The 288,358-nt window shown below is 37.2% G+C and overlaps 1 protein-coding gene and 1 pseudogene across 9 annotated transcripts; both read right to left on the bottom strand.

Moving 5' to 3' along the window:
* Positions 1-27,462: 27,462 nt before the first annotated feature.
* LOC309808937 (calponin-3-like) lies at positions 27,463-28,601 on the bottom strand (annotated as a pseudogene). Its single transcript has one exon. The product of its transcript is annotated as a calponin-3-like (transcript).
* A 63,589-nt stretch (positions 28,602-92,190) lies between these two features.
* TRPC6 (transient receptor potential cation channel subfamily C member 6) lies at positions 92,191-221,895 on the bottom strand. 8 transcript variants are annotated; one of them, XM_082628696.1, is made up of 14 exons: positions 221,256-221,339; positions 168,764-168,865; positions 154,290-155,064; positions 123,442-123,627; positions 121,393-121,557; positions 115,412-115,628; positions 109,244-109,477; positions 106,590-106,854; positions 105,158-105,353; positions 104,154-104,357; positions 102,185-102,259; positions 94,810-94,893; positions 93,261-93,336; positions 92,191-92,557 (listed from the first exon to the last, which is right to left on the bottom strand). In XM_082628696.1, exons 2-14 carry the CDS (start codon positions 168,841-168,843, stop codon positions 92,406-92,408), a joined length of 2,709 nt encoding a protein of 902 aa, XP_082484822.1. In that variant the 5' UTR covers positions 168,844-168,865; positions 221,256-221,339; the 3' UTR covers positions 92,191-92,405. The 8 variants fall into 8 exon arrangements, with proteins under 8 accessions (XP_082484822.1, XP_082484820.1, XP_082484825.1 ...); XM_082628694.1 differs by lacking the exon at positions 168,764-168,865 and having other exon boundaries at positions 221,256-221,895; XM_082628699.1 differs by lacking the exons at positions 168,764-168,865; positions 221,256-221,339 and adding an exon at positions 221,072-221,140.
* Positions 221,896-288,358: the final 66,463 nt, after the last annotated feature.

Consider the following 288,358-nt stretch of genomic DNA (forward strand, 5'->3'; position numbering starts at 1 on the left):
TATTGTGATGTAATGTACAAAACACAGTGGGCTTTGGACTTGGACTTGGACTTTGGACTTGGGCGGGGCCTGAATGCCAACTAAGCTTTGCCATCAACTGACTGTGTGACTTGAGAGAAGTCACAACTTCTCTGGCCATAGTTTCCTTGTATCTAAAATGCAGGGTTGAACAAAACCATTTATAAGGACAGTTCTAGCAATAATAGTCTGCATTTTTACTCTTTTTTATGCTGGATACCTGATCATCAATTCTTCATTAAAATACCATGCTTTTTCAAATTTAATGGCCTTCATGATGTGCTACAGCATAACTTATGCTAAATATACTTTATGATAGTGACTTCTTAATGACATGTTTGGAAATACTTTAATCTCATCAGTAATGTTCCTCCCCTTACACTACAGGGAAGCAGGGAAGGAGTAACGAAGATGAGAATGTTGATCCCAAAGGGCAATTGTTAAGAAGCTATATAAACTGCATTTCAGAATAGTACATCTGTGGGAATGAAGGACAGAGAATTACCTATGATATTTTTCCATTGGTTAAAGGTGTGTTCTACAGAGCATTGACACCCTTTTTTTCTCTGTTATGCATGTGTGAAAATCATGTGTGGTCCCACTGCATCCTACCCCAGGGAGGAAGTGAGAGGTACATTACACCTGCACCAGCGTGAGATGAGGTGTTTGGAGGTTGTCTTAAGAGCTGGTCACTGTGACAGCAGCTGGACCAAGGAGACAACTAGAGGATTGAAGTGATACTTAAGAGGTTGTTGATTCATCTTTTTTTCTGGGAGCTCCACTTAAGAGGTTGTTGATTCATCTTTTTTTCTGGGAGCTAGATGGGGAGATGTTCATTTTAATCTTCAGAGGGAAGCTCTTCCCAGCAGTACGAAATGGAATGAAGCTCCCCAATCCATCCATTAGACTCATATATGAAATTCCACTATGGAATCAGAGAGATCTGGGTTTGATCTAAGGTTCATTAGTACTAGTTTTTTTGACCATGGACAAGTCACTTAGATCTATAAAAATATTATGGGAAGGTGGAGGAGAAACCTTTGGATTTGCATACCTAGCTCCTTCCCCTAACAAACTAATATGTAGTGGCTATAAGTTCCTCATTCTGTAAAAAAAAAAAAGGATGGATGTGTGCCAATATTCAGGATACATAAGAAATAAATTTAAAATCATGTAGACTGCTGAGTTAATTTACACAGTGTAAAAGTTTTCCTGGTTTGTCTAATAGATGAACAAAGTGGATGGGCCTAAAATTTGTTCTGATTGATGTGTCCCTTGTGAGCAGTAAGGGGTCCAACTGCAAGGTCATGGTAAATTATCCTAAGGAAGAAAAAAACCTGGCTCCAGAGAATGGTCAGCATGATGTTGCTGTGAGTAGAGACTTCTTGCTGTCCTTGCACTCAAGTTCCCTAACTTTTTCTTATCTTCTGCTTGTTTGTCCATTGCCCAGAGGAGCTAGCCAGGCTGGTGCCATTCATTCTTGGGCAGGAACAGGCTTTACTACCAACCTGATGCTTACCTCCTCCCGCCAGTGTCGTGTGTTTACACTGTGATGAATTGAATGCTGTACTTGTTAACTGATCCAGAGCCAGGAATACTTTTAGCTTCTCTTACCTGCATTTCTTGGTGAATAGGAAGAAGGAAGTGAGATGAAAGCAAACACACCCTTTCCTTAAATGTTTCACTTGTCCTGACACTTGTAACTGGTATATACATTTCAAGGTAGGAAGCATCAACTAATAAAATAATGTTTGTGAATCAGAAATCACAGATTAATCCTAGCCTGTTGTCATTGGTGAGGATACAGATTTTTCTAATAACTGATAGGGTGGTCCAACAGATGTCTGTTTGTATAAGGAGCTTGATGGAAGAGAACTGCTGCTTTACTAAAACTCTGTTGGAGGTCAATGAAAATAAGTCTGTGTGTTCTCCAGTGTTTTATAAACTGGCGTAGAAACTGTCATATAGCATCACAACCAGAGGATTCCAGTTATAAGAAGCAGTGTGCAGCAGGAAGAAGCAGGAGCATGGAAGTGTCAGAGGTGCCCAGCACCTATACTATTAACACCCTCAGGCTGTTCAGATGAGATTAAGTTCAACTGCATATAGTGGAACACCTAAAATAATAATTGCTTAAGTAAGATAAAAGTTATTTTTCTCTCATGTAGAGGAAGTCCCAAAGTAGGCAGCCCAGGGCTGTTAGGGTATCTCGGTGGTCATCAGGGGCACATGTTCCTTCTATTGATCTGCTTTACTAGTCCTTTTGTTTTCACAATCACCTCATGGTCCAAGATGGCTACTGGAGGTCCAGTCATCATATCTTCATTCTAGACAAGAAGCTGGAAGAGAAAATAAAGAAGAAACAAATCCCAGATGTTTATCTTCCTTTTCAGAATCCTTCTGAAAGTCCTACTCACAAAATTCTGCTGATAACAAAAGTGCTATCACAGAGCTCTATAAAACTGATTGAAAAATGTCACATTTTATTGGGTTAGCCAAAAAGTTTGTTCAGGTTTTTCTGTAACATCTCACGGAAAAACCCGAATGAACTTTTTGGGGTCATTGCTGCTCTAAACACAACCAGGGACCTCTTAGTAAAGAAAAGACAGAGACTAGATATTTGGAACAAGTTAGTGGTCTCAGTCACCCTAAGATCCCCTCCAAAAACACTTAGTATTTATAATTATGGATTATGTATTTTTCTGCCCTTTAGCCTCTATTGAAATTATTAATTCTTTGTGGGAAGGATTCCTCCTTAATCATAACCACAAACTGCCAGGACACGTCCATTGCTCTATATTCCAGATCATCATTCTCCTAGGATCCAAAAAGAGAGGGATTGAGAAGGTTGTGTTGATTGGTGCTGTTAATACATTTTATGGGTCATCATATGTGGGGGTTGTGTGTGTCCTTGGGGGACAACTAATTTTCAGGTAGAGTAGAACTTTCTGTGTATTATACCATGGCATACAAGTGTGCCATTAATTTATTTGAAGTTTGGGTGCTAGGAAAACACAGTAGATGCTAGGTTAATTCAAGGAATCAGTCAAGTTACTTCATATATATAAGAAGTTAATGAAAAGATCTCCATAAGCTGAACTAGGCTGAGGAATTCAAATCCAGCAACAACTTTCCTTTGCTCTCTTATGGGCAGCACAGGCTCTTTATTTTGAAGGCTCACCTTCTCTATACACATTAATTCTATATATTTCTCTCTCTCTACCACTCCAGTTTCCTCATAAATTATGCTACCTCATTACTTTAGTAGTACATGATCATCATGGTCTCACCCTTTTCTTTCTATGTCATGACTTATCATCTTTAGCTCTTTCTTTTGACATTTTTGATGTTCATGGGCATCTTGGCTCATTGTTTTGCACCAGACCACATCACTTTCTTAAGTCAGGTATCCAGACGTGGTTCAATCAACTATGGAAGGGGAAATCTGGCACAAATGCTACAAAAGTTAGCCTCCTGGGCCTATCCCTTTAGTTATCCATGGACTGATGAGTTCTCATAGATACGATTGGTCAAGCTTGGACACTAGATTAGACCAAGAAAAAATGTATTAGACAACACAAGACAGTTAAATGGAAATAATTTTGCTAATGCAGACGTTGACATGTTGACAAGTATTGCCAAGGAAAACTAAATTTGTCCAAAATCAGTACAGAATTTATGGGGGGTGGGGGGGAAAGCTTTTCCAATATCAAGAATTCCATTTAGAAATAACATGAATTGACTAAATTAGGAGAGGTCCTTCAAGATGGTGGAGGAGTAAGACATGGAGATCACCTTTCTCCCCACTAATACATCAAAAATACAACTACATGTGGAAAATCCTACAGAGCACCTACTGAATGCTGGCAGAAGACCTCCGACTTCCAAAAAGGCAAGGAAATCCCCAGGTACCTGGCTAGGGCAAAAGAAAAAAGAAAAAAAAAAAAGGAGATAAAGGAATCAGAATGGGACACGCACCTCTGGGAGGGAGCTGTGAAGGAGGAAAAGTTTCCACACACTAGGAAGCCTTCTCACTGGTGGGGATGTGGGGGGAGCTTCAGAGCCTCAGAGCAGAGCACAGCAACAGGGGTGTAGAGGGCAAAGCAGAGATTCCTGCACAGAAGGTCAGTGCCAATCAGCACTCACCAGCCTGAGATACTTGTCTGCTCACCTGCTGGTGTGGGTGAGAGCTAGGAGCTGAGGCTCAGGCTTTGGAGATCAGACCCCAGGGAGAGGAAGGGTTGGCTGCATGAAGACAGCCTGGCGTGGGCTAGTGTGCAACAGCTAGCCAGGAGGGAGTCTGGGAAAATGTCTGGACCTGCCAGAGAGGCAAGAGACCATTGTTTTGGAGTATGCAAGGAGAAGGGCTTCCTGCTCTGTGTGCACACAGATGGCAGAGCACTGCCTAAGCAGGCTCCAGAGATGGGTGCAAGCCACGGCTATCATCTCAGACACTGGAGGCAGGAACGGACTGCTACCACTGCCACCGTTGACACCAAGGGTCCTGTGTGCAAGTACAGGTCACTACCCATACCCTCCCGGGAGCCTGTACAGCATGCCACTGCTAGGGTCCCATGATCCAGGGCCAAATTCCCTGGGAGAACACATGGTGTGCCTCAGGCTGTTGCAACTTCACACTGACCTCTGTCACTGCAGGCACTCCCCACATCCCAAGTGTGACTACCGTACCCCTCCCTCTCCCCAGCCTGAGTGAGCAAGAGAGTCCTAATCAGTCGCTGCTTTAACCCCTTCTTGTCTGGGCAGGGAACAGATGCCTGAGGGAAGCCTACAAGCAGAGGCAGGATCAAAACCAAAACTGAACTCCAGGAGCTGTGTGAACAAAGAAGAGAAAAGGAAATCTCTCCGTGCAGCCTCAGGAGCAGTGGACTAAGTCCCCACAATCAGCTTGGTAAACCCTGCATCAGTGGAATACCTGAATAGACAAGGAGTGTATCCAAAATTGAGGCTGTGGACTTTGGGGACAACTGTGGACTTGGGGTTTGCTTTCTGTGTTTGATTTGGTTTTGGTTTTATGTTTATCATAGTATAGTTTTTAGTGCTTGTTTTCATTTGTGGGTTTGTTTATTGGTTTGGTTGTCTCTTCCTTTCATCTTTTTTCTGAGTGTGTGTGAGTATGTTCCTTTCAGTGATTTTGTCTGTTTAGCTCTGCTTTTACCATTTGTCTTGGGGTTCTCTCTGTTCATTTTTTTTTTCTTTTCTTCTGTGCCATGTGGCTGACAGGGTCTTGGTGCTCCAGCCATTTGTTGGGCCTGAGCTTCTGTGGTGGCACAGCCAAGTACAGAATGTTGGACAGGCAGAGACATCCTGGCCCCATGTAATATTAATCAGTGAGAGCTCTCCCAGGGATCTCTGTCTCAACAATAAGACCCAGCTCCACCCAACAGCCAGTAAGTTACAGTGCTGGACTCCACATGCCAAACAACTGGCAAGACAAGGACACAACCCCACCCATTAGCAGAGAGGCTGCCTAAAGTCATACTAAGTTCACAGACACCAAAACACCCCAAAACACCCCATCAGATGTGGCTTTGTCAACAGAGAGACAAGATGCAACCCCACCCCCCAGAACACAGGTACTAACTAGACTCCCCCACCAGGAAGCCTACCCAAGCAACTGAACCAATATCACCCACTGGGGGCAGACACCAGAAGTAAGAGGAACTATGAATCTGCAGCCTTTGAAAAGGAGACCCCAAACACAGTAAGTTAAGCAAAATTAGAAGACAGAGAAAAACACAGCAGATGAAGGAGCAAGGTAAAAACCCACCAGACCAAACAAATGAAGAGGAAATAGGCAGTCTACATGAAAAAGAATTCAGAGTAATGATAGTAAAAATGATACAAAATCTCGGAAATAGAATGGAGAAATTACAAGAAACCTGTAACAAGGACCTAGAAGAACTAAAGAGCAAACAATGATGAACAACACAATAAATGAATTTAAAAACACTATAGAAGGAATCAATAACAAAAAAAAATGAAGCAGAAGAATGGATAAGTGACCTGGAAGATAAAATAGTGGAAATAACTGCTACAGAGCAGAATAAAGTAAAAAGAATGGGGACAGTCACAGAGACCTTTGGGACAACATTAAATGCACTAACATTCTAACTATAGGGCTCCCAGAAGAAGAGAAAAAGAAAGGGTCTGAGAAATATTTGAAAAGATTATAGTTGAAAACTTCCCTAACATGGGAAAGGAAATAGTCAGTCAAATCCAGGAAGTGCAGACAGTCTCATACAGGATAAATCCAAGGAGAAACATGCCAATGAATATATCAATCAAACTATCAAAAATTAAATACAAAGAAAAAATATTAAAAGCAGCAAGGGAAAAACAACATATACTATACAAGGGAATCCCCATAAGGGAAAGAACAGCTGTTCTTTCAGAAGAAACTCTGCAAGCCTGAAGGGAGTAGCAGGACATATGTAAAGTGATGAAAGGGAAAAACCTACGACCAAGATAACTTTACCCAGAAAGGATCTCATTCAGATTTGATGGAGAAATCAAAAGCTTTACAGACAATCAAAAGCTAAGAGAATTCAGCACCACCAAACCAGCTTTACAACAAATGCTAAAGGAACTTCTCTAAGCAGGAGCACAAGAGAAGGAAAAGACCTACAAAAACAAATCCAAAATAATTAAGAAAATGGTAATAAGAACATACATATCAATAATTACCTTAAATGTAAATGGATTAAATGCTACAACCTAAAGACACAAACTGGCTGAATGGATACAAAAACAAGGCCGTATATGCTGTCTACAAGATACCCACTTCAGACATAGAGGCACATACAGACTGAAAGTGAGAGGATGGAAAAAGATACTCCACACAAATGGAAATCAAAAGAAAGCTGCAGTAGAAATTCTCATATCAGGCAAAATAGACTTAAAAATACAGACTATTACAAGAGACAAAGAAGGCCACTACATAATGATCAAGGGATCAAGCCAAGAAGAAGATATAACAATTGTAAATATTTGTGCACCCAACATAGGACCACTTCAATACGTAAGGCAAATGCTAACAGCCATAAAAGGGGAAATTGACAGTAACACAGTAATCATAGGGGACTTTAACACCCCACTTACACCAATGGAGAGATCATCCAAAATGAAAATAAATAAGGAAACAAAAGCTTTAAATGACATATTAGACCAGATGGACCTAATTGATATTTATAAGACATTCCATCCAAAAACAATAGAATATGTGTTCTTCTCAGGTTCACATGGAACATTCTCCAAGATAGTTCATATCTTGGGTCACAAATCAAGCTTTGGTAAATTTAAGAAAATTGAAATCATATCAAGTGTCTTTTCTGACCACAATGCTATGAGACTAGATATCGATTACAGGAGAAAAGCTGTAAAAAATAGAAACACATAGAGGCTAAACAGTATGCTACTAAACAACCAAGAGGTCACTGAAGAAATCAAAGAGGAAATCAAAAAATACCTAGAAATAAATGACACTGAAAACATGATTACCCAAAACCTATGGGATGCAGCAAAGCAGTTCTAAGAGGGAAGTTTATAGCAATACAATCCTACCTCAAGAAATGAGAAAAATATCAAATAAACAATCTAACTTTACACCTAAAGCAATTAGAGAAAGAAGAACAAAAAAACCCCAAAGTTAGCAGAAGGAAAGAAATCATAAAGATCAGATCAGAAATAAATGAAAAAGAAATGAAGGAAACAATACCAAGATCAATAAAACTAAAAGCTGGTTCTTTGAGAAAATAAACAAAATTGATAAACTATTAGCCAGACTCATCAGCAAAAAAAGGGAGAAGACTCAAATCAACAGAATTAGAAATGAAAAAGGGGGAGTAACAACTGACACTGCAGAAATACAAAGGATTATGAGTGACTACCACAAGCAACTATATGCCAATAAAATGGACAAACTGGAAGAAATGCAAATTCTTAGAAAAGTACAACCTTCCAAGACTGAAACAGGAAGAAATAGAAAATATGAACAGATGAATCACAAGCACTGAAATTGAAACTGGGATTAAAAACCTTCCAATAAACAAAAACCCAGGAACAGATGGTTTCACAGGTGAATTCTATTGAACACTGAGAGAAGAGCTAACACCTATCCTTCTCAAACTCTTCCAAAATATAACAGAGTGAGAAACATTCCCAAAGTCATTTTATGAGGCCATCATCACCCTTATATCAAAACCAGACAAACATGTTACAAAAAAAAGGAAACTGAGGTCAGTATCACTGATGAACATAGATGCAAAAATCCGCAATGAAATACTAGCAAACAGAATCCTACAGTACATTAAAAGGATCATACACCATGATCAAGTGGGGTTTATCCCAGAGGTGAAAGGATTCTTCAATATATACAAATCAATTTACGAGATACACCACATTAACAAATTGAAGGATAAAATCCATATGATAATCTCAATAGATGCACATAAAGCTTTTGACAATATTCAACACACATTTATGATAAAAATGCTCCAGAAAATGAGCACAGAGGGAATCTACCTCAACATAATAAAGGCCATGTATGACAAACCTACAGCCAACATCTTTCTCAATGGTGAAAAAGTGAAACCATTTCCTCTAAGATCAGAAAAAAGACAAGGGTGCTCACTCACTACTATTATTCAACATAGTTGTGGAATTTTTAGTCATGGTAATCGGAGAAGAAAAAGAAATAAAAGGAATCCAAATCAGAAAAGAAGAAGTAAAACTATCACTGTTTGCAGATGACATGATACTATACATAGAGAATCCTAAAGATGCCACCAGAAAACTACTAGAGATAATCAATGACTTTAGTAAAGTAGCAGGATACAAAATTAATGCACAGAAATCTCTTGCATTCCTATGCACTAACAACAAAAATCAGAAAGAGAAATTAAAGAAACACTCCCATTTACCATTGCATAAAACAGAATAAAATACCTAGGAATGAACTTACCTAAGGAGACAAAAGACTTGTATGCAGAAAACTATAAGACACTGATGAAAGAAATTGAAGAGATACAAACAGATGGAGAGATATTCCATGTTCTTGGATTGGAAGAATTACCATTGTGAAAATGGCTATGCTACCCAAAGCAATTTACAGATTCAATGCAATCCCTATCAAACTACCAATGGCATTTTTCACAGAACTAGAACAAGAAATTTTTTTAATTTATATGGAAACACAAAAGACCCTGAATAGCCAAAGCAATCTTGAGGAAGAAAAACGGAGCTGGAGGAATCATGCTCCCTGACTTCAGACTATACTACAAAGCTACAGTAATCAAGACACTATGAATGGCACAAAAACAGAAATATAGATCAATGGAACAAGATAGAAAGCCCAGAGATAAACCCACGCATGTATGGTCACCTTATCTTTGACAAGGGAGGCCAAAATATACATTGGAGAAAAGACAGCCTCTTCAATAAGTGCTGCTGGGAAAACTGGACAGCTACATGTAAAAGAATGAAATTAGAACACTTCCTAACACCATACACAAAAATAAACTCAAAATGGATTAAAGACCTAAATGTCAGGCCAGACACTATAAAACTCTTCGAGGAAAATATAGGCAGAACACTCTATGACATAAATCACAGCAAGGTTCTTTTTGATCCACCTCCTAGAGTAATGGAAATAAAAACAAAAATGAACAAATGGGACGGAATGAAACTTAAAAGCTTTTGCACAGCAAAGGAAACCATAAACCAGATGAAAAGAAAACCCCCAGAATTTTAGAAAATATTTGCAAATGAAGCAACTGACAAAGGATTAATCACCAAAATATACAAGCAGCTCATGCAGCTCAATATCAAAAAAAACAAAAACCCTATCCAAAATGGGTGGAAGACATAAATAGACATTTCTCCAATGAAGATATAGAGATTGCCAACAAACACATGAAAGGATGCTCAACATCACTACTCATTAGAGAAATGCCAATCAAAACCACAATGAGGTATCACCTCACACCAGTCAGAATGACCATCATCAAAAAATCTAGAAACAATAAATTCTGGAGAGGGTGTGGAGAAAAGGGAACCCTCTTGCACTGTTGGTAGGAATATAAATTGATACAGTCACAATGCAGGACATTATGGAAGGGCCTTAAAAAACTAAAAATAGAACTACCATGTGACCCAGCAATCCCACTACTGGGCATATACCCTGAGAAAACCATAATTCTAAAAGTGAAATGTAGCACAATATTCACTGCAGCACTATTTACAATAGCCAGCACATGGAAGCAACCTAAATGTCTGTCGACAGATGAATCGATAAAGAAGATGTGGCACATATATACAATGGAATATTACTCAGCCATAAAAAGAAATGAAATTGAGTTATTTGTAATGAGGTGGATGGACCTAGAGTCTGTCATACAGAGTGAAGTAAGTCAGAAATGGAAAAGCAAATACCATATGCTAACACATATATACGGAATCTAAAAAGAAAAAGTAGTTCTGATGAACCTAGTGGCAGGACAGGAATAAAGACACAGATGTGGAGAATGGACTTGAGGACACGGGGAGAGGGAGGGGAAGCTGGGATGAAGTGAGAGAGTAGCATTGACATATATACACTACCAAATGTAAAATAGATAGTGGGAAGCAGCCGCATAGCACAGGGAGGTCAGCTCGTTGCTTTGTGACCACCTAGAGGGGTGGGATAGGGAGTGTGTGAGGGAGACGCAAGAGGGAGGGGACATGGGGATATATGTATACATATAGCTAATTCACTTTGTTATACAGCAGAAACTAACACAACAATGTAAAATATTTATACTCCAATAAAGATGTAAAAAAAAAAAAAAACAGGACAGCAAATAGCAAGTGTTGGTGAGAATGTGGAGAAAAGGGAATCCTAGTATACTGTTGGTGGGAATATAAATAGTTACAGCCAGTACAGAAAACAGTATAGAGGTTCCTCAGTAAATTAAAAATAGAACTACCATATAACTCAGCAATTCCACTCCTGGGTATATATCTGAAGAAAACAAAAACACAAATTTAAAAAGATATATGCACCCCAGTGTTCACTGTGTTCATTGCAGCATTATTTACAATAGTCAAGTTTTCATCAACAAATGAATGGACACAGAAGATGTGAAATATATATAAGTGTAAGTGTGTGTGTGTGTGTGTGTGTGTGTGTGTGTGTATATATATGTATAATGGAATATTAACCATAAAAAAAGAATGAAATTTTGCCATTTCCAGAAACACTGATGGTCCTGAGGGTATTATGCTTAGTGAAATTAATCAGACAAAGACAAAAAAAAAAAAAAGAAATAACATGTGTTGTGCTCAAAGCCAGTTAAAATATAAACATTCCAGGCATAACTGTCTTCTTCTTTAGCGCCCTGCTTTGGAGTTAACAAATGTTTGCTTTAACAAAATCCCTCTCTCCATTCATTATTAGCAATTACTGTATATTTGCCTTATGCAATACATAAAAAAATTAAAATATTCTATGTATTAAGTAATTGACATGAAGTTTAGCAAGTGGTGGTTGTTACACAACAGTTTTGACCTCCCTTCGAGGCAATTACTAGATCTCATAATTTACGTTTTATTCACGCATCTAATTCTAATAGTTTATGTGACAACAGGGAGCTCTTTTTGTGCCACATCTTTCATATTTGTGAAATAATCATGTGAAGATATCCTCGGAAAGGCTATCTACATTCAACGTTTGACTACTATATTTATCATGTGTTCCTTTTAAACTCTGCTGTTCATTCAGTAAATATTTATAAAGGGTCTTCAATGAGATATCACTGGACTGTGCTTTTGCAATTTATATCATTTTATGTGGTTACTGGGAATTCTAAAATCTGGGCTGCCATGCTATTGCACTCACAGCTTTCTGACTAGATGCCATGAAAAGAAATTCTTCCGGCAAAGTCAAATCCAACTCTCTACATAACTTACTTTCTGATTTAGTGTACAAAACGCACTAAAATGTAAGGTGCCATTTTATAAATAATAATAATTTAGAGGGTACCATTTTGTAAACCTAAATTTTAAACTATCTAAACCCCAATTTCCTTATCTGTAAAATGAGTTGTCCAAAATACCACAGCTAAAATTAGTGGAGTGGGGGTTTGAACCCCAGTTTATCTGACTCCAATGTCTAGGTTGTCAACTACTATCAAAACAGTGTGCTTCAGGTATATGTTATTATGCAGATTTTAGTATCAAAGGAAAGGAGGTGTTAATGTGTATTCAAGATCAGGAATGAATCATTTTGATTGTTTATTGTTCTGGAGCAGAGATAACTTCAGAACAACATTCTAAGGGTAGGAGAAAAACTAGTTTGGGTGTATTTCTTGGACTGAATTCTTATGCCAATATAGTCAAGTTTTTGACACATCCTATTGTAGCAATTATTGTAATCTAATCTTGTCCTCATCTCTTGGAGAAGTAAGAATGAATTTTCAGTGCAACCAAACACTGAGGATGACTAGTGCACCACACGGAAACTCACACACTCCTTGTATCAGATTTAGGATGATGCAACACACTATGAGTGATGTTTAAATTGTGATCATATCCTTAATTCCATTATTATTTAATTAAATGGACTAGTCTACTTATCTTTCAGTTATAGGCCTGAAAGCAAGCAGGTTGGAGGTGAGCAGCCAAAAATAAGATATTCTTAGACTTTATCCATTTAATAATTTTCAGGTAAATGGTTAGGCTTATGAAGCCTCCAGTTTATAGTTTCAACTTTATGAGGAAAAATTAACTGAGCCCTAAATCTTACCTCTACTGTTTTAACCACTTGCAAAGATAACTAATTACATATTATCTATGAAGTTAAAACCATAATCCATCAAGCTGTTTCATTTGTCTTAAAAGATCACTTTCTTTCCTTAGACCCTTTGCCATATCCAAATGTCAAAGAAGTCTTACCCTTCACTCACTGAATAAACATTTTTTTTATTAATGATGAGAGACTAATTTATGCTAAGCATTGTGTTAAATACTGGGAAAATAAAGTCAATTAAAGGAAAAAATATAGCTTTTATCTTCAAGGAGCTTACTGTTTAAGAAGGTCTAGAGTCCCTGGGAATTTATTCATGAATACTTGGATAGATATCTGCACATCACTGGAAATTGTGAGAAAAAAATTATGTGACTCTACATTTTTCTAGAAAATAGTTCCAAAGTATTTATTAGAATCTCAAAGATATAAGTGTAAATGACTCTCCCAAAAGGTTAAAATAAACATCAGCCTAGTGAGAAGGGAAGACGTATAAATAAAAAACAATATTGATAAAAGTATGCATTTGTGCTATGAAAGCAGAGAAAGGTCATATGAATGAAATTGTGGGCAATGAAAGAATATATTATAATTGAGCTGAATTTTTAAGACTGAATAACTACATGAGAGGACAGAATAAAATTCTAGGCAAAATTGTGCTGGTAGGTACAATGGCATTAAACAGCACAATGCTTTTGTTTCTCTGAAAATAATTTGGTGTGTTTGGGTTGGAAGCTGGGGGAACGTCTGAAGAAGCATGAAGGAGGAGGCTTGAGTACTGACCCCAGAGAGATAATCAGGAGCCTTTTGTGCAAAGACACTCAGAGTTAGAAATCCCCCTGTTACTTCACACACTATTCAGGATAACTATTGGGTAAAGATAGTTGGATTTTAAACTTAGAAGTCTTACTCTGTAGCAAGAAGATAGATGAGGACAAGCTGGATACAAAAAGAAGCCTACTTCGAGGCCTGAGTTGAAGCTGTTACTGAGGTTATAACCAGGATGGACACAAGGAACACAGTATGCTGATGAAGTAGAATCCATAGGCCTTGCTAACTTTCTGAAAAGAGGAATGAGTGAGATGAGGTTAGGATATTCCAATGTCTCAGTGGACTGCAGTGCCACTCATGGGGTAGGGATTTCAGAAGGAGAAGCATGTTTGAGAGAAATCAAATATGGTTTTGAACATACTGAGTTTAGACATCAGTGAGATAACCAAGTGGTTGTATACAGTCGATGGTTAGATGTGCAGGTTTAGCATTCAGGCAACAGCTAGAACAGGTGATGTAAGTTGGGAGACATAAGCATATGGTGGAAGTATGAAGAATGCTGTCACCAGAGGAAGTGCAAGGCATGGTAAGAGAGGCGCTTATACGAACTCTGGTAGGAAACATTATATGGAAGAAAAGGAGGAAGAAATTGAGGATAGAGAAAAAGAGAGAGAAGGAAAACCAGAAGAGAATTTAAAGAAAGAAGAACAGAGTGGTTAAAAGTTTCAAATGCTTCAGAACGGTAAAGTAGAATTAAGGCTGATAAATACTCTACTGGACTGACATCCTGATTGGCATGGATGCAGATTCCCCCCTACCTTGTTTTTTAAGTGAGGAGGAAGCACATCTCTAATATCTCCTCCAAGGATCCATTCCAGAATTTTCTCCCTGGGAATGTATCTCTTTCAGCCTCATAACTCCCACATCATGTTATTTAAACCATTACATTCTGCTTTATCTTTTCTAGTATATAATGTGTATTTCATTTCCTTCACTAGAAGGTAATTTCCAAGATGAGAGAAACCATATATTATTCATCATTTTATCAAAGACAGGATCCTATATAGTTCTGGGCATAAAATTGATTCTTAAAAAATATTTTCATAATTGAATTAAATTATAGTTTTTATGAATATATCCCATCTCCTCTATTTTACTAAATGCTGACGGAATAGCATTTGCTTGAGGAATGATATTTTTGGCCCTTTGCTTCCACAAATCAACTTTGCCATTATTGATTTTTTATTGAAATTATATAGCTGGGGTTTTGGGTAGTACTTAACAAGTGATTCCAAATTCTTGTTTTACAACATGGCACAACTATGTCAGGTATCATCATTAATTTTTCAAAAAGATCTTAACAAGAAATTCACTCTAAATTTAGAAAACTTGCACACATTTCCAGATTACTTTTGAAGGAGGAAGGCACAGATGTTTTGAAATCTAAAAAGTTGCACTACGGAACTTCGCAACTCCAAAAAGTTTGGGAACCACAGTTTTAGGTGTTCCTGTCTGCTAAAGGAGAGGACAAATTTGTAATTTACATATGGATCTTGAGATCATAATCTCACTTGTAAGGATTTTGCATTCCTATCAGTCTTCTTTACAAAATAAGCACAGTCTGGGTGATTCCTGCTTACACATAAAAATGAATTTAATGTCTGTCAGCAACTACTTTGATGTTAATGGGGAATATGAAGACGCTGCAAGTTTGTGGTATTGACCACAGAAAAATAAGAAAACAAACACGAGTCACAAAAAGCAGAACTTATGGTTTCTTTTCATTTAGAGAATTTCTACGAGACCAATTTTGAAATTTTGTTTTATTTATATTGAGTACAAGATTCCTATAGAACATTCAATAGAACAAAGATTTTAACAGTGTCTAGTTGTTATTATACTTCAAGCCTTCACGGTGCACCTAGTTACTCAGGAGGCAGCACAGTCTGTATGAAACAGAACGGCCCATGAAGTCTGAGGTTAAATCCTGACTCCAGCTGTCACAGGCCTATGAGCCAAGGCTTGTTCAGCAGAGGAGACCCGGGCTTGTACAGTGGAGAAGAGTCAGAGTATAAAAATTTGCATCTAAGTCAGCTCTGTGTCTGACTCAGGGCAAATTGCTTATCTTCTCTGAGTTTCACTTTTCTGTAAAATGGGAAAGGACTTGTCTGGTGGCGTAGTGGTTAAGAATCCCCGTGCCAATGCAGGGGACACGGGTTTGATACCTGGTCTGGGAAGATCCCTCATGTCTTGGAGCAACTAAGCCAGTGTGCCACAACTACAGAGCCCGTGTGCTACAACTACTGAAACCCACACACGTAGATCTTGTGCTCCGCAAAAGAGAAGCCACTGCAAGGAGAAGCCCGTGCACCGCAACGAAGAGTAGCCTGCACTCAACTCAACTGGAGAAAGCCTGCACACAGCAGTGAAGACCCAATGCAGCCAAAAATAAATAAATAAATAAATAAACGAATAATTAAATAATAAAAAATAAAATAAAATGGGAAAAATTGTGAGACTACTTATCACATAAGATTCTTGTGAAGATAAAATGGAGCAATTATGTAAAGCAAATTACATAGGCCAGACACATAATAATATCTCCACAGATTACATACCTAAGCATCTCAAAAATTCATTGTTTTTTTGTCCCTGTAAGATGAAGATGGCAATAGCTGCCTCATGGGGTAGCTGCAAGGATTAAATGAGGTTCTGTGTGTTAGGTACTTTTCTACTCTCCAGACATACAGTAAGTTTTCTCCTCCCTCCGCATAATAGTCTTTAGTTAATTCCACAAATATCTATTAAGAGGCTAATGTGTGCTTCTTAATATATGGATAATTGTATATATCAGCATCTCGTAAGTGGAATATGAGAGACAGGAACCACTGGTGGAACAATCTCTGGTTCTAGAGACAGAAAGCAAGGATTATCATCTTATCTTCACTATCCTTCATTTTTTTAATGAATTTGATTAAGTCGTTTAGCTTTTTTGGTAGCCAACTTCCTTATCTCCTAAACTGGGGTAGTAACAACTGTCCTATCTGGTGTCAGGGGTATTGATAGGACCAAGATATTGCATGTAAATGTTCTATGTAAAGTGCCAAGTATTACTGATAACAATTTGCTACTACTTCCCAGGATGAAGGGACAGGAGAGAAGAAATTCCTTGGTGCACTAAGAATTCACTTCTAAGAAGGATCAGATGAGAAATGTCCTGGCAGGAGATTCTTATTCAGATTTCTCCCTCTTAGCTTTTATAGTTGTTATTGCAAAGTCTTAAAGGTCAAAATCATCTAAACTCCCAAGGGGATAATTCCATAGAATTTAAAGGTTGAACTTAATGTAACATGGGCAAAGAAGTTTGTTTGTTGCAAGGAATAGTTTCTACAATAATTTTTATACTCCTGGTGCTGCCAAATAAGTTATCATTCCACTCAGGACTAAAACTTATATGCCCAGCCCAAATCTAGGTATCTTAGTAGCTGATTTAATGCCACCAGACCTACAAGGATTTGCTTCTGTTATTACCCAACACAGAACACACCTATAGTCAATGTGTGCTTGCCTGGCTTACAGAGAATTCTCCAGACTAGCAATATGCTTCTTTCTGCTCCCTTATTTGCAATCTGCTTTCTTCAGTCTTTTTCAAACAGTATCTGAAGGCTTAGGCAGCCTTAGAATGGTTCCAATTTAAAACAGATATTATTGGCTGCTGTAGCCACATTCTGTCCTGTTCTGTTTATAATCCAGAAACTTTAAACCTTAAGTCCAAGAAACTGTGTAAGGCGGTCAACAGTAGAGGCGCAAAGTGTCAAGAAGCCCTGGCTCTTAAACAACTGAGAAGTGAAGAATTTTCTTCCCAGCATTTTTAACACTTTCTGCCATGGAGAGAAACAGTGTAGTTTTCTGATACCAAATCTTTTTCATGTTGTTTGTTCTAGACAGAATTGTCAAAGTTATGTCTTTTTATAAAAAACACCCATGTACAAATTTGAGAGTTAAAACATAATAATCTCAGAAGCATTTTCCAAAAAATCTAGAAATTTCAGACAAATATTTATAATTAGTGAAATAACCTTTCTCTGAATTAGAGATATTTTCCTGAGGAATAACAGTGATCGTACCAATTGGCAGAACATCAAAGCCCATACATTTCTGAAAGTTAAGTGTCATAATGCTGCAACAGAGCGTATGTGTTGATAAAGCAGGCAGGCCCTTTGTGGTATGATTTGGACAGAAACCTCATCTACCTCAATGCCTAGATTGCCTGAAGTCACTACTTTGGGAAGCTGGTGGGGAAATGTGAGCCACTACTAGACAAATGAGCATGTAGATCAAGACTCTGATAGATGAGATCATGAAAGGATAAATTTTAATGGGGAAGAAAAAATTGATTTAAAGCACTATGAAATTCACTAGATATTCTCATATTTTACATGACAGTATGAGGACTGTGAGATGGGAAGAGGAAAAAGGCAAACCATACTTCCTTCTTTTATGAATTCAACAAATATTTGAGTAAAAACGTGTTAGGCTAGAGGAATACATAGTTTTCACCCTCAGAGAGCTTACAGTAGAGGGAAACATAAACATAAACAGGTAAATTGAATAACTTGTAAGACATGCTACAATAGGAGTAGTATAGGAATGTATAAGAGCACAGGAGGAGGGACACTGAAACACAACAGTTTCCTGGATGAGATGAATTCTGAACAATGGCATTTTTGTTATTCAGGCAAAGAGAAGAATATTAGAAGCAGAGGAAACAGCATGCTCCCCCTATCACTTCAAGGCTGCATTTCAGAAGGGCTGCAATGAGTTCGATACCATTGCAACAGAGTATTGGGAAGAGACGTGACCAGGAATAAGGCTGTTAATCATTCAAGCTAGAACACTGTGCCCAGCCTTTAAATAACCTCCCCAGACACTATCCCCATGTTATTGGAAGATTTTCCTGGATTTTGTTTTCCATCTTACTTTTCAAAAGATGAAAGGAGCTCTCTGTTGAGGATATTCTATTTTCCAGTTTCTGACCAAATCCTTTAAGCGAAGTGAAAAACAAACTACCCTCTTGAGTGCAAGTGGGTTGTTAGGGATGGAGACAACCTGGGAAATATTTGTTTCACAGACAGCATCCCATAATATAACCTTTTAAGAATGGCTTCAAAATCAGTATTTTTCACTGTGGAAAATGGGGAGCAATTTTGATGCTGCTTCCAATCAAGAAAATTAGAGCAAGGAAAGCTTTTAGGGTTTCTGGTTCCATCTCGCTCCACTGATGCATTGTTTATCATAACTTCACAAATGGCCTCATGTGTCTCTATGTTGAAATCATGGAACTTGGTGCCAACATTGTTCTGTATCTGTGAGCAAATGATTTGACCCCCTTTTTGATCCATTTATGAAATAAAGAATAAGTGAGTGTTTTATAAACAGCTCTCTAGAGTGAAATGACATAAAGCACTCAAAAGACTTTTAACTCAGAGAATGGAACTCAAAATAGTACTTATTATATTATTTTTAAATACATTAAAAAAACTGATTGGTTGAAAAGAGTGTCATTTTTTATATTTCTTAGGGTTATTAACATGTAGGTATATAACACAATATTTATTATGTTAGTCTATTCACATCTATCTCTTGCCACTATCAGAAATATCATGTTGGTGAAGGGCACTAATAAAAATATTGCATACCAGAGCAATTAATATCAACAGAATCCCCTTCTCTAGAATCAAGCAGACTGATAAGCGGGTTGGAATAATACAAAAGGACAATGGGCATTTGTCTTATAACCTTACCTACTTGATCTGTACTTACCTCCTCCATTTGTGGGAAAAGGTAGAAATAGGGCCCACTGCCCCTGGATATGGGGCCTCCATGTTACCCAGTGTTCATTAAGGAACTCTCATTTTCAGCATCCACTGTAGATGTAATAAATAACATTCTGAACCAGGCCCAGTGCAAAGTGTATGATTGTTTTCTTAAGGAGGGAGTTCAGGTTAACAGAGCTTATTTCACATGTGTGTAGAAGTAGAAGCGAGGATGAGGAGAAGCGAGTATTTTCAGCAGAGTAGTAGACATTAGCAAAAAGTTGCTGGAAGTTTGAGGAGTCTAAAGATATTATAGAACTAATAGTTTCCTCATCTGTTATACTATTATTATTAAGCACTTCCTGTTTATAAACATATAAACCATCATTATACATTGAAATAATGAAACCATTGTTTTGTTAAGAAGAGTTTCTTAATGACTTGCTGAGCATAGCACAGGGAAGACTAGTAGTAGAATCCTGATGGTGACAAATACTGATGGATGACATCCATTACCTAAATACAGTATACAATCTGAAAGTCAGTCATTACGTTACACGTTTGGTCATTTTGAGGTGGAATGATTCCTTCATTTAAGAAAGATCCTGGGAAGAATCTAGAATTAGAAGAACTAATCACTGCCTTTGACCAATTTTAATTTTGGTAGGGAAAACAGTCCTCTCTCACATTTTCTCCACTATGAATTAAATTGAATAAATTGTCAGTGTGACTGGAAAAACCTGAAACTTATCATTCTTGTCTTATTGCACTGAGTTGGGTTCTACTCATCTTTATAACTATAAGCCTTGTGACTTCAGGCAAGACACTTAACTTCTTACTTTCCTAGGTCTGTGATGTGGGACACAGGGAGGGCTTGTACACAGATAATAGAAGGACTTGGAGAGCCTTTACAAGTTTTTAAGCCTAGGAATGACAAGCTTTTGCTTACTTTTAGAAGACTCACTGTCTGTTATGTTGGAGGCTATTACAAAAATTCAAGTAAAAGATGACGAGAGCTCAAACTAAGGTGGTAGCAGGAAACATGATGAGAAGTGGTCAGATTCTGGATATATATTGAAGGTGGAGTCCACTAGGTTTCCTTGTCAGATCATCTGTGGGACATAGCTAAAAAAGGAGCCAAAGATACTTCCAAAGTTTATCACCTCAGCAACTAAAATTATTGGTAATAGCAGCTCAGATGCAAAGGTTGCAGGTGAAACAGAATTGGTGTGTGCATGTGTGTGGTGGGTGAGGGGGCAGGGTTGATTTGCAGCTCAGCTTTGACATATTAAATTTGACATATCAACTCATTTTTTTCCTTATTTTGGAAGGTAGTCTTAGCCAAATAACCTCAAGGCTGTTAAACAGGCAAAGAAGTAATGAAGAGAGTATTGACACTAGACTCCTACGTATCTGGACTCCAGGGCCAGATCCTCCACTTTTTGGTTGTTGGAACTTGGGGAAGACAACTTAATCTAGTGAGTTTCAACTTCAGGATCTATAAAATGAATACAATGATATCTACTAAGATATATAATTTCTTGAGGATAAAATGAAATGCCATAAGTGAAACAATTGGCACATAGTGTATAATTAATAAATATTGTCTATTATTATATTATTATTATTAATACTAAGTATTGTTCCAAGCATAGCTAGTGAGTCATGACTTTCAAGATGCTGCTCTGAACTCTGCTCTCAATCTCTCCCCTGGATTTTAGATCCCAGATTAGTGTTCCCTGTGCCTGCTACCTTCCTGCCTTAATTAGTACACTATGCTGTTCCTCCTCTTTCCACCCATAGAGTTACCTCTATCCTGATCCAATACCCCCTTTTTCCTCAATGGAGACCAGGTCTTAAAGCCAGATATTTTACTTTTTTACTTGCAGCTATTTAATCCAATACATTAATATTGACTCATACCTGATAGAGGGAAGGCTAGAAGAATAGGGTGAAGCCATATTCCTAATATTATTCTTTAAGAAAATATGATAGTAAAAGCGGGGCCTTTATACCTAGAGAATAAGCTGTGAAGCTAGACCCAGCCCCTCTGGCCTGAAGGAGTAGAGAAAAACCACCAGGCACAGCAAGAGTCAATTTTCGGAGGTCCACGTGAGTGGATTTCTCTCATCTTTTTAAACTAAGTGCTCACCTATTTGAGGATCATAGCCTTATGCAAAAGTCTCAGTTCCAATTTCTTCTTTCTTGTAAGACCGAATCAAGTCTGTAGCCAAAATCTGTATGATAAGCTCCCATCTCCTTAATGCTGGGGCTTCCATCAACACCAGACTTCTAGGATTTTTTTTTTTTTGGTACCTATGGATTTTTCCATTCTATTTGGAGAATTCAGCTAAGAAAGTACAGTATACACATGCACACAAACACATTCTTATACATCTATATATAAACTTTATATATGTCATACTTACAGAAAATTCAGCCTCTGTAGATGCTTGGTGGGAAGATTTCTGCATTATTAATCTGCCTTTTGCCTGGAACATCAAAATGAAAGAATTCCTCCTCAAACAAACATTAACATGAATTTGCCTCTCACTTGTTTTTTCCTCCTTCATTGTGTAAAGCTTTCTATTGTGACAAAACAAGGAAACTGTGTATTCAAATTTCATAGTATGCTGCATGTTGAGACCATAAAGAGACATCCATGAGACATGTACAAGAAGTTTTTGCCAACCAAAACAGAAAAAAAGAAAATGGTTTGAGTGGGAAATAATCAATCCAATTCTATGAGAAAAAATAACAAAAATAGTAACATTTTTCATTTGAGGTTCAGGTTTTCTTTATCTAAATTTTTACAGTGAAAGGTAAAAAAAGGATTAAATATATTTAAATTGCAGAAAGATGATAAATTTAGTTTTTGCATTAGTATACTTTTTACTTTTTTTTGGATTTAAAATATTACTGGAATGTCTTAGAATGTTGAGTGATGAAAAACAAACAAAAAACACTGGGTAAGTGATAAAATCCAAGAAATCAGAAAATACCTCAAGACAAATAAAAATAAAAACACAATTTTCCAGAAACTGTGGGAAGAAGGAATAGCAGTTCTAAGAGGGAAATTCAAAGCAATAGAGGCCTTTTGTGGGAAACAAGAAAAATCTCAACTAAACAACCTAAACTACCACCTAAATGAATTATTAAAAGAAGAATAAACAAAACCCAAAGTCAGCAAAAGGAATGAAATAATAAATATCAGAGAGGAAATGGATGAAATAGAGATAAAAAATAAAAAAGATCAATGAAAACAAGATCTGGTGTTTTGAAATGATAAACAAAACTGATAAACCTTTAGCCAGGCTCACCCAGAAGAAAAGAGAGAGGACTCAAATAAAATAAGAAATAAAAGAGGAGAAATAACAACTGATGCCACAGAGATACAAAAAAATCATAGGAGTATACTATGAACAGTTATATGCTAACAAATTGGACAACGTAGAAGAAATGGACAAGTTTCTAGAAACATGCTGCCTGCCAAAATGGAGTCAAGAAGAAACTAACAGTCTAAACACACCAATCACTAAAAGTGAAATTGAATCTGTAATGAGAAAGCTCCTTGCAAACAAAAGTCCAGGACCACATTGCTTCAGAGGGGAATCCTACCAAACATAAAGAAGAATTATACATATGCTTCTCAAACTATTCCAAAAAACTGAAGAGGAAGGAAAACTCTCAAATTCATTCTGCAAAGCCACCATTACCCTGATACCAAAATCAGACAAAGACACTACAAAAAAAGAAATTACTGGCCAATAACTTCAATTAATATGGATGAAAAAATCCTTAAAAAATATTAGCAAACTAAATCCAACAATATGTAAAAAGGATCATACACTGTGATCAATTTGGATTTATTCCAGGGTCACAAGAATGGTTTAACACATGCAAATCAATCAATGTGATACATCACATTAATTAATGGAAAGAAAAAAATCACATGGTCATCTCAATAGATGCAGAAAAAGCATTTGAAAATTTTAACATTAATTCATGATAAAGCTGTCATCAAATTGGGTATAAAGGGAACATAGCTCAGCATCATGAAGGCTATTTATGACAAACACACAGCCAACATAAAACTCAATGGTGAAATGCTGAAAGCCTTCCCACTAAATTCAGGAACAAGACAAGAATGCCTACTCTCACTGATTCTATTTAACACAGTATTGGAAGTACTAACCACAGCAATCAAACAAGAAAAAGAAAGAAAGTGTATCCAAATTGGAAGGGAAAAAGTAAAACTGTCAGTTTTTGCTGATAACATGATACTCTATAGAGACAGCCCTAAACTCTCCACCAAAAAACTGTTAGAACTAATAAATGAATTCAAGGTTGCAGGATACAAGATTAATATACAGAAATCTGTTGCATTTCTAAACACTAATAAAAGAATATCAGAAAGAGAAAGTAAAAAAGAAATTCTATTTAAAGTTGCATCAAAAATACCTAGAAATAAACATAACCAAGGAGGTGGAAGAACTATACTCTGAAAATTATAAAACTTTGATGAAGGAAATTGCAGATGATTCAAAGAAATGGAAAGATATTCCATCCTCCTGGATTGGAAGACTCAATATTTTTAAAATGGTCATATTACTCAAATCAATCTACAGATTTAATGCAATCCTTATCAAAATACCCATGACATTTTTTCACAGAAATGGAACAAATAATCCTAATATTTATAAGGAACCACAAAAGACCCTGAATTGCCAAATCAATACTGAAAAAAAAAGAACAAAGGTGGAGGAATAATCCTTCCAGATTTCAGGCTATACTACAAAGCTACGATAATTAAAACGTGTGGTACTGGCATAAAAGCAGACACATATATCAATGAAACAGAAAAGAAAGCCCAGAAACAAACCCACACACCTACAGTCAATTAATCTACAATAAAGGAGGCAAGAATAGACAATGGAAAAAAGACAATCTCTTCAATAAGTGGTACTAGGAAAAATGGTCAGCCACATATAAAAACAATGAGATTAGAACATTCCCTCACACCATATAAAAAAATAAACTCAAAATGGTTTAAGACCTAAATGTAAGACCTGAAACCCTAAAACACCTAGTAGAGAACCTAGGTGGAACACTCTTTGACATAAATTGTAGCTATATATTCTTGGATCTGTCTCCTAAGGAAAAAGAAATAAAAGCAAAAATTAAAAAAAATATATAGTACCTAATTAAGCTTAAAAGCTTTTGCATGGGAAAGGGAATCATCAAAAAGACAACCTACAAAATGGGAGAAAATATTTGCAAATGATGTAACCAACAAGGGGTTAATATCTAAAATATACAAACAGCTCATACAATTCAATAACAACAACAACAACAAAAACAGCCTAATGGAAAAGCGGGCAGAAAACCTAAACAGACATTTCTCCAAAGAAGACATACAGATGGATAACAGGCACATGAAAAGATGTTTAATGTTACTAATTATTAGAGAAACACAAATCAAAGCCACAATGAGGTATTACCTCACCCTTTCAGAATGGCTATCATCAAAAAGTCTACAAGTAACAAATACTGGGGAGTATGTAGAGAAAAGGGCACTGTTGTACACTGTTGTTGGAAATGTAAACTGATGAATCCTGTATGGAAAAGAGTATTGAAGTTCCTTAAAAAACGAAAAAAGAACTACTGTGTGATCCATCAATTACACTTCTCTGTATATATGTGGAAAAAATGAAAATAGTAATTCAGGAAGACATGTGAACCCCAATGTTCATAGCAACACTGTTTACAATATTCAAGACATGTAAGCAACCCAAGGGCCCATCAACGGATGATTGGCTTAAGAAGATGTGGTATGTAATATTACTCAACCATAAAAAAAATAGAAATTCTGCTATTTACAGTGACGTGGATGGACCTAGAGAATATTATGTTTCATTAAATGAGTCAGGCAGAGAGAGACAAATACTCTATCATATCACTTATATGTAGAATCTAAAAAAGAATGCAAATGAGTGCATATGCAAAAAAAAAAAAAAAAAAAAAAAACAGACTCACAGATACAGAAAACAAACTTGTGGTTACCAAAGGGGAGAAGGAAGAGAAGGGAGGGACAGATTAGGGGTATAGGATTAACAGATACATGCTCATATTTATAAAATAAATAAGGAAAAAGGATATACTGTATAGCACAGGGAATTATAGACATTTTCTTGTAATAACCTATAATGGAGTATAATCTGAGAAAATACTGAATTGATATGCTGTACACCTAAAACTTACAAAATGTTGTAAATCAACTATACTTCAATAAAAAAAAATAATAAGGGGAAAAAATAAAAAGAGAATATCAATCTGTACATAATCATGCTTACATATTTTAGACAATTTTCCCTTAAAGGAAAGCTAGTTGATGCTGTCCATTTTTCTTTGCACCACTTATTGAAGAGACTGTCGTTTCTCCATTGTATATTCTTGCCTCATTTGTCATAAATTAATTGATCATATAAGTGTGGGTTTATTTCTGGGCTCTCTCTTCTGTTCCATTGATTCATGTGTCTCTTTTTGGGCCTGTACCACACTGTTTTGTTACTGTAGCTTTGTAGTATAGTTTAAAAGTGGGGCGTTTTGTACCTTTGTTCTTCTTTTTCAAGATTGCTTTGGATACTCAAGCTCTTTTATATTTCCACAAATTGTTGTATTATTTGTTCTAGTTCTGTGAAAAATGCTCTTGGTGTTTTGATAGAGATTGCATTGAATCTGTAGATTGCCCTGAGAAGTATGGCCATTTTAACAATATTAATTTTTCCAATTCATGAGCATGGTATATCTTTCCATTTGTTTATGTTATCTTCAATATATTTCATCAGTGTCTTATAGTTTTCAGAGTAAAGTTCATTCATCTCCTGGTTAGATTTATTCCTATGTATTTTATTCTTTCTGATGCAATTGTAAATGGGATTGTTGTCTTAGTTTCTTTTTCTAGTACATTGTTATTAGTGTATAGAAACGTAACAGATTTCTGCATACTAATTTTGTTTCCTGAAACTTTACTGAATTCATTATTTCTATTAGTTTTTTGATGTAGTCTATAGGGTTTTCTATATATAGTATTGGGCTGACCAGAAAGTTCACTCAGGTTTTTCTTGTAACTGTTTACGCACAAACCTGAATGAGGTTTTTGGCCAATCCAAAATTATGCCATATGAAACAGTGACAGTTTTATTTCTTCCTTATTATTTAGATTCAGTTAATTTGTTGTTGTTGTTGTTGTTGTATGATTCCTATGGCAAGGACTTCCAATACTATATTTTTTTTCAAAAAAATATTTATTTATAAAAAATACAATGGGATAAGTTTATGCTGAGAAATGCAGCAATAAATACAGTGGAAGAAAACAGAGCAACTCTACATCAATACATTGGCACAAACAGGAAGAGCAAACACACCCCCCAGACATCGATGTCTGCAGGCCAGCTTTTTACACACTCCTTTCAAAACACCAATCGGAAAAGATCTTGTCGGCTTAGGTAAGAATGAGTACACATATAATCACAAAGGCACACTGATCAGGACTTTATTTAAAAATTAGCAAACAATACTGTAGAAACATTGATATATAAATTTCTAAAATGCTGCATCTTAAATTTAGTAGGCAAAGACCACGTTTAGCTATAAGCATGAGTTTAGTCTTCCATGTAGAAACCAGATACTAAACTGTAAAAAAAAAAAAAAAGAAGGTTCCTATTGTTTGAAAATACCAATTGAAGTAGAGGATTGTAAAAATGCATAGATCTTTAATAAAAGAATTGACTGTACAAGAGCACTCCCCTTTCATATTCCTTTTTACTTCATACGAGAATTATTGGTTATGCTGTAGCATTTAACTGTTACAGCACTAAAAGGCAATTATTTAGGGAAGGGGCAGAAAAAGGAGAAAGGAATGTATGTAAGGCAGTATTTCCTTTAGGTACAATAAGCATAATAGTGTTTTAGGAAGACAAGGTAAAAATTACTCAAGGCTAGCTTGGTTTTCACTGAATAAAAACAATGGGCTAAATACTGAGCTCCTCTGTGAATCTAACAATCAATGCCTTGGTCTCTATATTAGTAACCTCTGGGGTACTTGGTCATCTTGGTACTTGCCATGATATTCATCTGGGTATTCTGCCTGATAATCACTGTCACTGATTTCCGACCCATTTGTTCCAGTTCCTTGGCTTCCATTGTGAATGACAGGTTCTGTGGGAGCAGCACGGTACTTGGGGTCATATACTTGCCGCCCAAGCCCATACACACTCATTCTTTTCTGGGAAGCGAATTTGTTGGTTACCCATCTGTAGAGAAATTTTCAAGTTGTCCACGGGTTGTAATGTTAGTTTCTGATCATAGATGTCTCTTTGGGTACCCAGTGCTAACATCCCTGCCTGGCTGGCTCCTTTGTTGGTGCCCATCTGCAGACTAATCATGGTCTGATCAAAAGGTTTGTCAGTTTGCATTTTGGAATCATAAAGATGCCTCCTAGTCCCATAGGCTGTCATACCTGCTTGGCTGATGCATTTGTTGGTTCCCATCTGCAAACCAATTACACTTTGGCCAGCTTTTAATTTTCCTTCATCAAAACGTCTTGTTTGTTTTTCTGCATACTTAACTCTAATGTCAATTGTTGTATGGAATCCTTTTGTTTTAGCCAGACCTGCTAGGGCCACCAGCGTAGACTGAACCTGGGTCATGTTTCCATTCTCAAAAAGATCATTTGCTTCAAATATGTCATGTGGCTTCATACCATAAGCCTGAATAGCTTTGATAAAGTTGCCAATATTCTCCAACTGAGGCCAGTTTAATGAGAACTCATTGACCTTCTTCACTGAGCCTGGCTGTAGCTTGTTTATGAGTTCGCAGAGGATTATGCCATCTTTTAAGCCCAGCTGAAAGTTGGTGCCAATGCTCATGCCAGTCACCTCTTCTATCCAATTGCAAAGATCTTCTTCTGCTTGATGATCATGCTTGGAATCAATCTTGTTCTTGACTTCGGCCGAGAGCCTATAGGAAGGGTCCTTGTTGAAGTGGGTCATGATGATTTGGTCGGCGGGAAGAGGCTGAGCTCTGGTCCGGGGGTTTCTCGTGCTCGGCTTCCCTGCTCCTGGCCCCGAGGAGTGGCCGCACCACAAGATGATCCGAGCTCGCTCCCCTGGGCGGCACATGAATCGCCCGGACGCGGCAACGGGGTGCGGGCAGTGTCTCGGCTACTCAGTCGGACGAGGTCCCGCAGAGCCTCCTGGTTGGCTCCGGAGTCCCACATGAACTCTCCAATACTATCTTGAATAAACATGGCAAGAGTGGGTGTTCTTGTCTTGTTCTTGAACTTAGAGAAAATGGTTTCAGCTTTTCACCATTGAGTATAATGTTGGCAATAGGTTTTCATATATGGCCTTTTTAATATTATGTTCCCTCTATACCCACATTGTTGAGAAGTTTTATCATAAATGGATGTTAAATATTGTCAAAAGCTTTTTCTGCATTTTTGGGGATAAACATGATCACTTGATATTTTTTTTCAATGTGTTAATGTGATGTATCATTAGTTGATTTGTAGATACTGAACCATTCTTGCATCCCTATGATAAATCCACTTCATCAAAGTGTATGATTTTTTAATGTATTGTTCAATTTGGCTAGCTTTTTTTTCTCTTAGGCTTGTGTGAGTTCCACTGCTCTGCTTCCGGTTCACTCATCCATTCCTCTTTCTTATCTAATCTACACTTTATTCCTTCTAGTATATTTTTAATTTCAGTTACTGTATTGTTTCAGTGCTGTTTGGTTCATCTTTATAGTTTCTAACCATTTGTTAAACTTCCCACAGTATTCAGCCGTTCTTCTCCCCAGTTCTTTGAGCATCTTTGTAATCTTATCTTGAACTCTTTATTGGGTAGATTGCTTATCTCCACTTCACTTAGTTCTTCTTCTGGTGTTTTATCTTATTGCTTCATCTGGATCACATTCCTTTGTTTTATTTTGCCTAATTCAGTGGTTTTATTTCTATGAAATTAGTAGATTGGTTACATTGCCTGATGTTGCAAAAGTGGTCTTATGTAGGAGATGTCTTATGGAGCCCAGCAGCACACTCTCCTCTGCTAACCAGAGCTATACGCTCTAGGAGTATCCTCTATGTGGACTGCATGGGCCTTTCTGTTACAGTAGAGCTGACTGCTGTGGGCTTGCTAATAGGCATGGCTGACTCCTGGCCTGGTTGGTTGCCAGGCTCTGCCTAGTGTGGAGGTTCCAACCAATGGTGGGTGGGGCTGAGTCCTGTTGTCTGGCTGCATGACCCATGTAGTCCCAGTCCTGGTGCCAGCCCACTGATATACAAGACTAGGTTACAGGATAGCTGGCTGCAGGGCCAGGGGTCCCAGAGCTGGTGTTGTCTACTGGTGGGTAGGCCAGTGCCTGGGCTTGTGCTGGCCCACTGGGTGGTGGAACTGGTGCTTGACATGGCCGGCTGAAGGCCCCAGGGTGTGCTGTAGCTAGGGTCTCCTGCTAGTGGGTAGGGAATGTACCAGGGAGCCCACCCACTGTTGGCTGAGACCAGATCCTAGGACTATTGCCTGCTCACTGGTGGGTGAAGCTGGGTCCTGGGTTCTTTCACTCTGGGGCCCAAGATTGTGAGCCAGCTGGTGTGTGAGGTTGGATCCTGGGCTAGTCTTGGCCCACTGGTGGGTGGGGTCAAATCCCAGGGTGGCTGGCTCTGGGGCTCTGGTGGTCCCAGTACCACCACCAGTCCCAGGACTGGTGTACACATGTTGGTGGGCAGATCTATGGCCCAGTGTTTCTGGCTTTGGGGCTTTGGGGCTCTGGGGCTCCTGGAGCTGGTATTGGCCTGCTGGTTGGTGGGGTCAGGTCCATGGCCCTCTGTTGTATGGTGTTGTGTCTCAGGAGACTGGGGTGCTCAGTGGAGGTCTATGGAAGCCTGTCTTCTGGTTGGGAGAGTTGTGTATCCATGTAGTTAGCTGCTTGGCTTCGGGGTTCCAAGGACTGTTTCTTACTGGCTGGTGCCTACTGACTGGAAGGGCTGGACTGCAGTACTAATAAGCTAGAGGGAGGACTACAAAATGGTGTTTACCAACATGGTAGAATGCATTGCCTAAAATTGCTGCTGCCTGCATCTATGTTCTGAGCATGAGTCCTAGTTGCCTTGTGCCTCTCCAGAATACCCTCCAAGATCAGGAAGTGAGTCTGAGCCAGGCAGTTTTCAAATTATTTCTTCTGCCCTCAGTCTTGGAGCATGTGAGATTTTGTGTGTGACTTTTTTAAGAGCAGAGTCCTGGTTTTCTACAGTGCTGGGGCTCTCCTGAAATTAAGTCCCACTGGCCTTCAAAACCAAATGTTCTGGGTGTCCTTCTTGGTACAGGAACCCCAGGCTGGGTAGTCCAAAGTGATATTTGACTCCTCACTACTTGGGGAGATCCTCTGCAATTGTGATTATTCACCCATTTGTAGGTTGCCTACTCAGGGGTATGGGTCTTGACTATACCAAGTCTCTACCCATCCTATCTGACCCATTGTGGTTCCCTCTCTATATCTTTAGTTGTAGATGTTTTCTGCTAGTCTTCAGGTCATTCTCATCAATAGTCACTCTATAAATATTTGCAATTTGGTTGTCCCCATGGGAGGAGGCGAGCTCAGGGCCTTCCTACTCTGTCATCTTGACCAACCGATTTCAACTAAAAAAAAAAAAATGTGTCTCAGCCTCTCCTACCACTTCAGTGGGGGTTATTTTCTTGTTTACTGATGTGTAGGAGTTGATCAGCTAGTATTAGTATTTTTTCAGAGGTAATTGTTTCATATGTAGCTATAGATTCTGTATGTCCCTGGGATGAGTTAAGTTCAGGGTCCTCCTGCATCACCATCTTGAACTGCAACTAGCTTTGTTTTTAATCCCTGAATATTTGAGAGCTGAGTGTAAAAAGTGGAATTTCTATGTCTTTAACATTACCTTCTATATCCTGAAAAATTATCTTATTTTTCTATAAATGAGTTTTTAAAAATTATCTTTCTCCTGAACTCTTTTGCATATTCAATTTTACTCTAATATTTTTTTAGTTTCACAAGGGAGAAGCATCCATGAATGGTTACTTATTCTTTAGGATTCATTGAGCAATTTTGCTGTCAGAAATTAACATGGTAAAATAATGCATTTCTATTTGTTTCTTCATTGTGTATGATTAGACAGGCATGAAATGTTTCATGAAAAAAACAGTATTTATGTAAAATTATTATTTATTGGAAATTCCCTTGAATAATTACTGTCTTCCTCCTCTGATAAGGTTTCTCTTTCAAGATTATTTTGTTAAAAGGTAGAGACTGCTCTCTGTTGAGCCTTGTGTTACCCGAGGTAAAGCAATCTAATCTATATGTTGGAAGACTGCTAACTTTTCTTTTTTTTTGAGTGGACTTTTAAGGACACTGGATTTTGATTTGATTATTCATTTTAGCTCCTTAAAGTTGTAATAAATTCTACAAGTCATTCATAAATCAACAAGCAGAGCACATTGAAACCAGAGTTTATAGGTTGTGAAGTATTGCATTTCATAAATCCCTGCTTTTTATGTGCATTAAAGTAATTGTTGGGAAAGGAAACACACCTATTTCATCATGAAAAATAAAGTGAATTATGAGAAAAAAAATCACAGATGCAACTCAGTAACATGTTGATGAAGTTGCTCATTTGAAATATATCTTCATCCTATATTTGACTATTTTTTTGGAATAGTCAGATCATATTCACTTGTCGAGATTTCTTAGGTGTTTTTATGACAACTCAAATTAACATGTTTGAAATGGAATCTAGAAAAAATATGGACTCTTAAATGCAAGACCCAATTGAAATCTCAGTTATATATATATATGTATATATTTTTAATATATATATAAATATGTGTGTGTGCATATATATATATATACACACACACATATGCTAGCTTTGAGTTGGTTAATAGATTTGAAGCCTCAGCTTAACTGAGAATATTAACAGGTGTAGCTCAAAGGGCGGTCATGAGAATTAATAAGACCCAATATGTAGAATGGCACAGTACTGGTAATGTTTGCATTCAACATGTATTTCCTATATTTGGCCAAGTTGTTCATCAATTCCCATTGGAAAAGAATTTTAATTAATCCCAGAGTGGGGAATACACCTTAAAATCTCCCTTCTCCTCACTCTTCTATATCACTTGATTTGCAGAGATTTTTTTATTGCCTCATACTATTTCTATTTTTTTTTCATTAGAGTATAGTTGCTTTACAATGTTGTGTTAGTTTCTACTGTACAACAAAGTGAATCAGTTATACATATACATATATCCACTCTTTTTTTAGATTTCCTTCCATTTAGATCACCACAGAGCATTGAGCAGAGTTCCCTGTGCTATATAGAATGTTCTCATTAGTTATCCGTTTTATATATAGTAGTGTATATCTGTCAATCTCAATCTCTCAGTTCATCCCCTCCCCCCTTCCTGCCTCATATTATTTCTCGATTTAGTCTTCTTTTCTCCATCTCCAATGTCACTAAAGAGATTACTTCCAATTGAACATTTCACTAATCTTTAACTGGTTTCCCACATCTACTTTTATTACTTCCTTCTACCTATCCATTTTGGGGGATTTATTTTGCTCTTATTTTTCTAATTTCCAAAGATGAATGCTTAACTCAATAAATATTAACCATTTTGCTTTTCTAATATAAGCTTTAAGTCTGTAAAAATCATCTGTATTTCTTTAATCATATGACACGTTTTAATATAGTGTCTATTGAGTTCTAAATACTTTCTAGTTTTCATTGTGATTTCCTCTAGACATATGATTTATTTGGATGTATATTTCTTAAGTTCCAAACATACAGAGTTTACTTAGCCACCTTTTTATCCATATTTCCAGCTTAATGTTATTGATATCAGAGAAAAATCTTTGTCCCTTTTAGAAATATGTCTTGTTTTATTGTCCAGTCTGCAGTCTGTTTTTGTAAATGTTCTATGTAGGCTAGACAAAACAAATGTATATCCTGCTGTTTTGTAGCTTAGTGTTTTATGTTGTATTTATGTTGTGTTCATTAAATTAGCTTATTATTATATTCAAATATTTTATACTTTACTGATTATCTGCTTAATCTACAAATTTTTAGGCACATATAAATTGTATCCTCAACACATATAGAACAAAAACTCACAGAACAAGGGAAATAAATATGTGTGTAAAAATCTTACACTGTTCTAAGTGACCAAAATTTTTAAATAGTTAATTCTTGGTGAGTTTAACTTATAATTTGTGTCAAGTTTTCATCTACATTTCTATGAATACCTTGCCTCAAAGTCCATTTAACCTGATATTTACATAGTTTTTGAACAGTTTTCTTTTGGCTATTATTTGGCTAAAATATAATTTTGATTCTTTTACTTTTAACCTTTCTGCATCCTTATCCTTTGTTCTTATCTTTTAAATAGTTTTTTCATAGAGTTTATACCTAGGATTGATTTTTATATTATTTAATCTGTATTTTTGTTTTGTTTTTAAACTGGGGAATTTAAATTATTTATATTTGTTGTGATAGTGATTATTTTGGTTTGTAGGAACCAAATCATTTTATGCTTTCTACTTGTTCTGTCCTTTCTATGTTTTATTTCCTTTCCTCACTAGTTTTCCTTTGGACTGATTCTTTTTTCCTATTTTCCTCTACTAGTTTGGAAGTGTTACACCATTTTTATTCTGTAAGAGGCTAGGCTAGAAATTATTATATGAATGTTAACTTTTCAAAAACTAAAATTAATGTCCTACTTGCTTTTCAAACAGTATAAGAATTCAGAAAACTTCAATTTCATTTAAACCTACTCCCAAATTATATACTATTGTTTAATGTTTTATTTTAATTTTTTTAAAGCCAAATCAGATATTATTATTGACTCGATAGACATTGATTTACCTTTATCTGTACAATTAATAATTTATTTGTTCACTATTCCTTCTTGTATCCCAGACATTCTATTTGATATCACTTTTTGCATAAATTACATCGTTTAGAACTTACTTTAATGAGTCTGCTTTAACAAGCTCTATGCTGTTATATTTGTCTGAAAATGTCTTTATTTTGCCCTTACTTTTGAAAGATATTTTCACTGTGTACAACCTTTTAAAATAATTTTTATTAAAATATGACATACATGCAGATGATTAATAATTCATGTGTATTCAGTTTGGTGAATTACCACAAACTGAACACTCCAGGGTAACCACTACTCAGATTAAGACAGAGAACGTTTGGAGCTCCCTAATGACCTTCCTCTCCCCCTCCTTCCCAGAGGTAACTTCTATCTCGATACGTAACACCATGGATTAGTGTCACCTGCTTTCAAACTTTATATAAATAATTTTACATACTATGTATTCTTTGGTTTCTACCTTATTTTGTATAATATTATGTTGGTGAGATTCATCCATGTATGTAGCAATAGTTTGGTCATTTTCATTGTTTACAGTGTTCCACTGTATGGATATACTAGAAATTACTTATCCTTTCTATGGTGGATGGATATATGGATTGTTCTAGATTGAGGCTATTCCAAATAATACTAAGTGACATGTCTACATATATCCTTCTATGTACATATACTGATCTGTTAGCTATATACCTAGGAGTGGAATTATTTGGGAATAAAGTATGTGCATGTTCTGAAATTTAATAGATTCTGCAGAACAGTTTTCCAAAGTGTTTGCACCAGTCTGTACTCTTACCAACAACACATGACAGTTTCACATCCTTGCCAACATTTGGAATTGTCAGTCTCTTTAATTTTTGATATTCTGATGGGTATGTAGTAGTATCAAATTGTGGTTTTAATTTGCATTTCTCTGATGGCTAATCTGTGTTTTTTTTTAAGAAAAATCATTTACTTTGCTTCTGTCAACCAGTTAAGGTTGGAACAGATTGTTTCAGTTTAATTAAAAATTAAAATTGTTTCCAAGCTGGGCTTCAGGGTTTGTATTTATTTCTAATTTTCCCTTATTCTTAGAGTGTAGTCCTTTGGGAGTTCAAACGGACAATTTGAGGTGTTTATCAGCCCCCCCCCCCTTCTGGCCCTGAGCTCTATTTTTCCCCAGCCCTATAAGACCACTCACAGCTCTGCTCAGTTTCTCAGTCTTTAATCATCTAAAGTCAGCAAATACCTCAGAGAGAAAAGTGACAGTGGATGTCAAGATCACTTCCCTGTGCTTGGTCCCTCAATCCCTTGGTGCCTGGGTAGGTCTTTGATACCTTCAAACAGATTTTGGTTTTACTTTGTATTTGTTTAGCCTTTCTAGTTGTTTCTGGAAGAAGTATTGACTTACAACAAGCTGATATGCAGTTACCAGAAGCATCTAGTTAAATATCTTAATTGTTATTTTTTTCAACATATTGAAGATTTTATTTCATTATGATTTCCTTTCCATTGTGTTGCTATTGATAAGTCAATTCTCAGTCTATTATCCTTTTTAAAAGTGTATTTTTGTATGATTTTAATATGTATCTTTATGTTTGGTGTTCAGATGAGGGCCTAAATATAGACTTGTTTTTATCCTACTAGAAAATTATTAAACTTTTAGTATTTGTGAATTGGTGTCTTCTATTAGAGTTGGAAAATTCTCAACAATTATTGCTTCAAATATAACCTCTGTCCTATTAATTTTCTGGGAGTCTGGATTGATATATATTAGGCTTTCTTATTCTATCCCTCATGTATGTTATCTCTCTTGGTTTCCATATATTTGCCTCTTTTGTTACAATGAAGATTTCTTTTTCTGATATATTTTCCAGTTCACAAATTCTTTATTTTTGTCTAAGCTGTTGTAACAACCATCCATTGATTATTTTAAATATTAGTTATTGCTTTCTTTATTGAATTGTTACTTGATACTTTAATTTTTTTTTTTTTTTTTTTTTTTTTTTTTGCTGTACGCGGGCCTCTCACTGCTGTGGCCTCTCCCGTTGCGGAGCACAGGCTCCGGACACACAGGCTCCGCGGCCATGGCTCGCGGGCCCAGCCGCTCCGCGGCATGTGGGATCTTCCGGGATCGGGGCACGAACCCGTGTCCCCTGCATCGGCAGGCGGACTCTCAACCACTGCGCCACCAGGGAAGCCCGATACTTTAATTTTTTCTGTCATTTTAGTTTCCTGTTCCCTGCATTGATATTTAAGTTTTTTTTTAATTACCTTAAATATAGTAAACAACTATTCTATATTATCTGCCAGTCTGTTACAACTCTTTGTTATTTTGGCTTGTCTTCATTCATGATGGCTTGTTTTATTTAGTGTCTAGTAATTTATTTTTATCATACTTTTACTGTGAGCTGCGCATTTTCATTGTATGTTTTTTTTGTGGGAATTTTTTGATGTGTACGATAAAGGCAATTTACTTCAATGCAGATTTGCTTTACTTCTCTAGCAGCTAGAGGCACTACCTGTGTGGGATCATTTTAACTAAAATCACAACTTAAGGTATTTTGCTTTACCCAGGCATGGGAATTTGATGTGCAAATCCATGAGAAAGTCAGCTTATGTTACATTTCACAGGGGTGTTTTCCCCCTTCACTCAGTGCCATGGTTGAAAGAGGCAGTTTTCCTTAACAAGAGAGGCACTAGGAGGAGATGAGTTTAAGTACCAGCTTCATGAGGGTAGAGTCTCTTGTTATCTTCTTTACTATGGTTGGTTTTGCCCTGTCTTTTTTTTTTTTTTTTTTTTTTTTTGCGGTACGCGGGCCTCTCACTTTTGCGGCCTTTCCCGTTGCGGAGCACAGGCGCCGGACGCGCAGGCCCAGCGGCCATGGCTCACGGGCCCAGCTGCTCCGCAGCATGTGGGATCCTCCCGGACCGGGGCACGAACCCACGTCCTCCGCATCGGAAGGCGGACTCTCAACCACTGCGCCACCAGGGAAGCCCTGCCCTGTCTTATTTTGCCTGTACCCATAAAGAATGAAGAACGAAGCTCAAGTTCTTCAGGTTTAGCTGAACCCAGGCCAAAAGTTTGTTTCTATGTCCCTTTATCTATCTGGGTTCTTGACTTCATGTGGATTTGACTTCAATGATGCATATATTCTTTCTAGCTCATTTGATGACTTTATGTTTTATCTAGAATGTTTTAAAAATTGAAGTATAGTTGCTGTACAATTTTATATGTTACAGGTGTATAATATAGTGATTCACAATTTTTAAAGGTTATACTCCGTTTATAGTTATTATAAAATGTTGACTATATTCCCTGTGTTGTACAATAAATCATTGTAGCTTATTTTGTACCTAATAGTCTGTACCTCTTAATCCCCTACCCTATATTTCCCCTCTCCCCTTCCGTCTCCCCACTGGTAACCACTGGAAAGTTTTCTTGGTTACCAACTTTATCATAACTGGAAATGGAAAGTCCCTCCAAACTAGTTTCCACTGGCAGCCATATGATCTGTTTTGTTTTGTTTTCTAATTTGTCATGCTACATCAAAGATGAAAACCCTTTAACAGATTTATCTTTCCTTTAGGATGAAGTTAAAATGTTTTCTTGGCTTACAAAGGCCTGCATGATCTACTTTCCTAATGCTCCAGTATCATCTCATGCCATGTTATTCCTTGACATTCTGTTATTTAGTCAAACTGTTCTTTTTACAGTTCCTTGCATATTTTGCTCAGATAGCTGGTGATTTTGATTGTGATTTTTATCTCTGAATTTAAGACTTTCTGTTTTCCTTTTGCTAGGTGCTGGTTATGTGATCATGGTAAAGTAAGAGATAGGCCACTAAGTGTGGTGTCCCTCAGCTTGACTCCCAAGAGTGTGTGGTTCCTAATCCTCCAAGAGCTCTGTGCTGCCCTTCCCCCCGCCCCATGTCCCTGAAGAGCTGTAACCTGTGAGCTAATGTTGCTGCTGCCCATTGCTCAGCTCCAATGAGGAAGGGCAAGGAGCCAACTGGTCTACCAGCTTTGAACATAGTGACCAAGGTAATAATCCTGTTTTCCTAGGGTTTCCTTCTGCTCACTGTCTCTTGGTGCTAATGTGAAGAAGAAAGTGGATCCTGGGACAACCTCAATCTCACTCATTTCCCCCATAGAGTTTAGACTATAATTGCCTATTTTCTGAGTGAATAAGATTGCTTTTATTTATTTATTTATTTATTTATATGGAAATGTCTCAAATATCATCTGTGATGATTAATTCTGTGTGTCAACCTGGTTACACCCAGATATTTGGTTGAATATTATTCTAGAAGTTTTTGTGAAGGTATTTTTCAGATGAGATTAGGAGTAAAGAATATTACCCTCCATGGTATGAGTGGGTCTCATCTAATCAGCTGAAGGTCTTGATGGAAAAAGACTGTATTCCCCGAAGAAAAGGGAGCTCCCCCAGAAGACTGCCTTTGAATTAAACTGTAGCGTCTACTTCCTGGGTCTCTAGTCTACTGGCCTAATCTGCAAATTTTGGACTTGCCAGCCTCCACAATCACATGAGGTAATTCTTTATCATAAGTCTCTCTCTCTCTCTCTCTCTCTCTATATATATATATATATATATATGTGTGTGTGTGTGTGTGTGTGTGTGTGTGTGTGTGTATGTATCCACGCATGTGTATGTGTTTCTGCACATACATGCATCCTATTGGTTATGTTTCTCTGGAGAACATTAATTAATAGAGCACCCCACCTTTCTTCTTCTTTTATATATTTGTATAATCCTTTCTTCTTTTATATATTTGCTATAGTTCTGTTCTCCTTTCTTTCTTAGTAATAAATGAAATTGAATATATTTAAATGGTATAACGTGATGATTTGGTATATGTATACATTGTGAAATGATTACCACAATCATCTTAATTAACACATCCATCACCTCACATAGTTACCTCTTTCTGTATGTGTGGTGAGATCTACTCTCTAGCAAATTTCAAGTATTATTAAGTATAGTCAGCATGCTCTACATTAGATCCTCAGAAACTAATCCTTTTACAACTGGAAGTTTGTACCCTGGTAATCATTGTTGTACTTTCTGGTTCTATGAATTGACTTTTTTAGATTCCACATATGACCAAGATCGTACAGAATCTTTTTGTGTCTGGTTTACTTCACTTAGCATAATGTCCTCAAAGTTCATCCATGTTGTCACAAATGGCAGGATTTCCTTTTTTTTTAATGGCTGAATAATATTTTATTGTATATGTATGTATGTATGTGTATATATATATATATATATATATATATATATATATATATATATTCACATTTTCTGTATCCTGATCTGTTGACAGGCACTTACATTGTTTCCACATCTTGGTTATTGTGAATAACAACGAATGTGGGAGTGTGTATATTTCTTGGAGATACTTATTTCATTTCCTTCAGGTATATACCCAGAAATAGGATTGCTGGATCATATGGTTGTTTTATTTTTAATTTTTTGATGAAACTCCATACTCTTTTCCATAGTGGATGTCCCACTGACAGTGTACAAGGGATCCCTTTTTTCCACTCTTTGCCAACACTTTTTAATCTCCTGTATTTTTGATAATAGTGATCCTAACAGATGTCAAGGGGTATTTCACGGTAGCTTTAATTTGCATTTCCCTGATCATTAGTGCTGTTGAGCGTCTTTTCATGTAATTTTGGCCATTTGTATTTTTTCTTTGGAAAAATATCTATTCACATAATTTGCCCATTTTAAATTGGATTTTCTTTCTCTTTTTTTTTTTTGCTATTTAGTTGTATGAGTTTCTTATATATTTTAGATATTAACCTCTTGCTAGATGTATGGTTTGCAAATATTTTCTCCCATCCTGTAGGTTGCATTTTCATTTTGTTAATTGTTTATTTTTCTATGAGAGCTTTTTACTTTGATGTAATCCTACTTGTTTATTTTTGTTTTTGTTGTCTTTGCTTTTATCCCTTGCTTTTGCTGTCATAGCCAAAAAAATGTTACCAAGACCAATAAAAATGCCTCGGTCCTCCTTTGTAAATAATTAAATCTATGTTTCACAGGAATGCATTCCATGTCATTAATCCTTCTGTCATTTTTGATGATATTTATTCCCTCTGGATTCACAGCTTTGCAGGTCCTCTCAATTTGGGATTGCATACTGATTTTTCTCCATTTGGTAGTATCTTCTTGTGAAAGCTAGACTGGAAGAGTATGAAAAATCTGCTTAACTTTCCATATACACTTTGAATATAATGTATCTGTGGCAATATTCACTTGTCTTTTCAGACTAGCCACAAATCAGATTGCCACTTTCAATGATATATTACAAAAACCATTGCACAGTACTCAGACAACCCTCTTTTATTCCTGCACTGATTAAATACAAAATGACTGTCAGATTTTCTAGCCTGCTCCAAACTTGAAATGTGATAGACAAGAACACAGTGGACTTTTATCAAATTGCTATACTGGCGACAGCATGATTTTTCTTCCAAGGGAAAGAGTGATTTTTTTTCCATTTGCTTTAGCAGAGCTATCAAGGGGTAAGTTAGCACAAGATTCTCTTGCTAAGATTGAAAGATAAATGGTAAGAAAAACATTTGGACTATGTACAGGTAGATTATAAAATAAAAAATATGCCTCTGCTCTGTTTTTTTAAAAAGAGGAATGCTTAGAAGAAAGGATGTTTTTTGCAAATAAAATATTAAAAGGAAATGTTTTATTGAAATTGAGGAAAAAGTAAAAGAAATTAATTCAACAAACATTTATTAAGTGGTTTCCAAGTGCTAGGCATCATGCTAAGTACCTAAAGATAGTAAAATCTGGTATCTGTCCCTAAAAAAGCTTATGGCCCATTAGAGGAGACATGACACTCAGTTTCACTTCACTTGGTATGTGAATTTGATATTGCACTCGGACATGTAAATAAAAAATGAGGAAACATAGCAGAAAGAGTGATTATCTTTATTTAATGAGGTAGGGCCCAGAAAGATGTTCTTGATGATGTTATATCTGAGCTACAATGAAAAGGCTGAACTGGGGTTGATCAAATTCCTATGGTGAGGGATATGCAGTAGTTGAATAAGCATTTCAGGCAAAAAGATATGTGCAGAGGCTCAGAATTATGAAAGAGTCTGGTACACTTATTTGTTCAGAAACAGGTTGGTACTTTTAGAGTATAGAGCCCCAAGGGGACCAGGTTAGAGAGGCAAAATACTCACTGGTGACACAGGAAGGAGAGGTCAGGTCATGATGAGTCTTCTTTCAAGATAGAAGCTTAGATTTTATTTTTAAGACTATGATTCATATCTTGGATGCACATTAATAATCTGAGGGAGCTTTTAAAGAGTCTATAACCCATTTCCAAAGATTTTTATTTAATTTTATGAGATAGGGCATGGGCACGAGTATTCTTTAAAAGTATTTATTTGTTTTTCTTATTTTGTTTTGCTTTTGTTTTAGTGAGCAATCAGGGTTGAGAAGCAGTACTTTAGAAGTTGGTTAGTCAATAAAGAGTAGGAAAATACACACACACACACACACACACACACACATTATCTTCAACAGTTCATTCTGGCCATAAAGTTGAAGAGAAAATTTGGATTTGGGGGTCTTGTCTTAAAATAAAAGGAACAACTCTATCACTAGCTGCTAATCCCTGCCCATTCACTTCATGCCTCATTCAATGTACTAGCATTTTCACTATGGACAGACACTTACCCTCTCTGAGCCTCAGTTTCTACATCTGTAGAACTAGAAATCAAGTAACATCCATCTAACAGCATTGTTATACAATTATATACGTGAGAGCTATGGTTAGGTGTGAATCTCCCTGGGTAGAAGCAGTCTACAAATTGAAATGACAATGTTCTTCACTGTCCAACATCTATACACCCAGACAATCATGAGAGTTCCATCTTCATTCTACAAGTTTTACTGCTCCTAAGAGAGATCAATGTAGAGAGATGGTTCCTCTTCTTCCACTAGACCCTGTTATTTCTGGGGGCAACTCCTGGAACTGCTACAGCCACTTTGCTATTGAGAAGAAAATGCTTATTCTGTATACTTGAAGACAGTGTTGAGGATGAAATGACTAACCCTGGAGCCTACGTTACTTCTCGGTTTATTGTTATGTGAGATAACACATTTCCTTATTGTTTTGCCAATTTGGATTGGGTTTCTTGCAACAAAAAGATGTACAAACTACGGATCAAAAAATCAGAGCACTCATGGAGCAGATACTTAACTTGTTGAAAGCAGACTTAATTTTATCTTGAGCTTGAACAGTTTGGACTAAATGAAAACAGGCCAAAGGGGTATGCTTTAAATGTGATTTAAACTTACTAAGAATGGAAAATTGATTCCAGTTAGATGGGAGAAGTTCCAGGACTATACTGGGGCATTAAAGACACATGGGGGAAACTGTGAAATCCATTTAATCCTAGGTCCCTGGAGGCAATATGGCTTTACTTTCCTGCGTATCCTTGGAATACCAGCCTCCAAGGAAATCATATGATACAATGCAAAACACAAGCTCTAGGGGATCACTGATACAGTTTAACTTTATTACTTTCTAACTGTGGGACCTCTGAGAGGTTATTTAACCTCTCTGGGCCTCATTTACCTTAAATGTAGCATAAAGACAAGATTACCTACCTCAAAGAGTCTGCTGTGAATATTAAATGAAGTATTATAAAGCACTTAGTACATTACATGGTAAATAATAATGATGATGGTAATGATAATGATAACAAAACAATAGCAGCAGCATTGGTGGGCATATCCATTTGTTGAGTATTTAAATAGAGAGACAGGAACCATGTATGGCAGTGGTGACTAACACTAGACTTGTTCCAGACTAAAGTTAGTAGCTGGAGTTATGTCTAAACACACTCAATCCCCAGAAAATATGGTAGGGAACATGAGCTGTCTTTTTCTTTCTTTAAAAATTGTAAATAGCTTAAGTATAGAAGCATCTCTTTATTCAGTGTAGAGTTTTTACAGGGAGCTTCAGCAATCCACTAGTTACATAAAAACCAGAAATTTCAGTAAGTAACATGATAACCTCACATAGGAAAAATTTGGTACAAAATTAAAATGCATGGATGATTACTTTTTGACTTGGCTTTTGGCCTCTTTCCTTAGACTAACAGCCTGAATTTCAGGAATTAAGGAGTTATCTTGTAGTAATTAATGTCCCACATGTTTCAAAGATGTTCAGACTCTGAGAATTCAGATAGAAAAATGAGATTTTTCTGAGAAAACAGAAAATAATTTTCTTTAGAGTAAAATGACAAAACTGTACAATTTGGAAGGATGTTGGGGCAGATGAAAGAAATATAAAATATGAATACTCTTTGGAGTAAGAAAAGATGTTTAGAAACAAGTACTATTACTTAGGAATTAGGTTAGATGATAAATCTTTCAGGAAGAGATGCAACTGAGCTTTAAATCAAAACCAAGCAAAGTTTCAAGAACAGAAAAGGCTGGAATGAGGGGTTTTGATGGACTGTTAAAAGGAAAAGATGAAAGTAGCAGATTTAAGGAATGAGTTTCTTCCTTTCAGGATTGTTTCCAGCCTTCTTTTTCATTGTCATCAGAAATCTAATCTGATCAAAATCCTTACTCAATTTAACTCCTGGGTCATGCTACTCTGCCAACTGTATAAAAATCTTCAAATTATGTTAAATTGTCCTCGGAGCCCTGCCTCTGCCTAGTTGTGTGCATGGCAGTGCATAAACTCTATCCCGCTTTTGCTGAATGTACTTTAACGCTGCTCTGTAGGATAAAGAATCTCATTGTGTAAAACAAAAGAAATGAATCTGGTATTTTGTCTTCACATAGAAAGCAAATTTAAAAATAGAAGATTAAGAAAATATATATTTGGCAAAATGCATTATGATTATATTACAGGTGGTTTTTGGGGGGGCTGTTTTGTTTCTTTGGCCATGACACGTGGCATGTGGGATCTTAGTTCCCAACCAGGGATTGAACCTGCACCCCCTGCACTGGAAGCATGGAGTCTTAATCACTGGACCACCAGGGGAGTTCCTATTACAGGTGTTTTTTTACTGCTATAATTTTAAAAATCTTGTCCTTGTTGGAATAAAGTTCAGGCATTATTAAGTAGAACAATTATACCTTTTAGATCAATAACATTTTCAACTGCTTATAGGAAAGATGCTGTGATTAAGATGAGTATCTACTGAAAGACTGTATCAAAAGAAGCCTGTGTGACTTAGCTAGTGTGTTAAAAATTGTATGTATTTCATGCATTCATAAGTAATGCAAATCAAACATTCTTGTAATCCCCAAAATTATATATTTAGTTCAACTCCATCATTTTACTAATGAGGAAAAAGACCCAGAGAATAAAGAAGCTGCTCAAACAGGACCATATAGATCTTGAGTGAATCAATGACCCACATCTTTTTTTTTTTTTTTGAACTCACAGTCACTTTTTAATTTTATTTTTCTTAACATTTTTATTGGAGTATAATTGCTTTACGGTGCTGTGTTAGTTTCTGCTTTATAACAAAGTGAATCAGTTATACATATACATATATCCCCATATCTCTTCTCTCTTGCATCTCCCTCCCTCCCACACTCCCTATCCCACCCTTCTAGCTGGTCACAAAGCACCGAGCTGATCTCCCTGTGCTATGTGACTGCTTCCCACTAGCTATCTATTTTACATTTGGTAGTGTATATATGTCCATATATACACTACCACTCTCTCACTTTGTCCCAGCTTACCCTTCCTCCTCCCCGTGTCCTCAATTCCATTCTCTAGTAGGTCTGCATCTTTATTCCCGTCTTGCCCCTAGGTTCTTTATGACCATTTTTTTTTTCTTTTTTAGATTCCATATATATGTGTTAGCATATGATATTTGTTTTTTTCTCTTTCTGACTTAACTTCACTCTGTATGACAGACTCTAGGTCTATCCACCTCACTACAAGTAACTCAATATCATTTCTTTTCATTGGCCCACATCATCTAATGCTTAAAAACCATTCCAAAATAAATTCTACACTAATTATACAAATATGCTTGATATTTGCTAGAATCAAGCTGGGCATTTAGATTAAGATTTAATTTTATTTCATTAAATTCATCTTTACCTAATAGAATGTTTTATGTAAATTTGGAACTGGTGATTATGAGGTGAGACAGTAGAATCAAAACTTAGATGAGTGTCTGAAATCTCATCAGTAGTTCTTAATCTTTGATTGAACTCAGCTAAGTTTAATATACACAAAGTCAAAGTTACCTTTTCTAAGATTTTACCATCAGAGAATTATTATTTTGTGAGGTATTGGACTGTTTTCCAAAAATGGAAATATCTTTGGGAGGTATGAAGTGGAATCTCAGTGAGTTATTTACAACTTAGTGTGATTATTTTCAATGATTCATCTCTCCACTCCCATCCCAACATCAAGCATAAGCTAAAATTATCTTTTTCTTTTTGGAAAGAGTTTGGATAGTAATGTGGCCAGTAGGAATGGATGATTGTAGATTATTGAAAATTGTCAAGTGATGGCATATTTGGGTAATTGCGAAGAGCAGTCAATTATAGAGTAGATGGGGGAAATTGGGACACATGGACATGAGGAGAGAACTTCAGGAAGAGGAGAGGAAAAGCTTGGGCTCCTTGACAGCTCTCTAGAAATGGTCCTTAATCTCCTCAGTCTCATAAATTAGACTCCAATATTCCTTCTAAGCCAAACTAGTGAATAGTTGTCCAACACTAAAACATTCCAGTATTAACACTAATGTTCCTAGGCTTAACACTAATGTTCCTAGACACTAATGTTCCTAGTATGAGCTGTGGCAAAGCCCTGGTGGGTTGAACAGAAAAGCATCTTCAAGAGGTCAGGCAAAGGGCTTCCCTGGTGGCGCAGTGGTTGAGAGTCCGCCTGCCGATGCAGGGGACACGGGTTCGTGCCCTGGTCCAGGGAGATCCCACATACCACGGAACGTCTGGGCTCGTGAGCCATGGCCGCTGAGCCTGCGCGTCCGGAGCCTGGGCTCCGCAATGGGAGAGGCCACAACAGTGAGAAGCCCGCGTACCGGAAAAAAAAAAAAAAAAAAAAGAGGTCAGGCAAGGTCTTTGAGATGAAGGGGCTCCTTCAGGGAATTGAGTAAGGAGTCAAGGCAACTTATTTCATTCTACCTGCCCTCTGGTAGGTTCAGGAGAAACTGGTGTGGCCAATGGCACTGTAATCCTTTCCCCTCTGAAACTGAACCTCAAGACAAGAATCAGGTGTCCTGATGTTCACGTGAGGATATCTTCATCTAGTCTGTTCCATGAACAAGGGGAAGAGGGCTATGAGGTACACTGCTCTCCCTGCTGGTTTCCATTTCCAAACCACTTTTCAGCCTCCTCCCCCAAATGTCCTTCTCTAGGGCTGCCCACAATCCCTTCAGTTTCCTCTAAACGCATCAAGCTTTTTTCTTCCTCAAGGCCTTAAACCCACTGGCTCCCCAGGTAAATTACTCTTTCCCCAGCCCTTTGCATGACTTGCTTTTTTAAAGCTGAAATATCATTTTTCCTGACTGCCCTATTATAGAAAATGTTTTCTCCTTATTTTCTTTCTCTGCCCCTTTTTAATTATTTAAATGCTTTAAAGGAAGTAATCTGGGCTCTAATCATTTATTCTCTGGCCTCTTCTCACTAGAATGTGAGCTGCCTGTAAGGCAGGCTGTGCCTTGTTTTCTATTTCTGTCTTACCTACCACAGGACTGAATTTCTTAAAGCACAGATACTGTGCTGGTTTTAGTGAGAGTTAAGTGGTGTAGTTCTCAAGTCTGGAAAGGGTCAGGCTGTCATGCTGTGGAAGATGGAGAGCGGGGTTTGTAGACTTGCCGTGACAGAGGGGCAGGTGGGAAGCCCCTTCCGGGGCTGAGGTGGAGGGAGCAGCAAGAAGAGCTGCAGCAGGAGGAAGCAGCATTTTCCTCAGGAAAGAGTTTGATTTCTTCTCCAACACTGGCACAAGCTTTGTGGTGAGGCTCCAGAATTTTGCACTCTGTGAAGGGAGAAACTTTAATCTGGAAAACCTGAAGGAAACATGATTTAATCAGATGTTACCTACTGATTATTATGTCCATAAAAAATTAAAAAGCAGCCTTGTATAACCTGTGTGAAACCTGAAATTTAAGAATTGCTATCTCAAGACTGGAATCTCCTTGAAGGAAGGAATTCTGCCTTATTCATCTCTACAGTGTAAAGCCCTAGACAAAAAAAAAAAAAAAAAGTGATCCATCATTTTAAAAATACTAACTGCTAACTGTCCCTAAATACTACTGCTAATACTAAATTAAATACTAACTGCTCCCTCCAGCATGAGAAGTCTGCCAATAGCTAGAGTAATAACCCAAGGGAGAACATGTTGGTTAAATTTAGTTAAAACTGGCATGACTATTTCTAAGGTGATAGCCACTTCTAGCTTCCTACTTTCCTTTTCTTTCTATCTCCCAGACATTGGAATTGAATAATCCTGGGGAACAAAGGTGGCGACAAGGCAGAAAACAGTTTACCAAGTGTTTCCTGTATAACAAACCCAGATCTACATGCATTTCTTCCAGTATCTTGTAAGAATTACACGAAACAGTCTACAAAGTTGTTATTATTTTTACTGTTAGATCTAGGACTAAATTGAGTTGCAGAGTGCTTATGTAACTCACTTACAATCACAAAGCTAGGAAGTGGCAAGGCTGAAATTTGAAATGACTTAAGAGTTTGACTTAGAAACAAGTTCTACTTCCATTACCTGACACTTAAGTAAAATACTCGGAGAAACTGAAGAAATCACTCATGCTAGTAGTACCCCTGGCCTCCCTTCATAATGGCTTCCCTTTTAAAAAGGAAGGATAGGTTTAAAAGAGTGATACTTAGACTGAAGAAGGACTCTCCAATAACAGAATCTCGGGCAGAGTTAAAAAAAACACAGCTTGTTGTACAGGTAGCTCACATCCTAGTGAGAGGAGGCCAGAGAATAAACAACAACAACCAAAAAAAATACATTAGAACCTGGAATTAATTCCTTTAAGGGATTTAAATATTAAATAATTAAATGGGGGCAGAGAAAGAAAATAAAGAGAAAATTGTTTCTAAATAGGTCCAACAGGGAAAAAGATATCTGTACTGTACAAATTTGGGGGAGGAGAATGCTTCTGAGCTTATAAAGTGGCATTCACATGGTTTTCCCATGGGCCAGCCCTCAAGCTTCATCATTTCTTTTCAACCACTCTTATTTTACATTGTATTTCCCTTGGTTATCCAATATTTCCAGTATCTAGTAGTTTTTGCAGCATTCAGGAAATGTTAGTATCTAGTTTCTTGAAATGTTATTAAATAGTGTTAGTTTTTCTTCTACAAGTACAAACCTTGACTGAAGCTCCAAGTTTGTTTTGACCATATGACTGCCCATGATAAGCATGCCAGATGTTGTCCCAGTCTTTGTTTTCTCTTTAAGGATCAGAGTGACAAACTGACAATTAATCCAGGTTGGCAAAGCCCGGGTCAAAGTGTTTTGTTTGAAACTCAACTTGGTCATAAAATAATCTGTAAGTCAAACTGAGTTTCCAAAAAAACATCGAGGCACAAAGATAAAGATATACTCCTTTAAATTCAGTTATGAAAAGCATCTCTTGGAAGTCACTCCACAGTATTACCATAAGTTCCACAATGCACCACATCCTGTTATAACAGTGACAGATCCTAAAATCTAAATATTTTCACTTCTGTGTCCATTATCTCTGTCATTTCCACAAAGGTCCTCTGAGATAAGTGTTGCTGTACCCTTTTTTATTTTTTAATTTTTTTAAACTTATACTGGCATTTATTTTTTTATTTTTTAACATCTTTATGGGAGTATAATTGCTTTGCAATGGTGTGTTAGTTTCTGCTTTATAACAAAGTGAATCAGTTATACATATACATATGTTCCCATATCTCTTCCCTCTTGCGTCTCCCTCCCTCCCACCCTCTCTATCCCACCCCTCTAGGTGGTCACAAAGCACCAAGCTGATCTCCCTGTGCTATGTGGCTGCTTCCCACTAGTTATCTATTTTATGTTTGGTAGTGTATATATGTCCATGCCACTCTCTCACGTTGTCACAGCTTACCCTTCCCTCTCCCCATATCCTCAAGTCCATTCTCTAGGAAGTCTGTGTCTTTATCCCCATGTTACTCCTAGGTTTTTCATGACATTTTTTTTCTTAGATTCCACATATATGTGTTAGCATACGGTATTTGTCTTTCTCTTTCTGACTTACTTCACTCTGTATGACAGACTCTAGGTCCATCCACCTCATTACAAATAACTCAATTTCGTTTCTTTTTATGGCTGAGTAATATTCCATTGTATATATGGGCCACATCTTCTTTATCCATTCATCTGATGATGGACACTTAGGTTGTTTCCATCTCCTGGCTATTGTAAATAGAGCTGCAATGGACATTTTGGTACATGGCTCTTTTTGAATTATGGTTTTCTCAGGGTATATGCCCAGTAGTGGGATTGCTGGGTTGTATGATAGTTCTATTTTTAGTTTTTTAAGGAACCTCCATACTGTTCTCCATAGTGGCTGCATCAATTTACATTACCACCAACAGTGCAAGATTGTTCCCTGTTCTCCACACACAATCCAGAAATTTATTGTTTCTAGATTTTTTGATGATGGCCATTCTGACCAGTGTGAGATGATAACTCATTGTAGTTTTGATTTGCATTTCTCTAATTATTAATGACGTTGAGCATTCTTTCATGTGTTTGTTGGCAATCTGTATATCTTCTTTGGAGAAATGTCTATTTAGGTCTTCTGCCTATTTTTGGATTGGGTTGTTTGTTTTTTTGTTATTGAGCTGCATGAGCTGCTTGTAAATTTTGGAGATTAATCCTTTGTCAGTTGCTTCATTAGCAAATATTTTCTCCCATTCTAAGGGTTGTCTTTTGGTCTTGTTTATGGTTTCCTTTGCTGTGCAAAAGCTTTGAAGTTTCATTAGGTCCCATTTGTTTATTTCTGTTTTTATTTCCATTTCTCTAGGAGGTGGGTCAAAAAGGATCTTGCTGTGAGTTATGTAACAGAGTGTTCTGCCTATGTTTTCCTCTAAGAGTTTGAACTGAGGCAAACAAGAGGAAGTCACAGCTAAGTTCCAAAACTAGGACTAATATGAATCTATATTCTCTGGAACATGAGAGCCTGTTGGTGGAGAACAGAGACGCTGGAATCACAGAGTTGTGTTTGAATCATGCCTCCATTAAGTATTAGTCAGACAGTAGGTAAGTTCCTTAACTATTTTATGCTTTGGTTAAAATAAGGATAATAGTTATACCTATTTTAAAGGATTATATGATGATTAAAAAACATGATCTATGGAGTTGTCTCCTGATTCATCATTCTTTCCAGTTCCTTTCAGCTGCAACTAAACAGTCCTGCCACAGTAAGTAACTTCAGTCCAGCTGCTGACAAGGGACTATCTTGCCATTTCCCAGAATGCTTGGTGCAGACATCTTTATTGTTACCACAGACAGTATTGACAAGGAACAGCACTGTTTTTTTCCAAAACTATATCCCAAAATAAGAATGGTATTTGGTTCTGCCTTTAAGCTTAGATGAATGTGAACACAACTTTGAGTCCTGATGCCTATAAAACCAAGGTATTAGATTCTTACTACCTGCAAAGAAAGGTATATGCCTTAAGCATGTAAAACCCCCTGTATGGTTCCTTTACGATTCTTCCAGAGGAGTAAATCCTCAATCACAGGCAACTGTGGTCCCTGTACATACAGAAAAAGAAAATTAGGTTTCTTTATAAGAGTTGCCATGAGACATGATAAGTCATGGTCATGGGAATGCTAGACTACAGGGACTAAATCTGAAGCAGTGTCGGGAGCAGTGGTGGAACTGGGAGAGCAAGGGCTTGTGGAAGGACCTCAAGGCAGCCCTGAATAATGAAGAGGGAGACATTTTTAAGGCACCTGCACCAAGGCCAGGGGTGGAGAGCTGGGGGACTGGGGGGCTGGGTTGGTGGTAGATTCAAGACCTGATCATTCAGATGATACCTTTGCAAGATCGGGTAGCCATCTTTTAGGCTATGTACTGCCCCTGTCTCAAACAGGATTCTCATACAGAGAAGTCCCAGGGTAGTAAGACTTCCAGGACTCTGTGTGGGCTGCTTCCAAAGCCACGAGGAATGCAGCAGGCTTGCCAAGAGATGAGCTGCCCCTGCCTGAAAGCAGAGGAAAACAGTTGTTTTTATTTTTTCCATCTCCCATAGCAAAATGAAAGTATACCCAAGGCCATGGAGACCTGTTCTTCAGGACGACATGACCTTACATGTTCAAGTCTGGGCCAGGAAATAAGGCAGAATCTGCCACTTAAGCTATATATCCCGTTTGGGAAAATATTTTCTATTCAAGTTTCTAGAAAATGTCATGCTGCACACTTGTGTATTTTTTTAAGCTTCTCCTTGTTTAAGATTTGATTAATGCAAACATTTGGATATGAGATAAATAGATTTTAAAAGATAAAATTTAAAAAACAGTGTTCCTTTGTTTAACAATTTAGTAACTTGTTCAATGATTTGTCAATAAACACACGTAGAGTTAGGTTTAATTCCTCACCTTAATTCCATTTTTATGTCAGAGTCAAAACTAAAGATAGTTAAAGCATTCTAGAAAATTTAGAAAATAAGTATTTAGATTCATGTAATGACTTTTGTCAAATGTTGACTTTGGTGATAGTGAGGCTCCATCTATGTCAAGATGAATTTTAATAGGACATGACTAAATTAAAATTTGACTAAAGTGAATAATTCTATTAAAAATGTTTAAACTATCATTTTATGTTTTTTATAAATGGTAACATAAGATAAAGAGGTGAGAGGATTCCAAATACTAAAAATAGGCCATTTCAGCCTTTCATTTTGCATGTCAACAATGTTCTATAAATAATGTTGATATAAATAATATAATCCTTCCTTTGGAAATTGTTCTAAATATAAAGACTATCATGTTGGTCTTAATTTATTTTTAAGTGGAAACTTTAAAAATAAAACATCATTCACGTGCCAATGGAGCCAGGTTATTGTTGACATTATGAACTATCCTGAAATAATTAAATTGCTAGCGGGCATCTCTCCCCCACTGTATGCAGGAGTTTTACCTAAGCGCACTGGTAGACAAGCATGATTTCTGCATGGGTTGCTAATGCAGCAACTGGAGTGGACATGTGAGAAAAGATAGAGAGGATGGAAACTAGAAACACTGGAATGTGAAAAACACCACTAAAGCAGCCGAACATGCTGACAGCAAACCCAAAATGACTTTGTTGCCAGTTTTTGCTAAGTTACACCTCTTTCTAAAGACATCCTGCATCAATCAGCATTCAGATTCAAAAAGTGCTTCCCATGGCCAATATGAGCCAATAACAGTATGTCAGGCATTCTTACACATTTTATCACATGTAATTCCCACCATAAATCTTTAGAGTAGGCTTTATTCCCATTGTAACTCAACTGAGGATTGGGTTTGCTCTCTCACTTTGGAGTCATGTAATTTTGTACATGCCAACTGACCTTAGACAAGGATTTGTTTTGTTTTGTTGTTTTCCTCACTGTTTTGTACCATAAAGTCCCAGGCAGATACAAGCAGTGGTTCACAACCTAGGGTGATTTTACCTCACAAGGAACATTCGACAATGTCTGCAGACTTTTTTGTTTTGTTTTGGTCACACCGCACGGCATGTGAGATCTTAGTTTCCCCACCAAGGATGGAACCCACGTCCCCTGCAGTGGAAGCATGGAGTCTTAACCAGTGGAACACCAGGGAAATCCCTGAAGACATTTTTCACGATTACAACGAGGAGAGAGCTATTGGCATCTAGTGGGTAAGGCCAAGCGTGCTGCTGGACAACCCGTAGTGCACAGGGAAGCCCCCTGCAAAAAAGAACTACCTGGCCCCAAATGTCTACAGTGCTGAGACTGAGAAACCCTGGACAAAAAGAAGAAATTGGGAGACTAAGTCATGAAATAGTAAGTGTTGAATTGGCAGTAGCTCATGGTAAAAAGAACAGGAGCATTTTAAAACTGCATCTCTCTCTCAACTCATCCATTCTTTGACAATCCAAAGATAGTTTTTGGAGAGAGCAGTGACGTAGAGTTCCATTTATTCAATATTTATTAAACATTGATTGTGTGCTAAATACTATCCATGAGGACATAAAAATAAATAAGCCATTATTGCTGTCCTTAGGAAGTTCAAACTCAAGTGAAAGTAGGCTGACTAAAAATCCAATTATTTTTATGTAATGTAAGTGCTGTAATAGAGGAAGGGAAGTCAAGGAGCCCTGTCTGGGGCAAGCAGAAAAGGATTTTATTTATGAAAATTAAAAAAAACCATTTTGAATATTTGGGAATTTTGACTACAAGTTGAGACTTATTGTATGCTGGCAGAATAACAGTCTATTACATTTTCAATATGCTTTGTTATTATGTACTTTCTAATATGCTTTTAAAACCCCAGATTTCATTTCAAATTCATTCATATGGGCTTATGTTTTATCAAGTATAGACAAACCAAAAGTTGTTCTCTACTATCTTTGTGAATAGGGCCATAAGTTAATAGTCTTTTTTCTGTCGAAAATGGCCAGTCCAATGCCAACCCACACTCCTCAAATTCCTAGAATTTTGATAATGCATTCACTACGGTCCTTTTTAATGAAAATCAAGACTCATGGTCTGTTTATTAAATATTTTTATTTCCTTAGCAATTTTTACATCTATATAATTTTTATAACACTTATTGTCTTAGTTGCAACACCCAGAAAATAGATCAGCATCTCTTGAGTGTTATTTGAGAATAAATATGTGTTGAGTGAACCAATGAACAATTCACAGAATATCTATTATGTGATAGACGTTATGCTAGGTATTGGGGCTATGAAAACAATGAAGGGAAAGAGACAAGTGAAAGAATGAATATGATCAATTTGCTGTGTGCAATCCCCATCCCTTCCCTTCATCCACTTAATCACCAATCATGTTGATTCTGCTCAATACCTTTTGAATCTGTGCACATCTCTTTAACTTCACTGCCACTACCCCAGTCAAAGCCACCAACATCCTTCTTTGGTGTTTTGCAATAGCTTCTTTTTTTTATTATTAAATTTTATTGGAGTATAGTTGCTCTACAATGTAGTGTTAGTTTCTGCTGTACAGCAAAGTGAATCAGCTATACATATACACATATCCCCTCTTTTTTGGATTTCCTTCCCATTTAGGTCACCACAGAGTAGAGTAGAGTTCTGCCAACATTCTCTCTGGCTTCAGAATAAGGAATGGCCCAGATGGAGGGAGGGAATAATCTCTTAAAATACAATTCTGATCACTTCACCTCTCTGCTTAAAACACTTCAGTGACTATGTAGGCCTTTTGTGAGAAATTAACTCTTAGAAAACCTAAACAGATCAATGCTTTGCAAGAAATCAGTGTTATCAAAATAACCTGAGATAGATAATTCATATTTCCTTATGAATTTATACATCTCATTTATCTCTTCAAATCTGTTGCCATATTTTTCAAAGTACTCAATAATTTCTGATAGAATACATTTTTTCTTTTAGTGTTCAACCTTTTTTTCTTTGAATCTTCTTTCTTTTGTTCCTAATTAGGTTAGCTATGATCATATATTTTAATGTGTGTACCTTTAAACACATCAAATATGTTTTAGTGATCCTATTGTTTTCCTCTTTTCTTTTTTAATTGAAGTATAGTTGATTTAAAATATTAGATTAGTTTTAGGTGTACAACATATTGATTCAGTATACTTATAAATTATACTTTATTTAAAGTTATTATAGAATATTGGCTATATTTCCTGTGCTGTACAATATATCATTGTAACTTATTTATTTTATAGGTAGTAGCTTGTACCTCCTATTCCTCTACCCCGATCTTCCCCTCACCCCCACCTCCCTCTCACCACTGGTAACCACTAGTTTGTCCTCTATATCTGTGAATCTGTTTCTGTTTTGTTATATTCATTCATTGCTTATTTTTTAGATTCAACATATAAGTGATAACATACAGAATTTGTCTTTCTCTGTCTGATTTACTTTGCTTAGCATAATACCCTCCAGGCCAATCCACAATGTTGCAAATGGCAACATATCATTTTTTATGGCTGAGTAATATTTCATGGTGTGTGTGTGTGTGCGTGTGTGTATCACATCTTCTTTATCCATTCATCTGTTGATGGACACTTAGGCTGCTTCCATATCATGCCAATTGTAAATAATTCTGCTATTACATTGGGTTGCATGTATCTTTTTGAATTGTTGTTTTCATTTTCCTCAAATATATACCCATGAGTGGAATTGCTGGATCATATGGTAGTTTTGTTTTTAGTTTTTTGAGGAACCTTGACACTGTTTTACATAATGACTGCACCAATTTACATTCCAACAGGAATTAAAAGGTTCCCTTTTCTCCACCTCCTCAACAACAATTTTTTTTTTTGATAATAGTCATTATGTGACTATATCATTCTGTGGTGGTGTGAAGTGATATCTCATTGTGGTTTTGATTTGCATGTCTCTAATGATTAAGGAGGTTGAACATCTTTTCATGTGCCTATTGACTGTCTGTGTGTCTTCTTTGGAAAAATGTCTATTCAAGTCTTTGGCTTATTTTTTAATCAGGTTGTTTGGTTTTTTGATATTGAGTTTTATGAGCTGTTTACATATTTTGAATATTAACCCCTTATCAGTCACATCTTTTGAGAATATTTTCTCCTCTCCAGTATGTTGTCTTTCCATTTTGCCAATGGTTTCCTTTGCTGTACAAAAGCTTTTAAGTTTAGTTAGGTCTTACTTGTTTATTTTTGCTTTTGTTTCCTTTGCCTTAGGAGACAGGTCTAAAAAAATATTGCTATGATTTATGTCAGTGTTCTGCCTATGTTTTCTTCTAAGAATTTTATGGTTTCCAGTCTTACATGTAGGACTTTTATCCATTTTGAGTATATTTTTTGTATATGGTGTGAGAAAATATTCTAATTTCATTCTTTTTTTTTTTTTTTTTTTTTTTGCTGTACGCGGGCCTCTCACTGTTGTGGTCTCTCCCGTTGCGGAGCACAGGCTCCGGACGCACAGGCTCAGTGGCCATGGCTCACGGGCCCAGCCGCTCCGCGGCATATGGGATCCTCCCAGACCGGGGCACGAACCCGTATCCCCTGCATCGGCAGGCGGACTCTCAACCACTGCACCACCAGGGAGGCCCTAATTTCATTCTTTTATGTGTAGCTGTCCAGTTTTCCCAGCACCTCTTATTGAATTGACTGTCTTCTTCCATTGTATATTCTTTCTTTCTTTGTCATAGATTAATTGACCATAAATATGTGGGTTTATTTTTGGGCTCTCTATTCTGTTCCACTGATCTATATATCTGTTTTTGTGTCAAACATACTGTTTTGATTATCGAAGCTTTGCAGTATAGTCTGAATTCAGGGAGAATGATACCTCCAGTTTCATTCTTTTTTCTCAAGCTTTCTTTGGCTATTTGGGGTCTTTTGTGGTTCCATATCAATTTTAGGAGTACTTGTTCTATTTTTGTGAAAAGTGTCATAGATACTTTGATAAGGATTGCATTAAATCTATAGATTACTTTGAGTAGTATGTACATTTTAAAAATATTAATCCTTCCAATCCATGAATGTGAGATATTTTTCCATTTCTTTGTATCACCTTCAATTTCCTTTATCAGTGTCATATAATGTTGAAAGTATAGGTCTTTCACCTCTGTGGTTAAGTTCATTCCTAGGTATTTTATTCTTTTTGATGTGGTTTTCAATGGGATTGTTTTTACCGCTTTCCCTTTTGGATTGCTCATTATTAATGTATAGAAAAACAACAATTTCTGTATATTAATTGTTGATTACTAATAAATGAGTTCAGCAACTTTACTGAATGCATTTATTAGTTCTAGTGGTTTTCTGGTGGCATCTTTAGGATTTTCTATGTAGACTATCATGTCATCTGCAAACAGTGTCAGTTTTACTTCTTCTTTGCCAGTTTGGATTCCTTTTATTTCTCTCTCTTCTCTGATTTCTATGGCTAGGACTTCCAAAACTATGTTGAAAAATAATGGGAGAATGGGCAGCCTTGTCTTGTTCCTGATATTCGAGGAAATGTTTTCAGTTTTTCACCACGGAGAATAATGTTTGCTGTGGGTTTGTAATGTATGGCCTTTATTGTGTTGAGGCGGATTCCCTCTATGCCTACTTCCTGGAGAGTTTTTATTATAAATTGTTGTTGAATTTTATTAAAAGCTTTATCTATTGAGATGATCATATGATTTTTATTGATTTGTTAATATTGTGTATCACATTGTTTGATTTGTGTATATTGAAGAAACTTTGCATCCCTGGGATAAATCCCACTTGATCATGGTGTATTACCATTTTAATATGTTTTTTGGATTCAGTTTTCTAGTATTTTTTTGAGTATTTTTGCATCTATGTTCATCAGTGATATTGGTCTGTAATTTTCTTTTATAGTGATATCTTTGTCTAGTTTTGGTATCAGGGTGATGGTGGCATTGTAGAATGCGTTTGGGAGTGCTCCTGCCTCTGTAGTTTTTTGGAAGAGTTTGAGAAGGATAGGTGTTAGCTCTTCTCTAAATGTTTTATTTTTTTATTTTTTTTTTGCGGTACGCGGGCCTCTCACTGTTGTGGCCTCTCCCGCTGCGGAGCACAGGCTCTGGACGTGCAGGGTCAGCGGCCATGGCTCACGGGCCTAGCCGCTCCGCGGCATGTGGGATCTTCCCAGACCGGGGCACGAACCCATGTCCCCTACATCGGCAGGCGGATTCTCAACCACTGCGCCACCAGGGAAGCCCTCTTCTCTAAATGTTTGATAGAATTCACCTGTGAAGTCATCTGGTCCAGGACTTCTGTTTGTTGGAAAATTTTAACCACAGTTTCAATTTCATTACTTGTGATTGGTCTGCTCATATTTTCTATTTCTTCCTGGTTTAGTCTTGGAAGGTTGTACTTTTCTAAGAATTTGTCCATTTCTTCCAGGTTGTCCATTTTCTTGGCATACCATTGCTTGTAGTAATCTCTATGATCCTTTGTATTTCTGTGGTGTCAATTGTAGCTTCTCCTTTTTCATTTCTAATTTTGTTGATTTGAGCCCCCTTCCTTTTTATCTTGATGAGTCTGGCTAAAGGTTTATCAATTTTGTTTATCTTCTGAAAGAACCAGCTTTTAGTTTTATTGATCTTTGCTATTGTTTTCTTTGTTTCTATTTCATTTATTTCTACTCTGATCTTTATAATTTCTTTCCTTCTACTAACTTTGGGATTGTTTGTTCTTCTTTCTCTAGTTCCTTTAGGTGTAAGGTTAGATTGTTTATTTGAGATTTTTCTTGTTTCTTGAGGTAGGACTCTATTGCTTAGACTCCCTCTTAGAACTCCTTTACTGCATCCCATAGGTTTGGGGTTGTCACATTTTCATTGTCATTTGTTTCTAGGTATTATTTTTTTATTTCCTTTTCGACTTCTTCAGTTATGTCTTGGTTATTTAGTAGCATATTGTTTAGCTTCCATGTGTTTGTGTTTTTTACATTTTTTTCCCTGTAATTGATTTCTAATCTCATAGTGTTGTGGTTGGAAAAGATGTTTGATGCGATTTCAGATTTCTTACATTTTCCAAGGCTTGATTTGTGACCCAAGATATGAGCTATCCTGGAGAATGTTCCATGGGTACTTGAGAAGAATGTGTAGTCTGCAACTTTCAGATGAAATGTCCTATAAATATCAATGAAGTCTATCTGGTCTATTCTGTCATTTAAAGCTTTTGTTTCCTTATGTATTTTCTGTCTGGATGATCTGTCCATTGGTGTAAGTGGAGTGTTGAAGTCCCTCACTATTATTGTGTTACTGTCAATTTCCCCTTTTATGGCTGGTAGCATTTGTTTTATGTATGGATTTGCTCCTATGGTGGGTGCATAAATATTTACAATTGTTATATCTTCTTCTTGGATTGATCACTTGATCATTATGTACTGTCTTTCCTTGTCTCTTGTGACAGTTTTTATTTCAAAGTCTATTTTATCTGATATGAATATTGCTACTCCAGCTTTTTTTTTTATTTCCATCAGCATGGAATATCTTTTCCATCCTCTCACTTTCAGTGTGTATGTGTTCCTTGGTCTGAAGTGGATGTCTTGTAGATAACATATATATGGGTTTTGTTTTTGTATCCATTCAACCAGTCTGTGTCTATTGGTTGGAGTGTTTAATCCATTTTCATTTAAGGTAATTATCTCTATGTATGTTCCTATTACCATTTTCTTAATTGTTTTGGGTTTGTTTTTGGAGGTCTTTTTCTTCTCTTGTGTTTCTTGCCTAGAGAAGTTCTTTTAGAATTTGTTGTAAAGCAGGTCTGGTGGTGTTGAATTCTCTTAGTTTTTGCTTGTCTGTAAAGCTTTTGATTTCTCTGTCAAATCTGAATGAGAGCCTTGCTGGGGAGAGTAATCTTGGTTGTGGGTTTTTTCCCTTCATCACTTTAAATATATCCTGCCACTCCCTTCTGGCATGCAGAGTTTTATCTGAAAAAGCAGCTAATAATCTTATGTGAATTCCCTTGTATGTTATTTGTTGCTTTTCCCTTGCTGCTTTTAATATTTTTATTTGTATTTAATTTTTGTTAATTTGATTAATATTATCTCAGCGTGTTTCTCTTGGGTTTATCCTGTATAGGACTCTCTGTGCTTCCTGGGCTTGATTGGCTATTTCTTTTCTGATGTTAGGGAAATTTTTGACTATAATGTATTCAAATAATTTTCCAGACCATTTTTCTTTCTCTTCTTCCTCTGGGACCCCTATAATTCGAATGTTGGTGCATTTAATGTTGTTCCAGAGGTCTCTTCTACTGTTCTCATTTCTTTTCATTCTTTTTTCTTTATTTTGCTCCTCGGCAGTTATTTCTACTATCTTCTCTTCCAGCTCACTTATTCTTTCTTCTGCTTCAGTTATTCTGCTTTTGATTCTTTCTAGTGTATTTTTCATTTTAGTTATTGTGTCCTCTATCACTGTTTGTTTGTTCTTGAGTTATTCTAAGTCCTGGTTAAACATTTCTTGTATTTTCTCGATCTTGGGCCTCCATTCTGTTTCTGAGATTTTTTATCATCTTTACTATCATTATTCTGAATTATTTTTCAGGTAGGTTGCCTATTTCCTCTTCATTTATTTGGTCTTATAGTTTTTTTTACCTTGTTCCTTCGTCTGTAACATCTTTTTTTGTTGTCTCATTTTTTTTGACGGGTGGGGCTGTGTTCATGTCTTACTGATTGTTTGGTCTGAAGGGTTAAGCACTGGAGTTTTCAGGCAGTGAGGTGGAGCCAGGTCTTGTTTCTAAGTTGAGGACCTCTGGGAGACCTCACTCTGATGAATATTCCCTGGGGTCTGAGGTTCTCTGTTAGTCCAGTGGTTTGGACTTGGAGCTCCCACCACAGGATTTCAGGCCCTATCCCCAGCCTTGGAAACAAGATGCCACAGACCACCCGGCATGGAAAAAAATAAAAGAGCAGAAGAATAACAAAGAATAAACAATAAAGTAAAATTAGGAAAATAAAAAATATATTGGAGAAAATAAAAATATAAATGAAACAGCAACAACAAGGCAAGACAGAACCTAAACAGTAAAAAAAAATAAAAAGTAAAAAAGGCTGGAAAAGGCCTTGGGGGGCAGGCCTGTGGGGGAAGGGCTTAGCCAGGGACAGGTACTAGGCTCAAGACCTGCACAGCTAGAAAAGGCCTTGGGAGGATGTGGTGGAGTGCAGGACTTATGCTCAGTGCCAATGGAGGGGACCTGGAGAGCAGAGGTTCATGCCTGGGACCCCAGCAGACTCACAGGAGCCTGCGTGGGCCGGGGAAATGCTATCCGCATTCTCCTCTAATACCCCAATCCCCTGAAGGTCTCTCCCTATCCCTGCTAATCTCCACTCTGTGCATGGGCCCCTCCAAGTGTGGGAACCCTTTGCCCCAACCACCTCCCCTCAGGGGCACTGGTCCTATCCCGCCTGCACTTTTCCTTCCCATCTTTCTCACTCCCATGCTCCCAGGACTAGTGTGGCTGGAGGGCACCCCAGAGGGCTGACATTTAGGCCTGGGACACCAGCAGGCTTGCTGGGGCCCATGCAGACAAGGGAGACACTAGCCTCATTCTCCTCCAATCCTCCAAATGTCTCTCCCCATCTCTGGTAATCCCCATTCTGTGGGTGGACCCCTCTGATCATGGGAACCCCTCACCTCCCCCAGGTGTCCCTCAGGGTGCTGGTCCTGTTCTGCCTCTACTTTTCCTCCCCCACTCCTTCCCATCCACATCCTACCTGGTCACACAGTGATTCTTCTCATCCTGTTAGGTGTCTGAGGTCCCCCACCAGTGCCTGGTAGGTGCCCTAGTTTTTAGGAGATGTGAAATCCATGTCCTCCTACTCTGCCTTGACTCCTCTGGATTCTTTTTGTTTGGGACTTTTGGATATCTGTCTCCTCCTTCATGTTTAGGAAGTTTTCAGCCAGAATTTCATCATATACATTTTTGACCCTTTTCTTTCTCTCTTCTATTTCTGGGACCCCCTATAATGTGAATGTTAGTATGCTTGATTTTGTCTCTGAGGTCATATAAACTATTATCATTTTTAAAAATTTGTTTTCCTTTTTGCCCTTCTTATTGAGTGATTTTCAATATTCTATCTTCCAGATCACTTATGTTTTCTCATGTATCATCTAATATGCTGTTCATTCCTTCTAGTGGTTTTTCATTTCAGTTATTGTATTCTTCAGCTCTGACTTTTTTATTTTTTTTTAATATTTTCTGGTTCCTTGTTAAAATCTCACTGTGTTTATCTATTCTTTTCCTTAGTTCCATTAGCATTCTTATTACTAATGCCTTGAACTCTTTATCTGGTAGATTATTTATTTGTTTTATTAGTTGTTTTTTCCTCTGTTTTCTCATCTTTCTTAACTTTCTCTCTGTCTATGAAATTAGGTGAAACAGTTACCCTGGTCTAGATGGGTATCCTTGTGTGAAAGTGTCCTTATGCAGTCTATATGTGCCTAGTGTCTTTGGTGGGAGAGCTGGATCTGAAGTGAGCATGGGTCACATATTCCCCCAGGGTGTGTTGGCAGCTATCACCTTGATGTGAGCTGGGGCTATTCCTATGCTCAGTGGCTGTCACCACCTTAGGGTCACAAGGTGCTGGAGCAGAAGCCCTGGAGGTCATGTCTGAGCTAGTTCTAGTCCATCTAAGTGTGCTCTCTTCCCCATCCCATCAGTGGTAACTTCGCCCGAGAGGGGAGCAGCACTGAAGCAAGAGAGGCCAGAGTGGTTGTTCGGCATGGGCCAGGGTGTGTGCTAAGGCAGAACTGTCACACCAGTTAGTGCTCCAGGCTGCTCCCAATCTGTCATCTCCATGAATACATGTAATGGCTGCCCTCACCCAGTTTGGAGGCTGTGCCAAGTCCAAATCAGCTCCATACCCCTCAATGGCACACTCTCCTTGGCAATGGCAGCATTTGCATGAGTGTGAAGCTGTGCAGGAGTTAGACGTGCCAGAGTGGGTGGTTGACTTGGCCTGGGTGCCCTGGGGCAGTCACAGGAAACCAGCCAGAGCTCCAGGCATTTCAATCTGCTTCCGCCACCTTGTTTTGGGAGTAAGCAAGTGTGTATACATGGAGTCACACACTTTTCTTACAACTCCACTGTCAGTCCTACTGGCTTTCAAACCAGTTAAGGATACTCATTCTCCTGACATCAATCCCCAGGGTTGGGGCATCCAATATGTAGTTCAAATCACTCACGCCCCAGGGAGGATCTGCAATCCCATGTAATCCCCCTCATTCTCTGTGTGCCCTCCCAGGGGCACAGGTCCCAACCTGACCATTTCTCTTTCCTTCCTACCTGATTCCATGTAGCTCTTTTTTACAGCTTTGATTGTATGAGTCTTTCTGCCAGCGTCCAGTCTGTTTTCAGTGACAATTATTTCACACATAGATGCATTTTTTATCTGTTCATGAGGGAAAGTGAGCTCAACATTCCCCTACTCCTTGAAGATCTTGATCTCTGAGGTTATTTTTCTCTTTTCTAACTCATTAGTTTCTAAGAGTCTATCATTATTTCTTTTCTTCTAATTGTATAGATTCATTTCTTTGCTCTTTTCTGGCTTCATTAGCTAAATGCTTATATCATTAAAAATTATGTAAACATACAATGTTTAAAGCTATGAATTTTCTTCTGGTCATAGATTTAATTTTATTTACTAGATATTTTTAAATTGCAAAATTAAACTTTATTAAAATTAAAAACTTCAGTTCTATGAAAGCACTAAGAGAGTAAAAAGATAAACCACAGACTGAGAAATTATTTTCAAAATACATATCTGGTAAAGGACTGGTATCAAAAATACACAAAGAACTCTTAAAACTCAATGATAGGAAAATAAACAATCCAATTTTTTTAAATGGGCAAAATATATGAATAGACACCACCTTAAAGAAAATAGACAATGTCAAAGAAGCATATGAAAAGATTCTCAATACCATATGTCACCAGGGAATTGCAAGCTAGCTATATGTATACCATTTTGTTATTCCCCTCTGTGAAATAAAAACCTCTGTCAATTAATGTATAAATACCTATATAATAATAAATTCAAAGTATATTACAAATAAACATAAACAAATAAATATATAAAAACAAATAATGCATTTATTAGAACCACAATTTTGCACTAATTGAAACAACTCATAAATACAATATTTAGAAATTGGTTGTTAATTTATAACAATTGTGTGCATGCCTTAAAAAAAGGAAAAAGACAATAGAAATAAAATGGTAAAGATACTCTCAGAACAAAATTTCTTCATATATGATGTTGTCCTCTGTGCCATCAAGAGGATTGGTGAGAAGTCATTTATTAAAAGAGTTATTTACTAGATTTTTATCTATAGTATATTCATTATTAGTGTCTCTTAAATATTCTGAAATTTTAGGGTTTTTTAAAAATTTTCTTTGAAACTCTTACTTAGGAGAGATTTTAAAAACTGAATTGATGGAAATTTTTTGTTTGTTTTTATATTTTTCTTTGGAATTATTTTCTAATTTTATTGAATTTGGGTCAGATAATTTCTAGTTTGGTGAATGTATTGAGGTTTTTTGTGCCTTAAGTTTGGTCAGTTTTTATGGAATGTTCCATGGGCCCTTCCCCATTAGTCTGATGAGAAGATGGTCTATTCTGTTAAGACACTTTAAGTCATGGTGATGAAGAGAAGCTATAATAGTTGTAAAGTTATGAGAGGATTGTAAAAAATGATTACTATCAAAGGAATTTCAACATTTACAATTTCTGAGTGGAACAATATCAGACAAGACCAAGTTTTAATCTATAACCATGGGACTGGTTAGTAATAGACAAGATTATGAGAAGATACTATAGTCAGATATGTGAGCCTCAAGGAGTAATTGAATTATATCATGAAACCATCATTGAGGAGTTAGGAGAATGCTGATTACACCTCTATATAAAATATAAGACAATATGCAGCCCTCATGGAAGAGGCCTTCAGAGGAATTGTACCTTCTGGGAACAGCTATGATTTAGTTAGGTCAAGGGGGTTTAGGAAAAGTTCTTTTAAAATAGGGAGTATATAGGTAAGATTGAACTTATATCCAAATTTGGACCCAGTCTAAATTCTGTTGTCTGGCTTAATTATTGTTACTTTTTACTCTCCAAAGTGTCTTAGTTTGGAAGATAAATTATACAGTCACCCCAGAAAAAAAGAACATTGTTTTTGAAATCCATACAAAATCATAAAGGATTCAATGTACATACTGGGAAAGGACAAACATGGAAATAATGATCAAGGGACAGGAGGTACAGAATGGTTAAGGAATAAAAACTTTATCTCCAATTTTAAAGAGAAAATAAGAGCCAACAGACAGTAACTCAAATACTCTCCCACCAAACTCACATAGTTATGGAATCCACACTGGCATCCTTCCTCTTTCTTGACCATTAAATAAAGTGGTATTGCCTTCCTGTCCAAGGATAAGCTCTTCCTCTGTACTCCTGCATGTCCTCTTATTTCCACAGATAACTTGCTTTCTTGCTTTAATGATCTCTCTCATCTCTTCAACTTGAGGCTTAGCAGCATTTAAATATGTTTAAATGTCTCCTATCTTAATAATAATAACCTCTTTCCAATATGATAAACTTCTAGCTACTAAAGTGTAGTTTTCTACACCTGTTTTCACTTCTTCTTAAGCTTCCTTGCACTCATCAACCCTCTGTAATCTGGGCTCAGCTTCTTCAGCTCCACTGAAACTACAATTATCAAGGTCACCAATGATTTTCTTCTTGCTAAACCCAAAGTCACTTTTACATTCAAATGCCACATGACCACATATGGAAAGTGATAACCACTCCTTCCCCCTTCTTGAAACCATCTCTTCTCTTAGGAACAGCATGTCCTGACTCTCTTACACTCCTTATTAGAGTTTTCTTTTAACCTTCTTTTTTACTGTCCACCCTTTCAGTATTGGCACCATTAGGATTCTGTTCAGGTACCTCTTACTTTCTTACTCTTTCTGGTTATTCTTATTCATGTCAATTGTTTAAACTGTTATATATAAGCTGATGACTCTAAAGTCTCTATCTCCTACCCAAATCCTACTCTTTCCTCTTGAAGTCCAAATCATTATTTACAGCTGCTTACTGAACATTATCTTTCATTTGACTTTCCTATAAATACCTCAAATCAGCATGTCTGCAAATAAAATCATTATCTTGTCCTCAAACATGCTATTTCCCATGTTCCTCATCTAGGTAAATGGCAGTGCCATCTACTCGGTTGCTCAAGCTGGAAACATAGAAATTATTCTGACTGTTCCAACTCTCCCCACCCCCAATATGCAATTAACTACAAAGGACTTTTAATTCAATTCACTTTGCAAAATTCACCTCTTGTCTCTATTTCCACCAACACTATTCCACCTTCTAGTTGCTCTGCCTTCTTCTAGCTTGATTTCCAAGTGTTCTCCCCCTGCCATTTGCCCACACACAGACATACTCACCTACAACCCATTCTTCACATTGTGCCAAGTGATCCATCTAAATGTGAATATGATCAATTGACCCTCTTCCTTTAAAAAATTTTATGTCTCCTCATGGCCCTGAGGAGAGCTTCAAATTTTTATAATTAGCTTGTTGGACTGTCTCAATTTGGAGGCATATAACCTTGAAATGATTTTAATTTTCTCCATTCACTGCTGGTGGTCAATATCAACACTTCCTGCTCAGAAGCAGGGTCTTTCATGACATATTGGGCAGATTCTTCAACCCCAGGTAATTTTTGTCTACTAAAAGTCTATTAAGGGCTTCCCTGGTGGCGCAGTGGTTGGGGGTCCGCCTGCAGATGCAGGGGACATGGGTCCATGCCCCAGTCCGGGAGGATCCTACATGCTGTGGAGCAGCTGGGCCCATGAGCCATGGCTGCTGAGCCTGCAAGTCTGGAGCCTGTGCTCCGTGGCGGGAGAGGCCACAGCAGTGAGAGGCCCGCGTACTGCAAAAAAAAAAAAAAAAAAAAGTCTATCAAGTTTAGCAAACTAAGTGTCCATCGACAGAGGAATGGATAAAGAAGATGTGGCACATATATAATGGAATATTACTCAGCCATAAAAAGAAAGGAAATTGAGTTATTTGTAGTGAGGTGGATGGACCTAGAGACTGTCATACAGAGTGAAGTAAGTCAGAAAGAGAAAAACAAATACCATATGCTAACACATATATATGGAATCATCTAAAAAAAAATAGTTCTGAAGAACCTAGGAGTAGGACAGGAATAAAGACACAGATGTAGAGAATGGACTTGAGGACACGGGGAGGGGGAAGGGTAAGCTGGGACGAAGTGAGAGAGTGGCATGGACATATATACACTACCAAATGTAAAATAGATAGCTAGTGAGAAGCAGCTGCATAGCACAGGGAGATCAGTTTGTTCCTTTGTGACCACCTAGAGGGGTGGGATAGGGAGGGTGGGAGGGAGATGCAAGAGGGAGGAGATATGGGGATATATGTATACATATAGATGATTCACTTTGTTATACAGCAGAAACTAGCACAACAATGTAAAGCAAATGTACTCCAATAAAGATGTTAAAAAAAAAAAAAAAGAAAAAGGACACAGTATGGAGTGGTAAACCCATAGGAGGCTTAAAAGATATTGATGATTCTTGACCTCTTGAGTTAGGTCGTGTGTTTGTCTTAGGGTTGTTGTTTTTTTTTTAACATATATACTAAACTAAAAAGTCTAACAAGTTTAGAACTCAAATCTCCTAGTGGAGATTAATCTCATCTCCTCTGTTCCTCTTGTTAGTCAGTTGCGTGGAGTTGGAGGAGGGAGGCTCTTGCACTCGCAGCTTGGGTGAGACCAGAAGAAGCATGACCTGCCTCTGGGATACTTCCTTTTCCTCTCTCTTTTTTTTTTTTTTTTTTTTTTTTTTTTTTGCGGTACGCGGGCCTCTCACTGTTGTGGCCTCTCCTGTTGTGGAGCACAGGCTCTGGATGCGCAGGCTCAGTGGCCATGACTCACGGGCCCAGCCGCTCCGTGGCATGTGGGATCTTCCCGGACCGGGGCACGAACCCGTGTCCCCTGCATTGGCAGGAGGATTCTCAACCACTGTGCTACCAGGGAAGCCCTTCCTCTCTTTTTAAAGCTCTAACTCCCAATCTATGCAAGACAGAGTAAGGGCAGACAACATTTGTCCTTCCCTAAATCATGTTGGGGGTTGTTGCTGTCCTCTCTCTGTTGGTTGTTGCAGCCTCTCTGGCTAACACTGACTTAGCCCTTCTTCATTTTCTGGTTTCTACTTTTCTATTAAATTTTAACAGAAAAGAGGCGTTATTTCATCCTTCAGTTTAGGTAGGAGTCAGTCACAGGGATAATATGTGTCTACAGAATAGGTCTCTTTAATGTGTGGACAGACTCCTCCAGAAAGCCACTTCAGTGACAGGTAGGTCTTGAGAACAGCCACACTGTATCAGGGAGGTTGTGGTGCCATGAAAATATGATGCTCAAATCTCTTGCTGCAGGGAGCATAATTGACTGGTGGCCTCAGATGCTGCTCTTCTGGGTGGCATGCTAGGACCATGCTTCCCATGTGTTCTTCCCAGCTAATAGGTGAGTGTAGTCAAAGAATTAATGAAGGACTCTTCCTGCAAAACACAGACTCTTTTAGCGGGTGGCTTTGCTTGGGAACTTCCACCTGGCTGAAATTTTCATAGAACTGGACTGTGGTCTGAGACTCTTTTACTCAGTTCCTTTCACTTTCTCAAGACCTCCTTGTCTTCACAGGTTTAAGACTTGTACCATGGCCTAAAGGGTCTCCCTGCCTTCTCTTGTGTTGTCCCCTTAATTCTTAATTGACATCTCCTTCACTAAATCAAATCTCATCTTGATATCTGCTTCTCACAGGAGCTGAACTAACACAAGTGAAGCCTGGAGTGATCCAAGAAAAAGGCAGTAAGATGGAAATTTGGGACTGGCTTGCTCATTGCCCAGGGAGGATGCCATCCCGAGTGGTGTATATAGTACATGGGTAGTCTCTGGCACAAGGTGTCATCTCAGATGCTAAAGATTTCACAAGTCGTGACCTGGAGAAACTCCCCCATGGAGGGGGGCATCACTGCAGGTACACAATTCAAGTTTTTGAAAAATTTGGGAGGTGCAATGTCTGGGGGACAGAGAAGTTGGCCAGTGACTGCTAAACTATAGTGATGTCCTATGCAAGGATAATGAACAACTGAGGGCCTTTAACAAACATTTAAAGGCTATGTGTGAGAGCCAGAGGGCTTCTTTAAAACCTTATCTCCTGCAGTGGGAAAGCTGACACAACTGAGTAGCTGACCAGCGATCTGAATTTTGAAGTTGGACCTCCTAAGATGTAAAAAATGGTGAGAAAGCTTGGAAAAGGTTGAGAAAACTTGGGACCCTGAAAAATGGTATGAGGGCATCAAGAAGTACGACAATGAGTATGAGAATGTTGGCTCTGTACACACACCATGGCCCCCTTGACAATCCTCAGAGCTTGTAGCAGGTAGCTACCCTTCCCTAGTAAGAGCTAACACTTTCCACTATACTGGAAGATGCAGCAGAGACTTCTTCCCAACAATGCAAGAGGCAACCCCCCCCCCATAAGAGCTACTCCTACTTTATCTTCTGTAATCCAGACTGATAACCAGTTGAAGATATGCTGGGTCTGATAAGAGAAGGAAGAGACTATATACTATGAGGAGCCACAAAAACTGGCTAGCCTATACCACTATTGTATTCTGAGGGTATTTGATCAAGGGTGATGGAATGAAAGAGTGGATAAGCAAGAATTCATTGACTTGGGGGAAATTTCTCAAGACACTGGACTTAACACCCACCCTGGCAAGGACCCTAGAGGATGAGGCAAATTCACTACTAGGGTGACTATTGGAAACCTGGAGAAATTGATGGCCCAGTTTGAGTAAAATGAAAATGCTTGAGTCGTGGAAGACAGCAGAGGAAGGAATAAATGGGCTGAGGGATGTGGACATGCCAGCACAGATATATTATGTGAGGGCAGAAGAGCCAGCAGAATTCTGTTCTGCAGGAAGGCCCAGAGGACACAGCATTCACCAAGGCCATCAGGAATGTACTGATGACAAGGACAGCAGTTTAGTGGGAGCTCTCCTCTGCAGGCCAGTGCTTACAGTGGGAGAGGAAGTCACAGAGCTGACAGAGCTGGCCTTGTTAGTGTCCATGGGGATGACAGAACTTTGAGATATTAGCTGTTAGGTGGCATCCCTTAGCACTTAACTGCCAGAAGCTAGGAGACCATAATTACTATAATAACTGGCAGGTGGAGAGGGCAGTCAGGAGGGCTTGATCTTCAGGGAGTTTTGTAGATGGTTAATTGAGCATATCGTTCCCAGGAGCAAAATGGACAGCAGCCAAAAAGGGAGCCGTAAAAACCTACAGCCAGAAAAAGGAAGAACGGAGGAGCACGAGGCTGAAGACAGCTATCCCAATACAAAGTCAAAATTCCGTGCTCAGTTCCCAGACCTAAGCCAAATTTCAGACGCTGATTGATATAGTTCATCCTGGGAGGGATGGCGCCTCCATTAAATACCTAAAAGATGCAGAGCTCATGGTCCCTGTCATATCTCCATTTAAGTCATAGGCTGGCCTCTACAGAAACAAGATGGATCCTGGAGACAGATTGCAGTGTGCCCAAGCTCAGCTGCCTGGTAAACCTGATCAGTGACTATGAGCTCGTCAGACAGGACAAGGAGAAGGTGGCTAGTGCAGTGAAGACACATGCACTCCAGGTCCAGTGATTCTCTTCCCACGCGACTGGACTGTCCTTCTTGCCCCCTTTCCCTCACCGGTGCCCGTCTCTGCCCACCTTCTCACTTTCTCTCCCCTTTATCCTTACAGTAAGTCTCCTATGAATCCAATCCTGTCCTGAGTCTGCTTTTAGGAGGGTCCAAACTAACACAGGAGCCTTTGGTGTTAGTCTATGAGGAAAACAGCCAGAAAGAGTAAAACTCCATCAGGGCTTGTTTTTCTTGAGGAATATTTTTCCCTTGGATATTTTCCCCAAATCTCTGGTAAACAATCTCAAGTAATGTGTTGTTTGTCCCCAGGCTATCCCTATACTCTCAGACTAGGAATTCTATTTCCTAAGGCTACTCCCATCCACAGCAGAGCTATAAATTTTAACTACAGCAGGGCCTGAAGAATGTGAGCCCAACTCAGGCCTCCCAGGCCAGAGACCTTCAGTTTATGCTCAGGGCCCCCATTCCAAATCAGCTGTAACTGGTGATCATTAAAGCGAAAGGAAAACTGCTGATCTTAGTCTGTGTGGTCTCCCCCTCCCTCCCTTTACTTTTATTCTTCATAGTATTGTAGGTGGCCGATGCGGGAGCCACAAGGCCTGTTCCACATGTGGCCCACCCGAGGCGAATCATTGTGTGGTTCTGATAAGGTTTCAGGATCCACCCTGCCCAGGGCTTTTGTGATCTGACAGATAGAGCCCCCTTGGTGTCTGATGGAACTATCTAAACATTGGAGCCCCCGCTGTGCAAATAACCTTTCCTTTGACCTGAAATTAACGATCACTTCCACCAAGTACACCCTCACTTGTAAGCAAGGAATCACCTGGCCAGTATTGACTGCCTACATCACAGTATTGCCTGAGGCTCTGAGAACATGGATTTATACAAATATTCGTATCCTTCCTCACCTGCAGGTAACTCTGTACCATGTTAACTTGCTGTGTGAGGTGCTTGCCACTTTTGTGTGTCTTTTTTGTTCATTGCAGCACTATTTACAGTAGCCAGAACATGGAAGCAACCTAAGTGTCCATCGACAGATGGATAAAGAGATGTGGCACATATATACAATGGAATATTACTCAGCCATAAAAAAGAAACGAAATTGAGTTATTTGTAGTGAGGTAGATGGACCTAGAGTCTGTCATACAGAGTGAAGTAAGGCAGAAAGAGAAAAACAAATAAATACTGTGTGTTAACACATATATATGGAATCTAAAAAAAAAGGTTCTGAAGAACCTAGGGTCAGGACAGGAATAAAAACGCAGATGTAGAGAATGGACTTGAGGACATGGGGAGGGGGAAGGGTAAGCTGAGACGAAGTGAGAGAGTGGCATGGACATATATACACTACCAAATGTAAAATAGATAGTAAGAAGCAGCTGCATAACACCGGCAGATCAGCTCATTGCTTTGTGACCACCTACAGGGGTGGGATAGGGAAGGTGGGAAGGAGATGCAAGAGGGAGGGGGTATGGGGAGGTATGTATACGTATAGCTGATTCACTTTGTTATACAGTAGCAACTAACATGACAATGTAAAGTAATTATACTCCAATAAAGATGTTAAAAAATAAAAATTAAATAAAAATTAAAAAATAATAGAAATGTGTATTGCCGAACACTCATTTCTTGAGATGCTAATAATTGTTCTGCAAAAAGCATTCCATGGTGTTAAATTAATTAAACCTGAAGGCCATTAGACTGAGGTGGCTCTAACATCATGGTGACCTATGCAAGCAAACCAAATCTAAGCCTGTAACGGCCTCAAGATTAAGGAACTGATACCTAAGGACAGCCGATCACAAACAGCCAACTGGGATTTAAGCCATAGATAATCAGTAATTTTTTTTTTCTTCTTCACTTTATAAGTCTTTCTTCTAGCTCCTATTGGAGTACTCCTAACCACTTCAGCTTGGTACTGCCTGTTATAAATTGATTTTCCTCAAATAAACTCTTAAGGTGTTCAATATGCCTCAGTTTATCTTTTAACAGTGGTTAAAGAAATTTTGAAAATGCTGGACTAAAAAATATGTAAAGGAATACAAAAAAATGAAAGTTTTGACTTCAGAATTTCTGATGTCTTTAAAATGACCAAAAATATTGTGACTCTTCAGGAGGGAATAAAATAGTTATTATTTGCCAAAATTATTTATCACAAAACCCCCAGAGTCCATTCTGACGTTTGCAGTGTAACTTTCCACAGGTAATGCCTCAGGGCCTGACATGTGCAAAATTCAAGGTGGAGTGATGAAAAGGATGTAGGCTGCTGTCCTCTGTCTAATGAGTAAAGCCTTGAGGTCCCAGTCTCAAGTGGAATAGGCCTGATCCCTGCTGCTCCTCTCCATGGAGCTTCCTGCAGCCTGAGCCATTAAGACTGGAAACAATTTGATTTTTCTTTATACATCTTTATTGGAGTAAAACTGCTTCACAGTGCTGTGTTAGTTTCTGTTGTACAACAAAGTGAATCAGCCATATGCATACACATGTCCCCATAACCCCTCCCTCTTGAGCCTCCTTCCCACCCTCCCTATCCCACCCCTCTAGGTCGTCTCAAAGCACAGAGCTGGTCTCCCTGTGCTATGCAACTACTTCCCACTAGCTATCTATTTTACCCTTTTTATGGCTGAGTAATATTCCATTGTATATATGTGCCACATCTTCTTTTCCATTCATCTGTCAATGGACATTTAGGTTGCTAAGACTGGAAAATAATTGATCTGAATGTCTTGGATGCATCTCTGGCAACATGAGGGTTTAAATCTAGGCCCTGCCTTCAACTTTAAGTGTTGCCAGATCCAGACTATGAGGTGTACAGTTAATTGTTTTAGTTCCTTTTTCCCAGGTTCAACTGAGTCTCATCAGAAGACAAACTCATGGTGGCTGAGAAAAACAGGTCACAGTTTGAATTCATTTGGCAATGAAGGGGAGTGGATTTTGTCCCTGGATATCTCCTTTGGCAACACTAAAACATCCAAGCTTTTGCTAAATAAAAGGTTCCTGTTTACCTGACACACCATAACAGTCATGAGTCCACACTGCCCTTTGGTTTGAAGACCTCCTAAGTTGTGGTTTGTCTTTCAGCCTGTTGCACATCCCCATCCAATGCTTAGCAAACCCCTCCAGGATGCATATATGTTCAGAGGCTTCCTGATACGTGCTGCAGCCTAAACATAACCTGAATTGCTTCAGAGTGAACCCTTTTGCCAACTCCTCTCTGGAGGAGAGGAGTGTGTCATTGCCACATAGATGAGCATGACAGTCTCAAGTAGAGAAAACTTCCTAAATCAAATGGAAAAGACTTAAGTGCTTGGCTGATACAGCAAATCCTAGGATTAGAGAGGAATACCCTTGTGGGGACATTTGTTGGTTTTCTGACAATCTTGAGGCTCCATCTGGCTTCAGGGGACTGTCCTCAAATGTAAAGGGACTTGCTGCTGCACAGTGGAATATTCTAGTTATTACATGTAATTTCTTTAAATATATCCATGAATTTTCTTCATTTAACATGGAGAACTTACTTCAATTTATATATTTATTTATGGATTTATCACTCTCTTCCATTAAGGATCTGAGGGCATGGATTTATTCCAAGAATATGAGATTTTTTTCCAGATACATAGACTTGTTTTCCATCCTTACATTGCTTATTCTGCATCAGTGACTCAAAGTGAATACATTGACACTCCTATAACAAGAGGACATCAGGACTTTCCTCTTTGCCATTGTTTTTTTTCCTGGAGAAGTGCCAGGGGTCGATAATATTAACTCATATATCAAGACCTCAAGATGGAGGCCATCCCAGTGACCCAGTCCACAAATCTAAACCTGCATCAGCCTGCACTTATGGGAAACACTTGTCAAGGAAACCTAACAAACACCAATCGCAATCTTCCAACTCAGCTTTAGCTACTTTACCTTTCCCTAGAAAATAGGACCCACTTGCCTTGACCTTGACCTTCCAGCCAGTTATGCCCTGTTTCTATGTTGCTGCTTCTAACTCTTGTTAAAACTCACTTTTGCCCCAAATCCCTTGGGCAGAATTGCTCCACTGCTTGTGAGCAATGTACTTCTCCAACCCATGGATTGTTTCCCTTGAATAAAGGACATCAAATTTTGACTAAACTGTTTTAGTTTTGTCAAAATTTGACAGTTTATATGAGGACTTTGTTGAGGTACCACAGGTAGGCAGGGAGAGAGCCTGTGAGAGGAGGGTTAGGGGGAAATTAGGACAGACTTAATGGGCATGTAAAGAACAACTAGACGATGTCAGGAAACCCTGTGTGCCTGACCCTCTAAACTACCGGATTTAATTACATGCATTCATCCTGTGGCTTAACTTCATGGATCATGACAATGCCCTTTTCTTAAGGGAAATGTTGGCACGTCTGGCTTGTAAAAGACAAGAACACTCTAGCTGAGTGCATTTGCCAGAATTTTTCTCTTATTGTCTAAAGGAGATAAAATGAAGATCACAATTTTGTAGGAGAAAAAAAATCAAGAAATGAAATAAAGTTGAGTGCACAGACCCTAACGGCACCATCCTGGGATCATGAGTGGAGCAGCTGCCAATGGAACAGCCCAAGTAAGGAGGCTCACCCCTTGGCACAGAAGGGAGAGTGGCAGTTGGGGCATGCTGGAGGGAACCTACAGCTATCTAGATGAGTCCTTTCACCTCTCAGCTCTTTTCTAATCAATTTACAGGAGGGGAACGTTAGGATTATGTGCTGGAAAGCCATTCTCATTCCTTAGTATGATGTTCTCATATCCACGAACTGAGAAGTTTTCTACAATTCTCCTTATCTATAACAATAGAATAAATCGCTCCCTTCTCTGTACCGCATCTTGTAGCTTTTACGCATTGATCTATTGTCACGATTACCACTCTATATGATCACTTGCCTGCCTTCTGTATAAAACTAGTCCTGGAGGCGCAGGGAGCAGGCCACACTCACCTCACTGCCTCAGTGCCCAGCGTGGTGTGAGGTGTAAGAGCTCCGTTGATGTTTGTTAGACTTAATTGAATTGAAGGTGGGAGTGGAGAGGGGAGAGAGAGGTGTAAAACTGACTTTCTTTTCATGCTCAGAAGGAAATTAGGGACAGAGCTCTTAGAATCATTAAGCTTCATTTTCCCACCTGCAGCCAGGAATCTGCTAACTCTGTTTGCACAGACATGCAAGCATTAACCACATGCTCTATCTCCTGTGTGGCTCAGATCGAAAACCAAGGCTCTATCTCCATAGTTTACAGCCTGAACAAGCCAATCTTAGTTTGTACCACCCACCAGCTGCTTCTTGTCCTTGTCAGACAGAAAAATAGATACATGACCTATAGCTGTCACAAATTACAGTGCTCATGCTCCCCAGAATAGTACAAGCTGTTCTTTCTTTTCTCAACAGTCAATCAACCTAGATGTGGAAAACCCATTAGGGCATCTTTACTGTGCTTCTCCCATCTCTCTCATCCTCTCATAGCATCCCTGCAAGACAGCCTCTGGGCTGAGCTATTTCTTTTTCTAAGTTAATTAAGGTAGGGGACAGCCACTGCTATTGTTGGGGGTGATTACACACAGAAGCAGATTTTACCATTACTCTCTCCCACTTAAACTATTCCATCTTCAGTTTTCCAGGGCTCAGTTTCATCTATTACTCCTAATTAGAGCCAGCTCCTACTTTTTCAACTCATCAGGTATTTATAAAGCATCTACCAGGAGTGTAAGTTGTGTCTGTAACCACGGATAGGAAAAGGACAAATCTAAACGTCATCTCTGCTTGATCTTCAACATGCTCACTACTGATAGGTATAAGGCAGACAGCTCAAGACCATGGCAGGAGGGGTAGCTGGGGAAGGTTTCCATCACCTTGTTACTGTTGGTGGTATTTAAGCAGAGATTTGAGTCAGTCAATCATTTGTTCGACCAGCAGTTATTAAGTGCTCACTGTTGACAGAAGTCCCTGTATTGTCCACTGTTTTACTCCCATGTCCAGTAACATGGCTGGATGAGAATTTAGAATTGGTGGTGGTTGAGGAATAAGGTTAGAGATCATTCTCTGTCAAAGTTTAAACTCTCTGGCTCTCCTGAGAGAACTAGGCAAAGCTGATTATTTACAAACTAATCCTTTCTGCCTAAAAGAGGAAATTAAATTTATTTCAAGAAAGACAATATGAGCTATTGTTTTCCTCCTGGGTCTCATTTAGTCATTTAAAAATATTTTTTAGTGAGTTAAAAAATCTGTTGAAGTCAGTTTCAAAGACATCAAATTATCTGTATCCATAAAGTGCAACTCCCTACTTGCTTAAAGGAAAATTTTCTTATTGATCTCTCAAATTTTGAGGAAAGCAGATGCAGGGGCGTATATCCTCAGATATCTATATCTATCTATCTATCTATATATCTATATATATATATATCTCCTCAGAAGTTTGGGGACCTCTCACCTGGACCTGTTCCTGAAGGCAGGCTGGGCAAGCATCCTAGGAGTGCTTTACCACACGTGCACAGAAGGGCAATGGCACCCTCTAGTGGCTGACATTTTTCAAGATGCTTTCTGCTGCTCTCCTTGCCTGGTAAGTTGAAAGACAATTTGTTCTTCTTTGCCTAATTTCACTGCTGATGGACAGGAGCAACTTGACCAGCGTCTGAAGATTGCTTCAGCACTCTTCCTTTTGGAGATAGTCTCTTCTTTTATTATTATGGAAAATGCATGCAGAAAGTACCAGCCTTGGCATCAAAAGGTCTGGGATTAGAATCATGGTCTCAAGCCAGAAAAATGTTAGCTCCTTTTTTCTCTAAACCTCAATATGAGCGCTGATGTGAAGATTAAAATAAGAAAATGTGTAAGATATCACATGAAGCACACCCAGAGAAAAACAGTACACATTAAGCAGGTATTCTCCAAGGGCTCACCTATTTGTTCTGACTCTGGGTATGAGAAATTTGACTTTAGTAGTCAGATGGGATCCAAATATATAAAAATGACCAGAGGGGCACAGGGATTCTTAATAAATCTGTTAGTCATCTTTATTTAGTATGGAGTTAAATGTTCTGCTAAGAGAATTAAACACAGCTTGGTCTGTATACTCATCGGAACCTTCTGTGTATCTCTTTCATCAGTTGCAGAACTCAGGCTCCAAGTTCTTCCTACTGTGGAGCTAGGGTTTGTTTTAACCCATATGATAAGGGAATGGAAGAGAATTCTAATTGGGTAAGCAGCTAAACCACTCTTTGTATGTTAGCTTCATAGTTTTGGACCTTTGGAACCAACCAAAGTAAGTATTTTGTTTTTGTGATCTCAGGACACGGCAGTGCAGAGCGGAAGCTGTCGCTGTGACGGGGGGCTCTGCAGACTTCTGCTGTCACAGTCCCCCTCAGGAGCAGTGTTCTCCATGGGCTGTGATAGCAAGTGGGGTGGGGACTGAAGTGGGAGCTGAGATACATCCTTCCATTTGTGCAACACTGCTACACCCACCGTGCAACACCATTAAACACTTGCAAACCACCCTCTGTCCAGAGAAGCCACCACAGCTCTACGAATCACAGGCATTTAACTCCTAACACCTTCACTGCTTCCACAGCACTGTAGTTTTCCGACCTGTATTGAAGTCCTGATTCTACCACATTAATATGAGGTACATACAGTTAATGCTGCCTGGTTTGGGGCAAATTATGTGATCTAACAGAGCTTGAATGTTCTCATCTCTGATAAAACAATAATATCTCCTTCATAGGGTTGTCTGAAGATTACATGAAACAGCAGGGAGAGATCTAGCACAGAATCTGGCATTGATGTGTGTTTCATAGATGACAACTGCTGCTGACTAATCTTACTACATCTTCTACAAATAATAAGGATTCATAAATGATAAAATCTCAAACTATAAAATAAAAATGCTATCATTTAAAAATCTTTATAATTTTAGATTTTCTTCAGGTTATATTTGAACACATTTACTTGCAAAACTCAAATATCACAGCAGAGTCCCACACATTACTGGGGAAGATAATATGATGGAGAAAATTGTATGGGGCCCTTATACAAGTCGAGGCCATAATTGCCTTCCCTCTTCAGACAGTCTTCAGGGCCCCTTCTCAAAGGCCATGGTTATAAGCAGGGTTATTAGAGGTCACCAGGGACCTTGGAAAAGCTACGGAGCCAGCACAGTGCTCTGGGCTGCCAGGCAGGCTGCTTCAGAAGCTGGAAGACATACTGGTCCTCAAGCCAGGCCAGCTAACTGAAGAACCACAGCATCACTCCTCCTCAGCCAGAGAGTGATGCTGGAGGGTGACCTGGATATATGGCTCATACTGGCCACTGAGTAACCAAGCGCATCTTGTTCTGAAATACTGGCTCAAGTCAGTCAATTTCATGAAGAAAAAAGTTGATGAGATCTTTCTCTCTCTCTCTCTCCCTCCCTCCCTCCCTCCCTCCCTTCCTTCCTTCCTTCCTTACTTCCTTCCCTTATCTGTTCTCGTCTTGACCTATAATTCTTGAGGCGAGCACTATGTTACTTTTATTATAATTTCTTGATAGAAATGGGCAGAGAGGGGGATACAGAATCTTCCCACTAATCACCAGGCAGCTTGGCACCTGTCACTAGCTTCTGACAGATATTTAGAAAGCCCTAAGACTGATGCCAGTTTCATGACATGATAAGGGCAAAATAGCCCATTTCAAGGAAATTATGGGGAAAGGATGGGGGAAAGGAGAAAAAGAAAGATTCAGCTAGAAGCCTGAATGTATAAGCTGCAATCAGAGAGAGTATATACAGGGATGTGACTGACCCAGTTCATTTCCTGAAGGTAAGTCAAGAGTAAAGGTGTGCAGAGAACATCACCAGGTGGGCTCTGACCCAGCCAGTTCTGATGCTCCCAGCATCTCCTCACCAACCTGCCATTCGTGGGATGATGGCAATGTGAGATGAAGAAAGACAGGGCTCAGCTTCTAGAAATGAGGGTAAGAATCCGGCCCCAGAGAGATAACTGGGGAAGAATGTTGCTTTCACTGATTGAAGATCTTGCTACAGTTTCCGATGCCACTCAGAATAAAAGCCTCTGCCATCTGTGGCTTCAAGGCCAACAACCTGGCCAGCACTTGTTTCCTATCTGCCCTCATCTTCTCTTGCTTTCCCCTCCTTCCCTCCCACTCCCCTCCTCACTGTTCCCCAAACACACCAAACACGCTCCGGTCTCAGCCTCTTTGCTCTCAGGTTCACCCACGAGAACGTTCTCCTCACACATCTGCTAAATCCCGTCCCTTGCCTACTTCTGGTCTTTTCTCATGAGACCTTTTCCAGCCACTCTACTTATTTATTTATTTTTAACATCTTTATTGGAGTATAATTGCTTTACAGTGGTGTGTTAGATTCTGTTGTATAACAAAGTGAATCAGCTATACATATACATATGTTTCCATATCTCCTCCCTCTTGCGTCTCCCTCCCACTCTCCCTATCCCACCCCTCTAGGTGGTCACAAAGCACCGAGCTGATCTCCCTGTGCTATGCAGCTGCTTCCCACTAGCTATCTACTTTACATTTGGTAGTGTGTATATGCCCATGCCACTCTTTCACTTCGTCCCAGCTTACCCTTCAATTGCAACTCACTCACTTCTTTATTTTTCTTCATAGCACATATCACCCTTTTACACAATGTGTGCTTCACTTATTTATTCTGCTTCTAGTCTACTATCCCTTCCTGAATGCAGGTTCCATGAGGGGGCAGAGGTTTCCCGTGCCCTGCACCATCCAGAGCGGTGCCTCGTACACGTGAGCGCTCAGTGCATATTTGTTCCACAGGAAATTAGTGTTGGACTTGCCGTTCTCAGCACCGTGTCTTGGGTGGGGAACAGAAACTCAAGGGATTCAAGAGTCCTGAGCACAAGGGGCTCACACAGGAGTGTCAAGGTGGGGCTTCTGATTCAGTGGGGTTTCCGTGTGCCAATGTGTTTAAGACTCAGCAGTAGAGCCCTTCGGTCTGTGGGGTGGGGGGGTAAGTTTGAGGAATAGTCATAAGATTGGGAGTGCCAATAATTAAGCCCATGCCATTGGGACCCCAGGGGTATCAAAAAACAAACCCCAGGATGAAACTGTTGTCTCTATCAGGAAGAGCAGCTATATGTTGAAGGCAAATTATATGTGAAGTTTAGAGGGGAAACTTCAGATCCAGATGAACCAAGGCCTACAGACGAGAAGTGGGTGTGTGGGCCTTGATGTGCCTCTGGACCACTTCCCTCCCCCAACTACCTGGCAAAGGTCAGCACACATCTTAGCCTGGTCTTTATTGGCCCAGGTGCATATCCTGAGGCTTGTCCTGGGATTATTTTACGGGTATCTCAAAAGTGAGTCAGGCCACCTAAATGTCCTTCAACAGATAAATGGATAAAGAAGATGTGGTATGTTTATACAGTGGAGTATTACTCAGCCATAAAAAAGAATGAAATAATGCCATTTGCAGCAACATGGATGAACCTAGAGATTATCATACTAAGTGAAGTCAGACAAAGAAAGACAAATATCATATGACATCACTTACATGTGGAATCTAAAATAACAGTACAAATGAACTTATTTACAGAACAGAAATAGACCCACAGACATAGAAAACACACTTATGGTTACCAAAAGGGAAAGGGGAAAGAGGATAAGTTAAAGAGTTTGGGATTAACATATACACACTACTATATATAAAATAGATAACCAACAAGTACCTACTGTATAGCACAGGGAAATATACTCAATATTTTTAATAAACTATAAGGGAAAATAATCTGAACAAATATATATATATATGTATGTATAACTGAATCACTTTGCTGTACACCTGAAACTAACAACATTGTAAATCAACTCTACTTGAATTTTTCAAAAAGTGATTTGGGTGTCTGGGGAAGACTAGGGGTAAAAGATGTCTGAGGATTGTATCACCCAATGTCTGACAGAGATGCTCAATTGTAAGATCCACAAAGATGAAGTGCTTCTTGCACATATTCTTATTTAATCCTCACGTTGACCTAATGAGGAAGGCATTGTTAAACAGCTGAGGAAAATGAGCCTCAGAAAAGTTCAACGTTAGTCCAAGCTCACACGGGGGGTGGTAAGTGGCAGCATGGGGTCTCCCTCCAGATCTGTCTCTGAAGCTCTGTGTGTTTCTCTGAACCACACTGCCACACATTGGCACCAGCAGGCTGGGGCCATCCTGCCCGGTTCCTCACACATCCTGTCGCCAGCCTGCCTGAACTGTGCCAGTGTGACCTCCCAGGTCTGGATAGAATACCTTGTGGTTTGGCTAGCAACCAGGCAAAATGGGAACAAAAAAAGCCCAAGTTGGATGCAATGTACAACATGGTAATTATAGTTAATAATACTACATTGTATAGTCGAAAGTTGCTAAGAGAGTGGATCTTGAAAGTTCTTGTCACAAGAAAAAAATTGTAACTGTGGTGATGGATGTTAACTAGATTTATCGTGGTGATCACTTTATTATATTATTATTATTATATTGTATACCTGAAACTAACATAATGTTATATGTCAATTATATCTCAATTTTTTTAAAAAAAGAGAATGAGAGGCTTCCCTGGTAGTGCAGTGGTTGAGAGTCTGCCTGCCAATGCAGGGGACACGGGTTCAAGCCCTGGTCTGGGAGGATCCCACGTGCCGTGGAGCAACTGGGCCAGTGAGCTACAACTACTGAGCCTGAGCGTCTGGAGCCTGTGCTCTGCAACAGGAGAGGCCACGGCAGTGAGAGGCCCACGCACTGTGATGAAGAGTGGCCCCTGCTTGCCGCAGCTGGAGAAAGCCCTCGCACAGAAACGAAGACCCAACACAGCCAAAAATAAATTAATTAATTTTTAAAAAAAGAGAGAGAATGAAAGAAATTCTGAGAGGTAAAACCAAAGTCACAGGATTCCATGGACCCACAGATTACCACCTTCCAGGTGGTAATTACCTGGATGGCGGTAATTACCACCAACCAGTCAAAGACCGGGTTGATATTTGCTCTCTTCCCATTAGTTGTCAATGAGGTTTTGGTAGAAGAGTCTCAATTATTCCAAGCAAATGGAAACCCTTAAGGGATAGAATGCCATCACTGACTTTCTGTTCAGGATAGCTGTCTTGCTCTGTGGAGCAATTTTTAAAAACTTTAGAGACATCATTTTTTTTTTTTTCACCTCACGTTAATCTCAGGATGTCAAGTGTACAGCAAGGATTACTCCCCTTATCTGATGATAAAGGAAACCAAGGTGGCAGAGATAAAGGCTGCTTCCCGCTGCCCCTTTCTCCCTGGCAATTCTGATTGCACAGTGTCACCCAGGCAGACTTCTTCTCAACTCTAATCTCTCTTCTGGTGTGGATGAAAGGTGATACCCAGAAGGTTGGGACCAGAATACAGTCCTCAAAAAGTGGGGAAACAAAGAACCCAAGTCAAGGCAGATTTGTGTGTTCTCTCTCTCAGTCTATGGGTAGATCCCTATGGTGGCCAGACAGAGAGAGCCTCTCAGCATTAGAGATCTGTGTACCTCACTAGACCGCACTGCTGACTGAGCCAGCAGGAGGTTACTGGGGGTCTCATGTCAAAGTGTTTGGCCAGCAAGTCTTGAACAGGTCTCCCTCAGGAATTTTCTCTGCCTAAAGCCTGTTCTATTTTTCTTCTCCCGAGGTATAGCAAGCCCTGTTGGGGTATCAAGTGGCACCAAACACATTCATCCAACAAATGTATTAATTCAGAAAATATTTTTTGAGCACCCAGTATGTGCTGGGAACACTGAAATTGCCTGTGACATAAATCCTTGGGTTATGGTTCTCGAAGGGTTATGCAAAGTCTGTTTTGGTGGCAGTAGCATCATGAATACGGTGAAGTAGGCCATGCAAGGGAAAAATTAGTCATTGGTGCTCCTTGATGCATTTTGTAAAGGCTGCCCTTGGCTCCTTCATTCTCCACAGCCTTCTATTACATTTCTGTTGTGCCTTAAGCCAGGGACACTGCTATGATATTCTTGGTTGTACAGTGTCTAATTGAATGGCCCCATATTCTGGATTTTTTCTTGGACCCACCTACATGTAAAGTTACCAATTCTGGGCTTCCCTGGTGGCGCAGTGGTAGAGAGTCCGCCTGCCGATGCAGGGGACACGGGTTTGTGCCCCGGTCCGGGAAGATCCCACATGCCGCAGAGCGGCTGGGCCACTGAGCCATGGCCACTGAGCCTGCGCATCCGGAGCCTGTGTTCCGCAACGGGAGAGGCCACAGCAGTGAGAGGCCCACGTACCGCAAAAAATAAATAAATAAATAAAAATAGAGTTACCAATTCTGGGTCTCATTCTCTAGAGGTCTAGATAAATTCATTCAGTTTGATGATCATAATTGGTTAATGCATCACCCTTATTAAAATTACATTTCAGAGGAACATATTATACCTCTACTTAAAGGAATTCCAACTGGTGGGCAATTTGAAGGACCTAGCTGCCTCATGAGGTATGTTGGTCCAGGATGTATGTGTAACTCTCAACACTTATTTAGTTTAATGAAGTAAGCAGTCACCTGTGGAAACAGCCCTGTTTCTGAAGGGTACACACTTGGGGTTAAACCACCAAGTACAAGTAACCCAGAATCTCCTTAATTTCAAGAAGATCTTAACCATCTCCTCTGCAGACTCAAAAACAGATACTATTTCTCAAATTTCCAAAGATCCATAGAAAACCAAGTAGCATTTTAGAATTCTGACACAATCTATGGCTACAAAGAATGTCGTCCTTGGCACTGTACATTGGGAGTGGAGTGGATGCTGTCAGTGCTTCTCCAGATGCCAGCAGACCTCTTTACAGTGCATCTCCTCCTGACATCTGTGTGCTTTTGCTTCTAAATGCCTGTACGTGACGTGTTCTCTGGGGGGGCTTCCCTTGGGCCACTGAAGGTTTATATTATATATTTAATGCCTGGGAGTTTGCATCCCCCTGGGGCAGCCCTTAAGCAAAGGACTGATGGGCCAGGGTATGAAAGTCTAGAGGGAGAACTTCAGAATTCCTCTGGAGGACCAGGCTGAAGTTACCCTTAGTGGGGTTTTGTCTGCATCAGACAGTTGTGTAGATTTCTTCTTCCCTGTCCTGCTTTCCCCAACTCTTCATCAGTTTGTCCTAGGCCTGGAAGCATTGCTTCGTTCCAAGTCTGCTTCTGGGGAACATTCTTTAAGACAGGCTACATAAAGACAAGCAGCGTGCCAAGCCACGGTACTTCCAATACCGTTGTTTCCAGAGGGTAAAAGGAGCAATGTTTCAGCCTAATGCAGGCTTGTCTGAAATGTGTGCTACTTCCAACCAGAAGCCTCTCTGACCTGAAATAAAGCACTCCTCCTCCTCCCACACCTTGATGCTCCTCCTGGGGGCTTTCATGACATCGAACAGGCGACATGACTGACTCCTGTGTCTGACTAAGAACTCCTTGAGGGCAGAAACTGTGTCCTGACTGTTGTTTGAATTTTAAGTGAAATGACTGAATATACCCCTATTGCTGACACCCACAACATCCCAGGTGTTGCACCGGGCATGGAGATGCATAAAAAATCACTGGAATGAAAGTATCAATAGCATTAGATACTTCTCTTGTAAAGCACATGTCAAAGCACACTGAATATTGTATTATTTTAATTTTATGATAATGCATTTGATATTAGTATATTTGCAATTTTCATGATATATTGTAAAATACTAGCAGGCTGCAGGCCTGGCCCCTGCTTGGAGGAGGAGGAGGAATGGGATGAACCTTGGTTACAGTCAGCTGCAGATAGGCTACAATTAATGTCCAGATTCTCTAACAATAAGTATTAGTGAATTGCTGGAAAAATCATTATTCTCCCATAATGCCACAACCTCAGCCCAGATTGCTTAGAGAATAAAGTTTTTTTTTTTTTAATGTGCTGATCCTGTAACATATTAAATGATATTTCCAAGCACAAACAATACTTGAGGACTTCTGATTTGTCCTGAAGGATGGACGTTCAAAACGCTCTAGCCTTTGACCACTCCTCACACCAAGGTTATGTTTATAAAGCCTACCGAGCTCTTAAGCCATCAGCCAGATGTCATCAGTTTAAGAGAGAAAAACTCAAACGTATTCCAGGGTCAGACCTGAGTTAGGGGTTTGTGAGGAAAAGTAACTGGGCTCCAGAATGGACAGCATCAAGGAGAAGCAACAAACTATGACAGCCTGTTCCTCCTCATTAGTGAGGCTTAATGCTGAGTGAACTAATGACACAACCGAGGACTAACAGTATCCTCTTAGTCAATCGTGAAAGACGACTGAATCACGTCTTTGAGAAAACTCAATAGGCTAGACCCATAAATGAATTAATAAGAAAAAATCTGGCATGTGATCAATTCATTACTGCCTACTACTTCTTGAGCCAAAGGATAACTATCTTATTAAACAAAAGTATGAAGTGAATGAGTCATGTTGCTTACCCTCCAAGAAGGAGGTAGAAATCAATCTGGAATGCCAAGATTTCCTTACATGGGTTTGGTATGTCCTCTAAGAAATGAGAAGAAACCACAAACCCTAGCAGGTAAACTGAACCTAACACAAATGAGTCCAGGCTTCATTTCCTACTTTGTGGATGCTGAAGAATTTCTTCCCAAGTGTTGTATAGCTCTCTAGGATGAATAAATTAAAATAGGCCTCATCAAACTACTGATTATAAGTCAGTTCTATATTCTGTTTCTAGTACTGCTATTGGCACTGGTACACAGCACATTGCAATGAATATAATAGGTTTTAAATAAAAGTTTTATGAGTGGAATTTAATATGGTACCTGCCCTAAACCATCTTATGATATTATTTTAAAATGATAATAAAATTATTACAGTGAAAAGTAACCAATATGCCTTGAAATTTTCCTAAATATTGTTCAAATATGATTCCTTTTTTTCAAGGATGGCAAATATGTGGCATGAGGGCCAACTTCCCATGTGCATGGCAAGCTTTGTTAATTGTCTCTATATCTCTCTTTCCTCCTTTTCTCCACAGGGGCCTCACCCAGATTCCTTCTCAGCACAATGCTCCAGACACTGTATATCAACCAATCAGGGAAACATGAGTTGAAACTTAAATGTCATAAGATTTTATGAGGTTTAAGACGGGGAGATTTAAGACAGGGTAGAAAAAGGAATTTGAGAGCCATATCCTTTCTCCACAGTTGCTAACATTAACTGAATGCTTATATGTGCCAAATACGATTTTCTGAGTCTAAGAGGTATTAACCCATTTCATCCTCACAGAAATTTTATGCAGAAGATGATGTTAGCTTTTTTTTTTTTTAATCCTTGGAATTTGGATAATGAGACCCAGAAAGGTTAAGCAATTTAGTGAAAAATGCACAGCTGGTAATTGTCAGAGCTGGGATTCAAGCCCATATTTTCTGGCTCTAGATCCTATACTCTGAGCTACTAGACTGAAAAGAACTCAGTAGAAGAGGTAGATAACATATAGAGACTAGGAAAAAAAGTTGAAATCATTGAAATGAAAAAAGAAAGGAAAGGACAAGTGAGAAAAGAAACAAAAATAAAATCCAGATTTGTAAGCATAATGTTTTATTCTAAGATCATTACTATGCTTTGAAAAATGTCTTTGATCATATATATATATATATATATATATATATATATATATATACACACACACATATATGTGTGTATATATATACGTAACATGCATATATTATATATGTGTTATATGTTTATAGACTAAGTATAATGACAAACTATATATATGTTTAGTATGTATAGATATATTCTTCTACATATTAATAGTAGTGACAATATGACATGTTAACATTTTTTGAAATATAAGGTAACACTGAAATTTGACCTTTTCCAATTATTTTGAGAGTACATTTTCTGAGGAAGAGTGAAAGGTAAATGTCAGATGACTGAATCACAAAATACTGGAAAGGTTAAGGCACAAGCAGAGCATTGCCATAGTACTTTTAGTCTCAGACATGATAATTAGTAAACTTAATTTATTCTGAGTCTGTTCTTGTGGTGCTATGAACGTCTATTTTCATGAACAATGATGAGGACAAAAAGGCAGGGCTGTGAAGTTCAAGACTCACTTCTCGAATGTCATCATCAAGGCTTCCTCTAATGATTTCGGAAAAAAAGTAATGTTCTGTGCATTTACTAGAGGACATGCCTGTCTGCCTACTTTTTACACACTGTTCCTACAGTTTATCAGTGGACAATGACAAAAGCCTTTGGCTTTCAGAGAGGGCATTAGAGAAAGCAGAAAGGTAAAGCATTCTTAGATTCTGTACATACCCATTTTCTTTTGGTTTTTACTTCAGTGTTTTCGATAACATTATACTTAGGGTGTACTATGACTATGATGAATCTGAAAAACTAATTTTTAGTACCGTGACTTATGTAATCTCCTTAGTATGTAGAACTCCCCTTACCATCGAATATGTGGGCTATTTGATCTGTCATTTTCAAAGAGTTTGAAAAACATGGATCAATATCCCTATGATCCACTTACACTGGATAAATTATCTAACAAGTGGCACTAATATAGAAAAAGTCTATCATACAGTTGGTCAGAGTTTCTAGTTATTTACTCAGTTGTACAACATTTCTACAAAAATTGATTCCAAAATGAAAGCTTTTTGTGACTTGTGAATAGGTGTTATCATATTCATCCTGGAGAAGTATTTTTAAAAGTTTCTATAGAAACATTTACAGTTGTTGCTGTAAATAGAGTAAAGAAGAAACTTCAAGCAATCATTCTAGTGATTCAAGAAAAACAATACATTTGCCTTAATTACCTGGGTCTTTCATAGAGTTTGTGGTGTATCTCTAACCTCAGCTAGTCACACGTAAAAGTAAAGACTCAGAATATAAGTCAATGTTGTGTACGGTAACAGATGTTTGGCTGAATTTTCAACTTCTGCCAGTGGTAGGGTGCCGAGCTGTGCTCCTACACAACCTCTGTTTAACTTGCTCAGGTAAGTTTCCAGAGTACAACACAGAGGTCTGTGTCAGGAACTCACATCCTTTTTTGTTCTCCAGTGACTCAACCTGCACCCTCTGCACTGAAGGGCAGAGACTCTAACTACAGTGTAGGACCTCCCACCCAGCACCACTCAACAGAGCTGCAGGGACAGCTGCCATGGCTTTCATAAACCCTGCCTGGCACACAATGACAAGGGACGGTTTCAGAGTGAAGAAGGAGGCTGTATCTGCTTGTTAGAATTGGAATAGATGCAGGCCATATTTAGAATGTGGCACTTAGAGAAAACCCTTGGCCCAAAGCTGGAAATTGGTCCTGACAGTGATTCTATTGGGACACGTGTAGGTCAGGCTGCCTGTTTGGCAAATACTACTGTATAGTCTCTCCATTTTAATTAAAATTTTAGTTTTTGGTTTTCTTTTACTATTCACATAGTGATAAGATTAATACTGGAATAGTGCTGGATGGGTGGCAGAGATTGTCCAAATAAAGTCAATCTGTTCTCACCAAGTCACAGCCATTGAATTCACTATTTCTCCCTTAGTGTCCCACACTCATGCCCAACTCTTGGCCTTGCTCACACTATCCCCAACCCTTAATATGCATCTCTATCTTTTATTCTTTTTTGTATCTGCAATTGTTTTGAAGCCAAATATTCTTTTTACCCCTAGCCTTTCTTTTTTTTTTTTTGCGGTACGTGGGTCTCTCACTACTGTGGCCTCTTCCACTGCGGAGCACAGGCTCCAGATGTGCAGGCCCAGCGGCCATGGCCCACGGGCCCAGCCGCTCTGCAGCACATGGGATCCTCCCGGACTGGGGCATGAACCCATGTCCCCTGCACTGGCAGGTGGACTCTCAACAACTGTGTCACCAGGGAAGCCCACCCCTAGCCTTTCTTGATTAACATGATTGTGTATCTCGGTACTGGGTATAGAATGGAATTTTGGCTTTTCAGATACAGCCCATTTTTCCTCACCTAGAGGTTGAAATATAAGCTTCACAATGAGACAACCACACTCCAAAATAGCTGTTCAAGATCCCAGGTAACTGTGAGGCCTCTGCTGAGAGGCAGGCCTAGGTTTTGTTCCTGGTTCTGACACTTGCTCTATGTGCAAGTTACTTAGCCACTAAAAGCCTCTGTTCTCTCATTTCTAAAATGAGGATAGTAACAATAGTTACGTCATATAGATGTTGTAAGCATTAAGTTAGATTAAATTATATAGAGCGTGGAAAGCATTTATCACAGTGCCTGGTACATGGTAGGTGCTCAATAAACACTTCTTATAGTTGTATTAAGTCTTATTTCTTTACTTTGTTGCAGGTTCCTTGAGGTCAGACACATTTTTTATTCCTTTTAATCCCTGGCAAAGTTTTAAGCAGACTAGATTCTGGTGATTTATTTTATATTCCTAGTAAAATCATATTGAATTTGTGTTATGTCTCAGTCTCAGAGTAATGAGAACAGCAGAGAGTAAAACTAGACAGTGATGTACAAAACCAAGGGCTTCATTTTGTTCTTTGGTGGAAGGTCTGCCATGAGGAGTGGGCAGGGCCTGGCCCTCAGGGAGTAGCTGTAAGGCCAGAGCACCAGATATCATTGTTCTGTCCTCCTTATGGTACCCAAACTTCCAGAAAGCACCAAACCACAGAGGAGAAATATGAGAGACAGCAGTTTGGATAAACACATTTAAATTTCTTAACCACCTAATTTTAAAAGATTAAGCTTACTGCAATATGAATACAGGATTTAAAGCCAGTCATCTTGAGATATTTGAAGGATCATTGTGCTTTGACAATCCTTTGCCAATATGCCTTGAATTAAGTTCTTGCTGGAATTTTTAAAGCCTTTCTTAAAATATGCTTGAGTTGTCTTTTCATCTTCCAATTAAAAGTAAATTAGAAGAGATGTCAATTCAGCTGCACTTCAAGGAAAATGTGTTGACTTCAGGACATTTAATTTTGAACAATAACAGGTGGCACTTGATGGCAGTGGCTTTTACTGAGGAACTCATCATCACGCCTGTTGCATTTCCTAAAACTTACATCTTGTCAAGTCAACCCAACTTAAAAGATGCTGAAAAATCTAAATACTTTTCCAGAATCTTCTGGAGTCAAGCCCATTTGCTGTCATAGAGCATTTCTTGGCTTGGAGGCCAATCTCTTGCATGGCATGAAACACAAGCTTTATGCATTTATATTATTTTAATTTGCAGATAGTGCATTTGGTTTTGAGGTTGATTTTTAAAATTTTTGATTCAAATGTTGTCACAAAACACTTGAAAACAGACCTTTTCTGTATCACTAAATAATTTCTCAATAAGTAATAACCATAAACACAAAATCACTGTATATAAAAATCTCAGCTATATTTTCTGATCTGGTTACATAAAAGTTTTTTGATGTAAACTAAATCAAAGTTGGGGCTAAATAGATTCTCTGTGACCATTTTATCTTTAAAATGAAATTTAAAATTTGCTTGAATTTAAAACAGCACTTCCAGTCAATGCTCAGCATCATCCATATGTTGACAGTCTTTGGGTAGCTGAATAGTGAACCTTCATTTCTTTCTTTTAGTTGTTTTAGATATGGCCTTACATCATCAGTAAGTAATAGCAACCTCTTGGTAAATGCTCATGAATTCAAATTCCTGTTTTATATATTTTGAGAGGAGGGTAGGACATACTAAGTATTTGCAAGTTCCCTCAACACGTTTTTTCCTTTACATTTGAGGCCAAACATAGGAATTCATCTGTAAAGCCCCTTGGAAATGGCACAAAAATTGTGCTATAATTGCAGCAAATAATGATAATTGTTTGTGGTTTTGATACTTCTCCAATAAAGTGTTCTTATTTGGCCAATAATTTTTCCATAAAATAAAAAATTGTACATTGTACAATAAAAAGTATAATATAAAGAGCTTTTGAGTATCTGTATTGACTGCAAAAGAATATAGGACAAGTATTTCACATGCACATGTGCAAACACACAGACACACACACAGACACACAGAACTGAACTATGTTTCCAGAGTTCAGTGAAGGAAACACTTTTTCACTGGTAAGTGTAACATTTTCAAAGAGATAAATCAGAAAGTTTAGGTAAGATTTAACCCCATTTTGCACAGATATTATCAATCATATTCTGTGGGGGCTAAGAAGGGTAGATGATTAAACAGTATTCTCTAAATGGCAAGATTATTTTTCTCTAGATTTCAAGTCTGGAAGTCACCAGCAAGGATCCACAGAGCAGGCAAGAAGGTACCTGAAATCTCCATTGGGGAAACACCACAATATGGTGTGTCTGCCCTGTCAGCTAAAATGATTCCCAGGCAGACACTACATGGCTATCACATCATCACAATAATTGTACCCAAGAAAGCAGTTTACAAAACAAGCACCAAACAACTGGGCATAATTTTCATCATAATCTGCAACCTTTAGCCTGAATAATGAAATTTGATCATCAAAAATATTAAATAGTAGAGTTCCAAATAATAGGATGACCCAATTATCTTTGAACTTTTTCTTCTTTAAAAGCTGGTCATATTGGCACTTAAAAAAATAAATCAGAAAATAACATGGCTTCAAGTGGACAAATAAATATGAATTTTAAAGAAAGACTTTGCATTATCTATTGCTTTCCTCTTGACTTGGTTTCATTGATAATTTCTCCCCAAGTTTTCTAATAAGTTCTGCCAAGTCTTCTGAATTTTGAGTTTTTTCTTCAAGAAGTTCATAGCGGAGACTTGAGATGTCCTGTTTAATTTCCTTCAGTTCCCCTTTGCAAAACAAGAGTGATAAGAAGTCAATTGCAAATACATAATGCAGAGAAACTAGTGATTCTGGGATAGATTGAAATCAGCCTTAATGCCACACACATCTGTATTTTGAATCCTTTCAAAGGAAATCACTTTTTAATGGGGGCAGGTTTCTATTTTCTCAGCTCAGTATTTTGGTTAGTGAAAAGATTATAGAGAAAACTTACAACGTAGTCCTCCTGAAGTCAGTGGAAGGGAAACATTGGTGGCAAATGTTACAGGGTTTGGGGGCAATGGACCCTCACTATCCCCAACCACTTCCTTCTCCCTCCAAGCCCCCCACGGATATAACACAGTTCTCTCTCCTTATCCTCAGGTTTTATGTGTGCGGAGGCAGAGGGTAGACTGTAGTAGTTACTTCATTTTATATAAGGGACTTGGGCACCCATGGATTTTGGTATCCACACAGGTCCTGGAACCAACCTCCCATGAATACCAAGAGATGACTGCAGTTACTTATCTAGCAAGTGGCATCTGCCCCCAACTGTGGAGAAATAGCCTATTTCCCCAGTATGTAGCAGTACTGATGGTTGGCGAGATTCTGTCTTCTCCTGTTGAAGCTCACCCTTCCCATGCCCATCTCTCCAGCTCTCCCTCAGCTCTGCTTCAGGCCCCAGATCCTGGCTCATGTTCAGGGGCTGACTTGTCCCTGTGTTCAACTCACCTTCATTCACTTCATCACTCTCTTTATCTATCTGGGCTTGTAATACATATCTTTTAATGAGCCTCTTCATTATTTTCTAGACAGAGAAAAGAGAAATCCATCTTAGTTTTATGTTCATGATAAATCTCTCATTTGGAATAAGTTTCTGATTTTTTCTCTCTTTAGTAAGCACTTCAGAAATGATAGCTATGAAAGATTAAGATGATTTATCTAGTAGGGGATGCATACTATCTCCAGATTTTAAAAGTAATTTTCACATCACCAGGACTAATGACTCAAAAGTTAATTCTTGAGAAAAGAATAAGTTCAGAGCAAACATCTAATCCTTGATGTTCATTGCTTGTATTTTACTTGAAAGTGTTAGAACAAGACACAACCTTAACAACTGGGCAGGTCAGAGGTGTGCACTTCTGCACATGGAAATGGAAAGTTAAGCAAATGTGCCCTCATTTATGGCTTTTCCACTCCATTACAAAGAAATGGAGCCAGTTTTGATTTTATACTTGCTAATAATTTAGGAATGGCTAGCTTCAATGTAATGATATTTCTCCAGCACATGAGCTTCCACCATGAGGATATTGCTTTTACTATGTACTTTTCATAAAAAGTAAGAGACTCAGCAAGTATGCAGGAAGTCCTGGGTGGATATATAGCTAAACCAAATCTTACTACCTAAACCCTAAACTAAATGATAGTCAAATCCCACTTTCAAGAACTTATCCTAATGATGTAATTAGGTACATGGACAAGTATATTCATAGTAGTCCTACTTATAATGGTGAAAAAAAAGAAACCTTAAATGTCCATCAATAGAGGATTATTTATTTGTACAAAGGAATATAGTACATCCATTAAAATTAATATGAGTATATGTTTTGTGAAGTGAAAAAACTATTATTCATTATATAAGCCTTGTTAACTCATTTATATAATATGACATACACATTTCTATAATAATATTAAAATATATGTAAAATTATATACATACATATAATCATCTGGCAGAATATTCGCAAACAGTAAGTAGTCTTTACTTCTCAATGGTGGGGTTTTTTACTCTCTTCTTTATGTTTTTTGTAAGATAGACTTTTTTTTTTTTTTGCTGTGTTCATGTATTGGAAGACTTTATATAGTTAGGACAACAATTCTACTCAAATCGATCTATAGATTCAACACAGTCACAATTTTGGAATACACAATCTATTCTAAAATTTATACGGAAAGGCAGAGAAACAGAATAACCCAAACAACTTGGAAAAGAACAACAATGGAGAATTCACATTAGTAAGATAGACTTTTTACAATTAACATGTAGGCTCTAAGTTCCATGATGGCAAGACTTCATCCATTTCGTTCACTTCTATATCTCTAGTACTTAGAAAGTGCATGGTATGTGGTAGTTACTCAATAAATATTTTTTTGAATTAGTGTATTATTTTGATATTGAGAAAAATATCATAACAGTTCATTTTCATTTAAATAATCACATAGTTTGAGTTTCTAAATATTACAAATAACTAGTCTTATTTCTTTAAAACTTCATGCTTACCTGATATTGTCTTGGAGGATTATTGAAACTGTTTAACTGGAAATCTTCTGAACTTCTTAAGCTTGATTGTTTACTATGTCCAAACTGTATTTTGAAAAGAATTAGAAATTGATTATCATTTAATTTTTTTAAATGTGACAATATTTATCTCATAGTTATATATGTGAACTAAGTCTCATATATATAAATAATCTTTTCTATATGTATAGTGCCATTTTAACTTAATTTGCTTAATATTCTGTCTTCCAAGACAAATCATAGACACTTTAGGTGTGTTCAGCCTCTCAGTGTCTATTAGAGGTTGTCTGAGGACACTCTTAGACTTTGTGGCTATCAATCATTTTGTCATGAGAGTCATGCTTTAACATTCCCACAGATACATCCTTGGTGGAGGAAGAGGCAAACAAGTTGAGAAAATAATGGTGGTGATCTCAGAAGTCCATTGATGAGGCATCCACAGTCCAGCATGATTGACTACACCATCCACACCTGCAGTAGAGACTGTGATAAGACTCCTGAAGAAACACCAGGGTAAGACTTTGCTGTAGGATAGGATTCAGGTGCCAAGAAAGCACTAATAAACCATTTGAATTTTAGGATATATATAGTATCCTATCTGGGCAACACTTTTCAAATAATACATTTGCTTGAATATGAAAATACCAAGGAAAGTAATCTACAAGAGAGGTGCTAAAGTACCATATTAACATGCTAAGAGGATGATTAAAAACCTCTTTAAGGCATTTTCTAAAGGGAAAAAAATGGTTTTACAAAGAAATAAGTAGGAGAAATTGAGCAAAACACAGCATCTCCAAATATATATTTTTTGGGGGTGCAAAACTCTTCCAGGGGAAAAGAAACTTCAAGACTATCTACTAAGACAGCCATGATTTATATTTCCCAATGACATCTAAGTTGCTACAGGTAAAGCTCAATGAGACTCAATTAAAATCCTTGTCTTAACTTCAAAGCATTGATTCTTTAAATGGTCACATGCTGAATTCAAGCAGCTATGCACACATTCATCCATTAAACAGGTATGTGTGAGTGACCTCTATATGTAAGGTACTATGCTATGTTCTGGGTATTTAATGAATAACATAAATAACTATGATCTAGCTGAGTTATGATAATAGGAAAAGTATGGCAAGGCTGACAAGATTCATATTCATTGTGAAGATATTGTTTAGATAGCATCCTTTTCCATATAGCTATTTGCCTTTTTCTTTCACCCTCTCTAATAATGTCAACAAAATGTCGGTATTTTTTTTAACTTTATAATAACTTTAAAAAAATTAAGATAAAATTTTACAATTGACCAAATTAACCAGAGAAGCAGCTTGGGTTCTGTAGAAGAGCAAACTGAAAACTAAAATCTGGCTCTGCCACAAGTTAGCTGTGGGATACTAGGTGAGAAGCTGAAACCCTACAATCTCTTCTGACGGTGAAAGGAATGCCCTAGTTGACCTCTACAGTCCTTCAAGTCCTACTAATTTATGAATTTGTGAAACAAATGCAAACTTCAACATATTTTAATGTTTATTTTCAAATTACATAATCATTTATTTTTATAATGTTATAAAATATAATGATATTTAATATATTTGATATGATTCCTGGATTTCAAACTATGACTTATGTTTTAAAGACATCATTAAACATGATGACCAGAGTCATCACTTCCAACCCCCAGTTTTTATGACAAAGCATGGAGGGTGAGGACAGGTTCATAATCAGAGCGAAAGGATCCAGGCAAAGGGAATCTTTGTGTGCATCACGTCCATCTCTTCATGAATGCACAGCCTCATGGTGGCAAATCATTAATTTGATGTCTCCTTCTTTTGTTAGAGGTCACTAGCACATCCAAATGGTGTTCATGGAAAAAAGAAAGTGAAAAATTATACTTCTTTGAGATTTTTTAGAGATGAATGTGTGGACCTTAATACTCGTTGTGCCAGTCATTCCAAATTAAGGCAGCTCCACAACCCACCATGCCTATGGCAATAATCCTTTTTTGGAAACTTAATATTATATTAACACTATGCAGGCTTTTTCTCATTTGCTCTTTTCTAATTTAAGGTTTGTTGTTCCCAATTCCTGAAACACTCTTTTCCTGGCTCTTTGCCTGTCTGACTTGTTTTGTCTGATCCGCTGGAGTTTAGCTCAACACATAAGCTCCTCAAATGGCTTTCTCTGCCTACCCCACGAAAATAGATCTTGAGCAAGCTGGGCCTTTTGTACCCTTCATACTGTGCTTCACAATTGCCAATTACTTTATTCACTGGCTTGTTTACATGGTTATTGTCTACATCCTCCTGGGCTCTACACAAGGAAGGACTTTGTTTAGTTTATCTCAATGCCTTAAGAGCCATCACTGTCCAGCAGGTGGTAAGTGCTCAAAAGTTGTTGGTTGGTGAAATGAATGAAGGGAGAAGTGCCTTCAGGTCACTAATAGAGTTCATTTGGTTTCTGGACAACTTGCTATACGAGACGTGTACAATATAGGTTCGTGAACCAATTGGCTGCAGCTCAACCACACGGGAAAGATAAATCTGAAACATGGTTTTAAGGTCTGAGGCAGATGACTTACAAATTAATACCCTGGATGACACAGAAGAGGTAAGAGTACCAGGAAAGCCAGAAAACAGTTTTCTGTTCATTTGAGAATGGGTATAATTGTAGATTTTCCGGATTGTAGATCTTGACGTGTCAATGACTGCAGCTACAGTGTGTCATACAGTTTTATAACACACAGCTCCTCTTTGCATGCACCCAATGGGTAGAGTCTGGGATTTCTCAACTGTAACATTTTTGACACTTTGGGCTGGGTAATTCTTTATTGTGGGGGACTTCCAGTGCATTGTACAATGTTTGCCAGCACCCATGGCCTTGACACCCTAGATGCCAATAACAGTTCCCCTCTCTAGTTGTGACAACCAAAAAAGTCTCCAGGTATTGCAAATGCACCCTGGACTGCTGGTAGTGTGGAATCAAAATTACCTCTCAGTGGGAACCACTAGTATAGTTAAATGGTATATGACTAAACAGTTACAAATTCATTTGGATCACTTTCATGTGAAAAGTTCTGCTCTAAATCTGAAGAATGAATTTGGATGCAAATATAACATTTGTTTAGCAAAAATTTCTAAACAGTTTCTGATATATAGTAGGTATTCAACAAATACACGTTTAAAAATTTAATAATGCAAAGGAGTAATATGTAAGAAGAAACTTACCCAGTGGTGCAAAGAAGCATTATTACCACTTGGTGGCAGAAAATTCTAACTTATATTTGTTTTGATGTACAGCTGCTAAAATAGACTGGGAAGTCAAGGGAATTCAGTTGGTAATATGAATAGCATTTAAACCTTAGTGATTTGGACATTTATAGATGGCACTGACACATAATGTGATGGGAGTGGGAAAGGGGAACTTGTTGAGTAGAAGCAGGAAGGACTGGCTGTAAGCTTTCTTCCTGTCTAATGCAAATACACACGCCGATTCTGAATAAAGCACTGCCTGTCCTTTTTTTCCCCCCATAGCTTCTACCGCATTTCCTGCATTCTTTATGTTGCTTTTTCTTTTTAATCCTAGTAATTAGTTTGATATTAGCATTTCTCATCTTGCTGCAGCTTCATTGTAGGATTAGAGTGAGGAACACTAAATAACTTGTTTGTTATTCATTAAGAATAACAAGTAAGCCTCAGCCTTGGGAATTTTTTATGTTGTTGGACATAGTACTAGGAGTCAGTCTCCCATTCCCCACATTGAGGGATCTGAGGCAGGGATCAAAGTAACGAACTGAAAATGTAGAGGAAATATGATCAGTCAGCAGGGGGTGCACAGATGACATGAAACCATGTGGTACAGTGCTTGTAAAAGCTCTTGCTTGAAATCAAACAGATATAGATTTGAATTCTGTCTCTGTCATGTGTCTGAAGTGGGACTTTGAGCAAGTCATTTCACCTCTGTTAACCTAAGGTTTCTCATGTATAAAATAGGGAAAATAATATTACCTAACTTCTAGAGCTAATATGAGGATTAAATGTGTGTAGAATGAGTAGCTGGACATAGTAGATGTTGTACAAGTGTCAACAGCTATTATTATTGTACAGAAGGATAAGTATCTACTATGTGGCTTTAGACCTATTTCATGGTTAGTTTTAATCTGTTCTATTTCTTTTGGAGACACTTTGCTGAATATTGCTTTTTACTGATGTGTTCATGTCCATGACTAAGTCATTCAGGGAATGAAATACTCAGTGATTCCCATACCCAGATGAGCATTAGAATCTCCTAAGGACTTATTAAAATACACACTTCCAGGCCCTATGGCCAGAGATTTTAACTCTATAGACCTGGAGAAGAGGATGGGTAATTTGTACAAATTCATCTGGTGAAGTGACCCTGGTGACAGTAACAAATTGGAACAGCTACATTATATCACTGGTTCATCAGATGACTAAAAAGAAAGCCCCTGACCTAATTAGAAGCTAAAGGGCATAGTTCCTGGATATGTAACTGATAAAAAAAAAATCTCCATATCTCATTCAATCCAGTACAGAATGGACCCAAAATACTAAAATAACGTCTATGCTCCATACTGGCCTATGGTCCATGGCATGTAAAACCTGCTCTGAAACTGACAACTTGAAGGGGATCTGTTCTAGAGCTGGGACAGATCAAACATTCAAGAAGTTATTTGGCATTTTCAGGTTTACACATGTAATACAGTATGGCAGAGACTGAATATTAATGTATGCTGTCCTTTCAGACTATATGTCTGAAAAGCTAATGCTAACCACCAAAGTCAGTGATATTCGGAGCTGAAGGAGATGATTAAAGATAATAAATAGATATGGTAAAAAGTATTTTTATATGGCTCATCTGACTGTTTTATATAGTGTTATAGTTATTTATACAGCAGATGTGAAGGAAGGTTTGTGCGACCTAACCACTTTAACTTTCAAGGAGTCAAGAAAGAAGACCCCAGCAAAATAGAAACTTAACTGTGCCATTTTAGACATAGACTTTATGAAAAAGAATGAGCAAAAGCCAGGCAAACTGGGTTAGGGAAAACACACAGCAACAACAAGAAAAACTGATTGGAACTGTAAGTGGTTGCTTTAAAAAACATTTTCTCAGGACTATAGTTAATGTATCAAGCAAAAGCAAGCTATGTGAAATATGCCTCAGTTTTGTTCATCACAAGCTTAAATGGTAAGGGAAAACAGACACTTGTGTTGATTTGGCCTTCTAGGAATCAAATGCCAAGACAAAGTGAGAAATATGAGATGTATTCAGAAGTATGCCTGTGAAAGATAATGGGAAGTGGCAGCAGAAGGCAGAAAAAGCTCCCAGACCGTGAGGCGTGGCTCACCTGTGAAAGAGAGAAATGTAATAAGATTGTCTGAGAAAGTCAGCCAGCCCAATGGGGAGCTGCGGTCCAGAGTGCCCCAAGAGAGGTCCTGTGTTGGCATGAACTATACGGGACCTAAAGAGCACGGCCATGGCGGGAAAGCTGAGGGGACCCCAAAGATGCTGCAACCAGAGACTGTCAGCTGACCGAACTCCTTGAAGCAGGCTCTTGAAAGAAAACATGAGCTGTACGTTCCCATGGCTGCCACAATAAACAGTCTCTCAAAAAGGTCTCTAGAAGGTTCAGCTGACATTGGAATCAACATTTTATTGATGTACCACTGTGATCAGATACCAGAGGCTTCGTATTGCTCTTAAAGAATTTGCTTCCACCTGGGATTGAAATATGTGCTATCGGAAAGTGTAGAGTAATCCAAGCCATGTTTAAAAAATATAAAATGTATTTTCCAGATGATTAAAACAAATTTTAAGTTTCCACATTTTTTGAGAAACTCCAAAGAAAATAAAATTATTTGATTTGAAAGACACTATAGTTTCTATCATAAAGAAAAAAGGCATGTTGATCCCCCCTGAATTTTTCTCATATTTGTCCAACGCTTTATTGTTATCATGCATTCATCATACTTTCAGCACAAGTAATTTCTTACTGGAAAACTATAAAATCCAACTTACACTGACCTATTTTTGAAAAACTTTTATTGAGTTATTCATAACCAAATAACAAAAAGCTGCTTCTTTATAACAAGTACTTCACTATTTGTATAATAATGTTTGTGATTTACAAAGCATCAACTGAATCCTCTCAACAATTTTGTGTGTTGGGCTGTACAACTTGATCATTCCTATTTTGTAGATGAGGAAATTAAGGTTCAGAGAAGTCAAATGAATTGCTAAAGGGGCAGAGATAAGATGAGATCCCCACCTTCTGACTACTTGGTTCAATGATCTGGCTATATAAATACTATATCAATACATAAGAGTATTCCTATTTTGTTGGAGGAGGTAACATACTTGGCTTAAACACAAAACAAAATAGCATCCCTCCTTGGCATTTGTGTCCCATGGGGTGGCCCTGTAGCAGAGTTCTGGCTAATGAGGTATAATAACAGAAATTGTTGGGAGGCATCTCTGAGGGTGATGCAGCTTGGGGCCCACTTTTCCTTTGCCTCATTCCTTCTTCATGCCTGAAAAGTGGGTGTGATGTCTGGTGGTGGAGGTGTCATCTTGCATCTGACTACGACCAAATAATCCAGGAGAATCACAGAGACTCACTCCTGACAACAGGCCTGTACTGCCAACTCTGGAGAGTTAAATGAGAGGGGGGGAAAACACCTGTCTTGTTGAAAACACCATGATATGTGCAACTGAATGCTAGTCCCACCTGATACACTGCCCTTCTCCTAATTAATTCACTCATAATTTCCCTCAGCAACACACATTTATTGTACCACTACTATGTGCCTGCTGCCAGAATGAAGCCAAAGTCCTCAGCATCAGGGATTTTGCCACTCCAAATGACGGAGCTGATGCAGCTCCAGGGAACATTGCTCATTATAAACTGGGCTGATGACAGGAGCCATTAAATTCTCAGGGTGCCTTTTTTGATAGCTTCTCGATTACTGACAAATAATGCAGCTCTGTTAGGTGTGCATAATCTCCACCTGAGCTGCCGAGAATTAAGTTAATTATATCTCCATCAGGTCCCTATTATCTCAGTTTTCTCTTCTTTACATCACAATTCCTATATTCCATCACCCATAAGTACCCCAATATACTTGTTTACTATCTGTCTTAAACAGCCATGTAATTCTTTCTGCTGATTAACAGGACACAGGCTTATTTTCACTTCCCAATAACAGATTCTTTGAGCATTGTTAAATTGTTAATTCTTTAATGTGTCTACTGTTTCTTGAAATTGCTTCTGAACATCTGTCCTTTTCTCTGAGTAGAAAGCCTGAACCTACTCGTGGCTTCATATTTTCAAATGTGATCTTACCTGTCTTTTGTCAAGTGATAATTTTGAAAGGTCTTCTTGACTTCCCAGAATTCCAAATTTCTTTTCTTCATTTCTCTTTTAAAGATAGAGAGTAAAATAAGTACAATCGCTAATTTTACATTGGGGATTATAAAACGAATTTCACTCTTTCTTTATTCCATATTCTAAAAGCCATCTGGTCCAATTCTCCAGCAAGTTTCAATGAGAGAAACATATTCTATTGAGGTCTTCCCTTTGGTGAGTACTTGGACATTTCCTTTTCAAGACTGAATTGTCTTGGGTTGCAGCTCTAATCACACCTGTAAACTACACACTTAATAACATTAAGTAAAGTGAGGGAAAATTTTGCCACTCAACACACTGAGTTCTGTAAGTTATACATTTGGGAGAGCACCAAAGATGGTATATTTTTCCAAAATTCCTATACAAAATAATGATAATACATTTAAAGAGGGCTTTAGAATTCTCAAAGCACTTTTACATATTTATCTGATTTGATTTTCATGATGTAGATGCGATTTTTATTCCCATATTACAGTTGAGGAAATTGGAGCTCTGGGAGCTTAACTTGAGAATCTCACGTAGTAAGTAGCAAATCATTCAATAACAGAATCGTGTAGCTGCAAGGAACTTTTACAGTCATTTGGCTCAGTTGCCCACCAGTGTAGGAAAACCTATAAATTCCTAATGTTGGTCAGCCAACATTTATTGATTACTTGCAATGATGGGGAGCTCACTATTTCACAAGACAGCCCACCACTCTGTTGGGCAGATCAAGTTGTTACAAATTTTTTTATTTACATAGAACTAAAAATGAACTATTTGCAACTTTTGCCCATTGCCTCTCTTCCTTTTTTTTTTTTTTTTTTTTTTTTTTTTTTTTGCGGTACACGGGCCTCTCACTGTTGTGGCCTCTCCCGTTGCAGAACACAGGCCCCGGACACGTAGGCTCAGCGGCCATGGCTCACAGGCCTAGCCACTCCGCGGCATGTGGGATCTTCCTAAACCGGGGCACGAACCCCTGTCCCCTGCATTGGCAGGCGGACTCCCAACCACTGCGCCACCAGGGAAGCCCTCTCTTCCTATTTTTGAAGAGAAAATTAAATGTGTTTCCTCATTAAAATTGGGAATTGGAAGCAGCCAGCTCCTTCACGTCCCCATAATATGATACCATATCCACACCTGTTCCCTTCCTGGCCCTCCTCCTCTGGAGGCATCTAGTCTCTCAGTGCTCCTTCTGGATATAGAGTTCTGTCCACTGCAGAGTTCCCTGCTGAGAGTAACCTCCCCACCCCCATGCATTCTACACAGCATTCCACATGCTCCACACATTTCTAAACCCACTGTGATTGCTCTACTCCCGCATCTAAGCACTAGACCTCTTCTCTTTCATGGCTTCTTAAGGTGGTACTGCCTCATGGGATTACTGTTTCCAATTAGTCTCCTTAGATATTTCTTTCTTGAACTACTTAATGCCAAACCTGGTCTCCCATATTACATGTGAGCAATTGATTTCTGAACTTTTCAATGTAGGACTTACTTGTATGTCAGATTCCCCCAAGTCATAATCAGCTAGCTGTATAAATTGAACATGCAAAAAATTGAAGCTGTATAAATTGAGGTATATAAATATACCTAGTTGTATAAATTGAAGGTGAAGTGAGGGACATGTAGCCATAACAGCAAAAATGGGGCCCAGAATAGCTCTGCCTTTCAGTACCCACTCCAGATAATGTAGTACATTACTTTAGTTACATTTCATGACTTTTTCTTATATTTTTAAGAAGAAATGTCCAGTGTGCTCCTAATAAACAGACATAAGCCAAAGGACTGCTCTGAGCTAAGTGACTACATTTGGGAATGGATGGACATGTCATCACAGACTGCTTCTTTATAAAGGGATGTGGCACAGTGGTTATAATGGTCTCAGCATTTAAAAATATAATTTTAAATTATCAAGTCAAATCACCTTGTTCATTTCCACATCCTCCTGGAAACCTTTTTTATGGCCCTGGAACAGCTCAGAAATCCATTTTTTAAGCCTCAGTAGAAGATAAAACAGGGACTTTGGACTTGGCACCAGGTTGAAGGGAACAGGAAGAGTTCTTCCCTCCTCAAAGTAGGAAAACCAAAGTTTGGCCCTTGCAAATTTCCACTCCACATCAGCATCATCCTATACAAATACATATGACAGTTCAACAAGGAAATGCGTAAAAAGAATTACTGGGATGCTTCTAACATTGCGTGACTAGATGGAAGTAATGATGCCTACAACACTCTCAGACCCCAAAGACCACTCCAAGATTTTTTCAGAAATATTAAGGTACTATTCACACACTCCTTCCTAAATCTGCCTAAAATTTTATCAGGCTTATATATCTATAGATCTCAAAACTTGCATGTGTTTATAAATACACTGAAAGATATAGATGCATTTTCCTACATTCTAGAAAACACTATGAAAAATCATTCACTTTTTTATTCTGCAACAGATCACTACTTTGATTAATTTGGTAGACAGACCAAGATTTCTGGAATAAAAATGTATACTATCACTCTGAGTTTGAGAAAGGGTCAATTCTGAACATCACTCAAAACAAGATTTGGAGAATAGTGGTATTTGGAAGCAATAATTTTTAAAATAAAGTATAAATTCATGCTGATATAGTATTTCTAAAGAGTTTGTAAATAATAATAACAAATCACACAACATTTCTCATCCTTATGCCTTACTATCCCACAACGCCCATAAATATTGTGTTTGGAAGCAAATCATTAAAATTTTCTAGATTCCTGTATATAAAGTATACAAAAATATAGATATTCTCTACAGTATATACAGTATATAAAGAAGTATGTAAAAAGGGAAAGAACAGATAGAAAGCAGTCTATACTGTCGCCACCAATGCTGAGTTGATCCCTAGAATAGTTAAAACATGTAGCACATAGTATACAAATGTATAGAGATTATACCTCAATTTCCTGGAATGAACTGTTGATCATTGCAATTAACATATTTAGCAAAACAATGACCATTGTAACATTATAGACTCCATAAAGAACATAACCGATGTTTTCAATGAATTTGTGATTATAGTTGATGACCACTGATTTCACTTCAGAAAGTCCAAATATAGCCCAAAACAGTGTCTTAAAACTCTCTTCCACTCTGGTGAAAAAGGAGAGAAAGGAAATGATAAAGTGTACAACTAAACAAAAATGGTACCATAATAAAAGTGAGTTGATTTAGTGTCTTTGAAAATTATTAGATATTCATGAGAAAACTTTACTTCCCTGAGCCTCATTTTTCTTTTCTGTAAAATGGGTACAATAATTATTTATTTCTAGGATTGTGGCAAGGATGAGGAAATATTGTGTATATGAAGCACATAGCTCATTATCTGGAACATAATAAGCACTCAGTAAATGCTAGCATAATTACATAACCACAGATATTAACATTTAAATAATCCATAGTTTTGGCAATGGAAGTGTTAAATGTATTACTTAATAAAAGATAATGCTATCTGTTAGAGTCCTTTTGGGTTTCCTGCTCATCTATACTTCCACTAATTTCCAATAAAAAGATTACAATAGTATGTGTCTTAAGGTGTCTTAAGGAAAATATGACAATATAAATACAGTCAATGTTATCAAAATCACTGACATGTCTTATGTAGGAATTTCAATGCTTTAGGCATAATTATTGACCCTAAACTAAGCTCCTCTGCTTAGCCCAGGTGGTTTAATTTCTCTCATAAACTGAACTTTACAGGAATATGGGTAATAGGTTATGCTTCAGTCAATACTTATTGTAACACTGAATACCTAACATTTGAATAATGTATTCCAAACACACTTTATAAAAAACATGTGTGTCTATGGTGAACATAAGTTAAAACTCTTATCACTATTGATAAATTGGATCGTCTCAGTGATAAGATCCAACAAACTGAATTAGGAAGCAGCTGTTCTCATAGTCAGCATCCCAGGAGTCTGTAGTAAGCAGAAGGACACAGCAGTGAAGAGCACAGATGCTATAGTGGACAAGGGACTATGTCCTGGCTTTTCTACCTATTAGCAGCTATACAGTGTTCAGCACATCATTTAACTTTTCTTAACTTCAGTTTCCTTTTTTTTTTTCTGAAACAGAGATAATAAAATAATGTGTGTGAGGTAGTTCCTAGCCTTAAAAATGTTAGCTATAATTACTTAATATTACGGACGTTGCCTACATTATTGAGTTCTTCCAACCCATTTTAAAATCCTCTCATTTTGCTAAAGAGTAACTGGAGATGAAGTCTTTACCAAAACATTATTTATGCCATGGATGCATATGAACACTGTTAAGCTAACATTTATTTAATCGATGATCTCCATGATCAAAATATCTGAAAGCACATACGTTGTGAAGGCTTCGTTTTGCTTTGCACCAATGTAGTAGGAATAGAGGTTGAACATTCCAATCATAAAAGCCACAAACACCATGATGAATATGACCATGAACTTGAAGATGTCTTTCACTGTTCTTCCAAGAGATATCTGCAGAGGTCCAAAGCTTTCATTTGCTGGTAAAATGTAGGCTATTCTGGAGAAACTTAAAACTACAGCAATTGCATAAAGACCTTCAGATATAATTTGAGGATCAGAGGGGTCCCACTTTATCCTGGCTAGGAGAAAGGAAAGACAAGAGTTATGGTGAGTTTATTTAAGGTTTTTACTTAGGTAATGTCTTTTCTGGGGTAGAAATAAAATTACATTAGCAATCCAATTCCTGACGGATGTCTTTTATCTTAAAGGGCTTCTTTAAGTGTCAGGTGTATTTGAGCTTCTGAATTTACCGAGAAAATTACTCCCCTGGTTTGCTGGAAGTTTTCTATAGGGTCTAGCATAATGGTTAAGAGTACACACACATATATATATGGAAGATAAAAAAAAAAATGGTCATGAAGAACCTAAGGACAAGACAAGAATAAAGACGCAGGCTTACTAGAGAATGGACTTGAGGACACGGGAAAGGCAAAGGGTAAGCTGGGACAAAGTGAGAGAGTGGTAGTGTATATATGGACATATATACACTACCAAATGTGAAATAGATAGCTAGTGGGAAGCTGCCGCATAGCACAGGGAGATCAGCTCGGTGCTCTGTGACCAGCTAGAAGGGTGGGCTAGGGAGGGTGGGAGGCAGGGAGATGCAAGAGGGAGGGGATATGGGGATATATGTATATGTATAACTGATTCACTTTGTTATGAAGCAGAAACTAACACACCACTGTAAAGCAATTATACTCCAATAAAAATGTTAAAAAATATGAGTACAAACTGTGGACTCAGCATATGTAAAAATTCCAATATCTACCTGTCTATCTATCTATGTATCTATCTAAAGTCAGCTAGAAGAACTGGTACAAATTACTTATCTTATTTTTATTTTCCCATCTTTAAAAATGAGATAGTACTGCTTCTACCTCTGTCATCAGTTGTGAGAATCCAGTAAGTCAACATACATTCAGTGTTTAGAAACTGCTTGGCACTAACTAAATGGTAGCATTTACTATTTAATCTTAAACTATAATAAAAGAAAAAAAGGCCCTAAATAAATGATATCATTATTTAATCTTAAACTGTAATTATACTATAATGTAATTGGGGGCTTTTGGAGTTATTTAAACTTACTAAAGTAATTTATATTGGTCATTCAAGTCTATTTTTATCATAAAAATGTAGTAATTTTTCACTTATGAATTTTTCTGGCATTATTACATCAGGTCATCAAAAACCTAATTAAGAAACCATTATGAAGAAAAGCAGTGTGTAGGAAAGAGGAAAAATATAATTATAAATTTGTATTTGCTTATTTGTTGAGAAGTGGAATCAGGAAAGGATACAAAAAACTAATAAAAGCAATTTCCTCTTTTATAGCACTTTGAATATAAGTACAATTATATAAATAGATAGCTCTGACTTTAAAATTTCATATAATAAAAATTTTTGTTATAAAATTATGGCTACATTCCCTGTGCTGTACAATATATAAAAGTCTTACATTATGCACTAAAAGTTGTTAATTAAATATTAAAATAAATATTAAAAAGAAATAATAAAAAAGAAATCCCTATGTGATATAGCCAGTAAAACCCATAGAGATGTCAATTGACTGTTAACTGACATCTTATCAGAGGATTTGAAATAAGTATTCAAAGAGAATCTGTTTTCCTCACTCTAGGTTTCTACAAGGAGATATTTTCCCTAAGCAAATAACTGAACCTATTTCTATCGCTTAGTCACTTTCCTCCTGGGGAGGTGGAATGACTTATCTGATTACTAAACTGGGGTGGAAACTGAGCATACTTGGTTCAGCTCTGCCCTCTTTTTTCTTGAGAATTTTCCTCTGGTCTTCCATGAGGGAATCTCACATGATCAGACACTTGCTGCCATACCCCTCTTTGGGGAAGACTGCCCTGTTCATTGCTGTCCATACATCTGCCTAAGCCTGGGGTTCAATATTACTGAGCCGGCTGGCTAATAAACTCAGAATTATGTCATCCGCCCTGAACTTTGTCAGTATTAGAGGTAATGATCTGGCCTCCATGTTCGCTTTTGGTTTTATCTCTCATCTAGTTTCGAAGACTGGGTGAGAAAAAGTGGTGTTATTTATTGGGGGCCCTCTAGAGCCTCCAATGATTCCTTTGCTTTCAAATAATTTATATGCCTTAAATGGAAATAGTACTTAAATGTGTACTATTTTTAATGGACAAGAGGGAAAAAAATAAATCAAAGACATAATACAGGCATTCTCAATGAAGTTTGGTGGTTAGCCAATTAATCTCAGAGATAAAGTGAGATGATTCTTGTGATTAAAAGAGGTTTCCAGCCAGAAGAAATATCAAGGGAAGAGGTAGAAAACATGCTTCTTCAGATACAGATACTCTGAAGAAGCTGGAAACTGACCAACAATTCTACGAGAGCTGAGTAGTAATCAAACTGTTACTGATGTGTACTTTTATAAGAAAATTCTGCATTTTATAAACTTATATTGACTGTGTCCTATAAACTCACCCAAATTGTAGTATTTCACATTGTCTCCCAATGTGACTTTTGTCAAATCCTTCAAAGTATCATTTGCATCAATGATGCTCTGGGCTTTGGAAGCATGCCAAAATGCCATGAATCTTGCAATGAATGATGCTGCAAAGATTGCCAACATTCCAAAATCAAGCATATTCCACAACTCAAACAAGTATTCCTTGGGGCCTTGAGTCCAAATTTCTTTACATTCAGTCCATATCATGCCTGTATTAGAAAGATGTTAAAATATCAATCCAACTTCATTCCAGCCTTAGCTCTTCAATAAAACAAAATAAATTTGAAAGATCTCAGACTGATATTCAAAACCCTTCAAAATTTGGCCTCATCACACCCATCCAGCCATAATTATCCTGTCCCCACAAATCCTAGAGTCCAACAATATCAGTGCATTACCTTATAGCAATGTGACAAATTTCATCAAGGGCATTCAATCAACAAACATGATTTGATCCATTAATTCTATACATAAAAATACATTAAGAAGATGTTCATTGTAGTGCTCTTTATAACAATCAAACCATACAAACACACCCACATTCACACACTCAAAATAGAAGTAACCATGGGACTTCTACATATGGGATATTATGCAGCCATTTCATATGATATTTTAATTACCGTGGGATAGTGGCCACAGGAATGTACCTCACAGACCTCCAACTACAGGAATTTAATTGGCCATGGGCCTCAGCTACAGCACTCTGAAAACTACTGCCAGTTTTGCCCTAAGACCGTGCTTCCCATGGGCTGCTCCCCAATAGTGACTGAGGGCACTCCTTCTTCAGAGACATGGGACTCCTTTGATGGATGATTTTGGCTCAAGGATTTCCTGACGGCCTTGTTAAACTTTCTTTAGACTGGATGGAAGTATCCTAGAAGTATCCTAGAAGTATCCTAGATACTTCTACCCTACTTTCCTCCCCTCAAGATCAGACTTGCATCCCAGTCTTACAGCCCTTGCAGCTCTCTTCAGTTCTCTCCCATTTTCTCTCACATGGAATTTCCTTAATAAAATTATTGTACGTTAAATCCTGTCTTGCATATGCTTCTTGGAGGACCTGGACTAATACATATTGGAAAATGTTTATGTCATAAACATTCAAGCATGCTAAGTAAAAAATGTTATATATTGTATGACTTTATGTTTAAGACAAGCATAGTAAAAGACTAGAGGTAATTACAGGAACATAGTAATAGTAGTTGTCTCTTGATGGTGGAATTATTAATAATGTTGCATATTCACTCTAAAACTTAATGTGGTACTAAGGAAGGAGCATAGGTTTTGGAAGTAGACTGCCACAGATTTGAGACTTTGCTCTTCCACTTATTAGCTGTGTAATCCTTGGCAACTTATTTAAACTTTCTAAAACTCAATTTGGAAAATGGGGATGATAGTAGTTTGTACCTACTTCACAGGATAGTTATGAGACTTAAATAACACATGTAAAATGCACAGCACAGTGCCTGGCACTTGAAAAAATAACTAACATTGATTGAGCATTTACTATTAAAAATTTCCTATGTCTGACACACATTTTCTTTTTTCATCTGAAAAATCTTACTTTATTAAAAAGAAGTTACTTTACTCTTATTATCTTTAGATCCCTATGCTCTGATGCCCCACCTCCTCCTAGAGCCACCTGGAGAAATACAAGCCAAACTCCAACAATCCATCAAAGCCTACCTCCATCAAAAAGTCTCCATGGTCCCCTAGTTGAAATTAATCTTCTCCCCTTTCTCCTACCAAGCACCTTCCCCAAGTCCCCACATTTGTCATGAACCTTTATCACAATCACAACTTGACACATGAATGACTGTAGAGTCCTTCAGGGGGTTAAAAAAGCCATGGTCTCCACTCTTCCAACAGCTTACTACGTGCTTTTCTCAAAATGATCATTCACTGTAGCACACAACTTACTTATTTGGAATTATTCCCAATTCAGAGGAGACTAGAATTGAATTCATACATACTTTAGTGGATCAGATTTAAAACAGGAAACACTACATGTGTACACTAATGCACAGATATGTGCACGCACACAACTCTGAGCAGGGGTGAAAAAAATCTGAGAGCAGCCTTTTTTTGTGGTCCCTGGATTCCTGCCAGCTTCCTCAATAGGACAAAAGGGTAGTTTTTAGTGTAACTGAAGAAGAGGGATTAAAGGGCGGTTTAAATTCATATCGTTTAGTTGTTTTCAAAGCTTCTCTCCTTCTTCCTCCCACTTCTCCATCTTCTCTCTCTTTAAGATGTACAGTTTTTGGTAAAAAAATGATATCTCACCAAAGCTTAAAAAATAAAACAGATACAGCGAACTCTTCCGTTTGAAGGAAGAGTTCCTGTCTTATTTCCCCTGTGGACCCCCAGGAGCTGCCAAGCATAGATTGAAATCCCCATCTAGTCCAACTTCTCCAGCAAGCAGGGGACTTCTCCACAGGGTTGAGCCTCTTCTTGAATTCGTCCTGAATGACTACTTCTGAAGCCGGCTCATCCCATTGTTGACTTTTTAGGAAGCATCCCTTCACTGTGGACCTGTTAGTGCTAATTCTGCCCTTGAGAGAAGAGAATGAGTCTGCTCTCTCTGCCTTTACGTTTCTTAAAACAAAACAGGATAAAACAAAGCACAAACGCCTGTGCACTTATTAAATCTATGCCTCTACAGCAGAGGCAGGTTTCCCACAAAGCTAATAAAATTTAACATTCACGATGTCTTATCTGCCCAGGCTCCTCCTAGGGCTCTGTTTCGTCTTCTTTTTCTCTAAATGGGGCCCTCCAAATAACTAAACTTCAGGCTCCACAATCCTGGGGTTCTGCCCTACCTCCACACTCCAGAGTAAGCTTCCCCAGTTCAAACAAGTGCTGTTCCCTGGAAGAGCCACTCCCTTTTCTAGTTGCTTTCAATTTGGGATGCTCCCTAGTTTGCCAATTGCCTGCAGATGGGATGTGGCCAGAGCGTGGAGTAGGGATGTAATTACGGACCTTGCCTGCAGTCCTCTCCTTCTGTTGAAGGGTCAATCCAGTATTGCATTTACTTCCTCAGCAGCTCACACTGGATGTTAAGTTAAAAAGTGCTCCTTAGGTGAAGCGTCATCAAGCGTGTCTCCCCCCTCCCTGTGTTCCTGCTACACTTCTCACTGGTTTCAGCTTGCCCTTCAGCCTTGTCAAGATCTCCTGGAATGTCAATTCCAACATCCAGCCTTTCAACTTTTTGTCTACTAAAAATTATATAAATTTGCTTTCTGTGACCAATTATGTCAGTCTTTTCCCTCAAGCCAACTAGTATCTTGACCTAAGTGGTCCACTTCTTATTAATATTTCCAGAAAGTACAGCAACTGTCTTTCAAGAATAACTTCAAAAAGAAAAATAAATACCAGTGTCAGAAATTGAACCAGGAGTCTAACATATGCTACAAAGTATCAATTGTCCATTCTGAGTTGTTCCTTGTTTTCCCTTTAAATGAATACTGTGAGATCATCTCTGAATCTCAACCACAAAGGTTATCCAGCCAGTTGTTCCAAGGAAGCTGCTTTTATTCATAAAATTAAAAGTTAACATTCTTGGTTTAGGTTTCCAAGTAAAAAAGGAAAAACTTCTAATGTTTATATTAAAAGATTAGTATGAGGAGAGTCAATTATTTTTGATAAAGAATAAAATGAACATTCATTGTATTTAATCCTCTTACATAAAATTTAATGTTTTCAAAGTTTAATCTTGAGCTGAAGTGTCATATCTTGCTTAATATGTTTTCAGTAGGAAATAGCACTTCCATATAAAACACATGAACTCTTAATGAAGAGTTTAATAGTAATCATAGTTATCTGAAATTTATTAAACATTTCCTATGTGCCAAGTGCTGTAATATGTACTTTAAACATACTAACATAAAAAAAAAGAACCTATAACATATAGGCCTTTAGTTTGAGGTAAAGGCAATGTCCAAATGATCATTATTATTTTAAATCAAATATTCAAAGTGAAATGTAATTTATTTCTTATAGCATTATGTTATAAGGTAAATATCAATAAATTCGAAAAGAAAAAGTGGAAAATCAAACTCTTCTTTATCTCAGGTTTATTTAGTGATGCAATTCACATGTTAAGACACTATATTTCTTGGAACATTTCCAGGAAATGAAGTGATTCAGAAGTTTTGAATAACTCTCAGTGCTGTTGAATTACCTCATATGCATTTAAAATGATCATATGGTAATTTGTATAGTGCTTCGTAGTATTTCAATTGATCATCCTATCAGCCCCAGTATGAGGAAGCCAAGAAGACATCCCCTGCCCTAGAAGTGATATAAAACTGACTGCAGATGCTTCTCCAGATCACTGGAAGAGAACCAAACTTATGGGCTACCAATGGTTTTGTATAAAGATTCCTTGGACCTTCTTCTCTTGACACTCTCCACATTACACCCTAGGTGACTTTATGCATAGTCAGGGCCTTATGAAGATTACTGAAACTTTATCCACAGCCTGGCTTCTCCCAGGGGTTGCATTTTAGTGGACATCTTCAACTGGAAATCCCATGGGCACTTCAAAGTCAATTACAACCCAAACTTACCTACCAGCTTTTCATTCTCCCAGTCTCAAGCATGATCTTCCCTCTATATTCTTCCTCCTAGAGACTTGCAGTCACCACCTAGTAATCCAAGGCAGAATCCACAGCTCTCCCTTTCCATGTACAATACATCACCAAGTTCTTTGAAGCGTGTCTTTTAAGAAGCTCTCAACTCCTTTCCCCACGCCCTGACTTCTGGCCCCATGTTCCTCACAGGGATCATTTCAATTGTCTCTCAGCCTCCACACTCACCCCTCCCCAAAGCCACCCTCTATCTCACAACCACTGTGACCTTTCTAAAGTGTGATGGATCACATCACCAACAGCTGAAAATCATCCTCTGGCCATGTCACCACCCTTATCTCCCATCACCCACATCCATAAGTGAACCTGCATTATAGCTGGATCTAACACATGACTTTGCAAATGAGGTGCCAGCTGTCGACCTTTGAAACCCCTGGGAGAAGTCAGGCTGTGGATAAAGTTTCAGCTATCTTCATAAGGCCCTGACTATGCATGAAGTCACACCTTTGCATCTAACATTTTGCATCCATGACTTGTAGTGTCCTTACTCCCCATAAACACTCTGGAGGATTATCATGTCCTTATCTTCAAAGTCTCAGATTGAACCTACTGTTCAGGGAGGCCTCCTTCACCCCATCCACACCCCACCCCATTCAGATTTAGATGTCCAATCCATGTGTGTTCATAACACCCTAATAGCTCCTCAGTTACAGTATGTGTCACGTAGGTTTTCTTTATTGATTTACTTCTTGACCTGTCCCCTCCCCCCAGACTTAACTTCCTTGACTATAAAGACTGCATTTCATTCACTTCAATATCCTCATTATCTAATGAGGGCAATTTGTTAGACAGCTATTAGGTAGGTAATAGCTACTGACTTTATTCATTCATAAATATCCAATTGAGATATCTTTCATTTGCATTATATTTAATGACAAGCTATATGGATGAGTGATTCTAAAGACAAATAGCATAGTAATTAAGACCACATTCCCTCTGTTTCACTTACCATCTGGGAGATCTAAAGCAAATTACTTAATCCTCACATTAATGCTGTAGTGTAGACATTATTATATGACAGATTGGACTACTAGGCACAAACAGAGTGCGTGATATGATGTATGTAAAGTGATTTGAACAGTTCTTGGTACATAAAAAATGTTCAATAGATGTGAGTGGCTATTACCTTCAGTTCCTATTAAATTGCAACATAAAATCATGTGGTTATTTTTAGACTTGAAGTCACAGCTCTCCTAAAACATGAATGGCAGTTTTTCATCACTGGCAGGGTTTGATTCATACTATCCTGTTCATTTTCTTCCTGGGTTTTTCTTGGAAATCTAAAAAGCATGTGGCATGTGAGAAGACTGTGGTACTTATAATGAACCCAAGATAACTGTGCTTTAAAAACAACAGCAACAAAATCATGCTGTGTGGAGCATTGTATCATGCTGTATACATCTGTATAACTGATGTGTGAGGGAATCAGTGTCATTCAGTCCTACTGCTAAGGCTGTAAAAATAAATGATGACAGAGAAATCAGTCTTTACCTATTACCCAGGAAATAATGAGCATCTCCATCCATGAGAAGCAGGAGGTTTTCATCCTGAACAGCTGTTTTGCATTATCTGTGCTGGTTTCATTAGGAAGGAGTTTGGTGCCTTCAAATCTGTCAGCTGCATTCATGACTAGTAGCCCCAGAAAAATGGTGAAGGAGGCTGCATGTGCTACAAACTTCATGAATGGGCCACGCATTATCTTCCCCATCTGCCACAACACACACCAAAAGAAAATCTTAGCTTTGTTCTGTACATTTTGCAAAACACACATGCGTATACACAAGAATAAATATCTGGGCACTCCAATGTTCTCCTAAGATAATTATATAACTTTATATAACTAATAAAAGAAAAATAATTCCTTATGCTGATATAAAATTTTGGTCATGTTGCTCAGCTACATATGCTGATATTCTGGATTGATAGTTAAATAAATTAACTTCTATTAAATGACATTTAAGTTCTTAAGATATTATATATAATACTGACAAAATATTTTATGAATATAATAATGACAAAAGGCAGAGAGCATAGTATCACCATTACTCATAAAAAGAAAACTAATTTAGTGGGTGTGAAGTACTGAGGAAGCAGCAATGAAAATACTAAACTGAATCTGCTTTATAATATATACACCCTTGGTTGATATTTGTTTGCTTGTTGTCCTCATGTGTATTTCACTGACATGGGTGCAAATCAGGCTTCAAGTGATGCTGTAAATGGAGTAAGAGTCAGGAGTACCAAGAAGAGAACTCCCAGCTCAGGACAGGATGGTAGGGCAGTTCCCATCACACACTGGAAAGATGTCCTGGAATGACACTGGATTGAAAAATGTCCAGGTGTCTTTTTTTTTTATATATACGTCTCTAAATCTTTAAATATGGGATAGGAGCAAAAGGTTAAAACATTTGGTCTCATGTTGGGAAGGGAGTTTTGAGGAAGAATAGGTGAATTCACTGGAGCTGGCCCAGGTGACGGAAACCAAGTAGGGGGAGGGTATCAGGTGCAGAGGCTGGAAATGGGGACTCAACGGGAGCAGTTTGTAAGGGTGGCTGTAGCGTCTTCAAACCGTTTTTTATGTTTTCAGAAGCCTATGGAAATCACTTTATATTTGCTGTTCATAGGCTTCGGGAAAAGGTTTAAAAAAAAAGTTTTGTGGGACTTTTTGGCTAGAATTGCATCAGTGTGGTAAGAAATGCAGATTCGCAATTACATACATCTCTGGTCACATAACCAACACATTTTAGGTTCAGGTTCCAGTTTCATTCCTTCATTAGCTGAGTAGCAATGAGTGAATTTCCTAAATTATGTGAAAGTCAGATTTTTCATATGAAATATGGAGATAATAAAAGCTCTTGTGCATCTATAGTACAGGAATCATTTCCATCTGAGATGCACGAATCCTAGCTGGGGTAGAGGGATGGTGTGTGCCCACGATGTGTCTCAAGGGTTCTGTGTATCCCCTATAATGGTAAACAAAACTCAAATACATGTATGCAAGGATTTTTTCTTAGGAGAGGGCCAATAGCTTTTGACAGCTTTTCAGACGAGTTTATTATTACAGAAAAAAATATAAAAATTAATAATAATACCACCAACACTTGGCCAGTACTTGTATGTACTGTTTTAAGTGCTTTACCCTGTTAATTTCATGATATAATTACAACAATACAAAGCGGTATATGCTGCTGAAATGCCCATTTTATGGATGAAGAAATTGAGGAAGTGAGGTCCAGAAACTAGCTTAAAAGTCACACAGCTTATAAGTGGTAGAGCTGGAATCTGAACCCAGGCATACTTGTTTGAGTTAATGTTTCTATTTGGTTTACAAAACAAGTTCATATTTTCTCATTGAAGTATATATATATGTAAATTCTTAGAGAACAAACGGTTCTAAGATTTTAAAAAGCTAAATGCTATAATGGAAGGAATGCAATGTTCTCTGTTCCTACACACTTTATCTGTCTATATGGTTTTCAAAATTATAAACATTAGAGCTAGGATGAATCACATATTTAGTCCCTTCTCTCTTGATATTTAGAACCTTAGGCCAGGCAGAATATCAGGGTGTGCATGTGCGTGCATGCATGCATGTGTTTGTGTGTGTGTGTGTGTTTATCTAGATCAATAGATCAATTGCTCTATCTATCTAGTTTTAAGCCAGTGGATCTATACAGTTAGGTATATTGCAGACCCAATCCAAGGTTACTTTGTAAAAGGTTGCTGTAAAAATTTTGTCCAAAAACCATACTTCCATAAGTAAATGCTCATTAGATTGAATCAAAGAGTACTTTTTGTGTCTTTTTAAGATCTTGTTTAAATAGAACTCTCAAATAAAGTTAAAACAAATGGGAGAGAAAGTAGGCTTGATTTTCTTTTGCCTATTGTTCTTAGCAATGTTTTCTAAAAAAATATGGACTATTAAAAACTGAACATTAATGTGACTTTACTTTCTTTTTCTATGGTGTGCCACATATACAATTTTAATTCTACATTTGCTTTATATACAATTTATTGTAATCATGGTTATTTAATCATGTTTTATATAAGATTTAATCATGTGTACAAGATTTATTTAATCATTTATTGCAAGGTTCAATATCTTCCTGGTGAAAACAGCTATTATTATAAATATTAAACCAATTTTTTAAAGTTCTCAGTTTATTTGACTGTTGTGGAAAACTGGGATTGGGGCTTTGAATATTAGTAGTAAAATCCATGGAAAACTTATTTATTCCCTGCTTTGTCCAGGAGAGAATCAGAGGCGGCCTTCAAAATACAAAATTACGAAAAACTCAAGAGAGCACAAATTAAAATAGGAGAAGGAGAAGAGAAAAGGCTGGAGACATAAAACGGGGTGAGAATAAAGCTACCCACATTAGAGTGTTCCTCAAGCCTGAGAGGTCTGGAACTTGAGTTCAGCTGTCCGGACACATCTAAAGCCAACGTTCAGTTATTCAGAGCACGGTGTCTGATCTGCCCCTCACTCATGACCTGCCTTACCTTCCTTCTTCCCTGGGTTCCTGGCTCTTACACAATATGACTCCTTTATTTTATTCAGAAGGGAGAGAATAGAATCAAACCAGGTACTTTTGTTGCTTACTAAATATATACTACCAAACGTAAAATACATAGCTAGTGGGAAGCAGCTGCATAGCACAGGGAGATCAGCTCAGTGCTTTGTGACCACCTAGAAGGGTGGGATAGGGAGGGTGGGAGGGAGGGAGACGCAAAAGGGAAGAGATATGGGAACATATGTATATGTATAGCTGATTCACTTTGTTATAAAGCAGCAACTAACACACCATTGTAAAGCAATTATACGCCAATAAAGATGTTTAAAAAATAATAATAAATAATTTTTTTAAAAAAGAAAACACATAAACAAAAAACAAACAAAAAGTTGGTTGACAGGAAACTAAAATGGTGTGTTTTGATAGTCATATCTTCTATTTCTTATTACAAATCATTGAGAGTTGTGTTTCTCTTTAAACTAAAGGAGATTCTGGCACCACTCAATGGACTTTAGGAACTGAAGTGAGTTATTCATTTTAGTAAAATTTGTCATCTATATATTCTGTGACATAAACAGATTTCTAAAAAATAACTGTAAAGAAAAATTGAACAAGGTGAAAAATTGATGTACCTGGAAAAATGACTGAAAGTAAGCACTGAAAGAAATACCTGCTTTTAAATATTATATCATACTCTTTTTAAGTATTTACTGATGATCAAATAACTATCAAATACCAATAGTAGCAGAAAAGGTTGAAAATAGCTTAAGCCAAAATGATTTGAAATCACAGCATGACCTATTTTTACTATAATGAGTATAGAACACATTTGGGTTATGGTGGAAAAAGAGAACAAGTAAGGACAAAAATAATTTCTTAAAGAAAAGAGCAGACTTGAGGAAAGAAAACCAAACTTTAAATAGAAACAGGGACTCTGTCAAGGTGCATAAGCCTGCAATTTGATCTCGCTTAATTTTCAGGGATGCTTTGGAATGTTTTAATATTTTAAATAATATTTTAAATAAAAGCATCAATATAGCTTGAGCAATCTCCCCCCCATTAAAAAAATCAATTCTCTAAACTGTAAATAATATTTATATACATATTACTAAAGGGAAAATGTAAATAGATTGTATCATCATGTTTCAAACATTAAATAACAGTAAAATAGATTTTAGATATGAAAAAAATACCTTGACAGTGTCTTTTAATTTGATTATTTGCCTCAGGGTTCATAAACGAGGATGGAAAACAGATACCAGAAAGAAACGTGGCCAGGGAAGAAGAAATAGTGAAGGAAATCAGGTTAATTAGAATTCAATCAAAATTTAAGAAATGTGCAACTCTAAGGACTGCCAAAACTAGTCTGTCAAAACACCAAACACTCTGGAAGGCATTATGCTTTTGAACTCACTGGATATGGGGAGGCACAAATATTCACTTTAGAAGAGATATTATAATTTAACTGATCACAGAGTAATAACAAGGATAATTCAGAACCACCCCCCACTTTTAATTCAGCTTAAATCTCTGAAGACCCAGGAAATGTGAATAGAAGCAGAATAGAGACTACATACATAGATGTAGCCTATGTTCTAGTAAGGAGAATTAATTCTATTTTCAAAGTGAAATCTGTCATTCCTATGAAAAAAGGAAGAAAAGAAAAATCTTAACTTTCTAGAAAAAAATCCATGCTATAAATTTCTAATTCTAGTAAATATCACTATTTTCTTTTTATTTTCCTCCTTTATATTTTATTTATAAATGTATAAGGTCAACTTTTGGCCTTATATATTTAAGGGAAAAACATTTATAATGACAGATTTTACCCTCAGGAGAAAATGCCAAGTTTCCAGCAGTTCCTATCATCATCAATGGAAGTAATTACAAAGTTCCCACTGTGTAAGGCTTTGCACCAGCTTCCTACCATAAGCCACTTACTAACATTCCTATAAGGTTAAAGCACCAAATATATGACTAAGTAATAATAAGAAGAAAATATGTTGGTAATGGTGATATGTCTTTCCACCCACATGTTACAAATATTTGAAAATGAGTCACGTCCAGATTTAACAACAGCAAGTGATTCAACTGGCATATCTACATGGCACATAAATAGATGGTCCAGCAGACATTTCAGACACATAGCTTTAGAATTATTTCAGTCTGACTCTAAGGGTTGAAACTTAGACAGTTCCAGAAATGTGGCTTCAAAAACATGAAGAATAAGATTGTTGGCAATGCAGGCAGACAAATCTCTATGTCTGTTAACAGAATGACAGGTCAACATTTTCCAAACTTCTTCTGTCTCACTAATGAAAGGCTAGGTCCATCTGAACAAATTAATCTCATCAAATTCTGGGCAGAGTTTGCCAAAAGCAAAAACAAAAACAAAAAACAGAAAAACAGGCTATCTTTGTTGTCAGGTTACAATGTACTCTGTCCTTAAAACAAACAGTCTTCATTGAAACAAGCATTATAATAATATTTACACAATTGTCCTTTATTTATATTAAGATTTATCTGGTCATATTCGCTAAAATAAATACAAAACAAAAACTTTCATCTCAAATTTTGCCAGAGCAGAAATGACAAAAGGAAACATGTTCTTTTAGGGTGTTATTTGAGATATCTGCTCAATGCATACCTCATCAAAAATGTAAAAATATATGCATAGACGTAACTAGAGAGAAGACAAATAGGAAATATACTGAGGTTTTCTTTCACATATTAATAGTGGTAATACTACAGGTGAATTTTCTCTTCCCATTGCTTTATTTCTTATAGCAAATATATGTTATTTTTATAATATTAAAAACAATAAGATTATTTAAACCCAACTCTGACTTCCCTGAAATTTTTATTTGGGAAATGGAATTTTCTTTGCTTAACTGGCTCTGATATATAAATCAAATACAATTCTAGGAGATAACAGAGGTGCAGGCTTCACAGACATACCTTGCTGCATGGAGCAAACCAGTAAATGAGAGCCAGGAAAGGCAGTCCGATGGCAACGGCGAGGACCACAAGAAACTTGACTGCTGTGGTCTGCTGCCGCAAACCGGAAAGGTTCTCATACCATATGGACAGAAGCTGCTGTTGACAGTTTGGATGAGCTACAAACTAGCAGGGGAGTGACAAAACATTTAACAGCTTGCTTAAAGATTCAGCATAAACTCTTTTCTTGCATTCTAATATTATGTTCTGTTCTTGCCCATGAAAAATATTGTTAGAATTAAAGAACAAATGTAAAATATCTAGCGGGCAGGTATCAAGCAAGATGGCAGGGGGTTCTAATATGTATTACATAAATTCAAAGATTCCAACTTTTGCTTTATGACTAATGGTTTTCTTTCAAAGCACAAACAAATTTTGGAAATTTAATATTGGAAAAAGATTCATCAATATTTTACAAAAGGACTTTTATGATTATATGTTTTCTCCATCTAGAAGGAGTGATATAAAGATCCTGCTAGATCAGATGTCTAAATACTTTTTTTTAAAGTATACAACCTTTTCTGCACTGATCTAAAATGGTAAACTTATTTTATACTAGGCTCCCATTTGCATATGGGTCTTTTTCTAGACTGCCTATTCTATTCCACTGATATTTCTTTTTATTCCTGCACCATAAACTCTTTCAATTATGAAAACTTTATAATTAAATTTCACTCTTTATTTTTCAGAATTTTTTATTCTTACATATTTATTGCTTACAAATGAACCCTACATATGACAGAGAGCTGCATTATTTAATATATAAAAAACAACAACTCAAAATAACAATTGGTAAAGAATATTAAAAATTAGACAAAGGACAGGTTATATAAAGGAATTAAAAATGTTTCTTAAGGATGGTTAACCTAGAAGATAATTAAATCAAGATACAATGTTTGTCTTCTCAGAATGGTAAGGTTTAATAATACCCATTATGTAGCACAGGGAGATCAGCTCAGTGCTTTGCAATGACCTAGAGGGGTGGAATAGGGAGGATGGGAGGGAGGCTCAAGAGGGAGGGGATATGGGGATATATGTATACATATAGCTGATTCGCTTTGTTGTGCAACAGAAACTAACACAGTATTGTGAAGTAGTTATACTCCAATAAAGATCTATTTTAAAAAAAGAAAAAAACCAATAATACCCATTATGAGTGGAAGAAATAATCCCTCTCACACACTGTTGACATTTGTAAACTGGTGTACCTTTTTTGAAGGGAAATTTAGCAAATGTTTTGAAATAACAAAAAAATAAAGAAATAATAAACACCCGTAAATAGTAAACTGACTAAATGAACATAACAATATAAGTAAACATAACTATATGCAGCTTTTGAAAAGATTAAGTGGATGTCTATTTACTGATATGTGAAGATGTCCAAGGTATAAATTTATGGAGAGAAATATAATATTGATTAACTACTCTCCATTAAGAATTGAGAAGACAGAAAGAGGGCATGTCTATATTGTTTGAAAGCTTACCATAAGCCTGTGTTACTTTTATTAGAAAACCTACCTATAAAAACTGTTTTTTTTTTTTAAGATATCTTACATAACCTAAGAAAGCAGTCAAGGATAGGGGGCACCACATGAAGACAGAGATAAAAATACTCCACAAATAAAGATGAAGGAGATTCAAATGCTCTAAAGAAGGAATAGAAAGCATTGGTCTGGAATTGGAATATATTAACAAATGGGAAAACCGAGCTGGGTCTTGATATTCCTATCCTATAACAAATGCCTTGTAGTTTAAACACACAAAGTCATTTTTATATCATTAGTTAAGTAAAAGAAAGTGTCAATCACCACATAAACAAGTCTAGGTTTTAAAGACTGGCATTAGTGTAGGTTAAATGCCTCACAACCAGGCACTTAGAATTGTTAGAGAACCTACCTAGTGCAATTAATTAGAAAAACCCAGCTCAATCTAATTATGCCAAGCCTTCACCCTGATTTAGCACCAATAAAAACTGAAATAATGTAAAAGGGGCTTCAGGCCTGACCTTACTTTTTTTACGTCATATTTAATGGCAAGTTTTAAACGGCTGAGATTTGGACGACCGTGATCTTCACCACTGGGGTGTATTTCAACATCGCCGTTCAGAATGGCCTCTACTTCTTCGGTATTTCTGCACAGATCGAGGAGTCCAACAACAAAATCTTTGCACTGCATTGACAGTTTTTTGTAGTCATTCTAGGAAAGACAAAGCAAAGTAAAAAACAATAATGTAGAAGTAGCAAATTTTACTATGTTATGCTGCAGAATTTATCAGTTATTTGACGGTCTGTAGAGGAAAAAAACTCTATTTTTAGGTTTACTATTCTTTTAACATTTTCAATTGCTGTTCTGCTGAGCGATCTCTCTCTGAAATATCTTAGCACAATAAAGATTTTCTTTATATCCTGAAAGAGGAAATTTGTCTAAAACATAACGAAAGTTATCAAAAAGTACTGCACTGTGCACCAAACTCATTTGCTGATTCAGGAGAAATATAAAGTAAGCAACGTTTCCCACAGCATGCTCATACTATTTTGCATACATATATCTCTTATGTTCATAACTTCATCAGCTAGGTACATAATATATATTTGCTAGACAAAAGCAAACATATATCACTTATCTACTTATTAAATTGTTACCAAGGAACTTTATGTACCAAACAAAGAGTCAAAAGATGAGATCCAATATAAAGTCTGCAAATTGAGATTCTTCTCTTTGGAGAAAAGGAAATTTAATGAAAATGCTTTCACTGTAATTTACTGCTGATGAACTAATGGTATTTTGGGAGGATTTAGAGAGTACAGATCATATTTAAACACCAAAAATTCATTTTGAACTTACAGACACCATGCATTCATATCTTCATTCTGGTCTTTCTGATATTTCCTTCCTCTTTATTCTCTTACATTGAAATAAGGCCATTTATAACCCAATGTTAATAAAGAAAACCTATTAGCTAGAACTTGTTGCATTCCAAGTGGATCATATCATCATTTAATCTTCACAATTGCCTTGATCACTTAGGTTAAATAATATGTCCAAGATCATGCAGCCACTAAGTTTCAAAATGAGGCTTTAAATGTAACCCTGTTTTGCTCTAAACCCTTTGCCTGTAAGAATTATGCCACTTTGTCTTTTTGTAGAGTGCTTCTCTATTTTGATCTATGAAGAACTGGGAGGCAAGCCAGGGAAATACTAGTCCCATTTTGCACATCAAAAAACTAAGGTCCCTTGAGGTCACTGCCTCCATGGCAGAGTTTACTCTTAAAGCCAGCTTTGCAGGTTCAGAATTAGTTGTCTCCTCCATCTTGAAGCCACCATTGTGTTGGAGGATAAAAAGATTCCTTGCAGGGGGAGTTAAGATAGCAGAGGAGTAGGAGGACGTGGAGTTCATCTCTCCCCACGATGCATCAGGAATACATCTACAGATGCAACAATTCTCACAGAATACCAGCTGAACACTAGAAGAAGACCTTCAACACCAGAAGGGACTATAAAGATCCCTGAATAACTGGGTAGGATGAAAATAAGGAGGGAGAAGGAGGAGGAGAGGAAGCGGGATGGGACCTGAACTTCGGGGCAGGGGAGCTGAAGCAGAGGAGAGATTCCCGAATTCAAGGAAAAACCCCCTCTGACAGGGAAATCGATTGGGACAGAAAGGAAGTATTTGAGGCTGTCAGAAGAGGGTGAAGCGGCCAATCTATGTCAGACGGGACAGAGCGAGAAATACACAGGTGGTCTGTACCACAGCCCTATGTGCCCCAGACTGGGACGTGTGTCCACAGGTGTGCAAGGCGACTGGGAGCTGGACTGTGGAGATTGGAGAACAGACCCGGAGCAAGAACTGCTGTTGGCTGTGGGGAGACACTGATGGGACGGGAGGGAGGAAATCCGCAGCAGGGAATGCCTATGGAGGAAGACTGGACTGCCATGGAAGCAGGGCGCTACTGCTGAGTCACACAGAGGGGGAGGAGCCACTACTATAACCTCTCTCTCCCCACACACCGGCACCAATAAAAGAAGCCTTCTCAGGGCTGGCTCTCTCACACCTTACACTGAGCACCAGAAAAGGCCCTCACTTGGGGCATATCTCTGGTGCCCATGGCCGCCAGCTTCCCTATGCATTTGGTGCCACCAGGGGTCCTGTGATCCAAGCAGTCATACCACCTCTGTGCTCCGTCCTCACAGGGGCAGACCCAAGAGCTCCAAGGCAGCCTCAGGACCAGACTCCTGTGGGTGGACCACAGGGAGAGGTGGGGATAAAACCAAAGCTGAACCTCAGGAACAGGGCGACTAAGGAAGAAGATCAAAAATCTTTCCATCAGCTGTTCAAGCTGAAGATTAAATCCCTGTGATCAGTTAGGTATACCCTGTGTCTATGGAATATCTGAGTAAACAATGAGTGTTCCCACAAATGAAAACAGTCTAGCTCTGGCATCTGTGGACTTTGGGAGCCAGCACACACAGGAATTGGGCCCAATCAGTGTCTGAGTGGTTCCCACACGGCCCACAGCAGGTCCAGAGACCAGCCCAGAGGCAGAGGAGGGCCTCTTGGGGAGGCAGAGGTGGGCTGTGTCTCACAGCATGTGCAAGGACACTTACAGTAGAGACCCCAGGGAAACATAATTATTACTAAGAATTTTATCATGTTTTTATTCATTCTGTTGTTGGTTCTGGCTTTTTTGTTTGTTTCTTTTTCTTTCTTTTTTTGTTTGTCATTGTTATTGTTTTAGTTTTTTTTTATTTAGTCTTCTTTTGGGATCTTCATGTTTTATAACGTTTTTAAATATATATTTCTATTTTTACTTTGCTTTTCTGTTGTTCTGTGTTCTTTTCCCTTATTTTTATTCTTCTTCTTTTTCCTTAATATATTATTTAAAAAATGTTTCCATTTCTACTTTGCTTTTCTGTTGTCCTGTGTTTTATCCCATTTTATTTTATTTTATTATTATTTTTTAATCCTTTTTATTGGTTCTGTTTCCTTACTTTATTCTTCAGTTGTCACAATGCTTTGGTTTTGTGTTTTTGTTAGTTTTGATCTTAATTGTTTGATTTTGCCTTTGAGTTCCTCTATTTGTCTGGTTGTTCTCTGCTTTTTGTTTTATTTGGTTCTATTTTTATTTCTTTTGTATGTGTGTGTGTTTCCTTGCTTCTGTTTTTCTTTGATTTTACTTTTTACCATTTGTCTGGGGTTTCTTTAGCCTTTTTTTTTAAATCCCCTTTATTGTGGGAATGAGTGACTTGTGGGGTCTTGTTTCCTTGACTGGAAGTTGGGTCTGAGGCTTTGGGGTGGGAGCACTGAGTCCAGGAAGCTGGACCACTAGAGAATTCCTGGCCCCAGGGAAGATTAATTGCCAAGAGCTCTCACGGAGGCCTCTATCTGAATCCAAGGCCTGTTCCACCCAAATGCCAGCAGTTCCCAGTGCAGTATGCTTCACACAAAATCACAAACAAGACAGGAACACAAACCCACCCATCAGCACACAGACTACCTAAAGTTATAATAAGCTCACAGACACCCCAAAACACACCACCTGACATAGTCCAGCTCAGCAGAGGGAAAAGACTCAGCTCCACACACCAGGACACAGGTACCAGTCCCTCCCATCAGGAAGCCTACACAAGCCACTGGACCAACCTCTCCACTGCAGGCAGAGAACAGCAGGAAGAGGAACTATGAACCTGCAGCCTAGGGAAAGGAGACCTCAAATACTGTAAATCAGACAAAATGAGAAGACAGAGAAATATCTTGCAGACAAAGGAGCAACATAAAAACCCACAAGATCAAATAAATGAAGAAGAAATAGGCAAACTACCTGAAAAAGAACTTAGAGTAATAATAGTAAAGATGATCTTGGAAATAGAATAGAGAAAATACAAGAAATGTTTAACAAGGACCTAGAAGAACTAAAGAGCAAACAAACAGTAATGAACAGCACAATAGCTAAAATTAAAAATACACTAGAAGGAATCAATAGCATAACTGAGGCAGGAGAATGGATAAATGAGCTGGAAGATAGAATGGTGGAAAAAACTGCCGCAGAGCAGAATAAAGAAAAAGGAATGAAAAGAAAGGAGGACAGTCTCAGAGACCTCTGGGACAACATTAAGTGAACCAACATTCTAATTATAGGCATCCCAGAAAAAGAGAAAAAGAAAGGGTCTGAGAAAATATTTGAAGAGATTATAGTTGAAAACTTACCTAACATGGGAAAGGAGATAGTCAATCAAGTTCAGGAAGTGCAGAGAGTCCCATACAGGATAAACCCAAGGAGAAACATGCCAAGGCTCATATTAATCAAACTAACAAAAATTAAAAACAAAGAAAAAGTATTAGAAGCAGCAAGGGAAAAGCAAGAAATAACATACAAGGGAATCCCCAAAAGGTTAACAACTGATCTTTCAGCAGAAACTCTGCAAGCCAGAAGGGAGTGGCAAGATATATTTAAAGTGATGAAAGGGAAAAAACTACAACAAAGATTACTCTACCCAGCAAGGATCTCATTCAGATTTGATGGAGAAATCAAAAGCTTCACAGACAAGCAAAAGTTAAGAGAATTCAGCACCACCAAACCAGCTTTACAACAAATGCTAAAAGAACTTCTCTAGGAAGGAAACAAAAGACAAGAAAAAGACCTATAAAGACAAACCCAAAACAATTAAGAAAATGTTAATAGAAACATACATATCGGAATCAGTGGCTCCTTTAAACCCATCATTTCTGAGCAAAGAACAGACACCCTCCGGCGACCTACGCGCAGAGGCAGGGCCAAGTCCAAGGCTGAGACCTGGGAGCTGTGAGAGCAGAGAAGAGACAGGGAAATCTCTCTGTGCAGCCTCGGAGGCAGTGGATTAAAGCTCCACGGTCCGCTTGATGTGCCGTACGTCTGTGGAGTGCATGGATGGATGGCGAATCATCCCAAATTGAGGAGGTGGACTTTGAGGACAAGATTTAAGATTTTTTCCTCTTTTTACAACAAATTATCCCAAATTAAGGAGGTGGACTTTGAGAGCAAGATTTCAGACTTTTTCCCCTTTTCCTCTTTTTACAACGAATTATCCCAAATTGAGGAGGTGGACTTTGAGAGCAAGATTTTCGATTTTTCCCACCTGTTCTCTTTTTGTGAATGTGTATGTGTATGCTTCTGTGTGAGATTTTCTCTGTATAGCTTTGCTACCACCATAGGTCCCAGGGTTCTATCTGTCCGGTTTTTTTTTAATTACTTTTTTATTTTTAATAACGCTACTATATTTTATACTTTATTCTATTTTACTTTATCTTCTCTCTTTCTCTTTTTCCTAACTTCCATTCCTCCCTCCCTCCCTCTGCCCTTTTCTTTCTTTCTTTCTTTCCTCCCTCCCTCCCTCCCTCCTGTCTGTCTTTCTTTCTTCCTTTCTTTCTTTCTTTCTTTCTTTCTTTCTTTCTTTCTTTCTTTCTTTCCTCCCTCCCTCCCTCCTTCCTTTCTTTCTTTCTTTCTTTCCATCCTTCCTCCCTCCTTTCTTTCTTTCTTCCTTCCTTCCTTACTTACTTTCTTTCCTTCTTCCTTTCTTTCTTTCTCTCTATCTTTCTTCTACTACTTCTTTCTTTCTACTTTTTCTCCATTTTATTCTGAGCTGGGTAGATGAAAGGCTCTTGGTGCTGCAGCCAGGAGTCAGTGCTGTGCCTCTGAAGTGGGAGAGCCAACTTCAGGAGACAGGTCCACAAGAGACCTCCCAACTCCACATAATATCAAGTGGCGAAAATCTCCCAGAGACTTCCATCTCAACACCAGCACCCAGCTTCAGTCAACGACCAGCAAGCTACAGTGCTGGTCACCCTATGCCAAGCAACTAGCAAGACAGGAACGCAACCCCACCCATTAGCAGAGAGGCTGCCTAAAAATATAATAAGGCCACAGGCACGCCAAAACACACCACCAGACGTGAACCTGCCCACCAGAAAGACAAGATTGAGCCTCAACCACCAGAACACAGGCACTAGTCACCCCACCAGGAAGCCTACACAACCTACTGAAACAACCTAAGCCTCTGAGGACAGACACCAAAAACAACGGAAACTATGAATCTGCAGCCTGCAAAAAGGAGACACCAAACACAGTAACATAAGCAAAATGAGAAGACAGAAAAACACACAGCAGGTGAAGGAGCAAGATAAAAACCTACCAGACCTAACAAATGAAGAGGTAATAGGCAGTCTACCTGAAAAAGAATTCAGAATAATGATAGTAAAGATGATCCAAGATTCTATTTCCAAGATCCAAAAATTTGGAAATAGAATAGACAAAATGCAAGAAACAATTAACAAGGACCTAGAAGAACTAAAGATGAATCAAACATCGATTAAAAACACAATAAATGAAATGAAAAATACTCTAGATGGGATCAATAGCAGAATAACTGAGGCAGAAGAACGGATAAGTGAGGTGGAAGATAAAATAGTGGAAATAACTGATGCAGAGCAAAATAAAGAAAAAAGAATGAAAAGAACAGAGGACAGTCTCAGAGACCTCTGGGACAACATTAAATGCACCAACATTCGAATTATAGGGGTTCCAGAAGAAGAAGAGAAAAAGAAAGGGACTGAGAAAATATTTGAAGAGATTATAGTTGAAAACTTCCCTAATATAGGAAAGGAAATAGTTAATCAAGTCCAGGAGGGACAGGGAGTCCCATACAGAATAAATACAAGGAGAAATACGCCAAGACACATATTAATCAAACTGTCAAAAGTTAAACACAAAGAAATCATATTAAAAGCAGCAAGGGAAAAACAACAAATAACACACAAGGGAATCCCCATCAGGTTAACAGCTGATCTCTCAGCGGAAACTCTACAAGCCAGAAGGGAAGGGCAGGACATAATCAAAGTGATGAAGCAGAAAAACCTGCAACCAAGATTATTCTACCCAGCAAGGATCTCATTCAGATTTGATGGAGAAATTAAAACCTTTATAGACAAGAAAAAGCTGAGAGAGTTCAGCACCACCAAACCAGCTTTACAACAAATGCTAAAGGAATTTCTCTAGGCAAGAAACACAACAGAAGGAAAAGACCTACAATAACGAACCCAAAACAATTAAGGAAATGGGAATAGGAACATACATATCGATAATTACCTTAAATGTAAATGGACTAAATGCTCCCACCAAAAGACACAGATTGGCTGAATGGATACAAAAACAAGACCTATATATATGCTGTCTACAAGAGACCCACTTCAGACCTAGAGACACATACAGACTGAAAGTAAGGAGATGGAAAAAGATATTCCATGCAAATGGAAACCAAAAGAAAGCTGGAGTAGCAATTCTTATATCAGACAAAATAGACTTTAAAATAAAACTATTAGAAGAGACAAAGAAGAACACTACATAATGATAAAGGGATCGATCAAAGAAGAAGATATGACAATTGTAAATATTTATGCACCCAACATAGGAGCACTGCAATACATAAGGCAAATACTAACAGCCATAAAAGGGGAAATCGACAGTAACACAATCATAGTAGGGGACTTTAACACCCCACATTCACCAATGGACAGATCATTCAAAATGAAAATAAATAAGGAAACACAAGCTTTAAATGATACATTAAACAAGATGGACTAAATTGATATTTATAGAACATTCCATCCAAAAACAACAGAATACACATTTTTCTCAAGTGCTCATGGAACATTTTCCAGGGTAGATCATACCTTGGGTCACAAATCAAGCCTTGGTAAATTTAAGAAAATTGAAATTGTATCAAGTATCTTTTCCGACCACAATGCTATGAGACTAGACATCAATTACAGGAAAAGATCTGTAAAAAAATACAAACACATGGAGGCTAAACAATACACTACTCAATAACGAAGTGATCACTGAAGAAATCAAAGAGGAAATTAAAAAATACCTAGAAACAAATGACAATGGAGACACGACACCCCAAAACCTATGGGACGCAGCAAAAGCAGTTCGAAGGGGGAAGTTTATAGCAATACAATCCCACCTTAAGAAACAGGAAACATCTCGAGTAAACAACCTGACCCTGCACCTAAAGCAATAGGAGAAAGAAGAACAAAAAACCCCCAAAGTTAGCAGAAGGAAAGAAATCATAAAGATCAGATCAGAAGTAAATGAAAAAGAAATGAAGGAAACGATAGCAAATATCAATAAAACTAAAAGCTGGTTCTTTGAGAAGATAAACAAAATTGATAAACCATTAGCCAGACTCATCAAGAAAAAAACGGAGAAGACTCAAATCAATAGAATTAGAAATGAAAAACGAGAAGTAACAACAGACACTGCAGAAATACAAAAGATCATGAGAGATTACTACAAGAAACGCAATGCCAATAAAATGGACAACCTGGAAGAAATGGACAAATTCTTAGAAATGCACAACCTGCCAAGACTGACTCAGGAAGAAATAGAAAATATGAATAGACCAATCACAAGCACTGAAATTGAAACTGTGATAAAAAATCTTCCATCAAACAAAAGCCCAGGACCAGATGGCTTCACAGGAAAATTCTATCAAACATTTAGAGAAGAGCTAACACCTATCCTTCTGAAACTCTTCCAAAATATAGCAGAGGGAGGAGCACTCCCAAACTCATTCTACGAGGCCACCATCACCTTGATACCAAAACCAGACAAGGATGTCACAAAGAAAGAAAACTACAGGCCAATATCACTGATGAACATAGATGCAAAAATCCTCAACAAAATACTAGCAAACAGAATCCAACAGCACATTAAAAGGATCATACACCATGATCAAGTGGGGTTTATTCCAGGAATGCAAGGATTCTTCAATATATGCAAATCAATCAATGTGGTACACCATATTAAAAAACTGAAGAAGAAAAACCATATGATCATCTCCATAGATGCAGAGAAAGCTTTTGACAAAATTCAACACCCATTTATGATAAAAACCCTGCAGAAAGTAGGCATAGAGGGAACTTTCCTCAACATAATAAAGCCCATATATGACAAACCTACAGCCAACATCGTCCTCAATGGTGAAAAACTGAAACCATTTCCAGTAAGATCAGGAACAAGACAAGGCTGCCCACTCTCACCACTCTTATTCAACCTAGTTTTGGAAGTTTTAGCCACAGCAATCAGGGAAGAAAATGAAATAAAAGGAATCCAAATTGGAAAAGAAGAAGTAAAGCTGTCACTGTTTGCAGATGACATGATACTATACATAGAGAATCCTAAAGATGCTACCAGAAAACTACTAGAGGTAATCAATGAATTTGGTAAAGTAGCAGGATACAAAATTAATGCACAGAAATCTCTGGCATTCCTGTACACTCATGATGAAAAATCTGAAAATGAAATCAAGAAAACACTCCCATTTACCATTGCAACAAAAAGAATAAAATATCTAGGAATAAACCTACCTAAGGAGACAAAAGACCTGTATGCAGAAAATTATAAGACACTGATGAAAGAAATTAAAGATGATACAAATAGATGGAGAGATATACCATGATCCTGGATTGGAAGAATCAATATTGTGAGAATGACTCTACTACCCAAAGCAATCTACAGATTCAATGCAATCCCTATCAAACTACCACTGGCATTTTTCACAGAACTAGAACAAAAAATTTCAAAATTTGTTTGGAAAAACAAAAGACCCCGAATAGCCAAAGCAATCTTGAGAACAAAAAATGGAGCTGGGGGAATCAGGCTACCTGACTTCACACTATACTACAAAGCTACAGTAATCAAGACAGTGTGGTACTGGCACAAAAACAGAAAGATAGATCAATGGAACAGGATAGAAAGCCCAGAGATAAACCCACACACATATGGTCAACTTATCTTTGATAAAGTAGGCAGGAATGTACAGTGGAAAAAGAACAGCCTCTTCAATAAGTGGTGCTGGGAAAACTGGACAGGGACATGTAAAAGTATGAGATTAGATCATTCCCTAACACCATACACAAAAATAAGCTCAAAATGGATTAAAGACCTAAATGTAAGGCCAGAAACTATCAAACTCTTAGAGGAAAACATAGGCAGAACACTCTATGACATAAATCACAGCAAGATCCTTTTGGACCCACCTCCTAGAGAAATGGAAATAAAAACAAAGATAAACAAATGGGACCTAATGAAACTTCAAAGCTTTTGCACAGCAAAGGAAACCATAAACAAGACCAAAAGACAACCCTCAGAATGGGAGAAAATATTTGCAAATGAAGCAACTGACAAAGGATTAATCTCCAAAATTTATAAACAGCTCATGCAGCTCAGTAGCAAAAAAACAAACAACCCAATCCAAAAATGGGCAGAAGACTTAAATAGGCATTTCTCCAAAGAAGATATACAGACTGCCAACAAACACATGAAAGGATGCTCAACATCATTAATCATTAGAGAAATGCAAATCAAAACTACAATGAGATATCATCTCACACCAGTCAGAATGGCCATCATCAAGAAATCTAGAAACAATAAATGTTGGAGAGGGTGTGGAGAAAAGGGAACACTCTTGCACTGCTGGTGGGAATGTGAATTGGTACAGCCACTATGGAGAACAGTATGGAGGTTCCTTAAAAAACTACAAATAGAACTACCATATGACCCAGCAATCCCACTACTAGGCATATACCCTGAGAAAACCATAATTCAAAAAGAGTCATGTACCAAAATGTTCTTAGCAGCTCTATTCACAATAGCCCGGAGCTGGAAACAACCTAAGTGTCCATCATCGGATGAATGGATAAAGAAGATGTGGCACATATATACAATGGAATATTACTCAGCCATAAAAAGAAACGAAACTGAGCTATTTGTAATGAGGTGGATAGACCTAGAGTCTGTCATACAGAGTGAAGTAAGTCAGAAAGAGAAAGACAAATACCGTATGCTAACACATATATATGGAAGCTAAGAAAAAAATGTCATGAAGAACCTAGGGGTAAAACAGGAATAAAGACACAGACCTACTTGAGAATGGACTTGAGGATATGGGGAGTGGGAAGGGTAAGCTGCGACAAAGCGAAAGAGAGGCATGGACATATATACAGTACCAAACGTAAGGTAGATAGATAGTGGGAAGCAGCCGTACAGCAGAGGGAGATCAGCTCGGTGCTTTGTGACCACCTGGAGGGGTGGGATAGAGAGGGTGGGATGGAGGGAGACGCAAGAGGGAAGGGATGTGGGAACAGATGTATATGTATGACTGAATCACTTTGTTATAAAGCAGAAACTAATTTAAAAAAAAAAGAAAGAAAAGGGCAATACCATCATAAGACAAACAAAATCTAAAAAAAAAAAAGAAAAAAAAAGAAACATACGTATCAAATATTACCTTAAATGTAAATGGATTAAATGCTCCAACCAAAAGACACAGACTGGCTGAATGGATAGAAAAACAAGACTTGTATATATGCAGTCTACAATAGACCCAGTTCAGATCTATGGACACATACAAACTGAAAGTGAGGGGATTTAAAAAGACATTCCATGCAAATGGAAATCAAAAGAAAGTTGCAGTATCAAGATTCATATCAGAAAAACTGACTCTAAAATAAAGACTATTACAAGAGACAATGCAGGACACTACATAATGATCAAGAGATCAATCCAAGAAGAAGATATAACAATTGTAAATACTTATGCATCCAACATAGGAGCACCTGAATACATAAGGGATATGCTAACAACCATAAAAGGGGAAATCAACAGTAACACAATCATAGTAGGGGACTTTAACACCCCACTTACACCAACAGAGAGATCAACCCAAATGAAAATAAATAAGGGAACACAAGATTTTAATGACACATTAAACTCACAGCCAACATCATTCTCAATGGTGAAAAACTGAAATCATTTCTACTAAGATCAGGAACAAGACAAGGGTAGCCACTCTCACCACTATTATTCAACATAGTTTTGGAAGTTTTAGCCACAGCAATCAGAGAAGAAAAAGAAATAAAAGGAATCCAAATCAGAAAAGAAGTAAAACTGTCACTGTTTGCAGATGACATGATACTCTACATAGAGAATCCTAAAGATGCTACCAGAAAACTACTAGAGCTAATCAATGAATTTGGTAAAGTAGCAGGATACAAAATTAATGCACAGAAATCTCTTGCATGCCTATACACTAACAACAAAAAAATCAGAAAGAGAAATTAAGGAAACACTCCCATTAACCATTGCAACAAAAATTTTTTTTAAATACCTAGGAATAAACCTACCTAAGGGGGCAAAAGACCTGTATGCAGAAAACTATAAGACACTGATGACAGAAATCAAAGATGATAAAAACAGATGGAGAGATATACCATGTTCTCGGATTGGAAGAATCAACATTGTGAAAATGACTCTACTACCCAAAGCAATCTACAAATTCAATACAATCCCTATCAAACTACCAATGGCATTTTTCACAGAACTAAAACAAGAAATTTTATAATTTGTATGGAAACAGAAAAGACCCTGAAGAGCCAAAGCAATCTTGAGAAAGAAAAATGGAGCTGGAGGAATCAGGCTCCCTGACTTCAGACTATACTACAAAGCTTCAGTAATCAAGATTGTATGGTACTGGCACAAAAACAGAAATATAGATCAATAGAACAGGATAGAAAGCCCATAGATAAGCCCACACGCCTATGGTCACCTTATTTTTGACAAAGAAGGCAAGAATAAACAATGGAGAAAAGATAGCCCCTTCAATAAGTGGTCCTGGGAAAACTGGACAGCTACATGTAAAAGAAAGAAATTAGAACACTTCCTAACACCATACACAAAAATAAACTCAAAATGGATTAAAGACCTAAAGTAAGGCCAGACACTATAAAACTCTTAGAGAAAAACATAGGCAGAACACTCTATGACATAAATCACAGCAAGATCCTGTTTAATGCACCTCCTAGAGTAATGAAAATAAAACCAAAAATAAGCAATTGGGACCTAATGAAATTTAAAAGCTTTTGCACAGCAAAGGAAACCATAAACAAGATGAAAAGACAGCCCTCAGAATGGGAGAAAATACTTGCAAATGAAGCAATTGACAGAGGATTAATCTTCAAAATATACAAGCAGCACATGCAGTTCAATATCAAAAAAACACACAACCCAATCCAAAAATGGGCAGAAAATCTAAATAGACATTTCTCCAAAGAAGACAAACAGGTGGTCAACAAACACGTGCTCAACATCACTAATCATTAGAGAAATGCAAATCAAAACTACAATGAGGTATCACCTCACACTAGTCAGAATGGCTGTCATCAAAAAATCTAGAAACAATAAATGCTGGAGAGGGTGTGGAGAAAAGGGAACCCTCCTTCACTGTTGGTGGGAATGTAAATTGATACAGTCACTATGCGAACAGTATGGAGTTTCCTTAAGAAACTAAAAATAGAACTACCATATGACCCAGCAATCCCACTACTGGGCATATACCCTGAGAAAACCATAATTCAAAAAGTGTCATGTACCACAATATTCATTGCAGCACTATTTACAATAGCCAGGACATGGAAGCAACCTAAATGTCTGTCAACAGATGAATCGATAAAGAAGATGTGGCACATATATACAATGGAATATTACTCAGCCATAAAAAGAAACGAAATTGAGTTTTTTGTAATGAGGTGGATGGACCTAGAGTCTGTCATACAGAGTGAAGTAAGTCAGAAAAAGAAAAACAAATACCGTATGTTAATGCATATATATGGAATCTAAAAAAATGGTACTGATGAAACTAGTGGCAGGGCAGGAATAAAGACACAGGCGTAGAGAACAGACTTGAGAACACGGTCAGTGAGAAGGGGAAGCTGGGATGAAGTGAGAGAGTAGTATTGACATATATACACTACCAAATATAAAATGGATGGTTAGGGGGAAGCTGTTGCTTAGCACAGGGAGATCAGCTCAGTGTTTTGTGATGACCTAGAGTGATGGGATAGGGAGGGTGGTAGGGAGGCTCCAGCAGGAGAGGATATGGGGATATATGTATACATATAGCTTATTTACTTTGTTGTACAGCAGAAACTAACACAACATTGTAAAGCAATTATACTCCAATAAGGATGTTAAAAAAAAAAAAAAAGATTCCTTGCAGGGATCAAGAGAGAAAGATGTTAGAGAAATATAAGAGGCTCTGGATGTGAATCATTAGGTAATATTTGCGGGGCGGCTAAATGGAAAACAGCTTCAACCTGGGTATTTTCAAAGCACCTTCTTGGGCTCCTCCCCGTAAATCATGCCAAGTTTCACTTTGCTAACTGTAGGTTCAAACAGATTCTATAAAAGCAAATTAATAAAACAAATTCTGTCTTAACTGAGAATGGCTCAAACTACTTCTAAACAGGTATCTTTTCAGATAGTATAAATAAGGTCACAAGGAAACAGCTCTAGCCCTGTCATGAAATAGTCAATTAAGGTCATGGGGAAGAACTTTGAGGTGTGGAAGTATCAATATATATGTTGTCCATGCCCACTATTCCATATTATAGTGGTTAGGAGCTTGGGCTTTTAAGGTTAGATATACCTGTAGTCAAATCCCAGCTCTTCTGTTTTTTAGCCATGTGATCTTAGGTAGCTTCAAATCACTCTATGAGGTAGGTGTTTTTATTATTTTCATTTTACACATGAGAAAACTAAAGCTTAGTGAGAGTAATTGTTAAGGAAATCACACATTGCAAAGCACATAGCAAGCATTTGATAAAACATAATTATTTTATTTATATCATCAAAGGCAAGATCTGAAAACAGGCCTTTCTTGACATTTGTAAGTACCTATGGAGTTATGACAAAATTTAATGAATCTAGCCTTTCCTGTTTGTAGCGCTCAATTCTAGATTTATCTTTAGTCCTTTTGGAGATAAAAATGTAAGACTCAAAACCAGTACTCTCTAGAATTCCAAAAAAGCTCAGGTGAAATTAGATATTTCAAAGGAGGGTATGACCCTTCAAGTGTAGAGTAACATTTTTCGTAGAAACTACATGGACTGAAAAAGTAAAGTACAGGAGCTCTGTGCTGTTTCATATCTTGACTTAAAAAATTGTTTCCAATTCACTGCTAATTCTCAAGACATATTCCAAGCAAAAACAAAACAAAACAAAACAAAACCCAACAATTAAAAAATAAAATAAAGAAGAAGACTGCTTTTAGAAATGCATGCTTTTTTTCACCTTGGGAATCCATTTACAAATATTTTCATATTTTAAGTTTTCTCAGATTGAAATATAAACTCACTTAAAATGAGATGTTGGCAGTTCATTAGCCAGACTCAGCACTGTGATTTTGGTTTTTTGAAAAAGTGAAGCTGGCGGTTGATTTAATTCTGCCTTTGGCTCACATACCCACAGCATACATTAATAAACTAGAAGTGGATGCTTGCCTATTAACCTTTGAGTTATAAAGAGATGTCTGATAGTGGGTTAATAGAACAGAGTTTAGAGATTAATAGACATAAAATACCCTGTTAAAAATATCCTGTCAAAGGGTCATCTTAGTTGGATTTTACATAGTAGAAGATATTTTATGGTGTGTAATTTTAATGTCTGGATCGATACATAGAACAACATTTGCTTTATAGAAATTAAGATGGTGGGGGGAAATGCATGCCTTAATTCTCACTAATCAACCCTATGGGCTTTGGAGAAGGGCAGACCTGGATTTGAAATTAGGTGCAAACACTTACTAGCTGCATGATTTTGGGCAAATTACTTAATCCCTTAAAGCCTCAAAATTCTCATGTGTAAAACAGAGGTAATGTAAGTACCTACTTCTTAGGGTTCCTGTGAAGATTATATGAGATAACAAATGCCACTTCCAGGCCCAGAGTTGGGATGAATCAATGGCAATTATTATTGTTGTTGTTTTCATCATTTCATAAACAATATCCAGTAGTCTCAGTACCTTGGCACAAAATTGTGCTAAAAAATAATAAAGCCATTATGGGATTCCTGGGGATAAAAGATATTTCCACATACTGAGGTATAGGTAAGTCATTCTAGCTTATGCATGAGTTAACTTGAATTTTATGCTAACTAAAATAGCCTGTTTGTGGCCTGTCAAACATACATTGTACACCTGCTTTAACTGTTAAGTAAAGGGCACATTGACCAGAAGTAAAGGATATCCATGTTAAAAGTAACGATTAAATGTCTCTCTTCCTGGGAGGCCAATGCTGGTTCTCCTTCGATGATAAGACTTCCTTTCCAGGTGCCAAGGTCATACTGACTTGCTGTGTACATGCTAATCTGTTTTTTTTTTTCAAACCTTGAAGGAACATATCCCTGATTTGTTTAATGTTCTTTGTTCTGACAAGATATAAAACTGTGCTGAAGACCATGCTTTTTCAGATCAGTTCCTCAGAGTTATCTGAGAGGCTGTCTTCCAGGCTATAGTCCTCAAATAAAACTCTTTTCCATTCCTATTGTAGATTGTTTATGGATTATTTTCATCAACATTGGGTATCACTTGAATGTACTGAAAATAAAACGATTATTCATTCATTCATTCTTTCAACAAATATTCTACAAATGTTGAGCAAGCAATCAGCAACTAGTGCTGTGATAGATACAGCAGTCTTACTAAGACGGGAGTTAGGTAAAATGAAATTATGTTCCTAAAGAGTAAAGAAAGTACATAGTATCATTATCTATCTAGTGATCGAGTTATCAGTCCTGCTTCTTGGGACCATAAGTAACTCTAAGGCTCTTCAGAATAATTGTCACTCAATGGCACATTGATCATTGAGCCCTGTCACCGCTGATGTGAGGATGATTAACAAGCATTTTTACAGCACCTAATATGTGGGGTTGTGAGGAACATAAAAGGTAATCAGACACTACTCTAAAGAAAAGGTAAAAAGAGATGAGATACATTTTCAAACAAGAATTGAAGACAGACATTTTCCTAGGTTTGTCAGATGTTACTGACTTTTATGTTGATTGTTGCCACAGCAGTGGATACTTATTTAACTTAACAGAGTGTTTGATAACCAGGTTTTATCCTTTCCTTGGCATAGAAATTCTCAGGTCCCATTGAAGCTAGGAAGATTGAAGAGCAGCAGTGAAGGTAAACAGGTGCTTCAGGGGCTGAGATCTCTCAGGGTACACACGGTTGCATGTAACTTCCATCCCTAACTGTTGACTTGACTTACTTAGATCTAAAATTTTGCCAGAATGGATTTTTTCTGCCCATCTATTTAAACTGATCGGAAATTCAAAGGTAAGAACAAACAGACTCATACACTTAACTGCATTTGTTCATGTATCTGTCTCTCTTGAATAGACTTAAATATCCTTCAGAACAAAGACTGTATCTTACTCACCTTTGAGTTTCCAGCTCAGTGGGTGGCACACAGCAGGTAACCAAAACTTTTGTTGTGTCATATAAAGAAAGGAGCATGACTGGGTATAAAACATACCTGTGTTTGAATTTTTGCTCTGCTACTTAACAACTATGATCTTGAAAGCCTACTTTATTTTCTGGCCTTTTGATAAATTCTCCTAATTATGGAGAATTTAAATGCTGCTATATCATAAAGTTAGAGTGTAAATCACTTAGAATAATTCATGAAGCTCAACAATGGTCCATTTCCTCCTTCCCCTTTGGTCTGGATCCCTGCCCTGTGCTTCTGTAGGCTATTTAGCATGCAAGTGACACCTTTGTCACCCTGCTAAGGTCTGATAACAGTCACACTGCCTTTCTGCTAACAAAAGCTGCTTTTCAACTCAGTCAGTTTCTTAGAGGGTATTTCTTTTTCAAATAATGCCAGGAATTTTTGAACATTTTGAATGCCAGAACATAGCAACAGTTTAAAAATGGACACAGCAGAATGTCTTCCCTTTCCTCAAAGTCAGTGGCAGAGGCATCTGGAGGGCAATGTGCCTGTTTAGATACACACCCCCTAGGAAGACATGAAGGATCTGGAAAACCTTCAGAAAAGCTGCTTATCTAGAATGACAGGGAAGAGGACAAACTCTGATGTATAGAGGGGGTAATTTTAGGGTAATTAAAGGAAACCTTGTTTATTACCACAAACAACCTAAAATATAAATATATTCAAAAAAGGGTTTAGAGACATAAGTCATAGGTACATATTGATATACTAAAAGGAAGTTCTGAATTTGGGAGAATGAATTTGCTGAAAAAGCATCCTTGATACTGATCTCCTTGTCTTTATGATAATTCTTAGTCTTGAGTCAAGGAGAAAATCCAGGAGTTATGCTCTCCTTCACCAGGATCAAAAACAGTCAAAATTCTGTGTGTGTTTTTTTAATCGATTTGGTGTTTGTTGCCAAAATTAGGCTTAGCCCAAGTTTTAAGTTTAAGGTGGCTGAGGTCTCTTGCTACCAAAGCAAAAATTTATTTATAAAAATTCAGTATAGGGCTTCCCTGGTGGCGCAGTGGTTAAGAATCCGCCTGCCAACGCAGGGGACACGGGTTCAAGCCCTGGCTCGGGAAGATCCCACATGCCGCGGAGCAACTAAGTCCGTGCACCACAACCACTGAGCCTGTGCTCTAGAGCCCGTGAGCCACAACTACTGAACCCACGAGCCATAACTACTGAAGCCCGCACACCTAGAGCCCGTGCTCTACAAGAGAAGCAACCGCAATGAGAAGCCCGCACACCACAACAGAGTAGCCCCTGCTCGCCACAACTAGAGAAAGCCCGTGCACAGCAACGAAGACCAAACACAACCAAAAATAAATAAATAAATTTATTTTTTAAAAAATTCAGTATAAAAATTAAACTTGAATGGGTGAAAACTTTTAAATCTGGTTTCTCCCCCATTCGCTTTGAAGACCTGCAATCCCTCAGGCCTATCGGTTTTCTTCTTATTCCTGTGGTTCCACCTAATTTTTAGATTCCTCTGCTGTGGTTTGGTTGTCACCCCCACATGGAGCCAGCTCCAGACCTGATGATACGGGTAATGAGTGCAATTTGTTCGGTTTAGAAGATTCAAGGTGCAAGACTACAATTGCCTGAGGAATTCAGTAGCAACTACTCTGGCCTCTTTTGTTAAAGGACTATGGGTTAATTATGGAAAAGGAGAATTAAGAGGAGCTTAGAGAAGCTATATATTGAAGTTTACAAAATCTTTGTGAAAGTTCTCATTCTCTAACTCTCATAAAATAGATTAGTTGGGGCTTCCCTGATGGCGCAGTGGTTAAGAGACCGCCTGCCGATGCAGCGAACATGGGTTCGTGCCCCGGTCTGGGAAGATCCCACATGCCGCGGAGCGGCTGGGCCCGTGAGCCATGGCCGCTGAGCCTGCGTGTCTGGAGCCTGTGCTCCGCAACGGGAGAGGCCACAACAGTGAGAGGCCTGCGTACCACAAAAAAAAAAAAAAAAAAGATTATTTGCCTTCGAACAGAGATATGTTTTGTTTTGTTTTTTTGCGGTACCCGGGCCTCTCACTGTTGTGACCTCTCCTGTTGCGGAGCACAGGCTCCGGACGCACAGGCTCAGCGGCCATGGCTCACGGGCCCAGCCGCTCCGTGGCATGTGGGATCTTCTCGGACCGGGGCACGAACCCGTGTCCCCTGCATCTGCGTGCGGACTCTCAACCACTGCGCCACAAGGGAAGCCCCAAACAGAGATATGCGAAGACTTTCCAAGGGGCCAGAGAACACTGATAGTTTTAAGGGAATAAATTTCCAGATCTTCAACTTTCCTAAAACTGATTTCCTTGAAAATAGATCTTTCACCCCTTTACAAAATAATTCCCCACTCTCACTCACCGATGTAGCAAACAACGGAGAATTCCCCTTTAATAATTAACCCAGGTACCATAGACCTGAGGGGCTTTCTGTATTTTCCTGCCCTAATACACATTCCTGTTGAAGATGAAGTTTAATGATAGAAATACAACATGCTGGTTCATGTTGGGATGTTCTAAATTTAGATGTATGGTGCAGTGTAGTGATAGGAACAATGATAATTTTTGCTTAATGTACTTTGCCTCTTCATTCTTCAACAACTGTCAAAGAATGCATCCTTCTTGAATGAGAGGATGGCAAAGAAGGTATCAGTAGGGAATACTGAATACAAAAATCACTTCTTCATGTATTTAAATGTAAGTGATTCTTTTAAATTATTAATACTCATCTTTTGGATGTATTGTTAGCTTAAAGGAAAGACATCTCAGATGGGCAAGGCAGAAAATGTTAGGAGAATGATTCCTTTTAATGTGATTTGGAATGGTTTCCAGGACTCAAAATTTTCATAGGATATTGGCTAAAACACATGGATAAAACTTTTATGTGATTTCTTTCAGATTCAGTGTGGGTAATTCAGTAAGGCAGTTATCAAATCACATCAAGAAATAGTTATTCCGAGTTTCCGGGTAAGATGGCGGAAGAGTAAGACGCGGAGATCACCTTCCTCCCCACGGATACACCAGAAATACAGCTACACGTGGAACAACTCCTACAGAACACCTACTGAACGCTGGCAGAAGACCCCAGACCTCCCAAAAGGCAAGAAACTCCCCACATACCTGGGTAGGGCAAAGCGGAGAGATCCCCACACAGAGGATCGGTGCCGAGCGGCACTCACCAGCCCGAGAGGCTTGTCTGCTCGCCCGCCGGGGTGCGCAGCACTGGAAGCTGAGGCTCGGGCTTCGGTCAGAGCACAGAGAGAGGACTGGGGCTGGCGGCGAAAACTCAGCGTGAAGGGGGCTAATGTGCCACAGCTAGCCGGCAGGGAGTCCGGGAAAACTCTGGAGCTGCCGAAGAGGCAAGAGACTTTTTCTTCCCTCTTGGTTTCCTGGTGCGCGAGGAGAGGGGATTAAGAGCGCTATTTAAAGGGGCTCCACAGACGGGCGCGAGTCGCGACTGAAAGCGTGGAGCCCAGTGACGGGCGTGGGACGCTGGGGCTGCTGCTGCCGCCGCCAAGAAGCCTGTGTGCGAGCGCAGGTCACTGTCCACACCGCCCTTCCGGGAGCCTGTGCAGCCCGCCACTGCCGGGGTCCCGGGATCCGGGGGCGGCTTCCCTGGGAGAACGCACGGCGCGCCTCGGGCTGGTGCAACGTCACGCCGACCTCTGCCGCTGCAGGCTCGCCCCGCACTCCGTCCCCCTCCCTCCCGCCCGGCTTGAGTGAGCAAGAGTCCCCGAAGCGGCTGCTCCTTTAACCCTGTCCTGTCTGAGCGAAGAACAGACGCCCTCCGGCGACCTACACGCAGAGGCGGGGCCAAATCCAAAGCTGAGACCCAGGAGCTGTGAGAACAAAGAAGAGAAAGGGAAACCTCTCCCAGCAGCCTCAGAAGCAGCGGATTAAAGCTCCACAATCAACTTGATGTACCCTGCATCTGTGGAATACATGAATACACAACACATCATCCCAAATTGAGGAGCCAGGAGTCAGTGCTGTGCCTCTGAGGTGGGAGAGCCAACTTCAGGACACTGGTCCACAAGAGACCTCCCAGCTCCACATAATATCAAATGACAAAAATCTTCCAGAGATCTCCATCTCAACACCAGCACCCAGCTTCACTCAACGACCAGCAAGCTACAGTGCTGGACACCCTATGCCAAACAACTAGCAAGGCAGGAACACAACGCCACCCATTAGCAGAGAGGTGGCCTAAAATCATAAAAAGTCCGCAGACACCCCAAAACACACCACCAGACGTGGACCTGCCCACCAGAAAGACAAGATCCAGCCTCATCCACCAGAACACAGGCACTAGTCCCCTCCACCAGGAAGCCTACACAACCCACTAAACCAACCTTAGCCACTGGGGACAGACACCAAAAACAACGGGAACTACGAACCGGCAGCCTGCAAAAAGGAGACCCCAAACACAGTAACATAAGCAAAATGAGAAGACAGAAAAACACACAGCAGGAGAAGGAGCAAGATAAAAACCCACCAGATCTAACAAATGAAGAGGTAATAGGCAGTCTACCTGAAAAAGAATTCAGAATAATGATGGTAAAGATGATCCAAGATTCTATTTCCAAGATCCAAAATCTTGGAAATAGAATAGACAAAATGCAACAAACAGTTAACAAGGACCTAGAAGAACTAAAGATGAATCAAGCATCGATTAAAAACACAATACATGAAATAAAAAATACTCTAGATGGGATCAATAGCAGAATAACTGAGGCAGAAGAACGGATAAGTGAGGTGGAAGATAAAATAGTGGAAATAACTGATGCAGAGCAAAATAAAGAAAAAAGAATGAAAAGAACAGAGGACAGTCTCAGAGACCTCTGGGACAACATTAAACGCACCAACATTCGAATTATAGGGGTTCCAGAAGAAGAAGAGAAAAAGAAAGGGACTGAGAAAATATTTGAAGAGATTATAGTTGAAAACTTCCCTAATATGGGAAAGGAAATAGTTAATCAAGTCCAGGAGGCACAGAGAGTCCCATACAGAATAAATCCAAGGAGAAATACGCCAAGACACATATTAATCAAACTGTCAAAAATTAAACACAAAGAAATCATATTAAAAGCAGCAAGGCAAAAACAACAAATAACACACAAGGGAATCCCCATCAGGATAACAGCTGATCTCTCAGCAGAAACTCTACAAGCCAGAAGGGAGTGGCAGGACATAATTAAAGTGATGAAGGAGAAAAACCTGCAACCAAGATTACTCTACCCAGCAAGGATCTCATTCAGATTTGATGGAGAATTTAAAACGTTTACAGACAAGCAAAAGCTGAGAGAGTTCAGCACCACCAAACCAGCTTTACAACAAATGCTAAAGGAACTTCTCTAGGCAAGAAACACAACAGAAGGAAAAGACCTACAATAACGAACCCAAAACAATTAAGAAAATGGGAATAGGAACATACATATCGATAATTACCTTAAATGTAAATGGACTAAATGCTCCCACCAAAAGATACAGATTGGCTGAATGGATACAAAAACAAGACCCATATATATGCTGTCTACAAGAGACCCACTTCAGACCTAGAGACACATACAGACTGAAAGTAAGGGGATGGAAAAAGATATTCCATGCAAATGAAAATCAAAAGAAAGCTGGAGTAGCAATTCTCATGTCAGACAAAATAGATTTTAAAATAAAGACTACTAGAAGAGACAAAGAAGGACACTACCTAATGATCAAGGGATCAATCCAAGAAGAAGATATAACAATTGTAAATATTTATGCACCAAACATAGGAGCACCTCAATACATAAGGCAAATACTAACAGCCATAAAAGGAGAAATCGACAGTAACACAATCATAGTAGGGGACTTTAACACCCCACTTTCACCAATGGACAGATCATCCAAAATGAAAATAAATAAGGAAACACAAGCTTTAAATGATACATTAAACAAGATGGACTTAATTGATATTTATAGGACATTCCATCCAAAAACAACAGAATACACATTTTTCTCAAGTGCTCATGGAACATTCTCCAGGATAGATCATATCTTGGGTCACAAATCAAGCCTTGGTAAATTTAAGAAAATTGAAATTGTATCAAGTATCTTTTCCGACCACAATGCTATGAGACTAGATATCAATTACAGGAAAAGAGCTGTAAAAAATACAAACACATGGAGACTAAACAATACACTACTTAATAACGAAGTGATCACTGAAGAAATCAAAGAGGAAATTAAAAAATACCTAGAAACAAATGACAATGGAGACACGACGACCCAAAACCTATGGGATGCAGCAAAAGCAGTTCTAAGAGGGAAGTTTATAGCAATACAATCCCACCTTAAGAAACAGGAAACATCTCGAATAAACAACCTAACCTTGCACCTAAAGCAATTAGAGAAAGAAGAACAAAAACATCCCAAAGTTAGCAGAAGGAAAGAAATCATAAAAATCAGATCAGAAATAAATGAAAAAGAAATGAAGGAAACGATAGCAAAGATCAATAAAACTAAAAGCTGGTTCTTTGAGAAGATAAACAAAATTGATAAACCATTAGCCAGACTCATCAAGAAAAAAAGGGAGAAGACTCAAATCAATAGAATTAGAAATGAAAAAGGAGAAGTAACAACTGACACTGCAGAAATACAAAAGATCATGAGAGATTACTATAAGCAACTCTATGCCAATAAAATGGACAACCTGGAAGAAATGGACAAATTCTTAGAAATGCACAACCTGCCGAGACTGAACCATGAAGAAATAGAAAATATGAACAGACCAATCACAAGCACTGAATTTGAAACTGTGATAAAAAATCTTCCAACAAACAAAAGCCCAGGACCAGATGGCTTCACAGGAGAATTCTATCAAGCATTTAGAGAAGAGCTAACACCTATCCTTCTGAAACTCTTCCAAAATATAGCAGAGGGAGGAACACTCCCAAACTCATTCTACGAGGCCACCATCACCTTGATACCAAAACCAGACAAGGATATCACAAAGAAAGAAAACTACAGGCCAATATCACTGATGAACATAGATGCAAAAATCCTCAACAAAATACTAGCAAACAGAATCCAACAGCACATTAAAAGGATCATACATCATGATCAAGTGGGGTTTATTCCAGGAATGCAAGGATTCTTCAATATACGCAAATCAATCAACGTGATACACCATCTTAACAAATTGAAGGAGAAAAACCATATGATCATCTCAATAGATGCAGAGAAAGCTTTCGACAAAATTCAACACCCATTTATGATAAAAACCCTGCAGAAAGTAGGCATAGAGGGAACTTTCCTCAACATAATAAAGGCCATATATGACAAACCCACAGCCAGCATCGTCCTCAATGGTGAAAAACTGAAACCATTTCCACTAAGATCAGGAACTAGACAAGGTTGCCCACTTTCACCACTCTTATTCAACCTAGTTTTGGAAGTTTTAGCCACAGCAATCAGAGAAGAAAAGGAAATAAAAGGAATCCAAATTGGAAAAGAAGAAGTAAAGCTGTCACTGTTTGCAGATGACATGATACTATACATAGAGAATCCTAAAGATGCTACCAGAAAACTACTAGAGCTAATCAATGAATTTGGTAAAGTTGCAGGATACAAAATTAATGCACAGAAATCTCTGGCATTCCTATATACTAATGATGAAAAATCTGAAAGTGAAATCAAGGAAACACTCCCATTTACCATTGCAACCAAAAGGATAAAATATCTAGGAATAAACCTTCCTAAGGAGACAAAAGACCTGTATGCAGAAAATTATAAGACACTGATGAAAGAATTTAAAGATGATACAAATAGATGGAGAGATGTACCATGTTCTTGGATTGGAAGAATCAACATTGTGAAAATGACTCTACTACCCAAAGCAATCTACAGATTCAATGCAATCCCTATCAAACTACCCCTGGCATTTTTCACAGAACTAGAGCAAAAAATTTCACAATTTGTATGGAAACACAAAAGACCCCGAATAGCCAAAGCAATCTTGAGAACGAAAAATGGAGCTGGAGGAATCAGGCTCCCTGACTTCAGACTATACTACAAAGCTACAGTAATCAAGACAGTATGGTACTGGCACAAAAACAGAAAGATAGATCAATGGAACAGGATAGAAAGCCCAGAGTTAAACGCACGGACATATGGTCACCTTATCTTTGATAAAGGAGGCAGGAATGTACAGTGGAGAAAGGACAGTCTCTTCAATAAGTGGTGCTGGGAAAACTGGATAGGGACATGTAAAAGTATGAGATTAGATCACTCCCTAACACCATACACAAAAATAAGCTCAAAATGGATTAAAGACCTAAATGTAAGGCCAGAAACTATCAAACTCTTAGAGGAAAACATAGGCAGAACACTCTATGACATAAATCACAGCAAGATCCTTTTGGACCCACCTCCTAGAGAAATGGAAATAAAGACAAAAATAAACACATGGGACCTAATGAAACTTAAAAGCTTTTGCACAGCAAAGGAAACCATAAACAAGACCAAAAGACAACCCTCAGAATGGGAGAAAATATTTGCAAATGAAGCAACTGACAAAGGATTAATCTCCAAAATTTATAAGCAGCTCATGCAGCTCAATAAGAAAAAAACAAACAACCCAATCCAAAAATGGGCAGAAGACCTAAATAGACATTTCTCCAAAGAAGATATACAGACTGCCAACAAACACATGAAAGGATGCTCAACATCTTTACTCATTAGAGAAATGCAAATCAAAACTACAATGAGATATCATCTCACACCAGTCAGAATGGCCATCATCAAAAAATCTAGAAACAATAAATGCTGGAGAGGGTGTGGAGAAAAGGGAACACTCTTGCACTGCTGGTGGGAATGTGAATTGGTACAGCCGCTATGGAGAACGGTATGGAGGTTCCTTAAAAAACTACAAATAGAACTACCATATGACCCAGCAATCCCACTACTAGGCATATACCCTGAGAAAACCATAATTTAAAAAGAGACATGTACCAAAATGTTCATAGCAGCCCTATTTACAATAGCCCGGAGATGGAAACAACCTAAGTGTCCATCATCAGATGAATGGATAAAGAAGATGTGGCACATATATACAATGGAATATTACTCAGCCATAAAAAGAAATGAAATTGAGCTATTTGTAATGAGGTGGATAGACCTAGAGTCTGTCATACAGAGTGAAGTAAGTCAGAAAGAGAAAGACAAATACTGTATGCTAACACATATATATGGAATTTAAGAAAAAAAATGTCATGAAGAACATAGGGGTAAGACAGGAATAAAGACACAGACCTACTAGAGAATGGACTTGAGGATATGGGGAGGGAGAAGGGTAAGCTGTGACAAAGTGAAAGAGCGGCATGGACATATATACACTACCAAACGTAAGGTAGATAGCTAGTGGGAATCAGCCGCATAGCACAGGGAGATCAGCTCAGTGCTTTGTGACCGCCTGGAGGGGTGGGATAGGGAGGATGGGAGGGAGACGCAAAAGGGAGGGGATATGGAAACATATGTATATGTATAACTGATTAAATTTGTTATAAAGCAAAAAAATAAAAAAAATAAAAAAAAAAGTTTTTTAAGTCCAGCAATAAAAGAAACTATATTTAGCTATACTAAGAAAAAAAAAAAAAAAGAAATAGTTATTCCAACTATAGTCAGCTCTTTTAATTTTATTACATAAAATAATTTATATTTAATTTTATTAATTGATATATCCTATTAACAAAAATTAAAATAATATGATAGCTGACAAATCAAGTTATTTTAGCAGGCTATAACTTTTTCTTTCACTAAATACATAACAAAAGTATGGACACGATTAATCCCATTAAAAATTCATTTCCAATAAGAACTGTGTCATATATTTAAAATTTACTTTTCAAAATGTGTACATATTTGTTATTTTGAAAAATTATGTTCAACTTATGTAGTTTTGATCAAATATACTGCTAATATGTGTTATATATCATATAATATATATGTAATTGGGTGATCTATAAAGGACTTTACACAATGAAAAGCTATTACATCAGGAATCATATTTGTGGAGGAAATTGGACTGGAAATACAAGCTCAAGGAGAAAAGGAAAGATGTAGCTATTCTGAATGTTAAAAAGGAGGTTGTTTACTTATTTTTAAAATAGGTGATGGTATGCGTAAAATCACAGCACTTAAAGGTCCCTAGATACATCTTAAGGAGCACTTTAAGAGTTCTATTTTTAAATGTCAATATTTATACTATGCAGAAATTATATCTTTTAAAAATATTTAAACTTAAAAAATAGAAATATTTAGATGCCAATTTTAAAATGTGCACATGAGCACAGAATTTTTCAAATGTCTTTCAGGTGAAAAAGAAGCAAAATAATTTGAAGACCATGAGCAGAAAGGATTGCCTGTGGCCAATACAATCTCTCAGGCCCTGTGAGGCATCCCAGGCCTCAGGTGGTCCAGACTCTGCAATCTTTGTTCCCTGAGACTCTAAGGGACTTGACTACTAAAAATACAAATAGAAGGATATGTGCTGGCATGTTTGCAGTATCAGTGTTTATTTCTTGGTGGCAAAATAGAAATGATTTTTAAACTTTTCTTCATTTTTATATTATTATTTTCTAACATGACCATATACTCTGAACAAAGCAGAGGTTAGGAGCACCCATCCTCTGCGCAGTTGAAAACCTGCATGTAACTCTCCAGTGGACCCTCGGTATCCAGAGTTCCACCTTCATGGATTCAACCAACCTGGGATTGTGTAGTACTGTAGTCTATATTTAGTGAAAATAATCCACATATAAGTGAACCCGCACTCTTCAAACCCATTTTGTTCAAGGGTCAGCTGTATCCTTTTAAAGGAAGAAAAGAGAAGTTATTTTTGAAGAGTAGAGCAGCAGACTTAGCAAGAAATCTCCAGAGACACCAATCTCTTTAGCCCTGTCAGGTCCCATCCTGTTGTAAACTGAGGCTGGGCTGCTGGGAACAGGTTTAGCATCACAACACCATGGATGGTGGTGGATGGAGGATGTGCTTTCCCTGAGTTGACACACAAAGGCAATGGCAGCTCATCCTCGTATGAGGCTGTTCTTGCCTCTGTGGATCAAACTAGTCTGGAGAATGAAATATTTGCTTTAGAGTGTTCTGTCTGGTGAGAAAGAAAATCTTGTGCTTTTTTATTTTGTATTTGCCAAAGACTTAAAAAAAAAAAACCCAAGAACTGGCCTTTCTCCTTGTGTAATACAAGAACTTTTGGAGTCAAATTTCTAATTAGAAAAACTGCTGATTGTCGAGTTCTAGGATATATTTAAAAATTTTTTTTTTCTGAACTGCTACCCTCTTTTAACAGTAAACTAATATAATATTTGAGAAGGATTTTAAAAAGATATTAGGGATAAAATACTATTAAAGAGATCTGTGTTTTCAGAGAGATTTGGTTTTTCTTTGCCTTCAAACCTTCACAGATGCAGGGCATTCAGCAGAGAGTAAGCCTGAGTAGAGGCTCTAGGTAGCTGCTAAAGAGAGTGGAACTACATAGAGAAAGTATGAATGGAGGGAAAGTGCCTGATCCATATACCTCACACTTCCTGAGCAGAAACAATGTGTGGTGAACAAATAAAGGAATGTCCGGATCCTTAAATCCTCTTAATCCTAAAGGGGCTTTTACATTATGCAATGCATTTAGGGACAGTGAAAAATTCACCTTCTGGTTAGATGTGATTCTTCTCACCTTTGACCCACCTTCCCGCCCCCTCACTCCACAAGGTCATGCCTTATATTATAGTTCCTACACAGAGGTCTTTCCTCTCCTATTAGATTACAAACTAATTGAGGGCAGGATTACTGACTGAATTGTCTTTGTGTTTGTGCTACATCTCCATCCTCCCTTCTCAACTCTCCCCAGTACAATATTTGGTACAAACATGGGCTCAAAAGATGTAAGCAAGTGAATGAATGAATTAAGAATGTAATATTCTTCTGTGGTCTAGAGAAGTGTGTAAACAAAGATACAATTACAGAAACCGAAATGTTGAAACCTAAGCAGTGAAATTTCAAAAAAATTAAATACAAATTTTGAAATAATATTAATCAGAGTTTGAAGAAACTTCTCTAATTGAAGATAGCATAGCTCTCTGACTCACTGAGTCCTGGGAGTAAAGTGAGAAGTAGGAAAGACTGAGACAGGATTGTAAGAGATCATTTGCTTGTCCTGTACCCTCAGCTGCCAGGTAGCTAAAGGAAAAGCAGCATCCTCCATCCTGGGGGCCATTGAAAGGTTCCAGTGATCATTTAGCTCCCCCTCCCTGCCTGGATGGATAGGACCCAAGGATAGATGGACACATGACATACCATGCTGGGTTTAACAGTGTTCCTTCAATGACAGAGGCACTGAGAAACTGCACAGGAGAGACCCCTAAAGTGTGGAATGTAGAGACATGCTTTCTCATAGCACAGAGAACAGAGAAAATAAAACCAATATTTATCTTTGTGTAATACTGTATTTGATGAATCAGACCTGATTCCAAGCAGTGTATAGCTGAGTAATGGAGAAAAGCTCACCCTAAATAACAATAATGTACAGCAGAATGTGATGAACACTGTAAGACAGGTCAGATAACCTATGGAGGGAATTTAAAGGTGTATGTGTGTAGGTGTGTGACCTTAGACTAGGAATCTGTACTTTCACCCTCTCCAGATGTAGCACAAACCCTGGGGAAAATGGCAGCATATGACATGGTATCTCTCCACTTACCTTTTATTCAGAGACTGCTCAAAGTTCCCTCGAAGTGACTACTTCTTCCATATCTACAAGCTTTTGTTTGGATGTTACCTTGGCCTAAAATATCTTCTCCCTCATTCTCTGCCTTCCAAAATGCTACTCATTCTGCCATATACAGCTGAAATACCATTTTACACATAACTTCCCCGACACCTAATCTGAATTAAATACTGCTTTCTCTGAACTGCTACAGCACACAGCTTATAGCCCTATCTAGTAGTTTCATTTCTTTTTATACCATATTTATGCATGCATGCATCTGTCTCTCAAGTCAAACTATGACTTCCTTTATCATATTCATCTTTCTGACCTCAACAGCAGCTATCACCATGCTCTGAATATAGAAACAGTGTTTTACAGGAGACAGAATCTGGGTTTTAGAGATCAGCATCCATGGATTCTGATCCCAGCTCTGTCATTTTACCAGTTGTGGATCTTGGGCCTTACTTAACCTTTCTATTCCTCCATTTCTACACCTGAAAAGGAACTAAGGTCTTCTCAAGGTTGTGATAAGAATTAGACATAATAAATGTAAAATGTCTAGTGTATAGTAGATCATCTCCAAATGGTAGTGATCACAACTTTTACTCTATATAATAATGAGCTTGTTGGCAAAAAAAACATGTAAAATTGCCTACTGTCTAGATACCTAGCAGAGTGTGAGTACATAGTGGAAGCTTGTAAATATACCTTGACTTCGACTTTTAAAGACCTACCTTGAACTCTTTCTCAATGTTGGCCAGCACTGCCAGCTCATTGCTAAGCTCTAAAGCTGTCATGACTGGATCTTCACTAGACAATGACAGGTAAGCTGGGCTTGCCAGACCTTTGTAGGCATTAATTCTAGATCTGGAATGGCTGAAGGAGTCATGCTTCTGTTTCTGGTTGCATTCGCAGCACTTGCAGAAATAGTCATGAGGCCGTTCAATCCGAGCACCCTTCCGCAAGAGGGTGTGCACAATTTCATATTCCTGGCAGTGGGCAGCCAGAACGATTGGAGTCACATCATGGGAGAACCGTGTTCCGTCTTCATCATAGGCATAAAAATCATCTTGCTGGAGTTCAGACTGACTGGGGCTGGTTGCTAACCGCTTGCCTTCAGCAAAAGCTGGATGACTGAGAATGGCTTCCACAATCCGAACATAACCTTTACTAATAGCTAAAAGTAAGGCATCCCCAACACGAGAGAGATTTTCTTTCTTGAGAAGAAGTTCTGTAATTTCCAGATGTTCATTGGCCACTGCCAGCTGCAGGGCATTCTGGCCCATGTAATCCACACAGTTAACATTGAGTGAGAGGCATTCTTCTAACATTTTCCTTACCACTGGGATGTTGCCATATTCAGCTGCATCTAAAAAGCGTTCCTCCTCAATAGATAGGTTTGTTGAGTGATCATTAAACATGTATGCTGGTCCTCGGTTAGCTAACCTTCTCCCCTTCTCACGGAGAACTGTCTGCCGCCGGTGGGTCAGTCTATTGTCGGTACCCCGGCTGTAATAAAATAGAAAGATTGTGAACAGATCATATTAAGAGCATTTTAGTGTGTAAAATGACCTACCATTCATCTAATGCAATCCTCAAGTATATTAGATGTTGTCTCATCATCTCTAGACCAACTATAATACAAATGAAGATGCATTTATTTGTTAATGGATTCCAAAAACTTCTCATTTTAGAAAGCCAAGCACTTTGCAGATTTTAATATTTTAATTTGGGTTGGAGATTCTGGCAATTCCCATAATCTCTCTGTGCCATGCACACAGAGATTAATGTGTATTTTCAATCACAGATAGTATAGATATAAGAAAGACCCAAAATGTCACCGTTATGACATAGAATGTGAAAATATAAAAAATAAGTAGGAAAATAGCAAATCCATTCAAGTCAACATATATTTATTGAGTCCCTCCTATGCCAGTGCCAGGCATTATATAAGATCTGGAAAAAAGCAATAGTGAAAAAAAAAAAAAAAAAGAAACCTTTCTGTCCTTAAAAATCTTGCAGTTCAAAGGGAGAAATGGGCAATTAGCACATTGCCTTGTTATCAGCTGTTTAATTGTCATGATAAACTTATAGCAGGGGCATCTAACCTATCTTCTGGGAGAAAGTGACATGCTGAAAATGGAAGGATAGCAGGAGTCAGGTGACAGTGTGTTTGGGGAGAGTGTGATGAGGTCAGGTATAGGTAGAGAGCTTTCTCCAGCAGAGGGATCAACTGCCACGGCGTAGGTTTCATCAACAGGGACAATTAATGGATTGGACTCTGTTAGGCATTGTTCTAAAAATCACTGGTAACTTGAGAAAGTTGTGATCCAGGTGGTAAGTGGGAAGGAATGAGTCTGTGATGGAGACCGTGGTCAAAGTGGAGGCCAGCCTTCAATGTTGGCTTTCGTTCTGTGATAAGAAAAAGTGATTCCTCCTCTGATCGAAATGCTGCAATGAGGATTTTTTTCCCTAGTGATTCATAACTTTATGTCTTAAGGTGTTTTTGAGTTTGAAGGGCTGAAGCTTTGTCACTATCACTAACTGGAAACCCAAAAAGGACAAGTTCCTGCAGAATACGGAAGAGCCAGGTTAAAGGGGAGCCTGAAAAGAAGAAGAAAGGTGTGATTGATGATTAATGTAATAGACGCTTCTTCTCTTTATAAATGTTCTAAAAGTCATCCCCCTTCAAAGACTGTCACAAACTTCCCCATATAAAGAGAATTTAAATAGATCCAAAGACCCCATAAGCCATCTTCCCCTCCGATGTGGCCAGGCTACGAGAACCTAATTTTCTTTGCATACTAACCCTTATCGATCTTTTTACCAAAGCTCCAGGCAATGTTGACAACGGCAGTGTGATGCTCAAAGAAGTTAGCAAAATGTCAGCAACTCAGAAATAAGTTGTGGCTCTCCAAGGAGCTTCAAGATTATGCTGCTATAGTCACAAATTTTTAAAAAAATTTTTCGTTCAGCAGTGAACCCTTTAGCCAGTCATGGCCTCTTCAAAACTAACCAGGCTGATGTTTTACTGACAACTATGTAATTTTAAAAAAAATGACATTAAGGGCCATAGCCAAACATATGCTATAATACTAGTAATTTTTAAGATAGGTCTTTAGGTAATGTATCCATAGCTTTTATTAAGTAATAAGAGAATGATTTATATATCTATTTTGCTTTCTATAGCTATTGTTTTGTTTCCAATTCTATTTTAAGTTGTACCCAAATTATGCATGTGCATGTTTACAGACTCTAAAAGCTTGTTACAAAAAACAGCAGTCCCTTATTCTTCACCTTCTCCATATCCTGATCCCCAGAGGAAATACATTTCAACTATTTTAGCTGGTTATTTTATAATTTAAATCCTTATATCCATATAACTTCATAATATTGCTGTTTCTTGCTTTTCCAGATTTGGTATTATCTACAGAATTCCCATTATGAAAGTTGAGTATTTAGCTCACTTTCACAATCTCCCACCTTACCTTCACATCCTTCTCTCTCTCTCTCTCTCTCTCTCTCTCTCTCTCTCTCTCATACACACACACACACACACACACATGCTTCATGGTCCCTTATCATTCCAGTATAGTTATATTATAACTTTTGTTAGGTAGCTATTTACATTATGACAATGCAGGTGCTAGCTATAGCTATGACAAGTAGTATATACTATACTGTGGTGTCTTCTGGTACAGCTTCCCTGTGTCCTGCAACCCAGTCTTTAAAAATCATCTTTCTGTATTCATATGCTTAATGTTCTATGTATTTATGAAATTCAACAAAACTCTTCTCCTTTAGTATAAATCTTCTTTTAATACATTCAACATACTATGTGTTTTTTTTTTTTTCAATTTTAGCTTCTTGAAGAATCTCCCTGTCATCTTCTGATCTGTTCATCTGGACCAGTTGCTATTTAGACTTGGTGAATATATGTTGTCTTTGAATCTTCCTTTTAGCATCATTCCAAGGATCTGTTTGCTTTGCTCTTGTGTTGGGTTCCTTATTGTCTGTATCCCAGATCTTCCTCTTTTTTAGTTTACTCCCTGGAGGATGGAGTACATCCTCCAGGAGCTGACTGAGAAAGGAGGCCTAGGAAATAAATTTCTTGAAATGTTGCATGTCTAAAAATGAATTTGTCTTATCTCCAAACGTAATTGGTAGCTTGACTGGGTAGAGAATTTTAGGGTGACAATAATTTTGAAAGTCTTATTCTGTTAGATTCTAGTTTTTGTTAGTTGTTATCAAGGAGTATGATTCTAGAAATTCTCTTTCTCTCTGGTGCCCTACAATTACATGATCTTTTTTATTGAAGGAAATCTCTTTTCCTCTATAGTTCTAGGCACTCAGTAAACCTTTTAATGTGGAAAAACATGTCCTTCTTTTCTGAAGAATATTTTTGATTTATTTCTCTGATAGTTTTGATTCTTGTTTACAGTGTTCTTTGTTTCTGGAACTCCTTTGTTTTGGATGTTGGACATTCTGGAATATCATTTTACTTTCTTATCTTTTCTCTTCTATTTTCCAATGGTTTATCTTTTTGAATTGTACTCTGAAATATTTCTTCAACTTTATCCTCTAATATATCTTTTGAAAAATTTTTTCTGCTATTATATTTTTAATTTTTAAGAACATCTTTTATTCTTCAAATGTTTCTGTTTATAAGATATTTTCTGCTTTCAAAGACACAGTATCTTATCTAATTCTGGGGACATCAGTGTTAAAAACTCTAACACAGATCAGAACACTTCAGATAAGTTATTCCTAAGTTGCTTTTCTTATGTTTGTTTTTATATTTTTTATGTTTGTTTAATACTTTATATTAAAGTTTTTCCTCAAATAACTAGTGATCCTTCCAAGAGGAAGTTCAAAGATTAGGGGGAGGGGAGGTATCTGCTGAACATGGTTAATGCTTTGAAAATGAAAACCTGTAAAATTAAAGGAGAAAAGAGCTAGGATCAGGGGATTTATAAAAGTGAGATGAAAGTACTGGTAGCGCAAGAAAGGTTTTTGTGTAACTAAAAAAAAAGGACACAAAATTGACACAAAATAATGCCAAGTACCAAAAGATGAAGGATCAAGCCTCTTTTTTGTTCTTTTTTTTCATAAGATTGAGAGAAATAATTATACCAGCCTAATTTACAGGATTACTTCTAGGATCAATTGAAATTATGAATGTGGAAAGCACTTAAATTTGGATTTCATCATTTTTACAGCCATAAGAATATGCATTTATATGAAGAAGAGGACACTGACTTTATAAATTTTCAGCTGTTATTCAATTAGAAAAACCACAAAAAGCCAAGGACTGTGATGGTAATTGATATAAGTGGTTTTTGTCTTTTTATAGAAAGAAAAATTATGATTAGTAACTTTACTCATATCTCAATTTTTAACCTAGTTTCCAAAGTTTTATTTGTTCATATAACACCTCTAAATTTACATTGAGGTAGAATAAGCATGAGCTGTGACATCTTTAATTCTAAACTTTTAAAATAATGATTTATGATTTTAATCTTATTAATTTGAATAATGGCAAGTTCCATACTGGCAAGGCACTAATCCTAAGGATATATCCTATTTCCTTCTAAACTATTATGGCTTTCATACCTATAACTTCCATCCTTTTGAAGAACAGGGAGGATATTTCCAGGGAAAATGTTCTCTTCAGTTTCAAATCTTTTCCTGTCTCTATCACAAATTTTAATCATTTGCAGTTGCATAAATTTCAGATATGTTTTTATTAAAAGGCCTGGATTATCATCATCTCTTTAGCACTCTGTCAATGAAAAAGCCAGATAAATAATGTTTACAGAGGTGTTTAAGATTGTTTTAGGAAGAAAACTTAAATGTACAATGAAGGCAGTACTCTTTGCATGGGTAGTGAGATAAAGGAAAAGTGTTTGTACGTTGACAAATGCATCATTTACTGTCTCCTTATCATTCCCAACTTCAGTCTAAAGAAGCAACAAAAGGCTTCATGTATAGTATTTTATCATAAGCAGTGCTGCTTAATCCTTGTTCAAATGCAAAAGCAAAATGTGTAAAACAGCTTTTTAAATGACAAATATTTGAAGACTTTCAAGAAAGATACTAGATATTGCCAGATTATAGAATGGATTTTATAAGGCTATATTATAGAATTGTACATTAATTGCAAATGTAACCTAGAAAAATTGTCTACTAGAAAGAGGAACAATAGCCCAAAGCATTATGTCAACAAAAGACACGTTTTCGTTCCAGCTAAAGGGCACACTTTTGCAAAGTGTGCTCTTCTGTTTAAGAAAAATATTTATTAAGATTGTTTTCTTCATCCTTCTAGCTATATTTAGCATGGCTGAATATTCAGTAACCTACATATTCATGACTGTATTTTTGTAATTTGCTTTATCACAGTACATAAATACCAGTTCTAGGAAGAGTGTATCTAGCCACTGCCCCCATGTTACTCAAATATTGATTAGGTCATGAAAACAGCAGTTTTTACATACCTCATTTTCCTTATTCTTTTTGCTGGCAGAATAGTTCCTGTTGCCCCAGATAGTGAGAGATGGAATAATCCATCTCTACTGAAAGTGCCAGCAATGTGAATTAGCTTTTGAGTCAAATGGACTGTGTGCTTGAGGCCAGAGCACGTGCAGTAATTTCCTCTACATCCTGTTCAAATATGATGCACTTTTATCAAATAGAACTGCTCCTATACAAACTAAGCTCTATATTAAGTATCTAGCTTCACTTTTATTTTTTGCTTCAAAAATCCTTGAAATATTTAAATAAAGCACAATTCTACTAAAGCAAAAATGTTGAAACATAAATGGCATGTAACTATTCCAAGCAGCATGGAAGAGCCACAGGAGTAGACTTTTAGATGTATCCTAGGAAGGTGAAAATTAAGGAAATTCTAGAATGTATATTTTATTACATGCACAATTATCCATGGGAAAAATTACATGCACAATTATCCATGGGAAAAGTTAGACGTAGATATTTAGAGATTAACAACAAACACAAGTAGCAATTTTGCATACTACTTTAGGAGGATAAATGATCAAAGTAATTTTATTCTAATTTTATAACAATGAGACTGTTTTTACTCTACTTAATCTCTAGCCACACATTCCTGGTCCTTCCTCTGGGGTTGAGGGAGCAAGGACTACTCCCATGAGAGCAAGGACTACTTTGCCTTATTCACCACTGGATTCCCAGCACTTAGTAGAAAGGCACACTGCAAGTGCTCTGTACATAACTTCAAATGCATGAGTCCCTCTTGTCAAAGGAATAAAAATCAAAGCCTGTTTGCCCTCTATTAAGCCAATAGCAAATCACTACGATATACAATCCTACAAAAAAAAAAAAAAAAGGAACACAACATGAAAGTTTAACCACAATGTGTCCTGGAGTACATCTAATAGTTTACATTCATTTCAAATAAGCATCAAGCTCAATAGCGAATGAAGAAAATTGAAAGGCATATTTTTTAAATGACATCCTTGTGACTTGTCTTTGATCCAGAAGTGGAGATTTTCTTGTACTTAAAGGCAAAACTAATATTCTCTCACCTCTATTGCTCTGTTTATCCTTGACACTGTGCATAGAGCATAACCACCCATCTTCACACCCATCTTCACAATGCATTATCAAATCCCTTTAACCTCCAGATATTTTTCAAAGTAACAGTTCTTTATTTTGATTCAGTTAGCTTCGATTTTCCCCATGGACTCCTCTCATTTCATCAAATACTAATGTTCTATTTGATCAGTCACACTACATCACAACACTGCCTTATTATTCTGAGAAGCAAAATGATAGAAGCCTGAACTGTTTGTCACTTTTAGTTAGGAACCAGCAAAAGTGTGACTGAAAAATGTCTTGTGCATGTTATATATTTTTTGTTTGTTTATTTTTATCACCAGTTGACATCTCACTTGTACAAAGTAGAAACCAAACTATATGAGAAAATGAAAACATGAGTAAATAATGGAAGAGTTATAGAAACTTTACTTTTTTGTAAAACAACTAAGTCTGAAATTTCATTGTTTCTTTTCAGCCTTCAGCTTGTGGTTTATTTCATGTGTCATGTCATCCTTCTTTGAAACGCTCTTTTGTAGATTTCTGGGCACATGCATTTATTTTGATCTATTTTGATAGAGTACTCTTGGAAATATAAAAAAGTTTATGTCTAATACAAGCAAAATATACCCCAATTATCTCATCAAAGAAACAGGTTTAAACTTTTGCTTCTATTATCAACAGCTATCATAGTCCTGTGTATTACACAAGCATATTTGCCCATTCAACAATAACTTCTGTATAAAACAGATTCCAGACAGGAAAAAGACAGAATACATAAATTGGGTAATCTGATGACTTTAATGAAGAGACTCTAGGAATGTGTTGGCAGAAGTTTGGGAAATCCAGCATGGTGCCCTACAGTACCCAGTCTAGGACAGTGTAGGCTTCAGCCTGAAGGGGCAAAAGGAAGAAGAAGTTACAAGCTAAGAAGTTAAACAGGGTAACTGTAAGGCAAGGGCCACTTGACAGCATTTCTGACCTTTGGTTGAGGGTAACAGCCAACCCACCAGGAGAGAGCCAGTGGAATTGATACCCTGACCTCACTCTCCTGCCCTCTGATATCATGGAGGGGCTCTCCCATGGGCTGTACCCAACCCAAGGGCAGGGGACAAAGGAGCCCATTGATGCCATCTACACAGTCTGCATTGATGTCAACCTGCCAGGCAGAGGAGAGTGTGCGAAGAGTGGACCATGAGAGCCAAGCCAAAAACACTCAACACATGCTCTCTACGTGAATTTGACTTTGCCATGATTATATCCTTCAGAAATCACTGATGAAAACATATGCATAGAGAAAATGATGTGTTTAATTTTTTATTATGAGTCACTGATGCATCATCGGTTCTCACCTTTCTGAGCTTAATTTTCCCTCTATAAGCTATCTGTCAGGAAATATACCCACATTCAATTTCAGGCAATCCATTATTTTAAAAAATGAGCTTTTAAGTAAGATTCATCCATCCACATTTAAGTTAATGTTCATATAAGGCTTAGGAGGAACAACTCTGATTCTGAGGGTGAGAAAGTGGGTAATGTGATATAGAAACATTCAGAATTGTTTAGATTGTGTGTTCAGCACAGGCTGAAGCTGCTGACTGCTGGAGATAACAGTGCTAGACTGCAATAACAGATCTGGAACATGCTCTCAATCTCTACCTCCGGGGCTAGATCCAACCACTCACAATGCAGGTTTAAGTCTATATGCACCTGGAATGTATAAGAGAGTACAACTATAGAGGAAGATGACTAAAGGATGCAGTACATAGTTTAATTTATTTGAAAAACAAAATTATGGAATGCCTTTCTTTGCTGCTGATTCAGCACAATTTTAGATACCACTATCACACCTCACATTCACCATCAGGATCTTAACAGTTTACTCATTCATCAGTTCAAATATTTGCGCTTCAAGGCACTATGCTAGGCACATGGGGGACACAGCAAGGAAAGGCACTTAAGGCATGGCAGAAAGGAGAAAAGTAAACAGAAGGTTAGAGGGTAATGCATGTTATTAAAGAAAAAGTATAATGTGCCATATAAATGAATAACAAGGAGTTTTCAACTCAACCTGTTGGTCAGGGAAAGCCTTCTGAAGACATTTCCCTTCTTGTAAGAAAGAAGGAAAAGTTAGCAGAAGGGATGGAAGAGGAGAAAAACACTCCAGGCAAAGAGAACCATACTTGTTTGTATAAGTCAGTAGTCCAGAGAAAATGGAAAGATGTCCATTATGACTGGAGTGTACAGGAGTTCCCTCCCCCAAGGGACTTCTTATTCCTGGCTCAGGTTAACTGAAGATTGAGGGCTCAGGGTTTAGAAGCTGAGACCTGGGTTCCATTGTTGATCTCGGTTCAACACATAGCATTTATACCTTAGGGCAGAAAGGTGAAAATTTAGGTAACTCCCAACGAGATAAGGATTCCATTTTAGGAGATTCAAGCTTCAGAATTCAACTATTGGGTCTCCAGCTCAAGGGGTTTTGTTCTGAGGAATTTGGAGCTTACATAATTCAAGTTCACAAGTTTAGGAAAATTAAGAACAAATTTATGGTTCCTGAGAACTGAGTCTTTAGGGATCTGGGGAGCTATGCCAAGTACTGGGAAGAACATTGCTTTGAAGAAAGAAGGACTTTGTTGGGAATCTGGACTCTGTCACTTACTAGCTGTATCATCTCTCTGAGCATCAGATTCCTTAGCTATTAAATGGATGGATGGGGGTGAGGAATAGTAGTTACTTTTCAGGGTTACTATGAAATTGGTGACTCATGACATTCAGCTTAAGGCAATTCGACACCTCATTTCTTATGAACTTCAAACCCTTCTTAACTGTAATTGTTCAAAGCTTTCCAGTTTGAAGATGTTCTGTTTAATAAACAAGGTGGAAGGTAAGTAGTCATTAAATGGCTTTCCTTTCCCCAATGCAATCTCTTAAATTTGTATCATATGCCTAAAATAACAGATTGACCCTTCCTTGTTTTTCTCCTTGCTCTGTACGTAAACATGGCTAACAAGCCATTTTCATTGCCTTAGTTTTTTTTTTAATCTTTAGAATATTCTGTACTTCATTATTGCTCACACTGTTCTTAAACTATGTTCTATTATTTTCTCTTCTTCCCTTGATTGTGTATTTCCCTTACCGTTCTTGTATACATGAGCTCTTTATTTTTTTTAAAGAATTTTTTGATGTGGACCATTTTTAAAGTCTTTATTGAATTTGTACAATATTGCTTCTGTTTTACGTTTTGGTTTTTTAGCTGTGAGGCATATGGTATCTTAGTTCCCCAACCAGGGATCGAACCCACAACCCCTGCATTGGAAGAGGAAGTCTTAACCACTGGGCTGCCAGGGAAGTCCCCCTTACATGTGCTCTTAAAACCCAAATCCATCTTCAATTTCCAGTGCCAAGAACAAGACAGGCACAAAATGTCTATGAATCTACAAGTGAATGAATAATTAATAGAAAGAAAAAAGGATGAAAAGAAAAATTAATGGAGAGTATTCTGTTTTGTCACATTTTTAGGAGTTTCTTAACCCATTTTATTCCATATCAAGAACTTATTTTTTACTATACAATTAGAATATCATTTATCATCAATCAATGACCAAATGTATAACAACCATACTACACAAGCTTCCTGTGCTGTCAGAGAGTCAAATTTTGAAAAGTGTATCCTGCATTTACCAAGTAAGGGTGACTCTTCATAATGTCCCTGCATCATTCAGGCAGTTGAGGGGAAGGTAGACAGACTACCCTGTAGGTATAACCACATCTGCTTCACTTCCTACAAAATGACAGTGTATTCATTTAGGATTTCTCCTACCCAGAAGGATGCAATCTAATTAACAACACATCAGGTTTTAGCTCATGAATCTGTGGGATAAAATAATTTTATGTCTGAATATTAGAATGGCCACAAGGCTAAATCAACCAATTTTTATATACTCACTTGATACAACTAAGATCTTCCAATAATCCACAATGCTCTCTTTTAAATAGGCTGGTTCCTTTGAAATATAGGGCAAAGTGTTAGAAATCATCATAAATAGTAAATGTTGTCCCAATGACTTTCAAAACTAATCTATATAACTTTGTCCTTTATACCATTCCTAGTATAGCAATGTCAGACTTTGTAAAGCTACACATTTTTTTTCCTCATCTTGTGACCAAATTCGTAAAGTTTCATCAAATGATTCAGATTCACCGTGGTTAAAGCACAAATGCTTGAGTAACCCGACATGGATTCAGGTTCTGATGTGCCCATTTTTTGACTCCCTGGCTTCCTCCAAAATAAGGATAATAATGACCCTATTTCACAGGATTTGTGAGAGGATTATAATATTGTATGTATTTTATTTGGAAATATCAGTTATAGCCCTTGCATAATACTAAGTGTTCTGCAAGTCTTAAGGAAGCTTAACAATCTTATGTAGTATGTACTCTTATTATTCTCATTGAGGTAAAGATAATGTAAAGCATTTACTACTTGATAATAATAAGTGCTCAATAAATAGTCTTAATTTTTATTATTATTCTACTGTATTTTAAAATAATTTTTACTTGTAATAAATTCAAATATACTTGTCCACCCTCAGTGAGAATGAAACATGGCAATTTGGTAGAGTTTGATTTTGAGCATGCCAATTGTGTCAAGTAAAGTTGTAAGTTCACTATGTAGTTACTATAATTTTTCTAGCTTTATAAATAAAATTTTATAAAATTTATATAAATAAAATTAAAACGCATGTGCAATGTTGGTAGGAATGTAAATTGATGCAGCTGCTATGGAAAACAGTATGGAAGTTCCTCAAAAAATTAAAAATAGAACTACCATATGATTCAGTAATCCTATTTGGGTATGTATTCAAAGAAAATGAAATCACTATTTCAAAAAGATATCTGCGTCCCCCCATGTTCATTGCAACATTATTTACAACAGCCAAGACATGGAAACAACTTTAGTGTCCATAGGTGAATGAATGGATAAATAAAATGTGATGCATATATACAATTAAACATTATTCAGCTGTTAAAAAAAAACAGAAAACCCTGCTATTTGCAACAACATGGGTGGGCTAAGGGCATTATGCTAAGTAAAATAAGTCAGACAGAGAAAAAAAACAAAACACTGTACAATCTCACTTATATGTGGCATCTAAATAAAGCAAAACAAAACAACAACAACAAAAAACCTTAACTCATAGACACAGAGAACAGATGGGTGGTTGCCAGAGGCAGGGAGTAGGGAGTGGGGTCAAAATGGGTGAAGGGGGCCAAAGGTACAAACTACCAGTTATAAGATAACTGAAAGTTGCTAAGGGAGTGGATCTTAAAAGTTATCAATGCTTCCCTGGTGGTGCAGTGGTTGAGAGTCCGCCTGCCAATGCAGGGGACACGGGTTCGTGCCCCAGTCCGGGAAGATCCCACGTGTCGTGGAGCGGCTGGGCCCATGAGCTATGGCCGCTGGGCCTGCACATCCGGAGCCTGTGCTCCGCAACGGGAGAGGCCACAACAGTGAGTGACCCACGTACCTCAAAAAAATATCATCACAAGAAAAAAATATCTGTAACTATATGTGGTGATGGATGTTAACTAAACTTATTGTGGTGATTATTTTGCAATACATACGAATGTCAAATCATTAAGTTGCACAGCTAAAATTAATACAATGTTATATGTCAATTATCTCTCAACAAAAAATAAAATAACATAAATACAATTATTGGAAAAACACTTATGAACATATATTTTATATTAATTTGACTAGAACTGGGAGGATGAGAACCGACAACTACTAGGGTTTATTATGTGTCAATTACTTTATAGATGTTATTTCATTTAATTTTCACTGCAGTTGGTAAAGTTGGCTTTGTTACTTCCACTTTACACATGAAGAAATATTCGGTGATCAATAAGGATCAGAAATGGTGAAAAAAAAAAAAGAAATGGTATGCATAGGGAAAAGTGTTGTTTTTGTTGTTGTTATATTTTTTAATACAGCTGAAAAATAAAGCTAAGACTGAGTACCTTAAGAAATTGTTTATGACTTCTCTACAGTACCTAGAACTAGTTATGATCTATAGAACACTCCTTGAGCTCATACTAGTAACAAATAGTAAAGCAAGATTGTAAACTTAGCTTTGCAGATATTGTATTTCATTTTTTAAATCTTATTTTTATTACTGTGAAACATACATGCTGAAAAGAGCTACGATTTAAGTTTAATAATAAAATTAACACCATTTACCCACCCTGTCCCCCATCCGTCCTCTAAGAATTAGATCACTGATAACTCTGGAAACTTCTGTGTGCCCATTTTGAATTAGTACTATCTCCCCCTGCACTCCAACAAGTGACCACTACACCACCACCTAGCTTTTGGGTTAAACGTTCTCAACTTTATTGTTATAGCTTTTCCATATTTGTATGCCCTAAATAATATAGATCAGTTTGGAAAAATTAAGTACTTAGCACAAACCTGGAAGAATAAGGAAAAGGAAATATTGCCACTGTCACACTGTTGGGGGAAGGCTCCTATATATGACAAGAAGAGCAGAGTCTGTGGTTCAATGTCTGGTTCCAGCTTCCCTGACAGTTGACAGTCCCCTGTAGGTTAGGCAGTGACATATTGCCTGGAATCCTAGGAAACACGGGGCTCGCCAGAGCTGCAGCATCTGGCCAGACATCTGGCAAGGTATCTGGCCAGCCTTCTGCTGCTCGTGACTCTGCTACAAAGGAGTAAGTCAAGGCAAATCACCTCAGAGAGGAGAGGGGCTCGCCCTTTTCCTACTTATTCCATAAGTCCTCTAGATGTAGGTTATCAGCCAAGGTCTTCACTTCATCTCCTCTTTTGTCTGTATCTTTAAAAACCAATTTCACTAAAACAAAACACTGAATTGCACTGGAAGTTACGTAGCGAGACTAGCCGTACTGGCTATAAAGCTACTAGTTATGCTGAGCCAAGGATAGAATGTGTCTATCTCCATTTTCAGCTATATTCAACTTTTAGAGGCATGGTCAATGAGCTTCTATTTAAAATGGGACTGTCAAGACAACTTGAGCTATAAAAGTTATATGACTTCTCTAAAGTAAGGCGAAAAGGAAAAAACAAACTCAGTGAAACCAGTGAAGTCATTGCTTTAATACAACATAAAGCAAACCTAGCTGACTAACTTCTGGAGGCTTTGGTATCACGTGAACAAAAAATAAGGGTCTACGATTCTACAGAGAAGTTATTCTTAACTTACAATTCTTCTTTTATGGTAATAATGAACTTCAGTTCCTATAGTTATAACTCAAACCATTTTTTTATTAACTGCATTATATTGCTCTGCTAGAACGCTTAAAATTGAGAACCCTGCCCAAGGGTCATAGTCTCTCTAAGCATCTTATCTATGATTATTATTGCCATCAGTCACTTAGTGAATGTAAGTTACTTAAATGTCTGAATGTATGGGATACATTTCTGCATCACTTTCACTTTACCTACCAAGGCAATAATAGTAGAATCACAGACTGAAAGTATCAGAATGGCACTTAGAAATTATCTCTTTCAACTTTCTCACTTTTCAGGTATCTGCCTTAAATTTTTCCGTAAGAGGGAATATATATAAATTATTTAAAAAAATTATATAGTTACCTTCTATATGAGAAAACTGAGGCCCAAAGTAACTTGCCCAATGTTAAATAGCTTCTTGTAACCCTGAACTGTTGATTCATTTTCACTCCAAGATGCTATTACCTTAAAATAAATTAGTTATTTAAAGGAAATTAGTTTCTGGTCCTGTTAAGGGGAACTTTCTTATGATAAAGATCAAATTTAACAAACAACTATCGTTCCTCAGATATTTCCATAGCTGGTGCTAAATTTATTCCCATATAGATTGTGGTCAGGTCAAAGCAGAAAAGGCCAAAGAGTTGGCTGAGTCTATAATCTACATTTCTTCTCTGAAGCCCAGAGTAGTGATACAATCCATGAGTAAATTCACTCATTGATGTTACTGTGGCACTGAGCCAGCTGGGTCACTCCGATGTTTACCACCAATTCAACTCAGAGAAAAACATCAGTTTTCCTCTCTGGTCTTCTATTTTCTTGCTTTTAAAGCAATCTCTAAAGACCATTACAGTTAATACTAATTTTATTCTCTTTATTTTAAATAAGTAGAATATTTATCTTCATTTTCAACAGCTTTGAGGATACAGACTAAGCAGAATAACCTGAAATCAGGTGAAAACTGAGGGAAAACATTCAACAATATGATGTTTTCTCCAAAACTGCTTCTCTTATCTTGTTCCCCATCTCAGTTAATGGCACTCCAATCTTCTAGTTACTCAAGAAAAAAAATCCCGGTGTCATGCTCCCATCCTAGCCCAGGCCTTTTCATCTAGATTATTGCTATAGATTCTATCCTGCTTCCCATGCCTCTTTGCAATCACCACCATCCAAGAAAGACTATTCTTACCACATAGCAAAGTAATACTTTTAAAATGTTAGTTAGATTGTATCACCTCTCATCTCAAAACCCTACAAAGGCTCCCTGTCTCAAACAAAAGCAGAGTCCTTACTATGACCTATAAGGAAGGCCCAGCACAATCTGACTTTTTATTGGTTCTCTGTATCCACCCTGTATGGGAACCCAACCCCACTCAATCCTTTTTCTCCAGCCACACTGACCTCCTTACTCTTCCTTTATGTACCAAATGTGCTGGCTCTTTTGCACTTCTTCTACCCTCTGCCTGGAAACTCTGCCCCTGGTATCTGAGTACACACCCCCAGTTTCTTTAGGTCTTCACCTTCTCATTGAGGCCTTCCCTGGTTACTATTTAAAGGTAAAATCCTAATCTCTAACATTCCCTGCTTTTTTTCCCATCTTACCACATATCACAACATCTATGTGTTTTAATTATTTATCTTGTTTACTGTCTGCCTCTCTCATAAGAATGTAGATTCTATAAAGGTATAGGGTATTTTTCCTAATGTATTCTCAATGCACCTAGTAAATTCTCAGTAAATGTCTGCTGAATGGATGAAAGCATGAGTAGATATAACCTGGATTGACTGCCTATAAGAAATTGTTTGGTGTAGCTTCAGTGACAGCATTATATAGAGGGGTTTTTTTTTAGGAGATCAATGCAATCTATAAAGCTCTAGCAGATTAGAAAAAAAAAGATAGAAAACACAAATTATCAATGCCAAGAATGAAAAACGTGGCATCATTACAGATTCTACAGATTTAAAAGGATAATAGGAGAATATTATGAACTACCTTATGCCTATAAATTTGACAACTTGGAATAGCAAAGGATTTTAGATATGATATCAAAATAATGATACATGAATTTTAAAAAATTGGTAAACTAGCCTTCATCAAGATGAAGAGCTTTCACTTTTTGAAAGACAATGTTAAGAGAATTAAAAGGAAAGCCACTGACTAGGAGAAAATGCCTGCAAATTACCTACCTAATAAAGGACTTGCATCCAGAATATATAAAGAACTTTCAAAATTCAATAATAAAAATTCAATTGAAAAGGTAAGAAATAATCCAATAAAACAAAGAACCCGCTTAAAAATAAGCAAAGATTTGACAGATTTTAAATCATCAAAAAATAAATATCAATGACAAATAAGCATAGGAAAAAATGCTCAAAATTATTAGCCATTAAAGAAATGTAAATGATAACCTTTATAAGATACAATTGCATACTTATTAGGATGGCTAAAATTAAAGAGAATGATCCTACCATGTTTTGGTAAGGATGCAGGACACCTGGAACTTTTTTCTGTTCCTTTTTTTTTGTTGTACAAGATTCCTAGTTCAATTGCACCCTCTCTGTCAGTATTTCAAAGCTCAGATAGGTCAGTGGATTGTTGCTATTTTGGTGGTGGGAGATGAGGTTGTATATCCTCCAAATTTCTGGTCATCTATTGTCTTCCAGGACAGACAATAGATAACCAGAAATTTGAAGTGAAGTTTCTTTTTCACTTCTTTTATCTTTCACTACCTAATAGCCAAAGGGAGCTTTTCACATCATTTTTACCTTTCCCCCAGATGGTACACATTTTGAAGAATGCTCTTTGAAACCATACATTCCCTATAGTCCTTTACCTATAGTTCAGGCTCTGATCTACCAGGGCACATTTTTTAGTATTTTTCAGACTTAGGGTCAGCTTAGTATTTCTGACAGTAGTTATAGATCAATGAGAGAGTATTCACTAGCCTTCTTCTTCTCTCTTCCCTGTAGTTTTTCTTGGTCTGTCCTTGCTTGCACCAAAGCAAGCCAGGGTAGAGGAGGAGAGTCGGGAAGATGAGATCTTGCACTAGGATTTAGTAGGTTTTTTCCCTTTTCTTATTACTGTTATTTTGAAGTTTGATCATTCTCTGTTTTCAAGTTATACCATGGGCATGGTTTATGTGAAATTTTATTTACACTTTCTTGTTCCTTACTGGTTGTAAGATATATTAGAAGACTGGAAGCTAGGCAGTGGCCCTTGTCTTCCACTACCTGGAATTTTCTGTCCTTTTGTCTTTATTCTCAAATATTTTAAATCAACAGTACCAGAAATAAAACATAGATTCCACTAATCTTCGGAGACTAACTCTGTGATAGAACCAATTTCAATCTTCAGTAGAGAGTAGAAAAGCAAATGTTCCATATTTCCCCTTAGGTTAGACAGTTGTTCACTTCATAAATACTTATCTCTGGCTGAAACTGAAACAGAACAAATTGAAAAAGACCATACCTATTCATTTGACATAAAAATGTATCTAATCACTATTCAAATACTCTGCTCTGCTTGCAATGATTATTTGTCATGTATATATAAATACAAAAAAAGTTGTTTAAAATTTTTCTGATGTATTAAAAGATTAAAAGTGGGTACAGTGATTCCACGTGAAATTTTCTGCCCCTCCCGTGTCAAAATTTGAGGAAAACATTCTTTCCTCTCTCACTTCTCTGCCCCTGTATTCCTTTGTGGTTCTAAAATTATAATGGCTAATTTGGAAGCTATCTCTCTAAGCTAGACAGGCTCTGTCCTTGCCAAAGTCAACGCGGGATTACTCAGTGATAGCCAGCTGCCTGCCTCCAATTTGTTCATTAGCATTTCTCCAATCTAAAAGTAGACTCTCATTTGTATTACTTTTTATCTTTACTGTAGTCTTACTTTTACAAATTTGGGACTGTGGGCTCATCAAGGGACTCAGGTGAATTTACCAAGAGACGGGGACTTCAGTGTCTGTCAGACCTTTTTTTATCCCTTAGATCTGAATGTATTTAAGTCAAAAAGTAATTCTACCATATTGTAAGAGCTTTGATTTCAAGACTGGGTCTTTAATTTCAATATTGCCCATTTCCCAAAACAGTGAGTAGCAAGAAATATGATATGTGAGTATAGTGTTATAAATATGACCTTTATAAAATACAGCAAAATTTGATAACAATGGTTATCTATGGGTGGGTGGTAGAATTTCCTATAGTTCACTTGCAATATTTTTTTAAATTTTTATTTGTTAATAGTAGATTCATAACTATAATCACATTTTTGCCTGATTATTATTTATTTTTTTAATAAAAAATGATTATACTGAAGGTTTACAATAAGATGATTTGACATATGTATACATAGCAAAATCATTACTACAGTCAAGCTAATTAACATATCCATTTATTCACATAGTTACCTTTTTTGTGAGGGTAAGGGACCTGAAATTACTCGCTTAGCAAATTTCCAGTATTCAGTACAGAATTATTAACTATAATTATCATGCTGTATATGAGATCTCTAGTCTGTTCATCTTACATAACTGCAACTTTGTACCTTTTGCCCAACATCTCCCCATTTCTCCCCACTCCCTGTCCCTGGTAACCACCATTTTACTCTATGCCTCTGTGTATTCAACTTTGTTAGATTCCACATATGAAGTGATATCAGCCTGAAATACTTTTTAAATAATTTATTTTTCTGTGATTTAAAATGAACACACCTGCTTCATACACTTTCCAATTATTTCTCACTTTCTTTCCCTTAGAAATATAAAGTAAAAGTCTAGTGCCCAATTTTGTTAGCCACTGATTTTATATAACCATGAAAGAAACAAACAAAATGAAATTAAACATCTCAAAGTAATAACATTTTTGGAACAAAGACATAATGGTCATTAGTCTGAAAAAGTAGTGGAAAGGCAATGTGGTAGAGCATTTTGGCTTTGCAGTCAGATGGAATTTGATTTGCATCCCAGGTCTGTGACCTATTAAGTATGTGATCCTGAACTGGTAACTTAATCCCTCTTAGCTTCAGTTTCACCAGGGGAGTAAGAATACCAACGTTGCAGGGTTATTTTAATAAGTAGGAAAAAAAGTTAAATACTCCACAGCAAAGATGCTTAGTCTTAGAATTTTTAGGATTTGATGATTGATTAAATGGAAAGGACAAGATAAAGGGAAGAGAGAAGGATGACACTAATATTTCTGGCTTGGATGATGAGCATGAACATAGCATGTCCTTGGAATTCAAGGTAGTTTAGTTACACTTGAGGGTCAAGTGTAACAGGATAGCTAGAGATTAGGATGGAAGGAAAATGGCATCCCAACCAAGAAAGACTTTTTGAGACATAATGCTGTGTTTGGACTTAATCCCGAGGGTGATGTGGAGACACTGAAAGCTTCTAAATTAGATTTAGAGTGGACAGAAGCAAGGGACAGGAGGCAGGATGACCAGTTAGGAGACTATGGCTAAAAGTTGGGTGTAAGACAATGGTGACCTAAAGTAAGGTAGCAGGAATGGGAACTAAGGAACACATCAGGAAAGCCTTCCCTGATCCCCTAGGATAGGAGCAGCTACTTCTCTTCTGTGTTCCATAGCCCTTTGTGCTCACTACCTGCACTGTAGGGTGCTTATCATAATGTATTTTCATCACACAGTAGAATGTAAGTTCCAAGAGGACAAGAACCATTTCTTCCCCAGGCCCTCACACAATTTCTGGGATGTGGAGAGTGTTTAATATATATCAACATTAATGAAAAAGTGTAAATATGAATCTCTCTCCCTCCCATTCTGCATCTTTCCTTTGAACAATGATTACTCATGGGGATAATGCAGACACCTCTAAATAATGGAATTGTTTCCTCCAATGGAGAGAGGACCACTATCATCCCCATAAAAGTTCTGAGTGCTAACTTCCATGTGAAATTGTATTAAACACTGAACATAAGTTAACTATGGTATATTTTCTGTCCTTAGAAGTTTATATATGATATATAATTTTAACTTTCAAAAAATGTTATATATCTTAGTTTCCTTTTCTCCTCTTAAAGTCAACATCAATAACCACAGTTATTTTTTACTGGGTGGATTTTTCCAGATGTGTTATTCCTAAATTGTCTTTTGTTTGTATATAAAAATCCTTTCTAGAATGTTCTGATACCAAAAGATGATTTTATTAGATAGGCTTATCTCCCAAAGTACTTTTTTTAAATTAGGTCACGTTTCTAATGAGTTACACTATTTCACGGTACACACAAACACTGAAGGGATGAAAAAGGTTACAATTTCAAAACATATTGTATAGGTACAAGGTTGTGTAGTATTTTATACATCATTGTACTGAAACTGGGGAAGGAAATATGACTAGCAATATAAGAGCACAACATCAAAATACTGGTGAGTCAATCCTGATGTGTTTTAACTTTACGCATTTTTCATAATTCTCTGATTCAATCCACTCTTCCAATTAAGCTGTTAACTACTTGTCCCATTAGGGTCAGATAAGGAGGCATTTACTGTATTTTCAACAGTGGGAAAGAAGAGGCAAGAAGAGGGCACTGGATGTTTGGTTTAAAAAATTTACCCCTAGGTAGCAAAAGTTTTCAAAAGTTTTGAATAGACCTATTATCTCCATCTTCTCAACCTTATACTCTCCTCAACTTATTCTAATCAGGATTTTGTATTTAACTACTGAATTGAACACTTTTCACCAAGGTAGTTATTGACTTCTATTGTGAAAATTCACAATCAATTCATCTATACTCATCCTGCTTGTTGTCCCGGCATCAAAGACACAAACAGGTATTTCACCTTCTTAAAAGATTTATTTTCTCTAGGTTCTTGAGATACCAAATTACCATGTTCTTCTACTAACATACTAGCTTCTCCTTTTCAGCCCCTCCTCCTCTGCCTGACCTCTAAATGTTATAATATCCAGGGTCCTTGTTCTGGTTCCCTTTCTCTTCTCCATTTCCACTCACTTCTTAGAAGAGCTCAACCAGTATCTGGCTTTAAATGTCAAATCAGTATACCCAGATCTAGCCTCATCCCTGAGGCCATTGATCCCACTTCATGATGCCTAATACTCATTTAAAATTTAATATGACCAAAATGGTACTCCTATATCCCATTTTTTCCTGTTTCCCAATTTTCCTTAACTCAGCAAATGGTCCCACCATTGACCTTAGGCCAGAAAACTTAGAGTAGTCCTTAATCTCTGTCTTTCCCCTACATCTAATATCTATATATCAATAAATTTTTCAGTGGTTCTGCCTCCAAAATATATTTGGACCCTAATACATATCAATGTTTCTACTCCTAAAATCCTGGTCTAAGCCTCCATCACTACTTCCCTGATCTTCCACAATAACTCCATAACTGCTCTTTTGCATCCATTTTTGCCTCTTACACAGAGGTCCAAATATTTTCTCAAAATATAAAATCAGACAGTATACTTGTTTTGGTAAAAGACAAACAAACAAACAAACAAACTCCAATAGTTTCCCAATGCAATCAAATAGTGTTAAACTCTTTCACAAGGCAGATTGGGAAAAAAATCAAATAGGTAACTAGCAATCTGATTATATATGGCTCACCCTTCTCCCTATTTTCTATTCTACTCCAGGGACACTGGCTTTGTTGCCATTGCTGTTCCTGGAATACGTCAGGCCCTTTCCTGTTTCAGGGTCTCTCTAGTCTACATGGAATGAACTTCCGTCCAGATTTACATGTAGCTCTCTGCTCCTCAGACAGTACTTCCTTACACAGCCTAGCTAAGAAAGCTCTACAGCCTATCATATTATGTCTCACTGCACAACTTTATTTTCCTAAAGTAATATTTACCACTCTTTAAAATTACTTTGTTTGCTTAACTTATGTATTTGTCAGGTTTCCCCATTAAAATGTAGTCTTAAAGGGAAGAAACTTGGGGCTTCCCTGGTGGCGTAGTGGTTGAGAGTCTGCCTGCTGATGCAGGGGACACGGGTTCGTGCCCCGGTCCAGGAAGATCCCACATGCCGTGGAGTGGCTGGGCCCATGAGCCATGGCCACTGAGCCTGTGCATCCCGAGCCTGTGCTCCACAGCGGGAGAGGCCACACCAGTGGGAGGCCCACGTACTGCAAAAAGAAAAACAAAAAAAAGAAAGGAAGAAACTTGGATCTATACACTGGGTTACAATTGTGAGTGTGAAAGTGTTGATAAATAAATAAATGATTGAATGAATAAATAAGAGAAGAAAAATAAGATAGAGTCTCAAGGCTGTGGTCCCAGGTAGAGAGACACCACAGAAAGAGACAAAGGCCTTTTATACCCAGGGTTCTCAATATCCCCAAAGTATCTTTATACTAGGAGCAAGGTGGGGCCTAAGATTCCTAGGCCCTCATAAACTACCATAGTAAAATTTTCCTTTTTTGATATGGGAAATAACAAAGCAGCTCAAGTTCTCCAAAGTGTTAACAGGATGAATGGCAGAGAAAAAACTCTGCTGCCAGGAAAAATTTCAGAATTCTTGTACCTGATTTAGAAATCCCCAAAGCCTCCTTGGTTCAAACTGAGAATTTATGATCCCTGCAGGTTATGCCAAGGATACCCCCAGGCAGCTATCAATTACAGTTATAGCTTAGTCTTAAGAATGTCCCTCCTGTCTGTAATTTAGAAAGCAGTGAGTTACCAGGAACCTTGTATAGAAGACAGGCTCTCCTAAAAGACATCCAGGTGGTAATCTTCCTGTGAGTGTTTCAGAGTTGTGTCCTAAGAGACAGCTCAAAGGCCAGACTGGGGAAGGACTGACACAGGGACATAGAAAAATGGAACAGGTATATTTTACACAGTTATATTTTCTTTGGTCTCAATAGGCGTAATATTCTCCTAGCCTGCTGCCTCTCTCCTCCTATTTATTAATTTCTGATATTCATGACTATAAAGCAAACCAAGGGGCACTAAAATGAGACTACTAGCCAATTTCAACATCAGAACTGTTATGGCAATAAATATACAACATTCAAATATATTCACACATACTTATCACAGGTAAACTGTCTCTAGGAGATGCCAATTATGACTTTAAGATTCCTTAAGGCTGTTCAGAGCACAGAAGTCTTGCCATATACTTTGAATCTATTGTTTCAGTAATGGGGCTAAAATAGGATTTCTATAAAACCAACCAGAAACCAAGTGAACTTCAACCCAGTAGGCTTTCTAAATATAGTTTTCTCCTTTCTTCTCTTCATGTACTATATACTAGGCATTAAACATTTACTACCTCATTTAATCTTCCCAACAGCCTAACAAAATACATATTATACTAATGTCACAGATGAGGAAAGTGAGATTTAAAAAGGTTAAGTATTTTGCCCAAGGAGAAAACAAGTCATTTAACCAACATTAGACTTCAATCCTATGTGACAGCAAAGCCCATACCCTCCCATTGCTGCATTCATAAACAATCATGCTTATTTATAAAAAGAAAATTGAGATAAAAGAACTATTAAAAACTTTTTAGAAATTATTTCTATACAATGGAATACAATTCAGCTACTAGAAAGAATGGAATAAATCTATATGTAGTTACTAAAATGCAAGATTCGGGACTTCCCTGGTGGTGCAGTGGATAAGACTCCACACTTCCAGTGCAGGGGGCCCAAGTTCGATCCCTGGTCAGGGAACTAGATCCCACATGCATGCCACAACTAAGGAGCCCATGAGCAACAACTAAGGAGCCTGCCTGCTGCTACTAAGGAACCCACATGCTGCAACTAAGGAGTCAGTGAGCCATAACTAAGGAGCCCGTGAGACACAACTAAGGAGCCTGCCTGCTGCAACTATGATGCAGCACAACCAAATAAATATTTTTTAAAGTTACTATTTTTAAAAAAATCCACATCTTAAAAAAAATAAAATGCATGATTCTACAAAATACATATACTGCTGAGTAAAAAAATCATAGTGTAGAAAAGCATGAAGAAATAATCTGATTTTGCTTTGTAAAAAGAATATATATACACAGGGCTTCATATGTATAGACATTTTCTGAAAGGACATGCAAGGAAATATCAGTGGGTAACTCTGGGGAGTAGTACTGAGGGTAGGGCTTATGCAGTGAGATTTAAAGTTTTCCTTATTACCTTTCTATATTTTCTAATTTATTTCCTGCTCAAATATCACTTTTTTATTAAAGGAAAACCTAGTTTTCTTTTAAAAAGATGGTGTGATGTTCAGATAAAGAGTAAGGCCTACTACCAGGAGGAACTGAGTACTACATATGTCTGCTTTAATCTCCTGAAGTGACTAGAGAGCAAGTAAGATGCAAAATTAAACTCTATGTAAAATGAACAGAATGTAAAGCCTAGAAATACACTCAGTATATTCAACAGTTTGATGAAAAAAGAAGGATATATTACAAAATTAAAGGAATAATAAAATAAAGGAATTATTTATTGAAATTACATCAAATTCTGTGAGGCCATTTTACTTCTTCCTTTCCAATTTGGATGCTTTTTAATTTCTTTTTCTTGCCTGATTGCTTTGGCTAGGACTTCCAGAACTATTCTGAATAGAAGTGGCAAGAGTCTTGTCTTGTTCCTGATCTTAAAGGAAAAGCTTTCAGCTTTGCACCATTGAGTATGATGTTACCATGGGCTTGTTATATATGGTTTTTATTATGTTGAGGTACATTCCTTCTATACCTAACTTTTTGAGAGTTTTTATTATGGGTGTTGAATTTTGTCAAATGTTTTTTCTGCTTCTATTGAGATGATCTGATAATTTTTATCCTTCATTTTGTTAATGTGGTGTATCACATTTATTGATTTGCATATGCTCAACCATCAGTGCATCTCAGGGATAAATCCCACTTGATCATGGTGCATAATATTTTTAATGTGCTATGCTGTTGATTCAGTTTGCTAATATCTTGTTGAGTATTTTTGCATTAACATTCATCAAGATAGTGGCCAATTTTCTTTCCTTACAGTGGCTTTGTCTGCCTTTGGTATCAGGGTAATTTAGCTACAAAATATGAGATTGGAAATGTTCCTTCATCTTCAATTTTTTTGAAGAGTTCAAGAAGGGTTGCTATCAACTCTTTAAATATTCAGTGGAACTCATCAGTGAAGCCATCTACTCCTGGACTTTTCTTTGTTGGGGAATTTTTGATTATTAAATCAATCTCCTTACTTGTTATTGGCATATTCAGATTTTCCATTTCTGCATGATTCAGACTAGATAGGTTATGTTTCTGGGAATTGATCCATTTCTTCTGAGTTATCTAATTTGTTGGCATATAATCATTCATAGTAGTATCTTATGATCCTTTGTATTTCCATGGTATCAGTTGTAATGTCTTCTCTTTTATTTCTGATTTTATTTGCTTGAGTCTTCCCTTTTTTCCTTAGTTAGTCAAGCTAAACATAATCTTATATATAGAAAACCCTAAATACTCCACTAAAAAACTGTTAGGACTAATAAATGAATTCAGTTAATTTGCAGGATACAAAATCAATATAGAAAAATAAGTTGCATTTCTATACAGTAACAACAAACTATCTGAAGAAGAAATTTTAAAAAATCAAGTCTATTTGCAATAGCATAAAAAAAATACTCAGGAATAAATTTAACCAAGGAAGTGAAAGAGCTATACACTGAAAACTATGAAATGTTGATAAGAGAAATTAAAGATGACACAAATAAATAGAAAGTTATTCCATGTTCATAAATTAAGAGAATTAATATTATTAAAACCTCTATACACCCAAAGCAGTTCACAGATTCAGTGCAATCTCTATCAAAATTTCTGTAGCATTTTTCACAGAAATATAAAAAACAATCCTAAAATTTGTGTGGAATTCCAAAAGGCCCCAAGTTGCCAAAGCAATCTTGAGCAAGAAGAGCAAATCCGGAGACATCACACTTCCTGATTTCAAACTGTATTACAAAGCTATAGCAATCAAAACAGTATAGTATTTGGGGGGAATGTTCCAGATGGTGGAGGAGTAAGACATAGAGATCACCTTCCTCCCCACAAATACATCAAAAATACATCTACATGTGGAACAGCTCCTACAGGACACCCACTAAATGCTGGCAGCAGACCTCAGACTTCCCAAAAGGCAAGAAAATACCCACGTACCTGGGGAGGACAAAACACAAAAAAAGAAAAAACAGAGACAAAAGAATAAGGATGGGACCTGCACCTCTGGGAGGGGGCTGTGAAGGAGGAAAAGTTTCCACACACTAGGAAGCCCCTTCATTGACAGAGACAGGGGTTGGGCAGGGGAGGGAAGGTTTGGAGCCATGGAGGAGAGCACAGCAACAGGGGTGAAGAGGGCAAAGCAGAGAAATTCCTGTACAGAGGATCAGTGCCGACCAGCACTCACCAGCCCAAGAGGCTTGTCTGCTCACCCACTAGGGCAGGTGAGGGCTGGGAGCTGAGGCTCCAGCTTCGGAGGTCAGATCCCAGGGAGAGGACTGGGGTTGGCTGCAGGAACACAGCCTGAAGGGGCGCTAGTGCACCACAGCTAGCCAGGAAGGAGTCCAGGAAAAAGTCTGGACCTGCCTAAGAGGCAAGAGACCATTATTTTGGGATCCATGAGGAGAGGGGACTCCTTTCCCATCTGCCCACAGAAAGCAGAACACTGCCTAAACAAGCTTCGGAGATGGGCACAAGCCACGGCTATCAGCTTGGACCCCAGAGATGGGCATGAAACACTAACGCTGTTGCTGCAGCCACCAAGAATCCTGTGTGAAAGCACAGGTCACTATCCGCACTACCACCCAGGAGCCTGTGAGGCACGCCAGAGTCCAGAGTCCTGTGATCCAGGGACAACTTCCCCGGGAGAACACACAGCATGCCTCAGACTGCTGAAACATCTCGCTGGCCTCTGCCACCACAGGCTCACCCCACATTCCAATTATAACTACTGAACCCCTCCCTCCCCCCAGCCTTAATGAGCCAGAGCCTGCTAATCAGCCGCTGATTTAACCCCAGCCTGTCTGGATGGGAACAGATGCCTGAGGGTGACCTACATGCAGAGGTGAGACCAAAACCAAAGCTGAACCCCAGAAGCTGTGAGAATAAAGAAGAGAAAGGGAAATTTCTCCATGCAGCCTCAGGAGCAGCAGATTAAATCCCCACAATCAATTTAATGTACGCTGCATCTGTGAAATACCTGAACAGACAATAAAGGATCCCAAAACTGAGGCAGCGGACTTTGGGAGCAATTGCAGACTTGGGGTCTGTTGTCTGGAACTGATTTGTTTCTGATTTTTATGTTTATCTTAGTTTAGTGTTTAGCGCTTGTTATCACTGGTGGATTTGTTTACTGGTTTGGTTGGTCTCTATTTATTATTATTATTATTATTATTATTTTAGTAATTAAAAAATTTAATTTATTATTATTTTAGTTTTCTTTCTTTTTTTCTCCCTTTACTTCTGAGTCGTGTGGCTGACAGGGTCATGGTATTCCAGCCTGGTGTCAGGCCTGAGCCTCTGAGGTGGGAGAGCGGAGTTCAGGACATTGGACCACCAGAGACTTCCTGGCCCCACATAATATCAAATGGTGAGAGCTCTCCCAGAGATCTCTGTCTCAACACTAAGACCCAACTCCACCCGACAGCCAGCAAGCTCCGGTGTTGGATGCCCCATGCCAAACAAGTAGCAAGATAGGAACACTACCCACCTATTAGCAGAGAGGCTGCCTAAAATCATAATAAGTTCACAGACACTCCAAAACACACCACCAGATGCAACCCTGCCCACCAGAAAGACAAAATCCAGACCCACCCACCAGAACACAGGTACCAGTCCCCTCCACCAGGAAGCCTACACAACACACTGAACCAACCTTACTCACTGGGGGCAGACACAAAAAACAATGGGAACTATGAACCTACAGCCTGAGAAAAGGAGACCCCCAAACACAGTAAGTTAAGCAAAATGAGAAGACAGAGAAATATGCAGCAGATGAAGGAACAAGGTAAAAACCCACCAGACCAAACAAATGAGGAGGAAATAGGCAATCTACCTGAAAAAGAATTCAGAGTAATGATAGTAAAGATGATTTAAAATATTGGAAATAGAATGGAGAAAATACAAGAAAAGTTTAACAAGGACCTGAAAGAACTAAAGAGCAAACAAACAACGATGAACAACACAATAGATGAAACTAAAAACTCTCTAGAAGGTACCAATAGCAGAATAACTGAGGCAGAAAAATGGATAAGTGATAAGATAAAGATAAAATACTGGAAATAACTACTGCAGAGAAGAATAAAGAATGAAAAAAATTGAGGACAGTCTCAGAGACTTCTGGGACAACATTAAACATGCCAACATTAGAATTATATGGGTTCCAGAGGAGAAGAGAAAAAGAAAGGGTCTGAGAAAATATTTGAAGAGATTATAGTTGAAAACTTCCCTAATATGGGAAAGAAAATAGTCAGTCAAATCCAGGAAGTGCATAGAGTCCCATCAGGATAAATCCAAGGAGAAACACGCCAAGACACATATTAATCAAACTATCAACAATTAATCACAAAGAAAAAACATTAAAAGCAGCAAGAGAAAAGCAACAAATAACATACAAGGGAATCCCCATCAGGATAACAGCTGATCTCTCAGCAGAAACTCTGCAAGCCAGAAGGGAGTGGCAGGATATATTTAAAGTGATGAAAGGGAAAAACCTACAACCAACATTACTCCACCCAGCAACGATCTCAGGCAGATTCAAAGGAGAAATTAAAACCTTTACAGACACGCAAAAGTTAAGATAATTCAGCACCACGAAACTAGTTTTACAATAAATGCTAAAGGAACTTCTCTAGGCAGGAAACACAATAGAAGGAAATGACCTACAATAACAAACCCAAAACAATTAAGAAAATGGTAATAGGAACATATATAGAGATAATTACCTTAAATGTAAATGGATTAAATGCTCCAACCAAAAGACACAGACTGGCTGAATGGATACAGAAACAAGACCCATATATATGCTGTCCACAAGAGACCCACTTCACACCTAGGGACACATACAGACTGAAAGTGAGGGGGTGGAGAAAGACATTCCATGCAAATGGAAATCAAAACAAAGCTGGAGTAGTAATTCTCATATCAGACAAAATAGACTTTAAAATAAAGACTGTTACAAAAGACAAAGAAGGACATTACATAATGATCAAGGGATCAATCCACAAAGAAGATATAACAATTGTAAATATTTATGCACCAAACATAGGAGCACCTCAATTCATAAGGCAAATGCTAACAGCCGTAAAAGGGGAAATCAACAGTAACACAATCATAGTAGGTGACTTTAACACCCCACTTTCACCAATGGACAGATCATCCAAAATGAAAATACATAAGGAAACACAAACTTTAAATGATACATTAAACAAGATGGACTTAATTGATATTTATAGGACATTCCATCCAAAAACAACAGAATACACCTTCTTCTCAAGTGCCCATGGAACATTCTTCAGGATAGATCATACCTTGGGTCACAAATCAAGCCTTCGTAAATTTAAGAAAATTGAAATCATATCAAGTATCTTTCCGACCACAACACTATGAGACTAGATATCAATTACAGGAAAAAAACCTGTAAAAAATACAAACACATGGAGGCTAAACAATATACTACTAAATAACCAAGAGATCACTGAGGAAATCAAAGAGGGAATCAAAAAATACCTAGAAACAAATGACAATGAAAATATGACAGCCCAATACCTATGGGATGCAGCAAAAGCAGTTCTAAGAGGGAAGTTTATAGCAATACAATCCTACCTCAAGAAACAAGAATCATCTCAAGTAAACAACCTAACCTTACACTCAAAGCAATTAGAGAAAGAAGAACAAAGAAACCTCAAAGTTAGCAGAAGGAAAGAAATCATAAAGATCAGATCAGAAATAAATGAAAAAGAAATGAAAGAAACAATAGCAAAGATCAATAAAACTAAAAGCTGGTTCTTTGAGAAGATAAACAACATTGATAAACCATTAGCTAGACTCATCAAGAAAAAAAGGGAGAAGACTCAAATCAATAGAATTAGAAATGAAAAAGGAGAAGTAACAACTGACAGTGCAGAAATACAAAGGATCATGAGAGACCTCTACGAGCAACTATATGCCAATAAAATGGACAACCTGGAAGAGATGGACATATTCTTAGAAAAGCACAACCTTCCTACACTGAGCCAGGAAGAAATAGAAAATATAAACAGATCAGTCACAAGCACTGAAGTTGAAACTGTGATTAAAAATCTTCCAAGAATCAAAAGCCCAGGACCAGATGACTTCACAGTTAAATTCTATCAAACATTTAGAGAAGAGCTAACACCTATCCTTCTCAAACTCTTCCAAAATATAGCAGTGGGAGGAACACTCCCAAAATCACTCTACAAGGCCACCATCACCCTGATACCAAAACCAAAGATGTCATAAAAAAAACAAAACCACTACAGGCCAATATCACTGAATCTACAAACAGTAAATACTAGAGAGAGTGTGGAGAAAAGGCAACCCTCTTGCACTGTTGGTGGGAATGTAAAGTGATACAGCCATTATGGAGAACAGTATGGAGGTTCCTTAAAAAGCTTAAAATAGAACTACCATATGATGCAGCAATCCCACTACTGGGCATATACCCTGAGAAACCATAATTCAAAAAGAAGCATGTTCCACAGTGCTCATTGCAGCACTATTTACAATAGCCAGGACATGGAGGCAATCTAAGTGTCCATCATCAGATGAATGGATAAAGAAGATGTGGCACATATATACAATGGAATATTAGCCATAAAAAGAAATGAAATTGAGTTATTTGTAGTGAGGTGGATGGACCTAGAGTCTGTCATACAGAGTGAAGTAAGTTGGAAAGAGAAAAACAGATACCACTTGCTAACACATATATATATATGGAATCTTAAAAAAAAAAAAAAAAAAAGAAGAAGTTTCTGATGAACCTGTGGGCAAGACAGGAATAAAGACTCAGATGTAGATGTTGGACTTGAGGACACAGGGAGGGGGAAGTGTAGGGGAAGTGTATGCTGGGACAAAGTGAGAGAGTAGCATTGACATATACACACTACCAAATGTAAAATAGATAGCTAGTGGGAAGCAGCTGCATAGCACAGGGAGATTAGCTTGGTGCTTTGTGACCACCTAGAGGGGTGGGGTAGGGAGGGTGGGAGGGAGTTGCAAGAGGGAGGGTATATGGGGATATATGTATACATAGCTGATTCACTTTGTATACAGCAGAAACCAACACAACATTGTAAAGTAATTATACTCCAATAAAGATTTTTTTTTTTAAAAAAGAAAAACAGGGCCTCCCTGGTGGCGCAGTGGTTGAGAGTCCGCCTGCCGATGCAGGGGATACGGGTTCGTGCCCCGGTCTGGGAGGATCCCACATGCCGCAGAGCGGCTGGGCCCGTGAGCCATGGCCGCTGAGCCTGCGCATCCGGAGCCTGTGCTCCGCAACGGGAGAGGCCACAACAGTGAGAGGCCCGCATACGGAAAAAAAAAAAAAAAAAAACAGAATAGTATTTGAATTAAAAAAAAAAAAGACTCAGATCAAAGGAACAGAATAGAGGCTCCAGAAATAAACCCACAGTATACAGTCATGAAATTTTTGACAAAGCCACCAAGAACACATAATGGGGGGAAGAACAGTCTCTTTAATAAATGGTTTTGGGAAAATTGGACTACTGTCTTACATGCAAAAGAATGAAACTGGACCCTTATCTTATGACACAAAAATCAACTCAAAATGATTAAAGACTTAATCATAAGGCCTGAGAAATAAAGTCCTAAAAAGACACATAGGGGAAATGCTCCCTGACATTTGCTTTGGCAAGGACTCTTTAGATCTGACAACAAAAGAGCAGGCACCAATAGCAAAAATAAATAAATAGGACTACGTCAAACAAAAAACTTTTCGTATGGTAAACAGTTAACAAAATGGAAAGGCAATCTACAGAATGGTAGAAAATATTTGAGTGATATATTTGATAAGAGTATAACATCCAAAATATATAAGGAACTCTTACAGCTAAATAGAAGGGGAAAAAAAACAATCTTATTAAAAAATGGTCAAAGGACCTGAGTAGACATTTTCCCAGATAAAACATACAAATGGCTAAAAGGTATATGAAAAGATTCTTAACATCATTACTCATCAGGGAAAGGCAAATCAAAACCATAATAAGATATCACCTCACACCTGTCAGGATGGCTATTACTAAAAAGTCAAAAGTTTACAAAGTTCTCAAGTATGTGAAGAAAAGGGAACTCTTGTACATTGCTGATGGGAATGAAAATTGGTACAGCCATATGGAATTCAGTATGAAGGTTCCTCAAAAAATTAAAAGTAGAAAAACCATGTGATCCAGCAATCCCGCTTCTGGATATATATCCAAAGAATATAAAATCAATATCTTGAATAGATATCTGCATTCCAATGTTCATTACAGCATTATTCATAATAACCAAAATATGGAAACAAACTAAATGTCCATTGACAGACAAATGAATAAAGACATATATATATATATACATATACATATATATATACATATATATATATATATATATATAGAGAGAGAGAGAGAGAGAGAGAGAGAGAGGAATAGTATTCACACTTAATAAAGAACAAAATCTTCTCATTTGCGACAACGTGGATAAACTTTGAGGGCATTATCCTAAGTGAAATAATTCAGACACAAAAAGACAAAATCCATGTTCCCACTTATATGTGGAACATATTATTTTAAAAAGCTGAATGCATAGTTAGAGAGAGTAGAATGGTGATTACCAGAGGCTTGAGAGTGGAGAAAAATAGGAGATTACAAAAAAAAAAAAAAAAAAACAAAGGAAGAAAGAAAATAGATTGTTGCCAGGGACTGGGGGGAGGGGTCATGGGAGTTATTTTCTAAAGGATACAGAAATTCAGTTTTGCAAGATAAAAAGAGTTCTGCAATGTTTGATGGTTTCACTACAATATGAATGTACTTAATACCACTCAACTGTACACTTTAAAATGTTTAAGACAGTAAGTTTTATGTTATATGTACTTTACCACAGCAAAAAAAAAAATATATTTTTTTGAAAAAGAAATTATGTGAGGATAATAAATCAGCTATAAGGAAAAATAATTATATTACTTACATTTCATATAGTAATATCATATAACTAAAAAACATATGTGAAAAAACATCTACAAGAGTTTGATTTAGTTTCCTAAATAAAAACAAACCCAAGAAAATAGCAAAAAAGGACAATAAAAAGGAATTTAATATTTATCAGATATTATGTTAATAAACTTTGATGAAATAGAAGAGACCATAATGAAATGAAAGTTTTAAATGTTTATAATAAAATAAACTCAGTAAAAAGAAAGCGGTAGAAAGAAAAACCCTATACTGAATAAGACAGCAAAGGGTTAGTTACTATATTTTGAAAAGCTTATATAAAATTTTGAGGAGAATAATAATGACTATAATAAATACATAGACAATATTCACGGAAATACAATTCACATTATAAAATACTACAAGCCAAGCAAATTTGGAAAAACAATCAACTAATAAATAAAAGCAAATTAAAACTAAAATGAGGTATTATTTTTCATATACTAAATTAGCAATAAAAAGAATGATATCACCAAAAGTATATGACTGAAGTGAAATTTGTATCATCCCTTTTTACTGATGACACAGAAATTGGAAAAACCTTTTTGGAAAATAATTTAATAATATGGTCTAAGAATCATGAACATATATTAAGTTTTTGTGTTTTAGAATTCTCCTTCTTGGAATTTAGTCTAACAAAAAAGTCTAAAGAAAAAAATATGCTATGTTGGATGGTTTTTAAAACATTATGCATAAGAACAAAAATTTAGAATCAACTTACAAGTGTCCAACAATAAGGAAATAATTAATCATATAATAATTAATTCTTTAATAAAAAAGTTCCCCAGCAGAATTTTATGTGACTTTCAACATAACTATTATAAAAAATATATATCATACATGTGAAAAAATTGGTATAATACTAATTACAGTTAGAAAGTTCAGAGTTATAATACTATGATGGAAAATGATATATATATATATGCATAGGTACATGAAGGTAAGTAAAAGAATTATATTTTGATTTGTTAGAGTTCAGAAGTATTGATACTTTTTTCTTAATTTTAATTTGATTTCTATTAATGCTGTTATGAAAATAATTGTGCAACTAATGATAATAATTTTTATAACCCTAAAACACAGAGTAGTGTTTTTAAGCTACAAAAATAAAAAAGAAAAATTACTTTCAATTGCTAAATTTATAATATATGCCATAAGCACTAATTAAAAAATGATAAAGGGCAGTTGAATACTATATTATTGTTTATATAAATGTTTCTTAGAGACTTTATAAGGTGATACATCATAAAACACAAACAGATTAACTAAAAATGTATGTGATACATGCAGAGCAGGTGGTATAAACTTTCAAAATTTAGAAAAATATGTTTCGATCAAATGTAGTACTTTTTAATATTCCATGTTGATGTTTCATTTTTATTTAAAAAATAATACACAGGCTAAATTATGTGTTCACTAGGTTCACTTAACATTGTTGTGGGATAAGAGATGATTCCTACATTTTATTGGATTGTAATATTAAAAAGAAATTGAACCATGTGATTTAAAAATGAAACACTTAATTTTTGGTGCTGCATTAGCCAAAGTTAAAACAATCATTTTCATTAAGAGCAGTTATATGACTATAAATATGTAAGTATTTAGGACAAAGTAGTCAGGTTCTACAGTCTAGTTTTCTTGGAGAAAATGCTTTTGTACTTTAGTAATCAGAAAATAGCTTCTCCATATAAGAACATATTTTCAAGTAAAAATACTTCTATAAAAAATAGCTCGATTTCAAACGTCCTAGAAATGAGTATTTAACATGTAATCAGTAAATACATTCAGTGAAACTACTAAATGAATTAAAAGGACTAACTGAATATCATGAATTGGCACTCATTAAGCATGACAAACTTTAAAGCATTAGAGTAAATGATATTTATGGCCAATTTAGGGTGACAATCATAATAAAAAAAATTATAAACAGTTCGTCAAAAAGAAAGCTTAAAATATGTTAGATTTGACCATTTAAACTATTTTTCTTTTGGGAGCATAACTTCTCTTATTGAAAAATGTATAATGTTATTTAAATTGCTCTCCTGAGAAATAACATTTAGAAAAACCTGACAATATTTTCAAACCTAAGTTAAATTGCTTTCCACTACTTCCTCATATAGTCATAAGTCAGCAATTTTTTTCTGTAGTTATAAATAATTTTATTTTTTATTTATTTTTTTTACTGCTTTTATTTATTTATTTATTTATTTATTTTTTAATTTTTTGCTTTAAAACAAATTAAATCAGTTATACATATACATATGTTCCCATATCCCCTCCCTTTTGCGTCTCCCTCCCACCCTCCCTATCCCACCCCTCCAGGCGGTCACAAAGCACCGAGCTGATCTCCCTGTGCTATGCGGCTGCTTCCCACTAGCTATCTACCTTACGTTTGGTAGTGTATATATGTCCATGCCGCTCTTTCACTTTGTCACAGCTTACCCTTCCCCCTCCCCATATCCTCAAGTCCATTCTCTAGTAGGTCTGTGTCTTTATTCCTGTCTTACCCCTATGTTCTTCATGACATTTTTTTTCCTTAAATTCCATATATATGTGTCAGCATACAGTATTTGGCTTTCTCTTTCTGATTTACTTCACTCTGTATGAACGACTCTAGGTCCATCCACTTCATTACAAATAGCTCAATTTCATTTCTTTTTATGGCTGAGTAATATTCCATTGTATATATGTGCCACATCTTCTTTACCCATTCATCCGATGATGGACACTTAGGTTGTTTCCATCTCCGGGCTATTGTAAATAGGGCTGCTATGAACATTTTGGTACATGTCTCTTTTTGAATTATGGTTTTCTCAGGGTATATGCCCAGTAGAGGGATTGCTGGGTCATATGGTAGTTCTATTTGTAGTTTTTTAAGGAACCTCCATACCGTTCTCCATAGTGGCTGTACCAATTCACATTCCCACCAGCAGTGCAAGAGTGTTCCCTTTTTTCCACACCCTCTCCAGCATTTATTGTTTCTAGATTTTTTGATGATGGCCATTCTGACTGGTGTGAGATGATATCTCAATGTAGTTTTGATTTGCATTTCTCTAATGAGTAAAGATGTTGAGCATCCTTTCATGTGTTTGTTGGCAGTCTGTATATCTTCTGTGGAGAAAGGTCTATTTACGTCTTCTGCCCATTTTTGGATTGGGTTGTTTGTTTTTTTGCTATTGAGCTGCATGAGCTGCTTATAAATTTTGGAGATTAATCCTTTGTCAGTTGCTTCATTTGCAAATATTTTCTCCCATTCTGAGGGTTGTCTTTTGGTCTTGTTTATGGTTTCCTTTGCTGTGCAAAAGCTTTGAAGTTTCATTAGGTCCCATGTGTTTATTTTTGTCTTTATTTCCATTTCTCTAGGAGGTGGGTCCAAAAGGATCTTGCTGTGATTTATGTCATAGAGTGTTCTGCCTTTGTTTTCCTCTAAGAGTTTGATAGTGTCTGGCCTTACATTTAGGTCTTTAATCCATTTTGAGCTTATTTTTGTGTATGGTGTTAGGGAGTGATCTAATCTCATACTTTTACATGTCCCTATCCAGTTTTCCCAGCACCACTTATTGAAGAGACTGTCCTTTCTCCACTGTACATTCCTCCCTCCTTTATCAAAGATAAGGTGACCATATGTCCGTGGGTTTATCTCTGGGCTTTCTATCCTGTTCCATTGATCTATCTTTCTGTTTTTGTGCCAGTACCATACTGTCTTGATTACTGTAGCTTTGTAGTATAGTCTGAAGTCAGGGAGCCTGATTCCTCCAGCTCCATTTTTCGTTCTCAAGATTGCTTTGGCTATTCGGGGTCTTTTGTGTTTCCATACAAATTGTGAAATTTTTTGCTCTAGTTCTGTGAAAAATGCCAGTGGTAGTTTGATAAGGATTGCACTGAATCTGTAGATTGCTTTGGGTAGTAGAGTCATTTTCACAATGTTGATTCTTCCAATCCAAGAACATGGTACATCTCTCCATCTATTTGTATCATCTTTAATTTCTTTCATCAGTGTCTTATAATTTTCTGCATACAGGTCTTTTGTCTCCTTAGGTAGGTTTATTCCTAGATACTTTATTCTTTTTGTTGCAATGGTAAATGGGAGTGTTTCCTTGATTTCACTTTCAGATTTTTCATCATTAGTGTACAGGAATGCCAGAGATTTCTGTGCATTAATTTTGTATCCGGCAACTTTACCAAATTCATTGATTAGCTCTAGTAGTTTTCTGGTAGCATCTTTAGGATTCTCTATGTATAGTATCATATCATCTGCAAACAGTGACAGCTTTACTTCTTCTTTTCCGATTTGGATTCCTTTTATTTCCTTTTCTTCTCTGATTGCTGTGGCTAAAACTTCCAAAACTATGTTGAATAAGAGTGGTGAGAGTGGGCAACCTTGTCTTGTTCCTGATCTTAGTGGAAATGGTTTCAGTTTTTCACCATTGAAGACGATGCTGGCTGTGGGTTTGTCATATATGGCCTTTATTATGTTGAGGAAAGTTCCCTCTATGCCTACTTTCTGCAGGGTTTTTATCATAAATGGGTGTTGAATTTTGTCGAAAGCTTTCTCTGCATCTATTGAGATGATCATATGGTTTTTCTCCTTCAATTTCTTAATATGGTGTATCACGTTGATTGATCTGCGTATATTGAAGAATCCTTGCATTCCTGGAATAAACCCCACTTGATCATGGTGTATGATCCTTTTAATGTGCTGTTGGATTCTGTTTGCTAGTATTTTGTTGAGGATTTTTGCATCTATGTTCATCAGTGATATTGGCCTGTAGTTTTCTTTCTTTGTGATATCCTTGTCTGGTTTTGGTATCAAGGTGATGGTGGTCTCGTAGAATGAGTTTGGGAGTCTTCCCCCCTCTGCTATATTTTGCAAGAGTTTCAGAAGGATAGGTGTTAGCTCTTCTCTAAATGCTTGATAGAATTCACCTGTGAAGCCATCTGGTCCTGGGCTTTTGTTTGTTGGAAGATTATTTATCACAGTTTCAATTTCAGTGCTTGTGATTGGTCTGTTCATATTTTCTATTTCTTCCTGATTCAGTCTTGACAGGTTGTGCATTCCTAAGAATTTGTCCATTTCTTCCAGGTTGTCCATTTTATTGGCATAGAGTTGTTTGTAGTAATCTCTCATGATCTTTTGTATTTCTGCAGTGTCAGTTGTTACTTCTCCTTTTTCATTTCTAATTCTATTGATTTGAGTCTTCTCCCTTCTTTTCTTGATGAGTCTGGCTAATGGTTTATCAATTTTGTTTATCTTCTCAAAGAACCAGCTTTTAGTTTTATTGATCTTTGCTATTCTTTCCTTCATTTATTTTACATTTATTTGTGATCTGATTTTTATGATTTCTTTCCTTCTGCTAACTTTGGGATGTTTTTGTTCTTCTTTCTCTAATTGTTTTAGGTGCAAGGTTAGGTTGTTTATTCGAGATGTTTCCTGTTTCTTAAGGTGGGATTTTATTGCTATAAACTTCCCTCTTAGAACTGCTTTTGCTGCATCCCATAGGTTTTGGGTCGTCGTGTCTCCATTGTCATTTGTTTCTAGGTATTTTTTAATTTCCTCTTTGATTTCTTCAGTGATCACTTCGTTATTAAGTAGTGTATTGTTTAGCCTCCATGTGTTTGTATTTTTTACAGCTCTTTTCCTGTAATTGATATCTAGTCTCATAGCATTGTGGTCAGAAAAGATACTTGATACAATTTCAATTTTCTTAAATTTACCAAGGCTTGATTTGTGACCCAAGATATGATCTACCCTGGAAAATGTTCCATGAGCACTTGAGAAAAATGTGTATTCTGTTGTTTTTGGATGGAATGTCCTATAAATATCAACTAAGTCCATCTTGTTTAATGTATCATTTAAAGCTTGTGTTTCCTTATTTATTTTCATTTTGGATGATCTGTCCATTGGTGAAAGTGGGGTGTTAAAGTCCCCTACTATGATTGTGTTACTGTCGATTTCCCCTTTTATGGCTGTTAGTATTTGCCTTATGTATTGAGGTGCTCCTACGTTTGGTGCATTAATATTTACAATTGTTATATCTTTTTCTTGGATCGATCCCTTGATCATTATGTAGTGTCATTCTTTGTCTCTTCTAGTAGTCTTTATTTTAAAGTCTATTTTGTCTGATACGAGAATTGCTACTCCAGCTTTCTTTTGGTTTCCATTTGCATGGAATATCTTTTTCCATCCCCTTACTTTCAGTCTCTATGTGTCTCTAGGTCTGACGTGGGTCTCTTGTAGACAGCATATATATGGGTCTTGTTTTTGTATCCATTCAGCCAATCTGTGTCTTTTGGTGGGAGCATTTAGTCCATTTACATTTAAGGTCATTATCGATATGTATGTTCCTATTCCCATTTTCTTAATTGTTTTGGGTTAGTTATTGTAGGTCTTTTCCTTCTGTTGTGTTTCTTGCCTAGAGAAGTTCCTTTAGCATTTGTTGTAAAGCTGGTTTGGTGGTGCTGAACTCTCTCAGCTTTTGCTTGTCTATAAACGTTTTAATTTCTCCATCAAATCTGAATGAGATCCTTGCTGGGTAGAGTAATCTTGGTTGCAGGTTTTTCTCTTTCATCACTTTAATTATGTCCTGCCACTCCCTTCTGGCTTGTAGAGTTTCCGCTGAGAGATCAGCTGTTATCCTGATGGGGATTCCCTTGTGTGTTATTTGTTGCTTTTGCCTTGCTGCTTTTAATATGATTTCTTTGTGTTTAATTTTTGACAGTTTGATTAATATGTGTCTTGGCGTATTTCTCCTTGGATTTATTCTATATGGGACTCTCTGTGCCTCCTGGACTTGATTAACTATTTCCTTTCCCATATTAGGGAAGTTTTCAACTATAATCTCTTCACATATTTTCTCAGTCCCTTTCTTTTTCTCTTCTTCTTCTGGAACCCCTATAATTCGAATGTTGGTGTGTTTAATGTTGTCCCAGAGGTCTCTGAGACTGTCCTCTGTTCTTTTCATTCTTTTTTCTTTATTTTGCTCTGCAGCAGTTATTTCCACTATTTTATCTTCCACCTCACTTATCCATTCTTCTGCCTCAGTTATTCTGCTATTGATCCCATCTAGAGAATTTTTTATTTCATTTATTGTGTTTTTAATCGATGCTTGATTCATCTTTAGTTCTTCTAGGTCCTTGTTAACTTTTTCTTGCATTTTGTCTATTCTATTTCCAAGATTTTGGATCTGGGAAATAGAATCTTGGATCATCTTTACCATCATTATTCTGAATTCTTTTTCAGGTAGACTGCCTATTACCTCTTCATTTGTTAGGTCTGGTGGGTTTTTATCTTGCTCCTTCTCCTGCTGTGTGTTTTTCTGTCTTCTCATTTTGCTTATGTTACTGTGTTTGGGGTCTCCTTTTTGCAGGCTGCAGGTTCGTAGTTCCCGTTGTTTTTGGTGTCTGTCCCCAGTGGCTAAGGTTGGTTTAGTGGGTTGTGTAGGCTTCCTGGTGGAGGGGACTAGTGCCTGTGTTCTGGTGGATGAGGCTGGATCTTGTCTTTCTGGTGGGCAGGTCCACGTCTGGTGGTGTGTTTTGGGGTGTCTGAGGACTTTTTATGATTTTAGGCCACCTCTCTGCTAATGGGTGGCGTTGTGTCCCTGTCTTGCTAGTTGTTTGGCATAGGGTGTCCAGCACTGTAGCTCGCTGGTCGTTGAGTGAAGCTGGGTGCTGGTGTTGAGATGGAGATCTCTGGAAGGTTTTCGCCGTTTGATATTATGTGGAGCTGGGAGGTCTCTTGTGGACCAGTGTCCTAAAGTTGGCTCTCCCACCTCAGAGGCACAGCACTGACTCCTGGCTCCTCAATTTGGGATGATTTGTTGTCTATTCATGTATTCCACAGATGCAGGGTACATCAAGTTGATTGTGGAGCTTTAATCCGCTGCTTCTGAGGCTGCTGGGAGAGGTTTCCCTTTCTCTTCTTTGTTCTCACAGCTCCTGGGTCTCAGCTTTCGATTTGGCCCCGCCTCTGCATGTAGGTCGCCGGAGGGCGTCTGTTCTTCGCTCAGACAGGACAGGGTTAAAGGAGCAGCCGCTTCGGGGACTCTGGCTCACTCAGGCCGGGCGGGAGGGAGGGGCACGGAGTGCGGGGCGAGCCTGCAGCGGCAGAGGTCGGCGTGACGTTGCACCAGACCGAGGCGTGCCGTGCGTTCTCCCAGGGAAGCCGCCCCTGGATCCCGGGACCCCTGCAGTGGCGGGCTGCACAGGCTCCCGGAAGGGCGGTGTGGACAGTGACCTGCACTCGCACACAGGCTTCTTGGCGGCGGCAGCAGCAGCCCCAGCGTCCCACGCCCGTCACTGGGCTCCGCGCTTTCAGTCGTGACTCGCGCCCGTCTGTGGAGCCCCTTTAAGCAGCACTCTTAATCCCCTCTCCACACGCACCAGGAAACCAAGAGGGAAGAAAAAGTCTCTTGCCTCTTCGGCAGCTCCAGAGTTTTCCCGGACTCCCTGCCGGCTAGCTGTGGCACATTAGCCCCCTTCAGGCTGAGTTCTCGCCGCCAGCCCCAGTCCTCTCCCTGCGCTCTGACCGAAGCCCGAGCCTCAGCTTCCAGCGCTGCCCGCCCTGGCGGGCGAGCAGACAAGCCTCTCGGGCTGGTGAGTGCCGCTCGGCACCGATCCTCTGTGCGGGAATCTCTCCGCTTTGCCCTACCCAGGTATGTGGGGAGTTTCTTGCCTTTTGGGAGGTCTGGGGTCTTCTGCCAGCATTCAGTAGGTGTTCTGTAGGAGTTGTTCCACGTGTAGCTGTATTTCTGGTGTATCCGTGGGGAGGACGGTGATCTCCACGTCTTACTCTTCCGCCATCTTACCCGGAAGTCGTAGTTATAAATAATTTTAAAATCACCTTTTCCCCCCAATATATTGTCTCTACCAATTATTGACTCAAAAAGCCTCCTAAAATCCAATTATTCACAGATAAGTCTAGAGTTTCTACATATTTTATGTGAGGCAATGATTGTCCTTTGCTCTAAACTGTAACTCCAAGGATGTTAGAATGGCAAAGAGCCTTGGAAGACAAAAATGGTGTCTTTCTCCAGAGCACAAGGGCAGTCATGGTTATTGTCCATTTCAAAAGATTTAGGTTCCCTAAGCTCAGACTTTCTCTCTTATAATGCAACTCACTGTGAGTACAGCACCATCTCGACCTCTCATGTCTCCTTGTGGAAACTGCAGCTTGGGGAACCAATCTGAAAATGAGAATACTCTGGCCACTGTTACTGCTAGGGTAATAAACTCTCCTTTATCTCTGATCCAGGAGGTTTGTGTCTTCTACCAGTATCCATGCAGCTATTAGAGGCTATCTTGTAAGTTTGCAAGTGAAGTAAAATCTCAGACCCTTTGCAGTACTGGACATCAGTAAGATCATGCAATTTACTTACAATTTATAAAGTATTTGCAGGACTTAGTTGGTTTTGATTGCCTTTAACTAAATGAAGCCAGGGCCACTCACTGCACATTTTCCAATGTGCAGCTATCTACCCCTTGCTGTAAGAGACAAAAGAAATAGATGATAAAAAGAAATCAAACATAACCCATATATGAAACACAAAATGACCTATATTTGAAAAAATAATAATAAAGCCACATGAGGCAGAATTTTCCAAAATTACTTGGCTCTAAATATTTTTGTCACCTTCTGTCTTGGTGGTTTATATATCAAGAACCAAAATGGTCCAGGAAACATTTGGACAAAATAATAAAACTTTAGTCAATACATTCTGGCACAAAACAGAAACTGAGGCAGTGAGCCAGAAACCTCAACTTTTGCTTTTGAGACCTCTTCTCTTCTTTCCATTTAGGTTTGTTTATTTGTTCCCCAAACAAAAAGAGAGCAGTGGTCAATACTCCAACCACAAGTTCTAAGAGAAATTGTCTTAGCTATCAGACTACTCAATTTTAAAAAATTCTGTCTAATTGCTTATGTGTCTCAAACTCTGCATATTTCCTCTACAATTCCTACATTATTATGTTGTATTAGTACTGAGTATTTATCTTTCCCCAATAAATGAGGGTCAGGTCTAATTCTGGGTTCTAGGCAGTGCCTAGAAAAACATATGTGTAAACGTTATTGCGTGAACAAGAATGATAGTTACAAATATTTTTGGACTTTATCCAGTGTGGTTTTCTGCTTCAAGTGGCAGAAATGAAATGAAAATATCAGGACTGGGAAATCATTTTTTTCCCCTGAAAATGGAGAAGAAACTAAGTTGTATTCAGTTAATGTGAAAAGAGAAGCTTCCTTAAAGTCTGGTTTTGCAGAAAACAGGAAGTAGGGTATTAATGGGAAGTAAGATAAGGGATTTGGGGTGGAATGTAATTAAAAAAAAGAGGCGGTTAGTCCCTTCTTTCCATGCCTGACTCAACAGCTGGTGCTCAAGATCATGAACCTGAGCTAGTCTTGACCAGTGCAATTACTCTAGCCTGTGAAGTTAAGAATTGAAACAGGCCTGGTACAGAAACCAAATTCCCCCTGAGCTATACTCTTCCCTATAACCTATTCCACATTTGCCAACCCTGATACAGCCTTTTTTTGTTCTTATGTTTCTCCCCCACTAGGCTTTGTAATCCTCTCCTTGAATCTTTTTTAGAGTTGGTATCTCATTTCAATTGGATGAATAAAAAATAATTAAGGTACTTCCCTGGTGGCGTAGTGGTTAAGAATCTGCCTGCCAATGCAGGGGACACAGGTTCGAGCCCTGGTCTGAGAAGATCCCACATGCCGCGGAGCAACTAAGCCCATGCGCCACAACTGCTGAGCCTGCACTCTAGAGTCCGTGAGCCACAACTACTGAGCCCACATGCCACAACTACTGAAGCCCGCACGCCTAGAGCCCATGCTCCGCAACAAGAGAAGCCACGGCAGTGAGAAGCCTGTGTGCTGCAGCGAAGAGTAGCCCCCACTGGAGGCAACTGGAGAAAGCCCACATGCAGCAACGAAGACCCAATGCAGCCAAAGATAAAATTAATAAATACATAAATAATAAAAACTAATAATAATTAAGATGACACCATAGGATGAATCTAAATGTCTCCCTACCAGTTGACCCCTGCTGCCTTGCCCACCTGTTAGAACAGATCCTTTTGGATGCCGATGTTCACCTAAACCAAGTAATTTTGGTCCCATGTCTTTGGACATTGTAATCAAGACTTCTAATCAAAACTTTAGAGTCAACCTAGACCGTGTTCCTAATAGTTTCCGGCTTTCTTCCCTTCTCAAACAGCTCTTCTGCTGAGATCTTAGCATACATTGTATCAAGTCCACTAAGAATTATAAAATATTCTATCATATATGTATCAAAAAGTTCCTTTATTTTATTCATGTCTTCTTTGGCTCCCATAGTTAGTTCTAGAAGAGTAAATACACCCATACTGCATTCTCTCCACAGAAATTCACTTAACATTTGTCATGTTCCAAATGCGAAGCCCATAGTAAAAGGATGTACACAAAGGAAAATAAGACACTTGCAAATAAGAAATATTTTGTAAACTTCTGCTCTGTCCTGGAAGCTGTTGTAAGTGTTCATACTTCAGTGGGAAAAATGTTCATGTGAGCATTTTTCATATTTGGTTTAAATGTTACACTAGAAGTTTATATAATGAATATGAAAATACAGAAACAGACACACTGAACTCAGCCCGAGTTGGAGCTGAATTCACAGGGAGGTGATTTTAAAGTACATTGATAAGATGGAAAGAGGTTCGCTAAGTGAAGAGGAAGGAAGACAGTTTGTATCTCAGGCAGACAGACCAGTATATGCAATGGAAAAGACATATGAGACCATGTACTGTCATTTCAACAGGAAGAACTGAAAGTGGAAATTGTTCCTTTTTACTTTCTTTTTTATTATTATTGAGGGGTCAGTTTCAGAGAAGATGTACAAAAAAATTTTGATTTGCATATATTCATGTTTTTAAACTTTCATTTGTATTTATTTTATGCTTAGTATATTAACTAGACACCTAAGTTTATCTGAAAGTTGAGCAACAATGGAAAGTTAACCTATTAAGAGAATAAGCAACAGCCTGAGTATGCTGGAATCCTTCATGTTTCCCATCCCTGTATGACTCTAAGTATGGCATATATATGGATCGGGTATATGGGGGTCTTCCTGGTTACAAGCAGAGAAACTGACCTCTACAGTAACCTCAGTGCCCTGGTCAATTTCAGCTGGTAGCTGCCCAGGGCCAGGCAACAAGAAAGACAAGTTATTTGTCTCACTGCATCCTTTTATCGTCTCACCCAAACAGTGATGAAAAATTTAAAACCAAAATGAAATACAACCAATCAAAAAAATTACTTATTAACTAAAAATTAAAGAAATTTATTTGAATCTCCAAGCTCAGACAGATAGCAGCTGGCCCAGCTATCAGAATTGGATATTCCCTCAAGAGATCCCAGTCCTATTTCTTTACCCTAGGTGTGGGCACTAGTCCTCCTGCTCTGTTCCCTCACTGTCCTAAGTTTTTCTTGTTCTCTGTACTTCAGTCTTAAAACAGGCCACAGAGATTCTATTCCACATATTTAGTTGCTTCAGGCTGCTCATTTCCTACTGCTTATGATTTTCAGTGCTAGCACAGTGTGACCTGATATTCATTGAGCCCTCACTGTGACAAGCCCTGTGCTAGGCTGTAGAGATACTGCAGAGGACAGGAGAGTTCAGGCTTTCAAATTCTTTCTCTGTGACTGGTTATGGACGTGGAGTGTGTATTCACTAGGTGATACGACTGACTCTCTTGTTGGTGAAATCAGCTTTCTTCACCTATTCTTCAAAGCAGGATGCTTTATGCTTGGTGTCAACTGGTCATGGAACATATGGGCAGCTCCATCTTATTTCTTCCATTCTAAATACCTCTCTCTTCAAAATTGCCATATTGCATCCTACTCTTTCACCATGCCAAAAGGGACCTTCCTTTTATTCTATTATTTTTAAAAGGCTTCCTCTTGGCTCCCCTAACTACCTTTTCCTGTCTAGGAAGTTCCTGTGTGCTCAGTGTATTTGCTCATGGTCTGAGTTTGGGAAGGGGTTGAGCTGACTTTTTTTGTTCATAGTCACTGATGTGAATCACTGGCTGTCCCCCATCCTGTATGAGTACCACTGAGCATGTGACAAGACCTAACAGCACACAAAGCTATAGATAAACATATTACATCCTTTTGGAAGAATGGGTGGTGGAAAGCTATTTTCAGATAAACATGGGAACATTATGGAATAAGGTGCAAACTTTTAATGTAAAACAGATGTCAAAGAATATTTGTGCTTACGGTGGGCTGTACCAGAGTTCTATGAGAACCAGCCATTTTTTTTTTTCCTGTGGTTGGGGATAGAAAATGTTGAAAATTTTGTATTAATAAAATTTTATTCATAAAACTTTGAGGAGCACTATCCCAGTTATTCCCTAGAGAGTGGTTTTCCATGAAATTATCTTTATATATTTTAACAGAGTAAATAAAACTTAATAATCGTAATATCATGAATGTACCTTTAAGTAAAGGTGAACTGTTTTTTACCAGGGAGTTAACAGAATTTCTTGATAATTTGGAGGTATTTTTATTACAGTGATTTTTCAAGATTTATTTCTCTAAAAGCATCAATTCACTCTTTTTTTACAGTTCTTTTTCAAAGCAACATCCAGTCATCTTGTGGAAAAGTAACATCTGTAAGTCCAAGTTGAGAAATAAAAATTAAAACCTATATGCCACCAAGCTGAGAAATAAAAATTAAAACCTATATGCCACCAAGATATAATAACATTCTTTTTATTTTTTGATCAATAGAGTGGTAGGTTTCATTACAGTGGTATATTAGCAAGCAAAATTTATTCAACCTCTAATTAAGGTTTCATGGAAACTGACATTTTGTTCATTCTAAATCTTTAAAAATCGTCAGTCTGGGAGTTAGAACTGATCTATAGTCCTTTTGGACCATTTGATGTTTTAAAAACCAGGACATTTCACATATAAGATCTTACTTCTGGCTTCTCTTTAAAAACCAGAGGATTTAGGAACACAGACCTCTAGTGCCTCATGGTAGCAATTGACCTGGGCTAAGTGGAGACTGCCATTTTTACATAGGGCCTCTTCTCAAAGTCACTACATCCCCAACACCCCCAGCCTTTATTTCAGACTTGCTTTATTTCTTTTCATGACTTGCCTAGACATTTGATTTGGTAAGATTGATTCATTCAACCAGCCTTCCATGCCTCAGATACTTTTAGATATTGTATATGACACACTGTTCTGCAACTAACAAGTAATAACTAAGCCCTAGCCACTGCCCTTGAATACCCAAAAGTCCCATAAAGCAGATGCAGGAATGAATCATTGAACTACGGTGTTGTAAAAGGAATGAAAGATATCTGCTCAGAACATGACGAGCTCTGAGGTGAAGCAACTCCAGCCTGGAGTGGAGCAGAGGGTTCAGGGAAGGAGCCTCTGAAGGGGTGTGCCTGATAAAAAAGGAGACAAGGGTAATTTAGGCAGAGTGAATAGTCTAAAGAAAGGCACAGCAGTCAAAAGTATCAGTACATTTATTGTGAGAGCACAAAAATTGGGAAGAAGGTGAGGAGAGATGATGTTGGAGAAGGAAGGAGGCAGTCAGTCTATAGAAGCCAGTATATCGAGTTGTCCCATAGTAAGGCCTCAGATTGCATTTGATTGGCGTCAACAAACTAATCCACATAAGGGAACGTTACAGTTTACACCCACGTCTTATAGCATGAACATTTTTGTTAATAATGTTAGATTTAAGATCTTTCTAAAATGCATTGCATACATGTCCCCTTTCTTAAATTATGTTCAGAATGCTCAATTTAAGTTTCTTTTGATGACACAAGGATAGCATTATGAATGTCAATGATTAAACCATGCTGCCAATAAAATATCAATGCTATAAGTGGGACTTATCCTCCTACACTAATAATATTCTATTTGAGTAACTCATCTTTTTTGATATAAACCTGTTAGGCAAATTGAAAGTAATTGACAGAAATGTAAGAAGTCTCAAGTGCTGTCTCCCCCTTCTCATTTGTTGTTTCTGATACACCATAGGCTAAAAGTAAAGGATCAAACTCATTACAAATACATACAATATGTCTTTCATTTCGGTTCAGATGAGCACTCATAAATGGTATGCATGAGCTTCATGCCAACTCTTTTATTTACTCAGAACCACTACCCTCTTTTTTTTCTTTTAACTTTCATGCAGACTCTTGAGTACATTCGAGATCAGTGGCTCTCATTCCTTTATCCTTCCACTCTACATCTGAGCTGGTGGATATCAAAAGGGAGAGAAGCTTCCTTGGACTGGATATAGATGTTACAGGCTGGGTTATACACAAGCCTCACTCCTCTCTCTCTTCCACTCAGGAAAATATATGAAAAGGCATGTCAATACCAGGGGATTCTAGGGATTACCTTAAGTCCCCTAAAATTTAATTTTTTAAAAAAGCAAATTCCTTTGAGATGTTGGTCCTTTAACTCTCATTATTAATGAGTTGCCTGGGGCACACCTCACAAATGTCTAAGATATACCATAACATCACAAAAATATGGCCTCAGTTGCCAAAATGAGTGAAGTGAACCTGTGGTGAAATAAACATCTTGAGATACTAAAATTCCAAATCTGCTTGGACTATGAATGGTGATGAAAATACAATTTTAAAAGTAATGGATCCATTTTATTTATAAATATTAATTTCACAATATACTGGCAATTACATTATTTGCAACTATTTAAACTTAAGATGAAAACTTTCCGATGTTAACATTCTTTTAGGGTAACCAACCTGAACAACATTAAGACCACTGCTTTAGGTATATGCCAAGGAGTGAAATTGTTGGGTTATATGGTATTCTCATCGTCACCTTTACTAAGTTTTGCCAAATTCTTTTTCTAACAAGGTTGTTTCCCTTTGATGTATACTCCTACACGCTGGGTATAGGGTTTCATTGATCTACATCATCATAGATACTTCATATTATCGAGCTCATTTATTTTTTGCCAATTTAGTGGATGTCAAATGGTATCTCTTTGTGATTGTTCTGGCATTTTCCAGATTATTAATATGACTAAGGATGATTATTGGTCATTTGTGTTTCTGCTGCTGTGAGAAAGCTGTGTATGTCTTTGCCCATTTTTTAGAGAATTTATATATTGTCAAGTATTTTATATGCTGTCAGTATCTTTTTCCAGTCTGTAATCTTGTCTTCCTTTTCTATTTATGGTATCTTTTGGTAAGCAGAGTCTCTTAATTTTTATAGATTAAATTTATTAATTTTATGATTTATGTTTTGTGATTTTTTTGTGTGCCATAAGAATCTTTTTCTACCCCAAGTCATTAAAAATTTTAGAAGAAAACAAAGACAGATGTTTTGCTTCTAAAAATTCATCTGTAGTGGATTTTTGTTGTAGGACGTGAGATAGAGATCCAATTTCTGCTTTTTACCCCCATATGGACATCCAATTTCTCTATCACTGTTTAATGAAAAAATCAGCTTTCTCCTCATTGATTTGCCCAGCCACCTTTTTCATATAAATTTAATTCAATCAATTAGTCTATTATCACAGCAATGTCATACCAGCTTAATTATTAAAACCTTAATATGTATTCTGATATTTGATAAGTCCCTCCAGATGATTCTTCTTCAGGACATTGGCTATAATTTGGTTCTTTGCACATATGTATAAATATTAGAATCAACTTGTCAATCTTCTGGAAAGAAAAAATCTTGCAATTTTCATTGAAATTATAGTTAATTTATAGATTAATTTGGAAAAAAGCTGACATCATTAAAATATCAAGTTTTAATATGTGTGAAGATGGTGTAGTATATTTGCATTTACATGAACAACCTTTTATCTTTCAGTATAATTTTAAAACTTATTCAATTAAAGCATACACATTTTTGGCTAGATTTATTACCGATGTCTTAAGTATTGTTTTTTTCAGTGAATAGTGAATTAATACTGAAATTCATCAAATGCTTTTTTACTTGTCATTGAGATGATCATATATCTTATCTTTTCTCCTTCAGTTTATTGATCTGATGAATTAAGTAGATTATTTACTTAGAATTAAACCACTGGGTTTGGTTTACTAATATTTTGTTTAGAAAGTTTTACATTTATGCTGATGAATAAAATTGTCATAACTTTCTTTCCTTATACTCCTTTTGGACTATGTATCATGGTTACAGTGGTTTCCCTATAAGAGTTTGTGTGAGATTGAAGTGATCTATACTTAGGAAATATGTTTTATTTATCAAACTCTCTGAGCGTGTCTTTTCTTTATGAGAAGATTTTAATATAATCTTCTTGAGTCAATTTTGATATGTTCTATTATTCTAAAAATTGAACATTGTGCCTTAAATTTTCAAATTGTTGGCATAAATTTGGCCTATTATCATACCTTTTCAACCTCTGATAACTGTTATTATGTTCTATCATTCCATATTATCACTTTTTTCAATCTTTCAGGTACCTGTGAATATATCTATTTTTCATGCTTAATATTGTTTATCTGTGAATTCTCTTTTCTGGATAAGTCTCACCAGCCTTTCCTACTTTCTTAGTTTTTGAAAATAATAAACTTCTGGATTTGTTGATCTCCTAGTTTATTGTTTTTTTAATTTTATTCCATGTCCTTATTTTTCAGGTATCTCTCATATTTAAATGAAAAATAACTAGATTAATTTTATTCATTAGCTAAGTGTTCAATTTATGAAAAAAGAGAGCACAGAAGAGAATAAACACACACAAAAAATAACATTATCAAAATAAAAATATTTGCTAGCTTTTGTTTCCTCTAATTTAAACATTTAAGGTTAAGCAACAATCCACTATTAAAATTTGCTATTTTCATTGTAATTTATTTCAAAGTATTTTAAAATTTCTATTATAATTTCTTCTTTGCTCCATTAAATGTGCGTGTATGAGTGTATATATAATATATATATATATATATATATATAATATATATATATATTATATATATACATATATACATTTTTAAGTTGATGGGAACAGTTTATTTTTGTTACTCATCTCTAATTCAAATGTATCATGATCAGATAGTCTTTCTATGAGATATATATTCTTTAGTAACATTTATATGTGTTAGACCATAAAATTATCTCAACAAATTTTAATGTTTCACATGTGCTTGAGAAAAAGTGGATATTATTTAAACAGCCAGGTTCCATATATGTCTAATAAATAATATTTGATAATTTTACTTTCAAGTTTTCCTTATTTAAATGTTTTTATTTGCTCAACCTATCAAAAATTGAGATTTCCCACTATGATGACAGATTTGTCAGTGCTGTTCTTACAGTTCCTTTGATTTTCACTTTTATATTTTTAAGACTACATATGATGGGTATGCAAATTTTTAACTTCAGTACGTGCAAGATGAATTATACCTTTTATTATTTTGTTGTTGCCTCTATTTCCCTACTAATGATTTTTGTTTTAAAACATTTGTTTCGTTTGATGTTATTATACCACCAATATTTCTCTTTGTGTTTAACAGATACTTCTTTGTTCCTGTCTTTATTCCCAGTCTTCCATGTCCTTATTTTTCAGGTATGTCTCATATTTAAATGAAAAATAACTAGATTAAGAAAAATCTATTCTCTAAATCTCTGGGAATTTTTCCTGGTGAATTTAGTCAGTTTATACTTATTATCTTAACTGCTACATATGAACTTGTTTCTACCATCTTACTTTTGCTTTCAATTTATCCTACTTTTTTTTTCTAGGTGGCTTTTTTCTTGTTTTGTTTTTTTTTATCCAGTTCTCTGTCCATTCATTTTCCTCTTTCCTTATATTTTCCCTCTCCAATTTGTACAGTTATATACTCTATTTCTATTCTTGTATGGACTTCCTTTGAAATTTTACAATGTAGTTAATTCAAGCCCTACCCCTTCCCAAGCAACATAAGGACTCTAGAATTTTTTAAGTCTGAAAATTCCCTCCCAGTTTACATGAAATTGTTCAGTACTTTAGTTCTATCCTTTTTTCAAAATACAAATTAGACATAACTATATTATAAGAGACTGATTATTTAATGTTATCTACATGTTTACCAATTTCATTGCTCTCATTCTTTTAATATCACAGACCATCCTCCTAGGATAAGTTTCCATCTTTCCGAAGTACGGTATATCCTTTACAAGTTATTTTCATGTAAGTATGTTGGTGATAAATTCTTCTTATATTTTTTCCCTGAAAATGTCTTTATTTCAAACTCTTTCTTGAAAGGGGCTGTTCCTGAGTATAAAATATTAATATGACTTTGGATATATTATTCTCTTATCTTCTGCTTTCCATTCTTACTGTTGAGATGTTTGCTGGAAGAAAATTATCTTGCTTTGGTACATAATCTGTATTTTTCTCTCTGGATGCTTATAATATCTTTTTAAATAATTTTTTTATAATGTAGTTGCAGTTCCTTGTATCTAGGAGTGAATTTCTTTTTACTTATCTTATTTCATATGTGTTGTGGCTCCTTTCTCTGTAGCTTCATATCCTTCATCAATTCTGAAAAAAACTTAGCCATTATTTTTCTAATTGTTTCTTAACTACATTCCCTTTCTTCTTTGCTTACGGTTCTTTGAATATATGTAAACTGGTCTTTCCAATTCTAGCCTCTATATCTCTTAAGCTCTCTCATATTTTACATTATCTTTCTGTATTACGTTTTGAGAAACTTTTTAATATCTATCTCCCAAATTATAAATTCTCTTGCTAGCTGCACTTAATCTTCCATGAATAACTCTGGCCCATTGATACTTTTATTTCTTTTTTTTTTAATTTTTTATATATATATTTTTAATTAGTTTCTGCTTTATAACAAAGTGAATCAGTCATACATATACATCTGTTCCCACATCCCTTCCCTCATGCATCTCCCTCCCTCCCACCCTCCCCATCCCACCCCTCCAGGCGGTCACAAAGCACCGAGCTGATCTTCCTGTGCTCTGCAGCTGCTTCCCACTATCTATCTACCTTACGTTTGGTAGTGTATATATGTCCATGCCTCTCTTTCGCTTTGTCACAGCTTACCCTTCCCCCTCCCCATATCCTCAAGTCCATTCTCAATTAGGTCTGTGTCTTTATTCCCGTTTTACCCCTAGGTTCTTCATGACATTTTTTTTTTAATTCCATATATATGTGTTAGCATACGGTATTTGTCTTTCTCTTTCTGACTTACTTCACTCTGTATGACAGACTCTAGGTCTATCCACCTCATTACAAATAGCTCAGTTTCGTTTCTTTTTATGGCTGAGTAATATTCCATTGTATATATGTGCCACATCTTCTTTATCCATTCATCCGATGATGGACACTTAGGTTGTTTCCAGCTCTGGGCTATTGTGAATATAGCTGCAATGAACATTTTGGGACATGTCTCTTTTTGAATTATGGTTTTCTCAGGGTATATGCCTAGTAGTGGGATTGCTGGGTCATATGGTAGTTCTATTTGTAGTTTTTTAAGGAACCTCCATACTGTTCTCCATAGTGGCTGTACCAATTCACATTCCCACCAGCAGTGCAAGAGTGTTCCCTTTTCTCCACACCCTCTCCAGCATTTATTGTTTCTAGATTTCTTGATGATGGCCATTCTGACTGGTGTGAGATGATATCTCATTGTAGTTTTGATTTGCATTTCTCTAATGATTAATGATGTTGAGCATTCTTTCATGTGTTTGTTGGCAGTCTGTATATCTTCTTTGGAGAAATGCCTATTTAAGTCTTCTGCCCATTTTTGGCTTGGGTTGTTTGTTTTTTTGCTATTGAGCTGCATGAGCTGTTTATAAATTTTGGAGATTAATCCTTTGTCAGTTGCTTCATTTGCAAATATTTTCTCCCATTCTGAGGGTTGTCTTTTGGTCTTGTTTATGGTTTCCTTTGCTGTGCAAAAGCTTTGAAGTTTCATTAGGTCCCATTTGTTTATCTTTGTTTTTATTTCCATTTCTCTAGGAGGTGGGTCCAAAAGGATCTTGCTGTGATTTATGTCATAGAGTGTTCTACCTATGTTTTCCTCTAAGAGTTTGATAGTTTCTGGCCTTACATTTAGGTCTTTAATCCATTTTGAGCTTATTTTTGTGTATGGTGTTAGGGAATGATCTAATCTCAAACTTTTACATGTCCCTGTCCAGTTTTCCGAGCACCACTTATTGAAGAGGCTGTCCTTTCTCCACTGTACATTCCTGCCTCCTTTATCAAGATACTTTTATTTCAATAGTTTTTTGGGTTTTTTCTTTCCTGAAAGCTGTATTGTTGTCTTGTCATTTTTTTTCAATACGCTTGCTCAGAGAAAGACAAATGTCATATGATATCACTTATATGTGGAATCTAAAAAAAGGCTATAAATGAACTTATCTACAAAACAGAAACAGAGTTACAGATACAGAAAATAAACTTATGGTTACCATGGGGCAAAGGGGGAGGGATAAACTGGAAGATTGGGATTGACCAATACACACTGTTATATATAAAATAGATTATTAATAAGGACCTACTATATAGCACAGGGAATTCTACTGAATACTCTTTAATGGCCTATATGGGAAAAGAATCTAAAAAAAGTCAATATATATATACATATAACAGATTCACTTTTCTGTACACCTACTTCAAAACTAACACAACATTGTAAATCAACTATATCCCAATAAAATTTTTTTAGAAATATGCTTGCTGATTTTTGATAGTTTTCTTGTGCTTGTTCACTTTTGGGATTCCATCTTTATGTCTTTATACAGTTCAAAGAAAGTAATTTTATGTTCTTAACTTTAATCCTTATATTGAAGTCCTTAAGGGTTTTATATCTTGCTTGCTATTTCTGTTGACTCCCACTCAGGATGGCTGTTTTCTTGTTTATCTAAGGTAAATTAAATATATACTCACAATTAAAGATTACCAATTTGTAGAGAACCCAGAGGACCAGGATTAATTGAGGATTACCAGGTCTAAGGCAGAGTCTCCTAACCACGATGCTGACATTAGCACCTTATTTATGGAATTCCACCTTTCAAGAGAGTTTGCTGCTGCTCTGATAGAAGCCTATAACTTGTGCATGTTCGTGTTTGCATACAGGGGTTGGGTTAGATTTCCCTTGCTTCCTACAAGCACAGAAATATAAATTATATTTTATGCAGAATCTAGTTGTTTTGTAACAGGATGACCATCAAGATTATCTATTCCACTGGAGGCAGAATTTCAAGAAAGTTTTACAAAATCTCATAATATTCAGAAAAAGAAATCTAGTTAAGTGATAACAAGCTTCTTTAATAGCAAAATTTTCACCCTTTTGGAAAATTTTACCCCATAAAATCTTGGGTGATTTAAAAAGGACAAACTTCTTCTTTATTTTCTGAAAATACAGATAATTCAAATCAGAAAGAAGGTCAACATTAAGATAAGAATAAAATTCAAATAAATTACTTTCTCCTCTAATTTAAATATAAAATTATTGCATCATGTTTTGATTTAAGAAACAAACTGGAAAGGTAGTTTTTCTCATAAAACAACATGTTACTCTCCTGACATCTTATCAAGCATATCTCCTATCTCATCACTTATGCTCCTAAAATATATCAAGAATAGCATCTTGTGCATAGCAGGTATTTGATGAGAATTTGCTGAATTAAAATATACTATTTTTCAATTTATCTGATAATAACTAATCATTGGCTCTTAGGTAAAAAAATGAATTTCAGTCTCTCATATTTTTGCATGGATGAATACACTGTAATGGTTTTCTTGATTGAAATTAAGTTTAGTTCCTAACTCTGGTTTTCATAGTGAATCTAAAGTAGCTGAAACAATAAGTTTCTAAACCTGACTACATTTTAGAATCAACTAGGGAAATTTTTTAAAAATATTATTCCTAGTCCATAACCCCCAGAAATACTGACTTACTTGAACTCTCATAATTATTAAGGAACCTATATTTTTAAAAAATTATCCAGGTAATTCTAATCTATAGCCAGATTCTCAACCCACTGATAAAAACATTTTTTAATCCCCATCATATGGTGTGCACGTGTTTAGACAAGAGGCTGCTGATTTTTTCTGTGTTTACATCAGTCATTGTGCAACACTATTCCTTTAGTAATATCCCACTGCAATTTTCTAGTGAGGGTATATCAAATTCTTGCATAGCTAATATAAATAAGGCAAAAGACTGGCATAGTCTTATCTGTGTTTTAAAGTCAGAGAATAAAGTTCAAACTTCTCAAATTCTGGACAGATAATAAAGTGTATTGTCTGCCTTGTAATCTTTCATATCTCACCTCTTCTTTCATTTGCCCTGACTCTAGCACACCAAACACCAAATTTCATTGACTTTAGGATACATAATTCTCCCACTTTAACTTCTCTGGAACAGAACATGTCTTATCAGTGCTGCCAGTTGGGTGTCAGTCATTATCATGACAGTTTTCCTTTAGCAGTGCATGTACAAGCATTAAAAGCAATGGCTCCAAAGTTTCAGAATGGATGACAGTGGCTTGAAAATAAATCCTGGAAACAGTAGCTAAGGATTCCTTTCAAGCCTAAGAAACAAATACATGTGTGTATGTGCATATGTGAATTGGGGAGAGTGGATCATACATGGGGAACGATGGTGAATCAGATTTGTTCAGCAACATTCAGGAACTGCTAAGTCAAAATAGTCTAGCTCTATATAATTGCAAAGTCAGTTTAACTGCCTAGCACCGAAAACTTTTGATCTACCATGGTTCTTTGGATTCTTTAAAGAAATGCCACATCACCAATGTCTTCTTGGCACTAAGGACAAGACCGTGTGGAGAAACACAGACATTAAAATTTTTGAGTTGAAAATGACTCAGGAAGGTTAATCTCTGAATATGAAGAAGCTTTAGGAATACCTTAACTAAATTTATTTTGTTTAGACTTTTTTTTCATATGTGTGTAAGAGTTATATATGACCCAAACCTACACCTAATTAAGTATAAAGATCTATTTCAATAGTTATAATATAAAAATCTAAGGTATAATTTAATTGATACAGCACTTTCTTTCTTGTTTTTCAAAGGCATGTAAAACATCAGGACAGGTTAAAATTGATACAACCTTGGACTCTATGAAATACAGTATCAGTGGTTCCCAAATATGCTGCTAAGCACATCAAAGGAGCTAAACAAATATTTGTTGAAAAAAATTAATGCATTCTTCAAGACGAAATACAGTGTCTGGCCCTGGATGCCCCTCCAAGAAAAGGGGTCTTGCAGAAAACATTTTACTGGGGAGAAGAGAAGATTCTTACAGTGCCCAGGAATCAGCTTTTCATAGCAACTACTGCCACCCTTCAACCTATTCAATGCAAAATTCTGTTTCAGAGAGTTTAACATAGTAATAATAAAATAAGTTTTATCTATAACAGTTTAAATTGCCTAAAAGAATCTTTAAAAGAGTTTTAGAAATCATGTCATTTCCAAATCCTATTATAATTCTCAAGATAATCTTGTTAGTAATTCCCAAGAAAAGAACTCTTCCTAGTTTTGTGCAAGGGTTTTGTGCTGACCCATACATGTCAGGACAAAATGTTCTTTGTGCTGCAACCAGAGTTTCTGTAACTGAAACATGAAATCTGCCTTGAAAAGGCAATCAATCTTAACATAACTATCCATGCTGTAATTGATTTCTAGCAATATATATTTTCAGATATGTAAAATGTTTTACAAATTATGCAAATCCTGCAATGAAATCCAGTTTCACACTACCATTTGAGTCAGGTCAGTTTTTCTGATACAACCTGTTTCATAGCAAAGAAGCAATTTCATCCCCATGATAGAAATCAAGAGTAAAAGAAAGCTTCCTCTTTTGTAATCTTAAAAGAGTCATGATCAGCTTGTGGACCATTGCTAAAATTAGTCAGTAATTTACAGATTACTTAGTTTTGATGCATTCACAGTCTTCCTTTGGTGACAAAGATTGGCAGTTTTTCAAAACCTAGTTTCACTGTGTGTCTAGATAAGTGATAGAATCTTTCTTTCTTTCCTTTCTTTCTTCTCATTTCTGTCAACTACTGGCTGTGTAATCCCTGGCAAATCACTTAACCTCTCTTTGCTGTGGTATTTTTTTACTTTTTTCTTTCTTATCATTAAAACATCAGTAAAACAGAGATTTGCTGGAAGTATTAAATGAGGTACATATAAAGCACTTAGAGGAGGGCCTAGCACATAGAAATCCCTAATAAATCTAGTTGTTATTTTTATTATTAAGTGACAAAATCATATAAGGTCAACAAAGATGAATGAATAAACAGATTAATGAATTAGTGGAATATAAAGCTTGATCTTCACGGATGACTAAGATTTCAATAGAAAGAAGAGGTAGAAGTGAAACACACATATTACTGCTATTATAACCTTTCTTCCTGTCTTCTTCCCTCACCAGAGAATAACTTAGATAAAAGGAGCACAGGTCAGGAATCTTGGTGCCGTAGATCAGAGCCAAACTGTGGCTTCTCAAGCACCTATGAAAAGACAGAGGAGAAGGAAGTGAGTGTGCTCTCCAAGAGGACACCCACCACGTATCCAGCTGTGCCGGGCACAGGCATGATTATATGGGATGCCGGAAGATTAGGGGACTCTGTGCAACCTGCCATCCCTTCTGTTTATGCGTTCCAGCCTGCGTTACCTAAAATGTATTGGTTTTTGTCCACTTGACAACAACTTTCCAGCTGCGTAACTTTCTAAACATTGCTTAGTGTCTCTAGACTTCAGCATGGTCATTTATAAAATAAACATTAAAAATATCCAAGTGGCTGTTCCAAAGAGCAAATTACATTTGTATGACAACTAGAAAAGGACCTGCTACAGAGTAGGTATTCAAAAAATGTTAGTCCCCAAAAATATAAATACTTTAGATTAGTCCTCTACAGAAACAGCAACTTGCACTGACCTGTAAATAACTCTAGTCAGTACCCCTGCTCCTCTTTGTCCTGGCTGAGTTACCTGAATTAGGGTGAGAATAGTTAGAGTGCAACTAACGTGTTGTTTGGGTATTTGTGACATTCATTTCTGCTCCAAAAGGACATTCTATAAGAAATGTGATTCAATCCATTCCAATACCTTAAGGGTCTTAAACAGCATACCAAGTTTTAGATGCCAAAGTTTAATTGAAATTTGACATAGAGATGAGCACTTCTCCATGTCCTGAAAGCCAGCAGAAGCTTCCTAAACAAAGAGCAATCACAAACGGTAATTTTATCCAACTGGTTCCAATTACATTTAGCATTTTTTATGAAAGAGAGAGAAAAACAAGAATGGACTCAGGAAAATGTTTTCCTTTTATGATTTACTCTCTAAGAGGCAAAGATGAATTGCCTTATGAAGTCAACTTACTTCTTGTAACTCAAGGAACATAACTGTCTAGAGAAAAAACATTATGCAATGTCTTCCTAGAGGTAAACAAACATTATGTTACAGAATAAATGTGGGCATTTCAGCACATCTGGAAATAATTCCACAACTACAGTGTTGGACCCCTAAAAAAGATGTTTCATGATAATAAATTGTTATCAGCAGATGTTGATTACTTCAAGCCAGTGGAGGTTTAGAAACAAAATAGATGGTTTCTGTCATGCAGAACACAGACCTTTAAAGTGGTCAATTAAAAGAGAGATCACCTAGGTGTTTGTGACCACCTAGAGGGGTGGGATAGGGAGGGTGGGAGGGAGGGAGATGCAAGAGGGAAGAGATATGGGAACATATGTATATGTATAACTGATTCACTGTGTTATAAAGCAGAAACTAACACACCATTGTCTAGCAATTATACTCCAATAAAGATGTTAAGAAAAAAATAGATGAATGGATAAAGAATATGTGGTATATAAAAAAAAAAAGAGAGAGAGAGAGAGACACACCATTAATCCAAATGGCAGCTGGAGGAGTTGTTGATTCCTAAATGAAGAAGGGGAAGCAGATCCAAAGGTGATTTTTACACTTGTTTTTCCCCTGCTAGCACAGCAGCTTCCAAACTGCATACCCTTAACCAAGGTCCAAGTTTTTGCTTTATGGTTATAGATGTTATTTCTTTCAAAGGACATAATAGACACTAGGATTCCCTCTGAATTCTAAACCACTACATATGTTTGTGGTATCATAAGAAATCATAATATCACACGTACTCTATTTGATTGATTTTATTTTTCATTTGATAAGTGTGTTCTTATAAGGAAATGAGTCCTTGATTTTACTTGGAAATCTCTTGTACTGCTGCTGAGTGGCTGTGTTCTAAGGTAATTGCCCCTATAGGTCAGAGAGTGAAGCCATACCTGTGTGGGTAAGTTGTAGGATCTCTGATTAAAAGAGTAGACATACCTAATGTCAATGATCCAGGAAAGAAGGAGATCCTAGAAAAAGAAATGGAGTTTGAGAGGCATATTTTACACTGGATAAAGGGAGGAGGGTGGTATTCCTTGTCCATCTGGGCTAAGACTGACTTTTTTTTTTAACTTTTTTTAAGATTTTTATCGGAGTATAGTTGATTTATAATGTTGTGCTAGTTTCAGGTGTACAGCAAGGTGAATCAGTTATACATATACATATATCTACTCTTCTTCTTTAAGATTCTTTCCCCATGTAGGCCATTAGAGAGTATTGAGTAGAGTTCCCTGTGCTATACAGCAGATTATTAGTTATCTATTTTATATATAGTAGTATGTATATGTCAGTTCCAATCTCCCAATTTATGGAACACTGACTATTAAGGGCTAGATTGTCTGTGGATGGTCTGAGGAGGGGAGGGAAGAATACTCTCTGCCAGTTGGATAAAACTTGGGGTTAGGCAGGGGTCAGTCCTTAGGAGACTCCACAAATGAGCTGAAAGACAGTTATAGCCAGCCAGGAGTTTTTCTCTGTATGTTAATTCTCTGGTTATTCCTAAGCATTTGACAAGTACTGATAAAGATACAGCCTCATCTCAGGTGAGTAGAAGGAACTTGAAGGGAAGAGTCTGGGGCTAGAGCTAAAAGGACAGTAGCATGGTAGTGGCATAGTAATTAGTGACAGATCCCCCAGCAGAAGGTGAATCTAAGGGGACAGGCAACTGGAATATAAGATCTGGGTATCTCCTTCTATGTGGACATTCACTCTTCTGTCTTCCTTAAAGGACTCAGATGCTATTTTATGAAAAGAGCTGGCATCACGTTATTCCTTATTAGAATAAATATTGATGAGAGGATAATGTCTTTGTTGAGGAATAAATTAATTTATACCTTCTCTTTGCTAGGTACTATGCTAAGAGTAGAGAGATGAAGGACTAGAGGCATACAGTCTGGTAGAAAGAGATTTGTGAGCAAAAAGTGAAACAGATGTTTGAATAGACATATTTATCAGACATAGGGAGGCAAAAATAATGGAGGGATAACAAGCACATAAAAATGTAATGGGGGGGCTCCCCTGGTGGCGCAGTGGTTGAGAGTCTGCCTGCCGATGCAGGGGACATGGGTTTGTGCCCCGGTCCGGGAAGATCCCACATGCTGTGGAGTGGCTGGGCCCGTGAGCCATGGCCGCTGAGCCTGTGCGTCCGGAGCCTGTGTTCCGTGGCGGGAGAGGCCACAACAGTGAGAGGCCCACATACCGCAAAAAAAAAAAAAAAAAAAAAAATGTAATGTGATTCATAGGCTTGAGTCCATACTCTAACTTCAATCCTAAACTTTTTCAAGGGATTCGTGTACTCTATCAGCAGTTAATGTCAGAAAACATTTTCTATCCTGCAGTCTGAATTTTTCATTCCCTTTTAATACATAAATGAATTCAAGCATATTTTATTTTGCCTGGAGAAAAGAAGGCTATATTGGGGGAATCTATTTAGCTGTGGTCTCTGACCTTAGGTTACCTCTCTTAAATCAAGAGTTCAAAGTCTGGGTCCTAGGGCTCATAGATGGGTTTCATCCAAAACCATCCTGAGGTCAATAAAAATTTAAAAAGATCCATGACCCATTAAAACATTTTTCTTAAATGTCACTTTTTTTCATAATATGAATTAAAGTATACAATTAAAAATCTCTTTGGGTTTCTCCTGAGACCATGATTTAATGACCCTTGGAATCCCTTTTTGTCCATATCCATGTTTAAAGAGATCCTACCAGCAATGGAGCACTGACTTTGTATTAAAAACTACATTAATAACTAGAGAGTAAACAATGCTTCATGTAAAAGAAAAAACATAGTTCTTATAAGCTACACATTGCATAACCTGGGTATCAAAATACACTATGAGTGTATTTTCTTATTTTGAATTTTAAAATTTACTTATGTGAATATCTTATATTTTGGTTCATTTTTATATTTCTTATCTTTAATGTTCTTCAATTTCAATATAATACATTTAAATGGGTTTATTTTCTGTATCACACTAGTATTCTTGTACTTCAGAAACATGAGATTAATCACTTCTGGAAATTATCACCCATTATCTATTCAAATGTTGCCTCTCCCTCACTCTCTATATTTTCTCCTTCTGGAACTCCTACCGTCTTGTTTCTTAACTCAATAATGTTTATATTTTCCATTTATTTATGTCTCTGCATTCTAGGTATTACCATCGATTATACCATGGCTAATCTGCATTTTTAACCTTTCCATTGAGTTTTTATTTCAAAATTGTATTTTTCACTTACAGGTTTTCTATTTGTCTGTTTTTTAAAAATAAGTCATTCTTTGTTAGGGTTTAACTTCTTTATATACTGTCAACATTTTATACATACTCATTTTATATATTCTCTTTCATGTTGCTATATTATCTCAAGTTATTAAGGATCAAATACTGCTGTTATGTCTCATGTTAACTCTCCCTCATGGACTATACTGTCTGCTAACTTTTGTTCTTAGTTGATTGTTTCCTTGTGTGTTTCGTTATGTATTATAGCGAGCATATCTTTAGCAGGGATTGCTGTTTTCTTGAAAATCCTTGGCAGTCTAGATAGTTGGTACTATACTTTCAGAATGGCTTTCTGTTTTACTCTTCTAGGAGCCTCAGGAGCATTTTTCAAATTGAAGATTTCTAGGTCAGTTAGGTAGTGTAAAAAACAAAAGCAATAATAGAGTCACATGATGTTCAGGCCCAAAGAATGAAATTCTTAGGGGAAGATTCCTTTTCCTCTTACTAACAAAGTTTCTTGTTCTCACTCTGTGCTGATGGCATATTATGCTAGTCTAACTTTTCACTAAAATAAGGGTCCTGGTTTTATGCAGCAGACAGGGATGTCTGAGTTCCAACTCTCTGCCTCATCTGGAACAAAGGCCTTAGCTTTTCTCCATCTCACATGGACATTAGACTCCAACTTCCTGGTCACCCAGATCCATAATCACTAGGGTAACCATAGGATATGGTTCACAGGATATACTCTGGCTTTTAACTTCTTTGCTTTTTGCAAATAGTAATCCCTTTTATTTTTTGCAAAATTGGGTACCATGTTAAAATCATTTAGATTATTTTATCCAGCACTGCTAGGTGCTTGTAACCGTAATTTTTTTTAGAATATCTCAGTCTATTGTTTTGCCAGAGCTTTAGTTTACAGTTTGTTTCATTATTCATAATTAGTCTTTTCCAAGCAGAAATTTCAGTTGGACTGTTTCAGATCTTGAGAATTTAGAAACACTTAACATTTTTTATGTCCAGAATTCTTCTCCATGTTCAGAAGGGATGGACTAGAGACATTTTTAAGTTCTAAATGAAGGAACTCTCTAACTCCTGGGATCCTCCTAGGGCATGGACATTTCTTGCTAACCATCATTACAAAATGATCAAAATAGATTGTATTAATTAATTTCCAATTAGAAGTTGAAAAAAGGGAGAATTTGAATCTTTTTCTTCTAAGCACCACTTCAAAATGTTACTTCTTACACTTAAGGTCTGAGAATATTTAATTGCTCTCAAACAAGATAATTTGCCACAATTTTCAGTAGTAAAAGCCTCATAAATATATATAAAAATCATCCTACATAAGTGAACTATGACAATATTTTAGCAAGAGTCATAGAACTTATCCCACAGAATTGACAATTTGCAAAAATCTGTTATCTTACAAGGGAAAAAATCTCAGTGATTTGAGATAATGGCAGTACCCATATCTAAAGCATACTAGTGATTGCCACTTTCACAAATATTATGCCTCCCACTCTAGGAAAATATGCAAACAATTGTTTAAATTACAAGTCAAAAGCATATAGAAGCTCTTATTTGTACTCTCTACCAGAGGGAAATAATTTTCTTTCATTCTTTCTCATACATCACAGGTGTGAAGTACTACTGTTTATTGGTTAACATTTTTCAGTTACTTGATTATTTAACTGGAAAAAATAAAAACCTTGCCAGAGTAAATAGTGATGAAAAGTAACTAAGAACCTTTTGGAAATAATAGATTTGAACAAGACCAAAGTCTTACTTGGAAACATGGCTCACTCTTAAATTTACTATCATACCTCTGACATGACAGGGAGTGCTCATTAAGAATTGAAGCACATTAAAATATTTCTGTTCATCTCTCTACTGCCAAGGCCTATCCATTAAGAGTGATCTAGGATTCCTGAATGAAGGGAGAAAAATACTTATTCTCTAAATAGTAGATGATGTAAAAACTAGATAAATCAATAAGGCAGTAAACCACGTTTGAAGAAAGCATTGGGGAAGCTTTTCAGGACAACTTGCAATTATTGTTTTATTTAGTCTCTCTCACTACTAACATATAGCCACAAGTGTTTAAAATCAAATTATTTTCCCCACACAGTAACAAGTGACTATAGAATGATTAGGTGATAAAGAGGAAAAAAAAAAGATTTTGTCTATGGAACAGTCTAATTTTTAAAAAGCAATATAGCTTTTATAAGTTGCTTAACTTACCCACAGGTAACATTACCAAACATAACCCTCAGGCTTAAGGGTAGATCTTAAGTCTAAGTCAATGAAAAAGTCCATCTATGTGTTAAACATACCCTCAAAGCAAATTTGAAAGTAGCTGCATTCAGAATATCCAGAATTGATTTATTTATTTTTATTTTTTCTTGGCATATATCTCCTTGCTACTCAAAGTGTGCTCCACAGACCAGCAGCCTCTACATTTTCTCAGAGATTGTTAGAAAGGCAGAAATTTGGGCTGCACCTAGACCCTACTGAATCAGAATCTGCACTTTAACAAGCTCCATAAGTAATTCATATGCCAATAAAATTTGAGAAGTTCTGTAGTAAAAGACACAGAAATATTTTCTAATTTAACGTCAAGTACAAGATTTCTTTTGAGGGTGATGTCCTGGAATAACATAGTGGTGATGGTTTCCCCAACTCTGTGCATATACTAAACACCACTGAACTGTACAATTTAAATGGATGTATTTTATGAAATGTGAAATATATCTTAATTTTTTAAAAAGAAAAAAATAAGTAACAGTAAATGCTTTCAAACCATACAGCACGTAGATGAATGGAACCAGTTCCATTTTCTTTTTCTTTTATCTAGGGGAAAAATTAGATGCACCATTTCCCAGGGCTCACTTCTTACTGGGAAAGGGATCTACAGCAGGCCTTGACTCTGGGCAGCCCTGACCAATGATCTAAAGGTGCACCCATCCATCCTGCCCCCCATCCCCCGACAGTGAGACACACACACACACACCCCTCTACAGCTGCTTACAGAACTGCTACTGAGAACTGCCTTTCCTCGGGAAACCGCATGCGGATGGATGTGACATGTCAAGAAACCAGACTGCCTAATCAACTAAAGGAGCAAAGAGGCAGACACGCTATCTGCCAGCTGCACTTATGGTCCCAGGCGTGTGGGGGAGGGGAGATTTCCCCATTCCGTCCTCTGCTTGCCCCTGCCACCCATCCCCCGCCAAAAAAGAAACTCCAGATTCTTAAATAAAATCTCGTAGTCCCTCAGGGTCCACAGCAGACGACCTTCTTCAGCTTCTACAATTATCAATTTCCGACCCGCACCTGTAACAGGCTCGCCTCCCCCGGACGCCCTTGGTAAAAGCTTCGCGCTATGGGTGGGAAAGCCTAGAGGTTCTATTTCTCCTACTTAACCCGGAGAACCGGAGGCTGGGGAGAGGATGCCTGGAGTAAGTGCACCCCCTCCCACGCGCACCTTCGAACTTTGCTGCCGTCTGGTAGCTGAGGACCTGTGCGCGCCACCTTAAGGGCTACGGCGGGGAGTGTTTAGGGGGCGGGCGCGCGGGTTCTCGAGTTCCCCCGGCAGAAGCGCCGAGCTGCGCCCAGGACCGAGAGTTCTGGTCATCCCTCCCACAAATGCTAAGAGTCACTGGGGACGCAAATTTGAATCAGTCCCCCGCCCAGACCATGCCTTTGGCGCAGCGACACAGGGTCTCTTTGAGGGCGCCCGATTACTTGGGACTAAAGAAACCGACAGACACCTATCACCTGTAGTGGCATCGGTACCCCACGGTCCCACTCTCTAGGGCAAACCTACCCGTGCTTGCTCGCCCGGAACAAACCTTAGATCCGCGCGCGCCCTCCGCTCACTCAGGTCTCAACCCGGCGCGCGCGGCCCTGGAAAGCAGACGCGTGCGGAGACGCGCGCGGAGCCCCGGGTCTTCTCCGGCGAGCGCACACTTCCCGCCTGCAGCCCCCCCCCCCCCACACACACACACCCGGCCTGCCCGCAGCGCCCGCACTCACAAGCAAGGGTAGTAGCCGTAGGGAGGCTGGGGGGGCTGCGGCCAGCCGTCGTCTCCCACCTCCGAGTCCATGAGCAGATAGTCTTGGCTCTCGTTGCGCCGCGCGCGGGCCCGGGTAGCCACCCCGGGAGAGCCTCCCCTCCCGGGCCCGAACACTGGGCTCTGGTTCATGGCGGGAACGCCCGACTGGCCGGGATCAAGCTCCTGGGGGAGGCGCCTCGGCAGTTCCAGCGGGGACCCGGTGCGGAGGGTCCCGCGTCACCTGCCGGACTGGCCCGCGGCAGACTGGTGCTCAGGGGGTGAGGGTGAGGCGAGGAGCGCAGACGCCCTGAGAGATGAGCTCCGCAAGCGGTTCACCCGCTGGCCCGGGGAGAAGTTACCACGCAGCGGGTCGCAAAGGGGACCTTGTCTGGGGTGCGTCCGGCCAGGGGACCCCTCGAGGAGGCGGCCGGGGCTCCCGGACCGAGCGAGCGCAGGCGGGGCGGTGGGTGGCAGCGGAACCTGAGAGCTGAGAGCAAGGGAGACAGAGCTGAAGAGTTACTATGTCAACCGATACTCTTCAGCCCTAGGCTCCCGCCTTCTTCCCCCGCATCCTCCGTCATGATTCCACCTTTAAAGGGATCGGAACGACGTTCCAGAAAGCATCCAAAGCCTATAGTGTAGCCACAACTTTCAGGGCCAAGATGAACCTAAAGTAGGTGGAGCCACACATGCACTTTGGGGGGGGGGGGCGGGGTAAGAGTTTGCTTATTTAGAAACCATACAAATTAAGAACTTTCTAGGAAGCTTCTCTTAAGTAAGACTCAAAGAACTCTTTTTTAAAAGAGACAGGAGCCTCTCCTTTCTCCTGTCTGCCTTCATTTCTTAGGACATTTTCTCTCCCACTCCCAACCCCCGAAGTTATAACTCTTCACTTTAAAATGAACAACATTCTGTGTTCCCAATGCCAAATGTTCCCAGTTCCTGAGCAAATCAACAAAAATAGGCATTTTCCGATGATACCAATAGAGGCCAACAACCTGCTTACTTCAGAGAAAAACTTTCCTTCCATCATTGCAAATGCCGGAATTATCTCTCTGCCAGATGTTTCCCACATTTCCGAACTGTTTTTAATTTTAAGACAGTTTTAAATTCAGATTTAATCTTCATACATGTGCAAAGTAAAAGAAACTCTACAAGGATGAATCACTATCTGTAGTAGTTCAAGTAGTTGTCATTTAGGAATCCATTCGTTCAACAAATATTTAATTGATCCCAATTGTGTGCCAAGCACCCTTTTAGGATTCAGAGGCAAACTAGACAGATAAGGTGCCTGTCTGCCTTCCTGGAAGAGAAGGAGACAGAGATTAAACGAGCAAATGAGAAAGTATCAGAGAAAAAGGCTACAATAAAAATAAGACAGGTTGATGTGATAGTAACTGGAGACTGACTATTTAAGATTATTAGGAGGTTAACAGAGACCTTTCCAGGCAGGTGCTCCTTAAGTGGAGATGGACAGGGCAAGGAGCCAGACATGAAAAGATCAGAAACTGGTTGCAATAGATTGAAGAAAGCCAGACAGTCTGAAATTCTGTTGACAAAGGTACTTTTGCTTCCCATAAATAGGTGGACAATAAAATGGATGTTGGAAGTGTGAAAGCAGTGAACTTGATGGAAGAGAAAAGAGGTCACAAATTTAGTGGTTTTGATTCTGCCAGTACACTAAGAGCTGAAGCTCAGAGAGGACAGGAACTGTTGTATTCTGAGGGCCTGGGTCTGTATTTGTCACTGGTATTTGGAATGAGTGAATGAACAGATGGGTGGATGCAGTACAGAAAAAGTAAGAAAACAGTCTTGGCCACTAAAAGAACATTTACCCTGAAAAACTAATCACCATCATTGTGAAGTACATTATTCCTGATTTAAGAATTTCCTTCTTGGGGCTTCCCTGGTGGCGCAGTGTTTGAGAATCTGCCTGCCAATGCAGGGAACACGGGTTCGAGCCCTGGTCTGGGAAGATCCCACATGCCGCGGAGCAACAAAGCCCGTGAGCCACAACTACTGAGCCTGCGCGTCTGGAGCCTGTGCTCCGCAACGGGAGAGGCCGTGACAGTGAGAGGCCCGTGCACCGCGATGAAGAGTGGCCTCCTCTCTCCATAACTGGAGAAAGCCCTCGCACAGAAGCGAAGACCCAACACAGCCAAAAATAAATAAATAAATTTATATATTAAAAAAAAAAAAGAATCTCCTTTGATTTCCCATCATGTGGAGTCATGGTTTAAAATTCTCACTTTTGCCTAATAATTATACATAGTGAAATTTGTCTGTGGCAGTTTGCATCTGTAAGAACTCAGTAGCTTTGATGCTTGAATGAGTTAGTTAATAAATGTTTAATTTAAATAGTGCCAAAGTAATCTGTTTGGGAACATCAAGTATAGTAAACAATTTAATGGGGAAGGTAATATTCAAATGTTTTTTGACATTTCAAATTCTATGAGTTAAAGAAAAGTTAGAAAAGGCCAGTGGTGTTAGTTGAAGTGTATCATGAAGTGTTTCATGAAGTGTTTCATTTCAAAAAATGAAGTTTTTCATTCTCAGGTAGCAACCTTCACACCGAAAAAATTATTACAGTAAACTTATAATGTGATATCAATTTATCACTTTGCAAGATAAGACATGCTTTTCTCTGTTTCTTAAATATAGTTAGTACAGGACCAATAAATCCTAGGGACATTTTCCCAGGATGGAGAAGGTGGTGTACAAAGGATTAGAGGATTCTGAAAGAGTTTAATGACATGAGGAAGTGGAAACAGCATTAGATTGGAAGGCTGAAAGCCTTGTTCTAACCATTCCCCTAACTGAAGCTGTACGATTTGAGAGAGGACATCTAATCTCTCTATGCCTCCTTTACTAATCAGTAAGCAGATATATAATTACTAAGTATGCCTCAATCTCTAATTTTCTGCATTTTATGCTTATCTATGAAGTTTCATCTCTTCAATTACATTAAAAAGAAAAAAACAGTGAAACAAAGACAACCCAGACAGTTAATATATTTTTTAATCAAGTGAGGCATTGCTGAGTAGATCTGGAGTAATGAAGATAATTGGTGAATGAAGTTAAAAAAGTAAAAAATAGTTGGATGAGTAAAGAAAGTATAGTTTTTACGAGCTAAAAATGTTGCTATGCAATTTTATGTTATGTTTATGTAGTATGTTTATGGTATTAAAAAAAAAAGAGAACACCAAGTTGTAGGTCCAAGATATGGAGATGAAGGTAGGCTGTGTGTCTCTATGTGGAAAGGGAGGGATGCCATTAGGTGATGACTTTTACCTCATTATACATACCTGCAGTTTGTTTGATTGATTGATTTTGATACAACACAGTATTTTGAAAGTCAAGAAAAAGAATTGCCCTCTAGAAGGTCTCAGACTAAGAGCCCAAAGGGAAAGAAAATGATATTGCTACTGGCAGCAGGGACAAAAGGTTGAGAAAACATTATTAGATGCCTAATGACTCAAGAAGAAGGTGTTACATTGAAGACTTTGGGCAGCTGAAGTTTATGAGGTGCTATTGTTGATGGGAAGCCACTGACACAACAGCTTTTCTGGGAAATGCAGTTTGGGGTTAGTTGGCCAACAGCTACAAACAATAGTTTAGTCAGAAATTCATGTGGATAATTCAAAGCATGGAGACCCAGAACCCTGAATTCTAATGCATGTAGAATCCACAGGGAAAAAACAAAAACACCCTAGAAGCTTCAGAAGGCTTGATCTTCTATAAATAAAGGGCCTCTGTAAATTCTGGACTGAGTGAAATAGTTGCAGCTGATATTAGATCTTTGAACCTCAATTGCTTAATTTTTAAAGTAAAGGGGTTTTAATAATTACATTTAAACCTCTACTGCAGATATTAAAATTTTACTATGTTAAATATTAGAAACAGTAAAATTAAAGTAGCAACCTATTTTAATATTTTATTTGATTTGAGCTTAACATAACTATCCAAAATTCTAACATTATCGTATGGGTATTTTTTAAGCACTTGTGATTACCATGGTCTCAGAACAAATCATGTTCGACTAAATTAATCTCTCTTTTAATAGAATTATTAGAAAGCTTTCAGTAAACTATTGGCCAAGGGAATTGTATAATATATTTGTCAGCAAGATTGAAAAATATAGACTGAGTAATAGAGGAGTGATTTGTAAGTAGTCAGAAGACTGTTGAGAAGACTGCTGATCTATGGATCAGTGTCACCCAGGCCTAGTAGATGGAGACATATCAAAAATGGATAGAATTACTTTATAAGTAGTTAGTTTCCTATCACTCAACACATTCAAATGCAGCCTAGACCTCAGTCTTTTACATATGCTATAAAATAAATGAATGTATTTGTGGCAAATTAAATGACCTCTAAGATCCTTTAAGAAAAATGCTGATATTCAAAAACTTATTATCATCTCAGTGGATCCAAAATGCACAATTGATAAAACTCAATATCTTTTCCTGATTTATTATTTTTTTCAAAAAAGCTTAGTAAAAAGGCATGTCTTTAACATGGTGAGGAAGATCTATTTCAGATAAAACCAACATGGAGAAATACCAGAGTTGCTTTCATCAATGCAAGGAATAAGATGCTACAATCATTACTAATAATTATTAGCTAAGAACTTCTATAATAAGCTAAATAAAACATGATAAATAAATAAGAGGGAAAAGTTTGAAAAAGAACATAAAGCTATTAGTTTACAGGTGATATAATTGCCTACTATAAAAATTTCAAGATTTTTAGCTGAAAATTATTAGAACTGCAGAGTAATAAATGTGTTTGGAACATTGTTGTATTACAAAGGCAAGCATAGAAATTTCAGTAGTTTTTCCTATCTACTAGCAATAGCCAAAGATCAAGCATCAAGGATTTGATCCTTGATGTTAAGACTGAGAGTTATAGGCCTTTGGGGCTCAAATAATTTCACAGTTTTATAGTTTACTGTTTGGGGATGAAAAACAACAGCCTCTTCAACCTTACAGGTCTCTGCATTTCAGGACTCTCTATTCTCTTTCAATTTTTCTTGCAAACTTTCCAATACTATTTAGAGATCATCTCTTTCTTATATTAAATTGCCAAATGCAGCCAACAGCAGCCAACATTTGCTATGAACATTAGTTTTTTTAAATTCTTCTTTACAATTAAAACCTCATTAGGTACATTGTCTGTCTTCCAAGTAATTGAAGGTGACAGGTTTTGCCATTTTTTCCTACCACATAACCCCAGTAACTCTTGAACTGCCCTCTTTCTTGCATTTGATAACAGATTCCTTGTCTGTCATCACCTGGCACCTGAGGAAATGCCACATATTTTAGTTTAGTTAGTTTGTTTGTTTGTCTTGTTTTCTTTACAGAATCACCCCACTTCTAATTTTAATTTTGGTGACAGAAATAAAAAGGGTTACTTCTGTTAGAGGAGGTCATCAAGAGGACATGACTCCCAGTCAACCCTCAAGCTGGACCTGAGCAATCGGAGACCCCTACAACCTCTGTCCTTGCAATTTATGGAAATACCCACAGTGGGACCCGTTTCAAGGACACAGCCTTGAGAGACCATGTGTTGTTGAGATCATCTGGACTGTATACATGACTAGGCCCAGTTAAGATCTATATATAAACTTTTAAGATTCCAGCAGGTGGATGCAGAGATCTACTCGTCTCTTGCAGCTGCCCAAGACAAGCCTTGGTTATTAATCCTGCTACCTACCAATCTGGAGTGGTCTGCTCTTTCTTCAGTCTCTCCTTGCCTTCTGTGTATGGGGGGCCAGTTTCAGATTTCACTGGAGAAACTCCCGAGTTTTCGAACTTCATAGTGACAAAATATTTAATTTGCTAGAAAATATGGTCATACTACACAAATCACCCCCCTATTAATAATTTTCCAATTTCCTTCAATACCAAAACTTTATAGAAAGTACCTAGTTCTCAATACATTTTTGGACACTATTCCTAAGTGATAAATTAATATTTACATACTCAAACTAAAAACAACAGTTTTAACAAAATTATGTGCATTTCATTGAGTTACATTTCAAATACAATTGGTGGAACATCGAAAATCACAAATATGTAGAAGGAGGAAGTTTTATTGAGAACCTCCTGCTGTGACAAGATGGTAGCTTGATGTGTTACTTCTTTCTTTTAAAATTTTCATTTTGAAATAATTTCAAATCAAAACTTACAGAAAAGTTTATAGAAAGTAGAAGGAGCTGACATATACCCTTCATCCGAATTCACTAATTGTTATATTTTTATTTATATTCCATACTCGGTACATCATCATCTCTATACACAGATAACATTTTTCCTAACCTATTGGATAGTAAGCTGAAGACCTCATTCCCTTCTACCCTGAAATACCTCAATGTGAATTTTCTAAGAACAAGGATATTCAGGTACCGCTATCAATTTAACATTATACAATTCTCTTATATAATCTCCAGAACTTAATCTGATTTTGCAAATTGTTCCAAGATTGTCCTTTTTGGCAGTTTTCTTTTTTTGGTGCAGGGCTCAGTCCAGGTTCATGCATTGCATTCACATGCCATGTCTCTTTGGTCTCCTTTCATCTGATCAGTTTCTCAGCTTGTCTTCACCCTGAAGTTGGTATTTTGAAAGTACAGGTCAGTTATTTTGTGAAATGCCCCCCAATTTCCGTTCATCTGACACTTCTTCATCATTAGATTAATGGGTAGGAATACCACAAAGGTGATATTATACTCTCCTTGGTACAGCACATCAGGAAGCATATGATATCATTTTGTCCATTATTGGTGATATTAACCTTGATCACTTGGTTAAGATGGTATTCTCCTGGACTCTACTGTGCAGTTATTATTTTCCCTTTGTGATTAATAAGTAATTTATAGGGTGATAACATTGGGTCTATGAAAATAAATACCTTGTTCCTTACCAAATTTATACCCACTAGTTTTAACATCCACTGATGATTCTTGTCTGAATTAATTATTACTATGATGGTTACAAAATAGTGATATCTCTAATACCATCATTCCTTCCATATTCATTTGTTGGCATTCTACTGTAAGAAAGATGTTTTCTTTCCTTACCATTCATTCATTTATTCATTTCTGTAAACTCATGGGTATGTATTTTATTAAAAGTATTATAATCCATTATTGTCATTATTTATTTTAATACTCGAATGGCCCTTGATTAGGCCCTTTTTATTTGGCCTCTTTAAAATTACTCCATGTGTTTATAGAGAGCCAGTTTTGTTTTTTGTTTTTTTTTTAATAAGCGCATAGTACTCCATTATGTAAAGCAGGGGTTGACAAACTGTGACCCCCCTGGCAAAATCTGATCCTACATTCTATCTGTTTTTGTAAATGAAGTTTTATTGACACACAGCCATGAACATTTGCTTACACACTGTTTATGACTTCTACAACCACAGAGGTAAGTAGCTGAAACAGAGACAGTATGAGCCAAAAATTACTATCTGGCCCTTTAAGAAAAATTGGCTCTCACTTGGTGAAAGTTATTCATAATTTGTTCAAATAATATCCAATGTATTGATATTAAGACTGTATCTGATATTTGTAATTATTAATGATGCTATAATGAATAACTATACATAAGTATTTTCATATTTTTGGAGGTACATTTTTAGGGTAAATTCCTAGAAGCAGGATCTAAAGCAAATGCAGTGTTTCTTGAATCTAAAAAACTATGCCTCACTAAACTTTCATAAAATATAAGCAATTGTATGTTTAAATACTTTTTTCTGTCCCATCCTCTCCTCTCCTGTGACTCCAAATACACATATGTCCCACTCAATATTGTCCCTCAGATCCCTGAAGTTTATTTTCTTTCAATCTTTTTCTTATTCTTCTTCAGATAAGATATATTCTATTGGTCTACCTTTAAGTTCTCTGCTCTTTTCCTCTGTCATCTCAATTCTGCTATTAAAACCATCCAATGATTTTAAAACTTCAGATATTTGTTATTCTATTGTATTTCCATCAATATTTCTTTTTACTTCTCTGCACACCATTACAGCAGCTCCTTTTAAATACTTGCCTACTAATTCCAGCATCTGTATCATCTCTATTCATTATCTTTTCCCTTAAAAATGGGTCACATTTTCCTGGTCCATTATTTGTTAAACAATTTTGATTGTATCCTGGAAAATGTGAATATTATGTTTAGGAGACTCTGGGAAAAGTCTGATATTTTTGTTCTGAAAGCAATTTATTTGATCAAAATTAAATTGCAAACAATTTCTCCTGGGTGGCAACTCAAATCTCAATTCAATTCTTTTATATGTAATTGTTACTATGAATCTGCTCTGTGTATGCATAGTTCAAGGTCCATACAAAGACTTGGCTAGAGTTCACTCACATAATTTGAAAATTACCCCACACTGGCTCTCTACTTCAGGGCTCTCCCCTGACTTCCCAGCGGCTGAGATAGCCCTGAATTCTGTTCTCTGTTCTACAGTCTTGGAGGTTTACCCACCCTACTTGGTGGCTGTTTTGGCCTGTTCTCAGATAAAAGCTGTACAAGGGGAAAACTTGCTGTGTGTGATCCTCTTCTTTCAAGTTTTCACTCTCTTAAAAAAATCCTGAGTGAGTTATTCATTCACTCTGAAGTGTCTTTGTATATTTTTGTATTTTGTCCAGAGTTGATAGTTGTTACATATGGGAGGTTTGAGTCTGATAAGAATTTAATTTGCAGTATAGAAGTAACCACATCATAGCTTAACTGCTAAAAACCAAAGATGAGGAGACAATCTTGAAAGAAGCCAGTGGAAAATTATATGCTATACACAGGGAAACAACAGTTCAGTTAAACAGTGATTCCTCCCTAGAGGGCCAGAAGGCAGTGGTACAACTTCTTTAAATCTTATCAAATCTGGGATTTGAGTCACAGTTAGATTGTATGGGTGTAGAGGAGGTTACCCTTTCTAGTACCTGAATGACTTTATTTTTATACTAAAATATCTGGTCCATTTTGGAGTTTATTGTCATGTATGGTATGAGATATGGATTTACTTTTATATTCTTCCACATGGCTATCCACTTATTGCAGCACCATTTAGTAAAAACTTCACTAGTGTCCCAGTGATTTTAGATACCATCTTTATCATATATTAAATTTTCATGTGTACTTGGGTTTATTTCCAGACTTGCTATTCTATTCCGTTAATGTTTGTTTATTCATATGCGAGTTCCAAACTATTTTAACTACAGAGGATTTATAGTATATTTTAATATATTGTAAGACTAGTCCGTTCTCTTAGCTGTTCTTTTCTGTGTTTTCCTAGCTATTCTTGTATGCTTATTTTTCCATATGAACTTTGGTATCAACTTTTCTGACTCCAGAAAAAAATATTTGTTGGTATTTTTATTGGGATCACATTACAATTATAAATTAACTTAAGCAAAACTGACATCTTTATGACTCTAAGTTATAGTCAAATACAAGGGATGCCTTTTTATTTGCTCGTGTCTAGTTTTGTGTCTTGTAGAATCGTTTTAAAGTTTTCTTCATATAATTTTTACACATTTCTTTCTAAACACAATCCCGTTTTAAAATGTTATCAACCTATTTTGAATATGGTTTATCTTCCATTACATTATTTGAACAGTTATTTTTGCTTACATGAAGTCCACTGATTTCTAAGTTAATTTTATATCCTGATACTTTACTGAATTCTTTTATTCTTTCAGTTTATCATGAATTCTTTAGAGTTTTCTAGGAATATCATCATATCATTTGAACTAGAGATAGATTTTCTATTTTTTTCAAATTTCTATTACTCTAGTTGTTTCCTGTTATCTAATTACATTGGTTAACACCAAAAGTACATTGTCAGTAATAATGTAGATTAAATACAAATACATACAAATGTGTGCTTGTGTGTGCACACGTGCACATGCTAAGGAAAAATGTCCATTAATTTCTATTTTCTTGAGTTTTTGCATTTTTTTAAGAAGAGGCTTTCCAAGTAACTATGGAGATAATCATATGACTTTTATCCTGAAATGTATTAATGTGGTCCATTATATTAATGGATATCTTAATACTGAACCATTCTTGCAGTACCAGAATAAATTCCACTTGATCATTATATATTATGTTCTAAATATGGTGCAGAATTTTGCTTGCTAATATTTTATTTAGGATTTTTACACCAATATTCACAAGAGATATTGATCTGTAACATTATTTTTGTGCTATAAAAGTAGATGTTTTGGAAAACATTCAGAGTGTCAACAAAGGCAATATTTATCTGAGGTATTATTGGTGCTAAAAGAGACTGTTACTTCATACAAAGCAAATACAAATAAATTAGTTTTTTGGTGATTAGGACATAGTGTTTTGAACATTTTGTAGCCTAACATGTTAGTTTATACCCATATAGATAGTTACAAATAAGTTTTTTACTGTGTTTTAGTAACATTTTAGGAAATTGGTTGAGTTTGCCATTGACATAGATGCATTATAGTTTTTTTTTCCATTAAAATAATGATAAATTGGCTCCCATTCGTGTTTTTACATATAATGTTATTTTCCATGGGCATATTACTGATGTTAAGCAGAAATTACTTATATAAAAATTCTCAACTATAAAGCCTCAAAATGTATAAAGCAAAAACTAATAGACCTACAAATATAAATAAATCCACAGTCTCAGAGATTTTAACATGCTTCTTCTGATGTTTGACATGGAAAATGTTTCTTTATTGAAAGATGTAAGTTGAACACAATTGGCAAGCTTGACCTAATAGTCATATATAGAGCAATGAACTGGAGCAGGGGCCAGCAAACTGGGCCAAATTCTGCCTGTGACCTGTTTTTGAATGAAATGTGAGCTAAAAATGGTTTTTTAACTTAAAAAGAATTGTGAAAAAAATAAAGAAAAATTTGTTAAAAAGACCATATGTGGCCCACAGAGCCTAAAATATTTACTATTTGGCTCTTCAGAGAAAAAAATTGCTAACCCCTGCACAGACTGTAGAACATACCCTTTATAAACATACCTGAAATATTAAAATATCAGTCAAAGAGGAGCTCATAATGGTTTTTTAATAAATGATAAAATATCCTGCTGCATCTACTTGTGATATATTCACAAAACTCTGTTTCATTTTCCTCTTTCTGAGAATGTAAGAAAGTAACACTTGTCAGATTCTTCTGTACTTAAGCATCATGTAACTGACTATGAGGGGGTTCTAGACATTTCTGTACATTAATTGACACTATTCCAATTAATATATGGGGACTATGCCCCTTCCCCTTGAATTGGGATCAACTTTAATGACTCACTTATAACCATTAGACTGCAGCAAAAACAATGATGAGTAACTTCCAAGACAAGGTAAGAAAAGACCTTTCTGTTTCCACTTAACTCTCTTGGGTCACTTGCCTTTGGAGTGACCCTACTGGAAGTCCAGATACCTTGAGATCTTCATGCTGTGAAGAACACAGACCACGTGGAAAGGCTAGAGGCAGGTATTCTGGCTGAAAGTCCCAGATGACAACCAGCACCAACAGCCAGACATATGCATGGAGACAGTCACGATTTCAGTCCTGAGCCTTGAAGTGACTCCCAGCCATCAAGTTTTACCAACTGGGGCCCCAGACTTTGTGAAACAGAGACAAGTTATTCCTGATGCACCCTGTGGGAATACCTGACCCACAGAATCTGTAAACGTAATAAAATGGTGATTTCATGCTACTAAGTTTTGGGGTAGTTTGTTATGCAGCTTCAGTAACTAGAACACTAACCAGTGGAACAGAGGTGGGAATTATGTATGACACTTCAATACCTAGCCATAAATCCCTCTTACTCTTAAATTCTTGTCCATAGTGACTCTCTCAGAGCAGGAGTTTTTGTTGGCATATGTTAAGATGGAAGGAGCCTGGGTTTTTCAGTGACCACCTGGAGACTGGCCCATGATATCTACTTGACCCACATTAGACTCATACATGAGTGAAAAATAAATCTTTACTATGCTGAGACACTGATCTTTGGATTAATAACCCATCCTATCTTACTAACACAAATACATTTCATAGTTTAAGAGGTGAAGCTAAGGCAGTATTTAGAGGATAATTCAGCTTTAAATTCATATATTACAAAAGGAGAGTGATGAAAAATTAATGATTGAAGCACCCATCCGAAGGTGTAATAAAAACAGAAGCAAAATGATTCCAAAGAAAGTAGAAGGAAATAAATGAGATCAGAAAATAAAGGAATAAAATTCAATGTAAATATAAAATAAAAAATCCAATTTTTAAAAAAATTAATAAAATTTATAAACGTAATGCAAGACTTATCAAGAAAAGGAGAGAAAGGGCAAAAAAAGCAATTCCAGAATTGCAAAAAGGAATCACTGTACCTCCTACAGACACTAATGGAAAAAAAATATTATTAACAAAGTTATAACCATATGAAAGCTACAAAATCCTTGAAAAATACAACTTATCAAAACTAACACAAGGGGCTTCCCTGGTGGCACAGTAGTTGAGAGTCCACCTGCTGATGCAGGGGACACAGGTTCGTGCCCTGGTCCGGGAAGATCCCACATGCCGCAGAGCGGCTGGGCCCGTGAGCCATGGCCGCTGAGCCTGCGTGTCTGGAGCCTGTGCTCCGCAACGGGAAAGGCCACAACAGTGAGAGGCCTGCGTACCACAAAAACAAACAAACAAACAAAAAAAAACAACTAACACAAGAAGAAATAGGAACTCTTACTAGTCCTATAGTATTAAATAATTGAATCAGCATTTAAAAGTGTACCATAGAGAAAACAGTACCAAATGACTTCATAGGAAAATTCTACCAAACATTTCAAGAAACATTGAGTCCAATCTGAAACCAACTTATACACAGAATAGTAAAAAAGGGTACTTTCCAATTACTTTCATGGGACCAACATAGTCTTAATATCAAAACAAACTAGACAATGTAAGAAAGAAAATTGCAGGCCAATCTCACTTATTATGCATTGTATCTCCAGAATTCCATCCAGAAGCCCAAACACATATAAGCAAACCAAAAACATAAACACATAAATATCATGTACATCATGAACAAATTGACTTTATCCTAAGAATGTAAGGAGGATTTAATATTAAAAAATCAAACAAGCTATTTGGTGTATTAGTAATTTAAAGGAAAACACTCAAAAGATCATTCATCTCTTAATTCCTGTTTTTTTTGTTTTTTTTTTTTTACTCTAAGTGAATAATTAGGGGTGTGAGTAAAGTTTACCTAAGATAATGTCTTTTTTTGTGTGTGTGTGGTACGCGGGCCTCTCACTGCTGTGGCCTCTCCTGTTGCGGAGCACAGGCTCTGGACGCGCAGGCTCAGCGGCCATGGCTCACGGGCCCAGCCGCTCCGCGGCATGTGGGATCTTCCCGGACTGGGGCACAAACTCATGTCCCCTGCATCGGCAGGCAGACTCTCAACCACTGCACCACCAGGGAAGCCCGATAATGTCAATTTTTCATCCATTTTTCTGTCTATGCCCTTTGCCATATACCTTTGTAATTTCTCCTGCTAAAGAGGCAGAGTCAATTTTCTCATCCTTTGATTCTGAGGTTGGCTGTATTACTTGCTTTGGCAAGGAGGTATTAGCAGATATGATCGCTTCAGAGACTGGCCAATGTGGTTCTGCATTTCCACTTCCTTTCTTGGCTCTTCTTCAAACATGCCAAGAGCACTTCTGCCTTCCAGCCTTTGGCCATCCTGCTCCCTCCATCTGAAATGCTCCTCCTTGTAGATACCTACACAGCTGACTCCTTGCCTTCATTCATGTCTCTGCTTAATTGTTACCTCATCAGGGAAGCCCTCCCTAAATATCAAAGTTAAAAATGTGTATCCAATGAAAAAGAAATTCAGGATATCACTCTTTATCCTGTTTTCCCAATTTTCTTTATAGCTAATGCTAATTTGTTCATTGGCTGTCTCCCTGACTGGATTATGAGATCCTTGAGTACAGGCACTTTTTCTACTTTACTGATGAATTCTTAGTGCCCAGAGAATAATGCCTGGCATGTAATTAGTACTCAAGGATTATTTGTCAAATTAAAAATATGCCTTGGGTCTTACCAATTCAACCACTTTACCCTTTATTAATTTAGCAAAATATAATGCACCCCAGAACCTGACACTTGTTGGGGACAAGGGTGATGAAGTGAGGCAAGACTTAGAAGTTGCTGAAAGATGGAAGAGTTAACTTAAAACATGGTTAAGAGAGTGCATAACCAGAAAGTACTTAACCATGGAAAGTACACACCTGTCATTAGTCTTTACAGCTATTCTACACACTGAAAGAATCACAAACTGATGTTCATAAAAAGCCATATGAAGAAATAGAGAGGATAGACATCTTTTAGATAAATTGAAGAAAATTTCAAGGAAGAACTTGAAAGATATAATGAATAAGAAACCTAAGCATGGATGAAACATTAATGAATAATGATCACAGTGTGCAAGGAAGAAATGAAGAAAGTATCTTCACTCAAATAAACTCTATATGTGTAGGGGAAAACTACAGAAACATCTAGATGCAAATACTCAATATACAGTGACCTATGAAACCCAGAAATTAAAGAAAGGGAAATGTATAAAACTATTTAATTTTCCTCAGTTACAACCAAAATATTTAGATGTTGAGAATGTACTTGTTTGCATAATTGAATATGTTGTTCAGTAGCTAGGCAGATGATAAAGGATTTGTGGTTATAATGCGGTAACAGTGTGTAACAAAATGCAGTTGGAAAGACAAATATAGATGCTCAACAAAAGTTGAATTCTGAGCATTACTTTCAAGGAAGTGACTCAATATGTACAGCAGTCTTGTTCATACCACATAGATGCTTTCATAACATTAATGGAATGACTAAATGTTCAAAAAGGAAAAAAAAAAAGCAGCTATGCACAACAGGATGAATAGCTTGCCTAACTGAGCCTAAATTAGTCTAAGCTATTTTTAGTCTGTGATTCTGCCCTAGAAGCCCCCTGGGAATTGGAGGGAAATATGGAGAGAGAAAATTTGTTTTTTCCCAGCTGAATGATACCAAAATATTCCTGAAATACATTTTAAAAGGCTTTATGTTCCAAAGATAACTCAGTTTCTGTCAGTTACTGAGAAAATAAAAAGGTGGAAAGTTTATTTTTATAACACAACATTTCCTCCAGTGGGCCCTCTCCAGGGTGATTACTGACTCCTGCTATATGTAGTGGAAATAGACAGGGATGTAAACTCTGTGAGTATATTAAACATCTGTAAATTAGACTAAGAACCTGGTTTTGTTCAGTTTGGGAAAAATTCTTTTAAATTTTATTTGTCTGGATATCCCTGATCACTCTTTCAAATCCAAGTCGAGATGGTCCTCAGTCAAACATTATTTGTCCAATATATTTGTTTAAAATGTATTGAGACTTTCGGTTTCTGGTCCAGCCTTTAAGGACCTTGGAAAAAACCACTGCATCCTAACAACAAATAAAAAGCTGAGCAAACTGAAAACTTAACAACTCTTCTTAGATCCATAAAAGAAGTGAGCTCACAGGGTGAACTGCTGCTCCCCTAACTTGAAGAGACCTAGGAGCAAATACAGAGAATTATACTCACTGGAGCAGGAACTTCCATGGGAACCAGTGGTGGAGTAGGAAAATCTAAACTGCAATTAACAAATTGCTGCTTGGTGTGGGCAGTATGAGAGATTCAACCTTCAGGAAAGCCAATCACCAGGAGGCCCCCACATTTTTGTGAATTTTACCTTCTGAAACTCTATCAGGTTCTCATGGTAAATATGGAAGAAAATCCCCCAGTGCTTCCTGCAGAGGAAGTGGAAGGGAAACTATTTAAAAAATATTCCAGAGCATTCTTTTCTTCTTAATAAGGTCTGACCTCAAGAGAAACTAGTTAACCAGAACTTAATCTGCTGGTGATTTATCAGAGCCTAACTGACCTGGGGGAAGGGAAATACTTGACTCCAGCTGGATCTAGTCTTCCATGTGGAAAAAAGGAAATACTCAACTCCAACTTCCTCTAGCCTTTATATGGGAGATGACTGGAGTGAACTGGAATATGGTATCCCAGTATTCCAGTCCACTCCACTCATCCTGTCTCACCTGAGTGGGGGGATGGAAAGCCTAAGAAGTGACGAGAACTGAGAATCCTGTGTGAAGCTCACATTCCAGAGGTAAAGGCTCACTAAAAGACTCAGACCTAATGACAGGACTGTAGAACACTTCCCCTCCTCCCCCACATCTCACCACTACATTTCTGAAGACCTATTTACAACCATTCTACTTACCCCATACACTATGTCCAGCTATGAAGAAAAAAAATTACAAGACATACTAACAGACAAGAAAAGAGTTTAAAGGGACAGAGCAAGCATCAGAACCAGACTCAGATATGACAGGGATATTGGAATTATCAGACCAGGAAATAAATATGGTTACTATGCTAAGGGCTGTAATGGATAAATATAAGGCAATACTGATACTGAACAGGAACATGTGGGGCTCCTGGGTACAAAAGCCTTTCTGTGTCCACCATTTCTTGATTACAGAAAATAGTCTTCATTCAGCCTCCATGGCCGTCCCTGCGTTCCAAGGAGTAGGTTCAAGCCATTGCTAATTAGGAAAGGAAGGGGATGTGGGAACAAGGAAACAGTCAAGGGAAACAACAGTGCAGCCTTGGGGCAAGGTCCTGGTTCCCCATCAAGGGATATACATAACAATATCTTCGAGCTGTTTTGGGGATACTGAAACCCCCATCAGGTGGGTGAAATTAACAGTATGCTGCCCTCAAGCACGATGATGCTGACTCCCATTTACCTCACAACCAGCCACTCAAAAGAATATCCACAAGCTGATAGTGCCCTCTTTTAACCATTACTATAAAACTTTTCACTATCCCCTCCAGTTTGGGACATACAGTTTTGAGGGCATTAGTCCGTTGTGGCCCCCTTTGCCTGGCAAAGCAATAAAACTATTCTTTTCTACTTCACCCAAAACTCTCCAAGATTTAATTCGGTGGTACAGAGGCCAGATTCAGCTTCAATATGGAAACATAAGCAGAGAGATAGACATTCTAAGTAAGAACCAGAAAGAAATGCTAGAGATCAAAAACACCAGAGTAGAAATTAAGAATGCCTTTGATGAGCTTATTAGTAAACTGAAAACAGCAAAGGAAAGAATCTCTGTGCTTAAACATATCTCAGTAGGAATCTCCAAAAAATGAAAAGCAAACAGAAAAGAGACTGAAAAAAATCAGAACAGAATATGCAAGAACTATGGGATAATTACAAAAGGTGTAACATATGTGGTATGGGAATACCAGAAGAAAAAAGAGAGAAAGGAAAGAAGAAATATCTAATATAATAACAACTGAAAATGTCCTCAAATTAATGATAGACATCAAACCACAGATCCAGGAATTGCAGAGAACAACAAGTAAGGTAAATGCAAACAAATAAACAAAATGCCCAACATCTAGGCATATGATTTTTGTATTACAGAAAATCAAAGATAAGTTAAAAATACAGAAAGGAGCCAGAGGAAAAAATACCTTATCTATAGAGGAACAAAGATAAAAACTATATCCAGCTCCTCAGAAATCATGCAAGCAAGAAAAGAGTGGAGTGAAATATGGAAAGTATTGAGAGAAGAAAACTACCAACCTAGAATTCTGTACCCTGTGTAATTATCCTTCAAAAGCAAAGGAAAATGAAGTTTCCCAAACAAAAATTGAGGGAATTTTTTTAGCAATAGAATTGCCCTGTAAGAAATGTTTAAGAAGATGGAGTGGCTTAGAAATAAACTACAAGAAAAAAACTGTAAAACTTGGACACGTGGAGGCTAAACAATATGTTACTAAACAACCAATGGATCACTGAAGAAATCAAAGAGGAAATCAAAAAATACCTAGAGACAAATGAAAATGAAAGCACACCAATCCAAAGCCTATGGGACATAGCAAAAGCAATTCTAAGAGGGAAGTTCATAGCAATACAAGCCTACCTCAAGAAACAAGGAAAATCTCAAATAAACACCCTATCCTACCATGTAAAGGAATTAGAAAAAAATAACAAACACAGTCAGCAGAAGTAAGGAAATAATGAAGATTGGAGCAGAAATAGATAAAATAGAGCCCCTCCAAAAGAAAGAAAGAAAGAAAGAAAGAAGGAAAGAAAGAAAGAAAGAAAGAAAGAAAGAAAGAAAGAAAGAAAGAAAAAGAAAGAAAGAAAGGGATTAAGGAAACCAAGAACTGCTTTTTAGAAAAGAAAAACAAAATTGATAAGCATCTGTCCAGAATCATCAAGAAAAAAAGAGAGGATTCAAATTAACAAAATAAGAAATGAAAGAAAAGAAATTACAATTGATACCACAGAGATACAAGAAAATCATGAGAATATTAAAAATAGTTATAGGTCAACAAATTGGACAATCTAGAAAAGATGGATAAGTTCCTATAAAACTAAAATCTTCAAAACTGAGTCAGAAAGAAATAGATAATATGAACAGACCAATCACCAGTAGTGAAACAAATCAGTAATTTTAAAAATTCCAGCAAACAAAAGCCCAGGACTGCACAGCTTCAAAGGAGAATTCTACTAAACATATGAAGAAGAGGTAATACATATTCTTCCCAAACTATTCCAAAAAATTGAAGAGGAGGGAACACTCCCAAATTCATTCTATGAGGCTTCAGTTACCCTGATACCAAAAAAAACAGACAAAGTCACTACAAAAAAAAAGAATATTATAAGGGCAATATCTCTGATGAATATAGGTGCAAAAATCTTCAACAGAGTATTAGCAAATCCTATTCAACAACATATAGAAAGGATCATACACCATGATCTAGTGAGATTTACTCCAGGTATGCAGGGTAGTTCAATATCTGCAAATGAATAAATGTGATACACCACATTAACAAAGGAGGGATAAAAATCACATGATTATCTCAATAGACACGGAAAAAGCATTTAACAAAATTCAACATCCATTCATGATAAAAACTCTCATCAGAGTGGCTATAAAGGGAACATATGTCAACATAATAAAGGCCATTTATGACAAACCCACAGCCAACTTCATACTCAACAGTGAAAAGCTGAAAGGCTTCCCAATAAATTCAAGAACAAGACAAGGATGCCCACTCTCACCAATTCTATTTAACATAGTATTGAAAGTTTTATCCTCAGCAATCAGATAATAAAAAGAAATAAAAGACATCCAAATTAGAAGGGAAGAAGTAAAACTATCAGTATTTGCAGATGACATGATACTATATACAGAAAACCCTAAAGTTGCCACTAAAAAATGATTAGAACTAATAAATGAATTTAGTAAACTGCAGGATACAAAATTAATATACAGAAATCTGCTGCTTTTCTATACACTAATAATGAACTATCAGAAAGAGAAAGTAAGAAAACAAATCCCATTTAGAATTACAACAAAAAAATAAAATATCTAGGAATAAACTTAACCACAGAGTGAAAGACCTATACTCTGAAAATTATAAACATTGATGAAGGAAACTGGAAGCGATGCAAAGAAATGGAAAGACATCCTGTGCTCATGGAAGAATTAATATTTTAAAATGTACCTACTGCCCAAAGCAATCAACAGATTTAATGCATCCCTATCAAAATAGCCATGACATTTTTCACAGAACTAGAGAATTAATTTTAAAATTTATATGGCACCACAGAATTCCCTGAGTAGCCAAAGAAAACTTGAGAAAAAAGAACAAAGCTGGATACCTTGCTTCCTGGCTTCAGGCTATAAAGCTACCCAATCAAACCCATATGGTGCTGACATAGAAACAAACACAAAGGTCACTATATCAGAACAGAGATCCCAGACATGAATCCACACACTTATGGTCAATTAATCTATGACAAGAATGCAAAAATATACAATGGGGAAAAGCAGTCTCTTCAATAAGTGGTGCTGAGAAAACTTGACAGTCACATGTAAAAAAGTGAAATTAGAACATTTTCTGACACCATATACAAAAGTAAGCTCAAAATGAGTTAAAGACATAAATGTAAGACCAGGAACCATAAAACTCTTAGAAGAAAACATAGGCAGAACACTCGCAGAACACTCTTTGTCATAAGTCATAGCAATATTTTCTGATCTTTCTCAGACAAAGGAAACAAAAGTAAAAATAAACAAATGGGTCATAGTTAAACTTAAATCCTTTTGCACACCAGAGGAAACGATTGATAAAATGAAAAGACAACCTACTGAATGCGAGAATATTTTTGTAAATGGTATGTCTGATAGGGGTTAATATCCACAATAGGTAAGGAGTTCATACAACTCCATTTTCAAAAAAAACAAACAACTTGATTAAAAAATGTGCAGAAAACCAGAATAAATATTTTTCAAGAAGATATACAGATGACCAACGGCAACATGAAAACATACTCAACCTTGATAGACTTGGAGGGCATTATGTGAAATAAGACAGAGAAAGACAAATAATGTATGATATCACTTATATGTGGAAACTAAAAAATACAACAAAATATCAAATAAACAAAAAAGAAGCAGACTCACAGATATAGAGAACAAACACGGTTATCATTAGGGAGACAGATGGGAGAGGAACAATATAGGCATAGGGGATTAAGAGGTACAAACTACTAGGTAAAAGTAAGCTACAAGGATATACTGTACACCTGGGGGAATATAGCCAATATTTTATAATAACTATAAATGGAGTATAACCTTTAAAAATTGTGAATGTCTATATTGTACACTTAAAACTTGCAGAATATTGTACAGCAACTATGCATCAATAAAAAATAATAATCATGAAAAAGATATTCAACCTTGCTAATTATCAGGGAAATGCAAATCAAAACCACAATGAGATATCACCTCATACCTGTCAGAATGGCTGTCATCAAAAAGAACACAAATAACAAATGTTGGAGAGGATGTTGAGAAAAGTGAACCCTCGTACACTGTTGGTGGGAATGTAAATTGATGCAGCACTATGGAAAACAGTATGGAGGTTTCTCAAAGAACTAAAAATAGAACTACCATAGAGTTCAACAATTCCACTCCTTGGTATATATCTGAAGAAAACAAAAACAAAAATTTGAAAAGAAACATGCACCCCAATGTTCATTGCAGTGTTATTTACAATGGCCAAGATAAGGAAGTAACCTAGGTGTCCATCTATAGATAAATGGATAAAGAAGAAATTATATATATATATTATATATGTATATATATATATATATATACATATATATATATATGTAGATATAAAATTGAATACTACTCAGTCACTTTTTAAAAGATGAAATTTTGTTATTTGCAACAATGTGGATGGACCTAGAGGGTATTAAGCTTAGTGAAATAAGTCAGACGGTGAAAGACAATACTGGATGTTATCACTTTTATGGTATCTAAAAAATATAAGAAATGAATGAATACAACAAAACAGAAACAGACTCACAGAGCAAAAACTAGTAGGTACCAGTGGGGAGAGGGATGGGGAGGGGCAAAATAGAGGTAGGGGATTAAAAATACAAACTACTATGTATAAAATAAGATACAAGGATATATTGTACAGCACAGAGAATATAACCAATATTTTACAATAACTTTAAAGAGAGTATATTCTATAAAAACATTGACTCTCTACATTGTACACCGAAACTAATATAATATCGTAAATCAATTATATTTTAATAAAAAAAGAAAAGAAAAATAAAATGTAAGGGAGAACATCACTGCTGATCCCATGGACATTAAAAGAATAATCAAGAAATACTATGAACATTTTTTCTGACAGTATTATGTAATTTTTTAGAATGGGTAGATGGAGTGTTGCTTGTATGTTACCATATAGCTCACATGTATTTTTGTATATTCTTTATTATCTTAGTAATTTCATGTTATGCATGTACTATAACCAAGCTACAGCATATAAGAAACATGCAACATGATTTATTTACATCCATTATTCCACATTTATAATATACTTTCTATCCGGTTTTATATGTGTCATATAACATTCAAAAGGAATTTTTTCTTGATTAAGGATAAAAAATAAAAAATCCACAATTTTGTTAACTGAAAAATGCCAATTGTTTTACAGTGTTTTATTATATTGGGTGTCCTGTCTTTTTGGGCTTTTAGTTAACTAATGCATGAACACATTAGATACTTTGGGGTTTTAGTTGGGATTTTACATAGCTTGCATTTTAAATCTTTGGTTCCTTGTTTTTTCTATTAACCCATAGCATTATTTTAGTAAATGTTATATTATCAACCTAAAAAAAAAAAAAAAGAACTACTCTAAATAACTCTATGCCCATGAATTTGATAATGTAGATAACCTTGAAAGGCACAGTTTTCCAAAATTCATACAAGAAGAAATAGATAGTATGAATAGGCCTATATCTAATAAAGAAATTTAATAAATAATAAGTAACCTTCCTAAAAAAAATATACAGGCCAAGATAGGTCACTGTTGAATTCTATCAAACACTTCATAATTGAATTATACCAATTCTCTACAATCTCTTTCAGAAGATTGTAGAAAAACCCAAAGATATTTCAAGAAAAAAAAAAACTACAGAGCAAACTCTCATGAACATAGATACAAAAAAATCCTCAAAAAAATCCTCAAAATATCACCAACTTGATTTCAACAATATATGAAAAGAATTATACACTAGGACCAAGTGGGATTTATCCAGGGTATCCAAGACTGGTTCAACATTCAAAATCATTAATGTAATTTCATCACATAAACTGGCTAACAAAGAAAAAATTTTTGATCATATCAATAGATGCAGAAGAAGCATTTGAGAAAAACCAATACCCATTCAGGACAAAAACTGTCAGTAAACTAGGAATAGAGGGGAACTTTCTCAACTTGTTAAAGAATATGCACAAAAAAACCTCCAGCTAACACCATATTTAATGGTAGAAAAATATTACATCTTTCCCACTAAGATCATGAACAAGACAGGATATCCCCTCTCACCATGCTTTTCAACATCACATTGAGGTCCCAGTTAATGCAATAAAACAACAAAAGGAAATAAAAGGTATAAAGATGAGAAGGAAGAAATAAAACTCTTTGTTTGCAGATGACATGGTCATCTATGAAGAAAATCTCAAAGAATTGACCATAAAACTCTTATAGTTAATAAACAATTAGAGCAAGGTTACAGGATACAAGGTTAATATACAAAAATCAATTGCTTTCCTGTATACCAACAATGAACAAATGAAATTTGAAATTAAGAAACTAATACCATTTACAATAGCATCCCTCAAAAAAATACTTAGATATAAATCTAACAAAATATGTACAAGATTTATATGAGGAAAACTACAAAACACTGATGAAAGATATCAAAGAACTAAATAAATGGAGATATACTCCATGCTCATGGATAGGAAGACTGAATAGTGTCAAAATGTCATTTCTTCCCAACTTGATCTATAAATTCAATGCAATCCCAATTAAAAACTCAGCAAGCTATTTTATGGCTATCAACAACCATTCTAAAGTTTATATAGAGAGGCAAAAACTCAGAATAACCAAAGCAATATTGAAGGATAAGAACAAAGTTCGAGGGCTGATATTACCCAACTTCAAAACTTACTATAAAGTTGTAACAATCAAGGCAGTATGGTAATCATAAAAGAATTGACAAATAGATCAATGGAACCAAATAGGGAGTCTAGAAATAGATTTATATTAATGTAGTTAGTTGATCTTTGACAAAGGGGCAAAAGCAATGGAGAAAAGAAATTCTTCTCAACAGATGCTGCTGGAACAACTAGACATCTGCATGCAAAAAGATAATAAATCTAAAGAAAAATTTTCATTCTGCATGAAAATTAAATGAATCACAGACCTAAATATAAGATACAAACCTATAAAACTCATAGAAAATAACACGAGAAAATCTAGATGCCCTTGGGTTTGGTGATGAATTTTTAGATATAACATCAATGTCATGATCTATGAAAGAAAAAATTGATAAGCTGGACTTCATGAAAATTTAAAATCTCTGCTCAGCAAAAGACATCATCAAAAGAATAAAAAGACAAGCCACAAACTGGGGAAAATATTTGTAAAAGACATATTTGATAAAGGACTGTTATCCAAAAAACTCGAAGAACTTTTAAACAAGTAGCCCAATTTTAAAATGACCCAAAGACCTTAACAGACAGACACCTCACCCAAGAATATATACAGATGGAAAATAAGCATTTGCCTCTGAAAAGGTACTCCACATCACATGTCATCAAGGAAATGCAAATTTAAAAACAAAGAAATACCACTGCATACCTATTAGAATGGCCAAAGTCCAGAATACTGATAACACCAAATGCTGGCCAGGATGTGCAGCAATGAAACTCTTATTCATTGCTCGTAGGAATGCAAAATGGTACAGTTGCTCTGGAAGACACTTAGACGTTTTTTAACAAAACTAAACATACTTTTACCATATGATACAGCAATCATGCTCCTTGGTAATTACCCAAAGAAGTTGAAAAATTATGTTCACACAAAAACCTGTACATGCATGTTTTTTTCATAATTATCAAAACTTAGAAGCAATCAAGATGTACTTCAGTAAGTGAATGGATAAATAAACTGTGGTACCTTCAGACAATAGTATATTATTGTTTCACCTTGCGTTCACTATGGGGACAAAATCAGGGAATCTCCTTATCTCCATATAGCCAATCTGAGTCTAGTGCTCTTCAAAGTGGTCAACAAAGCTTGCATTAACCACCTACTTTTTTCTAGTATCTATCCTTGCTGAAGAACAAATTTGATAGTGTCCAGGCATTTCAAATTGGACTGCGCCACCTGATATAGATTTCCTTTAACTTGATCCAATAGCCAGGCAGGCAGATTGCAATTAGTTGATTCTTTATACATTAAGAACAACCTGGCACCATTTTTCTCTGAAGAAGATGGTGTAACCAGAAGGATTGAGGGGCTTCAAGGTGTACCCAGAACCTGGAGTTTAGTATTAAGGTCACTGAGGTAGGGCAGAGAATACCTGTATTCTTTGTCATTATCTGTTACACATACTTGGCACATTATAGACCATTAAAATAGTAATAAATGAATGGGTTATATGACTTTGTCTAAGTCTCTTTCATCTTTTGGGGCCTTTTCTCTCTCCACTACAAAATTAAAATGTTGGATTACTTTATTTCTAAGAGCCTTATAACTCTAAAATGGTATGATCTAAGCTAAGAATGTTTTCCAGAAGTCATTCTTACCTTTATATTAAACCCTTTTGAGCAAAATGAAATTGATAATGAAACCAACTACCAAACAAAAATATGTTTAAAACCTAATTTTCCTTTACACATACACTGTAAGAGGAAATTCAGTGGTCTAACCTACCTTAATAACAGCCTCAAATTCCCATTTTACTAATACAGAAATGTCACAGAAATTTTCCAACAAATTTTCATTTTGTAGTCCTCTAGCTTAGGTTTTTCTTATCCATTCTTTTTATAACTAAATCTTAGCATGATAATATATGTTAAGATTTGAGATGGAAAAGCTTTAAGGATGGCCCTGAGTGGCTCATAGGCAGGGATGAGTGTCCGGTGAGGTGACTCCTCTATCAGTAACAGATAGAAGATGATGGAGAAGATGCTGTAATGGTACTTTCAAGTCACCAGGGGGAACCATCCAGTGTAGATCTAAGCACATCACAAATGTTTTCTAATCCCATCCTACTTTTCTGCATCACCCACAACTACCTTGAGGGCTTAACATTTACTTGTTTCCAGTGCAGTGTTCTAAGCTGCTCACAGTTCTGTGTTCCTCTTCTAGTTGTGGTCCCTCACTTCCATTCTTCCCAAGTTTGACCTAGGACACCACAGTTTACCCAAATGACCTAGAGTTCCAGGAGAGTAAAAGTCATAAGTATGAGCTATCTCCGTTCAGCTAATTATCTGATCTAAGTGATTGTCTCTCTTTGCCTTCACTCCAGCTCTTTCTCCTAAGACTTGTTTTTCACACTTTGCAACTTTTCTCCTGGGTGAGGAAATGACCCACCAGTATTTCTCTCACATTCCAGTCTTCACTGTCAGTCACTTTGATAATGTATGGTACACACACATTTAAAGAAACATACTATTATGTAAATATCTCAGGTTAGATATTGGACAAACCAATACTCTATTAGATAAAGCTTCTTCACTCTAAAATATAGATTTAAAATAGCAATTTGCCTATGTTTTCCTCTAAGAGTTTTACAGTGTCTGGCCTTACATTTAGGTCTTTAATCCATTTTGAGTTATTTTTGTGTATGGTGTTAGGGAGTGTTCTAATTTCGTTCTTTTACATGTAGTTGTCCAGTTTTCCCAGCACCACTTACTGAAGAGACTGTCTTTGCTCCACTGTATATTCTGGCCTCCTTTGTCATAGATTAGGTGACCATAGGTGCATGGGTTTATCTCTGGGCTTTCTATCCTGTTCCATTGATCTATATTTCTGTTTTTGTGCCAGTACCATACTGTCTTGATTACTGTAGCCCTGTAGTACAGTCTGAAGTCAGGGAGCCTGATTCCGCCAGCTCTGGGTTTGTTTTGTTGTTGTTGTTTTTCTCAAGATTGCTTTTGCTATTCGAGGTCTTTTGTGTTTCCATACAAATTGTAAAATTTCTTGTTCTAGTTCTGTGAAAAATACCTTTGGGAATTTGATAGGGATTGCATTGAATCTGCAGATTGCTTTGGGTAATATAGACATTTTCACAATGTTGATTCTTCAAATTCAAGAACATGGTATATCTCTCCATCTGTTTGTGTAGTCTTTGATTTCTTTCATCAGGATCTTATAGTTTTCTGCATACAGGAAAACATAGACAGAACACTCTTTGACATAAATCACAGCAAGATCTTTTTTGATCCACCTCTTAAAGTAATGAGAATAAAAACAAAAATAAATAAATGGGACCTAATTAAACTTAAAAGCTTTTGCACAGCAAACAAAACCATAAGCAAGACAAAAAGACAACCCTCAGAATGGGAGAAAATATTTACAAACAAAGCAGCTGACAAAGGATCAATCTCCAAAATATACAAGCAGTTCATACACACAACCTAATCAAAAAATGGGCAGAAAACCTAAATAGACATTTCTCCAAAGAAGACATACAGATAGCCAACAAACACATGAAAAAATGCTCAATATCACTAATTATTAGATAAATGCAAATCAAAACTACAATGAGATATCACCTCACACTGGTCAGAATGGCTATCATCAAAAAATCAACAAACAATAAATGCTGGAGAGGGTGGGGAGAAAAGGGAACCCTCTTGCACTGTTGGTGGGAATGTAAATTGATACAGCCACTATGGAGAACAGTATGGAGGTTCCTTAAAAAACTAAAAATAGAACTACCATATGACCCAGCAATCCCACTACTGGGCATATACCCAGAGAAAACCATAATTAAAAAAGACACATGCACCCCAGTGTTCATTGCAGCACTATATACAATAGCCAGGACATGGAAACAATATAAATGTCCATGAACAGAGGAATGAATAAAGAAGATGTGGCACGTATATACAATGGAGTATTACTCAGCCATAAAAAGGAAGGAAATTGGGTATTTGTAGAGACAAGGATGGACTTAGAGACTGTCATACAGAGTGAAGTAGCTCAGAAAGAGAAAACCAAATATCATATATTAACGCATATATGTGGAATCTGAAAAAAATTGGTATAGACCACCTTATTTACAAAGCAGAAATAGAAACACAAATGTAGAGAACAATAGTATGGATACCAAGGGGGAAAGGGGGGAGTGGGATGAATTGGGAGATTAGGATTGACATATATACACTATTGATACTATGTGTAAAATAGATAACTACCGAGAGCCTACTGTATAGCACAGGGAACTCTACTCAGTGCTCTGTGGTGACCTAAATGGGAAGGAAATCCAAAAAAGAGGGGATATATGTATAGGTATAGATGATTCACTTTGCTGTACAATAGAAACTAACACAAAATTGTAAAGCAACTATATTCCAATAAAAATTTTTTAAATAAAATAAAATAGAAATTTGGCACTATGTTTCAATGTAATGTTTGCTTTCTTAGATTTTGTTTTAGAAGTTCACATATTCACAGATTTTTCAGGAAGAGAGTTAAACTAACTTTCATAATGTGCCTGCTCAGGATGTACCTTGTTTTATGACATTTACAGGTGATATTTACATATTCAAGGACATAAACCCTGCATCTCAGCTCTCTTAAATTTGGTTTGTTTTCCATGGCATCTTTGTGGTTCCGTGTCCTCTGTTTCCTCAGTGTGTGTTTTCAACACTTTGCACAGATGGACTCTATTTAGAATGCAGTGGAACTGAAAAAGTCCAGCAGTCAGATAACCCAGACAGTCTCAACTTCATTCTGTTTTAATCCCTTGAATATATTTAAGTCTGCCTTTTCTCTCCCTGAAACAGCAAAAATAAGCAAGGATGACATTTACTATTCTGCTTAAGCAGCACCTCTTTCCTTTGAGCCTCCCTGTGAGGATTTACTGGACATTCCCCCACTAGTCCTGTGATCCTTATTTCCTGAATTTGACTGCTCCCATCCTCCTTGATTTGCCATATATATATATATATATATATATATATATATATATATATATATATATATATGGAATTAACAATTAAGAGCGAATTTTAAGTTAATTTTTGTTTCTCTGAAATAATGTGACATATTCCATTAATAAGTCAGAGCTCTTGTGACAACTAACATAGATGTTAGGAAAAATCAGAACTCATTCTCTGCATATTGGTAAGAGGAAATACAGTTTCTGCTCTGTACAAAATAGACAAAGTAACAACAAAATGACTCAAGAGAAAGAAAATAAAGAAGGTGACTCAGAATCTTTAATTCTTTTTTGTTCATGACTAAGCACCTACAAACAGCTTTGAAACAATATTTTCACCTTTTCGATTCCTGTTCTCATGTCCTAAAATAGTTATAATCTGAACTACCAATTATTGAGCAATTTTGATATATCAAGAACCATGTGTACTAGGCATTTTTACCCTGATATTTTAAAAAACTTTCCTGTCATACAGTTAAGCTGTAGACCTGAGATTTCTAACACAGAGTTACTCAAGTCCAAAGCTCATGCTCTGGGATACGTGGCCTTTTCATCTTTGTTTACCCCAGTCTAAGTGATGAGCGAGGCAAGGTGTATGTGATCAGGGATAATGATGGATGGAAATCTTCCAGGGGGTGAGTGGCACAATGGGACAGTCCCTTAGGTTAGAGAGGTGGGGAGGAAATAGGGAGGGAAAAAGACTAGTCCAGTGGAGTTTATGGGAGAAATTATTCCCTTTCTTTATCCTGCCTTCCCAACCCCCAAATTCCTCAACTATTTACTGGAGTTGGTTTTAGAGATTGCCCTTGGTTCCAAACACCTGTTAAAGGACACATATATTTTAATGTTTTTGAATACTGGTCTATGGTAAACTTTTTAATGATCCCAGTCAGGAGAGAAAAATATGAGCACTAATGAATTTTATATTAAACAAAAACTGCCAAATTGATGTAATATCCTATATTCTGAAAGATGTCTATACTGCTATTTTCAAAATCATTGTATTAAAATGTTAAATAAAAAAGTAAAAGTTGTTTTTAGCTTTTATTTTGTTCTATTTTTGAGACTGCTTGGAAACACTGTTGGAAATCCTAAACTTTATAACAACAATTCTAATCAAAGTAAGATTTACAGCACATTATTCAGAAAGATAAATCTAGCAGTCATGTATGGAAATGGAAGGACAGAAATATAGGTGTTTAAGAGATAACAAAATTATTGCAGTAATCCAGCATGGGGTTGAGAGCCTATGGTTATATGGTAGCAAAGGGAATGGATAGAAGGGATGAAATGTAAGGCATATTTCAGAGAAAGAACCAGTAGGACTTTGAGCCATGGCAAATAAATAGAAGAAAAGAATTTTGAATGCATGTGGTGCTCATATACTTAGCTCAACATCTATAGTACACCTAGCCAAATTCCTTGAAGTTAACTCTGTAGCTTCAAATTCAGTGAGGCTTCCGTATCACCTGGAAAGCAGTCCAAAGTGTTACTCCATTAGGAATAAGTCGTGTTCTAGCAGATTAATGGCTGACAGTGCCAGGCTCATAGTAAATGCTTAATCATCACCGTTTGCTTCCAGCTATGTGATTTTCTTTCACCTTCACAGCTCTCTGAATGTAACTATGGGGAGCTCACAAATGTGAATGCTGAAGTCAAAGAAGCTAATTTTGCATGAGTAGAGACTAGTTTTACATGGTACAGAGGAAATCTGAATACAGATCAGAGGGCATGAGAGGGGGAAATGAGTCCACCCTTTGTCAGAAGCACTACTTCAAGTCCCATTTGGACAATTCCTCAGAGAAACAGAAGAGACAGAAACAGTATCCTCTTGCAACCTCATTGGTAAGAATATTCTGCAGTTGATTAAATGAGAGCAAATTGGCAAATGTGCACTTGGACCCTACTGTGTGTCAGACATTGTGCTAAGTCCTGAGCATCAGAAAATAAGATACATCTTGCCCCAGAGGAGCTCAGCGCCCAGTGGGTGAGCAAGATAAATGGGAAGGAAACAACATTGTAGATTAGTACAGAAACTCTTTAGTATGAACCTCACCACTACCAATTTACTGTGTGGGAAGAAATACACAGATTTTTCTGCTTCATGATCTGTCATTTGAGATAGCCAGATTTATATTACACAGAGACAGCTAAGAAAATTCATTAGAAATAGAGCTGAATTTTATGATACTATAAATTTTCAAAGCAGCCGTGTAAAAATTTCTGTAAATAATCACTTAATCCTGTCTTATATTTACCGAGTAAATTCAGGTATATTTTAATTATGACTAAATCAGGAAAACTCTTGAGAGAGTCTCCTTTGCATTCGTAAATTATTGCCATGAAAGGTTTGAGGTTTCAAACTTAAACTGCTCTACAAAATCAGAATCCTTTTTTTAAAAAGTATGGGTTTCCATTTCTTACTACCCAGATAGATCAGCAGGTAGATTATTGAGACTAGCCACCACTTAAATTTTAAGTACTAAACCTATTTGGCTCTAAATGTCACCAGTGTTTGAAAGGCCCTGGCTTGGACACTATATCACACATCTTGTCACTGCTCTTGCTCAGTAATCAGCAAAGATTCCCTATTGCCATCGCTTCAATCTGGTTTTCTTAAACATAATCACTGGCTACTGTCCTAGACTTACTCTTCCTAGGGCCCCCACATGCACTTCTGTCCCTAACCAGTGTCATCTCTGTCTCCAGCACATATACACTACACATCCCTAACCCTACTCCCTACCCCACCCAACACACTACACCTACAGCAAGTGCTTGTGCCAATGCCATGCTTGCCCTTAAATCTTTCCCCCTGGCTTTATTGAACGGAGAGTGAGAGAATCGAGGATAAACTTTTCCAGCTTCACTTCCCAGTTCTGATAAGCTGGCTTCCAGCAGGATTCAGCTAATGGGAGGCATTCCCTAAAGATTGGGGGGCAGAATGAAGGGAAAAACCAGGGTATTTTTGTTCCCTCTCTTTGTGCCAAGGGCTCCTTCTCCAGTGGTAAGGGCAGCTTCTCTGTGGCTCCAATTCCTTCTCCATGTATTTATATTCACATGCTATAGGAAAGTCAAGTGCTTTAACTAGTTAAGCCTCAAAGTCACACCATTAGTGACAGAGTTCAGATTGGAACCAAGGTTTAATTACTTGTTTATACATCTGTTCAATTAAATCATAAACTCTTTAGAGTCTGGGTCTATGGGTATCCTTCCTATGTCTCCTTCCTAGATATTTGGCACAGTTGGAACAGTGTGAGTAGAGACTCGATAATTCTTATTGAGTAATTCTATAAGCAATTTCCAGTCACAGAAAACCTGTCTTCTAAGAGCATGCTTTAACTATTTCAGTTGCTTGCTCCCATCCATGTTCTCTCTTCCAAGGAAGACGTATGAGAGAGGAAAGAATTAGCAGAAATGAGGAGACACCATCAGGGTTAGAAATGTTTGACCCTAGGAAAGGGTGACTACCAGGATTCACATCAAGTAGCAAACTCTCAAGTTCAAGAAACAAAGGAAAGGTTTGATTTTAGGAGGGCAGGGCAGAGAAAGCCATAGCAACCAGATGGCAGAGACATGCCCTGGATAATGTCTTTCTGAGATGAACCATGGAATACTCATAACAGAGCTGAGTCCAAAGAAACAAAGCTTGGCAGGAATGAGAAAAGAATGCAAGTCCCAGCCAGCTGGCTTAAGTACAGTACAAGATGCCTGGCAGTGTCCAGTGACCTAGCAGAGAGAAAGAAATTCTGGAACCCAAAAGATTGGACAGACTATCTTCCATGGGAGTGGCCAATTGTTAGTGTTACTAAAACTCATACCACAGAACTTAATTCCTTCCAATATTTTAGCCATTTGACATAAAGCTATACAAGACTCGATAATACTGATTGAGTAATTGAGTAATTTACAACCACTGCTAGGGGTGACATTACTCCCAGCTCAGCTTCATCACATTATGAGCACAGCTTGCATATGGTATCTGATTTGTAGCTGGGCCTGAGGCTAGGGGCTGACAGCATCCACTCTACTGGGAACTAAATGACCTTTTATTAGATTTTCTTTCTTTTTCAAGGGAAATGTGGCATATTTCCAAGGAATCTCATAGTTACTAGCATCCATTTAGTTGGAACAAAATAGAAGATTTGCCCTGAGAGATTACTGGAGTTGTTGAGACCTACCTTCCGACTTCTTCCTTCCAAGAAAGATAGTCCATTATTTTGCCCACCTGGCCTTGCCTTTCTCTTCTTGTCTCCTTTCCATCAAGATAATAAATTTATCTCTTGCCCATTTAAGAAGAAAGAGGAAAACTTAGAGGAACTGGTTTCACAGCTACAAGCAAAGAGAGAATATGAAGGAGAGAGAGGTCAATAAAAGCAAATTCAGCAGCAAAATTATTTTTCTCCTGGCTTATTGAAATATAATTGACATATAACATTGTATAAGTTTAAGGTGTACAATGTAATGATTTAATACACATATATATAGCAGAATGTTTAGCACAAAAGTTTGTTAACACATTTGTTATCTTACATATTACCATTTTGTCACTGTTGCTTTATTATGATGAGAACATTTAAGCTTTAGTCTCATAGCAACTTTCAAATATACAATACAGTATTATTAACTATAGTCACCAGGCTGTACCTTTTATCCCAGGAACTTATTCATTTTATAATTGAAAGTTTGTGCTGTTTGACCAAAATCTCTTCATTTCCCTCACCCCTCAGTCCCTAGCAATCACCATTTTTACTCTCTGTTTCTACGTGTTCAACTTTTTTAGATTCCACATAAAAGTGAGATCATACAGTATTTGTCTTTCTCTGTATGACTTATTTTACTTATTATAATGCCCTCAGGGCCCATACATTTTGTTGCAAATGACAGGATTTCCTTCTTTCTCATGGCAAAATAATATTCCATTTTATACATATACGACCTCTTCTATATACATTTATCTATGATGGACACTTAGGTTGTTTCCATGTCTTGACTATTATGAATAATGCTGCAATGAACATGGGGGTACAGATATCCCTTTGAAATGGTGATTCCATATAATTGCAGATATATATGCAGTAGTGGAATTGCTGGCTCATAATGGTAGTTCTATTTTTAATTTTGCGGGGAACCTGAATACTGTTTTCCATGATGGCTGTACCAATTTACATTCCCACCAACAGTGCACAAAAGTTCTCTTTTCTTCACACTTGTATCTCTTGTCTTTTTTACTATACCCTTTCTAACAAGCATGAGGTGATAGTTCATTGTGGTTTTAATTTGCATTTCCCTGATGATTACTGATGTTGAGCAACTTTTCATGTACTTATTGGACATTTGTATGTCTTCTCTGGAAAATAGCCTATTCAGGTCCTTTGCCCATAGACCCTTTGCCAATTCAGGTCTGTAATAGAATTAATTATTTTTCTTTTGTTATTGTATTGAGTTGTATGAGATTCTAATATGTTTTAGGCATTAATCTCTTTTCAGATACATGGTTAGTGGATACCTTGTCCCGTTCCATAGATGGCCTTTCAGTTTGTTGTTTCTTTTGCTGTGTAAAAGCTTTTTAGTTTGATGCAGTCCAACTTGTTTATTTTTATTTTCTGAAGCTATTTCTGAGTTTATTTTTTCTTTGAATTTATAAATTTATGTACAGGTACTTGACGCTATGTTGAGTGTTTCTCAAAGTGGAATCCAAGGACCATCTGAAAAACAATCCAGAGAAAAGCTTACTAAAAATGCATATTCCTGGACTTCAGCATGTTTCATTCACACATACTGAATGAGAACTCTCAAAATGAGAATATTTGCATTTTAATAAACTTCCCTGGTTGTATTTATGCACACTACATTTTGAGAATCACAAATGTAGAGACGGTTGGGGGGCGGTGCTATTCCCATGTTCCTGCCAAAGTCAATAAAGAAATAATTTATGTTTTCTTTGCCACTTGAAGAAAGTTAGAATAAGCATTCTAGAACATTCCATGACCTTTACTTTCAGGAAGTAAGGAGGAAGTATGTCTTTTCTTGTGAAATGAGGGAAAGTCCAAAAAGTCCATTGACAAAAAGCAGAATCACCACATTAAAATGAAATAAGCATAAAAATGTCTCTCTTATTTTCCTTTTTCTTTAACCATTACTATCTAAAGGAGAATGACTTTTTTTCTCCTCCTCTTTCAACATTCACTAATAAACTGACTGAGACAGGAACTCTCCCTCAATGGGGAAGTTTGCAATCTCCAGTGAAATCATATTTATTTTTTAACCTCTTTATTTGAGTATAATTGCTTTACAATGTTGTGATAGTTTCTGTTGTATAACAAAGTGAATCAGCTATATGTAAACATATATGCCCATATCCCCTCTCCCTTGCATCTCCCTCCCACCCTCCCTATCCCACCCCTCTAGGTGGTCACAAAGCACCGAGCTTATCTCCATGTGCTATGCAGCTGTTTCCCACTAGCTATCTATTTTACATTTGGTAGTGTATATATGTCCATGCCGCTCTTTCACTTTGTCACAGCTTACCCTTCACCCTCCCCATATCCTCAAGTCCATTCTCTAGTAGGTCTATGTATTTATTCCCGTCTTGCCCCTAGGTTCTTCATGACATTTTTTTTTCTTAAATTCCATATATATGTGTCAGCATACAGTATTTGTCTTTCTCTTTCTGACTTACTTCTCTCTGTATGACCAACTCTAGGTCCATCCACCTCATTACAAATAGCTCAATTTCATTTCTTTTTATGGCTGAGTAATATTCCATTGTATATATGTGCCACATCATCTTTATCCATTCATCTGTTGATGGACACTTATGTTGTTTCCATGTCCTGGCTATTGTAAATAGAGCTGCAGTGAACATTTTGGTACATGACTCTTTTTGAATTATGGTTTTCTCAGGGTATATGTCCAGTAGTGGGATTGCTGGGTCATATGGTAGTTCTATTTTTAGTTTCTTAAGGAACCTCCTTACTGTTCCCATAGAAGCTGTATCAATTTACATTCCCACCAATAGTGCAAGAGGGTTGCCTTTTCTCCACACCCTCTGTAGCATTTATTGATTCTAGATTTTTTGATGATGGCCATTCTGACCGGTGTGGTGGGATATCTCATGGTAGTTTTGATTTGCATTTCTCTAATTATTAATGATGTTGAGCATCCTTTCATGTGTTTGTTGGCAAACTGTATATCTTCTTTGGAGATATTTCTGTTTAGGTCTTCTGCCCATTTTTGGATTGGGTTGTTTGTTTTTTGATATTGAGCTACATGAGCTGCTTGTATATTTTAGGTATTAATCCTTTGTCAGTTGCTTCATTTGCAAATATTTTCTCCCATTCTGAGGGTTGTCTTTTCATCTTGTTTATGGTTTCCTTTGCTCTGCAAAAGCTTTTAATTTTCAATAGGTTCCCTTTGTTTATTTTTGTTTTTATTTCTATTTCCCTAGGAGGTGGGTCAAAAAGAATATTGCTGGGATTTATGCAATAGAGTGTTCCACCTATGTTTTCCTCTAAGAGTCTTATAGTGTCTGGCCTTACATTTAGATCTTTAATCCATTTTGAGCTTATTTTTGCGTATTGTGTTAGGAAGTGTTCTAAGTTCATTCTTTTACATGTAGCTGTCCAGTTTTCACAGCATCACTTATTGAAGAGGCTGTCTTTTCTCCATTGTATACTCTTGCCTCCTTTATCAAAGATAAGGTGACCATATGTACATTTGTTTATCTCTGGGCTTTCTCTCCTGTTCCATTGATCTATGTTTCTGTTTTTGTGCCAGTACCATATTGTCTTGATTACTATAGCTTTGTAGTATAGTCTGAAGTCTGGGACCCTGATCCCTCCAGCTCCGTTTTTCTTTCTCAAGACTGCTTTAGCAGTTTGAGGTCTTTTGTGTTTCCATACAAATCGTGAAATTTTTTGTTCTAGTTCTGTGGAAAATGCCATTGGTAATATAAGGATTGCATTGAATCTGTAAATTGCTTTGGCGGTATAGTCATTTTCACAATATTGATTCTTCCAATACAAGAGCATAGTATATCTCTCTGTTTGTATCATCTTAAATTTCTTTCATCAGTGTCTTATAGTTTTCTGTATACAGGTCTTTTTTCTCCCTATGTAGGTTTCTTCCTGGGTATTTTATTCTTTGTGTTGCAATGGTAAATGGGAGTGTTTCCTTAATTTCTCCTTCAGATTTTTCAGCCTTAGTGTATAGGAATGCAAGAGATTTCTGTGATTAGCTCTAATTCATTGATTAGCTCTAGTAGTTTTCTTGTGGCATCTTTAAGATTCTCTATGTATAGTATCATGTCATCTGAAAACAGTGACAGTTTTACTTCGTTTCCAATTTGGATTCCTTTTATTTCTTTTCCTTCTCTGATTGCTGTGGCTGAAACTTCTAAAACTACATTGAATAATAGCAGTGAGACTGGGCAACCTTGTCTTGTTCCTAATCTTAGAGGAAATGGTTTCACTTTTTCACCATTGAGAATGACGCTGGCTGTGGGTTTGTCATATATGCCTTTATTATGTTGAGGTAAGCTCCCTCTATGCTTACTTTCTGGAGATTTTTTGTCATAACTGGATGTTGAATTTTGTCAAAAGCTTTTTCTGCATCTATTGAGATGATCATATGGTTTTTATCCTTCAGTTTGTTAATATGGTGTATCACATTGATTGTTTTGTGTATATTGAATAATCCTTGCATTCCTGGGATAAACCCCACTTGATCATGGTCTATGATCCTTTTAATGTGCTGTTGGATTCTGTTTGTTAGTATTTTGTTGAGGAACTTTGCATCTATATTCATCAGTGATATTGGCTTGTAGTTTTCTTTTTTTGTGACATCTTTGTCTGGTTTTGGTATCAGGATGGACGTGGCCTCATAGAATGAGTTTCAGAGTGTTCCTCCCTCTGCTATATTTTGGAAGAGTTTGAGAAGGATGGGTGTTAGCTCTTCTCTAAATGTTTTATAGAACTCGCCTGTGAATCTACCTGCTCTTGGGCTTTTATTTGTTAGAAGATTTTTAATCACAGTTTCAATTTCAGTGGTTGTGATTGGTCTGTTTATATTTTCTATTTTTTCTTGGTTCAGTCTTGGAAGGTTGTGCTTTTCTAAGAATTTGTCCATTTCTTCCAGGTTTTCCATTTTATTGGCATATAGTTGCTTGTAGTAATCTCTCCTGATCCTTTGTATTTCTGCCTTGTCTGTTGTTACTTCTCCTTTTTCATTTCTAATTCTGTTGATTTGAGTCTTCTCCCTTTTTTTCTTGGTGAGTCTGGCTAATGGTTTATCAATTTTGTTTATCTTCTCAAAGAACCAGCTTTTAGTTTTATTGATCTTTGCTACCTTCTTGTTTATTTTTGCTTTAGGGTTATATCTGAAGTGTCATTGCCATGACCAAAGTCAAGAAATTTCTTCCAGGGAATCCCTGGTGGTCCAGTGGTTAGGACTGCATGCTTCCACTGCAGGGAGCCTCTGTTCAATCCCTGGTCAGGGAAGTAATATCCCACAAGCCACGTGGCACAGCAAAAAATATATATATAGATAGATAGATAGATAGATAGATAGACAGATAGATATAGAACCTGGGTAATAAAATATTGTGTTCCCTAAAAAAAAAAAAAGAAAGAATCTTCTTCCCTACATTTTCTTCTAGGAGTTTTACAGTTTCAGGTCTTACATTTAAGTCTTTAATCCATTTAGAATTCAATTTTGTGGTGTAAGATATAGGGGTCCAGTTCCATTCTTTTGCATGTGAATATCCAGTTTCCCAATACCATTTATTTAAAAAAAGAGGTTCTTTAATATTGAGTATTCTTAGCTCCCTTGTCAAACATTAGTTAACCATGTATGGATGGATTTATTTCTGAGCTCCCAATACTGTTCTTTTGGTTATGTATCTATTTTTATGCCAGTACCATATTGTTTTGATCACTATGGCTTTGCACTGTAGTTTGAGATCAGATAGTGTGATGATTCCAGCTTTGTTCTTCTTTCTCAGGATTGCTTTGGCTATTTGGGATCCTCTGTAGTTCCATATGAATTTTATGATTTTTTAAATATCTGTGAAAACTGCCATTTTGTTAGCTCTTACATTGGATCTGTAGATCACTTTGGGTAGTATGGACTTTTAAAAATATTAATTCTTCTAATCCAGGAACCTGAGTTATCTTTCCATTTATCTGTGTATTCTTCAATTTTTTCATCAGTATCTTACAGTTTTCATTGTACAGATCTTTTATTTCCTTGGTTACATTTATTCCTGAGTATTCTATTCTTTTGATGCTATTATAAATGGAATCATTTTCTTTATTTCTTCTTCAGGTTGTTTGTGGTTAGTGTACAGAAATGAAACTGATTTTTGTATGTTCATTTTGTATTCTGCAACTTCACTGAATTTGCTTAACATTTCTGGTTCTAACATTTTTCTGGTGGAATATTTAGGGTTTTCTATATACAAGATCAGGTCATCTGCAAACAAGGACAATTTTACTTCTTCCTTTCCTATTTGGATACCTTTTATTATTTTTTTAACCTAATTGTATGTATGTATTTATTTGTTTAATTTCTCTGGCTAGGACTTCCATACTAGGTTGGATAGTAGTGGTGAAAGTGCACACACTTGTCTTGTTCCTGATCTTGAAGGAAGAGCTTTTAATTTTTCACCATTGAATATGATATTAGCCATGGGATCATCATATGTGACCTTTATTACATTGAGGTGTGTTCCTTGTACACCAAATTTGTTGATAACTTTTATCATGAAAAGGCATTGATTTCTGTCAAAGAGTTTTTCTGTTCCTATTGAGAGAACCTATGATTTTTATCCTTCATTCTATTAATGTTGGGTATCACATTTATTGATTTGTGTTAGTGAACCATCCTTTCATCCCAAGGATAAATTCCCCTTGGCTATAGTGTATGACTCTTTTAATGTGCTGTCAAATTCAGTTTGTTAGTATTTTCTTAGGAATTTTTGCATCTGTATTCATCAGAGTTTCAGGTCTGTAGGACTTTTGTTCTTGTTTTTTTTTTTTACTGTAGTGTCCTTATCTTTGCTTTTATATCATGGTAATCTGGTCTTATAAAAATGAATTTAGGAGTGTTCCATCCTCTTTAATTTTTTTGGAAGAATTGGGAAGGATTTCAGTTAATTCTTCTTTAAATATCTGTTAGAATTCACCACTGAAGCCATCAGATACTGGCTTTTCTTTTTGGGGAGGGTTTGATTACTGATTCAATCTCCTTACTCATTAATCTGTTTAGATTTTCTGTTTATTCATGATTCAGACTTGGTATTCTGTATATTTCTAGGAATTTATTCACTTCTTCTGTCCTATTTGTTGGCATATAATTGTTTAGTGTAGCCTCCTATGAGCCTTTGATTTTTGTGTGTCAAATGTAATGTCTCCTTTTTCTTTATTACTTTTATCTGAGTCCTTTCTCTTTTTTTCTTGGGTAATTTAGCTAAGATTTTGTCAATTTTGTTGAGCTTAAAAAAAAACTTAGTTTGATTTTTTCCTATTCTTTCACTATTTTCTATTTCACTGATTTCTGCTCTAGTCTTTATTATTTCCTTCTTTCTGCTAAGTGTGAGCTTACTTTGTTCTTTTTTAATTCCATGAGACATAAAGTTAAGATGTTTATTTCATATCTTTCTTTTTCTTAATATAGGCATTTTTCATTATAAATTTCCCTCTCAGAACTACTTTTGCTGCATACCATAAGTTTTGGTACGTTTTATTTTGTTTTTTTGTTGTTGTTGTTGTCTGTCTCAAGGTACTTTCAGATTCCCCTTGTGATTTCTTCTTTGCTCCACTGGCTTTTCAGGAACATGTTGTTCAATTTCCAGATGTTTGTGAATTTTCTAGTTTTCCCCCTGTTATTGACTTCTAGTTTCATTCCACTGTGATCAGAAAAGATACTTAATATGATTTCAGTCTTCTTAATTTCGCTAAGACTTGTTTTGAAGCTCAACATGTGGTCTATCCTGGAGAATGTTCTGTGTACTTGAGAAGAATGTGTATTTTGGTGCTGTTGAATGGAATGTTTGTTTATGTCTGTTAGACCCATTTTGTCTATAGTGTTGTTCAAATCCATTGTTTTCTTATGGGTTTTCTGTCTGGATAATCTATCTAATGTAATGGAGTATTGAAGTCCCCTACTATTATTGTATTTTTGTTTACTTTTCCTTTCAGTTCTAACTATTTGCTTTGTATGTTTAAGTTATCTGATGTTGTGTGCATAAATATTTACAGTCTTGGCTGAAAAGAAAAAGAGAGAGAGAGAGGTGGGAGAATGGGGGAGAGAAGGGTGTTAGAGGAGGGTCCATGAATTAATAGATGAAATATAATTATGGCAGTACAGCATCTGAGTGCAGTTAGATTTATGAAACTTGGTTTAAGTAAGGACAGCTTTTCTTTAAGAAAGGAATTAAAAGAGTAAGGATGGGTGTGATGAAGAAGAGCATGGTAGAGTGATGAAGGACAATGGAAAAGTTAATGTCTATGTCCCCTCTAAATGCTTTTCACAAAATTTATGCCTTATTAGCCTCTTCTTAGCACAAATACAGCTTATCAAAATAGCATTAATGCAGGTCAACACTCCATTTTCTCTTAGATTAGTTTCCTAACTTTTCCTTCCTGTACTCTGTGTTATGGGGAGCTACATTTCCTAGCACCTCTTCCCTCTGGCCTCCTGGTAATTTTGACTAGTTGGTGTCATTGGTAGAAGAAAGGATGACAGAAGGAAGGGATAAGCCAGGGGGTTTCTTTCCCTCCCTCTTTCTCTTCTTCTTATGGTGTTCAGCAGCAGATAGATCTTCACTAGAGTTCAAGATCTTAAAAAGCTGTGTTCTCTGCTCTCAACCAGTAATTCCTATCTTCTTCTGGCAACTTCCACACAGCCCTTGCTTTTAGAGTCTGGAATCATTTCTCTGTTATATTCCTGCTGTTGCTAATCTCTAAGTTGCCTCAGCACCTCCTATTGGCTTTAAAAAAAATAATGTCTACCCCTGTATAACCAATTTCTTGTATTAAATTTACTCTATTTGAAAGCAATAAAGTGTTTCTCTTTTCCCAGTTGGATGCTGACTTATCAAGCGTCCATCCCATCTAAACCATTTATATGACCACATGTAAGGTGTGATCCCAGTGCCAAAATAGATTAACCTTAATCAAATGTCTTCTGTCTGAGAAACATTCTCAAATACAGCACAGCTAAATTTTTTTCCAAAAAATAGACTAATGACTATTGTAATTTTTTTCTTTTCAGAATCACTATTGATAATTGATTATGACATTGTATACTATATTTTTAAATAATTTTTCAATTATTGATTATAATTAACCAGTTATTCCACAGAAGAGTATAAAGTACTATTTCTAGATAGATCTCTAATCCATACATAATAGAAGTTAGTGGTTTATCTTTATTTTTAATTGTCCTAAATATTAAAAAGAAACTTTTTCACTCTACAGCATAATGTTACTGCACAATCACATGACAATAAGAATATTCTTCATATTGTTACATAATAAATAATAATGCAATTTGTCCCTTAGGACCTAGTATAAGAATCTCTCATACAGCAAGGCCAATCTGCTTATAAGTTTCTTGAGGTGAGACAAAGAAATCCTCTAAAATGGCTGGAATATTTCAAATTCCCAAGGGAAAATCTGAAAGGAAGGAAACAAGCATCAGTGAGGTGTCAATGATGCTACTTGAAGAAAAGAGAGAAAACACTCCCTTTCCTCCAGTCTCAGGATCCCTAGCTAAGAAAGAACTTGAAAAAAGTCAGTTGTCTTTTCTTCTAAATTGTTGACTGTGGGATTTGTAAGGTAAATCTCTTCTGTATCCTCTAAGGAGTCTTCAAAAAGTTGTATTTTACTCATGTTTTTATGCAAGTAAATTCAAAGTGAATTTTACACAAGTGAACTCAAGCCTATAGAAGAAAACTGATAAGTGAGGGACAGCGTTTAAGAGAAAAATGTGTCTAACTGAGCTTCCATGAATATGTTGTCTACTTTGTGCTCATCTGACTTTGAACTTATGAAATGCTCCATAAATAGAAGATTTCACTCATTCATCCAGACGGTCATCTCTTGTCCTGAGATGTGGAGTGGACCTGTGTGCATTGAGTGTGTTCAGTGTTCACTTACTTCTAGAGTTGGAAAATTATTAAGTCAGACTAAAATATTCAGGTGAATTTTGAATTTATGCTATGAACTTGTCTTGCAACACTGGGATTCAGTCTGGTTTACACAGATCTGAGGAATCAAGAAGAAGGAACAAGGTCACAGAAGGGATGATGGGAAGTACTGGCATAGGTCACTTTTCCCATGACCTGCTTAGGGCCACAAAATGGATTTCTTTTAACAGTACATTTTCTTATAATTTTCTGGGCATTTACATGCTAACCTTAGGGTGCAAGAAGTTCTCCAAGTACATTTATTTCTCCTGTCCAAAATGTGCATGCTCTCTGTGTAAGAGTAGGCTGATGTGTGTGGGGAAGCTGCACTTTCTGAGAAAATACCTCTGCTTTGTAGGCCCAGAGACAATATTTGGTCAGTGCCTCAAGGTGGTCAAGCCCTGAGAACCTGACTCATGCTGGGCAAAATACACAAGAGGCTAGCGTTACCCAGTGGAAAATAACTGCCACAGTGACTGCAGATGTAGGACAAACATATTCTTTTCCTGTGGTAAGCAGCATGGGAAACTATTGAAAAATTGTGAAGAGTCTCTGTCTTAGAGATAGAAAATACCTGAACACTTTATTGTTAATGCACTTTTCCCCCATCTAAATGTGAATTGTGATGTTCCTTTGTTAGACTTTGACTCAGAACAAGGGGAGTGAGTGCTATTCTAGTATTGTTTGAAGGTTCCTTCTCAAAAGGCTCTCTCTTCTGCATTCCACTCTCTGAGGCGGCAGTAAGGGCATGACAAAATGATTTGGGTTAGTAAGTACCAATATATTAATGAAGCAGAAAATAAATGACACACACACACACACACACACACACACATACAAAAACAAGGAACAGCTTCAGGTAATGCTTCATCCTAACAGATTGGACACATTTCATTTGTGAGGGATATTAAGTAACCAATATTGCTATATATTGTTCCCATTCCTCAGATTACAATTTGTATGGGTTCCCCCCTTCATGTTGGCTCTTCTGCCTTTCATGAACCAAATTCCAGTTCAAGCTGGATATTTGGAGCATAAGGTGGGCCACACCAGTGAAGAATTATTTTAATGACGTATTCCTGGTGAAGGTTTGCAGACATGCCCTGACCTTCTAGATATTTTCTTGCAAATCTTCTGGCTTATAAGTCATTGTTTGTACTATCAGGTTAATGAAGTCATTAATGTACAGCCATTCCTAATTTATAGAAAGTGAAAAAATGAGGTATAGAATGCTAACTTTCTAAAGCCACAGATAGCAAAGCTGATTTCTAGTCCATTTGTGTGTGGAACAAAGTTAGGGCTCTTACCAGTGCCTAACACTGCCTCCATCAATGTCTGAGCCCCCATTGCTCTGGGTATGTATGTGAAGGTTTCCTCTACTGCCTTAACAGTGGACCTATATCCTTCCAGGGTGAGTTATGTTGGGATAATCATAACTGCCCACAGCTCCTGTTAATTCAGAGGTAAGAAGCTTCAGTATGAATTCTTGAGAAAATTCCTAAATGCTTGCTGAGAGTATTAAACATTCTGTTACATGATACAATTAACTTCTACCACCATGTCATGTCTCTACTGGCAAACTACTTTGTAAAGTATCTTTATGTCCCAAGTTACTCTACCACTTAATAGCTCTGTTACCTTGAGAAAGTGATTTAAACTCCCTAAGCTTTAATTTCTTCATCTGTATATACTGGATAATAAAGGTCATTATATCAAAGGTTTTGTGAGCTTTAAATGAAATCATGTGGAGAAAGCTCTTGTCATGATTTTAGAAGTATAAGTACTAGGTATAGAAGGAGTGGTAGAAGTTATGGTAATTTTAGTGGAAAACACTAAAATATTATTATTGCAAATACTCATATAAATCATCTCATTGTATCTTTATAATAGCCACATTATCTCCATCTTACAACTAAGGAAGCAGAAACTTGTAGAACTTAAATGATCTGCTCAAGACCAGGTTAATAAGTGCCAGATATATTTGACTTTCCTGCAATAGATACATACAGATGTTAGACTGTCAATAATTTAACATAATAATATATATCTGTGTAGTAATACCTATGTTCCTAGCACTGTGCTAAGTGCTTTATGTGTTACCTTAACTCTCAAAATCATGCTCTAAGGGAGATATTTATTATCATTATTTACATATTAAAAAACTGGGGATTAGAGAGAATAAATAGTTTGCCTCAGATAATATCTGGGAAATGGTTAAGGCCAATGCTTGAACTCAAAGTCTGTGCCCTTTTCAGGGGGTCTCACTATTTCTAATTAATGTAGGTAGCCCCCATTTTCCATGTCTATAAATTTTTGGGAATGCCTACATGGTAATAGTATGTGAGGATGAGATGAGATGAGATAACATAAAATAAATTAGAAGAAGTTCGGGCACATAATAGACAACAAAATGTTAGTTCTCTTCATCTTTATTTGAGAGAACAGTTGTCCACAGAGAGGAGAGGAAGACAGGTGCAGAGCCATTGGCCTTATCTCTAAGTGACATCTGCAGGCAGCTCAGTGACATTAGAATCAGATTGTTCTTTTGTCAAAAGGATCACCACTCTGTGAGCTCTGTACCTAGATCTGTTATGGAGGGAGGCAGTGACGTATCAGGTGAGAATTGCATCGTAAACTTCCAGATTTAAATGATGCAATTCTAAACTTCTTCAAACTTTTGTACTACATTGTTACTCCTATAGTCTTACTTTTTCTTAGAAATGCTAAACAACTCTTCAATAGGTGAAACTTAACTTTTAAAGACCAACTATTTATCACCATTTCTAAATAGCAAAATGCTCTATCAGTGGTGAAAACAGTGTTTCATCTCCATTGAGAATAGATGTGGGAGCAACACCAAGAGAGAAGAAATGCAGAGAGTGAGGCTGAGCCCTGTTGGATCTCACAGATAATTTCTCTGTAATTGCAAAACCTAGCACAAAGCTTTGGAATTTAAAGATAATTCCCTTTCAAAAAACTCCTTCTGAGCTTCAAGGTTGGTGAACCAGTGGAGGTGCTGGGAGAGCGGCATATTAGGGAAAGGCATGGAAGCTCCACAATCTTTCCCCATACCCTGTCCTAATGCATCTCTTCCACATGGCTGTTCCTGAGTGTTATTTGTTTATAATTGATCCGTAATCTAGTTTCTGTATATGGTACTCCACACAAGATAAATCAGGCAGACTATGCACTGTATACCCAGTGCATAAAACAAAACAAAACAAAACAAAACAAAAACAAAAAAAGAAAATTTTCCTTGAAGTATAATAACTTTGTCAGTCCAGTGCTAACATCACTGATGTTAATATTGAGATACTTTCTCAGGAATTGCATGTGATGTATCACTGTTTAAGAAATCACAAATAAAAGGATTAACACAGCATCAAGAGTCTGAACACTGGTATAGGTTACTAAAAATTGGTATATTAATCATTTTTATTAAATTCTTACACAAAGAATGGGTGTCTGGGGCTTCCCTGGTGGCGCAGTGGTTGAGAGTCCGCCTGCCGATGCAAGGGACACGGGTTCTTGCCCCGGTCCGGGAAGATCCCACATGCCGCGGAGCAGCTGGGCCCATGAGCCATGGCCGCTGAGCCTGTGCTCCTCAATGCAGGAGGCCACAGTAGTGAGAGGCCCGCGTACCCCAAAAAAGAATGGGTGTCTGATTCAGAATTTCATTTTCAAATAAAATTGAAATTTCAAACAAAATTGAGTAGAGAAGCACTTATATGGTCTTAAATGAATGCTAAAAAGAAACTGATTATATCTTTCAAGTGTTTATTAAGGAATTACTTAATAAACTATGTAACTATGCAAGGATACATGCATACAGACATTAAACAATAATACAATCCCAAGCTTCAAGAGCCTGATCATTTAGTTGTATGGGAGACCAGAAAATAAACTAATCATCACTTTGCAGGATGTGAAGAGTTGTGCAGAGCTCGGAAGGAGCATAGGGGGAGACACATAACTAAAAAAATAAACTTAGGGATGAGGGGACTTGGAGGGCTTCCTGGAAAAGCTGATATGGAACAGCTTTTGTCAGACAAAAAAAAAATATATATATATATAGAGAGAGAAAAGTATATACTAGACAGAGGGAGGAGCATGTGCAAGGAGGTAGGAGGTAGTAGCTTGGAAGGGCATCAATGAATTAATAAAATGATTAAACCTGGGAACAGGATGCGATAAGAAGAGTCATATAGCTTGGGGGAAGATAGGGAATTTAAGTTATTGGAAGTAATGAGGTGTCAGTAGATATATTGTGTGAATAAGCTTCATAATAAACTTCATGAAACGTCCATGGGGTGAGTGGATGAAATGAAGTGGCCAGGAATGAAATTGGAATAGAGAGGGTCAAGGAACGTTGATGATGGAGTATTCTATGGGCTAACATGTGCACACTGATGTCCTCCACGATGTCAGAAGTTTTTAGTGGTGCAGATAAAGGCTGTGATCCTGGTGTCAATGCTAAATGTTCACCTTCTCAGCTTCTAGGAGCCAATGCCTCACAGCTAAATTAATTGGAAATAGTGAAAACCTGTGATCTTGAAACTTTGCTATTTCTGCTCAGGGATCTTCCTGTGATTTCCAGGTAGAGCTCACTCTCAGCCCCTTCACAACTATTTCCAACCTTCAAAATCCAACTCCAGTCTTTTACTGTGTAAGCTTGCTCCTCATTCTCAGCAGATTTCCTTGCCTTCTGCTTTCTAGGGCCAAAGTGAGGTCTACAAGCAATAAATACCTTGATATCTTTCTCCCAACTAAAAACTCATCTGCCTCTACACTCTCCTCTTTGTGTCTCACTTTCCTCAGCTATAAAAATGGAGTAATAGGGCCTCCCTGGTGGCGCAGTGGTTGAGAGTCCGCCTGCCGATGCAGGGGATACGGGTTCGTGCCCCGGTCTGGGAGGATCCCATATGCCGCGGAGCGGCTGGGCCCGTGAGCCATGGCCGCTGGGCCTGCACGTCCGGAGCCTGTGCTCCGCAGCGGGAGAGGCCACAACAGTGAGAGGCCCGCATACCGCAAAAAGAAAAAAAAAAATGGCGTAATAATTACATACATCTGACAATGCTTTGCGGGGAAGAGTAAATGATATGTAATACTGAGGCAGGTGTGTCATGCAGTGATCAATACTTAATAATCACCATCATTATTATTATTATGGTTGTTGTCCAAACCTGATCCCAACACTTGCCCTCAAAGTCCGATCCCAGGCAGCCTCCTGGGGGGATCTCACTTCATCATTTATCTTGTCTCTCTCCTGTATTTTCCAAATTTTCCTCTCTAATAGCTCGCTCTTTTCAGCATAGATCAGTTCTCTCACATCTGAAAAAATCTTCTTCCTCTACATTGATTCCTCTCCCCAAGTCACCCCCAGCATTTTCCTTTGCTTTACACTGAGTTCTCTGAAAGCTATTCAGAACCTGCTGTGTCCACTTTCTTCCTTAATATGAAACCACTACTCTCTGGCCTCTTCACTGCAGAAACCAATTTTCAAAAGTTACTTAAAATGAGCCAGGTATCAAATCTAATGGGTGCTTTTTGGTTCTTACTGTATTTGAACCCTCGGAAACATTGAAACTGTCAAAAATTACTTCTTTTTAGACATTCCCTCTTTTTTCCTCCTTCCTCATCTCCTTCCTCCTTCCTCTCTTCTTAGCTGATTTTATTCTTTCATAAACTTAAATCCCCCTGTTTAGCATGGTATTTGGTACATGTTTAGTACTCAATAAATATTTTTGAAATTAATAAACATGGCCTTGATGATAACATCTTGAGCAAAAATGAATTTCTTTTGGGTATTAAGTATATTTTACTGTTTAAGAGCTATTATGTCTGAGGTATGGACATACTCAGGGTAGAAAGCTACCTCTACCAGTGTAGAAATTATGCTATCCTCTGAACTATCTCTCCTTAATAGGATAAAAAGCCAGTTAGCTGGTGCCCAACTAAAATATTTAAGATTAGTCAGGTTTTATTTACTCTCGACCTTTAGTAGGAAGAAACACATTACAACAGAACAAGCTTATTTACTGTAAATTCTGTTTTTCATCTTGCTTTATTTTTACTAGATCATAAAATAAAAGTGTTGATTAAAAAAAAATCCTGGATGCTTCACAGTTACAAATATTTGGATCTGATTAGGTGAAGTTTCAGTGTACCCTTTTATAAAGCTCGTACCTTAATTGGGAAAAAAGGCCATTTCAGGTTACCCAGCTGGCACTGGACTGTGATAAGATGCACCTATTTAAGGTATCTCAAATCCCTGATTAGCATTCATGGGACTTGCAATTGTAGTATAGTAAATAACTCGTTGAAAATGTTCTGCACTGCTTTACTCATCACAGTTTTTGTATATACAAGTACAGCAGGATCAGATTCGAGAACAAAGACAGCCAGTCAGCTTCTCTGTGTCTTATTATTATAGCCCTCCAAACAGTAGAATCTGTATTTCTGGTCCCACTCTATTCATGGAACTATAAATGGACTTGCCACATCTGTTTCACTTGTTGATTTATTCATTAATTTATTCACTCATTATGTTTTCACATATATTTTGAATGGACGAGGCTGAATCATTTTTGCAGTCACATATATTTGGTCTTAGTGAATCCTAATTACGGAATCCCCAGCAATGTCTACATGACAGCAAAACCATTCAATGGATGAGCTGACTTCTTTATGTCTGACCTTTCTATTCCAAACGACACTAATCTATGTCCTTATTGTCCATCATCTAGACTTGTAGTGTAATCATATCCTGAGTAATGTCACAGATTGTTTTCCCTGGAAAACAGGTTCTTAGATAGAGTTTAGGATACAGGATATTTATTAAGAATTTCCCTTGGGATCAATACCTGTGGAAAGGAAGAGAAAGAATCAGGAGTGGACAGAGAGAGAAGTAAAGCAACAGTCAGGTCCAAGGACAGCCTGAGCTCAGCACCTACCCCTTGGGAAGCTCAGAAGCCAAGATGACTCTTCTGAGTTGTACCAAGTTGGGACAAGATATGCAAGCCTTTATAGTCCTGCATAAGTAGTTATTGGATATGAGTTGCTCCTGCTAGCAGCCTGACCTTGGCCAAGGTAGCTGAGCCAATCCCTGGCAAGCTGGACAACTGAAGGCTGTCTATGAACAACACTCCCAGCAGCATTCCCCCCATTTGGGGGCACATCCCATTGTTTACCATGACTAGCTTCCCCCTTCACCCTCTCCACATTGTAGTTCACCACACATATCATCCCAGATTCCCCAGATTAATCTCCTGACAGGCCAGGCTTAGTCATGACACTCCACTGTTCAAAAAATCCTTCATCTAACTAACAAATACAATAAAATTAAATTTGGCTAGCTCTCCTTTATTTTCCCCAAAACTACCTTGCCCAAGTTTCATCCACAGTACTCATACATGCATCCTCAATTTAGCCAAACCACTATCCTTAAACCAGTGAAAGCCTCTGTTGTGGCCAGATTAAGAGTGTATGTGAAGGAATAGTGATGGACAATCTGGAAAGGTGTTTTCATGAAAGATCATTGTTCATGTCCCACTCCCTATTCTTACCTTTGCTTCTACCATTTCCTCTCCGAATACCCTTCTCCCCAGTTTCTAAATGTGTAAATCCTATTGTTCTTCAAGTACTAGCTCATTACACTATTTCTTCCACATGATTCCTCACATAGGGAATGCCTGAGTGACTTTTATGAACCATAAAATTAAATACTAAATTTTATGTGATTTTGTATGCTGCAGTGTGTCACTCCCTTACACTCAAACCTGCTGACAGCCTTGTGTGGGTGATGCTTCAGAGACATCAAAGACGAGGAACTATGCTCCATCTCTTGAACACCTCAGAGACAGAAGACTGAATGATTGCAGAAAGGAAGACTTGAATAAGACCAATCATTCTTAAAAACATAGGAGTGGAATGGGTCCATAAAAATTTAAATCCCTGACAAATTGTATACATTTGGCAAGACACACTAGTCCCTCAATACAAAGAATGAGGACTTGTAGCCATTTAAATTTTAACATTAAACTAAAGAGCTCATGAATTCAGAAGACATGGGAACTGCAGACATCATTTAGAGTTGGGTTTAGTGTATAAAATGAGCAGGATGGACTAGATGGTTTCCAAGCGTCCTTCAGGAGCTACAGTTGACTTAGGTAACACTTCATATTAACATGGTCACTTTGTTGCTATTCACATTTGTGAGCTCTTTGAGGGCACAGACTTGGCCTTGTTTATCTTTCTATCACTGAAAGAACAGTATCTGACACATAGAGGATATTCAGTGAATGTTCAGTAAATGTTAATTGAAAGCAAACCCTCATCACAAGTCAGTTCACCGTGAAGAAAATTCAACTAGGGATACTGTTTCCGGGATGAATTTAATTAGAGAAATAAAATATTTCCAGTGAGTAAGCTTTAAAGACATCTTGGGATATCTCAGCATGTACCCTTTTCATATTCTTAACCTCTTGACAGTTGTCAACTGAAAGGGCCAAACATTACAGCATAGAGTTATATACTCATATTCAGTAAAATCCCCACAGTCTGGAGTGAGCTTTCATTACTCTTTTTGTTGTGGGGGGGAGGCGGAAATGTAGTCATAATTAAATGGCATAATGAATGTAAAGCAGTTATCCCAATATATGGTAACCATTAGATAATCCTAGCTATTATTTACTATTTCCACGATATTTGTGTTCAGGGGTTTGACCTTAAATGACATATTTCAAACCCAACTACTTATAAAAGCTCAAGCTGCAAGACAGATAAAAGTGGAGCTGCTCATGCAAAGGAGGTTGCAAGGGATGTTGAAATCTTATATGCTCAGCTTCTCCATTAGTTCCACAGCCTAGGACCCTACCTGCTTCCAATTAATATGGTTGAAAAAATCAGTATTTTATTAGATGATAGCTGAAGTTCCTTCTGGTTCTGATTTCATGGCTCTGTGATTCAAATCTCCAGTGAACCTGGAGCCCAAAGCTGCAAGCTAGGTAAATCTCATTTTTAAAAAAGGCTAGGGCTTTCCTGGTGGTGCAGTGGTTGAGAGTCCGCCTGCCGATGCAGGGGATGCGGGTTCGTGCCCCGGTCCGGGAGGATCCCACGTGCCGCGGAGCCATGGCCACTGAGCCTGTGCGTCCGGAGCCTGTGCTCCGCAACGGGAGAGGCCACAACAGTGAGAGGCCCGTGTACACCTCCCCCCCCCAAAAAAAAAAATGGCTAGACAGAGTTCCATGAGGCTACCAGGCTGCTGCTGCACTCTACACACATCCTCTAGAAATGCAATAGAGATAAATTATTTTAAAACTTAGGAAAACAAGTCATGTTTTCTGAGATGGTCACATATTCAAGTCTCATTTTCTTTTGTTTTACATTAAACAGATTAATCACGGTCTTGGGAGATAGCACACCAAAAGAAAGGAAAGAGACTTTTTTGAAAAAATGACTTAAGAGTCTTAGGCAAGTCCTGGAACTCATAAGGAGTGGTGAAGAATTCTGGTACTAGAAATCACAGGAAGCTTCCACCCTCTTTTGACTTGAAGGGATAAGGAGAGGTAGCTTTTAAAAGAACTCAGCAAAATTTATAGTTGTGGGAGAGGTGTCATATGACAATAACCATGGCCTTAGATAAAGGAATGCAGCCACTATAATACCCCCAGAATAAATACCCCCATTTCTCTCTATTCCTGTTTACTAATATCTGGCCAATAAAAGTCACCTGCAAAATCCAACCAGAATCTAGAGAGTGAAGGAATATGAGTGATACAGTTAAAGTAGTCAGTCTCCTAGGGCAAGAGTCCAGTGGCAAAGGTGGAGAGTAGACATGGAAAAGCAAACAGAAATATCCAGAACATTAGGTAACTCTATATTTATACCATATCTTAAGACAGTAGGTACATATTAAACACAGAATACTATACAAATCCAGAAAGGCTGAGTGAAAGGCACCAGTAAAAAATGCAATAGGAAGTCATTATCTTGAATTGTAGAGGAGATTCTGAGAAAAATGATGGAGAAAAGAGTTGGGACAAAAATATTATGAAGGCTTAAAAGAGGACACGTGATGAAGATGGAGAATAAAGTGGGAAATTGGTTTAAATATCATGGGTCATAATATGCTTAGTTGGGTCCGGCAGAGGGCCCTGAATCTGTGGATGCCATTATTAAAAGTAGAATCAAATAATAATTGGGGAAAGTGTCATCATGCTTCTTTATTATACCATCTTCACTCTCCCTGAGAAATGTTCAAGGTCTTGAATGATGGTGTGACTATTAAGAATTAAAAAGTAGGGGGTCAGTATGAGAGATACAGAGAGAAGGAAAATGACAGAACTTGAAAACCATAAAAGGAAATATGTGAAAGGTACAAAGCATGGTTTATAAATATGTTCCATTTTTGCTGCTAAGTATTTGTGTAACTTATTAGGATGTTAAGCTGTTTATCTCATGGAACCAGAGAGAAGGTCACCTTGCTGCTATTATAGGTTCATAACTGCTGTCCACATTATGGTGTAGTCTATTTGCAACAGTCTGACATTAGGACAATTTCTGTTGTTTGTAGGGTAGAAATCATGGCTTCCTTCTTTCTTCAGTTAAAAACAGTTTAAAATTTTGGCTCAAAATTCTGAATATAAATGATGTTGCTTTAGCATATGTCATTACTTTAAAGCAACATGCAGCATTAATAAGTGCTTAAAATCAACTGAGATGTGTTTCTAAAGGAAAAATGTATTACAGCCTTTGTTGAACACTTTTTATGTAGTAAACAATTTCCTTTTTCTCAATTCAATACATATTTTCTCTTTTTTATTTAGTCTAATTATTAATGAACTATAATTTACATGCAGTAAAATGCACAACTCTTAATTGTATAGTTCAATGAATTTTTCTTATGTAGACATTCATGTAACCACCACACCAATTAAAAATATATATATATATAGAACATTTTCATCACTCCCTATGTACCTTCCCAATCAATCCTAACAGATCATTTTTGTCTGTTCTTGACCCTCATACAAAAGAAATCACATACTATGTACTCTTTTGACTTCTTTCACTCAACAAAATGTTTTAAAATTCTTGTATGATGTGGCATATATCAACTATTTATAGAGTATTCACACCATTATCCATTCTCCATTTAGGATTGTTTCCAGTTTGGGCTATTATTTGTTAAAAAAGCTTTCTACCTGCTCAAAATTCTTGGAAGTACACTTGGTATTGTCAGCCATTTAAATTTTAGTCCTTTGGGAGAATGTGTGATGGTATATTACGGTTTTAATTTACATTTCCCTGATGATGAATTATGCTGATCACCTTTTTACACATTTATCAGCTTTGGAGATATTTTATTTTGCTTGTGTTAAAAAAAATAGGGTTGTCTTTATTTTCCCTTATATAGTCTTGATACAAGATCTTGTCAGATTTATGAATTATGAATATCTACTCCCAGCCTATGTCTTGCCTTTTCACTTTCTCTTTTTTTAAATTAATTAATTAATTTATGGCTGCATTGGGTCTTCATTGCTATGCACGGGCTTTCTCTAGTTGCGGTGAGAAGGGGCTGCTCTTCATGGCAGTGTGCAGGCTTCTCATTCCGGTGGCTTCTCTCGTTGCAGAGCATGGGCTCTAGGCATGCAGGCTTCAGTAGTTGTGGTTTGCGGGCTCCAGAGTGCAGGCTCAGTAGTTATGGCTCATGGGCTTAGTTGCTCTGTGGCATGTGGAATCTTCCTGGACCAGGGCTTGAACACGTGTCCCCAGCATTGGCAGGCAGATTCTTAACCACTGTGCCACCAGGGAAGTCCGCCTTTTCACTTTCTTAATGATGTTTTTCGGTGAGCAGATTTTTAATTTTGATAGTGTCTAATTTATTATTTTTCTGTTATGCTTAGTGTTTTAGTTTTCTGTTTAGGAAATCTTTGTATACCCCAAGTCTTAAAGCTATTCTCTTGTTTTCCTCAAGGAATTTTACAGTTTGTTTTCACATTTAAGTCTATGTCCCATCTAAAATAAATTTTTATATATGGTGTAAGTTAGAGGGTAAAGGGTCACTTTTTTTCCGTATGAATTTACCATTTCTCCAGTACCATTAATTGACAAAACATTCATTTAGTTTTTAATTACATAAAAATCTTTTTGATATTGTCTGCATTCTTTTGCTCTATATTTGTTTACCTATCCTTGCATGAATACTATACCATCTTAATTAATGAATCCTTAAAATAATTTTATTCAAAAAATATGTATTAAGCACCTAGCATCTGTTATAAGAAATCACTGAGCCCCTATAGGAGCAGAGCAAACAAGACCTGGGGGACAAGGCCTATAACCTATGATCAGCATGAAGACACTCCTATCACTTGTATTCATTACACAAATATATATGAAGTGCCAAGCCACGTTCCAGCTTTAAACTCAGTGAATATAGCAGTGAACAATAAGGCAAGGGGGCTGCCTTCTTGGGATAAGAGTGGCAGCATGCAACTACACATTCTATAAAGTAAATGAATAAATGACATTATTTCAGGTAATGATAGAGTTCTGTGCTCAAGCATGGTAGAGAGCAATTTTAGACAGGGTGATTCAGGATGGATTTACAAAGCTGCATCAGGCTGTGCATTGCTCAACTCTAGTGCCATTGCACAGACCATGATGTGAACAATGTCCCCTTGAGCTGTACTGTATAGCCCTGGCTGGTGAAGGAAGGGCCTTTTTGATGAGATGACATTTGAGTGGAGTCCTGGATAACAAGAAGATATCATCCATGTGACCCTCTTGAGTAGAAGTGTTCCAGGCAAAAAGAACAAAAGATTCCAAGACAGGTAGGAGTTTGGTGTTTTGAGAATAGAAAGATGACCATGATAGGTAGAACACAGTAAAAGATGAAGACAGTGTTAGAAGAGATTACATGATAAGTAGGGGCCAGATCATGTGAGGCCTTGTTGATTATGGTAAGGTGTTTGAGTTTTATTCTAAGTGCCCTGAAAAGCTTTCAAAAGGCTTTGATTAGAAAAGTGATCTGATCTGATCCATGATTTGAAAACATTATTTTGGCTGTTCTGCAGAAGACTGGTAGAGAATTCTGCTTTGGCATATGGAAGATTATCAGACTAATCTTAAAGATAAGAACAACTAACAAAGGTGGATAAAATATATGTTTGAGGGCATAAGAATGCTAATAAAACAATCAACACTGAGTGGCCGAGGTATCAAAGACTAATGTAGCAAGGAGAGGTAAACCAAGCCTTTATACTGATGGTCTCCTCTAGGTATTTTGCCAGTTCTCAAGTGGCAGCATAGAGATAAACAAGCATTGCTTAAGCTCTCAATGGTCTGACTGTGAAGGGAAAAATAATAAATAGAGTTCAGGGCTTGTCAAGGTGGTGAGTTGCTGCTGAATACTTTTGGCTTAGAGAAGACACATAAAGAACTATGTACCCCAGGAGTAAGAGTACACTGGACATAATCTGAGCCCTCACAGAGCCAAAATTCTAGCCTCAAATCAACTTAATCCCTGATTGAATTAAAGTGGTCTGCCATTAATGTAACAGACTTCTAGAAGAAAAAGTAAATCCTTTCTGGATGAATATACCATTACCAGAGCCTCAAATGTTCTCTTGATATTTTTACACACAGAGGCTGTCATTCAATCAAAACCATACAGGCATTAAAAGATAAGAGTGGACTGACAATTGAGAAAAACATAGGTAATAAGAAAAACTTATGAGTTAAGCTACAGTTGTGCTTAGAGGAAATTTTATAGCCTTAAGTGCAACTTATCAGACAAGAAGAAACTCTCAGCATGCATGATCTAATTATTCGTCTCATGGAGATAGAAGGAAAACTATAATATTCAAAGAAATTAGAAAGAAGAAAATGATAAAATAAGAATTGAATGAAATAGAAAACAAATGAACATCAATAAAGCCAAAAGTTTTTTTTTTTCCTTTAAGAAGACTAGAAAAATGTATAAACCCCTAAGGGGCAAAAAAGAATGTTTTTATGACCTTGGGGTTAGGCAAATATTTCTTAGAGATGACAGAAAAAGAATTAACTTTAAAAGAAATTTTGATATATTCTATTAAGCTAAATTTTAATAGCTTGAGCTCATCAAAAGACAATATTAAGAAAGTGAAGATACATATATAGTCAAGAGTGATCTTATTTGTGCAAGGTATGATCATCCCTCACCCAGCATCACTGAAGACCAACCCAGGAACACACAGATTCCCCACCTTAATCAGAGGCAAGAGAGAACACAGCCCTGAAGCATTACAATTGTGTTTAAGCCAAAGAGAAGGGGCCAGCAAATAAGTCTGAGAAAGGTTCATTACAGAAGGTATAGGACACCAAGGCTAGACCTTGTCTATTCTCACTCACTGGTTTCCTCCACTGAATGACCCAACCTGCTATCTGGCAATGACATGCCCAGGACTCCACACATACTTCTAATGCCATAACTTGCCCCATTCAGCACCCCAGGCTTGGATGTCCATGACCAATCAAGAAATAAGTTGAATTTGTGATGACTTATTTGGGCTTGATTTCTTTCTTTCTTTCTTGTTTGTTTTTTTAACATCTTTATTGGAGTATAATTGCTTTACAATGGTGTGTTAGTTTCTGCTCTGTAACAAAGTGAATCAGCTATACATATACATATATCCCCATATCCCCTCCTTCTTGTGTCTCCCTCCTACCCTCCCTATCCCACCCCTCCAGGTGGACACAAATGGGCTTGATTTCTGATTGTTCCTGCCCTGTCGACTTCTCCTTATTTACTCCAAATTTTATCATTGTACTGTGAACTTCTAGCATATCTCATTGCTTATGTAATCTAATCCTTCACTAAAAGTATTTCCAGACATTGAATGTGAATTTAATAGGGCATAAGTATTTATTTTAGTGGCTTTGTTTAAGACCTAAGATGCTGACACTGAATATCTATTAAGTATCGACTAAGCTGATACTAGCTTAGAAAGTTGATTTCTTTGAGAAAAAAATAGAAGTAGCATTTTCTTTATTAATATCTAATATTAGGATAAGATATGTGAGTTATGTACATATTCAAAATATTCTACTTTAATTTGTTTATTTTCCAAGAAGTATTTTCACAGCTCCTGTTTGTAAACATATAGTCCGGCCATTTAAAAAAAATAATCCCTGTATGCATTATAAAGCTTTTGAAGATCTATTTCAGTATAAGAATTTAGATTGTACAAGTTGGTTTTTGGCTCAAATTTGATTATGCCCATGATTTAAATGTGTTTCCAAATTTATAATAACACTTGAACTGTAATGACTCTATAGTGATCTATATTATAAGGTTTGTTTCAGAGGTGTCACTTAATCAGCATTACTGACATCTTTAACGACAACACAAATTTGTGTGCATTATTCGTCTCACTGCCCAGAGCTCAGGGCTACCTGCCACCTAAAGATTAAGGCCAACTACTGACTGAAATGATGAGTATTGTGGGCAGCTTCTAAAATGGCCTCCAATTATCCCCACCTCTTGGTATTCATGCCCTTGTGTGATTCCCTCCCCTTAAGTTTGTGCAGGGCTTTGTGAATTGTTTCTAATGAATAGAATATAACAGAAGTGATGGTATATCAGTTCTGGGATTCGGTTACAAAAAGCCTCTGACTCTCATCTTGGGAATTCTTTGGTGCACTCTTGCTCTCTCTTGGATTGCTCGCTCTGGGGGAAGCTAGGTACAACTTGTGAGGACACTCAAGCAGCCTAAGGAGAGGTTCATGTGACAAGGAACTTGCCAACAGCTGATGAGGAACTAAGGCTTACCAGCAACCACATCAGTGATTTAGAGGTGAATCCTTCAGCTCCAGTCAAGTCCTGAAATGACTGTAACCCTGGTCAACAGCCTAACTATAACTTCATGACAGAACTTGAGCCAGAGACATCCAGTTAAGTCATACCGATATTTCTGCCAACAGAAACTATGAGATAACCTAATATCTATCTGATGCTGAATGTTTTTTAATCAAAATTCCCAACAAAGAAAAAAACTATAGGCCTAGATGTTTCAAATGTATCAAACACCTAAGAAAGAGTATTAATATTATACAAATTATTTCAGACAACAGGATGAGGCCACATTGTTCAACTGGTTTTAGGGTTCTAGTACGACACTGATAACAAAACTTGCCAGATACATGACAACAGAAGAAAAGTACAGAACAATATCTACCATGAACAATGAATACGGATGCAACAATCCTTAACAAAACATTATCAAATAAAACCCATTAATATTTTTAAAAAAAAGCCATTGTGACTGAGTATGGTTATTCCCTAGGAATGCAAGTTGGCTTAACATTAAAATCTTAATAAATGTTATTAACCACATGAAACAATACAAAGGAGAATTACTTTGATAATCTTGTCAATAGATTCAGAAAAGGCATTTAACAAAATTCAGCACTATCCTCTCCTGGTTTTTATGATTTTATACTCTAGGTTTTCTTCATATCTGCTGATTATTTTTTCTTTATCTCTTTTATAGACTCCTCCTCTATTATCTCTAAATGTTGTTCACAGGTCTCCAGCCTAAGCCTTCTTCTCTATTCCACTACCTCTTTAGGTAATATATTGTTTCCATGGCTTTAATTTCCACTCATGTTTACAATTCTCACTCAACCCTCTCTTCTGTATTCCAAACTTATATACACAATTGCCTATTTGTATATTCTTTCGGAAATCTCACACTTAATATGTTCAAAGCTGAACTCATATCATACATACTCCTACTTCCCTAGAAAATCAATTTCTCCTCTAGTCTCTTCCTTCACAATAAATGTCACTATAATCTACATAACTGCTTGAGTCAATGGCTCTGGTATCCTGTTTGATTCCTCCTTCTTACTCACTACTCTCTCCTTCCAATTTGTCAAGTACCATAATTTATACCTCCACAATATAGTTCATATTTTCTGTTTCATCTTGTGTCTATTTTGAAAAGTTTTTTTTCCAAGAAATTCCTCTAATTCAATAAAGTATCCAATTTATTGTCAAAGTTATAGTGAGTTATGCTAGTCCCGCCTTTACCCTTTTAGGTCTGTGACATTGGTAGTTAAGTTGTTAATACCAGGAATTAAAGAGGAGATATATGTTTTTCTCTCTCTTTTCTTTCTTTCTTGATATAACTAAACTAGGTTTTTAAAATATGTATATTAATCTCTTCAAAGAATGGACATTAGGTTTTGCTAATTTTATGTATGTGTGTATCTGTTTTCTACTGATTGATTGGTTTTTAATTTGCACATCTTCTGAAGCTTTTTAATTTGGAAGGTTGAAAAAGCAAGTTTAGAATTACTGATATAAGCATTTAAAGTTATAAAATTCACTCAATGCAATTATTTTAGCTGCATCTAACAATTTTTATATATTGCTTTTATTATTTTTAAGTTGGAATATTTTTAATTTCTCCTAGTGTTTTTTTTCTTTGATCCATAGGATAATTTAAAATTTATTGCTAATTTCTCCATAATTGACCTTTTCCATAATTTAATTTTTATTGATTTCTAATTTAATTTTACTTTTCTCAAAGAACATCCTCTGTAAGATTCAATCAATTTTAGCTAATTGAGAACTTTTTATGGTCCAACATATAATCTATCCTGATGTACATTTTATGTGTACCTGAAAGGATGTGTATTGTTCAGTTGTTCTATAACTATCATTTGGTCTAAAAATGTCAATTGGTCAAGATGGTTGATTATGTTGTTAAATACATTCTACATTCTTACTGTTCTATTATCCAGTTCTCCTATTAATTAGAAGGGGGTGGTACAATACCCCAGTTTGATTTTGGATTTGTCTATACCCCCTTTTAGTTCTGTCAGTTTTGCTTCATGTATTTTGAAACTCTGCTTTTTATATATGTCTCTCTGTGTGTTTATGTATATGATGTCTGCCTGTTGACAACATATATGTCATCATATATGTTTTTCTTTCATCATTATGAAATGCACTTTGTTAATACTCCTTGTCTTAAAGTCTGCTTTGCTGATATTTAGATAGTCACACCAGATTTCATATACTTACTTTTTGAATGGTATATTTTCCACACCCATTTAGTCTACATGCCTGTGTCTTTACATTTACTACAAGTCAGATATTACTTTTTTTTTTAAGATAAGCAATCTGCAATCTGATAACTTCTGCCTTTTAACTGGAGTGCTTAGTTCATTTACAGTTAATATAATTGTTTACATGGTTGTGCTTGTCTACCTTTTTACAATATTTGCCTCTCTGCTTTCTCCCCTTCCATTCCTTATTTAAGATTAATTTACTATTTGTATTATTGCATTTTAATTCCTTCTGACTATTTAGGTATACCTCTCTCTTCTTTTAAAATTGTACCTCTAGGGATTACACTAGGCAACTTTAACTTGTCACATTCTACTTAGAATTAAAATTGCACTGCTTTTTTTTAAATGTAAGAATCTTGAAACATTGTAATTCTGTTCATTATCTCCTTTGTGTTATTGTTTTCATATATCTTATATCTGCATGTATTATAAATTTTGTTTTATTTTACTTGATTGTATGTATTTTACAAAAATTAAGAGAAAAATCAGTTTCTACTGCATTTACCCACATATTTAAAATTTCTAGTGCTCTTCATTCCCAACTGTAAACATGATTTTCCATGTAGCGTAATTTTCTTCTAAAGAAATTCTTTTAGTACTCCTTGTAGTGCACGGCTGCTGGTGAAGAATTCTCAGTTTTGTTTTGTTTTTTTTCCTAAGAAAATTCTTATCTGTTTCTACTGATCTTTATATATTTTTGAAGTATATTTTACTGAAGGAATTCAGAGCTGACTTTTATTTTCTTCTTTCAGTACTTTAAAGATGTTTCCTGTGTTCTGGTCTTCATTAGTTCTGATGAGAGGACAGCAGCCATTCACATTATTGGTACCCTTTATATAATTATCATTTTTCTTTGTCTGATTTCAAGAGCTTCTATAATTAAATTTCAGCAATTTGACCATGATATGCTTAAGAATGGTATCATATATATTTACCTACTTTGGAGTTTGCTGAACTGCTTGAATCTATAGATTTATATGCTTTCCCAAGTTGGGAACTTTTCAGCCATTTTTAAAAAATATTTTTCTGTCCAATTTTCCCTTTGTCCTCTCTTTCTGAGACTACAATTATATGTATGTTATATTTTTGTGACAGTATTTCACAGGTCCCTAAAGCTCTGTTCACTTTTTTGTTTTTTTTCATTCTCTGTTTTTTAAGTTCATCAGAGAAATACATAGACATTATTCGATTTTTAAATTCAGACTTATTATTTTGTCATGTTCAATCTGCTAGTAAGTGCATGCCATACATTTTCATTATAGATATTTTATACATTAATTATTTATTATAGCTATTTTATATTTTAGTCAGTTTATTTTTTTAGCTCTACAAACTCTACTGAGATATCCTATTCATACTTTTAGGCAATTTTGTGTGGACTTTGAATATATTTTGTAGTTCAGGGTCCTGTCGGGAGGTAGAAAACAAACACACCAATAATTTGAATAGTAAAAATATAATAAAAAGAATTATTAACTAGTTCCAGGGAATTAACTACTGAGAGATAAGGAGAACTCTAAAGAATATATAAATAACCTACATAGGGAGCAGCCACTGCCGCTAAGGCTGAGGCATGAATAGACAAGGAATTAGTCACTTTCATCTTCAAAACCGAGATTCATACGTCATTAGCTTGAGTGTGTCTTTGAACCACTGAATGGCAGGAAAGTTCATGATGTATTTCAGGCTAGGGATGGCAAGCAAGAAATCACCTGCTGGGATGCCAGCCCAGTGGAGGGACAAGTGGGAAGCTCCCTGCTGAGGTGCTGCTAAAACTCATGGGAAAGCCACCTTCTTGGTGTCACACATTCTACTGGCTGCCTCATGCAGCAAGAACCAGAATTTTTAAAAAGTTAAAAGCACACCATAACCAGGAAGAGAAGACTCTACCTCCTGCAATGACCCATTCAGTATCTTCTATTAACAAAATTTTTCATTGTGCCAGCTGGCAAAAGAGAAATGTTTACAGACTCTAGCTCCAATATCACAAAGCAGGGCAAAGAAGGGTAGAATTGGGACTGAGAAACAATAAATAGATAACTTCTAGTTTGCATAGTTATAAGAGCTGCTTTAAAATTCTTGTCTGCTAGTTTCAACATCTATGTCATCAGGGTTAGTTTCTTTTGGCTCATTTTCCTCTTGACCAATGCATCACATTTTCCTGTTCCTTTGCATACCTACTAATTTTTAATATGTACTAGACATTGTGGGTGATACAGACTCTAGATTCTGTTATCGTCCTCTGGATGGTGTTTATTTTTGTTCTAACAGGCAGTTACATTACTGATTGATTACATCAAGCTTGTGAAGGCTTTGCTTTATACTTTTGGGAGTGGGTCTCACGGTTTATGCTCAGACCTAGGGTGAACTCTTTAGATCTGGCACATAGTCTTTACTCCAATGTCATGAAACTTGTGGGGTTTCCATGAATAGCTTGAGTTTACCAAGCCCTCCTACATCGCTAGGCTCAAATTCTAAACTCTGTCTCCACAGTTGAGGGCAGCAACTGACATTTCTTTCAACCTTTCCACTGTTGCTTTTTGTAGGGCACCTGAGCATCTCCCCTATGTTAGGGGATTTGAGGGGAATTTATACACAGATTTTGAGGCTCTTCCTTCTGAGGTTTGCTTCTTACCAGGATTCCCTCACTCAGTTCCCAGCCCCTCTGGCAACCGTCAACTCTATCCTCGGGTATCTCTAGTCAGTAACAAAATAGCCTTCTGCTTATTTCCAGCTGCTTTGTGCCTTTCAGACTAGAGACTTCCCTCAGAGAAAAAGCCTTATTAAAGTACATCTCATCCAGTGAAGTTTTCCTGCTTTAAGGGCGATATCCTTTACAGATTTTTTTCCTGTTTTTTGATATTCTCAAATTCCTGAGATAAGCGCCTCTGCCACTACTGGAACAAGATGATTTCTAAGGTATATTCTTACTCTAAGGGCTTTGGATCCAACTTCAAGAAGTAAGTAGATTGTAACACACATAGAAATGAATCTCTCTGTTTATTGAAAAAATTATAAATTGTCATTTTAGTACAATGTGTATTGTATTTCAGTACATACTGACTGCAGATCTAGGAAGAATATTAATTATCCAGAAGTATAATAAAATGGAAAAATGGGATAAATGTACTCATATAATAATTTGCCTGATTCCCTCTTTCAGAATCAGCAAGGAGTATTATGTCTTCACAATAAATAACTGTTTAGTCAATTAAGCATACTTATAATATATGGATATATATAAAAAAGAGATCAGCACAATATAAGAATTCATTTTTCTCTTGAACTTGCATAATCCTCCTCTTTGAAAACAAACAGCTGCTTTTTGCATGGGTGAATTGTTCCATCACAATCCATTGAACATGGAAGGTCTCATGGGCAAAACACTGGGTCACCTAGCACAGCTGGCAAAAGAGAAGTAATTGGGGAAAGATTATTTAATTCAGTGACAAGCAGACACCTTCAGTGGCCTGTTTCTTTCTTCTCACATTAGCTTGTCTGAAGTGTCTTTTTCCTGAAACTATAAACTGCACATGGCTCCATCTTGTTCAGATGGACTGCTAATAAATCTAGTCTTAGGTAGTACTTAATCTAGATGCCCCAAAAAAGTGTAAGAGCAGCTTCTGCCTGTGATGGTGAAGGTCATCAGCATTTATCTGCAGAAAGGAAATGCTTGGAAGCAGCCTGTCTGTATTCCTTTTTCTCTATTTTATGATATACTTGCATTGCTTTTATTTCTGTATTGTAAGAAAAATTTTACACAGTGCAAGAAAAACGTCAGAAAACACATGAAGAGCAAATTTTTAAAAATGACCCTTAACCTCACCACCTAGAGTCTGTGATTATAAACACTTTGCTGTATAAACATGTACGTACATTCAAACACACATAGAGTTTCCTCTTTGCCTTAAAATCTTATAATTTATTCATTTTATAAATGAAAGTTTATCAACTTTGACCAGCCTCTCCCTATTTCAACCACACCCTCAAACCCTAGCAACCTCCATTCTGTTCTGTTTCTATGAGTTTGACTTTTTTAAAAGATAAATTCCACATATACATGAAACCATACTGTATTTGTCTTTCTCTGTCTGCTCATTTCACTTAGCAAAATGCCCTCAAGTTTCTTCCATGTTGTTAAAATGGGCAAGATTTCCTTCTTTTTAAACCTGAATATTATTTCTTTGTATATATACCACATCCTTTAATCCATTCATCTGTTAACAGACAGACTGTTTCTATATTTTCTCTATTATGAATAATTCCTGGCATATATATATATATATATATATATATATATATATATATTACATCTTTATTGGACTATAATTGCTTTACAATGGTGTGTTACTTTCTGATTTATAACAAAGTGAATCAACTATACATATACATATATCCCCATATCTCCTCCCTCTTGCTTCTCCTTCCCACCCTCCCTAAACCACACTTCTAAGTGGTCACAAATCACCAAGCTGATCTCTCTGGACAATGTAGCTGCTTCCCACTAGCTATCTATTTTATATTTGGTAGTGTATATATGTCCATGCCACTCTCTCACTTCACCCCAGCTTACCCTTCCCCTTCCCCGTGTCCTCAAGTCCATTCTCTAGGTCTGCTTCTTTATTCCTGTCCAGCCCCTACGTTCCTCAGAACGATTTTTTTTTTTTAGATTCCACATATATGTGTTAGCATACAGTATTTGTTTTTCTCTTTCTGACTTACTTCACTCTGTACGACAGACTCTATGTCCATCCACCTCACTACAAATAACTCAATTTCATTTCTTTTTATGGCTGAGTAATATTCCATTGTATATATGTGCCACTTCTTCTATATCCATTCAACTGTTGATGGACACTTATGTTGCTTCCATGTCCCGGCTATTTTAATAGGGCTGCAATGAACATTGTGGTACATGACATTTTTGAATTATGGTTTTCTCAGGATATATGCCGAGTAGTGGGATGGCTGGGTCGTATGGTAGTTCTACTGTAAGTTTTTAAAGAACCTCCATACTGTTCTCCAGAGTGGCTGTATCAATTTATATTCCCACCAACGGTGCAAGAGGGTTCTCTTTTTTCCACACCCTCTCCAGCATTTATTGTTTATAGATTTTTTGATGATGACCATTCTGACTGGTGTGAGGTGACACCTCACTGCAGTTTTGAGTTGCATTTCTCTAATGATTAGTGATGTTGAGCATCCTTCCATGGGTTTGTTGGCAACCTGTGTATTTTCTTTGGAGAAATGTCAATTTAGGTCTTCTGCCCATTTTTGGATTGCATTGTTTGTTTTTTTGATATTGAGCTGCATGATCCGCTTGTATATTTTAGAGATTAATCCTTTGTCAGTTGCTTCATTTGAAGATATTTTCTCCCATTCTGAGGGTTGTCTTTTTGTCTTGTTTATGGTTTCCTTTGCTGTGCAAAAGCTTTCAAGTTTCATTAGATCCATGTCATAGAGTGTTCTGCCTACGTTTTCCTCTAAGAGTTTTATAGTTTCTAGCCTTACATTTAGGTCTTTAATCCATTTTGAGTTTATTTTTATATATGATGTTAGCGAATGTTCTAACTTCATTCTTTTACATGTAGTTGTCCAGTTTTCCCAGTCCTACTTATTGAAGAAGGTGTCTTTTCCCCATTGTATATTCTTACCTCCTTTATCAAAAATAAGGTGACCATATGTGCATGGGTTTATCTCTGGGCTTTCTATCCTGTTCCACTGATCTATATTTCTGTTTTTCTGCCTGTACCATACTGTCTTGATTACTGTAGCTTTGTAGTATAGCCTGATGTCCAGGAGCCTGATTCCTCCATCTCCATTTTCCTTTCTCAATATCGTTTTGGCTCTTCAGGGTCTTTTGTGTTTCCATACAGATTATGAAATATTTTGTTCTACTTCTGTGGAAAATGCCATTGGTAGTTTGATAGGGATGGCACTGAATCAGTAGATTGCTTTGGGTAGTATTGTCATTTTCACACTGTTGATTCTTCCAATCCAAGAACATGCTATATCTCTCCATCTGTTTGTATCATCTTTAATTTCTTTCATCAGTATCTTATAGTTTTCTGCACACAGGTCTTTTGTCTCCTTAGCTAGGTTTATTCTTAG

This window comes from Mesoplodon mirus (assembly GCF_964341445.2).
Source record: "Mesoplodon mirus genome assembly, chromosome: 7".
NCBI lineage: Eukaryota > Metazoa > Chordata > Mammalia > Artiodactyla > Ziphiidae > Mesoplodon > Mesoplodon mirus.

Coding starts and splice junctions, on each gene's coding strand:
- TRPC6 (XM_082628694.1), bottom strand. CDS start 221,425: ATGAACCAGAGCCCAGTGTTCGGGCCCGGGAGGGGAGGCTCTCCCGGG. Junction 123,628..154,289: donor ACATTGAGAAAGAGTTCAAG/GTAGGTCTTTAA, acceptor TGTCTTTCCTAG/AATGACTACAAAAAACTGTC. Junction 102,260..104,153: donor AGGATGTGGAAATGAACAAG/GTGATTTGACTT, acceptor TATCTTTAAAAG/AGAAATGAAGAAAAGAAATT.